The 286,229-nt window shown below is 51.4% G+C and overlaps 3 protein-coding genes and 1 pseudogene across 14 annotated transcripts in view; 1 reads left to right on the top strand and 3 right to left on the bottom strand.

Annotated features, from left to right (window-relative positions):
* LHP (phospholysine phosphohistidine inorganic pyrophosphate phosphatase) overlaps positions 1 to 102,837 on the top strand; it is a 153,304-nt gene extending 50,467 nt beyond the window's left edge. For 2 of the 4 annotated variants that reach the window (XM_071068962.1, XM_011721925.3), the window contains one exon: positions 102,056 to 102,837. In XM_071068962.1, the coding sequence (XP_070925063.1) occupies positions 102,056 to 102,152 (97 nt within the window). In that variant the 3' untranslated portion in view covers positions 102,153 to 102,837. Of the gene's footprint in view, positions 1 to 5,389; positions 5,482 to 102,055 lie in introns of those variants that run through there. The other 2 variants (XM_011721910.2, XR_011607588.1) reach the window with 2 other exon arrangements.
* A 4,487-nt stretch (positions 102,838 to 107,324) lies between these two features.
* Positions 107,325 to 195,105, bottom strand: LOC105470177 (family with sequence similarity 53 member B). The gene is made up of 4 exons (XM_024789336.2): positions 194,967 to 195,105; positions 184,493 to 184,547; positions 169,984 to 170,756; positions 107,325 to 111,683 (listed from the first exon to the last, which is right to left on the bottom strand). The coding sequence occupies exons 1-4, from the start codon at positions 195,042 to 195,044 to the stop codon at positions 111,321 to 111,323; spliced, it is 1,269 nt and encodes a 422-aa protein (XP_024645104.2). The 5' UTR covers positions 195,045 to 195,105; the 3' UTR covers positions 107,325 to 111,320.
* LOC139356164 (rho-related GTP-binding protein RhoC pseudogene) lies at positions 144,929 to 145,661 on the bottom strand (annotated as a pseudogene).
* Positions 195,083 to 285,226, bottom strand: EEF1AKMT2 (EEF1A lysine methyltransferase 2). Of its 9 annotated transcripts, none has more exons than XM_024789345.2 (7): positions 285,054 to 285,225; positions 283,617 to 283,682; positions 282,694 to 282,808; positions 265,366 to 265,473; positions 255,330 to 255,546; positions 249,337 to 249,454; positions 195,083 to 195,218 (listed from the first exon to the last, which is right to left on the bottom strand). In XM_024789345.2, exons 1-6 carry the CDS (start codon positions 285,161 to 285,163, stop codon positions 249,360 to 249,362), a joined length of 711 nt encoding a protein of 236 aa, XP_024645113.1. In that variant the 5' UTR covers positions 285,164 to 285,225; the 3' UTR covers positions 195,083 to 195,218; positions 249,337 to 249,359. The 9 variants fall into 9 exon arrangements, with proteins under 9 accessions (XP_024645113.1, XP_024645115.1, XP_024645118.1 ...); XM_024789347.2 differs by lacking the exon at positions 195,083 to 195,218 and adding an exon at positions 236,891 to 237,224; XM_024789350.2 differs by lacking the exon at positions 195,083 to 195,218 and having other exon boundaries at positions 249,057 to 249,454; positions 255,330 to 255,516; positions 285,054 to 285,226.
* Between the last annotated feature and the right edge of the window lie 1,003 nt (positions 285,227 to 286,229).

Below are 286,229 nucleotides of genomic sequence, written 5' to 3'. Positions count from 1 at the left end.
ACGAAAGCCCCAGGCAAAGGTATCAAGTAACCAAAGCAAGGGCGCCTGCTGCAGGTCGTCGGGCCTCTCTCTCTCTCTGATGTGGTGAGATAGAGAATTTCCTCAACAAAACCTTTCCTCATGTTTCTGTTTCCTTTTTAACATGTTCAGATGACTTCTTATGTCCTGGCCCTGTGCTGGGTGCTTCACTAAGATGATTTCCTTTAAAGGCCACACCAGTTATACCCATTTTATAGATGGAAGTGGAGGCTGGCCCAAGGTCACACAGCCAGCAAACAGCAGAGCTGGGATCTCCACCCCGCTGCTCTAGCTCAGCGTGAGACAGGAGTGAGTCTGTGTGTCTGCTGGCCACATCAGGCCCAGCCCCCCTTTCTGTGGTCCCCTTTCCCCAGATGGAAAGCAAATTTGGACCCATCCTTGCAGGCAGAGTCCAAATCGATAGGCCCCACACTCAGTAAGACTCCCCCGGCTTAGGCATGCTTCACAGTCCTCGTTTCATTTTGTCTTGATTTTGGTTTGTGTATTTATCGGTCAGCCCCACTTAGCATCTGAATTCCAGGGAGGAGACCTGTAGTTTTTTTGTTTTTGTTTTTGTTTTTTGAGACAGAATTTTGCTCTTCTTGCCCAGGCTGGAATGCAGTGGTGCAATCTTGGCTCATTCTCCTGCCTCAGCCTCCCAAGTAGGTGGGATTATAGGCGTCTGCCACCATGCCTGGCTAATTTTTTATATTTTAATAGAGACAGGGTTTCACTGTGTTGCCCAGGCTGGTCTGGAATTCCTGGGCTCAAGTGATCTGCCTGCCTCGGCCTCCCACAGTGCTGGAATTACAGGCATGAGCCACCGCGCCCAACCTACTTTGAAGCTTTTAATCAGATTTTGGAGTAGGGCAGTGAGAGGAGCTGGATGGGTTTTTTTTCTTTAAAATTATTATTACTTTTTTTTTTTTTTTGAGACCGAGTCTTACTCTGTCACCCATGCTGGAGTTCAGTGGCACAATCTTGGCTCACTGCAACCTCCACCTCCCAGGTTCAAGCAATTCGTGTGCCTCAGCCTCCCAAGTAGCTGGGATTACAGGTGCATGCCCGGTTTGTATTTTTATTAGAGACAGGTTTTACCATGTTGGCCAGGCTGGTCTCGAACTCCTGACCTCAGTTGATCTGCCCATCTCATGGGATTACAGGGGTGAGCTACCACTCCCAGCTGTTTTTTCTTTAAATTACATGTATTTATGTAAAAAAAAAAAAAAAAAAAAAAAAAGAGCATGACTCCATTTAAGCAATAACACATGTTAACGTGGCGAAAGAAGACCCACAAGTGACTGACATTTCGGCCACACTGGCGGGGACTGTATGACTCCCTCCACTCTATGTAGTTGACCAATGGGAAGTCTTGTCTGTGCCTCATAAGTGTGTTCAGACACAGCCGGCCTTGCCATAATGCAGAGCACTCATCTGCTCAAGACACATTTGCTGAGCATCAACCAAGTGCCAGTTGTCAGCCCAGATTCCTTGTCCTGAAGGAGCTCCTGCTTCTGGAAGGGTGGGATGAGCAGAGTCCATTATGCACTATGACATGGGTGGCACCAGGATGCGATCCCAGAGTGCTTTGGGAGGGCCACGCAACCCAGCCTGGGGGCAGGGGAAGGGTGGTGGTCACTGGAACTGAGTCCTGAAGGCCTGGGAGGAATTAGCCAGCAGAGGAGGGAGCTGAGCAGGCAGAAGGTCAGCACATGCCCACAAGCTATTTTTCTGGTGTTGATGAGTATTTCCAGCTATTGTCATTTTCCCTTCGCCCAAAGGACTTCTACATTTCTTGTAGGGTAGATTTCTAGAGCAGCGGGGTGGAGATCCCAGCTCTACTGTTTGCTGGCTGTGTGACCTTGGGCCAGCCTCCACTTCCATCTGTAAAATGGGTATAACTGGTGTGGCGTTTAAAGGAAATCATCTTAGTGAAGCACCCAGCACAGGGCCAGGACATAATAAGTTATCTAAATGAGCCAAGATTGCACCACTGCACTCCAGCCTGGTCAAGAAGAGCAAAACTCTGTCTCCAAACAAACAAACAAACAAACAAACAAACAAACAAACTACAGGTCTCCTCCCTGGAATTCAGATGCTAAGTGGGGCTAAGTGATAAATACACAAACCAAAATCAAGACAAAATGAAACGAGGACGGTGAAGCACGCCCAAGCCGGGGGAGTCTTACTGAGTGTGGGGCCCATTGATTTGGACTCTCCCTGCAAGGATGGGTCCAAGTGGTGATGAATTCTTCCTCTTCGGATGTCTGAAATATCTTTATTTCATCTTCGTTTGGGAAAGATATTTTTGCTGGGTACAGAATTCTAGATGGGCATTTTTTTATTTTACTGCTTAAAAGATGGCACTCCACAGTCTTCTCACTTGCATTGTTTCCAACAAGAAATCTAACATCTTATCTTTGTTTCTCTGTATATAAGTAGATAACATGTCTCTTTTTTGTCTGACTGTTTTATAAGATTTTCTCCTTGTCACTACTTTTGAGCAATTTAATTATGGTGTGCCTTAATACAGTTGTCTGTGTGTTTCTTGTGTTTGGTGTTCATTGGGATCTTGGATCTGTGGATTTATTGTTTTTATCAAGTTTAGAAAATTTTCAGTCACTATTTCTTCAAATGTATTTGTGTCTTCTCTCATCTCACTTTTTTTTTTTTCTAATTTTGAGACAGGGTCTTGCTCTGATGTTCAGGCTGGAGTGCAGTGGCACGAACACAGCTCACTGAAGTCTCAAACTCCCAGGCTCAAGTGGTCCTCCCACCTCAGTCTCCCAAGTAGCTGGGACTACAGGCTTGAGCAACCACATCTGGCTAATTTTTTAAATTTTTATAGAGACAAGGTCTTGCCATGTTGCCTAGGCTGGTCTTGGACTCCTGGGCTTAAGTGATCCTCCTACCTCAGCCTCCCACAGTGCTAGGATGATAGGTGTGAGCCACTGTGCCCCACCTCATCTCACTTTCAGGAACTCTAATTGTGTGTACATCAGGCCACTTGAAGTTGTGCCATAGCTCACTGATGCTCTGTTCATTTTTAAAAATAATTTTTCTGCCTCTGTTTCATTTTGGGTAGTTTCTATTGCCATGTCTCTGGGTTCATTCATTAATCTTTTCCTCTGCAGTATCTCTTCTGGCATTAATCCTACCCAGTGTATTTTGATCCCTGTCATTGTAGTTTTCTTTTTTTTTTTTTTTTTTTTTTGAGACGGAGTCTCGCTCTGTCACCCAGGCTGGAGTGCAGTGGCCGGATCTCAGCTCACTGCAAGCTCCGCCTCCCGGGTTCACGCCATTCTCCTGCCTCAGCCTCCCGAGTAGCTGGGACTACAGGCGCCCGCCACCTCGCCCGGCTAGTTTTTTGTATTTTTTAGTAGAGACGGGGTTTCACCGTGTTAACCAGGATGGTCTCGATCTCCTGACCTCGTGATCCGCCCGTCTCGGCCTCCCAAAGTGCTGGGATTACAGGCTTGAGCCACCGCGCCCGGCCGTCATTGTAGTTTTCATCTCTAGAAGCTTGATTTGGATTTTTTCTTTTACCTTCCATTTCTCTACTTTTGGAACATATGGAATACTATTACAAGGGCTGATTCAATGCTCTTGTCTGCTCATTCTCACCTCTCTGTCAGTTCTTTCTCAGTTTGGATGGACTCATCTTTCTCCTCCTTCTGCATGATATTTTCCTTCTTTGCACGTCTGATCATTTTTTATTGAGTGCCAGACATGATCAATTTTACCTTCTTTTTGGGTGCTGGATATTTTTGTGTGCCCATAAGGAATTGCGAACTTTGTTATAGGATGCAATTATATTACTTGAAACAGTTTGATCCTTCCAGATCTTGCTTTTAAGATTTGGGGGCAGCACCAGAGCAGGGGTTGCCCTGGATGAATTATTCCTCACTGCGAAGCAGCGGCTTTGAAGATGGCACTCAATGCCTTGTGCATCGTGAGTGAGCTTTCCCAGCCTGGCTGGTGGGGACATATGCAATCCTGTGTGAGACACAGGCACCGTTTTCTCTAGTCATTTGGTGTGGCTCTTTCCCAGACTCAGGGAGTTTCCTCCCTCACGTGTGCTGGCAGTGGTCTGCTGAGCATTTGAGGGGACCCTCCACGTTCTCCACGGCTCTTTCTCCATGCAGCCTTCTCCTCTCTGATTCCCTGTCCTGTGGACTCTGCTCCTGGGTCTCCCCAGAATCCTAGCTTTGTCTCCCCAATTCAGGGATCCTACTGGGCTCTACCTGGGTTTCCCTCTGTATTAGTCAGCCCAGACTATCATACAAAACACCACAGACTGTGCGGATTTAACAGCAGAAACTCTTTCTCACTGTTCAGGAGGCTTGAAGCCTGAGATCAGGGTGCCGGCAAGTCCAGTTTCTGATGAGGGCTCTCTTCCCGGCTTGTAGATGGCCGCCTTCTTGCTGTGTCCTCCCATGGCCTCTCCTCTGTGCTTCTGTGGAGTGCACTCCAGTGCCTCGTCCTCTGGTAAGGACAGCAGTCCCATCAGATCAGGGCCCCCTCTGACCTCCTTCAGCCTCAATGAATTACCTCCTTACAGGCCCTGTCTCCAAATACAGTCACACTGCAGTCTAGCGCTTCTTCTTCAAGTGAATTTGTGGGGGACAGACTTCAGTTCACAGCACCCCTCCTGTGCCCACAGTCTGGAAGCATCGAAGGCAGTATGCTGGGGGCAGTCACAGGAGCCACGTTCTTTGTTTCCTGCATCTCAGAAGTCAGTGTCCTTCATTGCTTGATGTCCAGTGTCCTGAAAGCTGTTGTTTCGTCGTTTGGTTTTCTGGTTTTTTCAGGTGAGAGAGTGTATTCCAGAGGCTGCTTTTGGAAATGATACCCAGGCTGCGAGCATTTCCTCTGTGTATGTGTGAATTTTGGTTTGTCTGTTATTTTGTTTTTAAGGCAATACCTTCCCCATTGAAAGCAAAACCTATATAAAGCAAAACTTACGAAGATAGGCCAGAGATTTGCTTCACTTTCACAGAATCAAGGGCAAATAACCAGGTTACGGAGTCTTTAGGGTCAGGTGAAATTTAGCCTGTGTTCCAGCGGAGGCCGGACAACGTTCAGCATCCCCGCACGTCCTTGGGGTGCCAAATCACTTTGACGTCTGCTGATTGATTTCGAATTGCACAAATATATAGCGTTCAAAGCCATGGCCTACAGGGGCAGTGTGAGATATATTCAAGGTGGGTTGACTTTTAATCAATACGATGACAATATTATCTTGTTTAATGTGTATGATGGTGGTTTTAAACATCAAATCAAGCCATTTATTACGTCAAAAAAAGATGAAGGAGCCCAGGAATCAAACTCTCCTGACATCACTTCTGAGCATATTTCACTGCCGTGACAGGCCGTCATGATTGGGGACGATATCGTGGGCGACGTCGGCGGTGCCCAGCGGTGTGGAATGAGAGCGCTGCAGGTGCGGACTGGGAAGTTCAGGTCAGTGCCAGCGGGAGTCATTTATCCACCTTCCTTCCAGGGGATGACCATGTTCTCATTCTGTTTTGTTCTTCAAAGTAAAGGGGCTAGGCCGGGCGCGGTGGCTCAAGCCTGTAATCCCAGCACTTTGGGAGGCCTAGACGGGAGGATCACGAGGTCAGGAGATCGAGACCATCCTGGCTAACACAGTGAAACCCCGTCTCTACTAAAAAATACAAAAAACTAGCCGGGCGAGGTGGCGGGCGCCTGTAGTCCCAGCTACTCGGGAGGCTGAGGCAGGAGAATGGCGTGAACCCGGGAGGCGGAGCTTGCAGTGAGCTGAGATCCGGCCACTGCGCTCCAGCCTGGGTGGCAGAGCGAGACTCCGTCTCAAAAAAAAAAAAAAAAAAAAAAAAAAAAAAAAAAAAAAAAAAAAAAACAAAGTAAAGGGGGTATTCTTTCCAAATCAAAGGGCAGTATGTGGGCATTCACTGTCTTGTATGTAGTGGACCTCTGAGAACAGAGCTGGGTGGTCTCTTATAGCAGACAGTGATAACATAGAGTGGCTTTTGATACAGGGTCTGGGTTTTGAAACGGTGTGCAGTGCAGAGAGAAATAAGCAAAGGCACTGTCCATCCTGGCGGCGGCCCACCAGGGAGTTGGGCCAAATTTGTGCTGCTGTCCCTTCGGCAATTTGATCAGACCCTGCACTGTGGCACTTACAGCTGTGGGCACTCAGCCCCTTGGACAGCCTCCGTCTCCTTTTGTTCACCTTCTCCACTCTGTGAGACACAGACAGCCTGGAGACGACAGAGGGTTGCTCAGGGATGCCCTGGAACAAACCTCCATCTCGAGAAGAAGCTTGTGTTTTATTTGCTGGCAAAAGTCTGCCTGGTCGGAGCAGTTCTCAGGGCTTGGGAGCTCCTGGGCATGTGGAGGGCCCTGTGGTGCCTGAGCTCCAGCTCACCTGGTCATCGAGAGGATCTTGGACATCAGAGTGTTGCCTTGCCTTATGCTAGGTGGTTTCTGTTGTGGCCATTCAGAGAATGCACGTCTTTTCTGATGCTGGGGAGACTTGGTTGAAACATGGTTACCTGGGGGTACTTGGATTTGGGGTGGGGTGGGAGCAATTATATTCGTCCTGAGAGATCTACCTAGGCAGGACCAGAGAAGACAGATCAGAGGGCCTGACCATCACGCTGAGGTCTCTCCTGCAGGTTGGGGACCGTGGCTGAGTGCGAGGTGAGTGAGGAATGCTCGGCGCACCTGGGTCTACAGTCAGGAAGTTGGTCCCTTCCAGCTACCTCCCAGACCCTCCCAGGCTTGGGGGCCCCCATGGAGCCCCCGACATGTATGACATATGGGCCTTCTTTCTTTCTTGAAGTTGGGTTTTGTGGCTCCCCTTGGTTAGGCCTGGCCTAAGGGAGTGAGGGAGACCCCACTCACAAGCCACAGGAACATTTTTTCTAAGAGACCAGCCAGGGGTCCCCCAGTCCCCAGTCCTGCCTTTCCTATAAAGGTCACAGAGGCTGGTCCTGCTGCTTCTCCCAGGCAAGGGGCTGTCGGCTGACAGTGGACCTTGGGGCCCTACAATTGATGCCAGGCGCTGCCTGGCATCAGCCATCAGGAGCCCAGCCCAGCACCTCGTGCATCTCAGGGCATATCTGTGACCCGTGAGCACAGGTGGCGCCTCCCTGCTTGGAAACGCAGCGGTGTGACCTGGCAGGAAGTGGAGGGGGAGAACCGTACCTGTTGTATACTGGGCTGCTTCTGGTTCCTTGGAGGAGAAACATGTTTGTCCTGAATGCCAGCTCAGTTGGGGTCTTTCTGGCCAGCCCAGGCCAGGTGCCCCTATAAACTGATAATGGGCCTCTGAGGAAGGCCCCTCACAGCCCACAAATGCAGGCGGGCATGAGGGAGGCTGTGCCCACCCTATGCCAGCAAGGGTTGGTGCTTTTCAGATTCCGGTTACCTGCATGCCATTTAAAGAAGAGTATGAGGTGGACTTTCCCACATGACACTGTCTCCCGGAGAGAGATAAACTGTTTTGTTTTGTTTTGAGACAGAGTCTCACTCTGTTGCCCAGGCTGGAGTACAGAGGTGCAATCTCAGCTCACTGCAACCTCCGCCTCCCAGGCTCAAGTGATTCTCCTGCCTCAGCCTCCTGAGTAGCTGGTACTACAGGTGTGCACCACCATGCCTGGCTAATTTTTGTATTTCTAGTAGAGACGGGGTTTCACCATGTTGGCCAGGCTGGTCTCGAACTCCTGACCTCAGGTGAACCACCCGCCTCTTCCTCCGAAAGTGCCGGGTTGATAGGTGCGAGCCACTGCGCCTGGCCCCGGAGAGAGAAATTCCGTCAATAGTTTGCCAAATCCTTCTGCATCGCCTTCTCTGCATGGATCAACAGACTGGTAATATTTTGGTTTTTTTCTTTTTACAAAAATGTGATGATACTGTTTTGCAGCCTCCTTTTTCCTTGAATACTGTTTTATGGCTTCTTTCTACAAGCGTCTTCATAATGGTGTTTTTGGTAATTTTTAAAATTTCAGTAGTTGTTGGGGAACAGGTGGTTTTTGGTTACATGAATAAGTTCTTTAGTGGTGATTTCTGAGATTTTGGTGCACCCATCACCCAAGCAGTGTACACTACCCAGCGTGTAGTCTTTTATTTTTCACCTACCTCCCACCCTTCCCCGCAAGCCCCCAAAATCCATTATATCATTTTTATGCCTTTGCATCCTCATAACTTAACTCCCACTTATAAGTGAGAACATACAGTGTTTGGTTTTCCAGTCCTGAGTTACCTCCATTCCTTGAGGTCTCCAGCTCCATCCAGGTTGCTGTTAATGCCCTTATTTCGTTGCTTTTTATGGCTGAGTAGTATTCCATGGTGTATATATACCACATTTTCTTTCTCTTTTTTTTTTTTTTTTTTGAGATGGAGTCTCACTCTGTCGCCCAGGCTGGAGTGCAGTGGCGCGATCTCGGCTCACCGCAAGCTCCGCCTCCTGGGTTCATGCCATTCTCCTGCCTCAGACTCCCAAGTAGCTGGGACTACAGGCGCCCGCCACCACACCCAGCTAATTTTTTGTATTTTCAGTAGAGACGGGGTTTTACCGTGTTAGCCCGGATGGTCTCGATCTCCTGACCCCGTGATCCACCCACCTCGGCCTCCCAAAGTGTTGGGATTACAGGTGTGAGCCACTGTGCCCAGCCTCTTTCTTTTTTTTTTTTTTAACTTTTAAGTTCAGGGGTACATGTGCAGGTTCATTACATAGGTAAACATGTATCATGGGGGTTTATTGTACAGATTATTTCATCACCCAGATATTAAACCTAGTACCCATTAGTTATTTTTCCTAATCCTCTCCCTCCTTCCCTCTCCACCCTCCAACAGGCTCCAGTGTGTGTGTTGTCCTGTGTATCCATGTGTTCAGATGCTGTAGGAAAGGAATCAGTGTAGTTCTGGGCACACAGCAAGCCCTCAGCAAATGGCCAGGGTGGGGAGCACATGCAGCCGCTACCGTCTATATCTATCCATATCCATCCGTATCTGTCCATATCCACCTAGCTCCAGACACGGAGTCACCTGCCTCTGTTGAAGAGAATGGGACTTAGCCCGTTTGTTCCTAACAAGATTTGAAATGTCGGATCTTTTGATTTGTTTGTAAGGATGCAAATCTCTCTTTGTTAACATACAGGACAAAGGGAGAAGAGCGTTAGCTTGACTAAGGTGGGGACCTAGCCACTGGGGGAGGCCACACGGGCATCAAAGGAGGTGGAGCTCTGTGTGTGTGGGTGCACCCTGGTTAAAGGGATGGGAGGTCTCCCAGCCTCTGGAGCTGCACTCAGACGCAGGAGCTGTAGCTCGTCCACAGTGAGACGCACAGGAAGTGTGAAATGCACACTGGATTTCAGAGACTGGGTGGGGAGAAAGGATTGTTAAAGAGCTCATGAGTTTTTTTTTTATATCGGCTACATGTTGAAATGCTGATATTTCGTGTTAATTTCACCCATTTATTTAAATTTTTGTTAACGTGGCTACTAGAAAAGGTTCACTGGCCTCTGCAGGAGTGTTGGTGGCCCCAGGTGGCAGCCGCCCTCCTCCTGCACTGTCCCCTTCTCCCTCCAGATGGTACTCTCGGTGCACAGATACACTGAAGTGCTGGAGGGGCGTGGGGTCCTGGATGAGCCGGGCTGCGGACCCTGATGGGATCCCGCTCTCTGGAGGGCCATGCTGGGCCTGGAAGGGCCTGCGTGGTGCTCCCTGCGGACGTGTGGCCGGCCCGGGGCCGGCAAACAGCCTCTGGAGTCAGCCGGGCACCTGCCACTGGGCCGGCATCCCTTGCTTCCAGGAAACGCCCCCAGCCAGGCTCTATCGAGCAGCACTTCGCCCTTCCAGGGCACCCCAGCCCTCTGGCACCTCAGCACGGCCCTGTTCTGCACAGAGGTGAGCCCCTTAGGGGCAGCAGCTGTGTCTCCTCTGCAGCCGAGGCATGTTGTCGCAACCCTTTGCTGAGCCTCTCCTCTCCTGTGAGTGGCCCAAAGAGGCCTCACGGGAGCCAGTGACCACTGGATGGGTCAGCTGGGTATCAGAAGGCCTTCCAGGCTCTGTCCTTTGTTGGTGGCCTTGGCCTAGCCTTGGCTGAAATGGGAGAGTGAAGGGGGGAGGGGGGTGGCCTTGTCCTGGGCCCAGGTGGCAGAGAGCCCTGCAGTGAGTAACTGCGCCCACACTTGGTTTGAGGCCAGGGCAGGATGGGGAGGCCGTCCAGGCTGGAGCAGCTGGCGGGTGGGGGCAGCGGTCAGTCCTGCCAGTCACTGGCACCAGGAAGGGAGGGAAGCTGGAGGGCTGACTGAGGCCTCCCACTGGTCCTGCTGCAGGACGTGCCCTCAGCCACGGTCTTCTGGTACAGAGCACGCACACGTGCATTCACTTACATGTACACACACGTACACACACACATGACTGTGTTTCTGAGGCAGCTGTCAGGAGTCTGAGAGGCCGAGAGGTGGCTGAGGAGTGGGATTCGGCCGCTCACTGGCAGTGAGATCTCCTTGTCACCTTGGATGTATCCATTTCTCTTGATTTCATTATAAAATGGCCCAAAGAGAGTGAAGCCTCAGGGTTGGGAGAGACTGCGGGTGGCTTAGCTCCGGAGAGAAAGTTTTGCAGGGCCTGCTCCCCCGGAAAGCATCATCCCTGGGCAGCGGGGTCCGGAACTTGGCCCAACAGGGCTGCCCAAGAGCCCTGGACAGGGAAGCACAAAGCTTTCTTTTCATACCTGCTCCGTGTGGAAGTCCTGCCCAGCCAGGGTGTGGCCCTCACCTGGGTGGCAGGTAAAGGCCTTCTGGGTGTCCCCCGCCTGCCCTGTTCCCAGGACTCCTGGTGCATTGGACGTGGCTGCTCCCCTGGACCCCTCGAGGTCCCATCCAGCCACAGCATTCCTGCTGCCCAGGCCCTGGACAAGAGTGTCTCCTCCGTGGGGGGTCCTGTGCCGTGGGTGGCAAATCCTTGTGGTCCCATGAGCCCTGCAGCCCCAGAAGGTGCCGCTGCCCTGCCGTGAGAGGCTTTTTCAGGTGGGACACCTAGGACCTTGGCCAAGGCCATCTGGCAAGGTTTACAGAGGCTGGACTGGAACCTGGCCACCCCCAGTCCCCCGGGCGGGTGCTTTTGCCTGCACTTTTCCCTGTTGGAATGTCCTGCCCTCGGGGCCACATTTTGCAGTAGTCACAGGGCCCGCCTCACTCCGGGGCCCAGGCAGGGCTGTACTCTTGGATGTGGGTCCTGGTGGGTCAGTGCACTGTTGCCCATGCCCCGCAACACTGTCGCCCCTCCCTGCTTGCCTGCCTGTCAAGGCAGCCCTCATCTTCCTTGGAGGATGGGGCTGGACTGGGACCCTGTGCCCTCCCAGTCTGACAAATGGGTAGAGGGAAGGGACATTTTGCCCAGTTCCAAGGTGCCCTCTCTGTTCTCTGGAGAAGGAAGAGCCACTGGCACGTCTGAGCCACAGACCGTTCCTGCCTCTTATATCCCCACCAACCTGTCTTCCTGTGGACTTGCCAGAAACCAGGTAGTGTGGCCCCTCAGCATCCCCGTCACTCTGTTCCCTGTTCCACGCCACACCCCACAGCCACCACCCAGTCACAGGCGCTACTGCCTGGGAAGCCCCTGCGCTAGTCCTGGAACTGCTGTGTAAATAAAGCAGCCGGCGGAACTCACCTCAGGGCTTCTCTTATTGTTTACCCAAGGCTGGCAGATGTGTTATGAGCCCAGAAGGTTCTTGACAAACAGCTTGCCCTTCTGAGAGGGAAAGTTTCCTGGACCGTGATTCCCGACGTCCTGCAAGGTCCCTGCTAGCTGGGGCCTGGGTGCTGACGAGGTTCTCCCGCAGCGGGAGGCCAGCCGATCTAGGATTCCAGCTGTCTTGCACAAAGCTGGAAGACGAGGGGCTGCAGGGTGCGTGGCTGTGGAGCTGGCTGGGTGGGGAGAGAGAGGGCCCCCATGCCTGGCCTTTTACCTTGGAAGCGGCTGCCGTCAAAGCAGCACCTTGTCCTGGGGCTTCCAGACTTCGCAGCGATGGACTTCAGAGTGTTTCCTGTTAAGAGAAGGCTGTGGATTCGCTTTGGAACATGACAGATTTTTCTTCTGTGCCACGTGGAGTGTGAGGGAAGGAAGTGAACCTGGTGTTAATTTTTCAGCAGTCACATGTCAAAGTGAGTGACTAGCAAGGGGAGGTCCAGGCTGTGGTGGCCCTGGTCAGCCTTCCAGGAGTCAGGACCCTCCTCCTGCCCTCGTGTGTAAACAGACCAGCCAGGGAAATCCCGGCCAGCCCAGGTGGAGAGAAAGGGCCAGTGCTGGGCTTGGGAGACCAGCCCAAGTTCCTCAGGCACTCCTCCTGGCAGTGCAGGGAAGGGCAATGGGAACAGGCCTGTGGAAAAATCCACTGTGCAATGAGTCCGTGAATCCCAAACATCCCCTCGGCAGCCCTCTGGTCCTGCCCGGGGTAGAGGCTGTGGCTTCTGGTGTAGGTGGGCACTTCTGGGCTCAGAGGGGTCACTCAGCTCACCTGAGGTCACACAGAGTGGGACACACCCAAATTTAAGCCTGTACATTTTTTTCTTTTGTCTCTTTTGGTAACAGCTTTATTGAGAAATAATTCCCATGCTGTATAACTCAGTGGTTTTCATATATTCACAGAGTTGTGCAGCCATCACCTCAATTTTATAACATTTCATCACCCCAAAAAGAAGCCTCAAATCGTTTAGCTATTATTAGCAAAGCGCCCCCGCATTCCACCCAGCCCCAGACAAGCACTAATCTACTTTATGTCATGCTTTCTTTTTCTTTTTCTTTTTCGTTTTTTGAGACAGAATCTCACTCTGTCACCCAGGCTAGAGTGCAGTGGCATGATCTTGGCTCACTGCAACCTCCACTTCCCAGGTTCAAGCAATTCTCCTGCTTCAGCCTCCCAAGTAACTGGGATTATAGCCACACACTACCACGCCCAACTAATTTATGTATTTTTAGTAGAGATGGGGTTTCACCATGTTGGCCAAGCTGGTCTCGAACTCCTGACCTCAGATGATCCACCTGCTTGGCCTCTGAAAGTGCTGGGATTACAGGCATGAGCCACCATGTCTGGCCTTATGTCATACTTTCATTTGAAAAATTATTAAAAATCAAATTGGCTCAGGAGTTTGAGACCAGCCTGGGCAACATAGCGAGACCTCATTTCTATTAAAAATAAAAATTAACCAGGTGTGGTGGTACCTACCTGTGGTCCCAGCTACTCAGGAGGCTGAAACAGGAGGATCTCTTAAACCCAGGAGGTCCACAAGGCTGCAGGGAGCTATGATCATACCACTGCACTTCAGCCTGGGTGACAGAGCAAGACCTAGTCTCAAAAACAAATTTTTTAAAAATGTGGTCAAATATATATAACATAAATATGCCATTAAACAATTATGGTGTGATGTGAATACATTCGAATACATAGCATAATGAATTACGAAGCCAACACTCTCAGGTCAAGAACTAGGAGGCTATCAGCTCCCCGGAAGACCTAGTCCCTGACTGACACGCCCAGTCCTCCAGAGGCTGCCCCGCCCTGCTGCGGGCACAGTGGCTGCAGTGACTGGGCCTGCTTTGTTCTCCCACACGGCCGACTTCCCTCCAACACGGTGCTGGCTCTTCCTTCTCTGACCTTTATCCAAATGGATCACACACTGTACCGTTGAGCTGTGGCTTGTTCATCATGTCCTGTGTGGCTCGAACACCCCTCTCTGCCCATCCCTTGGAGGGAACATCTGGGTGGGTCCCAGTCTGGCGCTTCTGCACAGGCTGCCAGGAATGTTTTTGTCTCCTGGACACATGGGCGTGCGTCCTTCTGGGGCACATCTGCTGATAGATGGCAGTGCTGGGTCATGGAGAAGCGTATGTTCAGCTTGACCAGATGAGGTCAGATGAGTTTATGTCCCCACCATGGGGGGCCCTGTTGCTCCCTGCCCCGACCTTCACGAGCTGTTCTGGGAGGGAGGTCCATGTTCTTCCCAGTTTACGGTCCTGGGAGGTTTCTGGACATTGTCGGCACATGGCAGTCCCAGACGCTGGGCCTCCTAAGAGAGCCGGGAGGAGACCCGAGGCAGAGGCGGGGGTGTGAAAGGAGGCTGGTTCAGCAGGTGAACGTGGGGTTTCCGGGGCAGACACGCCGTTGTGGCCCCCGTGGCTTTGTCTGGTTGGGGCAGCGTCAGCTTCCTCCTCCTCTGCTGGGTTTTCCTGCCTTCTGTTGGCTGCTGCGACAGGGCAGACAGGATTAGGAACGGTCGCCCTTCCTGGTACTGACCCTGTTTAGCATTCTTGGTTCCTGACCAAGGCTGCTTCGTGTCCAGGGCAAGAGGGGAAAGATGTTAAAACCTGAACGCCCCTGCTGGGTTTGGTGCCGCCTGTGGGGGAAACCAGTGGACTGAGGGCTGGTGGGCTCTGAGCTGAGGAAGGGGGTCCCAGGTGGAGGCCGGGAGGTGGCCGCAGAGTGAGGCCACAAGGCCTGGGGGTTGGCCCAGAAGGTAGGACCCCTGTAGGCAGCCTGCCAACCCCAGGAAGTTGCCTCCTGGGAACGTGCAGGTCCTTCGAGGCTCTGGAGTGGTGTGACAGGGATTGAGGGAGCATCAGCAGGGCCCTCTCATCTCCCTAGAGCCGCTCAACAGATGTTGCAAGGCGCGTGCTCTGGGCCCGGTGCTCACACGTGCTCTTCTCCCAAGACACTCCCTGAAGCGCGTTCCCCGGGAGCTGCAAGGGAGATAACGCAGGTATGCCTCATGGGGCGTGTGCTCGTGCTTACATACACTCGGCCTCAGCTCGTCTACACCCTGCAACAGCCCAGAGAAGCCGCCCGCCTTCTTACCCCTACGATTTAGATTTGCAAATGGAAGCTCAGAGAGGTGTGGTAACTTGCCCAAGGCCACACAGCCTACCAGTGTCAGCGTCGGGATTCAAACTCACCTCTGCCTGATTCCAAGACCTGTGCCCCTGAACATTCTCAGGCCACCCCCCAATTAGCCAAGTGTTGCTGGAACTCTGAGCACGGTCTGGGCCTCATAAAACAAGAGTAGCCAGTGTGGGTGCTCACAGGACTGGTCAGCTCCTGCCCTCCCCCGCTTTGGCCCCCTCCACACACACACACACACACACACACGCACACACACATACACACACACATATGACCTGCTGCTGAGCTGGACATAAGCAGGACCTGGCTCTGGGGGCTTCTGACCTAGGGCAGGCCCTGAAGTCGGTCATTAGACCCCACCCACCCCACCTGAGAGCCTGGGGGAGATGTGACAGGTGACAGCCCCAGAAGCCCCATCACTGCTGCCTTTGTGGTTAAAGTCCACTGGACCCGAGCGTTCTCTTTCCCTCCAGTGTGTGGTGGGGAGGTGGGGAGGGGACCCAGGAGGATCTGGGCAGCCGTGGCCAGGCTGAAACAAGCAGGGGAAGAAGGGGACTGTAGTGAGCTTGCAGCAGGCCACCATCCTAGCCACCATCCTAGCCAGGCCGGCCGCCTGCCCAAAATGTTCTCAAACCTTAACGTGAAGCTGGGCCACTTGGGCTCTGCTCGATGCCCCCAGGGCTGCCAGAGCCTGTCCGCCGCAGGGCCTCTCTGAGAGCTGGAGTCTCACTTGAGTCCTCTCACTGCCCACAGGGCTGGCCTCTGCCTTTCCGCTGCTGCCCTGCGGCTCAGGGACATGGCCAGAGCTGGTGGCACTTACAACCCAGGGGCAGGGGAGGGCACATCCCCCACAGCCTTCACCGTCGCTTCAGGGAATCTACATTTTTTATCTGATTGCTACATCTTTTCCAGCCTGGAAAAGTAAAGAAGGAAGGAAAGGGGGCTCAGAGACCCCTGACTCCTGTCCCTGCAGACCCAGCTGGACGCAGTTCTTATTTTCAGCCACCTTGCCGCAGTGGTTTCATTTGTGCGCAGGTTCCTCTGTGTCATGGGTGGGACCCAGATGTGAACCCAGTGTGCTCCCCTCGCTCCATTGTCCTCAGGTTGGGGACAGCCAGGAACAAGGCCCCCTACTCCGGCCTCCAAATGTAGTTCCAGGCTGGAGTGCCCTGTGCCCAGGCCCAGCCTGGTAGCCCCAGGTGCTCTCCCTGACTTTTCGTGAGCCCGGGGGCTGAAACCAGAGAGCAGGGCGACAGAAAAGCCGAGCCCCACCCTCCAGAGGGGGAGTCCAGCTGCCCGGAGACCCCAAGAGCACCGCCAGAATCTGGGTGTGAGACCCAGTCCCCTGCCGCGTGCTAACCATGTAACCTTGGACATGATCTCTGTGTGCCTTTTTTTGTTTTTTTCTTTTTGAGATGGTGTCTTGTTCTGCTTTCCAGGTGGGAGTGCAGTGGCACCATCATGGCTCACTGCAGCCTCTAACTCCTGGGCATAAGCGGTTCTCCCGCCTCAGCCTCCCAAATAGCTGGGAAACAGGTGTATGCCACCATGCCCAACTAATTTTTAATTTTTTTGTAAAGATGGAGTCTCCCTATGTTGCCCAGACTCCTGGGCTCAAGTGATCCTCCCACCTCGGCCTCCCAAAGTGCTGGGATTACAGGGGAGCCACTGCGCCTGGCTTGAGCATGATATTTACCTTGCTTGGCTCTTGGTTTCCTCATGTGTCAAGTGGGGCTGAGCCCCAGCTGTGTGGACTGAACAGGGGAGGGTTAAGCTCGGCCCCTAGGGTGAGGGCCCGCCATGGTGGTAGCTCCCGCGTGGCCTATTTCCCTAACGGTTCCCATTTGGTCAATCCTGCTAGACCAGGCTGGGGGGACGTACACTGCCTCTGGGGTTCTCTCCACCCTGTGGGTGTGGTCCACCACATGGTCATGGTGGCTTTCTAGGGCAGGCTTGACCTTCCCCACTGCCTTTATTTATTTATTTATTATTTTATTTTATTGTACTTTTTAAAAATGGAGTCTCACTCTGTTACCCAGGCTGGAGTGCAGTGGTGCAATCTTGGCTTACTGCAACCTCCGCCTTCCGGGTTCAAGGGATTCTCCTGCCTCAGCCTTCCAAGTAGCTGGGAATACAGGTGCCTGCCACCACACCCGGCTAGTTTTTGTATTTCCAGTAGAGACGGGGTTTCGCCATGTTGGCCAGGCTGGTCTTGAACTCCAGACCTCAGGTGATCCACCCGCCTCAGCCTCCTAAAGTGCTGGGATTAGAGGTGTGAGCCATAGCACCTGGCCTTCCCCACTGCCTTTAAAATCTCGATGGTCCCCACTGCCCATGAGAGGAGGCCCAAGCCTGTCCTCCGTTAGCCCCCTGGTCCCCGTAGATATTTACCAAGCACCTACTATGGCCAGGTGCTGTTGAAGATGTGGGGGATCGAGTGAATGTGGCAGGTGTCCCCTGCCCTCTAGGGGTGTTCTTCCTTCCAGGGAGGGAGGTTCAAGCCCTCTCCTGACACCAGCTGGCCTCCCAGCGTCATGGATCTCTGCTCTGCTGGTCCCCTGGAGTGGCCCTGGGGCCACCATGTAACACTCTTGTAAGAATAAGAGTTATTTTTTATGGCACAATCGCCCCTGCCCTGGGTTTGTGAATTTGGGGGATTCTTTTTTTTTTTTTTTTTTTTGAGACCGAGTGTTGCTGTGTCACCCAGGCTGGAGTGCAGTGGCGCGATCTCGGCTCACTGCAAGCTCCGCCTCCCAGGTTCATGCCACTCTCCTGCCTCAGCCTCCCCAGTAGGTGGGACTACAGGCACCCACTACCATCACACCCAGCTAATTTTTTTGTATTTTTAGTAGAGACGGGATTTCACCGTGTTCGCCAGGATGATCTCGATCTCCTGACCTCGTGATCTGCCTGCCTCGGCCTCCCAAATTGCTGGGATAACAGGTGTTGGGGGAGTCTTAAGAAGGAAAACCACCTGAAAGTGCGGGGTTATTAAAAACAGAAACCAACCCATGTACCCACCACTCGTGAGCAGCCCGTACAGCTCCCACCTGACCAGGCCCCTTCTCATGGGCAAGTGAAAGTAGCTGAAAATAGGCCTCCTGGTGAGGAATCTCCCAGCCAGCCCCAGCCCAGCCACCCCATCAGTGGCACTGAGGCTGCGCTCCGACTGCAGCATCCCCCATGTCTGTCCTCGTTACTAAGCAAAGATTTGTGCAGAGGGGTGCTCTGCACTTTCCAAGGGTTTAATCCAGGAGCTCAGGGCCAGGGGCTCCATGACCGTAGACTCACACAATCTCCTGGGCCACAGTCATCCATGGCAGGGAGGACAAGGGGCCATACCCTGCACTCTGTCCCAGCATCCCCTCTCCCTGGAGCCGTGCAGGGATGGCCTTATTTCGTCCCACACTCACATGCAGGTCCTAGACACCGGCTCATGCACACACACACACGCGCGCACACATACACATGTGCGCACATGCACCCACGCTCTCTCTTTGGCCTGTGGGAGGGCAGGGTCCCAGCCGCCCCAGCGGGGAAGAGGAGTGGGGAATCAGCCCCGCAGATGCGGTGGGAGGGGCAGACATAGCATGCTGGTCTTTGGCAGTGTGGTCCCGAGTGGGTGCGGCTGGAGGGGTGCCTTGCTGCAGGGCCCAGGCCACCCACGTGCATCCCATGAGGCCGTCCAAGCCCGTCTGCCCTTTATCAGACAGGACACCCCCGATGCGGGGAGGGAGGAACCTGGTGAAGCCAGAAGTGGTGGGCAGGGGCCAGCGAGGACCCCCAGGCCCCCAGGGCAGTGCGCATCTGGCATTCTTGCATGCCCACCTGGCATCCTCCTTGCCGCCTCCTTCCTCCCGCTCCACCCCTCCTCGTGCGTCCCACCCTGGCGAGGTCTCAGGGTTCACTCTCATTTCCTCCTCCCCACGCCACCTGCTCAGGCCACAAGAGGGCGCCTTGCTGCCAGGGATGGGACGGGCCAGGCCTGCTGGAGCCAGGGCTGATGCATGCACAGCCACATACACTCACCCGGGCCCACATGTGCTCACGAGGGGCCCCCATACCCACACGATCGCATATCCACATGTACGCACGCCAGACCCCACAGGTTCTCAGGCCCAGGCCACACATCCACAGGCGCCCACTCTCATGGTGGCCCCATAGTGCGCGCGCGCACACACACACGCCCAGCCTCCCCACACCCAAGGCCGCACATGTGGGCCTGCTCACACTCCGCTCATTCCCTCCCAGATGCCGCGGCACCCCCATGCCCTGTGTGCCCTCTGCCTCTCGGGGCCCTGGGGGCCCCAGCTCCAAGAACCACAGGGTTGCTTTAGCCAGGCCTCCTCAAGCCTGCCGACGCCTCCGGACACCGGCCCTCTCCTCCACCACCCTTCACAGGTGCAGACGATGAGCATGGAGAACACCACAGCGCGCAGGGCCAAGAGCCACCATCAGAGTCTCCGGCAGCCCTGGAGTCCCCAGGCCTGAAGCAGGCAGAGCAGCCGAGGTGGCCTCACCAGCCCATCCTCCTAGTCCCCCTGTCACCTTCTCAGAGAGAGGCCTAAGAACACGCTCTGGGTGTTGGGGCCTCCCAGTGTTCCCTGCGAGTGTGGAGAGGCCAGGCCCCTGGGATGAGGACACCCCCCACCCGCCAAGCTCCCCTCCTGCCCGTCCTACCTGGAGCCTTTGTGCATGCTGTCTGTGCCCTTCACCTGTTCCGCCACCTCTTCCTCAGCCTGCCTGGATCCTGCCATATCCTCAAGGCCTTCCCTGGTGATGGAATTCCAGTCTTCCCAATTGCAAGGGACCCACTGTCCCATGACCCCCTACCCCGTCTCAAGGCCATGTCCTAATCCTGTGCAAGCTGGGGTGTGGTCTGGCTGCGAGGCCAAGCTCTTTTCTACTGTACCCAAAACACAGTCTCACCTCCAGAATTACCTGGTACTCCCTGGAGTTCCCACAGCCTTCTCATTTTCAAATAATTTTCAGATTTCCAGAATAGAAAGAAATTCCATACACCGTTCTCCCAGAGGCAGACCCCATTCAAGCTTTGCCAATTATTCCATGAACTCCTCTAGAGAGAGGAAGACCCACTTCGGGGCCAGGCAGCTCTCTGGTCTCTCTGGACTCTGTCCTGGAGCACTTCCCTGTCCTCGCCTCAGCCCTCACAGATTGCCAGTTTTGAGGATTACGAGACAGTCATTTTGTGTGATGTTTTCTCACAATACAACCCAGGTTGTGCGTTTGGGGCTAGCATTGCATAGAAGTGGTGCTGTGCTTGTTCTCATAGGCATGTAATGTTGGTTTGTCCAAATATTGGTGATGTTAACTTTGACCTCTTGTTTAATGGCAACCATGTAACGTTGTGTTTTTCCCCTTTATAGTTGATACATATTTGTGGGGAGATGTTTTGAGGTGATGCGATGTCCTACTTTCATCTGCCAGTTTTAGTGTCCCTTAGCATTTCTTGTTTGAATGAATTATTTGTATGATGGTCGCCAAATCACTCCATCATTCTTCCTTGTATTTACTCCTGGCATCTTACTTTAAGGAAAGATGTTCTCTTCTTTCCGCTGATGTATGTATGCCAGTGTGGGCTCCTGGCTTCCTGTGTAATTCAGTGGGTTATCATCTGTTAACCATCATTATTGGGATATTCAGATGGTCCCCGACGCAGGCACCGGCAGCCCCTCCAAGCTGGCCCTGTGTCCTTTGGGCACATCCTCACCATTCTTTGAGCCCTTCCTTGCATTTTGGCCCAAAAAGATGTTTCAGGTTCATTTGTTCTGTTTTCGCTTCAGCCCTGGAATCGGCCGTTTCTCCAAGGAGCCCCAGTTCCTTCCGGTGGAGAGCGCTGTTTAGAATCTCAGCCAGGGGCCGGGCGTGGTGGCTCAAGCCTGTAATCCCAGCACTTTGGGAGGCCGAGACGGGCGGATCACGAGGTCAGGAGATCGAGACCATCCTGGCTGACACTGTGAAACCCCGTCTCTACTAAAAACTACAAAAAACTAGCCGGGCGAGGTGGCGGGCGCCTGTAGTCCCAGCTACTCGGGAGGCTGAGGCAGGAGAATGGCGTGAACCCGGGAGGCGGAGCTTGCAGTGAGCTGAGATCCGGCCACTGCACTCCAGCCTGGGTGGCAGAGCGAGACTCCGTCTCAAAAAAAAAAAAAAAAAAAAAAAAAAGAATCTCAGCCAGGGCGCCAGTGTGCTTGTGTTGTCTCTGGGAGTTGCTGCTCAGGCCCCGGCAGGGGACGGAGGTAGGAAAGATGCTCATGGTATGCAGGCATGACACACACATGTGTTGGTGCCCACCTGGACCTGCCCGAAAACCCGAGCTCACACCCGTGCCTCTGATTCCAGTCCAGCAGCACAGGGCTCCTCCTCAGCTCGTGCCCGTACACGTTCGTACCTTCCTTCCACAGCAGGAAGAAGCCCGGCTTCCTCATTCTCTCTCCATCTGCTTATTGCTCCATCCCGTGTAGAGCCAAGTCCCTGACCTTGCCTGTGGTGGACACTCTGCGTTTGTTAAACCGAATAACAACAGTCCTCCCTATTGGGAGAAGCCTTTTCAGCTTCCCAGACCATGTCTGCATTTGTGGTTCTCATCCAAGCCTCGTGGGTAGGCATAGAAAGTCTTCTCTGTTTTCTGGGGAAGCTGCAGACTCACCCAGGGTCACGCAGCTGGTAAGGGTGTAGTGGGACAGTGCCAGCATGTCTGTCCCAATTGTCCCTATGGCCCCTATAGAAGATTAGCCACATGATGGCAAAGTGTCCCAGGGAAGTGGCATTCTGGAATGTCCAGGTGCTCGTCTGAGCTGGGACTACCATGGAAGAACTTGTACTCTGGAAATGAGAAAACCCCAGGCTCAAGTATTGGCCCACTGCTGGCTGGCAGGAAGACCGCTGAGCCTCAGTTTTCTCATCTGTAAAATGGACTTGTTTTGGACTTATTTGCAGGGTATCCTCAGCACCTTTATTACAGGAGCTCCATTAATACCTGGCTGCAGGAGGTAGTTCAGGGAAGCAATGGGAGTGGAGTGCTGGGTGCATCGTGGCCTGGGGCTGTCGGCCTGGCCTCTGCAGGTGTCTGAGATATTCCTGAGGGCAGATTCAGCCAGGCCCACACTTCTGGATAGAACCACAGGGCCATAAACCGAGACCATCAAGGGAGACCACTTGGCTTGGAAAACTCGCCCAGAGACCATGTGCTCTGATTTGCAAAATACACCCCCCAGAGCGACTTCCTGCCTTCACTTTGTGTAGAGTTGGGGGGCAGGGGGTGGATGGACTGTGTCACCCAGAAGTTTGTGTCCTCGGCTGGGGAGGGGAGAGTGTCTGCCCAAGCACAGCCTGGAGGCTTCCCGTGCTCCCCATGACCTTGTGGCAGTCAGTGTCGCCCAGGCAGAGTGTGGCACGCCTTGGGGACCAGCCTCTCCCAGATGGATAGGCGCTTGATTGGAAAAGTTGACTTTTCACTTAAATAAGTAAAGGTCAGGGCCTACTGCATGGCGAGGAGGAGATGGTTCTTCCCTGCCTCTGTCTTCCCTTGCCCCCGTGAGTGGGCAAACCCCTGTTCTCACCCAGGTGGCCCGCTCCTCCCACCCCCCCCACTGTATCCAAGACACAGCCCAGCTTTGCAGTCACCTGCCGTGTGCTCAGCAGTGTGCAGGGTGATGAGATGAGCAAGGCCATGTGGCCCGAAGGGTCCCACAGTGCAGAGGGCTCCAGCCCAGTGCCGGACCCCAGGTGTGTGCCTGGAGTGACTCGGGTGCATGAGGAGGACTCAGTGGGATACAGAATGCAGGGCCTGAGGTGTAGGAGGTGGCACAGGGGCTCACTGGACTGGCAGGGACCACATCTGCCCTGGTAGATGCCCTGCCCATGCCAGCTCTAACGGCAGTTTGGGGATTGGGGTGGGGGATGCAGGGGGCCTGGGGTGGGAGCTCGGGGGCAGTGGCCAGGCAGAGCAGAGCCCTTTGCTGTGTCGGAAACCCGTCGGAGGCCCTAGGTGTGATAAGTGAGTGTGATGCAGGAGAGCCCCGCTGCGTGGGCCACCCACGATTGCAGAGAAGACGCCCTGCGTGTCATAGACTTGGCAGTCCCTGCTGGGCATTTGGCATCACCGTCTTTCCCCCGGTGCTGGGGAGCTCGGCAGCTGGAGGCAGATGCTGGATTGTCTTTCTCTGCCACAGCAGGGCAGGTGGCTTGTCTTTTAGTTTGTTTTTTTAATCTCCTGTATCTGTGACTGTGCAGAGAGCTGACGGCAGGAAGAGGGCAGCACCGGCTCATCAGAGGCCGAGGACGGCTTAGACAGGAGGTCTGGAGGCTCTCAGCCTGACCAGCCATGGCCCAGGGCCGGGGAAAGGCCGGGGCTTTGGGGTCAAGGGCAGGGGATGAGATCTCAGACCCATGACCTAACTGTTGACCTGCCTGGGCCACTTCACCCCTGCGTGCTTCCTTCCCTGTCTATAAAAGCGGATCGCGTGAGGGGCCTTGCAGGAAGCTCTGAGGCCCAGTGAGGCCCCCGTGGGGACAGGCGAGGCCGCCATAAGCGCCCGTCCTTCCCGCCCAGTGCCTGGCAGGTTCCTGAGCGCTCTCGGGGCTTCAGGCTGGGGCACTGCTGTGGCAAAGGGGGCTCTCCCCAGGCTGGCGCTGTCGGTGGTGTGGCTTTGGGCCCCAGGCTGGCGCTGTTGTTGGTGTGCCTTTGGCTGACACGAGGTCGGGAGGATCTTGTTGACTTGACTGTATAAAGTAGCAATGATGCCTTACAAGTAGTTCTAGGCCTGGAAAGAAAAGGGAAAGAAAGAGGGATGGAATCTGGTATTTTCTCAGGTGTCCCGGACACCACCTGAAAGATCTCTCCATGGGAAACATTCCCTCCTGGGTCCTCGGCGCCTATTGTTACAGCACTCAGGCCTGCAGGCTGTGGCCTGGGGGTGAAACCTCGTTCGATTGGCCATAGCTGGTTACTTAACTTCTCTGTGCCTCAGCGTTGCCACTGTGGGTGGTGGTGGCAACACGTCTTCTTCTAAGGTTGTTGGGAAAACACCGATTGCAACAGCGACAGACACAGGACCCACTCCACCAGAAACTGTTCCATGAGCTTGTATGAGACAGAACTGACATCGTCCCCCTTTGCACAGAGGTCAAGTAACTTGCCTGAGGTCACATAGCCTTTGAACCCTGGGGGTCGAACTCCGTCATCTATGCTCTGAACCACTCTGCCACGTGCGGTGGTTACTGTTGGTTCCATTTCTTTCCACACAGTTTTAAATTCGTCCTGTGGTTTGGTTTTATTTTTATTTTTATTTATTTATTTTTTTTGAGACAGAGTCTTGCTCTGTCGCCCAGGCTTGAGTGCAGTGGCGTAATCTCAGCTCACTGCAAGCTCCACCTCCTGTCACACCATTCTCCTGCCTCAGTCTCCAGAATAGCTGGGACTGCAGGCACCTACCACCACGCCCGGCTAATTTCTTTTTGTATTTTTAGTAGAGACGGGGTTTCACCATGTTATCCAGGATGGTCTCGATCTCCTGACCTTGTGATCCACTCGCCTCGGCCTCCCAAAGTGCTGGGATTACAGGCTTGAGCCACTGCGCCCGTCTGATTTTATTTTATTTTTAAGACATGGTCTTGCTCTGTCACCCAGGCTGGAGTGCAGTGGTATAATCACAGCTCACTGCAGCCTCGACCTCTGATGAGATTCTCCCATCTTAGCCTCCCAAGTAGCTGGCACTATGGGCACATGCGACAATGCCTGGCTAATTAAAAAAATGGTTTTTTGTAGAGACAAAGGTGTTGCTATGTTGCCCAAGCTGGTCTCGAACTCCTGGCCTCAAGTGATTCTCCCACCTTGGGCTCCCCAAGTGCTAGAATTAGCTTGGCATGAACCGCCATGCCTGGCCTAGTCCTCACCATGCGGGGTCACCATGCGGGGTCACCATGCGAGTCTTACCATTGCAGGGTCACCATGCGAGTCTTACCATGCAGGGTCACCATGCGGGGCTTACCATGCAGGGTCACCATGCGGGGCTTCAGAAGCCTGCTGAGCACCCTCCCCACCCATAGTCACTCTCCCTGGGGTCTGTAAGCCTCCCTGGGCCTGAGCAGCTCCCAGCCTTGCTGCTGCCTTTCCGCTTCCTGGCAGTGAGGTCTCCTGGGTGCCTTCTCTCAGCCCCTTGGGATGTTTTGCATGAGGAAGGGAGGCTTCGGTGCTGCGGAGCGTCTCTACTGCCCACTCCAGTGGCTTCACAGGAGCAGCTGGCTGTTTGTTCTGAGCTGTTCCACCTTGTGCCTGCCGGAGGGGAGACCGTGGACAGGCCTCCCTCCCCCGAGTGGTGGGGTGGACCCCCTGCCCGCTGTGGCCCCATACACAGGGGCCATGCACCGCTGCCCTGGGCCGTGCAGCTGCTGTGGGGAGTGTGCTGCCGAGACCCGGAAGAGACGGAGGGCGAAGTTGTGTTGCCAGATAGTCCATTTGTTCCGAGACTCGCTTGCCTGTGAGAATCCTGGGAATTAACTAGCTCCTTCTCTCCCATCCCGTTTTACAGAAAATGAGACCCAAAGTGGTTTCTGACTTGCCCAGAGGTCATAACTGCTTGGACACTCGTGGTCCTCAGAGCCTGGGTTTGCTGACCAGCGCAGGCTCTCACAGCCACTCAGCTCCTGCAGCCGTGGCGTGGCGGAGGAGGGAAGCACTTCCTGGGATTTGTGCTGCCTCCCTGACGTTTCAAGGCCCTTCATTTCTCTAAATATTGGAGGGGTTGAATTATTTTTAGTTCAGCCTCAAGGGATCAGCGAATAAGCTTGCAGCAACGTTGGCAGATGGCTTCTAGTGGAGAGTGGTTACTCAGGGCCTCTTCTTGAGAGACTCGGATGATTTGAGGAAATCTGGGATGTCCTGAGGCGTACCAGAGGACCCCCAAGTTTTTCTTGTGGCTCATCTGCCATCAGGAAACCAAAACGACTCCCCTCATCCTGAGTTCTCCAGGGTGTGGACCTGGAAAGCTTAAGGGGAGGCAATGGTATATCTTTAAGACAAGCGCAGCTCTGGAGCTGCTCAAGTGCCCAATGCCACGTCCTGCTCAGGGCACTTTGGGCCTCAGTTTCCTTATCTTTAAAATAGACGAAGGTGGCCGGGTGAGGTGGCCCATGCCTATAATCCCAGCACTTTGGGAAGCCAAGGCTGGCAGCTTGCTTGAGCCCAGGAGTTCGAGGCCAGCCTGGGCAACGTGGTGAAACCCCGTCTCTACTAAAAGTACAAAAATTTGGCCAGGCATGGTGCCTCATGCCTGTAATCTGAGCGCTTTGGGAGGCTAAGGAGAGCGGATCACTTGAGGCCAGAAGTTCGAGACCGCCTCTACTAAAAATATAAAAATTAGCCGGGCGTGGTGGCTCACGCCTGTAATCCCAGCCACTCGGGTGGCTGAGGCAGGAGAATCACTTGAATCTGGGAGGTAGAGGTTGCAGTGAGCTGAGATCGTGTCACTGCACTCCAGTCTCGGTGACAGAGCAAAACCCTGTCTCGGGAAAAAAAAAAAAATTAGCCAGGCATGGTGGCACACACCTGTAGTCCCAGCTACCCAAGAGGCTGAGGTGGGAGGATTGTTTGAGCCCAGGAGGTTGAGGCTGTATTGAGCTGAGATTGCACCACTGCACTCCAGCTTGGGCAACAGAGCGAGACCATGTCTCAAAAAAATAAAGTAAAATAGACATAATAAGAGTACCTACAACATAGCACTGGGGAGACCAGAATGAGATATCCTGCCGAAAGCACTCGCCGCACTTCCTGGCACACAGCAAGGGTTCAGCAGTTACCAGCTTCTGCTCATTTTCTTGGTGTTCTCATCAGTATGATTATTTGGGGAAACTTGGGTCCCCAGATAACCGTGGGGAGGGGAGGGCTTTGCCCCAGGTGCCCTGGCCCAGCTGTTCCTGCAGCACTGTGCTGTTTCTGTGTCTGTGCACCTCGGTGGAGATGCTGTGGGTGGGTGAGCAGGTGTGCCTTGTGCTGTGGCCTCCAGAAACAGGCAGGGCCCTGCAGCCCAGGCACATAGCCCCTCCCTGTCCCTCCAGGTCCACATGGCTGTGGGTTCCCACCAGGGGGCAGCAGGGCCTTGTGGCCCGGGACCCAGCCTGTTTCCTCCCGCTTCGTGGCCAGGTGGGCTGTGCAGGACGGGGCCTTTTCACCACTGCCTGGAGCCGCTCGCCCACCAACCCCACTCACAGCTCTCAGTCCCCGTTTTCCCGAGCGCTGTTCACTCTGAGGCACAGCAGTCTCGTGTTCCTGGCCCTGCTGGCCTGCTCCCTTAAGCTTCGTTTGCCTTTGCAGTTTGAGTGACATTTTTGCTGGGGATTTGGGGCTCCTCGGGGTGGCCTTGCACACCCCCTGCACTTTGGCTGCCTGGAACACGGCTTGGGGTTCACGGTGCTCCGCGGTTTGACTCTCACAGGCAGGGTTCCAACGGCCACAGAGAGAAAGAGCACCTTCTCCAGCTGGCCCTGCAGCGGCCCCGGGACCCCAAAGGCTACACTGAGGTGGCCACCAAGGCCAGGGGCAGAGTCCTCCTAAGTGCTGGCCCTAGGTCTAGGCTCCAGATCTCCCAGGAGTTGGAACCAGAGGAACCTGGGCTCATTTCTCTAACAGGCTCTGGACACACGATGCCTTTAGGGGCTCATGAAAATGTTTAAATTTCTTTTAAAATTAGAAGAAAAAAGTCTCTGGAACATTTAGGGCCAAAGAAAATGTTTTAATGTTTTCTCTCACTTTAGAAATAATATTTTCAAAAATCTATTAAATTATTTAACCACTTTTTTAGTGGAGGAAAGGGCCCCCCCAAATCACGAAGTGGCCCTGGGCCCTGGGATGGCCGGGTGCGAGCCTGCCATACCTACGCGGTGTGCCTGAGTCCTGGAGTGCGATGTCTTCTGAGCCATCCAGAACGGAGAGTCACCGAGAGGCAGCCTGGAGGTGGGCCGCCACCCCTGCGCACCGTGCTCGGGGGAGACAGCTGACCCATCCAGCCTGCAGCGCCAGGATAGACAATTTGGGCTGGAGGCAAACTTCATCAAAGGGAGGCTGACTTTTATCGAGGGCTGCTGTGTGGAGAGCGTTCGTTGTGGGGAGAACCCAGGAAGGAGCTCTCCACCTTGCAAGAACATTGCCTGTGGCTCAAAGTGGCCACATGGGATGCAATTCCTGAGCTTAGAGTTGGCGGAAGAGCCAGCCTCTGCTAGCACCAGACCTAACGGAGGCGCGGCCCATGGCCACCCTGAGGAAGTCCACCTGGACCGTGTCCCTAGCATATCTCGAATGGCAGACTAAGGCTCAAAAGTCTCATGCCTGTCTGCAGGACTCCCACGTGAGCCTGTGACCACCCGTGGGGACAGTATGTTGCTAGGGAAATGCCTTGGACAGTCGAGGGGGCACTGAGGCCCTGGAGGGCTTCTGTGAGTGGGAGTTCCCATGACATCATCCCTCAGTACAAGCTACAAGGGCTTCCTAGGACATACTGGGCATCGGGGGGCTCTAATGGTATTTGCACACATTTGCAATGCTGGAGATCAGAGTGGGGTGGTTTGGGTGGGCCAGGCCCCGGCCCAGATGGGGTGACCTTACCTTCACCCTACTTCCCCACTGCAGGGGTGCTGCCTTCCCAAGGCCCTGGGGAGATGCTGACATCTGCTCATTGGCAGAATGCCCTGTGCCCACACTCTGTCCCTGTCCAGACATGAAATGGACAGCAGGAGGGGGCTTTGAGGGGTCTCTCCTGAGACACCTCTCCAGCTGAGGCTCCTGGAGTTGGAAGCCCCTGCAGACTTGGTGGCTGCCTCACCAAAGGCCCCATCCTGCATTTGCCCCTGTGACCTTTCCACTATGCCTGGGACTGCAGTTAGAGCTGACCAGCACCTGGGGTAGTCTGGGGCCTGGGGCCGGTGTTTGGGCCAGCATGGAACGCAGATGCCTTCAGTGGCTCTGGTGGGCATGTGGCTTGCACAGATCGGACTGTGACCCCAGGCTGTGGGACTCAGCCACCAGACGACTTCACTTACTTGTTTACTGACCTTGAAGTTATCCAGCACTTACATGTTTACAGATACCTGCACAATAGCCAGAGAGGTACGAATCCATCTCCACCTACAGATGAGGGCACAGAGAGGTTAGGGGACCCACCTGAGGGGATGCAGCCTGCAGGCAGGACTTGGGCCCTGGCAGTCTGTTTCCAGCCTGTGTGCTCAGGTCCAGGGTCTCCCTGGGACTGGAGAGGGTGCTGGGGGAATGGAGCCACCTCCTGTGTCAGAGCTTCTCCTGCTTCACTCAGCCTGCAGCTCTCCTGGACCCCCAGGTGGGGACCAGAGAGACGGGCAGGCCACTGCCAGCCTGGGGGAGGGGGCAGTTACTGGAAGACCCTGGGCTGCATCCCAGCACCCTGCACCCTGGGGCCCAGCCAGGCTGGAGGCCCATTCTTCCCAGAAGCCCACTTCCCTGCCTCCTTCCAGGGGCTCACCCTGCCCTGCTGCCTCTTCCTGATCGCCTCCTTGCTCCTACTCTCCCCTTTGCCTTCTCGCTTCCCCTCACGTTCATGGGGTGTTATGGACGCGCCTGCCTGCCTTTCACCAGTGTGTCCAGCCCTCTCCCTGACCGAGGCTGAGGGTCTTGCACATCTAGGCCCCGTCATGGTCATCCTCCCCGGTCCTTGCCTGCCCATGGCTGTTGCCACAGTGGGGATGCAGCAGACACTGTGTGTGCCCTGGGAGTGGGGGCTGCTGTTCCGTACCTCACTGCCATCCATGCCCATCTCAGGGTGTGGGCCCAGCAGGTCCTCAGGCTGTACCTGTCAGGGGGTTAGATACAGGGCCTTGTCCAGGGGTTGAATAGGAGAGAAAATGCCCCCATTCCAGCCTGGGCAGTACAAGCCTCTGTCCTCCCAGACTCCGCCTCCCTGGCTGCTCCTTCCTGTGTGGCCCCCACGGGGGTTGGCAGGGCACACTCCCCAGAGAGACAGGAGTTTGTGGCCAACCTGAGGGTAGACACTGCCTGTCCTCCAGACCCTAGACACCCCCGGTCGGCCCAGGTGTGGGGTCTGCCCAATCCCAGAGCCATCATTCCAGCGAGGACCGTGCAGGCCCAGGTGGCTGTGCCGTGGCTGCGGTGACGCACTCACCGGGAAGGCAGAGGTCTGGGAGCCCCACAAGGGCTGAGCCTTGGGGCCTCAAAGCAGGGAGTCTTTTCTGGGCTCAGGGCCTTTCTGGAGATGGGACTTCTAGGTTGCCAGGGCCACTAGCCGTGAGGAGTTCAGCTGCCCGTGGTGGCGGTGGCTGGGCTGTTTCTTGCGCTTCTCAGCTGTCTGGAGGGGTCCATGGGCCTGTCTGGGCTCAGCACAGCAGCGCACAAAAAAGCCGCTTTATCTATTTGGGATTCCATTAGTCCTTCTAGTTTGTACATTTTTGATGGCACCTTTGATTTTTTTCTTTTAAAAATTAATGTATTTTTTCCAGTAATATAAGAAATGCATGCCTTCTTTGGAAAATACAAAAAATCACAAAGAAAATAATCCACTATCCCACCTTCCAAAAGGAACCACAGTTAGCATTTTGTTCAGCCTGTTTTTTAAAAAAACAAACAAACAAAAAAACGCATACTAAAAGCAAGATTTGTAAACTGCACTTTTAGAGTTAAGATTGTACCGAGAGTTGCCGGCATCTCACTGGTTCCCCTCCTGGGACCGTGATTGTGCCTTCCCGGAGCTGCTGCACCCTGGCCTCCCAGCCAAGCCTGGTGACAGCAGTGGGGTGACCCTGCGAGGCCCCTGGGATGGCTGATGCTGAGAGCCCAGCAGAGCTGGAGGGGGTAGGGGCAGCCTCCCCAGGGCTGATCTGAGAGACAGGTGTGTGCCTCACCCGGCATCACCCACTGGGGAGGCCTCCGTCCGCCCCCATGCAGAGTCGTGCTGGGCCCTCCCATCTCGTGTCTTCTGGGGAATGGAGTGGAAGGCCTCCCCTCTCTGGGAGGGGGTGGAAGGGACTGTGCACCCCAAAATGAATATTCCTCGGCTGTGGGTGAGCCTGCCAGCCCAGAGTCCCCGGGGGCCAGGAGCAGACTGGCAGGGGCCATGGCAATGACTGGGACACCTGGGGAGCTGGGCGTCCAGGCAGGCTCCAGTGTCTACTCCCAACAAGTGTGTGTGGGAGGCGTTGAGATCCCGGGTGGATCTCAGGGGAGCAGGCGTGCCCAAGCTGACACAGCCCAAGCTGTCTTTATTTACCACCGGACCCGAATCCACCTGTGAGCCAACAGCCCCACCCTGCGGGAGGCCTGGCACCTGTGTTTGTATTTTATCACCATGAGGTTGTGTGGGCTGCTGAGAGTGTGTGCAGAGCTCTGGGCACAAGCCTTGGCTCTGTGGCCGGCTGAGTGGCTGGGCCTCAGTATTCTCATCTCTGAAGTGGGGAGAAGGATGCCTCCGTCACGGGACCTCACAGTGTTAGATGAGATTGCAGATGCGATGAGGTGGGGGCCCAGCAGGCCTGCTCAGGGTGTGGCCATCCCTCTTAGTGCAGACACCATCACGTGGAAGGCGGTCACGTCGAGTGTGTGGGCCACTGCAGTGCGAGAACGTAGGTGCTCAGGGCTGCGTATGGGTGGCCTGGGCTGGGCTTCCTTTCTCGGCTTGCCTGGGAGGATGGTGGCTCCCAGTGGGTGTCTCCCTGTCTCTGCCCCACCCCAGGGATGTGGGTGCTTTGAGCTGAGTGAAAGAGGAACTTCTCCAGGAGAGAGCTCTGTGTGCCACCTCCCTGGTGGCCCCACCCCCGCGGCAGAGCTGTCCTCACAGGGCCACAGCCTCTGCTGGCCCCACAGCCCCTGTGCAGTGAAGGAGGGCTCCTGTGTGTGGCTTCCTCCAGATGGACAAAAGTCAGTTTGGATGCCAGGGCCTGGGCCGAGTCCCTCGCTTCTCTAAGCATTCCTTTCCTCGTCTGGAAAGTGGGGGTGTAGTATTGTGTGAACCTCCCAGGCCATCCCGGGATGAAACCAGATCATGCCCATAACATAGACTTCTGCCTGGTCCCTGCTCAGAGCTCCCCAAATGGTCATTGCCACATCCAAACACATTGTTGTTTCAGCCTGGGGGCTGGGGGCCCTGCGGCGGTGCCCACGGCAGCCCATGCGCCCGGGCAGGAAGCTGCTTTGTGCAGGGGCAGTGTAGGCAGGCCTGACAGAGTGAGTCCTGAGCGGCAGGACTATGCAGGTGCCTTACTGAGCTGTCAGCGGCTGGCAGCTGCTCCCAGGTAGCAGGAAGAAGGGCTGAGCTCCACGTGGGCACGAAAGGCCCAGCGGGTGTGTCGGTGGGGGGGTGGGAGTGTTAGTGCGAATGTGAGTGTGCGTGCATGCTTGCAGGATAAAGATGAGTTTTTAAAATGTGTCTCCTGTGGTTTTTGATTTTTTTAATCTTTCCCAAAATCAATACAAACAAACCACAGGCGTAATTTGGGTCTGTAAAGGCCGACGCTGTCATTCTGCCGCAAGAGGCAGGGAAGTTCAGTTGGGGGAAGAATGCAGTGCTTTTGCTGTCATTAAGTCCAGTGGTGGCTGGCGACAGTCATGGCACTGATGGAGCTCAGAGCAGAGGTGGGAGGGGTGGTATTGACCAGGCGTGTGTGTCTCCGGCGTGTGATGTGAGAACCCGGGGCTCCCCAGGATGCTCTCCTCCCTCCATCTGCCAAGCTGGTGGTAAGGCCCTTGCCAAAGCGCACAAGACGCCTTCACACAGCAGGGGCACAGGGTCTTTGAGGCAGAGTCGCCTGCAGGCTGGGGTGGAAGGGGTGCGCCCCAGACCCTAAGGATCGCCCACCTCTCCAAGACCATCCCTGGCTGCTGTTGGGCAGGGTGGGAGGGTTGTTAGCACTTGCTGTGGCCAGGGCCGTGCCAGGTCTGTACACGTTGTGCCCTTTGCTGGGCAGCAGCCACCACGTATTCTCAAGGGCCTGTGCTAGGCCCCTGCCAGGCCCTGGGTTGTTCCCTTCCATGTGAGCTCCTGTTACCAACTAAAGAAGACACTGAATGATCTCATGCAATTGTATCTTTTTTTTTTTTTTTTTTTTGAGACGGAGTCTCGTTCTGTCGCCCAGGCTGGAGTGCAGTGGAGTGATCTCGGCTCACTGCAAGCTCTGCCTCCCAGGTTCACGCCATTCTCCTGCCTCAGCCTCCTGAGTAACTGGGACTACAGGCGCACGCCACCACGCCCGGCTAATTTTTTTGTATTTTCAGTACAGACGGGGTTTCACCGTGTTAGCCAGGATGGTCTCGATCTCCTGACCTCGTGATCTGCCCACCTCAGCCTCCCAAAGTGCTGGGATTACAGGTGTGAGCCACTGCACCTGGCTTTTTTTTTTTTTTTTTTTTTTTTGAGACAGAATCTCGCTCAACCAACCAGGCTGGAGCACAGTGGCACGATCTCGGCTCTCCGCAACTCCACCTCCCAGGTTCACGCCATCCTCCTGCCTAAGCCTCCCAAGTATCTGGGATTACAGGCGTGCGCCACCACGCCCGGCTAATTTTTTGTATTTTTAGTAGAGACAGGGTTTCACCATGTTAGCCAGGATGGTCTCGATCTCCTGACCTGGTGATCCACCCGCCTTGGCCTCCCAAAGTGCTGGGATGACAGGCGTGAGCCACCGCGCCCGGCCTCATGCAGTTGTATCTTGGTGGGTAAGGCAGGTCTTTCTGTGCCCCACCTGCCAACCTCATCATCCATGTTCCCTGCCTCGTCATGCTTCTCTTGCTGTTTGTCCACGTGCACACCTTTGTTTTATGTCAGTTTTTAGATACAGAAATGGCACAGGTAGAATTCTGTATTCTCCATTTTCAGGGAACATCACATCACACATACGCTGCTCTTTTACTATGGTTTTAATGTTTTCTGTACCTCTCCCACCCTTACCCCGCCTCCCACCCAGATTTAGCTCTGCTAACCCTTCAGGCTTCTTTTTCTGCACACACACACGCATGCACACGCACAGGAGGTTGTCCTGTTAGGTTTTTAGAAATGGGATTGTCCTGTTCCTCTTTGCACCTTGCTCATTTCACTTCATGGTACGTCCCAGATACCCCCTTCTGAGTCACTTGTGCTTCCCGATGGCTGCAAGCTGTCGCGGCGGCATGCCTGTCCTCAGTGTGGAGTTCCAGTTCATTCCTGCAGTCCCCTGTTAACGGACGTTTAGACCGTTGCCCTTTTTTCCCCCTTTCATTACAAACAAACAAAAACTTTGCTTTCTTAAACTTTTTTCATGTTTTAAAACTTTCTGATTTCTCATAAATATTTCAACTTTAGATTCTGCAAGTGAATCTACTAGTGTCAGGCTTTGTGGAAGAAAGAAATGTTCTAGAAGAGTCTGCAGCTCATTCTCCCACCCTATGCCCCCACTGTCCAGGGTGAGCTTCTGTCTCCCGTCTCTTGGGTGTCTTTTCCACGCGGGGCCTCCCTGGGGCTGCTCTGAGTGAGTGAAAAGCCTCTCCCTGGGCACCCGAGGCCCCTGGCCTGGATGCCGTAGCCTTGCCTGAAAGCGGAGGAATTGTGGCTGCCTGGTGGAGGTCAGGGCTGGCCCTACCCCTCCAGGAGAAACAGTTCAGGGGAGGGCTGCTCAGGCTGGACCCAGCCCTGGCCAGCAGGGCCATCGGGCCTCCTGGGCCCTGGCAGGATGTCGTTCCAGGGATACAGCACTTCCTTGCTTCTAAACTGCTGAGTGGTCAGTGTCGGTTATCAGCTGTCCACGTGTATTGCATAATCTCAGATGCTGGCTTGTAACAGTGAGTGGAGGTGGGTGGCCACGCTGTCCCTTTAGAATTCTGCACGTGGCCCTGTCCAGGCAGGGCAGCCTCCGGGCTCCCACCCACTGCCTGATGCCCCTGTGCCTGGTGAGTCTGGGTGGGTGTGCTCGGAGTTCCCCGGTCAGCAAGCTCCCTTTGTCGCCGGGGGAGTTCCTGGAGGAAAAGGGGAGCCTTTTCAAGCCACAGGATCACCCAGAAAACCTATGTAAGCGCAAAAGTTCAGAAAATCCAGCCAGCCCTGGAGATGGGGAGACTGCGTCCCTTGGGGCCCGGGCCACTCCAGAACCATTTCTGTGATGGTAAAATGAGTGGGGGCCCCACGCTGGCTCTGCCTACTGTGAACGTGATCATCTGGTTTGTTCACCGTCAGGCTCCTGCGTGAGCCGGGTGGTTGGTGTTAACCCCATTCTCCTCTCTTTCCACCCGGAACCCCCTGCCCAGGGCTCCAGGGAGCTCCACCACAGCCAGGGAAGGGAGGGCTCCATTCACCTCCCTCCAAGTTCCTGATTTTGCTCCACTGATTATTGTCTGCAGTGCATAATCAATCAGCCTGGACCCCAGAGAGGCCTTCTGTCAAGGTGGGTGGGTCTCAGAACTGCGGGCTGCTCCCTGTCTTACGTTGGGGCCCCCACTGTGCACCTGTGGCTGGGGCCTGATTTCTGGGGTTCCTGGCTTTGGCCTGCACGGCTGGGTAGGAGGAGGGCACTGGAGGTGATACTGCTCACTGAGCAGGGCCTGTGAGGCCTGTTAGATGCCCAGGTAGAGACCCTTGGTGGGCGGGCAGGTGGATCTTCAAGAATGGAGCTCTGAGGGACAGGTTGGCTGATCTCAGCGAACCCTGAGGCTTGCCCAAGGCTGCACAGCTTGTCTGGCAGAGCCTCGACAGGAGCCCGGGTCCCCAGACACCAAGGCTAGCTCTTTCTGCTGTGGCCTTCTCACAGGCCAAGGTGGGATCGCAGCCTTGGTAGCTTTGAAGTCTCCCTAACCTGGCAAGACAGTGGAGAAGGGGTGCAGCCCGTGGGACATTCCATTGTAGGATAAATATATGCATGGCAAAACACTTGACATCTAGTAACTTTTAAGTGGCAGTAGTGATTCTTGTGGTTAGACCTGAATGGGAATTAGTAAGTCTAAAGTGAAAATCTAATTCGATTTTTCCCACAAAACAATTTTCCAGCAATGTGTTGTGGACATAAAGGTTTGATGAATGTATAGCCAGGCACAGTGGCTCACATCTGTATTCCCAACACTTTGGGAGGCCAAGGCAGGAGGATTGCTTGAGCACAGGATTTGAGACCAGCCTGGGCAACATAGTGAGACTCTGTCTCTATAAAAAAAATTAATTAGCAGGGCATGGTGGTGTGCACCTGTAGCCCCAGCTACCCAGGAGGCTGAGGCAGGAGGATCACTTGAGCTCAGGAGTTTAAGGTTGCACTATGATTACACCTGTGAATAGCCATGCACTCCAGCCTGGGCAACACAGCAAGACCCTATCTCAAAAAAAAAAAAAGAAAAGAAAAAAAGAAAAAAGGATTTGGCCAATGAATTTTATCAGCTAAACGGAGATATTTAAGAGAAAGGAAGGAACTCCTAATTTCTGAGCCCTGGTTCTGAAAAAACTTTCTTTCTTTTTTCTTCACTTTAGTCTTGTTAGCAAAACCTTAACAGTTCATAGAAGAAATCATTTTTTACTTTTTTTCCCTTAATCTGAGCACATCTGGGGTCGCCATGGTGGTCCATTGGTGTGATTTGCAGGATGGGACCTTACATCAGGGGAAGGGGCTGCCAGGCTGGGCCTGCCTCTGGCACTGTCGGCATGTCTGGGAAGGGCATGGCGTCTGGAATCAGAGGCCTGGGTTGAATCCTGGCTGAGTGCCTAGTGGGGCATTTTGGGACAAATGGCAACCTTTCTGAGCCTTACTTTTCTCATCTGTAAATGGGGTGGCATTGCCTACTTAGTTGAATGTTAAATGAAATGAAGTCGCGTCTGTGAAGCACCTGGCATGGTAATCGGTGGCTGTGAGGACGACGCTGGCCTCACAGGGACTGGGTGGCACAGGTGCCCTGACCTTGGCATGCAGGGCAGATGGGCCAGGCTTCCAGCCAGTGCTGGATCTCAGAGGCCCAGGGGTTAGAGAACTAAGGGCCTCTGAGCCAGGATCCTCGCTGCAAATGGACTCCTCTCCTCTGTGTGCTGTGAACTGGGCATGAACACCTCCTGTGATGGGGGGCTCACTCCTTGCCGAGGGAGCCTGGTCAGCTGTCGGCACAGTCATCCTCATACCCTCTGTCCTGACCGGTGTCTTGTGGCTCTGCCCCCAGGCCGCTGTGGGGCAGGGGGCTGGGGTGACCCCCGTCTTGGTTGTTGAGCCCTTGCCCTTGCTGGAGGGTGACTGTCCCCCCTACTCCCCCCCACACAAGGCACAGCCTTTCTTGTAGCTGTCAGGAGAGAGGGTCCATCCTCCTTTGCGCCCACGCTGCCCCTGTGCCCTGTGGCACTGTGTTCAAAATGAGTGCGTCTGCTTTTGTTTCTTCCTAGGACTTCTGAAAACATGTGTGGGTGGGGGGCGGTGTAGAGGGTTTGTGCGGCGGGTGGCTTGGCTGCAGTGGCGTGGGAGGAGGCCCCAGAGAGGCAGAGCCGCAGCGTGTTTATTGCACAAGGCCGTTCCCTTCCTGTCCTGCGTGTGAACACCACTGTACAAGTGTGTGCACACAGGCGTGCCCCCCCATGCCTTTTCCCCACCTTGGCTGGCCGTGGGGAAGAGAGACTCGCTTCCCCTCTCCAGGCGGCGATTCCGGAAAGGAGGCTCTGGAATGCCAGCTGGGGGCAGGGAAGCCAGAGCAGCCAGGAGGGACCTGGCAGGCCCACAGAGGTCTGCGACAGCCAAACCCTCCTGCCCATGGCCCTTCCGTCCCCGTGTGTCCCCAGGGTAACGTCCAAGCTCCACGGCAGGGACCAGCCCTGGGTCCCACAGAGGAGACTGGTCCAGGTGGTAGAGTAGAGCTCCACTTGTGCCAGCCTGGGTGCAGAGGCCTGGCCCAGCCCTTCCTAACCTTGCCGTCCTGGGCCAGCTGTTCAGTCTCTCCGTGCCTGTTTCTACACAACCCATCCATAAAATGGGGCCATGGGAGCCACCACCTCCCATTAAATCATGTGTCCCCCCAGGCCTGTCGCCATCATTGGCCCCTCCACCAGCATTAGCGCCAGTGTCTCCATGAAGTTGGGGTTCCTGGGGAGATGGCTCCCCCCAGCCTCACCTCCTCCCTGCCTCAGAGACTGAGCAGAAGGAAGGCAGCTGGACTGATGAGCAACTCGCCCAGGGCCCCAGAGAGGCCTGATCCCATCCTGCTGGGGCACACCCCAGGTCCAAGCCTGCCTGGGCACCCTCAGGGCTCTGGACTCACCTCCTCCCCTCCCTCTGCGCCCTTGGTGGTCACACTCACCATCAGCAAGCCCGGCACCCCGCGGCCTCTCCAGACACCCATCCTTGCCCTCACACTGACCCCAGCACCCCTTCCCCAGGCTCCAGTGGACTCCTTGCTCAAGCTGCCTGCTCTGGGGGAGCAGAACCTGCCAGCCCCTCCCGCACTTCCCTCACCAAATCACGGGACACTCGAGGTGGAGGCCGGCGCGTGGGAGGTCAGGGTCAGGTGGTGGGAGGCCGTCCTCAGCAGGGATCCCAGAGTAGGAGACCCAGAGCTTTAGGAGCCCAGCATGTGGAGGCGCCAGGATCCCTGGGATGGGAAGACGCCTCAGCCAGGGTGGGCGGAAGTGTCGCAGCCCCTGAGACCCCGCAGGCTTGGCTGGCCCCCCGGGAAGAAAACCCACCGCTGGGAGGGCAGTTCACACAGGGCGCGTGGGGAGCCAGAGCGCCCTCCACCTGCAGGCCGTGGGGAGCACCAGGCAGGGCTGCCACCTCTGACCTTGCTCCAGCCTGACCTCACCACGGAGGTACACGCAGGATGCCCGCAGGCCCCCAGGTGGCAGCTTCCTACAGCACTTTTCCACCAGGGACCCTGCTGAGGCTCAGGGCCCTGAGACCCTCAGGCCCATCGCAGCCTCCCCACCAAGCACAGGCACTTCCATCCCCTCCCCTTCACCTGTCACCTGTCTTCCAGGCTTCACGGGGCTTCCCAGTGCCCCATCCCTGCTTGTCAGAAGAGGGGCTGGGAGAATGGCAGGGCCTGGCACTCCAGGCTCCCCCTGCCCTCCTGCGCTCTTGCCCTCCAGCCTTTCCCCACCCTGGAAGTGAGTTAATGATGTTAGTGGCAGCAACAGCCGTTTGAATGGAGCAGTCATGGTGCACCAGGCACTCACTCTGCTAAGCACTTTATGCACATTCTTAAATTGCCGGATCCCCGTGATAGAAACGGAGTCTTAGGTTGAAAACCTACTTGACCAAGGTCATCCCAGCTGTCAGTGGCAGAGCAGGCCCTGAATCCAGGCAGCCCAGGCTGATCACCAGCCCTCTCTCACATACAGGTTCTAGTCCTCCCGTCTGTACTGGAATTCCCCCGCAGCAGATCCACATAGAACTGTCGAAAGGAGCACCTGCCCCTCCCCCGGACGAGGCAAGAAAGCCATCTCCACCTGGAGGGATAGCGGTGAGGGACATCATTAGTGGGCTGTTGAGTGTCCTGATTTCTTTGAGAGAAGACGGGCTGAGCAGGCACAGCTCTTAATCCTCCAGACACTGCCCCCCAGGCTGGGGCCTGCCAGCCCACGCCCCTGTCGTCATTTCTAAATCGGGTCTAGATGGACTGGACGCGTGGCTGCCAGAGACCCTTTGAACCCCCCTACCTCCAAATTCCCCAAAGTCCCCGCCTACAAAGGACCAGCCCCAGCATGAGGCCCTGAAAGTGGCAACATTCAATAGCCTAACCCTGGACAATCAGGACGATCCCTTTGCTAATTTATATGCTATACGTTTGGGGTTTAATTGGAGCGTAATTGTAATCCATATGCCTGTTAAGGTAATTACACTTATAAACCTAATATAATCCATAGATCAATGGGTTCGGAGCTAATTAAGGCAACCATAATTAACATTTACCAAAAACCTTGCAATTACTGGAATATCCTTTAAGCTGGCCTTCCGAGCTGTTAATGAGCGCCGCTCAGCGCTCCACGGCCTCCTACCGCTCCTTTATTCTGCACAAGGGGGCCTTCTGGGACCTCGATGTGGGGGGGGTCAGTGCCTGCTTTTAGCACCCTGGGACTCCGAGACAGGCACCCAGCTGAGGAGTGGCAGCACCACGGGAAGCTAGGTCCCTGTGACTTGGCCGTCCCCAGAACACGGCTGATTTTCTGGCTCAATGGACTCAGCTCGACAAAGGGGAACTTGGAGAAAGAGAACAAGAAATCGATATGCTGAGCTGGGACAGAGCCCAAGTGGGGTTCTCACGTAGGGAGAATATGGCGCTTTCCTCCTGCCCACCTCCTGCACCTGTAGCCAGGGTGCCCCTGAGCTCAGACTGCCCTGAAATCCCAGGAAAATCCCAACAGCGGCACCATAGGGCCAGGGTTACAGCCATTCTCAGATGTTGTGTGGCTCCCGGTGAAGAGACCCCCTGGCCAGGCCCCTTCTCTGTCTGCAGGAGGAGGTAAGGGGCCCACCACATCTGTCGTACCACAGGCTAAGCTGTTGGCATCTGTTCTTTTTTTTTTTTTTTTTTTTTTTGAGACGGAGTCTCACACTGTTGCCCAGGCTGGAGTGCAGTGGCGCGATCTCGGCTCACTGCAAGCTCCGCCTCCCGGGTTCCCGCCATTCTCCTGCCTCAGCCTCCTGAGTAGCTGGGACTACAGGCGCCCACCACCGCGCCCGGCTAATTTTTTGTATTTTTAGTAGAGACGGGGTTTCACTGTGGTCTCGATCTCCTGACCTTGTGATCCGCCCGCCTCGGCCTCCCAAAGTTCTGGGATTACAGGCTTGAGCCACCGCGCCCGGCCGGCATCTGTTCTTTTCCTGCTCCAGGAGGGACAGAGCCACCCTGTTGTCCTTGCAGCACCGTGCTCTGGGAACTGGGTGCTCCTGTGGACAGCTCCATGTGGGTCTTCGAGAGATTCCACTGCAGATAGGAGGCCTCGAGCCTGTAGTTGGGGGTGGTAGTCAGCCTGGGCTGCCTGGGTTCAGCTCCTGCTCTGGCATTTACAGCTGGGACGACCTGGGCCAGGTAGAAGTTTTTTAACCTAAGACTCAGTTTATTATTTATTTATCTATTCACTTTATTTATTTATTGACAGGGTCTTGCTCTGTCACCTAGGCTGGAGTGCAGTGGTGCAATCACGGCACACTGCAGCCTTGACCTTCTGGACTCAGGTGATCCTCCCACCTCCACCTCGTGGGTAGGACGCATGCCTGAGGTGGGACGACTGGTATGCACCACCACACCGGCTAGTTTTTAAATTTCTTGTAGAGACAGGGTCTCCCTGGGTGGCCCAGGCTGGTCTTGAACTAGGCTCAAGTGATCCTCCTGCCTTGGCCTCCCAAAATACTGGGATTAAAGGCGTGAGCCACTACACCCGGCCTGGACTCAGTTTCTATAATGGGACGTGTCAATTTAATAATGTACATACAGTGCATAGCGTGGTGCCTGAGCAGAGTCACGGCTTCATTAATGCTGCTGCTGCTGTCCTTGTCATCTCTATCATTGAGCTGAAGGAGCTGAAGGGGTGGGCCCGGTGGGAGGGGCAGGGTGGGGCAGGGCCAGGTGGGCTGTCCGCACCACGCTGACTCCTGGGTGGGCTGTTAACTTGGCAGGTCCCAGGGCTCACTTTTCCCCCATCATCATCTCTGTACACTTTTTCCATCTCTGGGCCTTAGGGCCTTTCCAAAGACTTTGCAACCCTGGCAGAAATTTCTAGACAGAATTAGGTTCTTTAATAGAGGAATGAGGCAGATGTGGACAGGAGATTGTTCCTAACAGTGGCTGTCATTTATTGAGCGCCTGCTGTGTGCTCTTAGCCTCTGGGCTCAACACTGCACAGACAATCACTGATTGCCAACAGCAGCTTGATGCAGCTGGTATTTTAGTCTCACTTTAGGATGAGGAAGTTGAGGTTCAGAGAGGCTGAATCACTGGTTTGAGTACGTCCAGCGAGGAGGCAGCTGGGCCAGGATTTGAAGTCCGCCATTGTCAATGCCACTGTGCTCTCTGCCTCCCGAGTGAGGGCCCTGAGCCCTTTGCTGTCTTCCTGGGTGGGGGCCAGTGGGGCTGGGTGAGGGGTGAGTGTGTCCGTGTTTCCCTCACCCCAGTAGTGGAGAACGGGCAGGGTGGGCGAACTCCTGGCTGGACCAGAGCCACAGGCCTGCAGGAGGCACCCTTGCCAGAGCGAATGAGGACTGTAGTCTGGGAGATCCTAGAGTGAGATGGGGGCTCTACAAGGCACAGCTTCTCCCTGGAGGAAGGGGGGCCTGGCCCTCCCCACTTGCCCAAAGCCCACCTGGGTTCTGGTGTGTCAGCGCTTTGCACCACACCCTGTGCTACCCACCCAACCTGTGTCCTCATCTGATCTCCCTGGACCCTTCCACTGCCTGGGAAGGGTCCTCCAGCTGTGAGGTCAGCATGGGGGACCTTGCTCTGCAGAGGGTACCTGTAGGGCTGGCCTCATTGGAGTCCCTCCTTTCTAGACCCACAGTCCTGTGCTGTCTGGTTGCAGGGCCTGAATGTCATCGTTTCATATATTTTTCCCGGTTTTCTAGTTGCTTTAAGGTACTTTGTCTATCATGACTGTTAGCCTCTTTATTTTTCAAAAAAAATTCAATATAATAGTTTGCATTTTTTCTTATTGATAATAAAACCACTGACATTATTGAGCTCTTGTTCTGGGCCCAGCTCTGCCCCGAGCTGTTTCTACATGTTCCCTTGCTGAACCTGCACCCAAGTCCTCAGGCCATTATTCCCCCTTACAGATGAATGAAGTCAGTGGCCTGAGGTCACACAGCTGGGACGTAGTGGAACCAGGCTGGGCACTAGCTGGTTGACCCCAGTGCCCAGTATTTATTTAGTGCTTACATCCACTGGCTCGTTTTGTCTCTACAGCCTTGCAGAGGCCGCTGTTACGAGGTGGCGGAGGTGGTATTCAAATTCAGGCCCCTAAACTTGTGTTTGCGTTCCCTCTTGAAAACTTCAGCACTGTAATCCCACTACTTCGGGAGGCCGAGGCGGGCGGATCACGAGGTCAGGAGATCGAGACCATCCTGGCGAACACGGTGAAACCCCGTCTCTACTAAAAAATACAAAAAACTAGCCGGGCGTGGCGGCGGGCGCCTGTAGTCCCAGTTACTCAGGAGGCTGAGGCAGGAGAATGGCATGAACCTGGGAGGCGGAGCTTGCAGTGAGCTAAGATCCGGCCACTGCACTCCAGCCTGGGCGACAGAGCGAGACTCTGTCTCGGAAAAAAAAAAAAAAAAAAACCTCAGCAAACTGAAGAAGTGAAAGGCAGAGAGTAAACCACTGACCAGCCCACCATCCAGAGGTGACGGTGACCTCTGATACCGCCGGGTGTGTCCACCTTCCAAACTCTGTGCACAAATGTGCCCTCTGTGTTCTAGTCCACAGTGAGGTCAGGAGCATGGGCTGTTTTGGGATATCTCCTCCTAGTGCCCAGTTCCAGAACAGCCTTCCACACCACCGTGCGTTCTCCGGGGCCATCGTTCTAATGGCTGCACCCTGCTCCCGCGTGTGGGCGCAACCTAAACAGTCCCTTATTATTATGGTTAGACGCCCCATGTGTTTCCAATTCTTCATTATTGTAAACCCGACTGCATTGCTCATTCCTGTAGCATGACTTTGCACTTATTTTGGATTTTTGCTTGAAGATAACTTCTCACACACGGAATTGCTGGGTCAAAGGGTATGCAAAATTCTAAGGTGTTTGGTACTTTTGCAGAATACTCCCTCCAGACACCAAGTTGCTCTCCCATCTGCACTGTGGATAATCCTGCAACTCTCGACACCCTCACCAACAAATAACACCAAGGACTAGCAGTGTCATTTTTAAAACGGGCCTCCATTGATAGGAAAAGAATGGGATCTTCTTCGATTGATAATGACACTAAAGGCTTTTTCTGTCTTCCTCGGTCGCTGATAATTTGCTGCTTCTATAAATTGCATATTCATATCCTTTCTCGGTCTTTTTTGTATGTTTTTCAAACGAAGGCTTTTCTTTAATGGGAAATCTGCATTTCATCAAAGATGGAGCGCAGAGTCTGTGGTTCATTTATTCTCTGGAGAAGATGCTTCTCTTTTGTTCTCTAACCAGAGACCAGCCTGAAGATGCTGGCAAATTAATTTCAGGCATACGAGACAAGCGGTCGGTGCTCACGAGGATCCTGGCCGAGGAAATTACATTTTAGTCCCAACTCCTCGAAGTGTTGAGGCCATCTGGAGTCCACACAGACCAGGGTTCAAATCCCCACTCGGCCACTTTCTAGCAGCATGACTTTGGGATGTCCCTCAGCCACCAGAACCTTCACTTTCTGGGCTGTACCATGAGGCGTTGGTGTGCAGTTTAAAGGAAGTTTGGATGGCTGTGGTGTGGGTAGTTCTGAGTGCTCAGTAGGCAGACCTGGTTTTGAGATGACAGACAGAGAAGGCCCACGTGAATGGGCACAGCTGGGCCTCGCCAGGGCCTGGCGCTCAGTTGTGCTCAGCAAATGCCTGTTGCACAAGGGATGGTGCCCAGGTAACCTGGGTGAGCTACAAACCAGAGCCGCTGGACGAGTTCCAAAGGGAGCTCGGGCACACTAGCCCCCTTTGTTTGTGTTTGGAGTGGGAGTCACGACATAGCTTTATTTGATTACTTTTTACCCAAATCCCCGTATCCTCAGGAATTCAAGGACAAGGATACATAACCAAATGATTTTTGTCTTGGAGTAAATCACAGTCCACTTGGAAACTCTCCATCCTAGAGGAGGGTGAGGGTGTAGGTCTCGGGATGAGGCTGGAGATGAAGCCTCCCATGGCTTTGTGGTTACCCTGCTGGTGGGCTCACTCTCTGCAGGGCCATTGGTGGAGTCATATGATGCTGGGCAAGGCTGGCCAAGCAGGGTACGGAGCACATTGTGGGAGGGATGGTTGCACAGGAGTAGACCGTGGGGGATCCAGGGTGGGGATCCTACCTGGTGGCCTTGGGCTGAGTGGTGGAGCATGTTGCCTGAACACGTGAGCCTGCAGACATCTAGGGAGCTTAGGGCATGGCAGGGGTAGGGTGCACTGCTTGCAGCCTGGGGTGGCCTCGGCTCCTTCATGTCAGCACGTCCTGACACTGTGACACTGTGTGTGGTCACCTGGAGCCTGTCCTCTTGTACCTGCTTCATCTCTGGCTTTCCTGTCCATCTGCCTGGTGCTTTGGAGTCACAGTAGAGAGGCAGCCTGATGGCGCTCAGTGGCAGTGGAGGGCGTACCAGGCTGTGAGGAAGAAGCAGCCACGTGGCCCCGTGTTCTTGTGCTGCAGCTGGGCCAGCAGATATGGGGCAAAGGCCACTTCCTAGTGGCCTTTCTGGTGGGAGGGAGTCATAGTGATGAGTCTGGAAGCTGAGCCCTGGCTTGGGAGCAGCTGGAAAGGCTGCCTGTGGCCTCCCTGAGTGGACATCCTCTAGCAGTTGTTCAGCCTCACTGTCCCCAGCCAGCCACCATCTAGTTGGCACTCCCAGTGGGCCCCATGGGCCGTGTGTTGCTGTGCACAGCCCTTACTAGAATCCCACTTTCCAGATGAGGGTGACAGGAGGAGGAAGCATTAATCCCTTACCCAAGGTCCCACTGGCGAGAGGCTCTGAGCCCAGACATGGCCCGCTGAGCTGCTCTGTCGCCCCTTGGCGTTGGAGCGTCTCAGCCTCTCCCAAGAGTGTGTGCTCTTGCGTTGCAGGTTTAGAAGCCAGAAGGCTTGCAGGGGCAGACCTAGACGGAAGCCCCGAGTGGGCATCCTGGTCAGCCCTGTGGGAGTTGGGGGCCAGTGGGCAGGGGTACTCACCATGCTACCCGACCCCCCATGGCACCCCCAATGTGGAACGCACGGGCTTAGGACTCACTTTTATTTTGGTAGAGCTTGGAGTCCCCATTTCCATGTTTTGTTTTTCTTTATAGTTCCAGTGTCGAGGCTGGCAGGACACAGATGTCTCAGCAAATAAAAGCAGGAGCCATCCGAGCAGGCCCTGGGCCGTAGACATTCCCGTGCGCAGTGAAACCAGGCCCTCTGGCCAAGCACTCTTTGGGAGGATATTTGGAAAAAATGTCAAGGCATTCATTTTTCTCTCGACCTTTTCTGTTGGAATTGTGGGGCCTTAACACTGGAAATAAAAGGAGTTATGAGACACGGCTGGCTTCCTGCACCCGGGACAGCCCCAGTGGCCAGGCCTGGCCCTGTTCTCCCATCTGGCCCTCGGTGGTTCCTGCAGAGGTTACCAAGCACAAGGGTCCGGCCGTGGCCCCCACCTCTGTGCAGAGCAGTTGGCCATGATGTCCAGGTAGCAGAGGTGCAGGGGGCGAGGTTTCTACCCCCAGGCTGGTTAAGGACAGAGGAGACTCGAGGAGGGAGAAGAGCAACAGAGGACACTCTACTGGGATGGCTTCTGGCAAAACAGTGCTCTCTGAAGAGGAGTGTGAAGTCAGGAATGTTTGCTGAGTTGGCCTGGATATTGGAAGTGCCCTTTCTTTTGAGCCCTTTGGCTGTCTTGGCACTGACCATCTGCTGGCGGAACATGGGCAGCCTCCCAGAGCACCTGCCCGTGTGGTGTATGCCAGCTGGCTCTCAGCTACACCTACGGGCCTACGCTGGTGTAGATTTGGGTCCCAGGCTCCCAACCAGGGGCCTGGCTGGCTTCCCCGCATCCCACCCTTCCGGCGAAGTCATATCACCAGGTGTATGGAAATGGAGGCCACCACCCTGGCCGCAGAGGTGAGGCTGGTGAGGCCCAGGGTGTCCCTGCTGGGGATGCTGCATCCCTCGCAAGTCCAGCTGCCCGAGGCTGGAAGCCACCTTGCTGCATATGTCATGTAGGATAATGCCTGGGCTCTTTTCTCAGTCCTGGAGGACTTCCTCGGCCAGTCTGGAGCAAGCCGTGGCTGAGGAGATCAGTTCTTGGAAGTGCTGGGTTTTCCTGCATTTTTGGTCCTTTGGTAGCACAGGCCTTCCCTTGCAGGCCTGAGGCACCTGTCTGGGGTGTGTGCCACTGGCCCAGTAGCCCATGGGCAGTAGGTTCCGTGGAATCAGGCACATCTTCAGCCAGAGCTGCCAAGTGCTCCCTGCAGTGGTGTTACCACCTGAGGTGCCACCCAAACCAGAAAACCCTGGGGCTGGGCAAGACAGCAGCTTTCAGGAGCTGGGAAGAGGTATCATTTCCACTTTCCAGGCCCTGCGATCTGCTTTGTGGCCTGTACCAGGGCACTGGAGTCCTGCCTTGGCACAGCTCGTGGTCTAGAGGAATAACCCCAGGTCCAGGTGAGACACTCAGCCTGTGATGGCTTCATATGGTCACTGCGTTGTTGTATATGGAGAGAGGACTGTTTCTTGGTTTTAAATTTTGTTTTTAATTTTATAAATGTAATATATTCACATGGAAAATGTGGAAAGTATAAACAATCAAAAAGAAGCAGCTAAAAAAAGTCCTTTCATGATCCACCGGTAACATCAGTTAACATGTGGCATATTTCCTTCCCGTCTCTTCCACTCCCATTTTTTTGGACTTCTTAAACATAATTGAGATTGTGTTTTATGTACAATTTTATAGCATGTACTTGTTAGCTTTGAAACAGACCCATCTGCGTTTGCAATTTGGCCTGCAGGGAAAAGACCAGATTGCTGAGTCTTAGCTAAAGCTGTGGGAGAAGGAAATCTAAAAATACCCTCCTCGTTGGCCTGCTCGGGGAGCGCCGCGGCCTCTTGTTCTCCTCCCTGTCAGTACAGCAGAATTAGCCATGACTCAGAGCCGGCCTCCCTGGTGATTCTGCCTCCAGAGAACATGCCGTGCTCCCGACATCAGGCTCACAGGTGAGCGGGGGCACTGGCCGGGGACAAGGGGCTGGAGCCTGGCCAGCCCAGCTACAGAGGGGCCTGGGGTTCGGCTCCTGCCTGAGGAGCTGCTCTAGGATTCTCCAGGGTCTTCTGTGGAGCGAACACTGAGGGGGGCATCTGTCAGAGACACGTGATGCTTCTTCACCCAAGCCCCACCCTGGCTGCAAAAGGAGGAAATCAAAACCATGAAGAGCGTTTTAGAGACTTCCACTTCCAGCAAGATGGAGCAGAAGTGCCTTTCCCTATTCCTCCTGCCAAGTGCAATGAAAAACCCTGGACGTCAGTTATGAAACAAACAGAAGAGGCTGAAAGGAAGAGAGGAGAAGGCAGACTGGCCAGGGACCTCAGGACCTGGGGATCAGTGGAGGGGTGAGTTCCCTGGGTTTCCTCTGTGCCTTGAACATTCTCAGATGTGGAGCTGAAGAAGCCCGAAGAGCCTCTGCAGAAGCCTGCTCTCCCTGGCCGAAGGACCAAGCCAGGGGCACCTGGCGAGACGGAAAACATTTAGGCAATAACTGTGGTACTCCAGCCAAACACTGCAGAAATCCCTGTGGCCCCATCCCTACTCGTGCCAGCAAGGGCTCAGTGGGGAGCCTGGACCAAAACATTCACCGGCTGAAATGAGCCCCTACCACGGGGGGTGTCAGAGAAGGCCAAGGAGGAGCCAGGAGCATGGTGGGAATGAGGTCTCCCCAGCTGGAGCATCAGTGGAGACCTGTGCTTCCCCCAGTAAGCCTGTGCTTCCCCCAGTCAGTGGTGACAAGACATCCCTTCCCCTCCCACTGGACGGGCAGTGTCACACTGAAGAGTCAGGACTTCATCACCACTCAGAGGTTCCAAGGCCATCCCCCCACAACAGTGTCGATGGAGCCCACATGGGACACAGTAATGAGGGGTTCCTGCACCTCGCAACCAGGGGAACACTTCCCCCTTGAAGAGTAGTAATGAGAGCACGTCCTCCACCTCAGTGTCAACAGAGGCCAAGTGGGGAACCTGGACGTCCACCCCACCCAAGCAGAATAAGGCAGCACTGCCCTCTTCCCCTGCCTGAGTTGTGTCCAGAGAAGGCCAGCTGAAAGAGAAGGTTTAAATAAGACTCAGAGTCTCACACCACACACCCAAAATGTCTAGCTTGTGGTACAAAATCACCTGTCATGCTAAGAACCAAGGAAACCCCAACATGAATGAGAAGAGAAGACCAACAGACACCAGCACTGAGATGACGCAGATGTCGGGGCAAAGACTTTAAAACAGCTACTGGAAAAATGCTTCTATCAGCAATTGCAAATATGCTTGAAACAAATGACAGAGTAGAAAGTCTCAGCAAAGAAATAGAAAATACAGGGCCAGGTACGGTGGCTCACGCCTGTGATCCCAGCACTTTGGGAGGCTGAGGTTGGTGGATCATTTGAGCCCAGGAGGTTGAGACCAGACCTGGGCAATACAGGGAGACCCTGTCTCTACAAAAATTTAAAAATTAGCTGAGCATGGTGGTGCACACCTGTAGTCTCAGCTACTTAGGAGGCTGAGGTGGGAGGATCACCTGAGCCTGAAAGGTCAAGGTTGTAGTGAGCTGAGATCGTGCCACTGCACTCCAGTCTGGCAACAGGGTGAGACCCTGTCTCAAACAAACAAATAAATAGAAGATATAATGAAGAGCCAAATGAAAATTTTAGAACTGAAAAATACAGTAGCCAAAATAGAAAATTCCATGGGTGGGTTTGACAGCAGAATCCAGAGGACAGAGGAAAGAGTCTGTGAACTTGAAGGCAGGAAAATAGAGATGACCCAATCAGAACAGAGAAAAAATAGACTGAAAAGAATGAACAGACATGTCACCAAAGATGATATCCAAATAGCAAATAAGCACATGAAAAGATGTCACGAGTCACTAGGGTAACACAATTTAAAGCTACAATGAGATACCACTACACACCTATCAGAATGGCTAAAATAGGCCATTTTGGAAGGCTAAGGTGGGTGGATCTCTTGAGGCCAGTAGTTCGAGACCAGCCTGGCCAACATGGCAAAACCCTGTCTCTACTAAAAATACAAAAATTACCTAGGCATGATGGTGCCTACCTGTAATTCCAGCTACTTGGGAGGCTGAGGTAGGAAGATCACTTGAACCGGGGAGGCAGAGATTGTAGTGAGCTAAGATCATGCCACTGCACCCCAGCCTGGGTGACAAAGCAAGAAAGACTCCATCTCAAAAAAAGAAAAAAAAAAGAATGACTAAAATTTAAAAAGCCAATGAGAACAATGAGAATCTGAATCACTCAGACATTGCTGGTGAGAAGGTAAAATGATACACACACTCTGGAAAATAGCTTGGCAGTGTCTTAAAACTCTAAATGTAAAACTGTCACATGACTCAGCCATGGTACTCCTGGGCAGTTATCAGAGAAGTGAAAAATCATAATTTACACAAAAACCTAGGCCGGACGCGGTGGCTCACGCCTATAATCCCAGCACTCTGGGAGGCCGAGGCGGGCGGATCACTAGGTCAGGAGATCGAGACCATCCCGGCTAACACGGTGAAACCCCATCTCTACTAAAAATACAAAAAATTAACCGGGCATGGTGGCGGGCGCCTGCAGTCCCAGCTACTCGGGAGGCTGAGGAAGGAGAATGGCGGGAACCCGGGAGGCGGAGCTTACAGTGAGCCGAGATCGCGCCACTGCACTCCAGCCTGGGCGACAGAGCGAGACTCCGTCTCAAAAAAAAAAAAAAAAAAAGCAAAAAACAAAAAACCTATACACAAATGTTCACTGCAGTTTTCTTGATAATAGCCCCAAACTAGAAGCAACCCAGGTGCCCTTCAGTGGGTAACGAGAGGACCTGCATCCATGCCATGGAATAGTACTCAGCAATAAAAAGAAGCAAACTCTTTTTTTTTTTTTTTTTTTTGCATAAAATCCAGATCCTGCACAAAAAAGAAACAAACTTGATACCCACAATGACCTGGATGGACTCCCAGTGAAAAAAGCTTATCCCAAAAGGTTATGTACTTTCTGATTCCATGCATAGGACATTCTCAAAATGACAAAATTCGATCAAGCAAAACAGATACTGTTGGATGGGCGGGGCCGGAGGGCAGTGGGTGTGGCTATAAAGAGCAGCCTGAGGGGTCCTGGTGGTGATGGAAAGCTTCTTTATTTCACTGTATCAATGTCAATATGTTGACTTTGATATTGTTCTATAGTTTTGCAATATATTACTCTTGGGAGAAACTGAGTCACTTAGTGTCGTTCTTACAACTGCATGTGAATCTCCAATTATCCCCAAATTAAAAGTTTACTAAAACAACAATGGAACAAGAAAAAGAAAAGCCTTTGTACGTAGCAACCCAAAATGCGTATGGTAAGTGGCAGGAGCTGATGACAGGCGTTCTTGGTTCAGAGCAGTGACAGCTCTGGGACAAGCATGCCGCTGGGAGAAAGAGACCAGGAGCTGCACACCCAGGCAGATGCTTTTGCAGTGGGATGGTGGGGGGGGGGGTTGGAGTGGATCGTCATTTACTTTTTATATTTAACACTTTTTTTTTTTTCTAAAGAGATGGAACGCTGTCACCCAGGCTGGAGTGTAGTGGTACAATCATGGCTCACTGCAACTTTGAACTCCTGGCCTCAAGCGATCCTCCCACCTCAGCCTCCTGAGTAGCTGGAACTACAGGTGCATATCGTAGCACCCAGCTGATTTTTAAAACAATTTTTTCTTTTTTTCTTTTGAGACAGAGTCTCGCTCTGTTGCCGAGGCTGGAGTGCAGTGGCATGATCTTGGCTCACTGCAACCTCCACCTCCCAGGTTCAAGCAATTCTCCTGCTTCAGCTTCCCAAGTAGCTGGGACTACAGGTGCACACCACCATGCCCAGCTAATTTTTTGTATTTTTAATAGAGACGGTGTTTCACCGTGTTACCCAGGATGGTCTCAATCTCCTGACTTCATGATCCACCCACCTCGGCCTCCCAAAGTGCTGGGATTACAGGTGTGAGCCACCGCATCCAGCCAATTTTTAAATTTTTTATAGAGACGAGTCTCACTGTGGTGCCCAGGCTGGTCTTGAACTCCTGGACTCAAGTGATCCTTCCACTTCAGCCTCTCAAAGTGCTGGGATTACAGGTGTGCCCCACTGTTCCCAGCCTTGGATTGTCATTTAGCAGTCTGTCTATCTGTTGGAACATCAGTCTCCTACAAATATGAACAGAGCCCCTGTTAGGCATGAGTACTCGGAGCATAAGCTCCTGGTTCCCCAAGTGGGAGACGGATGTGTAAGGAGGCAGTCTCAGGGAAGGATGTTGAGTCTGGGCTGGGGATAGTGCACTGTGCTGTGGAATTATGGAGAGTTTTTCCTCATATCTCTGAGTTCCAATGTGTGGCATGGTTATATTACATTTTTATGATGGAAAAGTTATACCGTATATTTAAATGAATTAACAGCATTTACAATGACCTGGATGAGATTGGAGACTATTATTCTAAGTGAAGTAACTCAGGAACAGAAAAACCAAACATCGTATGTTCTCACTGATATATAGGAGCTAAGCTATGAGGACGCAAAGCCGTAAGAATGATACAATGGACTTTGGGTATTTGGGGGAAGAGTGGAAGGGAGCGAGGGATAAAAGACTACAAATAGGGTGCAGGGTATATACTGCTCGGGTGATGGGTGCAGCAAAATCTCACAAATCACCGCTGAAGAACTTACTCATGTAACCAAATGCCACCTGTACCCCAATAGCTTATAGAAAAATAAAAGTTATAGCATATATTTAAAAAGGAAACCACATAAGCGAAGTCAGGCTCCTCTGCTAGCCATTCCCGAGGAGCTCATAGGGTACGCCGAGTTTCTAGAAAGTCACTTGACAGCCGCTCTGGGTTCTAGGGTCTGACTTGCTAGGGTGGAAGGAAACTGGTTCTGGCCACTTTGTGCTGGGGCTTTGCCCTGCGCTTCTCTGACACCTGCATCCTCAGCTGGGCCAGACCCACCTGTTCTAGCCTGTCCTCCCACCAGGCAATAAACCAGGAGGCTGTGTCCATGCGGGAGTGAGGGGGAGGCTGTCACAGGAGCCCGTGTGTCCGTCCAGCAGTCGTGTCCTTGTCCAGCAGGCGCTCCGTGTGAGACTCCATGCATCTTTATGCACTCTGCTCTGATGTTTGCAAACACAATGCCCGGCAATAAGTGAGGCCCCCATGAGATACTCAAGGGGTTCCATTCGCCGAAGCTCCCCTCCCCACAGCAACCTGAGCTTCTGCGTAAGCTGAGAAACACGCGTGAGAAGGGCACTTCCTCTGCTTGGAAATAATTGTTTTGGTTGCAATAGGGGGTTTTGTTTGTTGGTTGTTTCTTGCTAGCTTGTTCTTGCAGAAGGAAGAGCTGGTCTCCTTTTCCGCCCCTTACTGAGGGTCGAGAAATACAGACAGGTGTGTTCGGGCTCTCTGTGCAGGCCACAGTCCCCAAGAATTCACTTGTGAGCCTCTGTGGCACTTTATGTTGAGGATTAGGTTTAGTTTAGGGGGAGGAGGATCCATGGAGCTGGGGTTCCAGATTTGATGTCTAATTTTAGAAAGGACACTATTTTTAAATCAATAGCTGTGCAGCCTAGGGTATCAGTCTGACCCTGTGCCCTTCAGGGACACAATGGGGAGGACATTGTTCAGGACACAGCCTGACAAGGAAGGAATGCTATCCCACGCCCTGCGCCCCAGGCGGCCACTGTCGTCCAAGAATTTCCAGGTCTTTTCTGGTATCACTTCTTGGCACAGGCGGAAGAAGCCTCGTTCCCATCGTCCCAACATGCAGCTGGGGACCTAGAGAGCATTTTGGCCTCGCTGAAGGTCACAGGAAGGCAGGGGGAAGGCTGGCGAGGGCCCTGTGGATCCGCCCTGCTCCAACCCAGCGTCAGGTTACAGCAGCAGGGCTGGGAGGGGAGGGGAGTCACTGCAGGAGCTAAGGAGAAATCGGGGGTTGACACCCTCAGAAACTGGAGAAGACCAAGGAAGCAGAGCGGAGGGTGCCCCCTGCAGTCCAAGGAGGGCCTGTGCCGAGATGGGCCTGGAGCCGTCTCCCTGCCCCTGGGTGGCCCGCAGAGCCAGTCTTGGCCGCCTGGCAGTGTTTGTTGTGGGCAGTTGCCATGCCACTCCGGCGGCAGCAAGAGCAGGGACAGGTGTGGCAGAGCCCGGTGGTTCCAGCCGAGCCTGGCCTCCCAGCCGCACCTTCTCCAGTTACTCGAAGCAGGCCAGGTCCTGGAGACCGGGCGTGTGGTTATGTGCTCTCCAGATTCTCGGCGCCTTCCCGATTGCAGGAGTCTGGTTAGCATCATGGGACCCCTGGGAGACCCACTGTCAGGAGGGGTTGTCCTTCCCCCCTGGGGGACACACTGCTTACTTGTCCCCTGGGAGCGCTGGGCAGAGAGACTGCAGGTGCCAGCCACTCCTGCAGCTTCTGTCCAGCCTCCTCTGGTGCCCCCTGCACTGTCACCAAGCCGTGGCCTCGAGCAACTTGTGGGTGCCTGTGATTTAGGCCTTGGGGTGTTGGAGCCTGCTTGGACCAGCTGGCAGGAGTCAGTTATGACGTCTTTTGCCAACTCTGTTCTGTAGCTTGAAATTGGCCACGGTGGAAGTATTTACACCATGAAAGTTGGCAAATGCACAGACCAGGGTTCCCCCAGCCCCCACTGGAGAGCCAGTTACCAGCACACTTCTGCCTTTTGTGCAGGGCTGATGGATGGAGCCCCAGCAGACACTTGGCCTGGCCACTGACAGGCTGTGCAGTTGGAGGTCAGGGGCACCTGAGACAGAGGGAGGAGGCCGAGGGTCTGAGCAGGCAGCCAGGCCTGGAAGGCCGTTTGGGGTTCCGTTGGATTTCCCTGCACTTTGTCCAGGGGCAGGAGCCTCCCTCCCAAGGTCAGGCCCCATTTCTAGCTGTGCTGGTCACACACCCCTGTGAGCAGGGGTGCCGAGAAGAAGTGGTCCCTCAGGAGCCCCACACCCACTCCCATCCAGCTCTCCTCCAGATGGCACCTCCAGGCACCGGGACCCGGCAGAGGCAGGCCCTATTCAGCCTGCAGAGATCCTGGTGGAGAGGGAGGGCGGGGTCCAAGTGGCCTGAGGAGAGGGGTGCAGGCCAGCTGAGGGGCTCCCGGAAATCCAGGAGCTCAGAGACGGGCTTTCACCCTTGCAGCCCATCCTTGGGATGTCCCAGCCCTTCGTCCAGACCTCTGCCGTGATTGTGTCGGGACCTGTCCCTGCAGTGGACTGGAAGCTCCAGGTGGGCAGTCCTTGCCGTGGTCACTTGTGTCCACAGGCCTGGGCAGAGCAAACTGATGAGCGTTTACTAAATCAGAGAGAAGACCCAACCAGGGAGCAAGTGCACGCCCAGGCCAACCAGGGCTGTGGGCATCACATCCCACTCAGCTGCTGCCTGCCCTCCATGTGCCCCTGGCTGCCCCTGTCAGCCTCGGCCCCCTCCACTCATGAGTGGGAATAAATAAGAGAGTAGAAAACATAAGTGAGGTTCTTGGCTGACCGCCCAGCTCATAGCAATGCTTAATTGATAGTAACTGGTGTTATGAGTGAAGACGTCCTTTGTGGGCTGTTGGAGTTCTTAATATCCCCAAGTAACCACAGGGCAATGCTCTAGCTTGACAAGGGACAGCACTGCTGGTCAGCAGCCCAGCCAGCCTAAGCGGCTACTTGTGTTCCCAGCTGTGGCTTGTGATCTGTGGTTGACTGAGCTGTTACCCTCCTCGGTTAGACACGCATGTGCACACACGCACACTCACGTACTTACACATGTGCACGTGCGTGCAATGCACAAGCAAACACACGGACATGCACATGCACGCACACACTGTACACGCGTGCACACACATGAGTGCACAGACACGGGGGCACACTGTGATCTACTCTAATGCATGGTCTTTTTTTTTTTTTTTCCATGGTTCTTTTTTATTTATTTCCTTTTTAAGACGGAGTCTCGCTGTCGCCAGGCTGGAGTGCAGTAACGCGATCTCGGCTCACTGCAACCTCCGCCTCCTGGGTTCAAGCGATTCTCCTGCTTCAGCCTACTTGGTAGCTGGGACTACAGGCGCGTGCCACCACGCCCGGCTAATTTTTTGTATTTTTTAGTAGAGACAGGGTTTCACCATGCTGGCCAAGATGGTCTCCATCTCTCGACCTCATGATCCACCCACCTCAGCCTCCCAAAGTGCTGGGATGACAGGTGTGAGCCACCGTGCCCGGCTGGTTATTTAATTTTTTTAAAGAATAACATACCTACAGAGGCGTGTGCGTATCACAAGGGTACAATTTGATGTATTTTCAGAGGGAAATACATGCCTGAAACCAGCTCCGGATCGAGAAGCAGGACATTTCCCACCCCCTTCTTGCCCTTTTCCTGCAACCCCCATCCCCGGGGGAACCATTCCCCGGCCTCTGCCCCCAGGACAGTTTTGTTCGCTCCTTTGCTTTGCGTGCGATGAGGACCCTTTCGAGTCTGGTTGCTTTTGCTCAGCCCTGCGCTTGTGAGATCCCTCCGCGGTGCTGTGGGAGGTGTGGCTTCTTCCTGCTCCCTGGCGAGTCGTGTTCTGCCATTTCTCTGTACACCGATAGCAGTTTACAGTGCTGGACCGCGGCTTCCAGTGCCGGACCGTGAAATGGGGTCTGGAATGTTCTCATACAGGTCCCGTGGGGCAATGGGCGTGTGCTGGCACTGGGATTCTGTGTCTGACGCTCTTCATCCTAGACCCGTGAGAGGAGACTGTTGTCCCCAGGGCAGTGAGGAGGAGGCCAGCTTTGGAGTCGTCACCCTCACCTCGCCTTTACGTACCTCACTTCATTTATTTTTTAAACAACAGTCCTGCTGCCGGTGGCCTTTTCTGTGTTCTATAGAAGTGAAAGCAGGTGCCTGGGGACACCGGGAGGCCCCCCTAGGTTTGTCTGTAAGAGCTTGTGCTGGAGACCAGCATGTTCTGTTCCCCCCATGGCTCCCAGCGCCCTCCCACAGCTTCGGGCAGTTAAGACACGGGCTTGGAGTGGCCAGTGCAGGACCTGCTGGTAATGGGGGTGAGGGGTAAGCCTTGTTTCCAAGGCAGGTCTGTGCCCTGGGGTCTTGTCCCCCTCCACATGCACACTGCCTGGCTGGGGCTCATTCCTGCGGGCAAGGCCCGGGATCAGGAATGGCTGTCTTTCTTCTGCCCAGAGGGAGCTGCTTGTGGCTTGACGTGGCCCTGAGACTGTGAGACAGGCCGCTGGGAAGCCCAGGCTTTTGCAAAAGTGGGGATTTTTTTTCTCTCCCTAGTTTTGGATCAGGTTTTTGAGGTTGTGCAAACGTAGGAATGAGGCCTTTCACCCCGTCAGTTGTCTGTAGGGCTGTTGCACAGTGGCCCCTCGGGACAGCTTACAGAGCAGCTGTCTCTTGCAGGCGTTGCTGCAGGGCCTGCTGTCTCTGCTGTCCTGGGCCGAGCGTGAGTTCTGTCGCAGAAAGTCTGAGGGCAGAGCTGGGAGGGCAGCGTTTCCAAAGCAAATGGAAAAGGCGAACGGGAGCGTGGCGGACAGGGTGGGCAGGGCAGCCTGGACACATACCCTTTGTCCCATGCAACTCATTCACTCGACCAGGATTTGCCGAGTGGCTTGCTGCACTTTCTGGCCCTGAACCAGGGCTGGGGGATCGCGGGGACATGTGTGTCCACAGAGCACACAGCCTGGAGGGGAGACAGGCACCTGCCACCTCCACCATCACAGATGCTGTGAAGGCTGTGAAGGGAAACAGATCTGGAAGGCAGCGGAGCCGAGATGGGGTTGATGAGTGTCGCTAGTCACAAGCAAGGTGTGTCGTTCTTTCTTCTACACGTTTATCGAGGTAGAACACCCAGGAAAGGACATCAAGTGTACAGTTTGAATTTTTGCACACACGTACACCCATGTAACCCCCACACAGATCAAGATGTGGAACATTCCAGCACCCGGAAGTTTCCCCATACCCCTTCCCAGTCAGATCCCCCAACCCCAGGTCACTCCTGCCCTGACTCGCAGTGTAGAGCTCACCGGCCACTTCCTCTTTTGCTCACAGCAGGTAGGGGGACCTTTTACCGGGAAAAACTGTGACTACTAATTTAGGTTTAAAATGTATTGGTAACAGGCAGATCTGGCCAGTGCCTCCCTGGCTTCAATCTCTTTGGTGGCTTCCAGGATTCATCTTAGGAGGCACTGGAGGAAAAGCCCCTCTCTGTCGCCATGGCACCCACGGTGACTGTCACAGCCCTCCTCTGGGCTCTCACTGCTACCACTGGATTCACTGTCTCCACCTACCCCGTGCACAGCTCCTTAATTTGGGTCCCTCTGGTTTAGCTCAGTGCAGCCAAATTCACCCAGTGCCTAGGGGAGTTGGGCACTGGGCTGGCCCAGGGGCCTCTGGGATGAAGGGGACAGTCGTTGAACTGGGGTTGTCCCCAAATCAGACGTGCGACCCTAAGAGCAGCCAGGTTTTTAATTTTGTAATTGAGATATTCACATGCCATAAAATTCCTCTTCAAATACACAATTGAGTGGTCTTTAGGTTTTTAATATATTCACAATGCTGTGCAACTATCACCTCTAATTCCAGAACATTCTGTCACTCCAAAGAGAAACCCTGTACCCATTAGCAGTGACTTCCCACTCCCCACACCCCCAGCCCCCAGCAGCCTCTAGCCTCTTTCAATCTCTGTGGATTCATCTGCTCTGGGCATTTCATATAAATGGAATCAGATGATACGTGGCCTTTTGTGTCTGGCTGCATTCACTTTGCTTAATGTCTTGACCGTTCATCTGTTCTGGTGTGTGTCAGAGTTTCACTTCTTTTTGTGGCTGAGTACTATTCCACTGTGTGGACAGGCCACATTTTGTTGATCTGTTATCAGCTGATGGACATCTGGGTTGCTTCCTGATATGGTCTGGCTGCATCCCCACACAAATCTCATCTTGAATTCCCACGTGTTGTGGGAGGTCATTGAATCTTGGGGGCAGGTCTTTCCCTTGCTGTTCTGTTCTGGTGATAGTGAATTAGTCTCACAAGATCTGATGGTTTTAAAAAGGGGAGTTTCCTGGCCGGGCGCGGTGGCTCAAGCCTGTAATCCCAGCACTTTGGGAGGCCGAGACGGGTGGATCACGAGGTCAGGAGATCGAGACCATCCTGGATAACACGGTGAAACCCCGTCTCTACTAAGAAATACAAAAAACTAGCCGGGCGAGGTGGCGGGCGCCTGTAGTCCCAGCTACTCGGGAGGCTGAGGCCGGAGAATGGCGTGAACCCGGGAGGCGGAGCTTGCAGTGAGCTGAGATCCGGCCACTGCACTCCAGCCTGGGCTACAGAGCGAGACTCCGTCTCAAAAAAAAAAAAAAAAAAAAAAAAAGGGGGAGTTTCCCTGCACAAACTCTCTTCTCTTGTCTGCCGCCATGTGAGACATGCCTTTCACCTTCTGCCATGATGCTGAGGCCTCCCCAGCCACATGGAACTGTAAGTCCATTAAACCTCTTGCTTTTGTAAACTGCCCAGTCTCTCTGGTATGTCTTTTATCAGCAGCATGAAAACAGACTAATACACTTCCACTTTTTGGCTGTTGGGAATAGTGGTGCCGTGAATGCTAATGTACAGGTTTTTGTGTGGACACGTTTCCAGTTGTCTTGGATATATACCTAGTTGTGGAATTCCTGGCTTATGTGGTAATTCATGTTTAACTTTTTGAGGAATGAGTGGCCATTTTTAAAGACTGGATAAGAATATGTAAGGAAGAAAGTAAATTTATGGGAACCTTTAGGGGCTTGGCTGAATGGCCCTGCACAAGGCGTGCAGGATGCACTGCCTGAAAGCTGTGGACCCTGTGCCTGGGAGGAGGACCAGCGAAAGGCAGAGGCCCCCATGTTTCAGACGGAAAGGTTAAGTAATATGACTCTGGTAATGCAGTCCAGTTCATTTATGAGATCATGGGCCTCTTATACCACAGATGTTTTTGTGTTTTTTGCTGAGTCTTTTGCTCCTTAACCACGTTCCCTGGGTGGCCACCCTGCCAGCTGGCCCTCAGGAAGCATCGTCAGCCAGAGACACAGGCCTTTGCTGGGGCCTCACCTGCCAGCAGAGGAAGACAGGCAACATGGCGGTGGATGAGGAAGTTGGGTTGTCTGTAAGAGGATGAGAAGGGCTGTCATTAAACAGGTGGGTTCAGGTGGGTCTCACTGAACCGTGAGATTTGAACCAAGACCTGGGGGAGTGAGTGAGGGGTTGGGGAAGGGAGATTAATGCGAGTTCTGGGGAAGGAATATTCCAGGTGAGGAAACAGCCACTGCACAGCCCCTCGGGTGTTGGAGAAAGACACTCAGGTGGATGGAGGGGTGGAGAAAGCATGGGGCAGGGAGAGGGCTGCCAAAGGCTTTGCTTCTCTTCTGCCACGCCGGCCATCACGGGCCTTGCACAGAGGAGAGCAATGACCTGCCTTCGGGTTTCAAAAGGTCCCTCTGGCCGCTGTTTGAGAGAAGGTCACAGTGGGATGAGGGTAGAGCGGGGGGACTGCTCAGGAGGCTTTCGCAGTAACCCATGGCGTGGTGGTGGTCACTGGCACCGAGTAGTGTATGTGCTGCAAAGAAAATACTCTGTTCAGGAGGCTGGGCACGGTGGCTCACGCCTGTAATCCCAGCACTTTGGGAGGCCGAGGTGGGCGGATCACTTGAGGTCAGGAATTCGAGACCAGCCTGGCCAATATGGTGAAACCCTGTCAATACTAAAAATACAAAAATTAGCTGGGCGTGGTGGTGGGTGCCTGTAATCCCAGCTACTCAGGAGGCTGAGGCAGGAGAATGGCGTGAACCCCGGAGGCGGAGCTTGCAGTGAGCCAAGATCGTGCCACTGCACTCTAGCCTGGGTGACAGAGCAAGACTCCATCTCAAAAAAAAAAAAAAAAAAAAAAAAAAGGAGGGAGGGAGGTTGGGAGGAAGGAAGGAAGGAGAAAATGCTCTGTTAGCATAAAAAAGAAATGCAGACGCTTGACCACAGGTGTCATCTCATCGCTGCACTCGGCAGAGGTCATTGCTGCTGCTCCCGTCTGGCTCAGTCCTGTCGTCGGTCCCTGTTGTGTGTAGAAACACATACTCTGTACTTTGCCGGGATCGTAGCAGAATATCAGCTCCACCAATCGTGGTTCCCCGATGATGACACCCATGCACTCAGGGCGTGTGTCCGTGAGCGTGGAGTTGCCTCGCGCTCGCCTGCGTGGTGTGTGTAACGCAGCTGTGCCATTGTGTGTCTCACAATTCCCAGATGGGTCAACATTGTTGCTTCTAGTTTTTTGCAACTTAAGCAGTGTCACAGTGAATATTCTTATATAAACGTGTGTGTGTGTTAAAAATAAGCTTATTTTGGAATAATTTCATATGTACTGGAAAGTTGTGGAGTTAGCATGTTTTCATCCACTTTTCATCCAGTTTCATCCGTGAACACCTCACACATCCATGGTACGTTTGTCACAACCAAGAAATTGACATTGGTACCCACACTATTCATGAGACATCAGACTTTATTTGGATTTTTTTCTTTTTGAGATGGGGTCTCACTCTGTCACCCAGGCTGGAGTGCAGTGCCACAGATCATAGCTCACTACAGTCTCCACCTCAAGTGATCCTCCCACTTCAGCCTCCCAAGTAGCTGGGACTACAGGGGCACGCCCCCACGCCCAGCTCAATTTTTATTTTTTGTAGAGACAGGGTCTCACTGTTTTGCTCAGGCTGGTCTTGAACTCCTGACCTCAAAGGATCCTCCTATCTAGGCCTCCCAAAGTGCTGGGATTACAGACGTGAACCACTATGTCCAGTCTTTATTTGGATTTTACTGCAAGCATATGCTTCTGTATACTTGTGTGACTATTTGTTTAAGGTGCAGTCCCTGAAGTGGGATTGTCCTGCCTGATCCTTGCTGCCACATCATTATCCCACAGGGGACAGGGCCCCACTGTCCCCCATCACTGAGCAATGTGCCCAGGCGAGATCATGGACTTGGGCCCCCTAGGCCAGCCCAGTCTCTTTGTAGCCGAGAAAAGTGAGGCTTAGCTGTCAGGGGCTGTGGGGGGATGCAGCTTGCCACGCCTAACACCCAGACGCTGATTTTGTTTACATGAGACTCCGGTCCGAGCTCATGTCTGAGACCTGGGAATCAAAAAGCCGCCCCTGCAGCCTCCAGGGACACGGCTCCCCTGGAGCCACCGTGCTGCCCCGCAGTTGTCGCCCATGGAGGCTGTAGGAGCGCCTGGCGTGGCACAGGGGACGCAAAGCCCCGGCGCTGGCTCCTCCCAACGCCCCTGTGAGTTCTGCCTCCCATAGACCACGTGTGTCATCTGCGTGCACATGTGTGAAACCCGAAAGACAAGCAGATGAGACCCGCCTGCCAAAATATTTGCTGCCGCGCAGAACAGTAAGTCGTTTTTGACATATGGATCTCAGCGCGCAGCCACAGCAAACAGGCAGCGCGGCGCTGAGGGGCACAGGTTTGCTGGGGGATGTGAGCCGGGAGCGTCGCCAGCAGCAGGCTCACCCCCTTGCGAGGGCGCGCACGGATTCGCTTGCCATTGAGAGCAGAGCCCCGAGGGGGGTCCTCGGCATAGTCCCCTCAAGTCCCCAGAACTTCACAGGCAGAGAGCCTGGCTCGAGAGTGGGCGGGAGCTCGGTCCGGCTTTGATCTGCGGGAGGTGTTCTGTGCAGAAGCCGTGGGTACCGGGAGTTACGGAGCTTCAGACCTGGAGCTGCTCCCGGGACCGACCCGAACCCAGCACCTGTGCTGACCCAAGGGTCAACCAAAGTCCTGAGTTTGGCCGCGCCGAGGGAGGGGAGTGGTCACATCCCACCGGGCCTGTGGAATGGCTGGAGGAGGCAGTGTCTGATTTGGGCCCTGTAGGGCCAGAGAGGGGATTTGTAGGGACAGAGCAGGAGGGAGTGGAGCTGAGGCTGGGGGAGGGCATGGTCAGAGGTCCAGAGGTGGGAGAGGGGCCGCCATCCTGAAGCACACCCCTCCTGGTCTTCCTACAGCCTCCGTCCCTTGCTGATCTTCCATGTCATGGGCTCCCGAGGGGCTTGGCTGGGGCCCACAATGTCCTTCTCCACTGTCTCCCCAGGGGACCCACCTGGGTTGTGGCCTTAAACCCAGCCAGATGATGCTTCTCCAGCCTCTGCCTCCAGCCAGGCCCTCCCCTGAGCTCAGGAGCTGCCATCAGTAGCTGTGCGACCTCCCCCTTGCCATCATGAACTATCTCAAACTTGGCAGCTTCAAAACAGGGCCCTTTGGGAGTTTAAGCAGAAACAGAATATTTATGTATCATCTTAAAGTAATTCCCCCGACCTCCAAATATTTAGCAATTACAAAGGGCAAAATAGGGAGTTTACGATGAAGAATCCTGGTAGACACAGCCTTGGCCAGGTGATCAAGGTTCATGTCACCAGTCATGAAGCGGCGTGTGCTCCTGGTGCGCTGAGATGGGCAGCTCACCTCCTGCGGGTGGCCTTCCCCCAGCACACCACTCAGCCTAACCATGGGGAGCATCAGACAAAACCAAGCTGTCCGCATCTCCAAGGACAGGCACACTGGGGGTTAGGGTTTCAGCAGGGATGAGGGTAAAGTTTACTCCCTAATTTGCCCTTTACTTGGAGAAGCCCTCGCCAGCTGCCTGAGGCAGAAGCACCCGGTTCTCTCTCTGCAGGACCCCTGCTTTGTCCTTCCTGGGATGCATCAGCCCCTGATTTTCTGTGACAGTCCCCTGAGCCCACGTCCTACCGCCTCTCCTGGGGGCGGGAGCTACAGGGTTTCTTGACTCCTACCTCAGCCCTGGGTCCAAGCTCTGAGCAGAGACCTCTGTCTGCGTCTGCAGGACTGGCAGGCCCTTGTGTCTGTCTCTCCCCTTGTCCTGGCCCCGTTTGTCCACTCCTGCACCAGCTTCCCTGGACCCACCGCCACTGCGTCACCTGGTCGGATCTGTGTCTCCTGCACTCTCACCACCTCAAACTTGCATCCTGGTCCCCCACACCCTGGTCCCCAAAGGCATTGTGCACGTGGATGAGTGAGTGGAGGAAAGGCTGGCATGTTGGGTGTGCGAGCTCGCAGGGGCGTGAGGTGCCTGGACAGCAGAGAGCCAGGGCTGGGTGAGGACGTGGGTGCCAGGTGGGGGGTCCGGGCAGCTTGGTGACCCCCTGCAAGGTTCACACCCCTTGGGGTCTGCTGTGATACATACTAATCTGTGCTTCCTGAGAAATGTATGAGCCAAAAGAAATGGAGGTTCCCATTGGATTGGTCGTTTCTGCATTGTCCGGAGCTCTTAGACCTGGTTTCTTAACTGCTGTGTTCACTGAACACAGGGGGGGTTTGATGATCAGCTGCTGAGGGCGACGTCACGTGAGATTGTAATCGTACCGCCTGATGAAGTGCTCACACATGTTAACAACCACCTGGCAGGCAGGAGTGAGAATACAGCTTTCCCAGAAACATGTTCAAAGAAAAACCCATCACCAACCCGGCAGAACATACAGCACTAGTGTGGGGTGTGAGGCAGCAAGTGGGGGCGCTGGGGCGGCAGCAGGACCCCCTTGTGGCACCCCCATACCCCACCCCCAGACTCCTTTACATGAGCTGCCCCCAGACCCCCTCATATCCATCCTGCCTCCAGAACCCCTATATCTTGCTCCCACCCCCTCCCATATGCTTCTCCCAGACCCCCCTCCATGGCCTCCCCCCAGATCCCCCTTTGCTACCCCCCCGTATCTTACCCCCAGACCCCCCCCATATCTTGCCCCCAGACCCTCCTCCATGGCTTGCCTCCAGGCCGGCTGGTAATGTGGGATACAGAGGTCTCCTTGCTGCACACACAAAACTCCTTCCCTCAGCAAGGGATAAGCAGAGGTGAGGGCAGGGGGACTGGGGGGCTGGGGTGGGGGGGTTCTTTAGGGCAGGAGTTACCCCCTGTAGATGGGGAGACCACTTTAGTGTTTGTGCAAAGCCCTGCCCTCGTGCACCTGTCCTTCCATAGCCCACGATACCCCATCCAGCCCGGGCCCTGGGTAGGCTGCTGAGCACCCGACCACAGCCAGGCCTCCATGTGCCACTGTCAAGGGGACTTGGCCAGCCATGATCCTGCGCACACAGGTACATTGCTCCACCCACCCAACAGCCATGACCCAGAAATAAAGCAGGCCCTGTCATTTGCATTTTGAGGATAAGGAAACTGAATAATAGAGTCTATTGAACGCATACGCAGTCTTTCCAGACCCTATTGAGTAGGTACCACTGTCATCCCCATTTCAGAGCTAGGAGAGCAGAGGCCAGACACGTTCCGTAGCCTGCCCAGGCGGGTCCGTGCTGGACCAGGAGAAGAGCCAGGCGGGCTGATGGGTCCCGAGCTCATGCTCCTGACCGTCAGGCTGTGTGTCCTGATGGCCAAGGCCAGGGTGGCTCTGCCAAGCCCAGCCAGCCCAAGACTGGACCATCCCCAGAGTCCACTCCAGCCTCCTGGGCACAGGGGTCACCTCCCACCCCTACCCACCCTACAGCCTTTTCCCATCTAACCTTTTTTTTAAAGCAAGACATCCCTTGGAATGGGCCCACCCTGAGATTTTATGGATCCAAAGAAAAAACCTAATTAGCTTCATAAACTGTAATTGAGACTCTCCAGGGGACACACCTCAGCTTTCAGGTTCCCCAGGGACTCTGAGGCTCTGAGGCGGGTGCACAGCCAGGTCCCTCTTCACCCAGCACCAGGTGACCTGAGAGGCCTGGCCCTGCCTTCCTCATTTTGAAATGTCATCCTGTGGTCACCTCTCCTTCCCTGATGTGAAGCAGTGACCAGCTCTGCCCCATCCTACGCATGTGTGCACACACATATATGCACACACGTGTGTATACATGCACACACATGTAAATACACATACACGCACATGCATATGTTTGCACACATGCACATACCTTCACCTCCCTATCCCTCCTCAGGGAAGGCCTTCCTCGGGACTGCCCCTCCTCCACTCTGGCAGCATTGGGGCTTGAGTCTTGTGGCCCCATCACAACTGTGCTTAGCTACTCCAGCTCCTCATGTGACCTCTCGGACCCCAGGCTCTGAGCTACCTGAGGTGAGGTGGGGCCACACTGGTCCCCGCCTCCGTGCAGCACACGCAGCCCCATCCTGGGAGTGCCACCCAGGTTCCCTCTAACTGTGCTTTCTAGGGGCTGGGAGGACCTCTTCCTCTGTGCCAGGTGTGGTGCCAGAGTGGCCCCAGCTGAGAACCTGGCTGGGACCAAGCCCCAGGAGAGTGGTCCGGCACGTACCTGAGTCGCTCTTCCTTCCATAGACACATTTGGAGTTCCCACTGCCTTCCTAGGCCCCACCAGATGCTGTCACCTCCAGGAAGCCTTCACAGATTCCTCCCTGCTGATAGCCTCGACCTGGTTCCCAGGGCATTTGCAAGGGAGTAGAACAAATACCAAGTTCGTGCAGGGCCTGCTGGCTGTGTGCTGAGCACGAACCCCGTGACCACCTCAGGGGCAGCTCTGCGAGTCCCCACCTGGCAGGTGAGCCACAGGGCCACAGGCATGGCTGGGGGTCCTCTGCAGAGCCTGATGTGTCACTGGCCCTCATGTGTCCTTCTCCGATCTGCTCATTCATTCATTCATTTATTCAGCAGGGGTTCTTGAGCGCCTCTGAGGGGGAGCGTCTGCTGTAAAGGACTGGCGGGATGCAGACGGTTACCACTGGTGTGACGGGCTCTGATCAGGAGGCACAGGGTATCGGGGAGCTCAGAGGGTGACATCTCACCCTGCCTTGGCAGATGTGGGGAGGGAGAGGGGTCAGGAAGGACGTAACTGTGTGTGTGGCAGGCGCTGTGGCAGCAGAGCTGAGGGGACATAGGCACAGTTGCTGGATGCAGGGCTCACACTGTGCCATACATCAGAAGCTGGCAGGGACTGAGCAGCATCTTTGCCCTCCCCCTTGCACCCTCACCACCCAGTGCAGCCCAGTACCTGGGGGGCATGGGTCAGTGCCTGGCACATTTTGTCCTGACTGTGGAAAACTCTTCACAGCCCTGAGTGCTGCTTTAGCTTTGGCCCCACCCATCTCAGGCTGCTTGGAGGCCTGAGGCCTCTCTGGAGGGCCAGAAGGGATTCCCAGTGGCAGGATAGCGTGGACAGGGGGATCTGCTGTGTAAGCCTGGGAAATGCTGGCTGCTTGAGGCTGGCACACTCCCCTGAGGCTGTTCAGGCACGATCACTGGGTCTCCCCGTTGAAGTGGCTCTAAGGCAGGTCTTCCCGGTTACCAGCAAGCAGATACATGTTGCAATGGGCTGAGAGCGGGTGTGTATCTCATATTGCCCAGAGGAGCTTAATGACAGCCCCTCTTTAAGGAACATCTCCCAGACCCAGCGTTCTGAGCGCCCTCTGAGCAGGCAGCCCGCCACCGGGGAGCCGGCCAGTCTGAGTCAGTCCTGCCTGGGAGGCAGTCAACTCTGGGGAAGGCAGAAGAATCACAGCACTGAGCGCCGTCCAGTTTCCCCTCAACTACATTCGCGGACACGGCGCCAACAGGGGAAAACTTACATAGCACCTATTCATTCTGAGGCCTGGCCGGCCTCTGGAAATCAGCATTTCAGTGTTGGCCAGGAAGGAGGCCAGAACTGTGCTGTAGCATTTCAATGTATGGCTGTCCCACATTTTATATTCCAGTCCCCTGTTGATGGACACGTAGGCCATTTCCAGTTTTTTTCATGATCATAGATCATGCTACCGTGAACAGCTCTGGACGTGTCTCCTTGTGCAACTATGGTGCTAGGTGGTTTTCAGAGCATTTTTCTCCAAACTTGCTGGGTAATATGGTCACCTTGGAGAGCTTGTTAAATATACATATTTCCAGGTCTGCTCTGGTGGGTCTGATATTTGGAGCCAGGAATCTTTTCTTTCTTTTAACAGATACTTAAGTGATTCCTGTAGTCCAGGAAGTTTTGCAAGCCCTGATGCGGAAGAGCTCACTGGAGCAAACATGCATGTTCTGTTTTACTAATTAGATATACACTACTGATGACGCCAAAGTGGACGTGCCATTTCTATCCCCTCCAGCAGTAGGAAAGAATCCCATTATCCCACATCCTGGCCAATTCTTGGTATTGTGAGATTTTTTTAAACTTCTTCTCTGAAGACTGTGATGGTATTTTGTTGTAATATAATCCACATTTTCTATATTATTACTGTGCTTGAGCACTTCTTCAAATGTTTGATGACCTTGACCATTGAAACTTCCTTTTTGTGAATTACCTATTCATATCCTTTGTAGCTTCACTGTGGAATGCTTGTTAATGATTTGTAGCCATTCTTTATACATTTCACTCCCATTCCTTTGTCAGTTATGTGTGATGCACACGTCTGCTCCCAGTCTGTGGTTTGTCTTTCCACTTTGTTTGTGGCCTCTTGTTGGGACACAGTTTTAAATTAAAATATAATCAGATGTATTAATCATGTTGTTGTAGTTTGTGCATTTTCTATCTTGTCTAAGAAATTCATCCCTCTCCTTGTTATACTTAGAAAGAAAGATATTTTACATTCTCCTTCAGGAATTCTAAAGATTTGCTTTGCACATTCAGGTTCCAAATCTACTTGAATTTGACTTGTGTATATGGTGTGAGGTAGGGATTTGATTTTATTTTCTACATGGATAACAGTTGTTCCATTATCACTTTTGAATAGTCCACCCTTTCTCTCACTGACTTATAATGCCACCTCTGTCATATGTCAACTTTTCATATTTGCTTTATCAGTTCCTGTTAAATGTGTTTTTAAAACTTTATTGAGACATAATTCACCTATGATACAATTTACCCATCTAAAGTGTATAATTAATGTTTTTCTTATAGTCATACAGCATCGCCATCAGTCAATTTTATAACATTTTCTTTTTCTTTTTTGTTTTTGTTTTTTTTGAGATGGAGTCTTGCTCTTGTCACCGAGGCTGGAGTGCCATGGCACCATCTTGGCTCACTGCAACCTCTGCCTCCCGGGTTTAAGTGATTCTCCTGCCTCACCCTCCCGAGTAGCTGGGATTACAGGTGCCTGCCACCACACCTGGCTAATTTTTGAATTTTTAGTAGAGACGGGGTTTCACCGTGTTGACCAGGCTGGTCTTGAACTCCTGATCTCAGGATCCACCCTCCTTGGCCTCCCAAAGTGCTGGGATTACAGGTGTGAGCCACCACACTTGGCTATTTTCATTACCCCCAAATAAACCTTGTACCCTTTAGTTACCTCCTCATCTCCATAGCCCTAAGCAATCACTTACCTGCTTTCTGCCTCTGTGGGTTTCCCTATTCTGAACATTTTTTATGAATGGAATTGTATAGTATGTGGCCTTCTCTGTCTGTCTTCTTTTACTCTGCATGTTTTCAAGGTTCATCCATGTTGTAGCATGTATCAGGACTTAATTTCTTTTTATGGCTGAATAATACTCCACTCTATGGATGGACCAGTTATTTATTCATTCCTGTGTTGGTGTATATTTGGGTTGTTTCTGCCTTTGGCAGTAACATATAGTAATGCTGCTGTAAGGATTCATGGGCAAGTTTTCATGTGGACATAGGTCTTCATTTCTCTTGGATATATGCCTAAGGAGTGGAATTGCTAGGTCACATGGTATCTATTTTTAATCACTTGAGGAATTACCAGACTATTCAAAAGCAGCTGCACCATTTTACACCATTTTACATTCCCACCAGTAGTGTATGATGGCTGATTTATCCATGTCCTTACCAACACTTCTTATCCGACTGTTTAATTCTAGCCGTTCTAGTGGCTGGTGAAGTACTATCTCATTCAGATTTTGGTTTGCAGTTCCCTACAATGATGACTAGTGATGTCAGGCATCTTTTCTTGTACTTATTAGCCATCTGTATATCTTCCTTGGAGAAATGTCTATTCAGATTCTTTGCACATTTTAATTTTATTTATATGTGTATATATATTTTAAAGTCAGCATCTCTGTCACCCAGGCTGGAGTGCAGTGGCACAGTTACAGCTCACTGCAACCTTGAACTCCTGGGCTCAAACCATCCTTCTGCCTCAGTCTCTCAAGTAGCTAGGACTACAGGTATGTACCACCATTCCTGGTGAATTTTTATTTTTATTTTTGTAGAGATGGGATCTTGCTATGTTGCTCAAGCTGGTCTCAAACTCTTAGCCTCAAGCAATCATCCTGGCTAGGCCCCTCAAAGTATTGGGATTACAGGTGTGAGCCACCACATCTAGCCTCCTTTCAACATTTTAAAAGTGGATTAGTTGCCTTTTTATCATTGAGTTGTAAGAGTTATTTGCATATTCTGGATATAAGGCCTTTATCAAATATATGATTTACAGATACAGTTGACCCTTGAATAACATGGGGGTTAAGGGTGCTTGCTTCCTGTGCAGTAGAAAATCCGTATATAACCTTTGACTTCCCCAAAATTTAACTACAAATAGCCTGCTGTTGACCGGAAGATTTACTGAAAACATAAACTGTTGGTTAACACATATTTTGTATTTGCATTATACCCTATATTCTTACAATAAAGGAAGCCAGATAAAAGAAAATTTAAGAAAAGCATAAGGGGCTGGGTGTGGTGGCTCACACCTGTAATCCCAGCACTTTAGGAGGCCAAGGCAGGTGGATCGCTTGAGCTCAGGAGTTCGAGACCAGCCTGGGCAACATGGTGAAACCTTGTCTCTATTTAAAAAAAGAAAATATATTTACTGTTCATGAAGCAGAAGCGAATTATCATGAAGGTCTTTATCTTCATTGCCTTCACATTGAGTAGGATGTGAGTAGGCTGAGGAGGTGGAGGAAGAGGAGTGTTGGTCTTGCTGTCTCGGGGTGGCAGAGGTGAAAGAAAAACTGCATATAAGTGGGCCCATGCAGTTCAAACATGCAGTTAAGGGTCAACTGTATTTTCTCACATTTTGTGGGTTGTCTGTTCATTTTCTTGATGTTGTTTTTTAAAGCACACAAGTTTTTAAAGTTTTGATGAAGTCCATTTTATCTTTTCTTTTGTTGCTTATGGTTTTGGTGGCATATCTAAGAATCCTTTGATAAATCTGAAGCCATGAAGATTTACCCCTGTGTTTTCTCCTAAGAATTGTGTATTTTTAGCTGTAATAGATAGGTTTTTGATACATTGTTAATTCACTTTTGCATATGGTGTGAGGTAAGGGTACAACTTCTATTCTTTTGCATGTGGCTATCCAGTTTTCCCAGCAACATTTGTTGAAGGCTATTCTTTCCCCTTTGAATGGTTATGGCACACTTGTCAAAAATCAGTTGACCATTGTAGTAGGCTGTTCTTGCACTGCTATAAAGAAATGGCCTGGGTAATTTATAAGAAAAGAAACTTAATTGGCTTATAGTTCTGTAGGTTGCACAGGACGTATAGCAGCATCTGCTTCTGGGAGGCCTCAGGATGCTTCCAGCCATAGTGGAAGGCAAAGCAGGAGTAGGCATCTCACATGGTGAAAATGGGAGCAAGGGTGGCGGGGGTGCCATATACTTTAAATGACCAGATCTCATGATAACTCACTCACTATTGCAAATATGGCACCAAGCCCTGAGAGATCTGCCCCATGACCCAAACACCTCCCACCATGCTGCACCTCCAGCATGGAGGATTACAATTTGACATGAGATTTGGGTGAGGACAAATATTCAAACTAAATCAACCATATACACAAAGTTTTATTTCTAGACTTTCAGTTCTATTCCGTTGATCACTGATATGATTACTGTTGCTTTGTAGTAAGTTTTGAAATTAGGAAGTATGAATCTTCCTACTTTGTACTTCTTTTTCTAGATTGTTTTGGCTATTCTGGGTCCTTTATAATTCCATATGAATTTTAGATTCAACTTGTCAATTTCAACAAAGAAGTCAGCTGGGATTCTGAAGGGGATTGTATCACGTCTGTAGCTCAATTTGGGGAGTGTCTTAGTCCATTTGTCCTGATATAACCAAATACCTGAAACTGGGTAATCTATAAATAAGAGAAATTTAGCTTGGGCAAAATAGGGAGACCCCATCTCCAAAAAACAAACAAAAAAAAAATCAGGCATGGTGGCGTGCATCTGTAATCCCAGCTACTCAGGAGGCTGAGGTGGGAGAATCACTTGAGCCCAGGAGGTCAAGGCAGCAGTGAGCCATGATCCACTATTGCATTCCAGCCTGGGCAACAGAGCAAGACTCTGTCTCAAAAAAAAAAAAGAGAGAGAGAAAAAGAACAGCAGTTTATTTCCTCACAGTTCTGGAGTTGGGAATTCAAGATCAAGGCACCAGTAGGTTGGTGGCTGGTGAGGGCTACTTTCTGCTTTCAAGATGGTGCCTCTTGGTTTGTCCTCACGTGGTGAAGGAGGGAAAGGAGAAACAGGGACGAACAGTGTTCATAGCAGCTCTTTTATTTATGAATTGCTAATCCCACTCATGAGAGCAGAGCCCTCCTGACTGAATCACCTCCTAAAGGCCCCACTTCTAAATACTATCACGTTGCTGGTTTAGTTTCAACACATGAATTCTGGGGGGATGTTCAGACTGTAGCAGGGAGCATTGCCATCTTAACAATATTAAGTCTTTTGCTCCACACACATGGGATGTTTTTCTGTTTATTTAGATCTTCTTTAATTTCTTTAAACAAGTATCATTAATCCAAAAATCTGAAATCTGGTATGCTCCAAAACCTGAAACTTTCTGAACACTAACATGACAGCAACAGTGGAAAATTCCACCCCTGTCCTCATGTGATGGGTCGCAGTCAAAACGCAATCAAACCTTGTTTCATGCACAAAATTATTTAAAATTTTGTATAATTACCCTCAGGCTATGTGTCTAAGCATATATGAAACACATATAAATTTTATGTTTAGACTTGGGTCCCATCCGCAAGACAATCTCATGTATATGCAAATATTTCAGAATCAAAAAATATATATAGAAATAAATTTGAAACACTTTTGGTCCCATGCATTTTGGATAAGGGATTCTTTACTTGTATTTTGTAGTGTTCACAATATAAACTATAATATAATACAAACAATATAAGCTTAAATATAAAATTTGCCCTTCTTTTGTCAAATTTACTACTGAGTATTTTATTCTTTTTGAGCTACTATAAATGGGGCTGCATTCCTGTTAGATTTTTTTCTTTCTTTCTTTTTTAAGAAATGGAGACTTAGGCCGGGAGCGATGGCTCACACCTGTAATCCCAACACTTTGGGATGCCGAGGCAGGCAGATTGCCTGAGCTCAGGAGTTTGAGACTAGCCTGGGCAACACAGTGAAACCCCGTCTCTACTAAAATACAAAAAATTAGCCAGACGTGGCGGCATGCACCTGTAGTCCAAGCTACTTGGGAGGCCAAGGCAGGAGAATTGCTTGAACCCGGGAGGTGGAAGTTGCAGTGAACCGAGATCATCATTTTTGGAGATAGAGTCTTGCTCTGTCCAGGCTGGAATGCAGTGACACAATCTTGGCTCACTGCAACCTCTGCCGCCTGGGTTTAAGTGATTCTCCTGCCTCAGCCTCCCGAGTAGCTGGGACTATAGCTGTGTGCCACCACACCCAGCTCATTTTTATATTTTTAGTAGAGGCAGGGTTTTGCCATGTTGGTCAGGCTGGTCTCAAACTCCTGACCTCAAGTGATCTGCCTGCCTCGGCCTCCTAAAGTGCTGGGATTACAGACGTGAGCCACCGCGCCCGGCTTAGATGTGTTTTTAAAACAACATTGTGTAGTAAATTTTTCTTAGGCTGGTTCAAGGCTAACACGCTGAAGGTCCCAGGTAGTGAAGCAGGTGAGTCCTGAAGGACTGTGCCCCTCCCACACCCACCCTAGCAGCTGTTCCACATTGTAGATGGGTCCCTGTGTCCCTGCATTGTCACCTTCCTGTCTAAATGAGAGGTGGGGAGAAGGAGGGGTGAAGACCAGTGAGCTTAGTCACCTCGAGGAGTGGGGCCGGTGCAGAGAAAGATGTGAACTGTTCCCCTAGTCCTCTTCCTTCTGGGGTTGGGAGGGGAAATAGCCCTGAGCCAGCATGGACTGTGGTCAGTTACAAATGTGAGGGGGCCGGGCCCCTGCCCTGAAGGATCTCCCAGATTTGTGGGGAAGACACAAACTCAGCACAGAATGGAAAGGGGCCTGGGGACACAGTGCTATGCCGAGCTTGGAATTTGCTTCATGAAGGGACAGCCAGTAGTGTCTGTGCAGGTCCAGGGAGGCTCCACAGGGGAAGTGAGATTGGAGCTGAGGCTTGAAAGAAAGGCGGACCGAGAGGAGACGACTTTCCAGGGCAGGAAGTCCTTCCCGAGGCGGGAAGGACCACAGCTCTCCTGTGGACCTCCTCTTAGTACTATCAATTTTAATTACTCAAAGAATTATATAATTAAAGGTGTGCTCATTTAAACAGACCTTCCCTGGATTAAGAGTAATTAAGTTTTATTGTCATTATCTTGGAAATTGCCTTGCCATGGACCTGTGAACACCGACTTATTTATGTATATGTGCAGAGAAATCATCTCATGGATTTTCTTTTCAACTGAGATGACCTTGGGCGATTATCAAGGTCAGGTGGTGCCCATTAAAGGTAACAAACAACCCTTCGGGCTGGTGTGGGGGAGCCCTAATTTGCAGCGCTTGCCACTTTCTTTTTTTTTTTCTTCTTTTTTGAGATAGAGTTTCACTCTTGTCACCCAGGCTGGAGTGCAGTGTGTGATCTTCACTCACTGCAAAACCTCTGCCTCCCAGGTTCAAGTGATTCTCCTGCCTCAGCCTCCCGAGTAGCTGGGATTACAGGCACCCACCACCATGCCAGGCTAATTATTTTTGTATTTTTAGTAGAGATGAGGTTTTGCCATGTTGGCCATTCTGGTCTTGAACTCCTGGCCTGAAGTGAGCCGCCCGCCTCGGCCTTCCAAAGTGCTGGGATTACAAGCATGAGCCACCGTGCCCGGCCTCCACTTTCTATGGTGTAAATATTCCTACTATGGCCAGTTTCCTCTGGGGGACCCATGTCCCCTCCACTTCTGCCTCCATTCCTACCGTGGCCAGTTTCCTCTGGGGACCCATGTCCCCTCCACTTCTGCCTCCATTCCTACCATGGCCAGTTTCCTCTGGGGACCCATGTCCCCTCCACTTCTGCCTCCATGGTCTTTGCTTGTTTATTTTCAAATGTGGCCAAAGTCCACCCTGAGGCTGGGCGCAGTGGCTCATGTCTGTAATCCCAGCACTTTGGGAGGCCGAGACAGGCGGATCACCTGAGGTCGAAAGTTTGAGCCAGCCTGACCAACATGGGGAAACCCTGTCTCTACTAAAAATACAAAAATTAGCCGGGCATGGGGGCACACGCCTGTAATCCCAGCTACTTGGGAGGCTGAGGCAGGAGAATCACTGGAAACCAGGAGGTGGAGATTGCAGTGAGCTGAGATCATGCCACTGCACTCCAGCCTGGGTGATTCCATCAAAACAAACAAACAAACAAACAAACAAAAAACCAAAAAAACCCACCCTGAGTTTAAAAGAAAAGAGCTAAGAAATGCTTGCTGGGCTGTCTCGGGGTGGCCACGGAACTCCCGTGCCTGCCACAGATGAGGACGTGGAGGCCCTGGGTGAGTGCTGAATGCAGGTTGTGGGACAGGGCTGCCGGCCTCTGTAAGGATGGGGACCCCAGACCCACCCGGTGGAGCTGGGGCTGACGGCTGTGATAAACACAGCCTCACCCTGGCATTGCCCACCGCCACTGGCTGCCAGCTTTGATGGACGGCCCCACTGCCACTGCCCCTCTCCAGGCAGGCCACATTCACAGGTGCTCTGTACAGAGAGCAGAAGTTTGAGGGAACATGACCCCTGAACAGGCACTTGCTGAGGCCCGGGGCTTCATGTGTCAGGCCCAGAGGTGGCCACAGGCACAGCACGCGTCCCTCAGTCTCGCCACCTCCGCTGCCTTCCAAAGTGCCCTGGGTCGAGCTGACTGGAAGCACTGCTTCCTAGAGCAGCCACTTATGCTTGTACTTTTTTCTTTTCTTTTCTTTTTGTTTTTTTTAGACTGAGTCTCGCTCTGTTGCCCACGCTGGAGTGCAGTGGCACGATCTCGGCTCACTGCATTCTCCAGTTGAGGTGATTCTCCTGCCTCAGCCTCCTGAGTAGCTGAGATTACGTGCATCCACCACCATGCCCGGCTAATTTTTGTATTTTTAGTAGAGATGGGATTTTGCCATGTTGACTAGACTAGTCTCGAACTCCTGACCCCAAGTGATCCGCCTGCCCAAAGTGCTGGGATTACAGGCAGGAGCCACAGTGCCCAGCCCTACTTTTTCATTTTGAAATCAATACAAGTTTTTACAAATGTCTGCAAAAAAATATCCATATTGGTAGGTCCTGGCTCCTCAGAATCTGAGGTGACAGCAGCTTGCAGAGGACACTGCTCCCCCAACACTGCCTTCCAAGGGAGACATGCCCCACCCCAAGGCCTCCCTTGTCCCCTCCCTCCTCTGACAGTCAGGTCCAGGGGGCCCTGGAGAGGGCCCTGGCCCACCCTCCACACATGTTGCACAGTGCCCTGGGAGTGAGGAAGGAAGGGCAAAGGTTAGGGAAAACCAGACGTCAATTTCTTGACCAGCCGCAGCAGGAGCAGCGCGGTTATTTATAGCCCTGTTGGAGCGCCCTTAAATCAAGGCTTTCCCCAGCAGTGCGGCTGTGAAGGCTCCACGATGATGTCATGGTGCCCCTCCCTTGAACCATCCCAGAGAAAGCAGGCCTGTCACCTTCAAGGACCAATGCTTCTGCCGGGACTCGAGCAGAACCTGTTCCTGCTGCTGCAAGGTTTACAGGCAGCCTTCGGGACAGTCCGTGCAGAAACGTCAGGAACCTTTTCCTGCATAAAGTATCTCAGAGCTTATAGCACCTCCTTGGCGGTGGCCGTGCCTGCAGTCTGATACATGGGACCTCTGACCTCTGTCTCACTTGGAGTGTGCACCGCAGGTCCTAATTCCTTATCTGTTCCAACCGCAAAAGCTTCCACTGCGGGATGGAGCCCTGCTATCATTCAGGCTTCTGAGCTACCTGGAAGGCAAAGGCCTCTCTGTGAAAATGCAAACTTGGCTTTAAAAAGCTGACACGGGGCCGGGTGCGGTGGCTCAAGCCTGTAATCCCAGCACTTTGGGAGGCCGAGATGGGCGGATCACGAGGTCAGGAGATCGAGACCATCCTGGCTAACCCGGTGAAACCCCGTCTCTACTAAAAAATACAAAAAACTAGCCGGGCGAGGTGGCGGGCGCCTGTAGTCCCAGCTACTCAGGAGGCTGAGGCAGGAGAATGGCGTGAACCCGGGAGGCGGAGCTTGCAGTGAGCTGAGATCGCGCCACTGCACTCCAGCCTGGGCGACAGAGCGAGACTCTGCCTCAAAAAAAAAGAAAAAAAAAAAAGCTGACACGGGCTCAACCATGGAGTTGCTTAGATGCAGTTCACAATCTCGCAGGCCCACGGCAGGATTCCACCCAGGGGAAGGTCCTGGAGGTGGCCATGTGGCTCAGCAGAATGAGCTGGGAGGAGTGGGACCGTTGGCACAAGAGCAGGGGCCAGGCTTAGTGCACGGGTCCCAGTGTGCAGAGCTCACTGGCCCCAGCTTTCATCACCCATCTGAGATCAGCCTCCTTCACCCCCGTTCTCTGGGACTTCCTTGCTGTGTTAGAGACTCGAGCAAGACCTTTCCTTGGCCATCCCCGGATGGACCTGCCTTTCCTGCATCTCTGGGGGTGAGGTCGGCTCTCGTTCAGGCCTGCAGGGTCCCTGGTGCCACAGCCCCTCTGGTTGGAAGGCCCCCTGCGTGCAGCCCTGTTCTCCAGCCCTGCTCAGCTCTGAATGAGTTCATTATTTCTCAGCTCGCCCTGGCCGCCAGGCTGGCAGTTCTTCGGGCTGGCGGGGTTCGGGAGCTGTCAGCCTGCCAAATCCAGTTGTTTGACTTCATGTTTCAAGGCCAAGTCCTTTCAGGAAAGTTCTCTCCATCCCACAACTCCACCACCCCCCGCCCTTAGAAAAATAAATGCGTGACTGACTGGCTTTGCAGGTTTTTCATCCACGGTTCTTTCCAAAGAATAGTGTGAAGAGCTCATTTGGCTCGTTCATGTGACGTCCTCTCCCAGTCCCTGTCTCTCTCTCCTTCCACAGCCACATGAAACCGAAGTGGGAGAACAAGGTGTGGCGCATTGTTGGGGGTGGGGTGCGGAGCAGGCATCGGCTTTGGTCGAGGTCTGCAAAGGAAAGCACTACTGCTGCCAGGCTGCTCAGGAGTGGCTCCCACCCTCGACCTCGGGGAAGTGCTGGAACCCTCCGCACGAGGGCAACCTTCCTTGGGCTCTGAAGGCGCCTCTCATCCTCTGAGCCCAGAAGACTTCTCCTGACCCAGAATTCTGAGTTGAGTTCTGATGCAGGCATGGGCGATGGTGAGCAACTCCAGGCTGCCCCAAGAAAGCCACTGTGTGACCCCATTAGGGGACTTGGCTCCCCTGCCAAGCCCCCACCCAGCACCTGCCCTTTGTGTCATGACTAGACTTGTCACTTCTAGCCCAGGAGCTCCAGGTGAAGGGGACTGCGTTGGTCCTGTCTGCCCAGGGCTCTCCCCACCCACACAGTGCACCTGTCCCACGGAGGCACCAACAAGGCTCAGCTGAGCCCCTGCCAGAGGAGACACGGTGGGCTGCAGCCCCAGCACTGCCACCTGCCTGCCTGCTCTGCCACCAAGGGAAGCCACGTCCCCTTCCTGAGCCTGCTTCTCTGTCCACAAAACAAAGACCAGATAATTCGAGTGCACACTTGGAAGGACAGGATGGCTTTGTATCCATCTGGCTGTGCCCTGTAACTCAAGGGATGGGACTGTGTCATTGGTAAACACTGCAACAGGCCTCCTTCCCAGGAAACAGGATCTCTGTCCCAGACAGAAGCGGTCTCGCCCATCCTGGGGCCTAAGAGCATCATTCCTTTGTGAAGTTTCCACCAGACTCAAACCTGAGGAATTCCTGTTTCCTCAAATCTCTGTGTGGGGAGTGCAGAGTGGTTCTCTGAGGGGGGTGGAGTGTGCAGGAAATAAGCCAGGGGGAGGGGGCACAGCGGGTGGGTGTTAACTGCTGCTTCGGGGTCAGTCTTGTTAATGAAAGCGGGGGCGAGGCAAGGGGGGAAGACTCCCTGCACCTGACCAGTGGCATGTGTGTGGCTCCAGCCGGCATGGCCTGAGCTGCCAGTGAGGGAGAGGGCCTCGGAGAAAAGACAAAAGCTGGGGTACCCCTGAAGGTAGGGCAGAGCTGGGGCAGTCGGGCTCTTCCACAGGTGCAGGCCTGGCGCTAGAGGACAGAGTCCATATCACCCCCCACCCCCACCATCTCCCCCACCATGGACAGTGTAGAGCAGGCTCCTGAGGATGAGGCAGCCTGACTCCTACCCCTGGGCTGTCCCCCTGACTTCTGCTTTCTCTGGAAGTCTGGGGTTCCAGGCCACGCAGGTAGAGAACATCAGGTTTAGGACAAAGTCATTGTGGGCACTGAGGCCCAGAAAAGGGACTTGCCCAAGGCCACATAGCAGGTGGCTGGCACTGTGCCCATGTCTCTGTTACTCCTTCCTCTGCTTGCTTTGGGTTTATTTTGCTCCTCTTCTACTTCCTTAAGATGGGAGCTTCAATGATCAGTTTCAGACCTTTCCTCTCTTCTAACAAGCATTTGGTACTATGAATTTCCCTCTGAATCCTGCTTTAGCTGCATCCCAACTTCTGATACCAGGTAGGAGTAATTGTTCTAAGCTCCACAGCTGACTCCAGAGAGCAGCCACATTTGAGAAACGTTCTCATCTTCTCTCTGATCTTGGGTCTCTGACAATGGAACTAGCAACACTTCCTGGTTCTGAGGGCTCTGAGGAGCAAATTAGACTCTGTCTGGTGGTGAAGAACTTTGTTTAGGAACAATTTAAGATGTCAACAGGTTGATCTGCTCTCCTCCCTCCTTCTCCCCACCTTGTAACACATCCTAGACAAGTCAGCGCTCAAGTTTATATGAACAAATAAGCAAGTAAAATTAGTTAGGAAATCAAATCTTGGGCTTGGGGAACAATAAGAGGAGGCAAGCCCTATGGGACGGTAAACTGCAATGTAAAGCCCCATTTGCTGGCACAGTGTGGTCTGGCATGTGACTAGGTGAGGGACAGTGCAGGGTGGCCTCCTGCATATGCCAGGCTCTGTGTACCGCATCTCTCACCAGGAAGGCAAAACCTGGCAGATGGCACCTGGGTCTGATGGATCCTCAACCCTCTCAGCACCCCAAAGAGGGAGGTCCCATTACCCTCGCTCACCCAGCCCCAGGCTGGCCCTGTCAGCTCTTGAATTGCAGCATACCCAAGCCCTTAAAGCACAGTGGACCTAAGGGTCAGGTTTGAGCTTTCATGGTGAGACCCTAAGGTCACTGGTGGGGAAAATGAGTCACTGGTGGGGAAAATGAGTCACTGGGGCATTCCCTGAACTTGGGAAAAGCCCTGGCCCCAAAATCTTGAGCCTACATTGCTGCCAAGTTCCCGATTTCCCTTCCAGTCCTCAGTTTCCCCTTCTCTCTGGCACCCTCCTAAGGACCACTGAGCCTCAACCATCACCATGGCCATGGCTGGTGCCCAGGAGGTGGGAGCCGTGGAGCTGCCTCCAGGCCTTCCCAGAGGCCCCATGGCTGTCTTACTTGGTTTATGGCTTCCCAGTAAATGGTGGGACAGGACCAGGGTCTGAGGAAAAGCAAAGCAGTGTTGACAGAGTGCCCTGGAGGGCGGCTTGTCTCCCTGGCCTGGAGAGGAAAACTGAAGAAAACAAGATTCCGTCTAGGAATCGTCCAGGGCGCGGCGGCCCGCCAGGAGCCTGGGCAACTTGGATGGGGTCCCTGTGGGCACAGTTGGCCCAGTGTGGGGTGCACCGCCCCGGGCAGGCTGGCGTCCCGGCGGCCAGAATGAATGGACCCTCACTGGGCCGCTTTGACAATTTATGAGGTGACGATGTTGCAGCTATGATTAATGAGGTGGCCTCAGTCAGCGTTTCGGGGAACCGGGTGCAAGTTGCTAGGTAAATACAGGGGGAGGGTGCTGCCCTCCCCACTGGCCTGCTCCAGGTCCCTGTGCTATGCCTCAGTCTCCCCATCTGTGTGGAGGAACTGATGAAGACAGCACATGCCCCCTGCCCCGTCCCCTGGATTGCAAGTCCAGACAGGAGAGAGCGTCCTGGGAAGCCAGCCGAGAGTGCCTCTTTCTGTTCGGGTCCTGCAGCCCGTGGGTGGCAGGCAGGTAACGCTGTCTGCCCAGAGACAGGTTGCGCTCTCAGGAGGGACACAGACTCTTATCCTCTTAGGTACAGCCTCCCTGGCCGCCTTGGGTGAGCATCTGCCCCTCCCAGGCCTCAGTTTCCACACCTGAGATGTGAAGGGTTGCACCCTAAAGGCCCTCCAGCTCTCAGGTTGGGGGAGCACTCTTCTTTCCCTGCAGTTGTTTCCAGCATTAGAGTCACACGGGGGTCCGCGTCCCAGCCCCCGCATGCTGGCTGCATGACCCAAACTTTACTCCCATGTCTTCCTCTTGGGGGTGTGACATGAGGTCTTCCCCAAGTGGCCCCGAGTGAGGCACCACCATGGACCTGCTGGGCAGACCCCCAGGGCACTCTATCCAGAGAGTGGCAGATCCAAACATGACATCCCCAGTGGCCATGGCTGAGGAGAGGGGCTGGAGCGAGGACCAGCCTTGGGCAGTCTCCAGGTCATGTGTGTTTGACGCGGGAGGTTTCACTGGCTCCAGGGGCTCCCTCGGCTGACTGAAGCTGTCCCTTACTCCATAATTTACTGATATGGTCTGTGGAGCAGGTGGCATTTGCCATGCCTGCCCTGCTTGGGTATTTGGCCCCAGGGCCAGGGCTGGCCTGGATTTTCCCTCTCACAGCTATTGAGCACCAGGCCCTTGCCGCGTCTGGCTGGGCTGCAGAATGCCCTTGACCTTTCGGCATCCTCAGTACCTCTGTGGAATGGCACCATGACCAAACTAGAGACTTTGCTCTTGTTATGCACATTATTAAGACAGCATCGCCAGACATGGTGGCTCACACCTGTAATCCCAGCACTTTGGGAGGTTGAGGCAGGCGGATCACTTGAGGTCAGGAGTTCGACACCAGCCTGGTCAACCTGGGGAAACCCTGTCTCTACTAAAAAATACAGAAGCTAGCAGGGCGTGGTGGTATGCGCCTGTAATCCCAGCTACTCAGGAGGCTGAGGCAAGAGAATCGCTTGAACCTAGGAGGCAGAGGTTGTAGTGAGCTGAGATCATGCCATTGCACTCCAGCCTGGGCAACAGAGTGAGACTCCATCTCAAAAAGAAAAGAAAAAAAGAAAAGAAAAAAAGACAGCATCACTGTAGCCAAAGGAACTTAAAAGAAAAAAGTGCATGTTTACACAGTTGTTCATTTCCTCCAGTTTCCTGCCAGCCCCCTTCTGTAGCTATGGGCACGTGCACATGTAAGTCTTGTCTTCTCTTTCTCACCCTGCTCATTGTTCATGGCTGCATAATATTTTACAGAGCAGATAAACTCTGCTGGCCTTAACTACTCCCCAGAGTCAAACGTCTCCTTTTCTGTTGTAAATATCTCTGCAATTCCTATAGCTTTTTCCCTTCAATTCAGTAAACTTTTATTTATTTATTTTTTAAATTTGAGACTGAATCTCACTCTGTCACCCAGGCTGGAGTGCAGTGGCGTGATCTCAGCTCACTGCAACCTCTGCCTCCCACATTCAAGCGATTCTCCTGCCTCAGCCTCATGAGTAGCTGGGATTACCGGCGCCTGCCACCACGCCTGGCTACTGTGTGTATTTTTAGTAGAGATGGGGTTTCACCATGTTGGCCAGGCTGGTCTAGAACTGACCTCAGGTGATCCACCCACATTTGCCTCCCAACGTGCTGAGATTACAGGTGTGAGCCACCGTGCCAGGCCAAATTCAGTAAACTTTTAAGTTAAAAACAAATGTATTTTTAATTGACAATTAATTGTATTAGTGAGACTTTATGGAAAACTTTCCACGTGCCAGGCTGTGGGTGGGGTCTCTTTAGAGCTGAGTCTCTGGGAAAGGCTTCCAGGAGGGGGGTTGAAGAGCATGATCTCCTTGTGGAGTTAACAGCAACATTCGGATCACCCCCGGCAGAAGCGCCGCCAGCCGGCACCTCTGGGGAGGGAGATCGCGGTGGAGAGCGGGTGTGCGAGCACATACAAGCCCTGCCGCATCACCAGCCAGGAGCCCATCACCAGCCAGTGCTTCCTACGTGGTGCCTAGTTGGTCCTCACACTGATGCGCCTCCAAAGGGAGCCACCTGTTCAGAGTGGGATTTGGATCTGGAGCATAGTCTGGAGCCTGTGCTGGAAATGCTACAGCCAGACCCTCTGCACCAGGGTCCCGTGCACCCCAGGGGGTACAGTCACCTCCCTGGGCACATGGGGAGTTCCTGCTGGAGCCCAGTGATGGGTGGGAGCTGATGGAAGCTGACATCCCGGGAGGTCACGAGTGGGCCGGATGCCGTTTCCTGTTCTCCGTTCTCCCCACTCCTGCAGGGCTGGACTCCAGTGATGGTTAGCGTGTGCTGGGCCATCACCCAGGACCCTCACCACAGGGCATATGAGTGTGCAGAACTGGCATTAAAATATTTCATTCCATCAGTGTGGTGGCTCATGCCTGTAATCCCAGCACTTTGGGAGGCCAAGACAGGAGGATCACTTGAGGCCAGGAGTTTGAGACTAGCTTGGGCAACATAGCAAGACCTCATCTCTACAAAAAATATATATATATATATCAGCTGGGCGTGGAGTCGTGGAGTGGCTGTGGTGGTGTGCACCTGTGGTCCCAGCTACTCAGGAGGCTGAGGTGGGAGGACCACTTGAGCCCAGAAATTCAAGGCAGCAGTGAGCTGTGATCACCACTGCACTCTAGCCTGGGTGACAGAGCAAGACCCTGTCTCTAAAATAAATAAACAAAATGTTTTGTTTACCATGCGATATGGTTTGGCTGTGTCCGCACCCAAATCTCATCTTGAATTGTAGCTCCCAGAATTCCCACATATCATGGGAGGGACCTGGTGAGAGGTAGTTGAATCATGGGGGCAGGTCCTGCCCATGCTGTTCTCGTGATAGTGAGTAAGTCTCATGAGATCTGATGGTTTTATAAATGGGAGTTCCCCTGCGCAAGCTCTGTTGCCCGCCACCACGTAAGATGTCCCTTTGCTCTTTTTTTTGTTTTGTTTTTTTGCTTTAGACAGAGTCTCACTCTGTTGCCCAGACTGTAGTGCAGTGGCGTGATCTCTGCTCGCTGCAACCTCTGCCTCCCAGGTTCAAGCATTTCTCCTGCCTCAGCCTCCCAAGTAGCTTGGAATACAGGCATGCACCACCACACCCAGCTAATTTTTGTATTTTTTATTAGAGAGGGGGTTTCACCATGTTGTCCAGGCTGGTCTTGAATGCCTGATCTCAAGTCATCCACCTGCCTCAGCTTCCCAAAGTGCTGGGATTACAGGCGTGAGCCACTGCACCCAGCCCCTTTGCTTTTCCTTTGTCTTCCACCATGATTGTGAGGCCTCCCCAGCCATGTGGAGTTGTGAGTCCACTAAACCTCTTTCTTTTATGCATTACCCAGTCTCAGGTGTGTCTTTTTAGCAGCATGAAAACAGACTAGTACACCATGTCATTTAATGAGGCTGGGCCTGCCTCTCTCTGATGGAATGACTCCTCCCCAGGTGACAGCCTCTGGTCCCCTCTGCCATCACACTGGCCTTTGGAGTGACTTCTGCATGGGGATGCTGGGCGGGGTTGGGGGGTGAGCACTGGAAAGGGAGCAGCCCCAGCTCTGTTCTTCCCCACCCCCTGCGACCTGGTTGGGGACACGAGGAGGGCACCCAGCAGGCTGCCAGGGGTAGGAGGAGGGACTGCAGTCTGGCCTCAGAACCTGGCTGTCCCCTGTGGCACCACACAGCAGGGACCTCAAGAGTTTGCATCCATCGGAGATGGCCAGGGGTCTGCTCATGTGGGAAGCATGGCTTCTGAGCCCCCAGAGAGCCTGTGCTGGAGCCTTGGCTGCCATAGAAGGCCATTCGCATCCCTCACGCCCTGGCCTGTGCTGCTGGGAAGGTTGTCACTCCTAAACAGTTATCTGCTTCTGTGTTAACCTACAGGGATTACTTCTTTGCTTTGGCTGCCAGGGAACTCAAAGCTAAGTTTTTTCACTCAAATTCCCAGGCCTCTGGTGTAGATATCTCCTTTCTTACTGTGGTTTCTGAGCCACCCTGCAAACTTCCTCTGGATCTGTCCCAGTACAAATATAACTGTGTGCCCTTCTAGGCTACCTGGGACACTTAAAAAGAAAAAGTAAAGATAACTCTTTGAGGCTTAACGTGCATACAGCGAAGTGCGTGAATCTGAATGTGTGGCTGATGAATCTGTACACATCACTGTCCCCGCACAGCCACCCACATGAAGATGAGTACCTCCAACACCAAGCCCCCCTCCACCCAGTCAACACTCTTCTCCAGAGGGAGCCAGCCCGTGCCTTCACCCCCCTCTTCTGCCTGATGGTAAACTTGAGGTGAATGGGCTCCTACACATGTACACCCACTCGTTCATTTCATGCGTGTTGTTCTGTGCAGCCAGACTCCGTCCTACGGCATCCGTGGGTGATGTTTCATCACGAGGCTGGACCACGATGTATCTGTCGTTTCACTGTTGCTGGATACGGGCTGTTTCTGGCTTGGGGTCCTTATGAACAGAGCTGATCAGAACATGCCTGTCCACGGCTCTTGGTGGACATAGCCTCATTTCACGTATGTGACTCAGGAGCGAGGCTGCCGGGTCCCGCGGCATTTATGTGTTTAGTGTGGGAGATTCTCGCCAAACATTTCCCCACAGGGTCTGATGCACCATATTGCGCTCCCGCCAGCCTCGCGTGAGTTCCCATAACACCATGTCTTCTGCAGTACACGGTGTGACTGGACCTCTCCACGCTGGCCATTCAGGTAGGCGTGGAGTGGTGTCATTTCCTTGCTGAAGGGCCTGCACGAGTCCCTTTTAGGTGGAACACACGCAGAGTGGGCCGACACGCATAGGAAGTCCCGTGTGAAGCCTTGGAGAGCCATGGAGGTAGCACAGCCGCATCTCTAAGTTGGGGCCGCGCTTTTCTTGGAACAAGAGCCCTACACGTGGGACCCTAAACAGCACCCGGGGAGGGGCAGCCTGGCCTGTGAGCAGGGGGGCACCATGAAGTTGGGTGGGCGGGTGGGGAGGCCTGTCCTTAAGGGACCTGCTTCCCAAGCAAATGGGCCAGGACAGAGGCTGCAGGTGTGAGCCGTGCCGTGCCACCATGATGGTGAATGTGAGGTGTCAACTTGATTGGATTGAAGGATGTCTGGATGGCTGGTAAAGTATTGTTTCTGGCTGGTAAAGTGTGTCTGTGAGGGTGTTGCCAGAGGAGACTGACGTTTGTGTCGGTGGACCGGGAGAGGGAGACCCACCCTCAGTGTGGTGGGCGCCATCTCGTCGGCTGCCCACATGACTGGAACAAAGCAGGTGGAGGAAGGTGGGAAGACTGTTTGCTGGGTCCTCTGGCTTTCATCTGTCTCCCGTGCTGGGTGCTTCCTGCTCTTGGACATCAGACTCCAGGTTCTTTGACCTTTGGACTCTGGGACTTGTACCAGTGTTTTAGCTGGAGCTCTCGGGCAGTGTCGGCTTCCCTGCTCTTGAGGATTTTGGACTCGGACTTAGCTGCTACCAGCTTCTGTCTTCCCCAGCGTGCATACGGTCTATCGTGGGACCCGCCTTGTGACCGTGTGAGCCAGTTCTCCCTAGTAAACTCCCTTTCATATATCGACATGGATCCTACGAGTCTTGCGCCTCTGGGGGGCCCTGCCTACACAGTGGCGTAGCGCTCCAGGCCCCTCGCCTGGCCTTCCGCTTCAGTTTCTTTGCCTACTGGGCCGAATATTGGTGTCACCACCCAGGATAGCAAGTCCCCATCAGTGTCACTGCCACCTGTCAGAAAGATCCCCCAGCCCAGCACTCAGGTCTGTGAGTGGCAGTGGAGATGACACTAGGCTCTGAAATAGTGGGGCTGAGTGGCTTCAGCACCCCTAGGACCCGCAAGGGCACCCTGAGCACTGGGGGAGGACTGGTGCCACCTCTCTGCACCCCTGCTTTCTCCTGGGCCACTGGGTTAGACATGGGGCCTCCCTGCCCCCATGTGGTTTGGCCTGAAAAGAAGGGGAGGTGGGGTGACACTTCTGAGGCGGCCCAGAGTGAGTGCCCTGCCGTGAGCCCAGCGTGGGCCCCGCCTGTGCCCCTGGGTGGGGGGTGCATGCAGACCTGGGGGGATCTGGCCATTGGAGTGCACACTGGGAGGGGTGGAGTCAGGTCTTTTTAATCTAAACACACACCAGGTGCTTAACGTGTTTTTATCAAAATATTATGAACAGCTGCAAGAGGCTGCTCTGCTCTGAGGCCCTTCACCCAGGCCTGTCCCTCTGCCAAGGCGAGCCGTTTAGGTGAGCCCTGCCGGGCACCTGCTAGCCCAGGCCCCGGCTCCTGGTGGGCCCTGGACCAGGCTGCAAGCATCTCCAAGCACATGGCGGCGAGGCATCCAGGCCTCCCAGGCCCGGCTCTGAGCCTCTGTTTGGTCAGCAGTAAGATGCGGCTGTGGCACCTACCTCCCCAGCTGCTGTGAAAACCAAGTGAGCGGAAGCATGACAGCCCCTCACCAGGTCCCCAGTGGGAGGACTCGGTGACTGGCACTGCCAGGAGTGATGTTATGACAGGAGCGTCCCATCAGCCTGGAGGGGTCACAGGCTGGGTCAGCACCCACAGGGGCTTCCACTTCTCTGTCTCGGGGAGTCCAGGGTGGCCCCTTGCCCTGGTCCCCAGGCACAGTCACACAGGTGCCTCTGCAGGGTCTGGGAGTCAGCTGTCCAGGGCCTGCTTGGTCACTGCGGGGCAGGAGTGTGGCGCCGTGAGCCCGGTGGCCTGGCTGGGCGCGGCCTTGAGGTTCTATTGAGAACCCCATGGGGAAGCCCCCTTGAGGTGTTTGGGCATCGGACCTCCCCGCCGTCTCCTGAGGCGGGGCCTGCTCTCCAGACAGTCACATCAGCATGAGTTCCCATGAGCCCAGGGCCAGCACGAGGATCTACTGTGAATGGTCCATCCACCCATCTGTCTGTCCATCCATCCATCCATCCCTGTCCACCTGTCCACCCCGATGCAGTTCCTGCCATCCACCCGTCCATCTGTCTACCCATGCACCTGTCCATCCCCATCCATCCATCCCCCTGTCCATTCCTGTCCATTCGTCCACCCTGATGCAGTGCCTGCTGTCCGCCCTTCTCTGTCCATCCCCGTCTATCCATCTCTGTCCATCCATCCGTCCATCTGTTGATCCCCATCCATCCATCCCCCGTCCGTCCCTGTCCATTCGTCCACCCATCCACCCTGATGCAGCACCTGCCAGCTACCATTCTCTGTCCATCCCCATCCATCCATCTTTGTCCATCCATCTCCGTCCATCCATCTGTCCATCCACCTGTCCATCCCCATCCATCCATCCCCCATCCATCTACCCTGATGCAGTGCCTGCCGTCCACCCTTCTCTGTCCATTCCCATCCATCCATCCGTCCATCCATCTGTCCATCCATTCATTCGTCGTCCATCTGTCCACTCATCCATCCACTCATCCCACCCACCCTCCCATCCACCCATCCGTCCCCAGCCATCCATCCTCCTGTCCATTCCTGTGCATCCATCATTCTTCAAGGCGTCCACTTGTCCATCCCCATCCACCTGTCCACCCATCCACCCAGGCGAGCGCCTGCCATGCCCACCACCTGCACCATCTCGGTGAATCTCCACCGTAGCCCCAGGAGGGGCTCTCTTCAGCCCCACTTTCGGGATGAGAGAAGGGAGGCTCTGAGTGGCCATTTGCCCAAGGTCACACAGAGCTCAGGGCCAGCCCTTCCCATGGCCAAAACCTAGGCCCCCTCTGCCAGCCCCGCCTCCGGGCTTGCAGGTGGAGCAGCCAGGGGTTCCGCACTCCCTGCCAGGCAGCCACCAGCCCTGCCCGCTCCCCTCTCGGCTCCTCAGCCTGGCTGTGGGAGGCCCCAGTCCCTCCTGTTGTTGGAATTAGGGAGGCCTGGCTCTCAAAGCTTTCTATAAACAAGGAGAAAAAGTGAAGCCACTTTTGCTGTGGGGACGTGCTGTGGGCATCCTGGGGAATGTGCTGGCCCCTGCCTGGGGCCTGATTCGGAGTGCCCGGAGCTGTGTCTGTGCCGTCGCCTTGAACTGGGTGTCATGCTCTGTGGAGAGAGCTGCCCACGCGGGGTGCTCTTCCCATGGCACCGTCAGCTCCCGTTCTAGAAGGTCCCAACTGGGTCCCCCAGACCTGCGTCCCAGACACCTTCCAGGTCTTCATTCATTGATCATGCATGTATTTGGGGGGTAGGATAGGTCCTGGAGACCACGGGGCAGGGATCTCTGAGTTGGGGCTGGCGGAGTGAGGGAGGTGAGAGGGTGTCCAGGCAGAGGAGGTGGCAGAGAAAGGCGCCAAGTGAGGCAGGGGCAGTTGAGGACATGAGTGCTGGGGAGCGGGGATGGGGGGCAGCTGGTGGGTAAGCAGCGGCCAGCTCCAGGGCCCCCTTGTGGGCCACGTCCGGGAGACAGGGTCTGGCCTTGTTGGTAGTGAGGCCCCTTGCGGTGATGGGTCTCCCGTCAGACCTCCAGGATCCCGGGTTGCTGGTTTGGCGCAGTCCCGGCTTCAAGAGCTTTCATTTCCATCACTGGCGTCTGCGGCTCTTCCTAGGCCCCTGCCCTGGGCCACTGGTGCCTGCTTCACCAAAGGCACAGAGGACTGCAGGCGGCCGGGGCAGGGTGAGGGGCTTGCCTCTTAGGGCTCAGCTTCACTGGCCAGAAACAGGGCTGGCCCGATCTGCGTGCTGGCCTGGGTGGAGTGGCCAGCATGCCCACACCCCTCAGTGTGGATGTGGGGAGAGGGTGTTCCAGCCAGGGCAGCTGGTCTCCAGAACGAAATTCTCTATAGCTGGGTGCTGAACCTGGGTGCCCGGGGTCTCACGCGGTGGGGCCTCCCCTGAGGAGGTGAAGTGCATGTGGCCCCTCATGCTGGAGCTGGACTCTAGGGAGGACCAGGAGGGTGAGCTCAGGCCAGGGCGCCAAGGCCCTGAGCCCCAGGGGCTTGCCCGTCTGCCCATCACTCCTCCACTCATGGGGAGGGACTGCCCCCCAGCCCAGATTTCTAGGAGGGCCAGGGCTCACAGGAAGCCAGTGCCGGGCAATCACCTACAGTCCCCAGTGGTCGGGAGGAAGGAGGCTGCCTGCTTGTCCGCTCAGGCAGTTGGCCGACTGCTCCTGTGCTCACTAGGATCCAAGGCCATGAGGCCACTAACAGAATGTCCCTGATCTCAGGGATCTCAGTGTGGAGGGGGCAGCACACAGGTAACCAAACCATTGTAGCAGATTGATGGGTGCTGTGATGGGGTCCACACAGTTGCCGTGGAGTGCAGAGTGGGCACCTAACTGAGGAGGCGAGGGTTGGAGGGAGGAAGGCTTCAGGGAAGACTTCCTGGAGGAGGTGACTTGTTCTTGGGGAATGAGGCCCAGGGAGCTAAAGCTTTAGGGCAGGGCAGCAGATTCAGAGACACCCACAGGGGCAGGGGGAAGTGCACTAGAGTGACGGCTGCCTGGTGTGGGAACAGGGAGACAGAGAATGGCGGGAGTGTGGCAGGCTGGGCCCACCTTGCCCCTTTCAAGGGAGCAGCTGCCATGTCACCCCCTGCAGCACTCTCTGCTGCCCATGGTTTGTCAGCCCATATTGTGGGATCGTTCACATTTTCTCAAGAAGCCAGATTTCCAGCTCCTAGTTTTGAAAAGTTCTATGTGCGCTTGACTGGGGGCCCTATGTACGTGAATTGGGTGAGAGCCTGAGACAGGCGGGTGAGCACTTGCCGCACACTCCAGCCAGGGTCCGGAGTTCAAGGGACTGCATTTGCCACGTGAGGGAGTCTCTGGAGACCACCAACCAGCTGGTGGGCAGCCAAGCATCACCACCAGTCCCTCTCAGTGCGTCCCACCTCTGTTCTCACCCGCTGCGGTGCCTGAAGTCAGTGGGGCAGTGAGAACCACGCAGGAAATAGCTGGCGCCATGGTGTCGGTTCTGGTTGACAAGGTGCCACCTGGCTAAACCCAGCTGTAAATAAGTCCCGTTTCCTCCCTGTGGACAGAGACTGGTGGGTGCCAAGGTTCACGGCAAAAGCCCTTCCCCGCCAGCCCCACTGCTCTCTGCCTGCCTGGCACATGCCCTTGCCTCAGGCCTGGCCCCCCAGGTCCTGTTGACCACCAGGCTGCAGATCCCAAGGAACACAGGCATCTGGGTGGCCCCACGCAGAGCACCGGCCAAGGGGAGGCGGTGGGCTACCAGGCCCCGCGTGCACTCCCAGAACGCACCGTTCCTCTTCTCCAGCTCCCGTCTGCCTCCACATATGCTGTGCCTCGCCCCTCACTGCACTGCCTCTTCTTAGTGCCCCGGCTCCATCCGGGGGAGCTGGGTGGGAGGGAAGGCCCCTGCTTACAGGCCTCCGGGTCTAGCCAGAGTCAACCAGCCCACCAGAGACGCCCAGATGCAGGCTATGCCCCGTGTGCCCAGGGAGGATTCGCTGACGTGAGCCCAGATTTCGATTGTTGTGGGAGGGAGATGAACCGGGTTTAAACCCCAGCTCTGCTGCTTCTGGCTGTGACTCTGGGCATGGCCCTTCCTTCTCCTCATCTCAGAGAAGCGGATCATGGTGCGCACCCCACGGTGCGCTGTGCAGAGCACATGGAGATGCCACCCGCAGCTGGCTCACTGCAGAGGCGTGGGCCGACTGTGGTATCGCTGATGTCCTGGAGGCCACACATCTGCTAGCTAGAGGAGCCTCGCCTGCATCCCGGGGCCTGCCCACTGGCTGGTGCAGAGCTCTGGGTTGTGGGCAGCAGGCAGGCCTATTTCCAGTGAGTCTGTGGCTCCTGGGGATGTGTGAGACCTTGGGCAAGTCCCGTCCTGTGCCTCGGTTTACCCACTAGGCTCAGAGTCCCAGGGGACTGGCTCAGTGAGTGCCTCCTTCTGCAAGGAGAGACTTTGTCCTTACTAGCTAGAGGACAGGTCAGCCGGGGCAGGCTCTGGGCCCTGGGTACCACCCACCGGAAGGAAAGGGGGTTCAGTTAGCCCAGCCCTGCCCCCCAATGGAATAAAATTGGGGTTCAGTTAGCCCAGCCCTGCCCCACCTCAGCTCTTCACACATCCAGATGGGGGCCAGACCACCAGGAGACTGTAGGGGTCCAAGGTCGTGCCCCTTTCCTATCTCTGGGTTGCACCCACCCACACATGTGCACCCAGGGAAGGTGTCTCTCTTGGTTGGGGGCACAGGACCCCACCTCACTCTTAGCTCTGAGACACCGTTGTCAGGCCTCCTGGACAGGGAGTGACGGAGCAGGGTGGGGTGTGGCCAGCTGCAGTCCCTGGGAGGGGTACTGGGCCCGGGGACAGGCCGGGGCAGGACACAGTTGGGGAATCCAGGCTCCTCACCATTGCCCTGGCTGTCTTTGTACACAGTGCCGCCTGGGGGCCGCAGCCTCGCTGGATACCTGCAGTGCCCTCGTGCCCAGCCCTGTGGGTGTCTGGTTCACCCCAGGTGGAAGGAAGGCGGACGTTGGTGGTTTGGGCTGGGCAGGCCCGACCAGGGTGCACAGCTTTCTCATTCACGCACGGATTCCATGTGGAGGGGCTCGGGGAGGGGTCACCTCCTCCCTCTCCACCCCTCCTCGTTACGGAAGAGCAGATGGCCAAACGGATGGGGGATCGGCACCTGACCAGGCCGCTGCTCCTGCTCTCAGCTGGGCCAGTGGGAAAGGGAGCTTGGCACCTCCAAGGGAGGTCCCAGCCAGGGGAAGTGTGTCCCCATCCCTGCTCCTGGCCAGAGAGGTGAGGGACCCAGAGAGGCCCAGGACGAGGACTCCTCCAGGCCTGAGTTTTTCTTTGGATTTTATTTTCTGCCAAGTGGCTTTAAAGCAGCCCAAGAAGCTGCTGTATGTGTGAGCCGGTTGGGCAAGGGGAGGGCAGGTCTCCAGGCTGGGAGCCGCCCTGCGGCCCTCGCCTCAGGGCTGGTATGTGGCCCTGGACCCTCCAGTCCCTCCAGGCCACCCTTCCTGCCAGGACGCAGCTAACTTCAATGGCAGGAGGTGCCCTGGGCTGGAGGGTCCCCAGGCTGGGCTCCGGGGCTCCAGGTTGACTCACAGCAGTCCCCAGGCCTGTGGGCAGAGCTGGCCTAAGGGGACACAGGCCTGAGGGCTGAGCAATCCCTGAGTGAGAACAGGTAGCTGAGGCTGGAACCTGTGTCCACCAGGCACCTGCTAAGGCCCAGGCCTGGGGCTGGAGTGCTGGGCTCGGGTGCCATGTGAGCTCTTTGCAGGCAGGGACCAGGTCAGAGTCCTTTGTGTGCCTCTTGACCCCCAGGCCCTGGGAGAAGAAGGGCTTGGGAGGCCTTGGCTGGATGCACAGGCTCCGTGGGAAGGAGCTCCTGCTCGGGTTTCTTTGTAAGCAGCAGGACATGGCACCTTCCCAGAGGTACATGGGTCTGGGCATGTCATCCCCCGACCCACTTCCAGAACCCAGGGCACAGAGGGCTCAGGGCCGCCTGCCTGAGATCTGCGGCCATCTCCACCCCGCCACCCGACCATCCCATGAGGAGGCCACCGACCCTCGGGCACCTGCCAGGAGCCCAGCTCAGGCCAGGTCATGGTCTGGACTGGATGTGGGATGTTCTGGGCCTCCTGCCCACCTCACTGGGCCCCAGCAAGCTGCTGTCCTGAGGGTGGCCGTGCTGGGCCAGCACGTGAACAGCAGGGAACCCCGTGGCACAGGCCTAGTGTCCGTGACGTGCCAGTGTAGACCATCTGATAATCAGCCTTCAGAGAAGCTGTGGGTGTCCAGGCGGAGGCAGGTCTCCCAGCCGCATCCTCCAGGCACTTGCCAGGGCCAGGCTCTGGTGAACACCCTTCTAGAAAGAACCCCCCAGGCCTCCGGGGGTCTTGGGCTCCTGGGGTTCTGATGGAAGGATGCCCCTTGCCTGGCCTCAGTACTTCCACCTCATGAATCACCCTCCGTCCTTGTCCTGCAAGTCTGTCAGCACAGCCGAACTGGCGTCACCCTCTGATGCTAGTGCCCGGATCCCTGAATTCATGGGGCAGTCGCTCCCAGCACCTGGCTCCCAGCCACTGCCTTTCCAAAGCAAATGGGGACAGAGATGCCTGCCCCTCCCCAGGGGCAGCTATTGCGGCCTCCAGGCGTGAGAGCCTCTGCCCCACCCTGCCCCTGCAGGGTGAGAAGGTGGAGGTGGGTGGGCCACCCACTGGGAGCCCTGGGCAGCGCAGGTCCCTCAAGAGCCCCTCCGGGAGAGGCCGCACCTGTCTCCCCTTGGTCATCGTTCCCCAGGAGGCGGTGCTGGCCTGCGTGTGCCCCGGAGGAGGCGGCAGGGAGACTGCCCTCACCGGGCTCTTTTGCTGTGGCCCGGCCACCATTTTCCTTCGACTGGTACAAAGACTGTCCCTGTGAAGCTGGCCGGCGACAGGCACAGAACCGCCTTGTTTTCTGCCTGTCACTCACCCATTCCCTGCATTCGGCTGACAGGGCATGAGCGGGAGGAATCACTGGGATGACAGGCGCTGGCCTGCCCAGCTGGGGCCTTTGTTCATTCATTTGGTGGGCACTTCCTGGGTGCCTGCTCTGGGTCAGGCCTGTGGGAGGACCACCGAGGGCAGGAAACCTGGCCTCTCCCTCCAGGAAGCGAAGTCAACACTGGCACCTGCAGGTGAAGTGGCAGAGCAGCCCCCAGCTGTGATGGCATGGAGTGGGCGGGGGGCGCATTCTGCATGCTCAGAAGAGACAGCAACTCGCCCTGTGGAAGGAGCTTAGAGTGGGAGATGGGGACAAGTGAGTGGGGTCTTAAAGCATGAGTAGGAGTTTGCAGGTAGAGCAGGTTTCGAGAGCATTCCAGGGCCTGGCATGGGCAATGGCAGGGAGAGCTGGGATGTCTGAAGAGCAGCAGCCCAGGCACTGAGTGGCTGGCGTGGGGAGGGAGGTCCGCGGGTGGGGCCCAGTCAGGATGGACTCATGTGCCATGCTGAGGAACCAGGCTATGATGTGGGCAATAGGGAGCCACAGCAGTTTACACAGGGGAGGCAGGAAGCAGGTGGGTGAGCTTTTGGGGAAGCTACTCTGGCTGCAAGAGAGGAGAGGGGCCAGGTTGGGTGGAGAAGCCAGTGGAGGGGAAAGGGGAAAGGGAAGGGAGTAGGCTTTGGCAGAAGACCTCCTGTCCCCAGGGGCCCAGGTCACTCTGTGGGGCCCGGTGGAAGCCATGCTCTCTCCAGGCCGGCCTCCTGGTCCTGCGGCCCACATGCCTCCCAGCCATATGCCTCCGCTTCCACCTCCAAAACCCGGGCAGCAGGACCCACCATGCAGGCTGCTGCGCAAGGATGGGGGAGGTACCTGGAGGGCCACCCCACACCAGAAGCAGGTCCTCAGCCAGAGACACCCAAATGCAGCCCGAGGGAGGCTGCACCCAGGAGAGGAGAGAACCCACGGCGGCCCTGCAGGTGCCTGGGGAAATCTCTCGCTGCTTCCACCTCCCAGCCAGGCCCCGAGGACCGGGCACTCTGGCTTAGCGAGGAGGCCGCCCTGCAAAGGCCTGGTGTCTCCACGCCATTCTCAGGAGGACAGCAGCAAGGACGATGGATGGGAGCAGTGCTTGGCCTTAACGTTCCTGTTTCCGGAAGTGTCCCTGCCCTGCTCCCTCTCTCATCAATGCCCTCAGACTCCAGGCCCTTTTCTTTCTTTCCCAGCAGTGCTGACAACTGAGTGTGGAACTGGACTGTGAACCCTGGAGGGCAGAGGGTGGAGGTGGGAGGGTGCAGGGGCCAGCGCCAGCGTGAGCTGCAGGGTCCTCAGGTGGGGAAACGCCAGCTTTGTGTTCAGTCTTGCCTTGTTTCATCTGTTTCATCTCAGAGTGGCCCCCAGAGCCAGGCCCTATGCCACCTTACAGATGAGGAAACCGAGGCTCAGGCAGGTGAAGAGACCGGCCCTGGGTCATGCAGTTTGTTGGGGACAGAGCAGGGTGCTCAGCTGTCTGGGGGCCTGGGCTGGGCCTGGGGCAGGGGGAGGAGCAGTGCTGTGACCCCCACAGGGAGCCCTCAGCCAGGCCTGTAGGCCAGGGAAGGGCAGAGGGGCTTATGCAGGCCCACGTGGCCAGGACACAGAACCATGGGGGCAGCCCCAGCCCCTCCCTGTCTGTTGCAGGCCCCTGCCCCACACTTGGTGCTCTGTCTCTGTTCCTGTGTCCCGTGCCTGTCCCCTCCCTCCGTGTGTGGCCGTGTCCCTCTGTCTCTTCCTCCTCCTCCGGCTCTGTCCCAGCAGGGCCATTCAGGGCAGGATGGTCTGCGGCCCCTTCTGCTTCACCCCCTCCGCTCTGTCCCCACTGCCAAGGACGCACCTTTGCTGGGTTTCTTGGTTCAGCTTTTGTACCGTGACATCTCTGAGGTCCACAGGTCACAGAGCACTGGCCAGCATGGGGCAGGGACCCCTCCTGCCCAGGCCATTGGACAAAGCAGAGGTGCTTCAGGGGCTTGGGGCCACCAGGCCAGGAACAGGTCCCCTCCTGCCTACCCCAGCTCCCCGGGAGACAGCCCACAGCAGCGTCACGTAATTAAGACATAAAAGTCCACGATTTCCGCTGTGTGTGGGCAAACACCAGCCGGGTGCTAATGCAATCCTTTCTTTTAGTGGATTCTTGAATTTAAATGATATGTAATTAAATATAATTAGCCACGGACGCCATTCGGCTAGGTACGTGTGTAGAGTGGGGCTGACCGGATTCTCGTTACAAAGCGTCATCTTCTATGGGGAGAACTCTTGTTCCCTCTGGGGGCTTGTTTCTTTTGCCTGGACAGTAAGCGTGGCCCCAGGGCACCTGGGGTAGGTGTCCAAGGAGGGAGGTCCTGGGGGCCGCTCACCCGGGGCTTGGATGGTGACTTATGGGCGGTGTTTGCTGGGAGAATTTTTGTCCCGCTTTGGGCAGCAAGGAGCCCAAACCTCTCACTGTTGCGAGAGAAAAGCTGGGAATCGGACGGGAGAAAAGCTGGGAATCGGACGGGAGAAAAGCTGGGAATCAGATGGGAACGGGCTGCAGGACCAGAGAGGACGGCAGACCTGGGCCGCGGCCTCAGCCCCCGACTCCTCGTAAGTGTGGTCTGGGTGCACACATGGCGGTGGCGAGCAGTGCTTTGGAGCTCATGTCCTCAGACCCTCGTGGGAGCTGAGAGCAGCCCAGCAGCGCTGATCTGGGGCCATGCACACAGGCCAGGCAGAGGTGAGACCAGGGAGTAGCAGCGCCGCAGGTGCAGAGGGCAAGAGGGGGCAGAGCTGCAGCACAGGAGCAAGTCTGCTGGCCCTTCCCGCAGGCACCCTCCCTAGTGCCAGGTCTGCTGGGACTCCAGGCTGTTGGGATGCCCCCTAGGGTGCTGCTTGGAGCCTTCCTGACCCTCCCCCTCCAGTGCCTGTGCTGGGCTTCCTCTCCACTCACCCTGTCCTCCCTGTACCCCACATAGCCTATGTCCGTCCGCCTGCCTATCTGCCCCCTCACCAGCCTGTGTGCCCAGGGGAAGGCTCAAGGCCGGTCACGCTCCACCTCCCTGACCAGCCCAGCCCTAGCCCATGGTGCATTTCCTGGACAGGACTGCTGAGTTTTCAGTTTTAGCCACAACAGCACCCACACCCGCACCAACCAACCTGTCCGTGCCACAAGTATCGGTTCCTGCCCTCCTCACGGGAGACTGTGGCACATGCTATTATGACCTCGGTCTAGAGGCAGGGACACCAAGGCACAGGGGCTTAAGGAAGTTGCCTGAGGCCACGTGGCTGGTAGGGGGTGGAGCCAGGTTTATCCTCATGGCCAAATGAGGAAACTGAGGCAGAAAGCTGTTTTGCCAGGGGGCTAATTTACTGATGCAGCCAGCCGTCTGGTTCTGTCTCTGTCTCACTCGGAGGGCCCCTCCCGCCCACCTGCCCACCCAGCTTGCCGTGCCCTTGGCCAGGGCCAGCAGTCTCAGAGGTAGAGCTGCTGAGAGAAACCTCTTCCCCTCATGACGTCTGTCCTCCAAGAGGGATCTAAGTAAGCAGGGGAGCATCAGCAGCCTCGAGGGGACCTTGGATCCCTGCCCACCCTTCATTCTGTACCAGGACAGGGTGTGTCTGCACAGCCTGGAGCCAGGCGTGGCTGGCAGCCCCGGGAAGATGGGGCCAGCCCTGACGAGCCCAGAGCAGCCGTGTCTCCTGCAGCAGCGGGGCACTTGAGTGGAAGCACTCGCTTCCCAAGAGCAAGAACTTGCTCCCAGGAGGGCCTGTCCAGAGACCCGGGGGACGGTGGACAGCCCAGCCCAGGGGTCCGGCCTTTCCTGTAGGGGCCGAACTGTTACCGCTTCAGGCTCTGCCAGCTTCCATTTGGTCCCTGTTGCATATTATTCTCTTCTTTTTACACCCCTTTAAAAATATAAAAACAGGCCGCAGGTAGGATTTGGCCCTCTGGCCTGTACAATAGCATCTGTGAGCATCACATATGGCTTTTCTTTCTTTCTGAGACAGGGTCTCATGTGTCACCCAGGCTGGAGTGCAGCAGTGTGATCACGGCTCACCACAGCCTCCAGCTCCCAGGCTCAGGCGATCCTCCCACCTCAGCCTCCCAAGTAGCTGGAACTGCAGGCACCCGCCACTACGCCTGGCTGATTTTTGTATTTTCTTTTTTTTTGTAGAGATGGGGTTTCACCATGTTGCCCAGGCTGCTCTCCACCTCCTGGGCTCAAGCAATCCTCCTGCCTTAGCCTCCCAAAGTGCTAGGATGACAGGTGTGAGCTACCACATCTGGCCCATATGCGGCTTTTTAAATTTTTGATGTATAACACCAGTAAAGTGCTCTAAAAGTGAAGAATAGGATGTTAGCCCCACCCAGGTAAGATCTAGAACATTGCCGGCACTCCTATTCACCTTTCCGTTGGGAAGCCGCCATCCCACCCTCTGTCTCTAGTCTGCCTTTGCCAGCTCTGGAGCTCTCTGTAAGTCAGTCCTGCTGTGTGTATTCCTCGAGCCTGGCCTCGGTTGCTCTTTAGGTCAGGGACTCACCCCCATTGCCGTGGCGGGAGCTCATCCCAGTTTGAGTCATTGTGGAGTATTCCAGTGTGCGATTCTGCCACTGTCTGTTTTCCCATCCTCCCCCGGCGGGCATTTGTCCAGTGTTTGACTTTTGCTATTGCAACTAAAGCTGTGTGGAACATTCTAGAATGTGCCTTTGGTGACTGTGAGGATGCATTTCTGCTGTGTACATACTTAGGAGTGGAACTGCAGGGTCGCAAGTGGATATCCACACGCAGTTTTCCAACGTGACCCATACCATAGAAGGCCTCGTGGTGGTGCCGAGTCCCTATTCCAGCACTGACAGGATCATGCACGCTTCAGTGCCCCTCTCCTAGATCGTGGACACCCTGTGTGCCATCACAGAATGACCCACACAAGACAAGGGGCCTCTAAAGCCCCGACACTGACCTGGGTTGTTCTTGCTGGGGTTGCTAATGGAGCGGGTGCAGGTGAGGGTGCGGGTGAGGGCGCTGACGGGCCGGGCGCCGGTGATGGAGCGGGTGCGGGTGAGGGCACTGATGGGGTGGGCGTGGGTGAGGGCGCTGATGGGGCGGGGCGGGCGCGGGTGAGGGCACTGACGGGGCGGGCGCGGGTGAGGGCGCTGACGGGGCGGGTGTGGGTGATGGAGCGGGCGCGGGTGAGGGCGCTGACGGGGCGGGCGCGGGTGAGGGCACTGACGGGCGGGTGTGGGTGATGGAGCGGGCGCGGGTGAGGGCGCTGACGGGGCGGGCGCGGGTGAGGGTGCTGACGGGGCAGGTGTGGGTGATGGAGCGGGCGCGGGTGAGGGCGCTGATGGGGCGGGCGCGGGTGAGGGCGCTGCACACTCGTCCCCTTGCCTGGTCCCCCAGGCTCGTACTTTGGTGTGTGCTCATTCAGGAGCAGCAGAGTGGCCACACTTGGGAGGGCCAGCCAAGTGATCCCCACTGGTACTGGCATCTGTAGGTGCCCCTGCTTGGAGCGGGTGCTGTCAACCACCCTTTGCTGGAAGGGGCAGGAATGTCCAGCAGTGGTGGAAGCTCTCGAAAGAACATGGGCTGGGAGTAGAACTCAGATCCCAGCTCTGCTCTCCCTGCTGTGTGACCTTCAGCAAGTCTTTGAACCTTTCTGAGCTGTTTCCTCACCTGTTCAAAATGGGGGTGACCATTTCTTCCTTGGAGGATGGAAGGGAGAGGGATGTGAGGCTCCTGAGTGCTGTGCTTGGAGACTGTGCAGGAGGGGAAGCAGCCGTAGCCCCATACAAGCGGGTGGGCGAGAAAGTGGGGGCACTGGAGGGGCTTGGGGGACAGGGTTCTGTCCTTGGGACCTGGACAAGAGCCAAAAGGTACACCCTCCCAGTCACAGGGGAGCCCACACTGCCATCCCCTCCCAGAGACTGCCCCTGTGGCCCCCGTCCAGGTCTACAGCCTCAGCAGTCCCTGAGGGCCAGGAGGTAGCCTCCAGGCCACTGGGCTGAGAACCCTTAAAAGAAAAAGTGCCCCACCCATGACAGTCATTTTAGGGTAAAGAAAGCCCTTTGCAGAAACCAAACTCTTTGAAAGGGACAACACGGCTTTTAGATGTGAGAACCAACTTCAAGCACTTCCTCTTAGACCAGGGTGGCAGCTTCCAAAGTGGGGGTGCTGCTGCCGGGAGGCTGCGGTTTCCCTGCTTCTCGGGGAGCTTAGGCCAGGCCGTGGGGTGATCCGAGCAACACGTCCCTTGGCAGTGGTAGGTTTGCAGATGGGCTGGTCCCCACTTCCTGCCAAGCTCCAGCAGCGCCTCTGTGGGTGCAAGGCTGTGGGGAGGGGCCTTCTGGCTCACAGCCCTCCAGGCTGCCCACAGCCCCCTAGGATGAGGTGCCACTTCCTCAGATGACTGTCAAGACTCTGGGATGTGGGCCGGGCAAGGTGGCTCACTACTGTAATTCCAGCACTTTGGGAGGCTGAGGCGGGCAAATCACTTGAGGTCAGGAGTTGGAGACCAGCCTGGCCAACATGGCGAAACCCCATCTCTACTAAAAAAATGCAAAAGTTAGCCGGGCATGGTGGCAGGTGCCTGTAGTCTCAGCTACTCACGAGCTGAGGCAGGAGAATCGCTTGAACCCAGGAGACAGTGGTTGCAGTGAGCCAAGATCGCACCATTGCACTCCAGCCTGGGCAACAGAGTGACACTTGGTCCCAAAAAAAAAAAAAAAAAGACTCTGGGATGTCTGCGCCTGGGGCTCTCCTCTCCCACCCATGTGTCTACCCACAGCCCCTGCCTGCCTTCAGGACTCAGCCCACAGCCCCTTCCAGAAAGTCTCCTGGCAGGGAGGGCCCGGAGGCCTCTGCACTGTCTCATGGCCTCATTCCTGTGTCCTCAGCATCCAGTGAGACCTCGGGAGATGCCTGGGGAATGGTTGAAGGCTTTGGGAGGTTCCTGCCCCCAGAATCCCAGCCAGAAAGCAGCTTATCCAGGAGCCCGGTGCCTCCTCTGTTGGGTGGGCGTGGCCTCAGAGGGCACCAACCAGAAGGCATGTGCTGTCACTGACACGGGGGCCCCCAGCGTTAGGGCAGGCAGGAGCTCCGGGTCTCTACCCCCAGCTGTCCCCACAGTGCACATGTACTAGGCTCCCCCCATGGGCCACTAGGCCAGGCCAGGCGTGTGGGGTGAGCCCCTGGGGAGCCCAGAGCAGGGTACGTTCATGTCCCCACCATCCAAGGTGAGATGCCTGTGCTGGAGGCTCAGAGGGAGCTGGGCTGGCTGTCACTGCACCACAAGGCTGAGCAGTGGGAGACAGGTTTGGGGAGGTGTCCAGGTTGAGGGCACAGTGTGCCTGAGTAGGGCACGGGGAGGAGGGGGATGGCCATTGGTCACGGGCCAGGCTGCCTGGCGGGACCTGGAGGTTTCCTCAAGCTAAGGCCAGGCCCGTGCTAGATGCTGCGAGGGCGGGTGTGGCTGCAGAGTGGTCAACGTGGGGGCACCTACTAACCTCCGGCCATCCTCTCCAGGCCCAGTGACGAGCACCATCCGGAAGTGAAGGCTGATGGGTACGTGGACAACCTCGCAGAGGCGGTGGACCTGCTGCTGCAGCACACGGACAAGTGACAGCCTCCTGGGAGAGCCCTGCTTCCTCCACCCCTGCCTCTCCTCCACCCACCCCAGTGCCCAGACCACCCAAGGCCCTGACAGCCCTGCCCTCTGCCCTGCTGCACGGGCAGGCATTTGTTCCCTGCCTGGGTGGCCTGCTCCCCTGCCTGGGCCCTGACTTCAGCTCACTGTAGTGAAGTCCAGGAGGGTGGGACAGACCTGTCAGGCCTCTGGGAATCTCCCAAACCCCAGAACTCACTCACCCACCATGCGCACCTGGTCCTTTAAATGCGGGAAACTCCACCTAACCAGATTCAGAGGCACCGGCCCCGCTGCCTTCTCTTCAGACTCTTTGCATTTCAGTGAAGAGCCTGGAAGAAACCCAGGGGCCTCCTATGCACAGATCTTGCAGCCCAGAACCAAGTCAGCCTCCTGCGACTGCCTAGGCACACTGCCCACCACCCCACCCCCGAAACAATGCCAGCCCGCTGCTTTTCCTGTCCTCCCAGGCACCTTTGCAAAGACCAGGGGCAGCTCCTGAGGGAACTGTGAAGGCTCCCGTGCCACACAGCAAGAACTGCAGCCTCTGCGCCCAAGGCACACAGGGTACTTTCTGGAGCCATTGCTGGACAGACTTAAAGGTGTCATGCCTGGTGTGTGCAGGAGGAAACTAACAGTTCAATAAACTCCGCCTTGACCAGCAGCCTTTGACTGGGGCTTTGACTGCTAGGAAGAACTGTATGGGGGAGGCCACCAGCAGGGTCTGGGCCACTGTCTCTGGTCCTGCCTTATGCTTGAGCCATTGAATATCAGAGGTACGAGGGACAAGGGCCCTGAAACACCTCACCTGCTCCAGCCCCTTCACTTAGCAGATGGGGAAACTGAGGCCCTGGGGGCCAGTGAGCTGCTGTTGGCCCCATCTGGAACAAGGCAGTCCAGGGCAAACTTTGGCACTGCCTTCCCTAACGGAGCAGCCTGTGGCCTGGTAGTAGTGAGCGTTGCTTTCCCGACCAACGACATGGCGGCCTTCCCACAGGGACCCTGGGAGCAAATCACCCATAACTCAAGTTTCAAGTTTCAGAATCAGTCAGCTCAACAGATGACTTGATTGCTCCATTTCTCCCCAGATCAGTTCAGAAGCTACTGATAACCCTTGGGAGACTGCTTCTTTATTTTATTTATTTAAGATGGGGTTTTGCTCTCGTTGCCCAGGCTGGAGTGCAGTGATCTCAGCTCACCGCAACCTCTGCCTCCCAAGTTCAAGCGATTTTCCTGCCTCAGCCTCCTGAGTAGCTGGGACTACAGGCGCCCACCACCACGCCTGGCTAACTTTTTGTATTTTTACTAGAGACAGGGTTTCACCATGTTGGTCAGGCTGATCTCGAACTCCCGACCTCAGGCTATCCGCCCACCTCGGCCTCCCAAAGTGCTGGGATTACAGGCGTGAGCCACCGCGCCGGGCCTGGAGACCGCTTCTTATGAGAGAAGCCATGGGTCCCCGGAACAGGATTTCCATCATATGAAGGTGGACGATGAAAAAGTGTGGGACCCACGTGAGGGAGGGGCAAGTGCAGCCCCCGCAAGGCCGGCCACCATTAAATCGGGATTGGGGAAAACGGTGACAAGTCTTTTCAGCAAGGTGAGAGGCCACCAGCCAGGCCAGTGTCACTGGATTTGAGGGAGGCCATTTGGCCCCTTCGTTGGAAAATACGCAGATGACTGGCCCCTTGACGGAGTCCCCTGATGGCAGCTCCTTAGGAGACAACACAGGACGTTCAGGCGGCGGCTACAATTCAGTGGCGGCCTGCAGGGGCTGTGCGTGATGCTGGGTTTGTCTGTGGGTCTTTAGTTTTTTCTCCTTTCTTTTGTGTTTAATGGGGAAGCTTCCAGCCAAGACAGCGACCCCTCTCGGGGAAGGAGTTCAAGCTGAGACCTCCTCTTTCCAGCTGCTGCCCAGGACTGGGGTGCCCAGAGGGATAGTGGCCGGTCTGGAGGTGCAGACCCCTGCTTTGTTGGTGCCGGGAGCATGCCGCCCTCTGAGCCGTGGTGGGCTCAGTGAAGTGGGCGTTGTCATCCTTCCCATTGCACAGGACTAGAGTCGGGTGCAGCGAGCTACAGTGGCTTGCTGAGGGCAAACAGTTAGTGAGGGGTGGAGCTGCAACTTGCAGGAAGGTCCAGCCCCGCCTCCCAGGCCCTTTCCAGCCCCTTCCACTTCCCACTCCTGCCTGGAATCCTCCCGTGGGGGAGGCATGTGGTGGCCCCTGTGGCTGACTGTCCGGCTGAGCTGGGGAACCGGTGTCCTCGCTCTAGAGATGAGCTCTTCTGAGGGGTGAGGTCCAGCCACACCTGTGGTGGGGTGGTGTAATCCCTGAGCCTGTTACCCCATCTATAAAATAGGGGGATTCACTTCTTTAACAGGCACTTCCTGGCCCTGCGGGGCGCCCTGTCCCCTGGCTGGAGCTGATGAGTTGTGATGCTTGCCTGGGGATCGGTGCTGCCCAGAAGTGAGGAATGACGTCCTTCCCCCCGGGGCCTTCTGGCAGCCTGGCCATTTCCAGCATGCTGAGGGGGGCCCGGGCCCTGGCAGGGTCGGCGTGGAGCCACCGGCCACATGTGGGGCTGGAGTTCGGGGCTGGCAATGGGCTAAGGCCCTGTGTTCAGCAGATCTCATGGAACTGCCATGAAAAAAAGACCCAACACCCAGGGTCACAGCTCCGGGGCGCTCCCAGGCGTCTTTCCCCCCAAGGCCCGGAGTGAGCAGCAGCCTGGGCCCAGCCACACCTCCCAGGCTCCGGAGCTGCCAGGTCAGGCAACCGTGAGGAGTAGCAGGGTAGGGGGCGGAGGGGAGGGCAGGGAGAGCAGGTCTCTCACCCATCCTTGCACCTTCCAGCTCTAGGGCCCACACAGTACCAAGCCCTGGGCTCAATGTACCACCTATGAAAACTCAATTCAAATTGGCTTAGTCCAACAAGAGATTTGGTAGCCTCACAAGACTTCAAAGTCCAGGCCTGGCTGGGTCTGGGGTCCCAATCGCTGTCACAGGAACCCCATTTCTTCCCATCGCAGCTACTTGGCAGGTGGCAGGATGCCCCCCAGCCACCGACTTCCCCCTGCCTGCTCAGCAACCCCAGGGCCTGCCGAAAAGGCCCAGGAGATTCAGACTGGCAAAGAGACCAGGACAGACCAGGAACAGGGGCGCAGTCTCTGTCCCACCCAAACCCTAACCAGAGAGAAGACGACATGTTGTGTCGGACGGAGGACAGAGGTCAGCGAGTGTCCATGCCCTCATCGCTGACGAGGCTGGAACTGGGCCAAGTGAGGCAGAGGCCTTCACGTCAGATGTGAGCACCACTGGCCCAGGTGACTGCAGTTCTTCCCTCCTTCCGTTCAGCTTGAGCCCTCTGGAGGATCGGAAAGGCTGAGGCCTGACTTGGTGCCGCTGTCCTGGGTGGGCCTGTCCTGCTGGGCGGTTCCTGCCCTCTCAGGGAGGCTGGCTGGCAGCTGGCAGGTAGAAAGACTCCTATGTTCACCTCAGGGCAGAGGTGGGGACACAGGGCGGGATGGGCGAGGGTGGCGCACCTCTGGGGTGGGCGCTCTTGGGTCCGCCTTCCGTCCCAGAGTGCGTGTCAACAGTTCCATCTGCCCCTCTCAGAACTGTCCTGGTTTAGGTGGTAAACACACTGGGCAGCCTACATTCTACATGGCTTTTTTTTTTAACATTATAAAAGCAGTATGTGTTATTACGGGAAATTTAACAGAAAAGTATATAAAAAGAAACCAGAAGTCACTCGGGAGTCTGAGCACTGTGCTCTCTGGGGCCTTTCCTTCCGGCCTTCTTCCTTCCAGCCCTTTCCCTGCACACTGGACAGAGTGACTGTCCAGGGTGGCCGTGGGGTTAGCACTGATTCTCTCTCGTAAGCACACAGGGTTATGATCGCTGTGCAGATAAGGAGACTACACGCGTGTCTCATGTCAGAAGCACCTGCGCCTGGCCTGGAGTGAGGCCTGAGGCCAGGCCCCATGTGGGGGCAGAATGGAGCTGCTACCCAGCCAGGGACCTCATCTAGGGATTGGGGACGGCAAGGGGCTGGTAAGGGCCAGAGGTTCTTCCAGGGCCACTCTGTGCCCTACCCTCAGGTGGGAAACAATGGTGGGGGCACTGCGCTTGGTAGAAGTCCCCAGCTGGCCTCTGGCCTGCCAAGTCATCCGTCAGATATGGAGGCAGGGGTGAGGTGTGCTGGGGAAGTCAATGCGCCCAGCCTCGCATCAGTGAGTCCCTGGGCCTTGGGTAAGGCAGGGCTGCAGGGATGGCAGTGAGGACGAGGGCCTCACCTCCCAGCAGCAGCCCTGCTTCACCTGTTTCTTGAGTTCAGTGTTCATAGACTTAAAAAAAAAAATCTTGCTAAAAGGAAAAACAAACCAAAAGAGAAGTGGGGGCTGCAGAGCCTCATTCCCAGAGGGCTGCTCTGGCCCTAACAAGCGTTCTAGGCCAGACTTCCATGGGCAGGTCATGTGGGCAAGTGCTGAGCTATGGAAACCAAGCAAACCTCTCCACGCCTGTCCTCCAGGCCACAAACACCCCCATCTCCTGAGTCCGGGTAAGCAGAGGGCCACGCACGGAGACGGTGGCCCACGCTGGGCTGGGCTCCGTGCTTCTGGGGCCCCGCAACTCACGCAGCAGAAGCCTGCACTGCGCTGCCGGCAGCGGGGGCAGAAGCCCGGAGCTGGTGAGCCTGTCTATGCCGCCTCAACCACCCTGGTGGGTGGGTGGCGGGGCCAGGCTGGGCCCCTCTCCGCACACTGCCGTACGGCCTTACCTCCCAGCGCTGTCGAAGCCTGAGCTGATGTGCTCAGAAGGGCCGGCTCCTCCATGGCTTCTAACTCAAGTGACACAAGGAGTGTCTCCCCACTGCTGTCCTGGGGCTCCTGGCCACAGCCAGGAGAGCCTAGCCCTAGAAGGGCTCCCCATGATGCAGCTGTGACCACGGGCAGGCCTTCTCCCATCCCCCAGCCTCTCCATAGCTCTGTGATGTCTGCTAGCCCCATTTTATCGATTCAGACCCCGAAGCTTGGAGGGGACAGAAGGGTCCAATCTATGTCCCTCTCAGCCCAGAGCTAATGCTCCTGTGAGCAGGAGGGACCTGCCGGTTCACCACACCCCACAGAAACCACACAGCTGACACTAGGCACTTGGGTATTGAACCAGGAAGCTTTATTTACACAGTAAAAGTAACAAGCAAATTCCTGAGAGACTAGAGCGGCTGGAGCGCAAGCCACGGCCTGTGCGGGGAGGCCAGGCTGCAGGGGCAGGCAGGCCCTGGGCCCCGGGTCTACGCTTTCTGGTCGCCACACTTCCTGAAGCTCTGCAACACCCACAACATCCAGCTCAGGGAAGCTCCTGCAACCCCAGAAACAGCCTATGTGCTATCTGTCACCCAAGCCCCCAGGACAGCTTCCCCACGCACTGAAAACACAAATCATTTGCCAAAAAGACTACGCTAGGTCAGACTATCCTATCTAGGCTACAAGATCTCCACTTCGTTCTGCCATTAAAAAACAAAACAAAACAAAACCTTTCTCTTTTCTCTTTAAAGAGGCATGACAGAGGGGTTTGACCAACAGCGTGGACATGGCAAGGTGCGGCATCATTGCCAGTGTGGGGCCAGGGTGCCTGATCCTGGTGCGCGGCCAGCCTGCTGCATCCCTGCCGGCTGACGTCTGGAATGACCATCATTCAAGTGACCACCCCCCAATAGTCACAGACGGCACGTCAGTGGAAACGGGGGTGCAGCAGGCATGACACCACGGCCGAGCCCGCAGCAGGGGCCCAGGGGTCCCGCAGCTAGGGGAGCTTGCTCAGACAGGCAGCACACCCAGTGCATGGCCACTCACGCCCCTGCACCAGGAGACCCATTTGGAAGTTGGGGTTTGTTTTCTTTTTAATGTAGACTTCCCCTTTATTTAAATTTTCTTTCAGTGTACAAATTCACAAAACTGGCTACAAAAGTTTGGTTGAAAAGTAAGGCTTTCTGATAATGAAAATCTGTACGTCTGGTCAGAACAAGCTCCCCGTGGGCCTAGATGCACGTCTGTCCGTGCAACTCTGGCCTCCACCGTGAGTAAGGCAAGAGGGTGTGGCAACGAAAATGGCGAGGCTGTGGTCCCGGCCCCCAGGCCCCACAGGTGGACGGCAGCCCCTGGCAGTTTGGTGGCTTTGAAATGAGTGGGATGCACGTGGCGCTAAGCCCCTCCTCCCACTCGGCTTTCCTGTAGGCTTAGCTCGCTCTTCAGGGCCCACGAGCAGGCAGATGGCCTGGCACGGCTTGCTCCTGGCTCTGGCCTTCCTTGGTCTCCCCTCAGAGGCAGGGTTCGCGGGCAAGGCTGTGACAAAAGCGAGGCTCCTGCCGCTGCCCCCAGCTGGGGCCCTCATGCTAGTGGGGGTGAGCTGTCTGCCTGCTGCCCGTGGGGACACCAATGTGGGGGGCACCTCCTGGGCAAGCCTCCCTCCCAGAGGACTGAGATCAGAAGTCCTGGGGCCAGCAGGGTGGAGTGCAGGAACAGGCCGCTCTGGGCTGTGTGGCGGCTTGGATGATGGGGTGGCACCTTATAGACAGGGTCTACTCTCTCCAGTCAAGAGACAAACACGAAACCAGCTGAAGGCCATTTCTTTCTCTAAGCAGAAGGGACAGCCACCATCTTCTCCCGACTGCTGCGTGGTGGGCTCGGGCTAGGAGCAGTGGTGGCCCAGGACAGGCAGCTGGGCTAGGGGCGGCAGTGGCACAGGACAGGCAGGTGGGGTCTGAGGAGGCTGGGCCATTTCTGCCTAAGCGCCCGGAGGCTGGGCTTGCTGGTCAATGGGACCAGCTTGCAGGGAGGTGGGGAGGTGGCTGTGACTTGGCCAGCTCCACAGCTTGTCCCTCCCTGCCACCAGGCCTGAGTGGGGAGGTGGCAGGCAGGGTTTGAGGGCAGGTCACCCACACCCCAGTCCCATGACACATACCTGTCACCATGTGCCTCCCACCTCTACCCTAAGCAAAGGTAGCTGGGGGCTGCTGCACGCCTTAGCCTCGGCTGGCACCGCCCGCCTCCCTCACTGCCTCTGCCTTCCACAGGAAGGCCTGCTTTAGAGGCTGTGTGCCCTCGGTGGCCACACCGGCTGGGTGACGCCAGGACCTCCCGTGCCCGGTGATACTCTGGGAGTGAGGCATGGCCATGTGCTCTCCACATTCACCCAGCCACTGCCCCGGTCTCCTCTAAGAAGGATTTGCTCTAAGAAGACATGGTCTCCATGACCCCCAGGCAGGGACAGGCCAAGGTATCTCTGCTCAGAGCCACCAGCTCTTGGGTTTGGCTGTCCAGGATCACAAGGAGATGCGCCTCTGGCAGGAGCTACAGCGACCAGAGGCGAGCTGGTTCCCCCGCTCTGGGACCTGCCCAGTGCCCGGCATACCCCCATGTGCCACCCACCCTGGGATGGCAACAGCATCTCTCAGGGCCGTGGAGCTGGGGGCTTTCTGCCAGCTTCTTAGAGCTGATTTGTAAGAAGTGCCACCCACATATTGGGAACTTGAACCACCACCCTTTTGATGTAGTAAAAAAAAAGAAGGTTTAAACAAAGTTTCCCAAAAAGCAGCTTTCTTGAGGAGAAAGGCGAGAAGCATCTGGACTCGACCTGCAGAAGCAAGGCGTTCACTCGTCCATGGAAGACGAGTAAAAGCAAAATGACTACAAAAGTGCTTTTAACGCATGTCAGCTAACGCGAGGGAGCACACCAGTTATTTTTAGCCTTATGGGAAAATGAGCCACTTACTCCTAAGCCAGCCCAATTGCTATTGTCTGCAGAAGACGCCAAATTCACTAAAAGCCAGATTCCCATAGAGCAGAGCCCATGTGGTGGTGTCTGCAAGGTGGCGGGAGAGCAGCTACAAACCCGGAGAGGACAGCAAACCCTCAGGGGGCTAGGCTCCTTGGATGCCCCAGGGTGAGAAGCCAGGGCGGGGTAGGGGCGGGGAGTATCAGTCCAGCTTTGTGCCCATGGCTGGGCCTACGACAGAGATGCAGCCCTCAGGACTGGGCTCCCCCTAAGCTGACAAGGGCGGGGGTTTGTCTTGAGGTGGGTGGTGTGCCCTGGTTATAGCCAGCAGTCCTCAAGGACAAATGGGAGGCGCGTGGAATCCTGCAGGGGCCTCTGCAGATTGGTCAGCGGACGCCCTTCACCCCTGAATGGGCACAGGGCCTGCAGCTGTCCACCTGCCCCCAGCTCCTGTCTCCCAAGGCCATTTTCAAGAGGCTGCCCTGGTATCGTGCCATCCCTACACTCACCAGAACCAACCACACTTATCACTCAGCGACCAGTCAACCACAGAGAAGGGCTGCCATCTGCTAACCCTGCCCCAGCGGTGGCAGAGCGATGGGGTCAGGCTCTCCATGCTGCAGGAGAGGCAAGAGAGTCCGTTCAGAAAACAGACCCACCAAATTTCTGCCCAACATGGAAGGCCCTAACATGCACCCCTCCAAACTGTTCCTTGGGCCCGAGACTCCGGACATGGGCTTACCCTCTGGGGGGCCAGTCCAGCACCCCAGGGATTCTGTCTCTCACATTGGAATTAAGGCCAAATGGTTCTGGTGTTACAGAAGGAAGCATCTCCCGAACCTTCCCAAGCCTGAAGCAGGGAGACCTGGGAGAGAAGGCACGGAGTAAAACTGAGTGAAAGAAGCTGCGGGACCGGCTCTCCAAAAGTGAACCTGAGCGAGGCCAAGAAGGGCCCTGACACAGCAGATGGCCCCTGGCCCCCAACCCAGGCCCCCCCGACAGCCCCCACCAGGGGGATACAGAGCGGTGCCCAGCTCTGCCGGGGACAACAGAGACTGCCCAACATCCCAGGGGGAAAGAGGCAGAAAAGACGCAAACTCCAAAGCTGTCCTCTGGGCTGCAGTAGTTCTGTGGACCTGGTGGCTGCCACACTCGGGGAGCCGGTGAGAGGCTGACACACCCACTGTGTGACGCGGCCAGGCCAGGCTCTCCCCAAGGCAGCGGGTGGGCTCCCTCTCTGGGACCCGACACCCCACTCAGGAAACTTTCATCAGGCCCACGAGTTGGGCTCCCCTTCCAGGGCCCACCTAGTGCCCAAAGGGAGGGCTGCCGATGCCAGCGCACCCCAGCCCTGCCTGGGCCCACACGTCCCCTCAGTTCTTCTCTATCTGCTCGATGTCCAACTCGCCATCCAGGGAGCAGAGGCTGTTCCCGGGGACCCCGCGGTCCCGCCAGGCTGCGGCTGGCTCTGCTCTCCTGCCGCAATCCTCATCCAGGGCACAGCCGTCTGACTCCTCACAGGACAGGTCCTCCTGGCAGGCGAGGTGGTCGTCGAAGGAAGAGGGAAGAGGTTCAGGGACCGGGGTCCCAGCGGGGGTCCTGCCCCCTGGGCCGGAGGCTGAGAGCAGGGCGGTCCAGGCCCTGGTGTTGCTGACGTGGCGGGCGAAGGGACTCTGGGGACCGCAGTCCTCTGTCCCTGCGCTCAGGCAGCTGAGGCTGCTGAAGGTCTGACAGTTCTGTGGAGGGGCAGACACACAGGTTACTAAGGGTTACTCCCCTCCCGGAGCCCCAGGACTGCACACCCCACAAAGCGACTGGACCACCAGGCTGTGGCAAGACCAATCGAGTCCCGGGTTCCTCCCATCCAGGCAAGGACAGGGGCCATGAGCAACGCACTCATGAAGATGCACCTCCGGCCAATGAGCGCTCTGTGCTCATAAAGACACGCTCAATTCCATTCTTCACCTACTAACTCGGCAAAGCACACAAATTTGATGCAGGCCCAGTTCTGGGGAGCTGCAGTGAAACAGAAATGCTCCTAACACTTTGTCCACAGCCTTTCTGAAGCGCAACCTGGGAAAAACGCATCCAATTCCTTGATCAGGTAATTTCGCTACTCGGATTTTTGTGTTAAGAAAACATTCTAAGATGTGTGTAAAACTTCGGCAACATACTGTTAAACAGAAAAGAAGACAGCAACCCAAACGCCCTACGATGGTGGTGAAATCAATGATGTTTTTCAGGCAGGACCTCTATGCAAACATAACTGACGCACCGCGATGCTCCCCTTGAGAAGAGATCTGACTCGGAGGAAACGCCAGGCTGTACTGCCAGACAGGGTGACACGACGCCCACTCTACTGCACTCTCCACAACCAGAGTGGGAGACACAGGCTAGAAGGGGCCGAGCTGAAGTCCTGAGCCTCGTGTGTAATAGAGTCATGCAGGGAGCTGGGGAAGCATGAGTTCTCAGCGTCACCTGGAGACGCCGAGCCTCTAGAAAGGAGTGGCCCCATGCCCTCCACAGGTGCTGGGGCCTGGGGGGTCTGAGCTGCTGAGGAGAGGCCAAGCTCCAGGTTCTAGTGCTCACCAGCTCCCTGCCTGCCTTGCTGGGCCCCTTGAGGCCCCAGAGAGAGAGTAGGCTGCACAAAAGCTTCTCCGCCCACCAAGTGCTCCCTCTGTGTGGGGCCTGGCCTGGGGCAGGAGGCAGCCTGGGGCCTTCTCCAGTGGCAGGTATAGCTTGAACAGGATGGATTTCAAGGGTACGCAAGCCGGTTCTGCTTGGCGTCAGCTGCCAGCGATGGGGGCAGGGCTGACACTGTGCACAAGTGTGTGCAGTTCAACACCTGCTCCCAGGACAGAGCACAAAATCCAGCCTTCTCCTCAGAATGATGCACACTCCACAGTCCAGCCACAGACAGGACGGAGGCTGGGACAGTGAGGGGCACTCCCAGCCCAGTCCTGGATATCCCTAACAGGACTGCAGCAACAAGGTCACACACCAGAGGGCAGCGAGGGAAGAACTGCACACAGAGGGCGGGGGGAATTCCAGCCTTTGGTCTCTTCCCGGCAGACGGGTGGACTGTGGGAGCAAAGCAGGGCTTGGAGCACCCGCCGCCTCCCTCGCCGCACGCCTGCCGACGCCACGACCACAGACCTGTCCCGAGGGCCTGATCCTTTCAAAGGCTGCAGTGTTTGTGTGTCTCTTTGAAATACAGGTGACCACCGGCTGTCACAGCCAACAAGCTGTTGAACCAGCCTCAGCAAACGGGAAATCAAAGGTGCTCTCTCTGGAGGAAGGTGTATGTGCCTGCCATGGGCACGCTCATTGTTCCTGAACACTCCATGGAGGAAGCCGTTCTGATGGGTTTGCTTTTCTTGACATCTTTTGATTAGCTGAGAAAGGTGAAGGCTGAGGTGCTGCAGGGAGCTCTGCACGGGGACTCAGGAGAGGGGCAGGGGCACCCATTAGACTGAAGATGCTGGCCCAGGCCGCTGAGGGAGCCCCGTCCCTGCAGCTGGCCCCCCACGGAGCCACAGGTCCACCCTCTGGGCCATGGTGGGATTTGACACAGCCCAGTGATGTGCACACAGCACACTCCCCCAACCATAACAGAGGGCTGGAGACGGCAACCCCTGCACAACAGCCCCAGGATCCTCGCCTGCCCCTGGTCAGGCCTTGGCGATGGACCAGCACCCGGGATCCTTGCCTGTCCCCGGCCAGGCCTGGATGATGGACCAGCACCCAGGATCCTCACCTGCCCCCGGCCAGGCCTGGACGATGGACCAGCACCCAGGATCCTCGCCTGCCCCAGGCCAGGCCTGGGCGATGGACCAGCAGCTCCCAAGGCAAACCTGCCGCTTGTAAGGTGGAGGCCTCAGTGCTTTCGAAGGGGAGGGTCTCTGAGGCTCCTCCTGCTTCTCAGCCACCCTCTTGACTGGCCTAGACCTGAGCCAGGACAGAAGGAAAACTGAGTAGGGGGCACAAAACAGGGGCAAGAAGGCCGACCCTGGGTGACCTCAGCCATGTGTCCCAGGCTCTGCTGAGCCAGGTTGCCCCGACAGAGGAGGCCTAGGATGAGACCAGGATGCATCAGAGCCTGAGGTCCCCAGGGAGCCAGACCCACCCTCTCCCAACCCTGAGCAGTCTGTTTCTTGGCCTGTATAGAAGCCGTGGTATGTAAGAATAAATAATCGCGTCCAGTCAAGGCCACAGCAGCCTGGATGATGTGCTGTGAACAGGTTCTAGGTGGGTGACGGGTACTGAGGCTGACTGCCTTGGGTGTCCGCCACATCTGCTGAGACCAGTGTGCTTGACACCCGAACGCGTGCTCGCGTTTTCTGCGAGCTGTCATGTGAAGGGCCTGGGACGTGGAATGCTGCGAGTGTTTTCTGTGGCCTCTCACGTGAACAGAGCAGGAGCGCAGCCTGCGCACTCGGACAGAAGCCGCACAGCGCTTGTCTGTGCTCACCTTCTCGGTCCTGCTCGGAGCTTCCCACTGACCGCCCCTGGCATAAGGTGCAAGTGGCAGGGGTGTCTAACTTATGGCCACCATGACTGTGTGGGGGTCTGGGCACTAATCGTGGTGCTACGGTCTAAATGTGTGCCCCCCCGCCCCCCGCCCATTCCTATGTTGAAATCTAAGCCTCTGTGCAAAAGTATAAAGAGGTGGGGCCTCTGGGAGGTGATGAGGTCATGTAGGGGCCTTCACAGATGAGATGAGGGCTCATAACAGAGGGAGTGCAGGTGCCTCTCTCGCCAGGTAAGGATGTGAGAAAGTGCCAACTATGAAGAGCAGGCCCTCCCAAGACCCCAAGCCTGCTGGCACCTGGATCTTGGACTTCCCAGCTTCTAAGTAAGAGAAATACATTCTGTGGTTTGTAAGTTCCCCAGTCTAAGGCATCTTTGTCACAGCAGCCCAAACAAAGTAAGACATGTTATGCGTTAGCCACAGCCAGGCGCGGGCGCTAGGGACCCATTAGCTGGACCCGTCACAGATGTGTGGCTTTGGCCTCACTGTGCTCTGGAAGGGGCTGAGGTTAGACAGGCAACACGGAGGCAGACTCCGTCCGCATGGGCATCACGGCGCCAGGCAACTCTTCCACCTCTGGGCAGCGGCCGGCCTGCCTGCCAAGTCAGGGTGTTCAGGGCTCTCTGGACCAATTGGGCCCTTTCTGCTGTGATGCAGGGGGAGTCTACAAGGAAGGGCTGGTGAACCTCATCACAAGCAAACCCCAGAATGCCACTCAGCCCCCAATATCTTCAAATATATCAGCTCCTTGGCCACAAAGCCAGCGAAACCTTGAGAACTCTGTTGACTCAAAACAGCCATTTCAGCCACAGTGAGAGAAAGCCAAGAACCACCCACTGTTTGCCCCAGCTGGTGGCGAGCCCCACCTGTCAGGAAGGAATGTGACTGCCACAATGGGGCGGTGTGTGTTCTGCCCAGAGCCCCACCCCTCGTGAACAACCCCCAGGCAGACACCCAGGGTGTCTGTGCCCTGTGCCCTCCGCGCCCCGGGGGCAAGGTCCCGCCCAGCATCTCCTAGCAGCTCCAGCTACCCCATGGAAGAACACTGCATAGGCAAGTTGGAAGCCTGGAGGCCTGTGTGCCCTCAAAAATGTCTGCAAAAAGCTGCAAAATGGCTAAGTTCAAAGTGCCGTATGAACACATTATTCCAAGGTGAAACTGCTGCTCCAGGACCAATGTCACTGTCCCCCAGCCCGCCGACTTCTGCTCTCTTGACATCCAGTCCCAGCTCTGGGCTGGGCCACCTACTCTGGCACAGGCCTGCCCAGGTAAAAAAGCTCAGTGGAAACTGTCCACATGGCCTCAGGCTAGTGGCCAGGGACATGGATCAAGACCTACTCCTAGAGTCTGCAAAAGGCAGACCACAGCAGCCTGCCAGAGAGGCAACTTTGGGATGGAGGCCCTGCCTTTTCCATCAGACCCCCCTAGACCTCAGCTCTAGACACGACAGAGGCCCTGGCCATTCCTTGGCCATTCCCACCGACCCCAGCCGGGGTTTCCTGCTCAGCCTGCCCCAGCCGGCCTCCCCAGGGCTTCCCAGCTAGGAGCAATGACCCTTCTTCTGCAGGGCTCTTCTGTGCAGATATTTATTCCTATACTTTCTCCTGAGTGGGAGGTCCCTGGCTGGGCACGGGGATACAGACGAAGGTGGCCTGGTCCTTGCCTTCTAGGTACAAGCTGAAATCCAGTTCCGCCTCAGCAAACTCGTTGACTCAACATATCAGCTCTGTACTGCTGCCAGGCAGACCACCACTCACTCTGTCCAGCCTCAGCCCAACAAGTTCATTCCCTCTGCCAGGTGCTGCTGTTCCTGGGCCAGCAGGGTGAACACGTAGTAGAGACTCTAGAAACATCTCCTGAGCGGAACTAAACCACATGTTTTATCAGTAGTGACTGAGAACCCACTCTGGGCTGCGAAGGGCAAGGTCTGGGGAGTGGAGGGGAAACAGCCCCAGGATTTCTCCAGGGACTGCTGCCTGGGGCCTGGGAGTCCCCAGAACTCATGAACTACACCCCCACATGCAGGAGTGGGCATCCGGTGACAAAGACAAAGCTGGCTGGTCAGGTGATGTGTCTGGGAGCAGACAGTGACCACTCCCCTTTGTCCTGGTTGTCTCCTCCAAAGGAGGCCGGGGCATTCTCATCCCCTGGGCCCTGGCTCTCCCCAGAACCTGGAGGGTTCCGGAGAGGAGAGTGGGGAACTAGATTCTGCAGTTGGAGGCACTGAGTTCCTCCACTGACCAAGTGGCCTCACTTCCCGTTTCCTCTCCTGGGAAGCAGAACTGCTGTCTCTGGCCAGGCAAGGGCCACTGCAAGGATCCTACGAGGAAAGCCAGGCTGCTGGTGTCCCGCCTGGAGTCCCAAACCCACGGCAGTGCTAGTCACACTTCGCAGCTCCCGAAGCACCAGGCTGAGAAGCGACTTCAGCTGAGCCTACCTCTTTGCTGGGCCTCTGTTGGTCCAGGGGCTTCCCTCGCCTCCCTGAAGGTTCCTGCTGGGAGCATCCCTCTCGGTGTTACTGGCACAAGAATCTCCAGCTCAGGCCCTGCTTCTAGGGACCCAATCTAAAGCCACAGGTAAAAGCACCCTGGGTTTTAATGTAGTTAGAGGTTACGCACCTGCTTCTTAGTACTACTGTTCTTTCTAGAACAGGAATGTCAAGCCATGGTCAGAGACTGGCCATGGGGCCCTGTGGGGAGTCCAGTTCCTGGCCCCAGTCCGCCTGAGACGTGCTGGGGAGCGGCGGGTGCTGGGGACGCCTCTCCTGGGTTAGTCGGTGTCTTAAGCGTAGTGCCCACGAGGCTTCCTCTGGGCCCCTGCCTGCGCCAAGCCCGTCTCCCGGAGGCGCTCAAGTGCCTCTCTTTTGGGCGAATGATGACCACTTCCCTCCTGTGTCACCGCTCCTCACGGCGGGCCCAGCTGTGTTTCCTCCTTCCCTTGCTCTCTCCCTCTTTTTAGTCCAGTTTTATGGCGCTCTGTGTTAGAGGTCTTCATGGAGCTACCTCAAGTCCCTCTAAGAAAGGGCCATCAACAAGCCCAGCTCACACGTCAGGAGCAGAGCCTGGCCTGGCAGCTGCCCTGCTAAAAGCTGCAAGGGCCCCGGCTCCGGCTGAGCGGACGCATTTCCTCCCCAAACATGCTTGCATGAGAACAGAATTCTCCAAGTATCAAGAAAACACCAGGCTATGAGAACGGATAGCCAACAGCCTGGAAATTTTCTAAGTCCCATTTGTGCTGGAAGCTGGCACAGAAACAACCAAGACGGCAAGGCATGTGGTTTCCTAGGCTCTTTAAAAAACTATTTCAGAAAAGAAAAAAAGGCACAAGCATATTTCTGGCCCATCTTTAATCCATCTTTGGTAAATCTGGATTTTGCATGAAGGCTGTACTCTTTCTCACAGGAAGCTGCCGCCCCTGCCCCTGGGGCCAGAGGGGTCAGGTGGCGGTGGCTTCTTTTCCTCAGAGGTGGCAGGTGCTAGAGATGCCTCGAAGGTCGTGGGCGTGGCCAACCTTTCCCTAGGGGCTGACTGCCCATGCTCTGCAGGGCCCTTCCCCCTGGGCATCTGGTCTGCTGCTGCTTCACAGCCACCTCCTGTGTAGGCCAGGCCAGCTGCTCGCCCAGGACCGTGTTGGTGCCCAGTCTTAAAAAGGGATAGCATCAGCCAGGTGGGGTGGGTCACACCTGTAATCCCACAACTTTGGGAGGCCAAGGCAGGTGGATTGCTTGAGCCCAGGAGTTCAAGATCAGCCTGGGCAACATGGCAAAACCCCATCTCTACCAAAAAAACTAAAATTAGCCTGACATAGTGGTGCATGCCTGTGGTCCCTGCTACTCAGGAGGCTGAGGTGGGAGGATCACTTAAGCCCAGGTGGCAGAGGTCACAGTGAGCCGAGATCGCACCACTGCACTCTAGCCTGGGCGACAGAGCAAGACCCTGTCTCTCCAAAAAAAAAAAAAAAACAAAAGCGGGGGACAGCATCATGTCCAGCCCATTTTTGTGAAATGCCTACCACCTTTGGACCCCAAAAGAGGCAGCCCTTCTGAGTCTGGACTGCCCTCAGGAATCAGGGCAACACTGGCAGCAACACCCAGATGGGGAAGCCAAGTTGCCAGGGCCTGAAAATAGGGAAATCAAGTTGCCAGGAGCGGGAAGGTCCTCCAGGGTCCTTGGAGCTCCACGGATTCGGCAATGGATACTCAAGGCTCTTCCCAGACCACAGGTTCTAGAAGCAAATGGCCCAGTGGGGGTGGTAAATATCTACGGGGTGGAAGGCTGGCCCTGGTCAGTTACTAGGGAAGTGCCCGCCTTCCTGTGACAGTTTCCTCAGCTCATTTCTGCAGAGGCCAACAAACGTGTACTGAGCGCCTGCCACATGCCAGACAGATTGTGGTCACGCCGTTGCAGGAGCCAGTACCTCAGGGGACAGACTTTGGAGGCACTGACTCAGGTTGGTCAGGTCCACAGGGCAGGCACCATTTTCCCTTTTCTGTGGACAAGGTATCTTGCCCCAAATCTGACATCCCCTCCAGGTCTGGGAGGCCCAGGTGGTGCCAGAGCCAGGTGTGCTGTGTGGCAGCCAGTCCAGGCCACCCTGAGTCACTTCGGGAAGGGTGGCACCAGTTTGGGGCTCTCTCCATGGTCTCCACACCCCCAGCCATCCCTGGGCCTTGCTGTCCCTGCTCTGGTGGCTCTCTTGGGGCCCCCATGCTGCGCATCAGGGGCACCCCTCCCACTGGATTCTTTACGCAGCGTGGCCTTGCCTCTGGTAACTTGAGGCCTAGGGCCCAGCTGGGGACGAGGACTATAAGGAAAATGACCTATGGCCTCCAGAGGCTGAAGGAATCAGGGAAGGAGGAATTCATCTTCGGGACAGCCCATCCCCAGCCCAGACACCTAAAAACCCGGGCCTCTGCAGACAGACCTAGGGCCAGCAGGCCCAGCCTACTATCTCCCCTGCCAGACCCGAGGAAGGCAAGTGCGGGCTCCAGCAGGTCCCCTGTGGACTCCAGCAACAGAGGGTTCCTCATAACGGAGCCTTGGAAAGTCACTCCATTGGTCTAGGGAGTTGTAAAGTTCACCGGAGTGGTGCTCATTGGGCTAAACCCGCCAAGCAGGCCAGAGCCTGGCCACCACTCTCGAATGGCCTTCCCCAAGTCCCCTCTTCCTCAGGCTCTGCTGCCTGGGCCCCTCCGCCCTTGCTGTTCCCACTCATGCTCTGGCTCCTTCTACAGCAAACCTCTTTCAGCCACATAAACCCCCTCTACACCAGCCCTGGGTCAGCACCATCCTGACGGCCCCGCCCTATCTCCCTCTTCACTGGCAGATACCTTCTCTCCCACCAAAACCCACCTCTGCAGCAGCCAATCCGGAAGCAGGCCCAAGCTCCTGTGTGCACCCCGTTTCCTGCCAAGCGTGCAGGGAACCCTGACCCCACATGCCACGGCCTGGTTCACAGTGGGTGCGTCGTGCAGCCTGGGGGCAGAGGGTAGGTGGGAAGGAAGGGTCCACCCCGGTTGGCCCTCCCGGCTAGGCCTCTGTTTGCACAGCCCTGGGGTCCTACGGCCTACACCCCAGGGTGCTGTGGGTAAGAACAGGCCTTGGAGGCCCAGAGCCACGCGTGTCCTCTGAATGGTGGCCAACCCAGTGGCCTCTCTGAGGGCACCCCACAGGCCACACGGTGGCGACGTTGTTTCCGCACCAGGCCCCAGATGGCAGATGGCCTGCCCGAACACAGAAGGTGTGGGAGCTGACGCCAAAGGGCCTCCCGGCGCTCTCACAATTGGAAAACAAACATTTTGTTTCTGTGGTGTACATTCCAGCCAGCACACACTCAGGACAGGACTTGTGAAACCACCTCACTCGCAGCTTGGCGTGAAGAGAATTCTTTGCCTAACAAAAGTCGAGGAACCTTTCCAAAGCACACAGGGTCCTGGCGGGGGCTGAGGCCAGCACACTGCCTGCGCCCATAGACCTTCAACAGAGCCGACCAGCAGGGCGCACAGTGTCGGGGGTGGCTGCAGGACTAGCGATGCAAAAGGTACGTCTGAGGCTCTCAGAGAGGCTGCTGGGCACTCGTTCGCATTCAGCTGCCTGGGGCCACGTCGGGGTGCTGAAGACAGGACTGCAGGGTACAGGGGCCTCTGGGCTCCACCCCAGCAGCTCACAGCTCTGTTCCAGATATCGCCTTCCATGGAGGGCACACTGGGGAAAGGGGATCCTTCTTGGAGAAGTGAGCAAATCACCAACCGGTTTAGCCACTCTTGCAGATGAGCAGACAGAGGCTGAACGAGGAGAAGGGATGTGCCCCAGACTGCACAGCTGTGTGACGTGCAATCGGACCTCATCACTCCTGGGCTGTGCTCAGGAAAGCATGCGGTCCTCCGGCAGGACGGTGGGGTAGTACAGGCTGGACAGGCCTGGGCTGGAATATCCCAGCTCGGGTGTGCCCTGAGGGACCTTGGCAAATTATTAAACTTCTGTGCCTCAGCTTCTCATGTGTACGAGGCTAATAAGAGCCTCAAAGCCTCAGAAGTGTTTGGAGGGATAAATAGAGACCATCAAGGAGGCCACGGAGAGTGCGATCCCCCCTTCCCACACTCCACCCCACAACTGTGCCTGTGACTCTCTCTGGACACAGCGAAGCCACAGCAAAGGGGTCTGGGAGCTCTGCTTATATCCAACTGCTCTTGCTAAAAAAAAACCTGCTTTCAAGAGCAAGAAGACACGCCAGCAACACAAAAGATAAAATACCTAGGAATGAACTTGTAAGAACTGGTAAAACTGATAGAAAACAAAAAAATACTTTAAAGAACAGAAAAGTAAGACTGAACAAATAGAAATAAATCTTGTGTCAAGTTAGATTCAACCTCAAGTAGGTGTAAAATCTCCCTAAATTAATTCATAAGTCTAATATGATCCCAATCCAAAATATCAACAGCACTCCCAATCCCCACGGTCTTAGGACAAACTAATTTTCAAGTTTTTAATGAAAAAATAAACAAGTGAGATTAGTCAGGAAACTCTGTAAAGAACAGTGGGGAAGCTAACCCTCCTAGACTAGTCCGTATCATATAATATGCCAAACACATTGCTAAGCCTCCAAAACTACAACAGCATATTAGTACGAACGTACATGCATACCTACAGAGACCAATGAAACAGAATGTTCTGAAACAGACCCAGTTTAGTATATGATAAAGGTAGAATCTCAAAGCAGAGAAGAAAAGATGGCATTCTCCACAGACAATACTGAAACAGACGGGCAGCTACATTAAAGAAAAGGTTGGCTCCATATTCACACCACATACAAGATAAACTCAACACAGACCAAAGAGTGTAATATAACCCATAAAAGTACTAGAAGAAAACAGGAAACTTCCTTTATCATCTTGAGAGAAAAAAAGGCCTTTCCAAAACTCAAAATCCAGAGCCATAAAATAAATAAGTAATAAATTTGGTAAAAACATTTTTTTTTAACATGTCAAAAAACGCCAAATGCACTGGTAGGAATGTAAGATGGTGCAGTCACTGTGGAGAACAGTTTGGCAGCTTCTCAAAATGTTCAACACAGAGTTACCATCAGACCCAGCAATTCCACGTCTAAGAAATGAAAACATATGTCTATGCAGAAACTTGCACACAAACATTTACAACAGCGTTATTCATAATATCCAAAAAGTAGAAACAGCCCAAATGTCTATCAACTGGTGAATGGATACATAAAATGTGGTCTGGCCATACAACAGAATATTATTTGGCCATAAAAAGAAAGGAGATACTGATACATGCTACGGTGTGGAAGACCCTTGAAAGCATGATGCTAAGTGACAGAAGCCAGACGCAAAAGGCCACATATTGTGTGGATCCATTGATATGAAATGTCCAGAATAGGGAAACCCACTGATTCGGTTTGGCTGTGTCCCCACCCAAATCTCACCTTGAATTGTAGTTCCCATAATCCCCACGTGCCGTAGGAGGGATGCAGTGGAAGGCAACTGAATCATGGTGGCAGTTACCTTCATACTATTCTCGTGATAGTGAGTTAGTTCTCACGAGATCTGATGGTTTTATAAGAGGCTTTCCCTGCTTTGTTCAGCACTTCTCTCTCCTGCCACCATGTGAAGAAGGATGTGTTTGCTTCCCCTTCTGCCATGATTGTAAGTTTCCTGAGGCATCCCCAGCCATGAGGAACTGTGAGTCAATTAAGCCTCTTTCCTTTAAAATTACCCAGTCTCAAGTATTTCCTTATGGCAACGTAAGAACGCACTAATACACCCATCAAGACAGAATGAAGTTTTGTGGTTGCCAGTGGCTGGGAGTGGGGGTGGCTGAAGGGGATGGAGAGTGACTGCTAAGGGGTATGGACTTTCTTTTGAGGTGATAAAAATGTTCTAAAATTGATTGTGATGATGGCTGTGGAACTCTCTGAATATATTCAAGACCACTAAGTTGTACACCTTAAATGGGTGAACTGTGTGGTATATGAATTATATCTCAGTAAAGCTCAAGAATGTCAAAAGCAAAGTCAGAAAACAAAGAACAAATTAGTAATAAGTATTTGTAACTCATATCACAGGCAAAAATTAATCTCCCTAATATACAATTGAGAAGAAAAAGACCAAAGATACAATTATCTTATATTTTTATTGTTTTTGGAGATGGAGTCTCGCTCTGTTGCCCAGGCTGGAATGCAGTGGCATGATCTCGGCTCACTGAAACCTCCGCCTCTTGGGTTCAAGTGCTTCTCCTGCCTCAGCCTCCCGAGTAGCTGGGACTACAGGCGGCCGCCACCACGCCCAGCTAACTTTTTATATTTTTAGTAGAGACGGGGTTTCACCACATTGGCCAGGCTGGTCTCAAACTCCTGACCTTGTGATCTGCCCGCCTCGGCCTCTCAAAGTGCTGGGATTACAGGTATGAGCCACCGCGCCTGACCGACACAATTATTTTAAAAGGGCAAATGAAAAGAACACAGAAAAGGACACAAGAATGGCCTTTACATATACAAAAAGACGTTCAACTGATCAGAAAACTGCAAACCAAAATGACAGAGAAACTGTTTTTTACCTGTCTGGTTGTGAAAATGTCAAATGTTGGACGAGCCTCTGGGCAGTGGGGAAACTGATATGCAGGGAGGAAGGGCTCCTATAATGTTAACCTGACAACATCCTCCAAGAGGCCAAAGGCACACGACGTGTGACCAAGCGATCCTGATGGGAATTAACCCAGCAGAAGATGGATCTCCCATGTCCAAAGGGACTCATGCACTGGAAACCCACAGCTGAAGAAGCCCAGAAGAGTCAGCAGTGGACCCCGCAAAGTGGGCACATTCGAGCAGTGGAACACCACGCAGCCAAAAAAAGGGCATGAAAACACCTCCAGGGTTTACTGTTCAAGAAAACAAGGTACAGCAAGGTATGTATTGCATGCTATTATCTGCTTTGTTATAAGAAGAACTGAAATTCCTATTTGCTTGTATTTGTAAAAATGAGCACAAGAAACTAGCAGTCTGTCTGAGGGCATGGGGGATGGGAGAGATGGGGCAAGAGTTTACTCCATGTTGTTTTAATTTTCGAACACATGAAGGTACTATCCAAACATGAAATGCAATGTCTATCTCTGTGTGTGTTTATTTACCTTAAGAGCAAAGGACACACTAAGTTAGAAAAGGCCAAAATCCTATTCACATGATCACTTGTATTTCCCAAAGGGGAATCCCCACCCCATCTCCATATTAAAATTTCCCAGTGTTTCTCTACCAAAGTTCTTTTCTTTCCTTTTCTCTTTATTGGTAGCAATAAAGCGTATGCATTTTTTTTTTTAACAGCATTTTGCAAAATTTGTGGACAAAAGAACTCTACCAGCCCCAGGTTCCTGCACTTAATAATCATGAAATTAAATGTGAGTTTCACACAAGGGGGACATGCAAACATCAGGAGGGGCCGACCCCTGAACAGCCAGTGTGCCACCCTGTGCCAGACACCTGCATGTGGGTGGTTAGCCAGGAGGCTTTTCACATGACTGGTAGGTGCTTTCACAGAACAACAGGAAGAGGGAGATCCCAGGAAAACACTCACTGTTTTGCTGTTACAGAGGTTCAGGTGGCCTCCTGCCCACCCACCCTGGGGCAGTTTTGCACCTGCAGCCTCAGCTGCACCTGCCCTGTCCACAGAGGCCCACGTTGGCCACTCGGGGCAGCTGCTGGGCTGGGTCCCATCCTGCGGAGGTTAGAGGAGAAGGCTGCCTGTTGGTCACCAATGGTTATGGGGGGGAATGGTCTCTTGTGTCTGTGAGCAGCCTCAGTAGCCACAGGAGCATCAGGAGCATTCTGACACACACACAACACGGACGCCTGGGCCAGGTGCCTGCAGTTCTGATGCTTGTGAAGCCGGCCGGAGCCCCGCTTCCACCGGCCGTATTTTCACACCCACTGAGCAGATGAGATGCAGAGGTGGAGTTCACAGAGTCAGATGCAGCTAGATTTCCTTTTGATTTGCTGGGAGTGAGACTTCTTTCCTCCCAACAATGAAACAGAAGTCACAAGGAGAAGGCAGGCAAGCGCTGCAGAAACACAACGGATTTATCTGCCCAAACAGGCCTCAGCACAGAAACCTCCAGAAGCAAGCAGTCACCACGACCCTCCAGAGGCTTCCCTTTCTGATAAAATGCTCCCTGCTCCCACTCGAGAGGGCCCCCTTGGAAATGGGGTCTAAACGCATCTCTGGGGACCTCCATCTGTCCTCCATTCTGAGCAGGAGCTGGGTCACCCTTTCTGGTGCAGGGCCTCACAGGGTCCGCAGGTGGCAGGAGACAATGAGACGTACCACGAGGCAGCGTGGGTCCAGGACGTACCTGGCAGGACCCGGGTGCCTGACGTTGGCTCCAGCCGCCTTGTGCTGGCCATGCCGTGGGGAAGTCTTGCTTGCTCTGGGCCCATCTGCACAATGAGGGTCTTCAGCTTGAGCCCCAGGTGTCCCTGCCCTACCGTGCAAGGCCACTGCACTGAGACTAGCTTCAATGCAAACTTGAGACCGGGCACCAAATCCAACTCAGACCTGTGCTGCTGACCACAGCGGCCCTAATGGCCACCTAAGGCCAGATCCCATCTCGAGCTCCAGACCCAATGAGCATGTCCCTGCTGATGTCCCACGGTCCTCTCAGCTCAACGTGTCTCAAACCTGATCCAGCACCTTCCTCCCCAAGCTCTCAGAATAAAAAGCAAATGCCTCACTCCAGGGCTAAAGGCCTGGTATCTCCAGTCCCATCTCACTCACACCCTCCCTGCCTACTCAGGCTCTCCTGGACACACAGAGTCCCTCCCATGGAGTGCCCTCCATACGCCAAGATCACCCCCTTCCTAAACCTCTCTCTCCCTGAAAGACTCTTCCTCTGCACAGCCCAACTGAAACAGCCACCCCAGTCCCATTAAAGCCTCCGTGGAGCCTCTCTGTCCAGGCAGAGGGAACTGCGCTCTCCATTCTGGAGCCTCCCACACCCATGAGCTGGTGGGCCCTTCCTGCCTGAGTACCTCTGTGGGCTGCATCCCTGATACCTGGAAAAGCAGGGCCAGGTGGCTGAATGAAGCACTGAAATGACGATCCATTTGGGGTGGGATCCTGCCTCTCAACACTAGGAGCGGCCGGGCGCGGTGGCTCAAGCCTGTAATCCCAGCCCTGTGGGAGGCCGAGCTGGGCGGATCACGAGGTCAGGAGATCGAGACCATCCTGGCTAACACGGTGAAACCAACCCCGTCTCTACTAAAAATACAAAAAAATTAGCTGGGTGCCTGTAGTCCCAGCTACTCGGGAGGCCGAGGCAAGAGAATGGCGAGAACCCGGGAGGCGGAGCTTGCAGTGAGCTGAGATCGCGTCACTGCACTCCAGCCTGGGCGACAGAGCGAGACTCCACTCAAAAACAAAACAAAACAAAACAAAACACTAGGACCGGTGTTTCCTTGGGCATGTTACGCAATCTGAGTTTCTCTTTTCCCATCTGTAAAATGGGGAAATAAAACTGCCCTAGAGGGGCCGCCTGGAGTTGAAATGAGATCATGAGCAGCGCCAGGCTCAGAGGGGTTTGAACAGCAGCTGATGGTGCCAGCTGCACTGCGACAGAGGGAGGGGCCCACGTTGCCCACGAGCAGCCCCAGGCAGATGCAGCACAAGGAGAACCTCTGACCACCTCACCCCACCCACAAGCAGTCCGTGAAAGCAAAGATCCCAGGCATGCTGGGGACGGGAGAGGCCATGCTGGCCCTCACTGACTACTGGAGCCCTTCAGGGCCGAGGACAAGTGGCAGACCAGCAAGACTTGGCCAGCACGTCCCAGCACGTCCAGCAGGGCAGCTGGCCATGGACATGCCCGCCGGTGGTGGGTGTGGCAGGACATTCCTGGGCACATGCTGCCCCTCTGGGCTCAGCTGGCCCCACCTGCAGTGCCAGAAGTGAGTGGTGGGAACAAAATGTGTGGGGCCCTGGCGTTCCCTGAGCCCCAGAGGACCTGCTGGAAGACTACATTTGCTAAGGCTTTTCCCACCTGGAGGCAAACCAAACACTTGCTTAGCTATTGGGTGGAGATGTGGGGAGACTCACCCCAGACTTACCCACCAGGGACCCTTCCTGGGGTGGCTCAGCCTCTTGCCCATATAAGTCCCATCGCTCTAACCCAATGTGACGCCCTGACAGGGAGACCCTAGTTCAGGGCTTCTGGACCACAGGGATTCAGGGGTGGGCCATGGGGAGTGGGGTTCTGTATTCTCTACCAGACCTGGCCAGACCCACCCCAGCAGGAAGTCAGGATTCTGTGCCAGGTTCAGGCACTCGGGAAATGTTTCCTTAAAGGGCACTGGAAGTGTCAGGAGACCCCCAAGAGGGCTGACGACAGGGCCCATCCTCAGCAGTGGGCACGCAGCCCAGGGCATGCTGTTTGCCACCAAACAGACACAGAAATAGAGAATCTGCCCTGTCTAGCTGAGTGGCCTTGGGCAGGTCATGGTGGGCATCATGAGGCAGACCCCTCCAGGCGGCTATGCAGGCTGGATCAGGAGGGATCCGGGGAAGGCCCAGCTGAAGGCCCAGGGTGCCTGGCAGGTGGCGCTCCCACTCAGAAGCCCAACTCAGGCTCCAGAAGTGTTGGCCGGGGTGGGTCTCTGTTCTTTTTACTTCCCCAGGGACACACCTCAACATAACTATGAATTTCCTGATAGGCTCCCCCTGCTTTCTGTATTTTCCCCTTTTGTTCATTACTGTTTAAATGCTTGGCAGAATATACAAACACAGCACCCGCATCCCACAGCGCCTAGTTGCAGTCTGAGTGAAGGTGCTGGAGACAGATGCCTGGGGCGGGCATGGGGGGACCTCTCACCTCCATCAGCACATTATCCAGGCACGAGGAACAGGTTCTGCCAGCCTCCTGTTTATACCCGGAGAGACAGAGGTTGGTTTGGGCAAACTCCCACCAAGGGGCAGTGGCAGGGCCAGGTTCAAATCCGGATCTGTCTGTCAAAGCCTGCACCCACCCTTAACCACCACGCTTCACCTCACTGCTACCATAAACACCAGAATTCAGGACGGCAGAAAATCACTTTCTACCCCTAGGTGCCCCCCAGCAATCCTTGCCTGCTGCTTGGGAAAAATTCCCAACTACAAGGCTGACGGCCCTTGGGCAGAGCCACCCCACCAACTGGAGCAGCGAAGAAGGAAATTCAGGGAGCCCTGACGGCTGCACCTTGCTACAGGTGCGTTCTCGGGTGCACCCCCTGGGCTTGTCTGCGAGTGTGAGGAGCAGCACAACCTCGGGCCCTCCACGCCTCTCTGGACAGCACCCTCAGCCTGCACAGCTCTGCATGGTGGGGAGGGATCATGTTCCTGAGCAGCCAAGCCTTGACCCCAGAAAATGGCAGGCAGGGGCTGGGATAACAAGGGGAGTAGGGGGGCGCACCAAGATGGCCCCTGAAGAATGTGCCGCCTTGGAGCACATTAGGCCTTGGAGCCGCCCTAAATCATTCTTAAATCCACATGTTTCTTCCTGTGCAGAAAACCAACCCAAAGGTGGAGATGCCATAAATCCCATCAGTCTGTCATCCCCTAGAATCTTGTCTTGTCCTGGGAACAAAGGCAGGGCATTTCTGGAGGTCCATTCTGGTGTCCTAGCAGCTGCAGAGCCCCGAATGATGGCAGAGCTAATGTTTACTAAGAATTTACCCTGAGCTCCATGGGACCGTCCCACTAAACCTTCACCTCAACCTTGGGAGGGGGCGCTACTGTCATCAGAGGTTTGGAATCTTGCTGAGGCCACACAGGGAGTGAGTGGGGAGGATCTGAGCGCCAGCAGTCCGAATCCGGGATCAAGTGCTGACCACCATGTAATACGGCCCCCAGCGCAGGATGAGAGGAGGAAAAAGACAGGCCTCCCTGCGGCAGAGCAGAGTGAGGCAACAGCCCGGCAAAGGCCGCAGAGGGCACGCTCCGCTGACCCCACACTAGGTAGAGCCCTCAGCCAGTTGGGAGGAAGGGACAAAGGCTGTGGGTATTTTACTTTTCTCTGGAGCATACCCCGCCTAGATGACAAATGATGTGTAGGGGAGAGGCTGAAAGCACCCAGAAGACAAAACCAGTAAGACAAAACAGGCAAGAAACCAGCACAGTGCCCAGAGCAGGCAGCCGCCGGGGGACCCCGACTGGCTCTCATCCAGTTCCTTCCCTTAAAGGTAAATGCTCACAGGTCATACACACACCTCTTCCTCGCTCTGCTGGATTCACTTCAAGATGTTGCAGTTTCTACAGTGACCAATAATGCTGGGGCCAGTTTAACTCTGAGCCCCCAGTGACCCTTCCAGTGCAGATGTGAAGTGTGAGCTGTGGTATAGCAGTGAGAAGACGGGTGCCTACCACACTACCCCAAGACCAGCTTCAGGGCAGGGCCCCAGCCTCTGGCTAAGACCATCACTGAGCCCATCACTGGCTCAGCCCAAGTGGGGAGATGAGCCGACTCTGTCCTGGCACCAACATCTGGTGCTTCAGAGAAAGCAGAGAACCCACTGGGAAGGTGCCTGTCCTTCTCTCGGCAAGTGGCTACCACAAAAAGGAGCTGCCAGACACCACGTGTCATCACTGAGGCCCATGTTCACTAGAAAAGGGGAGTCAAGAGTCACAGGGAACTCAGAGAACTCAGAGGTAAGATTCTAAAATCCTCGAGGGAGCCACCACCACGGCCTAGGGGAAAAGCACCCCCCACCAACACACTGGATCCCCCGTGCCTGCAAGGGGCCCCTTCTTGGGAGCCAGAGAGGAGCCCCCTCTTGACCCTCTGTCCGAGGTGTCAACAGGTGCATCTTATTAAGATGGCAAGCACTAAGACTTACAGGTCCCACGAACTAGACCCTAACTATGTTCCGGGCACTGCAAAAGGAACTTGGCACACCGTGACTCGCTGGTTCCTCCAGAACCCCCAGGAGGCCTGTGCCAGTGACACTATTTTATAGTTGAGGAAACACAGGCCTAGAGAGGCTGAGGAGTCTGCTAAGGTCACCCAGCTGGAGAGCCGGAAGCCTAAAGCAGGTATCCATCTGAACCAACGGCGTGCGTGCATATGCATGTGCACACATGCCCACCCTGAGAACCTGAGAGTTCCTCGAGGAAGAACAAGACATCAGAGCCCTAACTGGAAGTCACCACAAATGCAGTCAGTGGCCACAGGGCGGCCACTTCTGCCTCCCACCCTTGAGAACAGTAGCCCTCCCTGCTGAGAGGCTTTAAGGGCAATCTGCCATGCCAGCAGGTCCTGGAGATCTTAACAAAGGCATGGGCTCCAGGGAAAGAGAGGAGGACAGCCAGAGCGCCATGCATGTGAACACATCCACAGTGGCGGGTCTCATTCTCACACCAACGCCTCTCCGGTGGTTGTGACAAGAGCAGGCCAGCTTCAAGGGTGGGACAATGAAGGCAGTGACTTTGCCAAAACAGAAGGGCAGCCTGGCATAGCCCAGACGGCCCAGATGTCACCTTCTCAAGCCTGACGACTCCCATCTGCAGAACCTGCCCGGTGGCCCAACAGGCAGATGGGTGCTCAGGCTGGCTTGCAGGCATACCACTCAGCCACAGCAGCCAAACTGGTTAACATCCTTCGGCAGCAATGTCCCTGACTGAACACGGAACTTGAAATCCCTGTGAGCATCCCCAAGAAAAATGGGCACATGCAGCTGCCGATCACAGAAGCTTTACGACAGTGACTCCAGGCAGAAAGGGTGGCCTTCTCTTCTTATACAGTTGGAATTTGTTCTCATTGTAAAATTAAATAGGAGCCAAGAAGTGTCCCCGTAACTGTCCCTGCAGGGTGGAGGTTGGTCTAGGAGAAACCTCTTGAAGTCACAGCACACGGCTCTCTGGCGGTCCGGCGAGACTGTCTTTTTCCTTTCCATACTATGTGCACTCCCCTCCTTCCTTCATCTCCACCACTGTCTCCTCTAAGTGAGACCCCACAGTGTTTTCATGAAAGCAAGAAAAACGGACATTCCTGATGGTATTGTGGGACCTGTCGAGGCGGAATCGCTCACATATGCCTTTTTTCTCACTGTTAGCTTGAGATGATCTTAAAGAAAGAAAAGAAAGAGCACAAAAAGGACACACAAAACACAAACAAAAAAGTCCCTTCCTCGATGGCAGACAGGAAATAAAGCCAGCTCTCTGTCTCTAGAGAGAAACATCAATTGTTGGAACACTCAGGTTAAGGGAGAATCACAGAATCAAGGATCCCACTCACCCAGCTGAAAGCAAGAAAGCAACTTCCAGTGGATTGAGGGAAAAAAATTAATTGCAGCTTTAGAAAAACCTCTTCTGCGAGGCTGGGCTGTGGGGCCATTGAAGCCCAGGCGGCTCGGCAGGGCCCTCAGCAGTTCTCCCTATTCACGACGCGCAGGTGGCTGATAAATTTCCCAGGGTTTCTCGGCGCGGTGATTGCGCCTGGCTCTTTCAGCGCGGCTGCAGGAATCTATACAGGTCCACTTAAATCAGTCTGAAGCTGTGAAAGGCTCCATCACTCGCCGCCCGGGCCCGGCCGCCCAAACAGAGCCCCGGGAGGGCCGGCGGGCGGGTGCAGGGCTGGGAGGACAGTGCCAATTAAAAATCTGAGCCTGTGGGCCTTTCTCTTTCTCGTTTTCATTCCTACAGCTACATTGTGTCCACTGGCAGCGGACTCCAAAGGCGAAGAGGCTGCATTCACAGCCTGGAGCTTTAGAGCCGCCATCCCGAACCAGGCTAATTAAAAACGTGATTTCCCTCACAGGGCTGCCCCGGGGAGCAGTGAGGATGGAAGGCTCAGAAGATGAGGCGCAACTGTGCATGCTGGGCAGCTCCTGGAATGGCTGGCAGGCTAGGAATACAGGGCCCTTTCTGACCACCGCCCCATCCTCAGAGAGACACAGGGCATCTGGAGGTTGGAGTGGCCCATCTGCACATGGCATCTGTCCCCAGAAAAGGCTGGTCCCTTGGGTCTCTGGAACATTCTAGTGTTTCCTGCTAATGCCGGTGGCCTCCACACCTGCTCAGGAAGAAAGGGCAAAACTGGCAGGGTGGGGGAGAGCCATCTCACATAGCCTTGCTCCAACAAGGATATGACTCACCTGCTCCCAGGGCACCTGGTGGGCCACAAGCCACCAGGCCATTACTATTGAGCTGCTTACAGTTGGGGGAAGAGGGTACCCAGGCCTGGCCACTTTGCAGCTATTTGTCTACCACCTGGTCACTTGGCCCCTCCGAGCCTGCCTCCTCAATTGGAAAATGCCGATAAGGAGAGCTAGCTCACCGAGTCAGCTGGGCTAGCACAGTCATGGAACACAGCCCTTACCCAGTGACAGCTAAGACCGCAACCCATAGCACTACCAGTGGCTACAGCCCCTCCACGTCCTCTGCCAGCAAACCAAGGAGCTTTGGCTCTGCAAAGGCCAATTAAAACCCCCAGAGACACGGGACTGGCGCTGCTCACTGCCCACCCTCCTACCTTCCTTCCTTTTAGAATTCCAGGACAGCTCCTAGCCTAGAAATGGATGAAGATGTGGGTGGCAATTCTGTTCTTTCAGTGAAATGCACATCACTTCTGGCTGACCTGCCTGGCATTCAGCAAACCTTCTCCAAATTACCAGGGTTTCCTCCTGGCAGAAACCGCTCAGAAATGCACCACTCAAAGGGTTTTGCCACTGAGGGAGGCCTGAGAGGTGACCTTCCTGGGGTGCTCAGAGAAGCTTGGGATGTCAGTTTCCCAGATGGCTGTGGATAGGGGACCTGAGAGGGCAGATGGGTCCTGGGGGTGGCAGCAGGTATGGGCATGGGGGAGGGAGGCAGACAAGGGCCATTTGGGCTGGCTTTTCCAGCCAGAGCCTGCTCTGACAGGTAGACTGGGAGACGGAAGGGGACAGCGCATCAGTCCCTCTGCTGCAGGACTTGGTGCTGCAAGAACATCTGTTCCTAAGTGGGTGATGGTGGCCCCTCCACATTCAAAATTCTGAGGAGCCTGCCTCTTGTTCTCCCCTTGAATGCCAGGAGGAGGAGCCACGTGACTGTCACCTGCAGGGCTGAAGCCAGGCCACAAGCCAAGGGCACCCAGCAGGGGTCACCTTGGGGACCACAACAGAGTCATGACCAGGTTCAGCCTCAAGCAAGGGCCCAGAGTACCTGTGGCCACAAGGAGCTGGCCGGAGCCCTCAGCATAGGATGGGGTAGCCAGGGCAACTCAGGCTCTCTCTGGAGGCCTCAGGTGCAGAGTGGGCCCTGCCATCACCGCCATTCTGTGGTAAGACCACCTATCTGCTCTCTCAGCCTCTTCCTCAAGAGAGTAACTGGGAAATCCCTTCTTCTCTTTAATTAAAATTGAAAATGGAGAACAGTAACAATTGAGAGCAATAATAAAAATAACACTAATTTTGAGTGCCCCCTCAGGCCCTGCTGAGAGATGCAAAATCTTAGCCCCGGAGACAGGCTCTAGGGGCCCAAGAGGGGCCCACGCCAGCAGCATTCCCCACCCCACCCCCATTCCACCAACAGCCTTCCCAGCCTCTGCTGAAGGCAGACAGGTGAGGGTAAATTGAGTAGGGATTTTGCCAGGCAGTTGCTAAGGTCACTCCAAGAATCCTGAAATCCTGATTAATGGGCAAGATGGCTCTGTGCTTTGGTAGTCGGTCTCAGGCGCCTTTTCTTATGGAAAGCAGCAACGCACACTGTTGGCGGCTGTCTGGCATAACGCCTGCTTGCCTGGCCTCATTCGAGGGGCTCAGGAGACCCCAGCATCACCCGGGAGCTGGCAGAAGTGCGCCAGGAAACCATCATGTGACCAACCTTCCCAGCTCCTGGGGACTTGGACTCAGGGATAGGGAGGATGGAAAACGTGGGGCCAATAAAGGTAAACAGCCTGTCCCAGGGGGCAGCAGGCCTCTGTGTCTACAGGTAACAGGATGCCCTGCCGCCCAGCTCCACCCCACACTGCATGGCATTTGAGCCGAGTGGGCACCAAGAAGGTGCGTCTCCTTTGCCACTGCCCAATTCAGAAGGATCAGCTTTCCTGTCTGAGGCCAAACAGGTAACAGGGACTCAGGACTGCAGCCACCAGAGAGGTCAAGGTCTTTCACTCCAGCCAGTGGTTCTCGACCACAGCAATGTTGCTCCCAGCTGATGATCACCTGTCATGACTGGGGGAGGGGGAACAATGAGCATCTAGCGGATGGAGTCAGGGATCCTCCCATGAAGAACAGCTCTCCAAAGACCCACAAGCCCCGTGTCCCTCTTCACATCACAGCGTCTCTCCCTCTGATCGCCTGTGCGAATGCAGCTCGCTTTCTTTAGGCATTTGCTATGTGCCTTCAAGAATGTTCCCACTGTGGCTTCAATACAGATGGGCTATATCTGCTCTGGCCCTGCAATGGGCTCAAACGTCTTCCCCAGGTCTCTAATGCCTGACAGGCGAGGGAGGAGAAACATGCCATTCTCCAGCCAAGTGTGTACGGAATCCCAGAACAAACGGAACCGTTTTGTTACCATCTCCCCCAGGCCAAGCCCTCCCATTGCTGCACCAGTACCTTCTGTTTCCTCCCTGGTCTTTCTGCTCCCAGCCCGGAGCCTCTGGAATACATGACACGAAGTTCCCAATAGATGCAGGGCTTTACGGCTCCCTCGGTATCCCTGCCCTCCAGCTCAGATGGCCACCCTGTGACACTCTTTCGCCCAGTCTCCTCCTGCTGCTGGGAGACCTGGCCTCCACCCAACCCCCTTTTGTGAACTCTGACTTCCCTTCTTATCTAACTCCTGAGCCTGCAATACTGGGGTGATTCATTCCATTAAGGGGAGGCTGGAAGCAGCCATGATGGATGCCAGGGAATCTGGGAAAACTGCTGGCATCTCTTGCCCACTGCAGAAGCACCCGAGGCAAGCAAAGAGGCAAATGTGGCTATATGGGTGTCGACCTCTCCAGGTTCTAAGTGAGGCCCTATCCATGGAATCTCACACAGCCAGCCTCCTGGCTGGGCCATTCCTGGGAACCAAGCCCTCCCTTGGCAGACCCTGCACCAGGTGATGGGAACTGGGAGCAGAAGGAGAACAGCCTCCACCTCAGAGGAGCCCACACTCAGCAAAGAGGCGGGACTGGGAGCAGCACACACTGGGAAGGGGTGTGGAGCGAGGCATCAGGGCCACATGTGCTGATGGTGAGGCTGTGCTGGGCGCTCTGCCAAGCACATGGGAAATACCATCTCATTTAATGTGTATCACTGCCCTGCAGCGCTCAGGTTTATTACTAGACCCATTTCATAAATGGGGACTCTAAGCCTAAGTGACTTGAATGAATGGCGCAGAAAGTCACTGCAAATCTCCCTGAGAAGTCTCCAGGCCTCAGGTGTTTCTCTTGCTCATAAACCCCACGCCCCAAGCAGTGACAATCAGGCTTTTCAGGGTCTCAAGCAGAGTGCTGATCTGTACATTGTGAAGTTCCTAAGGAACTGGAAGCTCCCTGTAGACAGGCAGGCAAGAGAAGAAAGAGAAAGCTGCTCACCGAGACCCCACCACATGCAGGAGCTTTACATTAGCAGGACTGTTCTCAGAACAAGTGTGGCAGAGATGCATGTCACAATGCACGCGTGTGGCAGCTGAGGCTCAGGGAGGAAGGTATGTGTCCAGTGTCACAGCTAGGAAGCAGCAGACGGCAGGGAAGGCCTGTACCCTTCCCATGTCACCCCACGGGGTTGGGGGGCTATGTGTCCCTTGGGGTCACCCCCTCCCCCAGGGCACCTCACTGAAGTGTTGAAGGCAGACCCAAGACGGCTGCTTGAGATGAGCCAAGGAAAATGTCTTTGGCTTCACCAGACACAGTAGGAGCTTTATAGCGCAAGGGATGACCCTGGCCTGTGGTCACTGTTTCCTACAAAGCCCAGAACAGCCCAGCGTACATGAAGCAGGTCAGTAGCCACATGGAGCTATCAGCCAGCAGAGGGCTCAGGGTGGAGCCAGGGATGGGAAAGGAAGTGGGTGTGGGCACGGGGAGAGTCAACAGGAAATGCACTGGGGACGCCATGGGGCTGGCTGAGGCCTCACCACCCCCAGACTTCTGCATTCTTGGTTCTTCCTAGGATGCTGAAAATCTGCTTGGCCCCGCAAGGCACAATGGCGCGCCCTGCCTCCTCCAGAAAACCCTGTCTCTGGGAACACTGCAGCAGCCAAGCTTCTGGGAGGAAACCAAGACACACCGAGGCTCCAAGGCTCTGGGAGCATCTGCTGGAAAAACCCACGCTCAAGACCACAGGCCTGGGCACGGCAGACGGCCAAGCCTTGGGCAGAACCTCCAGGATGGAGAGGGACAGATGGGCAGTGGCTGCCTCCAGCCCAGCGTGCCAGTGCCCACGAGCCTGCAGTCTCCATGGAGGGGAAGGTCTGGGACGCTGGGGGAGGATAGGCTGCGGCCTGCTGTCTCCTGGCCTGGCTCTCTACCACCTGCCATAAGGTCATCATACATCTCCCCTCCCTGGGAGCCTCCCCATCTGTAAAATGGCAATAATGACCTCTGTCCTTCCTGCCTCACAGGAATGCCAGGAGACAGACCTCAAGAATCACTGCCGTGGGGCTTCACAAGAGAGAACCCACTAGAAATGCAACAGCAGAGCCCTCCACCATGTCCTCACAATGGGCAGGCACTGTGCGTGCACCAACGACAAGCCCCCAAAGGTGCTCTTTTTTGCTTTGCAGATGAGCAAACAGGCTCAGAAAGATTAAGTAACTTGCCCAAGGTCCTACAGATGAAACAGAACTCAGACCTAGTCCACCTGTCCCGCCTGTTCGGGGCTCCTCTTGCTGCTAAGAGGCCTGGCCAGGATTAGCAATTATGGGAAGCCGCCCTGAGAGGAGAAAGCACCGTCCCAGCCCTTAAGGAATGTGCAGTGTCACCGGAGAGACTGGTGGTGGAAAGTGCTTGCCACAACAAGCGAGCCACTTATGGGAGACAGGATGGAACTGGTAGAGGATGAGTGACAGCTGTCCTACTGACTTGCAGAAGCAGCTGCAGGCCTGCTGGGCAGACTGCAAAAGGCAGGCAACAGCAGCAGTGGAAGGCCAGGTCTGGTCACTGCCCCATCATCAGCTAACTTTTTAAGTGACCCAGGGCAAAGGACTGCAGCTCTCTAGGCCTCAGTTTCACCAGGTACATGGCAGGTCCCTTCCAGCTCTGAAACTTACGGGCTCCAGCTAGAACCTTCTGCACCTACCTCTTCAACCTCTAACCTGGGAGTAAGGAAACGAGCCTGGATTATTTCAAAGTTTCCATGTCTTCCAAGAGAAAATATTGTTGTCTCAGTAGATGGCAGCAAACTAATCCTAGCAGAGGCCTTCCTGCTGTTGTTGGACCAGCTTGGCACCCTCTGACCACCCACCTGACCAAGTAGAATGGAGGATGGGGTAGAAAGGGTGCTACAGGGTAGGCTGGCCCAGGCATCAAAGCCATGGTGGGAAAGAGAAACAGCAGGCCTGGCTGGCCCCACCTCCAGGCAAGTCAGCAGCTGTTTCCCCCAACATGTCTGCCCTCCGTCGAATAACACAAGGTATTGCCAAAATCCCAACCACTGCAAGGATTTGGACAATGCCAGTTCTAAAAAAGCTTCCAGATCAAGCCTCAGTCTGCTTTCTCACAACTGGATAAAGGCCGCCTACCATGAAGAGTGTACCCCTGTAAGATGGAGGGCTTACTGCCAGCGAGCTGCCCTACCTAGAACTCAGGCTGGCAGTGTTCCTGGCCTCCCTCACACACTGGGAAGTGTGCACTTGATTCTTTGTACTCCTTCAGACCCCAAAAGCAACCAAATATACATAAGTCCCCATAAGCAACCAAATATACGTAAGTCCCAGGAAACGTGTCATTCATTTTAAGTCTCCATGGTGCCTTTAGGAAGGCACTACTGTTCCCATTTTTCAGATAAGAACTCTGAGGCCCAGGGCAGTCACTTGCCCAGGCCCTCTCCTCACAGGCTCAGTCCCTCTGCACTTTGCCTGCAGATTTCCGGCCATCCACTAGATACTTCTAGCAGTAAAAGCTAACATCATAACAAGATGAGCTGGCGACAGGTACAAATGACATAATTATCTATCAGATGACTTTCTTCCTAATGGAGCCAGGATATTCTTAGTAGTATTATTAAGTATAGGATAATTTTACAATACTGTAGGCTCTGCCCTGCTCCCAGAGTAAGCACTAAGGAGGCAGACCTCTCCCTCCATGGAAGGACTCTACCAGTTGGAGGAGGCCAAAGGTAAAAGAGGCCCAGGTCATTGCGGGACAGGCGTCGTCTACCCTGAATCTGAGAACCAGGCATGAGCCTGGGTCTTCTAAGTGTTCCAGCTGGACCCTCCACACTGGAAAATGACAATGATGGTGGTTTTGGTAGTGGGGCTTGTGATGCTGAAAGTAACGGTGGTTATGGTGATGATGGTGATGACAGCAGGTGCCACCTGCCAGGCACTCACACTGTGGCCAGATGTGCTAGGTGCTCTACACCCTTTGGCCTATGTGATCTTCACACCAACCCTGTGAGTCAAGTTATTCTTCTCATCTCCACTTTACAAATGAGGACGCTGCGGCTCAGAGCTTACCTGGCCAGAGCACAGCAAGGCCAAGAGCTGAACCCTAACCCCAGGACTCCAGAGGTGCTGTTTTCTTCCACCTAATGCCTCCCCGAGTGAGGCATTCCTCCTCCAGAAGGAAAACCACTTCTGCAGATGACCAATTTCCAGACTATTTCCCCAGTACAAATGTCCCCAACCCTGCTAGGAGGCCAACATTCCTCTGCCATCAGCCATTTGTTTTGAGAGAGAGATGTATTTGAAAAGAAATGGTTCATCCTAAGGTGGATTTTCTGTGCCCTAAACTCTGAACCCCCCTCTTGCCTTCAACAATGAGAATGAAAACAAACCTAAGACAACAAAGGAAAAAGAAATGCGGGGACTCATGGGTGCCGGGTCACACCAAGGGGCTCCATGCATGTGAATTAGCCATGCCGGACACTGGGAGCCCCTAACCTCCCTTCAGAGGCCACTTCCTGCCCAAACCACCCCAAAGCCAAAGCCACTGCAGCAAAGGTGGTAGCAAGGCGGTGGCGGAGCAGGGCCAGCTGCACTCAGCATGGGGGCAAAGCCAAGCCTTCTGTCCTTGCTAGCCTCGGTTTCTCCCTTTGTGCCACAGGGAGACAGAGCCAGGTCGCCACCAGCTTGCTCTCAGAGCCGCCATTGTGGCCTTGCTGCCAGCCTTTTCCAGGAGCTGAGGCCGCAGGTCCCTCACTCAGTTCCCTCGTGTTCCATTTCCCTCTGCACCTTCCCAAAGGTGCAGAAGGAGGCTGGAGGGGTGGAGCTGAGCAGAGGGTGCTGCCTGGCATCCTCCTGGGCCTGCTCTGTCCTCCCAGCTACACGGGACAGGCAGGGACGAAGCTGAGAGGGCTGCCAAGGGAGGCAGTATAAAGGCATGCTGTGGCCCCTCACTGCTGAACTGCAGGCACTGTAGCAGGAAGCCCGGCCGCTGGAGAGAATCGCAAGCCCACACACGGGCACCAGGGACCTGGACTACGCACCCCACTCCTCCTGCTGCTCTCCCCTGCCGCCCCCGCCCCCATGACAGCAAGGCCCAGCGGCCTCATTTCCTCCTCAGGGGAGCACTGTGGAGACTGTCAGCTGACTTCTGGCCCTGGGCCCTGCCTGCTCTGGAGGGTCAAGGTCAGCGAAGCTCCACAGATGTCTAGCCCCTGCCTCAGGTCGGCAGTGACTAGGCACTGGCACATGGCAGGAACACGCCACCCCTGCTGTCTACTATAACTGGGCCTGGAATGTTCACGCCAGCCCCAGCGTCAGGACAACTGCGACTGAGGGTGGTTCTCAACCCAGACAGCCTTTGCTTCCTGGTTCCTTTATTTGTCCCCCATCTGTGAAGCATCTGTGGTCCACCAGGTGCTATCCTGAGCAACGTGAACTCAGGGGCCAGGAAGCGAGGCCCCTGCCCTCCAGAAGCCCTTCCCAAAAGCATGCCTGGAGAATTTCAAAGCCAACATCAAAGTGTGATAAGAACGAGCATCCTTTTGACGCTGGAATTATCCCCTCTAGTTTTTCATTCACAGTCCTCTCTTCCGCTTGGGTCCCAAGACTTTCCCAAGTTTGTCCCTGCCGGTGTCCAGCGATGGTTATGAAAACCCGCAGAGGGAAAAGCTATCAATTCCCAACTGTTTCTACTCAGTAGGTGTGAACCGTAACGCCAGGGCTTAGGACTAGCCAGGGTCTGTTTCTACTCAGTAGGTGTGAACCATACACCAGCGCTTAGGACTAGCCAGGGTCTTACCATGTGCACAATACGTCCACATCCAGCCCTGCCCAGGGGTGAACTGAGCAAGCAACTCATGCCCAATTCACAGATCGGAAACTGAGGCCCCAGGCAGCACCGTGATGGGCTGAGCTCACGCTGTTGTCAGGTGTCGGAGGAGGCTGTGGTCACAGCCTTGGGAAGAAGGGGCCCGGCCCACAGGTGCACTCAGATCTGGTCCCAGCCTGTCACCCACAGTGATAACCCCGGGTGACCATGGCCAGCCACTTCCCTCCTCTGGTCCTCGGTGGCTTCACCCGCAGAGGCAAGGGGTCCAAGGAGGTGAGTGACATTCAGTGTTTCCCGGTGCTCACATTCCAGGGCTATAACAAACACCAGTCCCAGAGGTCGTGGGAAAGGACAGTATGTATTTTAATGACACAAGGAAGCCTTGTGGTGGAGGGCCTGAAGCAGCAGCATTCTCCATCTGTCCTATCTAGCTCCAGTCTGGGGTCCCACTTCCTTCAATATGGAAGGTAGCAAGAGTACCCAGGGACTGGCCGAGCAAACCACAGAAAGGCAAAAATCTCCTCCTAGCTGGAACCCTCAGGCTTGTCCCCAGGACAGAGGAGCCTCTTGCCTCTCCAGCCCACACAGGCAGACGACACCTTGTGTTGGTGTGTGCTCGACCAATCAAAGGAGCTGTAGACAAAATGGCCCTACCTTCCCTTGGGAACTCAGACGCCTTGGCCAGGAGGAAACTGTGCTATCAGGCCCTAAGAGGTAGGACCCATGTGCCCTTGAGGCCCGGACAGCATTTTTCAACCAGGTCCCCAAGGGCTCTGCAGATAACTAAGCTAAACGGAGCCTTGAGGGCTGCCTGCCTCACCTTATGTGCCCCAATGACACTGGCAGGGTCTTGCTCTTCAAAAACTATTTTGATACGACTTCTATCCCTGCTCAGTGAATGGGGAGAAGCCCATAGGCTTTGATATGTTTCTCTGATGAAGCCCCAAGCTCAAGGCCAGCCAGGAGGTAATGTCCTCCAGATTTCTGGAAGAGCTGTGCCTCAGGCTGGGACAACCAGCTTCCTTTATGCCAGGAGGGTTGGAGTAAAGCAGAGGTTTGCCAGAAGGGCTCTGGCCTGGGAACCCTGATGCTGACTCAATAGGGGCATCTCACAGAGCTGAAAATACCCAGGCACTGCCAGGGTTCTGGATGGCCAGGCCTCACTCTCCATGTTACACTTTCAAGAGGTCTTACAAGAGCAAGATGGGCTGCCAGCCCCTGCCAGGGCACTGGCCCAGCTGATGGCACTCGTCTGTAGGGCAAAGAGGCCCAGCTGGGTCTCGCTGGCACAGTGGGGTCAGACTCATGAGCCAGACAGACTTGGGTCAAAGCCCTCTCTTAACCACTTCTTCTCAGGGTAACCTTGGCCAGGACCCTCCCAGTCTGAGCTTGCTTTCCTCATCCACATGGCGCAAGCAGAGCCTATCTCAGAGGGATCTTGCAAGAAAGAAATGAACAGGGTGCAAGAACACACTTTGGGACCTCCAAGGTGCTGGGCAGATGGGGGGGTCCACGTGTGGCCAGGTCTGGAACACGTGCTGCCCAGTTCAGGGTTGATGCCAGCTGGATTCTCCAGCTTCTTTATACTGACCAGTGCTGTGCAGAAACTCAATTGGAAAGCCCCAGGAGCCCCGTCCCACCTGGCAGCGTTCTGGAAGCCGATCAGGCAGCTCCCATCAGTACCCCTCCTGGGCCGAAGTCTGCCAGGTTGCTGAGGGCGCAGGAAGGACGGGCATTCAGAGCCATTAAGGGACCTGCTAGACATTAGCCACAAGCCTCCTTATTTTGAAAAACTGTGGCTCTGGGAACTCAGGTGCCTTCCTAAAGAAAGAGGCTCCTACCGTTAGCAAAGGAAATAATTAGGAAGCATTAAATGAGAAAAATGCACATTGAGTGAAACGCTGCGCCCAGCCATGTCAAGTGCGACTGTCATCGTCATGCAATGCTATGGTGCTCAGAAAAAAAATCTTCAAACAAAGGACCTGGAGCCTGGGGCCTGGCCCTCCCAACCCCTGGCTCTGAGCGGACTTCCTCTCTCCACACCAGGACTAAAACTGGACCACCCTGGAACATCAGCTGTGGGAAGGGCCACTTCCGGTCTGTGACCATGCTGGCAAGGATGGGAAGGAAGGGCGCTCCCAGGGAGGGGGTGTTTGGCTCCCCAAAGGTCTGCAGGCATGGGGATGGCAGCAGGGATGGTGAGGGCTGACTTTCCAGCAGAACAAAGAAGGAGTTACTGGAAGGCAGAATACACCTCTGATTCATCTCCCAAGCCATCTCACCTTGGCTCCCCTGTACATCGCCAGGGTAGAAAGCCTGACTCCAGGCATGTGCCGGGGTCCCCAGCCCCAGCTCAGGTGGTAGCAGAACCCATTCCCTTCCATTACAAAGGAAGGGACAGCTCTGTGGACATGAGTGGCATTGTGGGTAGGGCTGTAGGTGTTTGGCCTTCCTGAGGCCTGGGACCTTCTGCTCCCCTAGCTCCGAGTCCCTGGGTTTGTGAGTAGGCCCCTTTCAGAAGGAGGTAAGGAGGCCCTGGCGTGCCTCTGCTCGCCCTGCCCGTATCTGTCTGAGGAGCTCCACAGGGGAAGTCACACCAGGCTCCTCTGGCTCCTTTTGAAAGCAAGACAGGCAGGAAATGCACAATGATTGCTTTGCCAACAGGCAAGACTGCAGTGAGCCACAGGTCCCAAAGTAGTACCCAGGTTACAGAAGCCCCAGGTGCACACAGGTCATTGGCCTTGGACAATCCTGTTTTAGATGATGGCAACACTTGAGCTCCAGGGCCCGGGGCTGCCTCCTCAGGCCCATTCATAACTTCACTCCACACTGGACACTCTTGGCTGGAGAGGGTGGACTGACTACAGTGTCCTGTCACATTCAGGTGACAAGGCTAGCTTCAGGACACTGTCATCTCCCATCTTCCCACCCACACCCTGGGACTGCCTCTTTGACACCACCCAGTCTCACACAGCAGGAGGCCATTCAGAGGCTCAGCATTTCCACATGAATTCCGGTCAGTGTCAGGACCTGCCGGCCTGGGGAGGGGCCTGAAAGCCACACCCTCCTGGATGTCAATAGGAAGACTAGGGGCTCCTTGAGCTTGCTACCTCCTTGGCTTTCCCCACCAAGACATCTCATCCCATGAACCTTCTCAGGCCGATACCAGCAGGAAACACAGGATGCTGAGGAATAAGGAAGAGCTGCCCAGCACTGGGGCTCTGGAGATGGCTTCTCCTTGGGGGTAAGCATGGCCACTCCAGGCAATGTCCACTGTCGTCCAGGGAGTGCTTAGTGGCAGAGCTGGGGTTCCTGACTGTGGCAGGAGTTCAGCAGGCACAGATGAATATCCAGCAGCCTGTTCTCTGCTGCGGTCCCTCTGCACCAGCCACAGCCAGCTCCTCCCACACACGTCAGCCTTGGAGGTCACTCATGTCATCCTTTCAGGTGGAAGAGCCTTCTACTTCTCTGCTCGTCACCTCTGTCCCATTACCCATGCTCCTTGTCTTTGCAGCACTTACTTTGTCCAACATAATCTGCTTTGCTCCTAATATTGTCTGCCTGTCTATACTAGACGGAAGCTGCCAGAGAGAAGGGTCCATGGCCATCCTGCTCCACATAGGCCTCAGTGCCAAGAGCAGTGTGTGCACACAATAAGTACGTCGTACCAAACAGAACTGACCCCAGAACGGGATCCATCCAGCAGCAGGCAATGGGGCATTGCTTCTGTTTTTCCTGCTCGACGGCACCAGTACAGTACCCGGCACACAGTAGGTCCCAGAAAGACACACTGGATTGAACAGGTAGCAAAGAGAAACCTGAACATGGGTCCTTTATGAGTACAAAGGAAATGAGGAGGCGGCCTGGATTCTGCCCACTGGAACAGGGCAAGGCCCAAGATGTGGGAGGCTGACACACAACCAAGGGGCGTCTGGGTCTGCTCACTTAGAGCAGGCGCTCCCGCTGTGGAGGCGGTCTGGAGGCACACCAGGCCCCAAGGTAAGCATGCTCTGAGTGACCGAGAGGGCCAAAGGCTCCCGGGAGCCCTGCTGGAGTGGGAGCGCAGGTGTTCCCAGGCGCCATGGCCCTAATGGAGGACCGGTTTGGGTACAATGCCACAGTGAACACAGACTCCCTGAATTCACGTATAGACTATTCGTTTAGAGCAAAACCAAATGAATCACAGGGCACTGCCCCATCAGCACCCCTGCTCTAGTGTTCACAGCACAGACCAATATTGGAAACGGCTCTTGTTCACGGACAGGCTGGAAACAGTTGGTCAAACTGTGCTTGGTGCAGCCACGCCAGCCCAGCCCCTAAGGCCGGACAACACGACCCTCCCGAAGGGACAGCGGGATTGATTAACTCATAGGTGATGCACTGCCCTCCCGCTGATGGGAGTGTGTTCTGTGGTGTTAAAAAGGAAATAGCATTATTACAAACTAAGGCTACAAGAGCATCAACATTCACAGTCTTTGAAACTGAACAGCCTAAAATAATTCAATTCTATGTTGCACGAGCCAGGAGTGTTTTTAAACTGTGTCTGCTTTTCCTATCGGATAGAGTAAGAAAGCAGTGCTAAGCTCATATATTTTGTTTTAATTCGTGTTTCTTTCCCCCTTTTTTTTTTTTTTTTTCCACAGCACCCCTATTATATTTACAAGTTAAATGACATCCAGAGGTTGAGCAAGTACAGCTCAGATGTGACAGGACCGTGGCTTAGCCTCCAGTCTCTGCTGGCACTCCTCTGTACCCCACAGATTCCTGGAGTTCTGGAGGCCAGCCCGAGTGGCCATCTCAAACACCTCCCGCACTCCCTCCTTGGTCTTGGCTAAGCACTCAAGGTAGCCAAAGGCGCTGATCCGGTTCGCCATGTCCCGGCCTTCCTCAGACCTAACGGGCTCCTGCTTCATCTTGGCCAGCTCTCTCCTGGTGTGCTCATCTTGCCTCAGGTCCTTCTTATTCCCCACCAGGATGATGGGCATGTTGGGGCAGAAGTGCTTCACCTCTGGGGTCCACTTCTCAGGAATGTTTTCCAGGCTGTCGGGGCTGTCGATGGAGAAGCACATGAGGATGACGTCAGTGTCCGGTTAGGAGAGAGGCCGCAGTCGATCATAGTCTTCCTGCCCTGCTGTGTCCCACAGAGCCAGCTCCACCTGCTTGCCGTCCACCTCAATATCCGCAATATAGTTCTCAAAGACAGTAGGGACGTAGACCTCCGGAAACTGATCCTTGCTGAAGACGATGAGGAGGCAGGTCTTCCCACAGGCACCATCCCCAACCATCACCAGCTTCTTTCGGATTGCAGCCATGGTGGGGCTTCGGTTCCGCCGCCTCCAGCTCTCTTTCCCCCTTTTAAAGCAACAAATTCGTATTTCTTGTCATTGTTCCACACATTGGTAGATGCTGATGATTTAAAATCTGTATTGCACCTGTGGAATCCATGAACTCCTGGGGCTAGAGTGTCAAGAGTCACTACTCAGCATTATAACTGCTTAGAAAATGGACTGCAAGGAACTACACCAATTATTTAAAAATCATTATCTCTGTAGGTGGATTTCAGAGGAATTTAAATTTCTGTGCTTTTACATTTCCAAACTGTATTTTTTGTCATCTGAACTTTAGACTTGTTTACATGTATGCATTAAGTTTTTAGCCAGTAGAAACAGAAATGTCAGTGAATCTGAAACTGACATAGTCCTGAGCTGATATACAAGTGTTTGTACCCTCTACCGACAAGAATATTACTATTTACCATTAATTGAGCATTTGTTGTGTGCCATTAGCCCTGAGCATGTGACAGACATTATTTCACTTAACTCCCTCTTTTCATGTCCATTTTACAAATGAGGAAACAGGCTCAGGGAAATACAATGACTTGCTCAAGGTCCCACAGCTAGAGCTGCAACCAGCTCCATCTGCTCCAAAGGCCTTGCTCGCAGCCAGCCTATTCCACAGCTTCTCCACAGCCACGAAGGTTCCTTTCTACTTGCTCGCTTTTCTACTCGGCCACTGAAAGCAGCTGTGATGATATGTAGGTCACACTAACCACAAATATTACTGAGACCATGGAACTGGGTGGGCACTCTGGCAGCATCTTGGTTGTGACTGGTGACTTTTCTCCCACAGTCAAAGAACCAGGTCAGTTCCCAGGCTCACCAAGCAGACAGTCTGAGGCAGGGCCAGGGCAGCGAGCAAGAGCCCAGGGGAGGGGCTTTGCTATGCAACAAACTAAGGAAAACTCTGGTGTGCTGGGGGATAGGGATCCTGCCTGGCAAATGTGGAGGCCTCTAACCATATTCTGTGCTGCCATACACGATGCCACCCAAGGAGGTTTCGGGACCAGAAGCACCCCAGGTCACCTCAGCAGGAGTCCCAGGCTACGGACCTCTGAATAGATGTCAAGGGGGACCCTCTTGCCCACTGCCACATCCCTACCCCGGTAACATGTTACTGGTGTTTCTCAAAGGCTGCTTTGCCAAGCGGGTGGCCCCCACTCATACATGCAAAATGGGCTAAGAGAGGTATTCCTCACCCCTTCTAGGAGACACAAGCATATTCAGACCTGGAGAAGCGTCACCTTAGTTGAGATCTATTTAATTTTGCTGGACCTTTGAGAACCATCCATACAAGTCCTGGAGAACAGCAAACTACTGTGGGAGACAGGGAGGAAGGTGCACACGGCATGTGGAGGAAGCCGAGATCCTAGAAGCAGGCCAGGTGCCTCCAGCAACATCCCTGTACTTCACCCCGGCAACCCAGGCGCAGCTGCAGTGCAGTGAGCTAAAGGGCCACAGCCTGGGGATGGGACACCAAGGCCATGTTCCCTGCCTCCACCCATGCGACCCGTGTCCACCTATCAAAGCTTCTCCAGCCTGCTGGTCCTCAAACCCTGCTCCCTGTACCCCCTCTGAGGCTGCACTGCATGAGCTCAGCACATAGACTGCCTGTCACACCACCCAAGTTCGAATCCCACACTTGCCTAGAGCCGGCACCATGGTCCTAGGTGAGTTATTAATTAGGTCTGTGCTTCTGTGTCTGTGGTGGTAACCTGGCATGACAATAACAGTAGCTGTGTCCCAGATACTGGGATGTCAATGGTGGGGATGGGCAGGTAAGGTGGCTGACGTGCACCCACCCCTTCTGCCAGCATCTTGCACATAGTGGGAGCTTGGTGTACACTGACAGGACTTGCAGGACACATACAGTCTTTGAAGCTAAACTACCCTTTGGAAAATCGTGACTCTCTCCACCTCTAGCCTTCCTGCTTTCAGCCATGATAGGCCTAAAGTCTGAGCAGAGCTCCTCACCACGGAGGGACTAAGAGGAGCTACAAGGAGCAGCTTTATTTAAAGGGAGAGACACAACTGATCAGCAGCTTTTCCTCCTTGCCCCTCATGTTCTCATTGTCAGTCTCCAAACAGGCCAGTGCCAACAGCAGTGGTGGAAGTGTTCTTGGTTACAGTAAGAACTTTCTAACACATTTCTGGGTCCCCAAAGATGTTCCAGCCCACACAACAGCCTCCTGGCTCCAGCCTGGCTGCTACAGGTTTCTCAGACAACGGCAGCATCTGCCCTCAGACAGCCTCCACTGCCTAACTTTCAGGTGGGGCATAGGATAAAACCATGGCCGGCTGAGGCTTTTAAATCTGAGCCAACCCTCCCCACCCTTACTTTCACAGAGTGGCTGCAAAACCACCTTGCCGGGCCAAGCTCTGTTACCACAAGCTCATCTCCTCTAGCAATTTCTGAGCTGGCTGTCCACCTAAGGGGCCAGAAGATATCTGGCTAAGAGAGACATTTCTGGGTCCCAGGCCAGAGTCAACCTTGGTTTGGTTTTGTTTTTTGAGATGGAGTCTCATTCTTTCACCCAGGCTGGAGTGTCATGGCACAATCTCAGCTCACTGCAACCTCTGCCTCCCGGGTTCAAGTGATTCTCCTGCCTCAGCCTCCTGAGTAGCTGGGATTACAGGTGTGCGCCACCACAGCCAGCTAATTTTTGTATTTTTAGTATAGACGGGGTTCCACCATGTTGGCCAGGCTGGTCTCAAACTCTTGACCTCAAGTGACCCACCCGCCTTGGCCTCCCAAAGTGCTGGAATTACAGGCGTGAGCCACTGTGCCTAGCCCAGAGTGAACTTCCTAGGGGTTTGTCTTCAGTGGCGAGAAGCCCAGTGCTGCCCTTGCAGTTCACGTCTGGGTTTTGTTCCACCATACGGAGTGTAATAACCCCACCAAAATGCTTCAGGAGACAGAGGAAGTTGAGGCAGCAAATGAAAGCAGAGGAAACGATCCATCCTCGCTGTGGCCTACAGTGTCTCAAGCATGAGGGCAACACAAGACAGCGTGGAAAAGACCAGACAAACCACCCAGCTGGTGCTTCCAGAGGAATGCCCCAGGAGAATGCAGTTTTCATTTTAAAAATTACACTTTTGTGCACCGAGATCAGCTGAATACACAACTCACTCTGATACCAAGGCTCCAGTTAGCCAAGCTTCACGAGCACTAAGTGCCCCTTTCCCACAGCCCCCTCACCAGCATGCCTGCCTACCACCTGCGGGGCACAGGAAGGGCCCACACCAGGCCAACGGTGAGCACGGCAGAGCCTGAGACAGCAGAGCCGCTGCCTTGTAGCCCTGCCACATTCCTGGGCCCTATCAAGGGCCAGCTTTAGCTTTTGGTGAGAAATTGCCAAGCAAATCCAGTGACTTTCCAAACGGGGAAACCGAGATGTAAGGTCATCTAGATCAGGTGCCAGCAAACTTTTCTTAGAGAGCCAAAGAGTAAATATTTATGTTCTGTAAGCTATCGGGCTCTGTCATAATGACCCAGCCCTGCCACTACACAACCCTGCTGTTGTAGCGTGAAAGCAGCTGGAGACAACATGTACGTACACAGGCAGAGCTGTATACCAATAAAACTTTATTTATAAAAATAAAATTTTATTTATAAAAACAGGCAATCACTATATATTGGGTACAATGTACACTCCCTTAAGTGACAGGTGCACTAAAATCTCAGACTTTACCACTATACAATTCATCCATAAAACCAAAGGCCACCCATACCCCAAAAGCCATTGAAATTAAAAAAAAAAAAAAAAAAAAAAAAAAAAACAGGCAATGGAAGGATCTGACCTGTGGGCTATGGTGTGCTGACCCCTTCTCTGAGGTGACAGCTGTCACCACTCCTGGAAGACATGGCCATAACTGGAGTCATGAGTAGAGTGAATGTCCCCCTAATCAGGAGGTTCCAGGGGTCTGTCCACTCAGCAGATCTATAGTTAGCATATTAAACGGAGGTTATGTCGCATCCCACACAGAACCCAACAGACACTGGGACCTCTGTCCTCTGTGAGTGTTCCCCAGGTCATGCTGTGATGAGAATGGTCCCCAGAAGGTTGAGAGAGGCCCAGGAGGAGAAGGGCCCATGGCTCCCCTCTAACCCACCACAGCTGCAGAGGAAAAAGGCAGAGTCTAGCTCTCCTTGTAAGCCAGGCCTCCTGAAAGGACCCAAACAGGATCTCACACCTGGAATAAAGGCTGCGCCTGTCCCGTGCTTTTCCTTCTCCCAGCTGGTGGGCTCTGAGACAATTTCACAGCCACCGACCAGCACTGCGAGGTCTCTCTAGGCCTCAAGGCCAGGGCAGTGGGGAGGAGGGAAGGGGCCTTTTAGGTCCTCTGCCCCCACCACCCCAACACCTCTGGTGCCCGTCAAAAGCACGAGGGGGTTCCTTAAACAGGCTCCTGGGCTTTACCAAGGCCACCATTACTGCCCCCGTTTGGGCACTGCGTGTTGTCACCACTTAAATTCAAGTTTCAGATTTCAGTAATGATCCAATCTTAGCCTACTTCATCCAGAACAGTGACAACTGTCACCTTAGACTGTCTTAGATGGCTCTGATGGCTGGCCTAGCAGGGGCCAGAGCAAGCTCCCTAGATGACGTCATGTGAGATCCCCGCTGTCATCCCAGGTCTGGGTTCCGATCGGTGAGCCGGGCTGCTTGGCTGTCTCACACCAGGGATCCTGTGTCCACCACAGCAAGGCGGGAAGTCCTAGCCAACCCTCAGTTCTGACTCCAGCCCTCACTGGACTGGAATGCTTTGTGAACAACACCTGAGATGAAAGGGGCCTGGCACCCAGAGCCCTGCCCAGACCCCTTCCTGGGGAGTGGAACAAGCATGGGCCTCACGGTCACAGCTGGTCCTGTGACCATGGCTGCTACTCTGAACCTCAGCCTATTCCGTAAAACAAGCACAACAATACCCACTTTCCAGGGCTGTATTAAAGATAATCCACAACTACACGAACACTTAGCACAGTGCCTGCTGCACTGTCCCCAATAAACAATGGTGTCATCCTTGCTTACTGAGTTTCATCAATGTAGGAGCTGATGTGCCCACTAGGGAAGAATCCAGGCCTCCTGCCTCCATTCGTTAGTCCATCCATCCATCCATCCATCTATCCATCCAACCATCCATCCATGTATTCAATAAATTAATTTTAGAGGGTGGGCATAGTGGCTCACATCTGTAATCCCAGTGCTTTGGGAGGCTCAGGCAGGAGGATCGCTTGAGGCCAGGAGTTCAAGACTAGCATATGCAACATAGCAAGACCCTGTCTCTACAAAAAATTAAAAGATTTAAAAATCAGCCTGGCATACTGGCATGCATCTGTAGTCCCAGCTACTTGGGAGGCTGAGGTGGGAGGATCACTTGAGCCCAGGAGTTCAAGGTTACAGTGAGCTACGATCACACCACAGTACTCCAGCCTGGGTGACAGAGCAAGTTCCTGTCAATTCATTGATTTTTTGGGAAACCACTGACACCTTGGTAGGTGCTAGAGGTCTAGTTAAAGAACCACACAGGTACAGGCCCTGGCCTCAAGGACCAGCTGTCACCACTGCTTGGTTACCGTGCCTCAAGCCTGGACTGCCCACCTGTCTACAAGCCTAGACCAGGTGAAAGGGGGTCTCACACAGAGCAGGAACAAGAAGTGGTCACTGAGTCCTTTGCACACTGAGGGGCAAGTCTCAAATCTAAGCCTGTTTCTTCTTGTCCTTGTCTTTCAATGTCATGTGAGTGTGGACCCCAGAAGACCACAAGGCAGGCTGCATCTCCTCCCAGAGCCTCATCCCTGCCTCTCAGTGCTGCAGTGGTGGACGGGACACACACACAAAGTGCAAGCCTGTGCATGACCAAAGCCATCAGTGCTGTCATTTGTGTGTTGTCCAAAGTTCCAAGGAGTGGGGCCTAGGCCAAAGGAGGTACAGAGCTCTGGCTAAGGTTCCTGACATGAACCATACTGCCCTCGTTCCTGGGAAAAGAGACAGTGTGAGCAGGCGACCAACATCAGAGGCTAGAGAAAGGCTAGCACTGGAGTGGCTGCCAAGTAAGGCTCCGGCCCCCACTCTGCAGAACAGGCCCAACCTGTCCCCAGCTGCAAGAGGAACCAGAGGGCTGCCCAAACCAAAGACAAACCAGAGATGGCCTTCCACAGAGGGCCCGTCTCCCATATCCAGCACTTTCCATATTGAAGGAGCTCACGATGCACCTGGTGGTCTTGTTAAAACAGAGACTCTGATCCGGCAGGTCTGGGTTGGGGACCGAGCTTCTGAAGTCCCATCGTGCTGCCAGGTGATGTCTTCGTGCCGGATGGTGAACTGCACTCTGGGAGCTGGAAGCTTTCCATGGTGATTTTTGGGCCTTTAACAAGGGTTCGTCGTGTGCCTTCATTTACCCCAGGGCGCCGACCAGCAGCCTGTATTCCCTGTACTTCTACCCTTGGGAGTCTCCAGAGACCGATGCTACTGCTCTTCACCTCCTCCCACCCACCCAGGAGGCTCTGGGCCAAATCTCCCAGGTCTCCCGAGCCGGGCACGGGACACCTCTATGCCCAGCCTTCCTGTTCGTCAGTGTACTCCATGAACACTGCGAGGTTTAAGTGAGCTAACACCGTGCCAGGCCCTGCGGTCAGTGCTGCCTTGATGCCTCCATGCTTTCCAGGGAGCTTGGGCACCAGATTCACACAGCACCAGGCACTGAGGAGCTTATGAGGCTCAGGCCTCACCTGGCCAAGACACACCTGTGGTGGGCAGGTGCCGGTCTCCACTTGCGAAGGGATGGAACTTGCACACACTGGCACCTCTTCTCGGGCTGGCCCCCAGGGCTGCCTGACACCCGCAGATCGAGCACAAGACTTGCCAGAGAGCAGCCTCCAGCACCTTCACAGAGCCCCTGAAGGGAGGTTCAGAGCTGGGGCTCACTTACCCCAGGCAGCCTTCAAAAGCAATCCAGCACACGTGACAATATTTGGCCCGCCTCCCAGGTGCTGGGTGCCTGGTGTTCATGGGAAGCGGGCAAAACCCCAGCCAAAGCAGGCCTCCAGGACCAAAAGTCAATGGTGGCTGGTGCACCCTGGCATGCTGCTCGCCTCTAGGAAACTGGTCAGATTGGGGAGCCTGAACACTGGGCCGGGAAGGCAGCGACCTGGGCTCCAAGCCCAGCTCCGCCATCACAATCTGCCTTTCTACCAGGGGCTACAAGGCCCCAAAGTCTTCAAAACCCGCAGGGCTACAGCTCTGAGGGTAGAAAATTCCACGCAGACGGCACAAAGTTAGCCAACTCTCCGGCCCTCAGCAAGTCACCTAAGGACGGCAAAAGATAGGACCTGGCTGTGCCCAAGGCCAGGCCCTCAGTACTCATGCTCAGTGGCTACCCCAACCATCCACAGAAATGGGATAGTCCCGTATTCCAAAACAATGATTTATTAGGCACTTGCTGTATGCAGGCACTGCTTTTACCCAATGTTCAGACCAAGAAACTGAGGCACAGAGAGGTTAAGTAGCCTGCCCAGGGCAGAAGTCCCCATCACTTCACTGCGTGGGGCCACAGGGAAGTCCCAAAGCTGCTTTCTGCTGCGGCTTGATCCAGGAGTGTTGCCTCTGGCTTTCTCGGCTCCTCATTTCTGGCTCAGGTTGGCTCCCCTAGGACAAAGTTGACAGAGCTCCTTTTTCCCTAATGAACTTTCCCCTCCTGGTAAGGCAGAAGGAGAACCCACCTGACTGGCCCTACAAAGGTCAACCCCAGCCAGTGGCCCTTGCTTGTGTGCACCAGGCCCTTGGACCCTCATTGAGAACCAGGCAAGGAATTCCCAAGGGCTCCAGGCCCAACCAGTTGACAGCCTCCAGTGCTCTGCACAGCTCCACAGCCCCCTTCTCCACTGAAGGGTACCAAATGTATGGGCACAGCCTTCTCTTACTGCCGCATACTTGTCTACCGCCTGAGTGAGGTTCAAGTCTCTGGACACCTGCCCAGGGCTACCCTTGGCTGCCCAATGCCCACAGAATAAAGCCCCAACTCTCCAGGTGGCTCTCAGGGCTGTGGTCTCCACTCCAACCCCAGTTCCAGCCCGACTGTCTGTTCCTGGTCTTAGGAACATCTATGTGCCTGTGTCTCCTCTCCACTCCAACTGAGGGGCAGCCCGAGCCTGTTCCCCTGACTAGAGAGCTTCTTAGCTCCCCTGCAAAGGAGCCAATGCTAGGCCCTGCCCATGACAGGCAGAACCCAAAACATGCCCCTCACTTCCTAGAACAATCCCATATGCATACTAAGTGAGAAATGAAGGCCCTATGTCCATCATCTTATTTCGTCCTGGCAACTGCTATTACGGATCCTGCTAGATGGGTGAGAAAACCAAGGCTCAGAGGGCAGAGCTGGGCATTGGTCACATGGACAGGTGATATGGCCTTTTCCACATTTCTAGGTGATGACTTGTTGGTCCGGTGACCTCCAGGAGGCCAGGGCTAACTATCCTCTCTATTGTTGCATCCCTGGTGCCTACAGGGGCCTGACTCACAGCAAATACTAGGTAAATAAATAGTGGCTGAACAAAGAGATCAATCTAGAACTGAATCTTGATCCTCAGAGGACGAGACTAGCTCATCTTCCTGTGACTTGGCTTATAGTCGGCTACGCAGACACAGCTATCTCCACCCCAGCCCTGTAGCCTGCACCTACCTTACAGGTAAGGACGGGGTCTTGTACATGCTAGTCTTCCCGGAGCCCTGGCCCAGGCACTTGTTTACAGCTGGTGTTCAATCAATGCATGCTGATTTGAACCAACTTACAAGCTTGTTGGCTGCCTAGACTCTGAGGGCCCAGAAAGTTCCCTGGTGGGCAGGGCCACGTTTCTGAAGTTCCCGGGCTGATAAGCTAGAGGCCCTGACATTCCTGTGAATCCCTCCCAGAAGGGCAGGGCAAACCAGAGCCACAAATGCAATTTTCCAGGAAAACTATGGTTAAGAGGCTGCCAAGCCCCAGAGACAGGATAGCTCTGGAACCTTCGGCTTGGTCCAAAGCCATCTCTGCCATATTTCCTTCCACTCTGGGGCCTTCCCTCCACCTGCCACTGCAACCTTCCAGGCTGACACTCACTGCTGGAGTGCTGGTAGGTGGCGGCTCACCCCAAGGAGCTCCTTGCTGATGGGGCTTGCAGCTGGCCAGCTGTGTAGAACCTGACACGAGTGGCTCGAGCAGGGGACGTGTAGGGACAAAGGCACAGCCCAGTCATGAAATGCAGGACTACGACCGTGGAAAAATGGCCCAGGGTTTGTCATGCTGCAAAGCTGTCTTCTCAGCACCCCTTGATGAGAAGCCCCTGTCTTCCTGTACCACCCCGTCTCCTGCCACCTCCCATCTCCCCCAGCCCTGCCCTGGCCACACACCAGGAACAGTAGGCTGAGCGGGGCTGCATGGGTACAGTAGAAAAGCATGCCTCAGAGACCAGGGCAGGATGCTCAGGGAAACAGTGAACTCCCCGGGCCTCCCGGACCAGCCCCATGAGGAAGGTGGAGCAGGTGAGCCTAGGAACTTCTAGTTCCACCATGGACAGCCTGTGGGCACCAGACGCTCTGGTCCTCAGGTCTCCTGAGGCCTGCTATACCCGAGGCAGAGGGCACAGCCCAGAGCACCCAGCACCTCAGGCAGGAGCCTCTTGCCCAGCTCCTCCTTTATCAGCTCGCAATGGGGTCTTCCAGAGGAAAAGGGTCTATGGCAGCACCAAGTGGGAACCAAGGCTGACCCCCAATCCCCACTCTTACACCGGTACCCCAAAGCCCCATTCAGCAAAGCTACATGCGGCTGCTAAATGCTGGAGCAGTGGCCAGGCCAAACTGAGACCTGCTGTCACCTGACACACCAGTGGATCTCTGAAACTGGTACTAAAAAAGAACATAAAATAATGCATTAATGATTTACTTACATCGATGACACGTGGAAATGACAGTATTTTAGAAATACTGGGTTAAATATATTATTTAAAGTCATTTCACTTTCTTCTCTTAATAACTGGCTACTAGGAATTTTAAATTATTTATGTGGCTTAAGTTCTGGTTTCACTGGACTGCTTCCTCTAAGATTCAGCCACGGCCTCTAAAATGGGTAACGACGTGCCTTCTTCATGGGGCTATCCGGAGGAGAAAATACAACAGGTGAGTTTCTTCTGCAAATCTTCCCCCACCTCACCTGCCAACAGTCAGGAGCCCACAGCTCTGGCCCGGCACTCCACCTGCACGGTCAGAGGCTGCCCTCTGAACCTCCACATCTGCAGGGCTGAGGAGGACTGGGCAGGGCTGGGAGAGGCTCCTGTTCCTGGTGCCTGGGGTGCGAGGCACCCAACTCTCCCCATTCTCGAACTACAGCCTCCCAGCCCCACCCAGGGTCACAGGGCAGAGGGCTGCTGCCTCCCTCACTGGACTGCCCCTCAAGCTAACGAGAATAATGCCTCCAGAGATGCCTCAAATGGAAGATTTCATAAGAAGCAGAGACCCTACTGGAAGATCACAAGCAGCAACAAAGTAAGATCAAGAACTCCGAGCCAGTGCTGAGCCTCTCCAGGCAGTACTGCACAGCTGCCAGCTCTAGAAGCTCTCCCTCATCAGGCTGCTTAACTCCCACGGCATGAGGAAGAGGACACTGAGGCCCAGGGAGGGGCAGCAACTTGCTCAGGGCTACTCGGCTGGTGAGGGGCACACCAAACCCCACACCAGGCCCACCTATCTCTGGAGCCCAGATTCCTCCCGGCAGGGGAGCCCAAGCCAGACACTGACTTCCATTTCCTGCTGTCCTGGGTTTGCAGCCGATGCCGGCATGCATATTTGCTCATAGTTTTCCCTGTGTGAATCAGGCTGAAGATCTGGTGTCTCTGCTGAGGGACAATTAACCTCACACCATTTCAGATGAGATATTTTTTCTTGCCAAACAGTTAATGCTGCATAATCAGCCAACACCTGCTGAAATGCTCTCCCCAAACACACAGCCATCTCGCCCCTTCACCTAAACTGTGTCTGAGCAGGACTGCACCCCTCAAAGCAGGGTCTTTCTAGCCACTGGCTCCCCTGCCGCCAGGTATTTGTTCCCATGTTTATTTGCCATCAATTCTCAGAAAATTTTGTTGCCCGAGACTGTTGTAGATTACAGTGAGATGGAAACTCTCTAGGTGAATCAGGCTTGTTTAAAGCTGGCTACCAACTAGCAAGGGGATACGGGCACATGCACTTGTTGTTAGAATTGCCTGGCAGACAAGAGCACAGCATTGAGTCCATCCCAGGGAGGACCTGTCCTTCCACAGGGGACACATGGTACAGAGCCAGAAAGGTAGGACAAGGCCCAGGCAGCCCACAAGGGTGCTCTCCTTGTCTCATCTTCCTAAGGAGGCACAAGAGCAAAGAGGCAGATGAGAAGTGGGGCCAGGGGCCATGAGGCAAGAGGGGACCTCATGGAGGCTGAGCGGGCCCAGCAAGTGTGCACAGACCAGGCCTGGCGGGGTATGGTGCGGCACAGCCGCCGTTACAGTGAGCCCTCAAACCACCTTCCCCTTGTGTGCCAAGTTTCAAGTGTGGGCACTGATAGGCCTTTTCCTTCTGGGACACAGAATGCCAGGTTCTCCTGCCACTCCCTCCCGAGGCCTGATGCGCCAGTCACTCCAAAGGTGCCCCTCGGGAGGGAGGTGAGTGGAGGGCATCCGGTGCTGCCTCTGGAGCAGCTGCCAAGAGGTCCAAGAGAGGAGGCCAGCCAGGCCCCTGGCCTGGGAAAGTGCAGGGCTGGCTTGGACTTCCTCCCCACCATTCAAGACAAGCCATTTTGGGGGTTGTGGGGGGTAGAAGGCAGTGGCCAAGGGCTCAGAAGTCTTTAGCAAAGTCACCAAAAAAATGGTTCAAAGGTTCTGCTTTGGGCAGTAAGAGGATTATTTCAAATTCTGGATGTGTCCACTTGAAGGATGTAACCCGCACTGTCCACATGCCTCCACTCAGTGTGGCAGAGCACCAGATCACTGGGCCCTTCTCCCTCATGTCCTAGACTTGTACAACCGGACAGCTGAACCGCAGTGCCAGGCAGAACTAAAGCGCTCTTCCAAAGAGGCCATGGTGCTGACCACAGAGCCTCTCTATCACCCCCGTGCCCGGCTTTACCAACCTGCTCATAGCTCAAGAAATGCAGAGTCTGCTCAACGGTTGGGAGGAGAAGTCAGGGCCACTGGGGTTTCAATGATCCATCTGTTTATGGGCCCAAGGGATGTGATAAGTAAAAGCCATACATTCTGAGCACGGCCTGAGTACCAGGCCCTGGGCCAAAGGCTGGGAACAGCCCCACGTGAGGATGTCACCATCCCCACCTGACCATCAGGTAACCCAAAGCCTAGGGCAAATCCCAGACTCCCCTGAGCCCTGTGCTTCACAAGTGGTGGGGGAGCGCACCTCAGGAAGGCAGCCCTATGGAGACACGGGGGCCCATGGGCTGTCCAGGCCAACGACTGAGTGGGCCCCACTCACCGCTCTGCCACGCAGCCAGTGACACATGGCCTCAGCACTCCATTTTCTTCCCTGAAAAGCAGAACAGGAGGAGCCGCTCACAGGGTGGGTGAGGCCCACACGCCTGAGGGAGGACGCCCTGCAAACAGTGGCCCGCGGATTAGGAGTTAGTGACCCACTTCCCAAAGCTAGGGCCAGGCTGATGTGTGTGCAGATATGGCAGGGGAGAACTCAGACCCCCCGTGAGCCTAGGGTGGGAGGTGACACTCATCACCATGAGAGGCACTTGCAGAGGTGCCTGATTAACTTCCTCTGAGCCTGTGCCCGACACCGGGGCCTGCCTAAGCATCTCTCTGGTACGCTTTCACCCTCATGTGCCTTCTTGCCATGACCTCCTTGCACCGGTTTCCCTGGGGCCGTCTGCGGTCAAACCCCCAAGGTGGAAAATAAGCATAGCAGTCAGGTAAGGCAGGTGACTGAGCATCCCATCAGATCCTGGCCCCAGAGGCCCCGATGGCATTCCAACCCTGGGCTCCAGGCAAAAAGCCCGCTCCTCACCCCAGCCTGCAAGGACGACCGTGATGGCCCTGCCGACCTCTCAAGCATCCTTTGCACCCCCGACTCAGGAACCTCAGCTTCGCTGTACCCTGCACTCAACCACGCCCGCTCCGACCCCAGTCACCCCAGCTTCGCTGTGCCCTACACTCACCATGCCCACTCCCACCTCTGGGGCTTGCCTTCCCTCTACTTGGGACGTTCTCCCTAATTATCTTTGCAAAGCTGAACACATCTCATCATCTGTGATTTGTGCCAGTGTCACCTCCTCAACAAGGCCTCCCTGCTCCTTCAATCTAAAGCTGGCCACGTCCCACTTCCATCTTGTCTCATCCTGCCTGGTGATCCAAACCACGCTGGCCTGCTGGATTCTCATTAGCGCAAATATCGCCATCTGAAATGGCCCTGCCTGCCTGTTGTTGGCCTGCATGACATCCATCCCCCTTTCTGCATTGCAGAAACATCCCCAGGGCCTAGCTGAATGCCAGGTGGCCAGCACACTCCAGGCAAGGATCTGCTGAGTAAAGAACAAACTAGGACGGAGCTGCGACGTGCGCTAGAAGAGATCTCCAGCCCCGCTGGAGAACGTCAGACAGCATTCAACAGAAGGATGCTGAGCAGAGCGAGGCTGGGCATCTCCCGTCTGCTTCCTGTGCCGTTACCATCATCCAGCCATGCTGCGTGACCTGCAGGAGCAATCTGCTCCGTTCGCAGCAGTTGCTTCCCGTTTGCTGCATTTCCAACATTCACAGAACCAATTTCATCACCTTCCCTTTCTGCGGGACCAGCTGGCCGGCGCCCCCGCCTCTCAGGTCTTGCCCTAGCCCAGTGGGGCCAATGGACTCCATGCTGCCAAGCTTTCAGAAGTGCAGTCTCTGCCTGGGGGTCCCCTAGCCCAAAGTGGGGAGTGGCTTCCTGTAGCTGCTTCTGCGTGATACTAATACTTCTTTTTCTCTTCTTGGCTTTTTAGTTTTTCAGAAACCTAGCTAACCATTGCTCACAGTGAATTCACCTCATCTAATGGGCTGGTTTCTGCCTCTGACAGGCCCTGGCTGATCCAGGAGGCCTGCCTCACCCACTCCACCCACAGAGCTCCAGCAGTGAAACAGCGGGGGCCTCCAGACCGCCACCACTACTCCATGAGGAGTAAATGCAAGTCTGTGGCCCTTCAGGGAAAGGGGGGGTGCCTGATGACCTCTAGTGACACATTACTGATGTGAACTCGCGTTATTGCTCACAAATTAAGCTTCTGGTGGTTGCATTATATTTTGCAACCAATTGTTGCTTTTGTTTTCCAAGAGTTTTTTTTTTAAGCCACTCCTCCCCCTCCCAAAAAGGAATTATCCAAGAGCTCTACTATGTCTAACTTTCAAAGGAGGCATTGTTAATCTTTTGGCCATAAATAGGCAATTAACACCCACTCTGAGTCTAGTCAAACCAAGTTCCCGCCAGCATGGGGACTGCAGCAAAGGGTTTGTTCTTCGTGTGGCGTTTGCTTTCTGATTTCTTGACTGTGGCCTGAAGTTGCAAGAAAGAGTGGTAATTCCGGATGGCTGATACCAGAAAAATGGTAGATAAATGGGCTCCTGTCAGCAGGAGAAATTCTCTACTGGTGCAGTGCTTGGGGCGACAGAGGACCATGCTGCAAAAGGCGAAGTGGGCTAAAGTAAAGGCTTCACACTAATGGACCCACAAAGGTCAGCAGCCTGCATGGTGTCGGGAAAAGGCCCGGACAGGCACCAGCCGTGCTGGGCTCTGGGCACAGCTCTGTCTCCATCCCACACCCATCTCGGTGATGCACCTCTTTGTGCTTCCTGCTCTGGCCCTCACCGGGCTCAACAGCCCGCAGGCACCATGCTAACCTCGGGCTGGGAGGGGCTTCCCACCAGGCGTTCTCCTGATGTCCCAGATAAGGAAGCAGGAATATAAGGCAGACCTCCCTTTCGCTGCATCCTCTGAGGCCCAGCTGGGGATTACCCGGCTTCATTAGGAGAATTGAGGAGGCCATCACAGGCCCCTTGTTTCCAGGAGCTGCTGTCCCAGCTGTTGTAAACTGACCAGATGTGGCACAGCTGAGACAAGATCCAGCGTGACAAGCGTTAGAAACCATGAAAGAATCCTCCTGTGGCCCTAAGCTGCCCCCAGCCCTTCTCCAGCCCAGAGTTCAGAATGGGCAGCCACTTTCAAGTGGACAAGAACAGAGAAGCTTGGGCAAAGCAGTCAGAAGTTTGCAAACTGAGGGCTGACAGGAAAGGGTAAGGAATGGGGCCTCCCCAGTGGCAAGGAGCAGCTGGGCTAGCAAATCACAGATGTGCAAGGACAGGAGGTAAGAGAGTCCCATAGATACTTTCATACAGAGACAAAATAGGTCATGGTGATCCACTGGATTTCAGTTCTACTGAGAACAGATCAAGAAGAAATACAGTCAAAGTGAGGACTGCAGGTTAGATAATAAGAGGGACTTACGATGAACAAACACTAAACAGGGTAGTTTAAAGAAAGTTGCCACCTTTGGGGATTAAGATGATTGATTCTCTGCCCAGTGAAGCCTATGACTAGGGTGAGTTGGAAGTCAGCCCTGCTGCTTTTACCTTGAGAATATTTCTTGAGCCCCTTATGCCTATCACCACTTCCACTGCCCTGACCATCGTCTAGCCCACCTTCATGTTTGCCAATAGCCTCCTGCCTGGCCTCCCCACCTCCCCCAGAACCTACAGTCCATGCTGCTCACTGTCGTGCCAGAGGAGCTTTTTACGGGGTGCTTTTGCTCCCCTGCTTAAAACCTACTAATGCTTCTACCCTGCACTCAGAGTTCCTGTCATTCATTCACTCTGCCGTTGCACACAAGGCAGGATATCAAACAGGATGTGGAACTTGCCCTTAACAACCCACCCATGAGAACTTGCCTCGGAAATGCTCAACACCATATACTAGAACAGGCTTTCCAGACATTTCTGAAGCAGCGCCTTGTACTCAACTCAGCGTAAGTCAACCCCGAGCCCTCCTGCATGGGCAGTTTCATTGGCAGGCGGGGAAACCATTGCTCTGCTTGGTACAGCAGCTCAGTGGGCACTCACCCTAGGACCTGGATCCTCCTCCAGGTCAGACCCTTCCTAATCCAGGCTGAGCTGGTACCTCCTGACTGAGGGACCTGAACTCTCAATGCCATCTCCATATGACACAAACTAGTCCCTAGGCATCTGTGGAGTCACTGGGCTAGGAATATGCCCATCTCTGGGACCCCGAGGTACTAGGGTTCTGCCCCAGACCTGCTAATTCAGACTCTCTCGGACAAGGTCTAGGAACCTGCAGTGTGTTGGCTTCCAGGTAACCTGACACTCATGGCTACACCTGGGCAGATGCACGCACGGTCAGAAACCCGAGGCTCAGAGAAGCAGGGCAACCGGCTCACAGTCACCACAGAGCCAGGTGGCAGAGTGCCTCTCAAACCCAGCTCTTCTGACTCCAACCGCAGCTCTATTCCAACAACAGCGTACCTCTGTTTCCCTTCGGATATGAGAGGCCTCTACCACGTGGCAATAAGGCAAATCCCTGCCCTCAGAGTTACAGAGCCTGGGACTCATACCCCTGCAGCACCGCTCAACAACTCAGTTGAGACCTCAGGTGAGGCCTTCTTCTGGGGAGCAGGGATGCGGCAGAGCACGTCAGCGCTGCAGAGACAAGGAATTCCTGAGGGGAGGATAGTTCACACTTGAAGAACAGCAGGTCCCTCCTTTTGCCAAATTTCTCCCCTTACTCCTAAAGTGCGACTCCCAATATGGCAGCCAACTCTTACTGAGCACATGTCCTGGGCACACAGTACTAAGCTCCGAGCACTTCATACAAATGAACTCATTTAATGAGACATTTAACACAGTGAGAGAGGGCGTCGCCACCCTTCCTTGAGGATGGGGAAACTGAACCATGAAGAGATTCCATAAGTTGCCCAGGATGAGGATGGGGCTCAGTTCGTGGGCAGGGCTCCAGCCTGAGGCCCCGCTCTCCCACCAGCCCTCTGTCTCCTCATCTCAGCCCATGCTCTCTGCTTCTCCTTCAGCAGCCTGGGAAAAACATGAGGGTCTCTCTAAACCTTCCACTGGGGGCCCTTGGAGTTGAACCAGCCAAAGGGGCAAGAGCCAGCTGACCCACAGGCTGTTCTTACTCTGGCTTCCATGAAGCAAGACTGGCGATATCCTCTGATGTGGCGAGGCCTCAGCTGGTAAGGCCTCGCTCTCCCTCCGGCCCATAAGCCTTCCAAGGGCAGAGCCTGCTAGGGTCTCTGAAGCCTCTTTGCCAGCACCAGAGCAGGGCCTGGCAGGCCAAGAGCACTCCCAGCACACCCGGGGCTCTCATCTGAGCAGCTGGCTTAGGAAAGGGCCCCTACTTCAGCGAGCCGGGGCCTCCCAGAGCCTCATAGCTTCTCAAACATTCTCTGCTCAGGATGGCTCTCAGTTGAAGCATGGAAATCAGTAAGTGGCACTAAAAGCTGCCTCCCTAGCAGTCCCCAGATGAACTCCCATTTTCCTCTTCCCCAGGAGAGCAAAGCTATTGTGTCAACACTCGGCCTCGATCCCAGTGACCTTAAGCAGATTGCTTGTGCAACCTGAGGGCTGTGACTAGAGACAGAAAGGAGGGATCTGGGCGGAGGCTGCAGTGAGTCAAGATCTCACCACTGCACGCCAACCTGGGCAACAGAGCAACACTCCATCAAAAGAAAGGGAAGAAAGGGAGGGAAAGGATGGGAAGCAGGGAAGACGAGGACTAGAGCTGAAACTAGTCTCCTGGAAGCCTGACGCCAGCATGCGCCACGGCTGGCAGGATCCCAGCCCACCAAGAGTGGAGAGCCCAGGACACTGCCCAGAGCAGCAGCGGGTACGAGGGGAGCTACCATGGGAGAAAGGCTGCAGCAGGCCCGGGCTTTCTTTGTTCATCAAAGCTGGCATTTGCTGAGTGCCAACCATGTGCCAGATCCATGCCACATGATTCCTCCCACACTCGTGAGCAACAGGCACTGCCATTCCCATTTTACAGACACAGACATGAGGCCTGGGGCACACAGCTCAAAAGTGGCAGAATGGGGACACAGCCCCAGTTATCTGACTCTGAAGCTCCTACTTCTCACTGCCACACTCTCTATGCCCCATGCACATCAGTTCTCTGGAAGGGCCAGCTGAGTGGTCCTCACCCAGGACCAAGCACAGCAGCGGGAGCACTGAGCCTGGGGTCAAGAGGTCAGGGTTCCCACCTTCCGGGGTGCCTCACCATGTGACTTTGGGCAAGGCCCCAACTCTTCCTGGACTCTAGAGGCCTCATCCTCAAGTGAGGGGATGGGTTAGAACAGAGATGGCAGATAACGTTCAGTTACCCATCAATTAGCAATGGCTGCCAAGACTGCCAAGGGGAGGATTCTAAGACCTCCACTAAGTTCACCTGAAAAGGCTGCCATGATTGATTAGCAATGTCTGTCAAGAGCACGGAAGGAGGCGTGCTAGTTCAGCACCCAAAGCTGCCCCCTTGACATCCCTAAACTCTGACAGCCCAGGTCTTACAGGCTCTCTTCCTTTGTTCAAGTCTATCCTAACTATCTCTAAGTCAGAAGCAACTACTCCCATGTGCCTGCCCACAAAAGTTTTTGCCTTTACTTGTATTTAGCATTTCTTTCATTCCAATGGGCTTTCTAGGGCTTTCCAAGCCCACCTCTCTCACCAGATCTTCACATTGTCTGCAGTCCGTGTTATAAGGGGTGCTCCACCTCTGAATTCCTCTACTTGCCATCGGCACAGCTTCCCACCCTGAGAGGAAGGGTGCTGAGGGTGCAGGGCGGCGGGAACCGTAAGCAACTGAAGGGGAACAGCCACTGGCAGGGTGGACAGGAGAAAGTCACAAAGGTGCAGGCAAGCTGGGTCTGCCACACAGAAACTTGGCCAAGGAAAGGCACAGCTGGCCTGCAGCTGCTGGGAGTGCCTGAGCAAGAAGTCATGTAGCCAACCCCATGGCGACCAAGAAGGGCCACTGTCCCTCAAAGGTGGCCCCACCGGCACAAAAGATGGAAAGTGGAAGCTGGCTGGGGGGCTTCCCTTGGAGAGGACCTGTCCAGCAAAGAGCTGCGAGTCACCGATGAGCATCTGCACAAGCTCTCACGACTTCCTGCAGCAACCCCTCATCCTGCACAGCCCCTGTAGCCCCGCCCACCCAGCTCTCCTGGACTCACCCCCAGGAATACTGCTTTCAGCGGCTTCCCAAAGACATGCTGGCATGCTGGTTTCTACCTCATGCTTCTTTTCTACCCCAAACTGCCCCTGGCCAGCTTTCACGGTCTCTCAAACATCTGCTAACACAACAGTTGCTGCCTGTTCTGAGGCCTGCTCAGGGAGGTTTGGGGACTCAGTGTGTGGGCAGCTGCAATCAATCAAACCTCTGTTTCGGCATCCCGACCCCTCCCCACAAACATCTTGCTTCTGTTTGAAGCACTGTTGAGAAGTACAATTTGTTGCTCTTTCAAGATGACCAGCTTGGAGTTAAAAATACAGCAGGGACTATGACACCCAGGGGGACTGCATTCAATGGGTGATCTTTTTAATTGTTGCTTTTTTCTGAAATCTTTGCTCACACACATGTGATCTATGTCTAAATGGCCTCACATAGCTCAAGTCTTGCTGGGAGCCAACCAATGCTGGGTGGTCAAACCAGGTCTCAAAAAAGCAGTAAGGAAAATGTCAGCAAAAGTCCTGCTAATAAACGAGTCACACCCTCAGGCTGGGCCCTGCCCTCAATGGCACACATTGTCATTCTGCAAAAGGAAGGCTGCAGCCTCACAGAGAACACCAACCAGGAGGGCCAAAAACACCATGTGAGGAGGAAAGCTGTGCAGGAGGCCCACGGGGCCAGGCTTGCGCAGGGATAGCAGCACAGCCAGTCCTCTGAGCTGCCTTTGGGCAACTTGCTCTGTGGAACCAAGTGGTTGTAATTACAAGTACAGGGAGGGCGGCCACTGCGGGACTAGGTCCCTGCGTCATTTCCCCCATTAGGGCTTTCCTCACTACAGTCAGTCTCCCCGACTCAGGATCCAGATGGCCACCTCACCTGCAGCCTCATTCAGCATCTCTGCCTGCTCTCTTGGCATTGGGGTTTTAAGAAGACATGAGCAAAGACAATCTGAAAGCAATGTCGACACCCCACCCTGTGCGTCTCATCCCCAACAGACAAGAGTTAACTGGGACAGCTGTCCCCCAGGGATGCGGCCAGGAAGGGGTAGGGTGGCCAGCGCGCCCCCGGGATATTTCCACCCTCGTTTCAAGGGTGACAGATAGGAGAATGCTCACACACGGCCAACTTCCTCTGGCAAGAGGGGGGGTGAATCCAATTCTGTCACCATTTCATAACCCTGGGCTCTGAACACAGAGTTGACTGCAGGCTGAGCTGAGCTGCAGGGCAGGCCTCCTTCCCATTTACAAAAGAAAAGCGATGAGGCAAGAAGACGAACAAACAAGACACAGAAAGTGGCATGAACAGAAAAGGGAGGATGGAAACACAGGGAAAACGGTGGACAAACAAAGAAAAATAGGCATAGGCATTCTTTTTTTTTTTTTTTTTAGATGGAGTCTCGCTCTGTCACCCAGGCTGGAGTGCAGTGGCGCGATCTCAGTTCACTGCAAGCTCTGCCTCCCGGGGTTCACGCCATTCTCCTGCCTCAGCCTCCCGAGTAGCTGGGACTACAGGCACCCGCCACCTCGCCTGGCTAGTTTTTTGTATTTTTAGTAGAGACGGGGTTTCACTGTGTGAGCCGGGATGGGATGGTCTCGATCTCCTGACCTTGTGATCCACCCACCTCGGCCTCCCGAAAAATAGGCATTCTCATAGCAGACTGAGGGCACCTCCCAGGAACGTCCACCCTCTGCTCCTACCTCTGCCTCTGGAGGCACCCAGAAGCAGCCCACACCTTCCCTCCAAGTCCCGTGACTGTGACGATGATCATGAGTATCTGTCAGCACCCAGCCTGTGCCAGCCAAAGCACTGGGTGGGGGGGGGGGTGTGTGTACATATAGACACACACACACACATATATATAAACACATACCCATATGGATAGCGCATTATCCACATACGTTGTTTCTCTTGCTCCTCCCACAGTCCTGTGGCAGTGGTGGCATTTGCTGCACAGACATGTCAAGCAATTTGCCTAGGGCTTCCAGTCTCCGGCCCCACCTCTGGAGGCCTTCTAGTGTGTCAATGTCGCCTTCTAAATGCAGATCCAAAAGTGAACACCATGCCCAAAAGAGCCCTGGCAAGCATAGGGACCAAGAGAGCTTCAGTTTCCTCAAGAGGGACTGGAATGGACAAGCTCTGAGGTCACATCTCCTGACATCCTCTGCTTCTAGCACAGAGTCTACACCCCAGGGCACTTGCTCCTGCTGAACTCAACTGTGGATACAGATGAAGGCAGGGCCTTGGACCTCGGAGCTTCCTGCCCTCTTACTCTCTTGGGTTCTCTCCCTGGACCTTTTCCTGCGGGCAGGCTGGAGGGGCTCCAGCTACCACAGTCCACCTGGCCATACCGAATCATGGCCAGAGGGAAGACCCCATGCACTCACACACACCCTCAAGATCTGCTCTGGGCCCCAGTCGGGGCCTCTAGGGGAGCTGGGGCTCTTCAGAATGGCCAGCTGCTCCAAAGGTCTAACTGAAAAGGCCTTCTGCAGACTCTCACACACCTGGCCTCAGAACCCACATACGAAGGGCGCCTTTACAAGAATGCACAAGTGGAGCTCTCACCCCCAAAGGCAATGTGTAAACCAAGATCAAAAGGCCCACGAAAGAGAAGCCAGAGCCCAGCGGAAGGAAGCGTGGGCCACACCTGGGTACAAGCCTACCCTTCCAAAGATATGGAAAGCCCAACTCCAAGTCTTGCCTCCATGGGCATGCAGAGCAGACCCCAGCCCCTTCTCAGTGGTCCCAAATGTTGAGTGAAGCCACAGCATGTAGAAACTGGGGTCTGTGGCTAGTGGTCTAACCTCAGTGGCCATCTAGCAACATGTTAGTCCTTGTACACCAGCAACATGCCCAGCTCATCAGGTTACCATGCACGAGGCCCTGCACTGTCCAGGGCTCTTGATAAATACATAGGATGGATACCCTAGGCCTCGTTCTCAGGGCCCCACAGAAAAGCAAGGCCCACCTCCCCAGGCTAGAAATCAACAGATGATGGAGCCAAAGCAGGCCGAGCCCCATGAAAAGAGGGCTGACTAGGGTCTAGACTCTTGGTGGGGGCATGGCTCAGCGTTCACGGGCCCAGCCTCAGGGCTCTGGCCATAGGCCTTGGGCACACACACTTTCCAGAGGCCCCTCTCTACTTTCCCTGTGCTCAAGACCCGCTGCCAAGAAGGCGGCCAAGGACAGACAGGCTGAGCCAGAGCAGCCTCCTCAGGTTCCACGCACCTTCCCAGATCTGGGAGGCCTGCCTGGGGCCAATGAAGCCATCTATACAACTGGGCGCAGCGCCACTGAGCATTGTATTTTTAAATAGTATCTAACCAAACGAGGTCAAGAAATGTCTCCAATGATGCCAGTGGTGTTATTCCAGCTGTGGCTAGTAACATATAATAACATGTATGTTGTTTTTATTATCTATCTACTCATTAGGTAATAAAATATGCTCAGCATTAAAAATGTAACTGAAGCATTATCATACCCAGAACTCTGGGCTCTGGGTTTTTCTCAGAAGTCACCCAAATCTGTCACCTTTCCAGACTTTTTACCTATTTACATTTTTCTGGAGAAGGGAAATTCCTCTTGGTGTCCAATAAATGCGTTCAATCCCTGTCCAGCTAGTAAAGTCAAGAACGTTCCACTACACTGCAAAAAGAACGGCACACGCCTGGAGCCACGATGGAAGAAATGGAAACCAGCTGAGGAGGGGCAGGAGCGCTGACCCACACCCCTTCAGGCTCTCCCCCAGGCGGATCCCACTGACACAGGGGAGGAATAAGCACACCACCATCTTGCCCTCCCACTGCCCCAGCCAGTGCCCAGGCTCTTGAACAAAGGTAGCCAGAAAGCCTGGACTCTGGGGCCAGATATGCTTTAGACTTAAGACACCTGCACCTCTTCTTTTCTGGGTAGACCTCTATGTTGGGAGTAGGAACTAAAGGAGAGAAGAACAAAACCCCATGAAGAGAAACTGCACATTCTTTGTAAAAGGAAAGAAGATCCAATTGAGAAAACAACATTGGGCTTGGAAGGAAGTCAGCTATGCCTGCCCAAAACACAGTGAGCACGATGAGCCCGCCTGCCCTGGATGTGGCCATAGTGCTGAGTGACCAAGGCCAACCCCTCTGAAACCATCCTCACCAACAAGAAGATCTTCACCCCTTGAAACCCAGTGAGACCAATGTTTACATAAATAAGTCCAGAAAAGATGATGGTCAGACTGCGGCATTAAGCAACTGACAGCTCCTAGATGAACACAGAGCCAATAGTGTTGTGGCCCATCACATCCACCCATCCTTGAGTCAGAGGTCACAAGGGCCAGCACCACTTCCTCATCCCCAGCCAGAACCAGATGCAGCCAACTCTCAGGCTCAGAGACGCTCCTGATGACAGAGTATGAACTCCAAGTTCATCTCATTCAAATCAATATCCAAGATCAGTGTTAGCACAAGGCAGAGCTCCAAGACAAAGAGGATAAAGTCCAAGTGACAGGGGCGTGTGGCCAGATACTTCTACAGCAAAGGGCAAGGATGACTGCAGAGGCAGCTCAGAGAATGTTGGTCACAGCATCTTGAGGGCCTCACATTTCAACAGTTTAATCAAAGGAATAAGCTCTCCACAATCACTAGCTCTCGGAAACCATTACCCACACCCCTGATCTCAGGACCAGCAAAATCCAAGGGACACTGAATGCCAGTGTGCGCAAACGTTTCTTGCAGCAGCTGCGGGGGCGGCTTCCTGGGAGAGACGGCTTCAGTGAAGGGCTGGAGGGGCACACCAGTGTTTGGTCCAGTGAGTCTGCCCACCAACAGCCCACCTCTCCCCATCCACCTGCCCTTGTACCCCTAGCACTGCACTCACAGTGAAAGGGAATATTTGGTTGTAAATAGAAAGAAATAAACGCTTTTAAAAAACCAACTGGAAATAATCTTTCTTTGAAAAGGATTTTTAAAAACAAGGAAACTAACCCACTCCTGGGTATTTCTGAAACTGGTGTTCTATGCTTGTCTAGGACGGCCCAGACCCAGCAGAGGCTCATGACTCCACGATGCTGGGGCTCTTACCTGTGCCATCTTGGCAAGGTCTAGAGAAGGCCTCTGCTCTTGCACTTCTTCAGGGCGCCGCCTTTTAACACCGACCTTCTTATCGTTAAGGACACACGGCTGGGAGCGGCTGCGGGAAAGGCCGCTGGAACGTCTTGCCAGCTCTGGCGTGGAGGCAGGTGTGCTGTTGGCTGAGGGCGGACAGTATTCCACAAAGGAAAACTGCTCATGTGAGCAAGAGAGGGACCGTTGCAGGTCCAGCCGGCCCCCTCCCATGGGGTGCGGGTCAGGGTTCCAGGTGTCACCTGCCTGTCCACACGGGGCTGAGCCTGGCACCCCTTGGCAGGGCTGCCCTCCAAATCGATGGTGGAGTCCTGCCTGGTCGCAGGGTGAGGACAGCACGTTGGCCCGGGAAGGGAGGCTGAAGCTGGAGCTCCTCTGCATGGTGCTGAAGCCGTTGGAATAGCGCTGGACGCTGCCCCCACTGTAGCAGCGTCTCTTTTCCACAGGAGTCCAGACTTTGGAGCCCAGGGGCCTCCATGATGTCCGGCAGCTGGACATCTCATCGGAGAAGGACAGTGAGCGGCACTGACGCTTGCTAGGGGGTGCTGAGGGGTTCCCGTTGTGGTCGCTGATGCTGAGGTCTTTGATCAGACTGGTCACAGCACAGGCGGTCACTGCCTCCCGGTGCCATAGTGAGTTGTCCTTTTCAGGCAGGCATTCCCAGATGCTGGTGCTCGGTTGGTCAATCTGAAGAGGGCATTTCCTGTCCAGGTCTCGCCATCTGTCATTTTCTGGTTCATAAATGACAAGGAGAAAACAGGATTTGAGAAGGCCTTCACTCCAGCCCTTTAATATCTCCACACCAACAGCCCGTTTCAAACACAGTATCTTAGAGCCAAAAGGCCCTTAGAAACCATCCAGTCCAACCTCATTTTACAGATGAGAAACTGAGGCTCAGAGAGGAGAAGTGAATCTCAAGGCTTTGAGTTGGAAGTTGGAAGCGGAGCAGGGCCTAGAATCCAGATACACCCCTGGGACTCCTGATATGGTTTTCTTTCCAGTGTACCATACTGTCTCCCAGGAGAATCCAAAGCAGTATTTTTCATCCAAAATGCTTTCTCATCTTATGGGTGGGAAACCGACTTGCCCTGAGCCCTGCCCTGGCCAGTAAGAGAGTCAGGACAAGACATACGTTAAGTGCCACTGGGTTCTCTGCAGTTCTCAGGACGGGGACTCGATGCCCTGGCAGAAGACCACAACCAAAGATGTCTCAACACCTCAGATGGCCAAGGCCAAAAGATGGCTGGGGCACTGCCAGGTTAGTTCACCCCAATTCCACCTTGAAAGCCTTTGCTAATAGAAGCTGGAGCTGGTACTGATTTAGATCACCTCCATCAAAATGCTCAACATCGATGTCACCAATGGCTGCCAATCACAGCATTTTCTCTGTGTTCACTCGATTTTTCACTTAAAGCAATTAAAATCTATAAGAACAAGTCTTGGGCTTCACAGACTTAAGGGCACCACTTAAACTTATGTATTCAGATCTTTACTTGAATACACAAATAAATAACCTATCCTGCTATGAAATGCTACATTTGCACTTGAACCTTTATTTTGTGAAATATTCAAGAACTATTTACTGTTTTTCTACTATGAAATCAGGCACCATGTGGGGAATTTTAGGAGATGCAAAGATAAATTTGACATAGTTCTTGTATTCAAGTCTACAGTATAAAAGCAAAGTTAAGAAATATGCCATGCTGTCAGGGAACAACCTGTTAGTACTATTTTCTCGAACCTATATATATTTATAAATCATGCACATGTGAATGGCTTGAGTCAGTCAAGAGAAGAATACAAGTGAAACCTGAAATGATATTTGGTAGGTATTTAAATGCACGCAGGGTCTCACAGCAATGCAGATCACTTACTGAGCATTCACCTGGGCTGTGTAATCCACACAGCACCCTGAGTGCAGGTACCATCATGGACCAGATCAGGAGACCAAGGTTTGGGGGACATTGAGCAACTAGCCCAAGGCCACAGAGCTAGCACCAGACAGGATGTAAACCCAGCTTAGTCAGGCCCCAGAGCACAGGCCCTTTTCACTACACTGCAGCGCTGAGGCAGACTGCAGGGGAGCCTGACTCTGGCCCTGGCCTTAAGGAGTTTATGGGTCAGGCAAGATGGGCTCAGGTGCAGAAAACTGAGACTTAACCCATGAGTGCTCGAGGCAGCAAGGACTACAAACCTATCTCCTCTACCAGTGGCCACTCCTCAAAGGGCACCAAGAGACACAGCCAGCTGAGCGTCACAAGCAGCAGCTTCTTGACTGACTCAACGGGAATGACCTGTGCAGCCCAAAGGGAGGGCCAGGAGCCCAGAGGAAAAGCTAAGGCACAGCTAACAGTGGTACTCCTTCCTCTTGGGCATCCTGCCAAGGTCATGAGATACAGATTGAGGGGCTGGGACCCCGGCAGGGGACACTGCTAGAAATTATCCAGAGGCTGTATTCATGGAGGGCCTCAGAAGCTGGAGATGCAGGAGAGAAACCTTCCAAAAGCCCAGGCAAGCCAGCTGCAACAAAGCAAGACTGTCGCTAAACATCCAATTCCCTCATCATACATCATTCATCTCATCTCTGAAATTTCCCAGGGCCTGACCACAGCAGGTCTCAATATCTGCTTCCTCCAACTAGACTGGATCAATTACTTCCAAAAACCATCCAACGTACCCCTTCCTGCAAGTTATATTAGGTTGTTCAGACAGGCTTTACCACCAAGGAAACCATTCCCTTTGGGTATTCACCATTCTATTAAATCAGCTTCAACTTGACACTGGTCAGCAGCTGAAAGTCCAATAAACTAATATAAAGTAAAAAAAATTTTTTTTTTCAGACAGGACCTGGGTCTGTGGCCCAGGCTGGAGTGCAGTGGCATAATCCCAGCTCACTGCAACCTCCACCTCCCAGATTCAAGCTATTCTGGTGCCTCAGTCTCCTAAGTAGCTGGGATTATGGATGTGTACCACAAGCCCAGCTAATTTTTGTATTTTTTGTAGACATGGAGTTTCACCATGTTGGCCAGGCTGGTCTCAAACTCCTGGCCTCAAGTGATCCACCCACCTTGGCCTCCCAAAGTGCTGGGATTACAGGCATGAGCCACCGTGACCGGCTATAAAGTAAAATTAAAGGAAATATAAACTCTTGTTGACAGAGTCACAAATATCCCAGTTATCTAATTTAAAAGAAAACAGAAAGTTATCCTAAGAAAAAAGTGAAGATTTATGTATGATGATGTTCATCAAAATGATGAGCGATAGCAAAATGGTAAACATAATTAAAACATCTCACAGCAGGGGCTGGTTAAATAAATTATGAAGGAATAACATGGAGCATGAAGAAGCAGAGTTTCAAAGAACATTAAATGACGTGGGGAAATGCTACTAATATAAAGTTGAGCATAAAGAAATAGGATGTAAAACTGTGTGGAGGGTGTGATTTCTACTTAGCAAAATATGTCTGTTGTATGTGAAGGTAAGAAGGAAATAAACCAAAATGTTAATAGTGGATTGGCAGACAGCTGGTTGGTTTATTTTTTCTCTTTTGTTTTTCTATAGTCTCCAAATGTTCTGAGAAAAAATGTCTTACCGAATATGTGGGGGATGTGACCACCAAGCCCACTGGTGCTGTGCCCTTGCTGAACTCAGGAAGTGAGCCAGGGTCAGGGTGGGGGCCCACAGCCCGCCCTCTGCTGAGTTGGCTCCTCTGGGTTTTCAGGAAGTTGCTGTACCAAACGCTGGCCACTAACTTCTCTTTTGAGACAAGGCACTGAGGCACCAGATGGGCCAGGAATGTGGCCGACTGAGGAAAAAACCAACGGGTTTGGCACAGAGCAGCAAGGGTGGCCGGTGCTCACGGAGCCTGAGACATACTACAGACTGTGTCTCCGCCAGGCCTCGGGGAAACCCGTGAGATGAAAAGGAGTTGATCCCACTCTCAGAGGATGCCATTTTCTATTCCATTTTTGCGCCACTGGCCTGGAATTTTCCCCATCTCTAGGGAAATCATAGAAGAAAGGGAAATCGGGAGGCAGCTAAACCATCCCTCCCATCTGCCCTTCCTTTCCCATGGCCAGCCTGCGATCTTGGTGCTTCTTGAAGGGATCCCTCAGGGCCTCCCTACTCCAGGCCTACCTCTTCACTGCCTCTAGATAACTTCCTGAAGCCCCCACCTATTGTGGCCTATTCACTTCAGTTGTCACCCGCTGCTTCTGGGAAAGAAGACAAGCATTTCAGACTGGCACCCGGGCCCATCTCCTCATCATTTCCCCCAACAAACCCTACACTCCAGGTAGCAAACCTCCTATGACAGTGGAGGTCAGAAAATAATCACATAGAGTCAAAACCATCCTTGAAGAATTCCTGAACCAGCCCACAAAGTACACCTCCTCCACCCAGCTTTGTGTAGACAACCCAAAAGGGTAATTCTTATGCACCAGCGATTCTTTATAAAACTAAAGTTTAAGTAACTAGACTGCAGGAGCAAGCACAGGTAAGACCTATATGCAGAAAGGCTGGAAGTCCAACTTGCTGGGCCTTGAGGTAACCACCAAAACCCAGGGACATCAGAGCTGGGTGATGAATTCCTACAGGACCTACTCCTTCTATGTTACAGAGTAAGCTTCTATGGCCTATAAGATTTGTTGTAGGGAAGATTCGAAGAGTCAGTTTTTAACTGTGAAGAGAAGTTGTAGCTTCCCCCAACATCAGCTCTTTCACTCATTCACACCCTTGCAAAGGCCTGGAATGTTCTTTTCCTGCCTTTATCCTCATTTCACCAAGAGTCTCCTCATTTAAAGCCAACTCAAAGATCCTCTGAAGATACGCCTTCTCCTAGCTCTATGATTGTACAGCACAGAGGTACCTGAACTTTATGGATCTGCTTACACATCTACTTCTCCTCCTAAAGCCACAGACTCTCAAGCACAGCCCCAGTGTGGCTCCCCAGTGCCTAGCACAGAGCAAGGCACACAGCAGACCTTAGTCAGTGGTGCATGAATGAGGGAGTGGATTGCAAACTGCAGATAAAAGCTACAAGAGGATGTGGTGTCCCCTTGGACTCACCTGTCTTTTGTCCTTGGCAAAGGTGAGTCTTCCTTGGCCAGGTAAGTCCAACCTGGGCTGTGCCCTGAACTGTCTGCCCCACCTGGGCCATGTGGCCATGTGTGACTCAGCCAGGAGATAGGTTGGCAGAGTCATGTCTAAGACACTCTGAAAATGCAAAGCACTGTTATTGTGTATCAACACCAGCCAGGTGGCCACTTGTTCAGTCTGCAGGCAGATAATATTGTAATTGTTTCTATCTTTATCGCTTTGAGAAGTACAATATGAGAAAAATAAAAACAATCAAGGCTATGTTTAGCCCTGTGTTTTCCCCATTCGCTCAGGGAACAGAAAGCGATTTGTTGGGTCAGATCACCAGACAAAAGAAACAGGAATAGAAGCTAATTTTTAATGGCAAACTGCCCCAAGCGCTAGGCCCTCACGTCACACCGTACAAAGGGCCTCGGTAGGCCTCCAAGAAGAGGATATGGGGTGCCCCTGCCCCCTCCATTCAGTATCACTTCTGCACAAACAACTATAACTCTTTCAAGTCACAATGGCCATGATGTAGGAGTCTACTGAGCAACAGTCACTTGGTGTAGCGGAAAGGGCAAGGACCTGGGTTCAAACCTCAGCTCTGTTAGTTACTCAGTTCCTCATAGCTATTATGAGAATTAAATAGGCATCTCATACAGGGTATAGAGTAGGCTCTCAAAAGCAGCAGTCATCATAAGGATAATTAACGGTACTGGAAAACGCTCTCCTAGCTGAGGCTTGACTCAACCAGAGCTGCAACTGGGTGCCAGCCTCTGTAGAATCTGGCTGGAATGGAAACCTGGCTTCTCTGACTAGGATTTCTCAAAGTGTGGCTTCTGGGCCACCTACAGGAGCATCCTTTGGGGGTGTTTGTTAAAATGCAGGTTTCTAGACCCCGTCTCGGACTTGGTAAATCAGAATCTCTCTGGGTAGGCATTTGCATCTTAACAAGTTCCCCAGGTTATTTCAATGCAAAAATGTTGAGAAATGCTGTTCTGGAAAGCGGATGACATGGAGAACTGAGTTCTCAAACATCTGTCAGAATGGCAGCCCATCCAGACCATTCAGCCCCACTGCCCCGAAGCTTCAGGAGGATTGACAATTCTGGTCTCTACAAATTTGAATTCATAACATCACTGAAAGTTGGTGTTTTATGTTTCGGTCTGGGCCAATTCCAGGAAGAAGAATGGAGAAGGATCACTTCACCCCCCAAGTTTCACAGGACAGGATGAGGATCCTTAGGGCCTCCTTCTCAAGCTACACAACATGCTCTCGATGGAGAGCCACTAGCAAAGGCCTTAGAAGCTAATTTACTCCTGTGAACAAGATGAGTGTGAAGCCTCCCACTTTCCCCCTGAGAACACGCAATGGCCCATCAGCTGTGTCCTAAAGATACACAGAAGGGCCCCCATCCACCTGCAGCCTGACACCAAGCCGCTGGCAGACCTGAGCAGGGCGCGACAGCCCACAGCCTGAGAGCACAGCACCAGCCCATTCAGTTCTATGCTGTGCCTGTTGCTTTAGCCTTTAGGGCATGTAAAGCTTCTCCGTGTCCCCAGTGAGCATTATCTTCACAAGTCTGAAATTATACATACATGAGAGCATGTGCATTTGTGTGTAGCGCAAACACACATGAGCCTTTGCCTGCAGATAGGAGGGTGAGCCACACAGGCATCCTCCGGCCCAGTTCTCTCACAGTCTTGGACAGACTAGGCTCTTCCAAAGCTGAGGCTTGATGACTGAGCTTGCAGTTTCTGACTTTTGATTATGCCACAAAGAACAGGAGAATGAGATGCCTACATATGCAGAGACAAGGACCCAAATCCCCAAATTTGCACTCACAAGGCTCTGGTCCTGTCACTGTTTGACTAAGAAGGGCAGAAGACTGCTGTGTGCACAGATCCTAGAGCTCGAAGCAAGAAAAACACTCAGAGGAACACGAACGGTATTTGACCTCAAATGTTCTTATTTCCATTTCTACCCTTAAATTTGAAGGAAAATTCCCAGGGCCCCAGATTCTTGGGGGACTATAAGCCTTCATATATTCAAAAGATAGAGGAGCTTTATAGCCCTGGAGAGCTTGTACTATGTTTTCGATGGTGCCTTATGGTCACATAAGTACAGCAGAATATGGTTTCCAGAAAAGGTTAAGCACCTCAAGTACAGACCAAGATACAAAATGCCCCAATTAGCAAGCCTGCTGTCAGATCAGGACCAGCTGACTCATTCTTACATTTCACACCTATCTACGTGTGCTGACAATGAGTATCTCTCCCCTGCCCTGTGGGTTGGGTTGTGTGAACTTGGCCTCAGGGCCACAAAGATTCTATGCTTGGTTTGGGGAGAAGCTCACCAAATCACCAATGGGAAAATCAAGAGAGCCGAGGTGTCTTTCTGAAGGTGGTTTTGCTAAACTGATCTTATGAAAAGAATGTGGGGGTGCGGGGGACACAAGCAGGGCAATGACATGAGCTCCCCCATGATTGTCTCATCTGTTTTTAAATGGACTTGAGAGCCTCTGGCTCCCTGGAGGGTCTCTTTGCTTATATGACCAGAAGGAGACTCAATTTCAGAGCAGTGTCAGGAATGAAAGGTCCTCGGGCTTTGCCTGCCAGGCCTTAGCTTCAGGTCCTGCCCACGCACCTGAGATGGACTGTAAAATGGCAGCTGTGTCTTGGGTTGGGGGACAGCAACACAGGACACCAAGTTCCTCACACAAGGCACAAGGAATTCGGATGGCTAGAGATAGCGCTCCATCAGGACCCACATCCAAGGAAGAAGGAAGGCGGGTCTGCAGGGCTCTGGGAGGTGACAGAGGCTACTAAGGACAAAGTTCGGGGTTCAGAGCCATTACCAGGGCCCTGCCCTTACCAGCAGAGTTGTGGTGGCCCATGGCAGCTGCCGCTGCTTCTGGGAAGTCTTTGCTCTTACAAAAAGATGCCCGGTGGGATCCTCAAGGTTAAAAGCCATACCAGATGGGGCACTGGGAACAGAGGCCTCAATCTCACGATCTGCACAAGGTGGAGTAGACTAGGGTCTCATGACAGCCCTTTCGGTTCTGACCGGGCCTTCCTACTCCACCCTCCAGGCATTCATAAATGTAAGGGAACAGCTAGTATTTGCAATGGCAACAAGAACTCTGAAGGGACAACAAGGTCAGTTTGGGCCATCTCCTCTGGATTTCCAGCCTGATTGTGGGTGTGCACAGAGCATAGGAAACGGGCAGCTGCTGGTGATGCATCTCTCAACTGATGTTCACAACAAAGCTGGGTGCCATTAAACAGATGAGGGAACTGGCGACAGGCAGAGCTTTTCATGAAACTGTCAACAAATGCATATTTACTGTTCATCAGCTAATGCTCTAATAGGGTCCTTGCTGAAGCTGAGGAAGAGCATGAATGTGCATCCCAAGCACGTGATTCATCTCATGGGCTGTCACAGCAGTCCCCATCTGACTGATGGGGAGACTGGGCTTCAGAACGATGTCACATCTCCCCCATGGACACACGTCCAGCAAATGACAGAGCTCGGATGTCAAAAGAGTCTGCAGTCCCAAGGTCATGCTCTTGCAGTTGGGCCAGGCTGCCTAACTTGACCATCTCTTCATGTGGAAGGCATGGCACCCAGATAGGCTGGCAGTGGCCATTTCCTGTCCTCTGGCACTATTGTGGTCCCCTCCCCATTAAGTCAGCCCAACCTGGGTAAGAAGGCAGCCCTGGGAAGCTCTGTTTTCACTTGTCACTGGCAACACTTGTCATGTGCCAACCACATTTTACATCTACTTCCATTCTGTGCTTTATTATTCCTGAAACACTGCCTGAAACCAATGAATGGTACAAGGAAGAATTTAAATACCCTACATGGACAAACTATTTTAGAGATTTTTAAAAATCACACATATGACCATCATAAAAATAAAAATAATAAAGCAAACCTTAAAAAATCCTATATACATATACATATATATACACACACACACACACACACACACACACACTTATATATGGATATAATTTTTTTTCAATGAAAACAAATCTCATTCTAGCCTATACTGGTTAACACGCAGTCTCTTATTGGAGGACCTGGCCCAATGACCACATTCAAAATGGTTGTCTCTGCAAAACAGGAAAAGTGGCAGAGACCAAAAATTGGGCCTGAGAAGCTCTGATTTTGTTATTGCTGTCATTCATTTTGATTCATTCATTTGTTTATTTGTTCTAAGAATCAAAAACACTCAAGCTCTGATGGCCACCCTTTTCCTACAACGTGCAATCACTTTCCACTTTCCATGACAAACAGTGGCTGAGTTTAAAGACGAAAGCTACCAAATCTCAAAGCAAAATCTTTTAGTCCTCCCCAGCTCAACACAGCCAACTGGTTTACCCTGTAGAAATTAATACAGAGAGTGCCCCAGGGAACAACCCTTTTATGTACAGAGTAGACTTTAACAGACAAGTAATTAAACCCTGAAAGTAAGAGCTTATAATTAAAATGCGGACAAACCTGAACTGGGGCGGCACAAGGAGGGCTGCTATAATATTTTTACAATTCCTTTTTATACATAATGTATGATCCTTCTGCTCAAGTTTCCTCTATGTTCTTTGCCTGTGAAATAATTTACATTAATAAATAATTTATTACCATAACTCCTAAAGTAATTATGGGTTTCCATCCAATTTTTTTTAGCACATGAATTGTTTTGTTCTCTGTCCACTGACTTGTATTTACAAGACTTTTCCTAGTAGCCTTTTTAAAATAATTGGTATTGCCTTCGCTTTCTTACATATGAGTGATTTCCAGGTCTCCTCCTCGCCTGAGTGCTGAGGAAAATGGAATGTGTGGTGCCCATTGTCCCTACAATACAAATGCACTGAATGGCTGCAATTAGCCAAGGGTGGTGAATGGAGACTGCGTTCACTCCACTTGCCTGTTTCACCAAAAAAGATTAAACTAATACACGTGTGACCCTGGGTCCCCCACTGCAAATGGCAGAAGATGTGGAGGGAGCCTGGACTGAGAGTCCACATGTGGCCCTGCTTCTCCCCACACAGGATGACTCTCAGCCACAGCCTGGGCCCCTCTTTGTACCCACTAGAAATCAGAGTCAGGAGCAAGGGCTGGCTCCCTCGCCCAGTCGGCTGACCAGTGGGTGGGCCGCACCACGGAGCTGCCACCTGACCTATGTTTCCTGTGTTGAGAGCACAAGAACCAGTCACATAAATGGCTCTTTCCCAGAGCAGCTTTGTAGAGGAAATTCCGTTTCAGCAAAGAAGGTGAGCTGGGGATGCTCTGGGAGATGAGAAAGGAAGCCAAGAGTCAAAACAGCCTCTGCTGGCAGGAGCCCTGTGGTGGGGACTGAGCTGGCACCCTAATAAGGGGCACTCAATCCTGGTGCAGGGCTGGCTGGGCAGTGCTCAGCTCTACCCTCTCTGCTTCTCCCATCCACACTCCATGCTGGCTTTGTTCTCTCTTCCACACTGAGAAGCACAAAACCACTTCTCTGTATCAAGTTCCTAAACTGGGGTAGGGGATAAGAGTGGGGAGGGGCCTGGTATCCAGCTTGCAATCACAGGGCGTGAAGTGCTTTTAATTAAAAAAATAAAAAGCATAGGCCAGGCGCGGTGGCTCACACCTGTAATCCCAGTACTTTGGGAGGCTGAGGTGGGTGGATAACCTGAGGTCAAGAGTTCAAGACCACCCTGACCAATTTGGTGAAACCCCATCTCTACTAGAAATACAAAAATTAGCCAGGCATGGTGGCAGACGCCTGTGATTCCAGCCACTCGGGAGGCTGAGGCAGAAGAACTGCTTGAACCTAGGAGGTGGAGGTTGCCCTGAGCCAAGACTGCACCAGTGCACTCCAGCCTAGGAGAAAGAGCGAGACTCCATCTCAAAAAAAACAAACAAAAAAAACCAAAAATAAAATTAAAAAGGCATTGTTGTGAGTATTCGATTTATATTAGTTACGTGTTTTATCTAAGTGGGTGCAGAGGAGGCTGAGCTACTTGAAACGGTGGCATTTTAAGAAGTGACCAGGGTGCTGTGCTCCTTGCTCTACTGCACTTGCCCAGATTTTCTGCAGAACATTCGGGAAACTTGAACTCATACTGGCTTCCAGCGAGGACCCTCGCATGGGGCTCAGGAGGAAAAAATCCTGAGTCACAGGACTAACTGTCCCCAGCTCTCATGGGAGAATTCCACTGATCAGCACCAGAACATGAATCTTTTATCTTCAGGAGACAGGCTGGGGGTTGGTGATTATGATAATTTGGAGTTTTATCTTTGCACAGCATTGTCAAGAGCTAGAAGAGCCCAAAACCCTCTTGAAAAGTCCAGCCGGCCCCTCAGAGTATTCTCTTCCCCACTGTTGAAAAGCAGGCATGCCAGGCGCGGTGGCTCACGCCTGTAATCCTAGCACTTTGTGAGGCTGAGGCAGGCAGATCACGAGGTCAGGAGATCAAGACCATCCTGGCCAACATGATGAAACCCCGTCTGTATTAAAAATACAAAAATAAGCTGGGCGTGGTGGCACACGCTTGTAATCCCAGCTACTTAGGAGGCTGAAGCAGGAGAACTGCTTGAACCCAGGAGGTGGAGGTTGCAGTGGGCCAAGATCATGCCACTGTACTCCAGCCTGGCGACAGTGAGACTGTCTCAAAAAAAAAAAAAAAAAAATAAGAAAGAAAGAAAGAAAGAAAAGAAAAGAAAAGAAAAGCAGGTACACCTTTGATGAAATCTTGCTGCCTGGGGTGCACTCCCAGTTCACGGAGCACCAGAAGGGCTGGAGAGATAACCTGAGCTTCCACTAGACAGAGTGCACAGGGTAAGGCTCCTGACTGCTGACCCCTCTCTCCCAGCAAGTGCAGGAAAGGGACAGAGGCGGGAGGGAGGATGTGCGCTAGTGTGTGGCCGTCACCTTAAATCCCCACAATTTGCAAGGTGAGGAAACCTAGCCAGGAAGACGGGGTGGTATCCCCATAGTTCAAGGGCCTCCACATCTCGTGGAAGTTGGCCTAAGCAGCGCGGAATTCACTGTTCATTGATCTTTCTCCTCCACCAGAAAGAAACCTCCCTGAGGGAAGGGGCAGGGTCTGATCCACTCTATCCCTCACCAGGTGCCTGACACACAGCAGGTGCTCAAGTCGTATCTATGACAGCACATCACTGCAAATGAAACAAAATGCGGTCAGTGAAACACCTCAGTGATGCACAGCCATGCAGGTCAGGGTTTTCCTGAATCGGGGAGGGGCTGAGCAACAGAAAGATGAGGCCCATAGACAGAGAGCAGCAGAGGAGAACGAGGGGACTCCAAAGACCTCCCACCAGTACAACGGCTCCCCGCTTCTCCCTCTGCTGCCTCGTAGTGCCCTGGCACTGTCCCACAGAGCAGAAGGAAGACAGGACCATGCTGAAGAGGAGAAGAGCCTGGGACGGAGGCACTGGGACCCCGCCAGCACTTCCTAAAGAGTCACTCTGTAAACAGGAGTCTGGAGACACAGCGTAGTCCCTCCTGGAAACCACGGCCTCCCCGGTAGAAAGCAGGTTGCTGGGCTCCGCAGCCTCCGATAGATTCTCCTGGGCCATCTGGGCTTTTCCCCACAGACCTCCTCTCCCCGGGGCCTCTGCCTTGGTCTCTGGGCCTCAAGACCTGCCCCTACAAGGGTGAGTCTCTCTGCCATCACAAACCCACCACACATTCACCTTATTGTAACTTACATAGTGCAAAGACTAGAAATCCTTGAAATAAAGACTAACATCTCCACAACCCAGTTTACTGGTCTGGCCCGGTTGACAGCTAAAGTTTAGGCAGGGTTGAAGGGTTGGGCATGCCAGGGCCTCTCTCTCTTTCCCAGCATGACACAGGAAGGAAGCTCAAAGGTGAGGCTGTCCCAGGAAGCAGGCAATGAGGCAGGCTTCTGAGCTATGTGTCTGGGGCACTGAGGGTTTGCTGAAAGCCGTAAACCATGGGGGAGGTATTCAATCCTGTGGGGACGGGCCTCCGAAGTATGTCATACGGAAAACCAGGGCCAGCTGATCTCCCTGTCTCCATCTTCTTCAGCGGCAGCATCAAGAGCACCGCCACATGTCCCAGAGCCATGGCATATGGTTGAGAAGAAAACAATCTCCCTTCATCGCCCACCTGAGTCCAACTCTGCCTACTGAGGGAGCTTGCAGAGGGCCACCTCACTAGACCTCAGTTCTCCCGTATGTGCATGAAGCCGCTGGCAGAGCCAGCGGGGCCCGGCATGTACGAAGCCTGGCACAGGGCTCAATCTAACATATCGCCTCATCTACAGCAACTGTATCTGAAGAAGAAAAACAAAACACCTCACGTGCAGGAAGGACCGAGAAGGAAAGGCAAGGGAAACTCTGAGGTCTGACCAAAGTAACCTTCGAATCTGAAAGCCCACAGTCGTCATCCATCATCCAAGAGTGGTTTCTGAGTCCACATAGACGTTACAGAAACTCATCCGGCAAGACGTCCCCAAAGGTGGGCAAGGAGAGCCACAGAGGGACACTGAGAGGTCAAACAATGCCCAATCACCTGAGGCACCAAGAAATCAACATAATCAATGGTCATCTTTTTTGTCCCCTATAAAAAACAGTAATTCACACTTGCACAGAAACAGAAGATCAAGGCAATCTTCTCTGGAAGGCATGTCAGCAAAATGAATCAAGAGCCTTAAAAATGTCCCTGCCCTCCAGCCTGTCTATTCCACTCCTGTAAACTATCCTAGCAAATCATCTCAAAGGCAGACAAGGAGTTAGGCACTTACACAGTCACTGTTCATCACAACAGCAAATAAAACAGCCCCTTGACCCACCAGCCTAGATGTAGTTACATCACTAAAGACATCCTGACACACTTACCACACAATGCGGTACTGTAAACCATTAACATGCATGGAATGAACAATTTTAATGCTGTGGGAAGATGATGGTAACTACTCCAAGTGAAAAAAGCAAACGAATATAGTTTTACATAATTATATGTTCATCGTGCAGTGGGCTATATAAAAAATGCTAAGAACATAAACATACACAAAAACATCAACAGTAACTCTCCCTGGGCACTGGGGCTATGAGAGATTTTTACTGCATACTTTACACTATTGTGCATTTTCTGAATGAAAAAAAATCAACATGAATTACTTTAATCATCAGACAGAAATTCTCAGTGTTGGAGTTGTAAACCACACATTAGTGCCCGTCCCTTCACTCAGGCACCATAGGGGACCAAAATAGTTAAAACACACAGAAGAGTCCCGGGGCTGCTCTTTTTGAACTTGTGTCCAGAAAGTGCTTTGAGCGTCTCACCTGGAGGACTCAGACCCTGGCTGGAAGGACTAGGAGGACAGCTTCCAGGACGGCCTTGAGTACTTACCCATAATTCCACAAGAGAAAAGTGTAGGTCCTTGACTCATCTTCTTTGGCGTGTGCTGAAAACAACCAGAAAAGCTATTCACTCTTCAAATCATAGGAAGCATGTTTTGCACTGACTCTCTACTGATCCCTTCTAAAGTCACAATAAAAGGGTGACTGTCCTTTGCCAATGTCAGATCAGGGAAAGGAGGAAAAGGTATTCAAAGAGAAAACATCTGCACAGAATTAGGCCCAGACTTTTTGTCCCAAATCTCTAGTGAGTTATGGAGTCCATTGAGTTAATGGGCTTTGAAAACACACAGAAAGCCCCATCACTTCTGACATGAGGGGATTTTTCCACATAAGAGATGTGGAGGCGGCCCAGGGGCAGGATGGATGGTAAACAGTGGAACAAGCTTCCTTGAGCTGGGCTGAGAAGAGACCAAAAGAGGAGGGGACCTCCCTGGGGACACGAAGAACCTCAAGTAGGGAGCAGAGGGCCCCAGGTCCGACTCCGAGACCCCTCCCTTCCAGATCCAGGGAGAACAGCTCTCCCGCTCTGGTGAGAAGCATGGGGAGAGCTCAGAAGGGCTGGCCTCTGCTCTGCAGACTGTTTTGTGGCTACACTGAGGCCCCCTGAGGCATTTTCTCTGAACTGAAACAGAAACTCAAGGGTTATACTTGGTCTCAACATAACAGCGATGGCTTTTGAACTCCTTGGCACTGTATTTCCACAATGGTTTCCTTTCCACTGTAAACATTCTACATCTTTCCTGATGCCCCCCGCCTACCCTCAACTGAACGCTATGGCCACTGGGCAGAAAATAGGCCAACGAGGCCTAGAAGAACCCCAAATCCAGGGCACTTGCTCCACGGCTACACAGTAAGCTGGGTGTAGAATATTCTGGGGGTTCCTCATGCTAGGTGATACCCAGGTCAAGAGGCTTGCCTGGTCCTCTCATGAGCAGAGACTACCCAGCCACAGCCCCAGGAAGCAGCTCTGCCTCAAGTGCTCCGAGGCTCCCTCACTCACTCGCCCACTCGCTCAGTGGGCACGGGGTGGTGATTCTTTCTGGGCGGGCTGTGCTGGGGGTTGATCGTACAATGGTGAAAGGAGCTCTCAGGCCCAGAGAAATGAGCTTGTCACAGAAGGCTCTAACTTCTGAAAGGAACCCCCAACACTCCCCATCAAAATGACACAAACAGACAAGGCTTCCAGGCTGGTAAGTGGACGAGGGCCCAGGTTCTGGCTCTTTAAGGCCTGGCAGGACGGTGGGGCTGACTGGGAACACCTGGCCCATCCAGGTAAGAGGGTGGCAAGCACCTGGCACCAGCTCCCTCACCTCATCCCCATCTACCCAATCCAGGGACCTCTGCACGAGGTCAACACTGTGTTCATCCCACAGGGTTACTAAGGGTCCATCCTGACCAGCCTGGGGACACAGAGGTGAAGGAGGACTCACACTTCATGGAAGACAGTCACAGACAAACTACGGGGAGATCGGGGCTGGAGGGGATGTCCAGGGCAAGTGTGCTGGGATGGGGGTGGACACCGGGGCGGCCTCCTGGGAGGGATGCCTAGACAGGTATTGAGGACCACAGGAGCTTCTAGGGCTGAAGGGGAACGGGGCAGTCCTCCTACAGGTCGCCCTCCTCAGTTTAAAATGATCCTAACAGTATCATCACACTCGGTCACCCTCCTGGATTCCACAGTGATGTAACCATCCCCTCTACCACCATCTGTGGAAATATCTGGGAAGAATTCAAAACGGCTGCACCTGCTTCCTCCCATCCCCCGCCACACAATCCCAGCTGAGAGGTGCAGCTGAGACCACACCAAAGTCATGCAATGGAAAGTGGATGACAAGCGCATGAGAGCCCTGCTGCTGGGGCTGCGCTGCCTGCACAGCCGAGAGCTCAGCCTGTGGATGCCAGGCAGGCCCCCAGTTCCCAGGTTCAGAGAGGGAAGTCGGGCCAGGGTCTGGCTTGCCAAGGGAGGTGGCTCCCAGCACTAAGGGAACACCTGGGCATAAGGAAAACACCCCCTGGGGAACCCCGGCCCCCAGTCCATGCCTGCCAGGTGGGAGAAGGCAACCCAGGCTGGGAGGCCACAGAGGCCACACCAGGATGGGGGCTGGGGAGAGCAGAGAGAGCAGGAACACTGGAGCACCCTGTGTGCTTCACTGGCACGCATGCAGGAGGGGCTGGGGCTTTCCACACCGAAGCAGGAAGCCACATAGCGAGCCGCCCCCTGCCTGGCCAGCAGAACAGTGCTTGCTGGCCGCCTCTCACCAAGCCGGCATGTTCTAGACCAAGGGGGACCTCAGGGCCCTTCTGACCCAGGCCGTCACAAGGAACACTGCCAGAGATGCCGGGGTCTGTCTGCCCACAGAAACAGCACTGGGCCAGCACACACGCACCCCAGGCACTCGTTCATACATTCACTCGACTTGCTCATTCATTCATTCAGTGAGGACTTATCAGCATCTGCAGCAGGTCCCCAGAGTGGCCTGCCATTTCCAACCTGGAAAACAGACTCCTCGCCACCCCACCATTGGCCCTGATCCCAGCCACTGCCAGCCCCAGTGAACGCCCCTCTAACCGCTCTTACAGCCTGTACCCTGGGCCCCCATTTCCCACCCTCCACCCAGAACCCAGAGCCATCTTCTTAAAGCAGAGATCGGACCACGTCATCCTGTTCCAACAACTTCCCACCACAACCAGAATCAAATCCCGGCCACTACCTCTCCTCCACAGTGCACAGTGCTCCACATGAGCCAACCTGAGTACCCCCAATCTTGCTCTGGTCCTCCCCTCCTCACTCACACCACCCAGTGGCGCCAGGCCAGTCACTACCATCTCAGGGGCTTTGTGCCGGGATCTTCACGCAGCACGCTCTGCGCTGTTCCTGCCCCGTGGCCTCCTCAGTGGCCTTGCTGGACCATCCTGGCTAAAGCGGTGCCTCCCACCCACTTTTTTCTCTCCCATCGCCTCACTTAATGAACATGGCAGGTATTGGAACATCTGTTCCTGTACTGACTCTCCGCTCCATGGGAACGGAAGCTTCTTGAGAAAGGAGGGCTGTCTTGGTTTCAACTTCACAGCCGACAGCAGGCACCACGGCTACAGGCACCTGTCAGCGCCAGCCTGTCCCACTCCTGAGGCCACACACCCAGTGGATGTCAGGCAACAGAAATGGATTTTCACTGGGCAGAAGTTACTGTCTCCCAAAATCGCTGGCCTCATGCAAAGTCAAACCTCAGTGGGGAAGGGCTGAGAGGCCAGCCTGAGAGTCAGAGCCACCTCGCAGGCTGGCCTGGCCTCCTCATGCCGGTCTCCAGCCCTCTACCTGAGGGTTCCCACGAACCAGCAATGGTGCACACTATGATTTTCCAACTCGAAGGAACGACTTCTCCATTTCCCCATCCCAGGCGAGCCACTGCTTGCTCCTCACTGAAGAGATGAAACTGCGCAGCCCAGTAGTGCGGCCCCCTTCTTCTGTCAGCAGCACCCCAAATTTTGAATTGGGATACCTTTACCCTCACTGGATCATGTCTTAGTGGGACTGTCAAACAAGGTGCCTCCACCTCCCCTGGCCCCGGGCTAGGCCCAGATCTCAGGCCTAGACACTGGTTCCATGGCTGACTGCTGAACCACAGAGCTGGGCCTGATCCACCCAGCAGGGAGGCTCTCAGTCTGCCCGTGGGCACCTGCTTCTGAAGTCCTCCCAGCTGCTCCAGTCATGCCCTTTCTGGGGCCCGACTGGCCCCCTCCTCTCCAGCCCTGAGAGCTCTCCCCGTGCTCCAGGGAGTTCTCTCTTGGGGTAAGTTAGCTGAGGACAGCCTCTGGCGCTGACAAAGGAACCCTGACTAATTTCGTGCTTTACCTTGAGACCAGATCAGGGCCCATCTTGCTTTCTGAGCCCCATCTGTGAAGCTAAGCCAGTGGCGGCCAGGCCAGAACGTCACGTACTGACAGCTTTCCAGGGTGCCAGGCCCCAGTACACCCTGACCGCTGGCAGGTTTCCCTGGTCCAACTCCACATGGGCAAACCAGCAGAGTTCCTGCTTGGCTCTAGGTTGGCCAGGGCCTTTTATTCCCCAGGCTACCCGGTATATGCTAACATTCCCACTGGTATGTACCATTCCTACACACACAGCCTTTCCAACACTTTGAACCTCCTGCACCCACAGTGGGAAGAATGAGCCAATCATGGTGTGGAGGCCCCACCAGGCCCTGAGGGAACCCCTCGGCCCTCTGAGGTTTCACAAGACACTCAGTGTCTGCACTCAGCGAGCATCCGAGCCCTGCAGTGCTGAGGTCTGCAGTGAAATAAGACCAGAGCACATTCCCCTTTGTGTTTCTCCCACTGTGAAGCCTCTGTTCCCGAGCCCACCCTGGGGCAGGGCCTCATCTCTGTGAGACTCCTCAGATCACGAGAAAAGGTTTTTGGAATTAGATCCTCGTAGGAAAGGCAAAAGCTGGAAATCAAATGGAGGCTTCAGGGCCATCTGTCTGACTAAAGAAAGCAGCCCTGGCTTAAATAAAGACACAATTAAGGCTCCAAATGAGGAACTGGCCCTGCAGAAAATGCCAGGCCACAACCACGGTTCTTCGTAACTTTCCTCTGTACATTATCGACTAAAGCAACCAAGTCACATCTTCCATCTCCTGACACGGTGTTACAGGGAGCCACAGAGCACCTGGGGGAGGCTCACACTCATGCCCTACAGGGGAACGAGCGGAGCACCCACACCCCCGAAATGCAACCCCGCGAGACTGTGGCAGTCGAAAGCAAAAAGGAGATCCAGGCCTGAGACAAGAAAGAGAAGCTGAGGAGGGAACAATGCCTTTGGATGAAGATTCTCAAAGATGCTGATAGAGATACGGTGGCCCTGACTCCTGAGGCTCCGGGGTTAGCCAAAGCATGGGCGGGCCCCTTGGTATCTCTGCCTGCCCAGGGTGAAAGGCATCACGCTGCCCTGGACCCTATGCACTCCTGCGTTCTAACTTCAGGCCAGCCTGGGGCCTGCCAGAGATCCTGGCTGGGGCTATTGAGCTCAAAGTGCCAACTTAGCATGGCCCAAAGTATGAAGAACCCCAGTGCCCAGGCAACTGTGTATAAGGCCTGACATGGCCACTAACTCCTCAAATAAGAAAAGTCATTTAGCCTTTGGCATCCTAATCAGACAAGTGCAGAAGGAAGTGCTTGTGTATCTACCAGATCAGCCCCTCCAAAAGACTAGTATTGGTTGTTATAGGGAAAGTCAGGCAGTCTGGAGCCGCATACTGCCCTCTGCCCAGGAGCAGCCAGCCATCAGCTCCCTTTGGTCTTCAGCCTTAAGGGAGGATGGGCTGCAGAGAGAAGAGTGGGCCTGGCCAAGGGAGGTGGTCACTCTGGAAACAAGAGAACAGGCTCTTGGCCTGAGCGTGGGCGTGCGGGAAGGAGCTGAGGGAGCACAGTGCTCCAAGGTCAAATGTCTGGGCTGCCTTCCAGGGGAGCAGCTAATGTTAGAACACTGGAAGGAAGAGCCCACTCGACAGAGGAAGGCACCAGGCAGAGTCGGGGAAAGGGGAACTGGACCCAGCCATGGCTGCTGGCCGTGCAAGCGAAGTCAGGGCCATGGGCACAGCTGAGCCTCAGGGCCATCTCTCCCCAGGCAGGTGGGCCCTGTGCTGGGAAAGGCAAAATGCTGAGCACTGGTCAGTCCTTTTTTTCCTTTTTTCCTCACACCTTTCTTTGAGGGAAAGGCAGTTGTTTCACCAGCATTTAGTTTTTTAAAACAGGGGAACCAGAGAACCATGGTATGAACCCCAAAGAAGGCTGGGAGGGAGACCAAGTCCTCACACCCCTCAACAGGCCTCAGAGTTGGCCACGAGCTCCTCCTCCAGTGCCACATGACACCCAGGGTTGCGAGGACCCTGGTGACTTTCCCTTGCACGTTGAGACTTTCCCGCCTCTGTGACTGAGGCCTGACTCTGGGGACCCAGGGTGAGCTGCGCCTCTGGGGTCTGCTCCCATAATTCCAAAGTGGCCGGTGCTGACACCAGTCCCGGCCTCCCCCACAGTCATGCTTTCCTTTTAAATCTTAAACCTCTACTTGTCATCTTCTTAGTCTGATTAGAAAACAAAAGAAAATTTATTTTCCATCGTTCCTGTTGTTATCTTGATGGTATTTACACGGGGATGATGTTACCAGTTTAGGAAGCTAAAGCAAAACCCCGTCAACTTCCTCTGAACCTCTGCTGGCTGTTCAAAGCAAATGCTAGCATCAGCGTATCTCACATTCTGTCCTGTGGATGTCATCACTAGACTAAGATTATTTTTGGTATTTCTTCAGTTATTTACATCGTGTGTCTCTCCCCAAAGCCTGGAGGGGCTCCAAGGTGATCACAGCCTCTGGAATAGGGCCCATGCGAGAAGGTGCTGGGGGAAGCAGACAAGGGCCTGGACTTGAAATCTGTGCCTGGGGCAGCCCCTCCCTGGGCTCTCTGAGCCACAGCTTCCTGTCTGTAAATGGGGTAGAAATGGGTGCACCCCTGCCCCTCAGCAGGTAGCGTGAGACTCAAGGACAGGGAGGAGGTACCTGGACCTCTGGGCATACAGTTTGGATATGTCTGTCCCCTCCAAATCTCATGTTGAAATGTAACCCCCAATGCTGGAGGCAGGGCCTGGGTGGGGGTGTTTGGGTCATGGGAGCGGATCCCTCATGAATGGCTTGGTGGCCTCCCCATGGTAATCAGGGAGTCCTCGCTCTTCTAGTTCATGTGAGGGCTGGTAGTTTAACAGGTCTGGCACCTCTTCCCTTCCCTCTCACTCCCTCTCTCACCTCGTGATACACCTATTCTCTCCTCACCTTCTGCCGTGACTGGAAGCTTCCCTAGGCCTCACTAGAAACAGATGCAGATGCAATACTTTTCCATGCTTCTTTTTTTTCTTTTTTGAGACTGAGTCTCGCTCTGTCACCCAGGCTGGAGTGCAGTGGCGCAATCTCGGCTCACTGCAAGCTCCACCTTCCGGGTTCACACCATTTTCCTGCCTCAGGCTCCTGAGTAGGTGGGACTACTACTCAGGCACCCGCCACCACACTCGGCTAATTTTTTGTATTTTCAGTAGAGACGGGGTTTCACCGTGTTAGCCAGGACGGTCTCAATCTCCTGACCTCGTGATACGCCTGCCTCAGCCTCCCAAAGTGCTGGGATTACAGGCTTGGGCCACCGCGCCTGGCCGGTGCCATACTTCTTATACAGCCTGCAGAACCATGAGCCAAGTAAACCTCTTTTCTTTATAAATTACCCAACCTCAGGTATTCCTTACAGCAACATGATATGAACTAACACACTTCCCAAGACCCTCAGCATAGCCGCACTCCCAACATTTTCCTGCTGGCCCACGCTATAGGGCAGGCAGCACTGAGCTGGGCCGGGCCAAGCACTGGCACCCAGTCACTGTGTTCTGGGCGCATCAGCAAACTGAGCAATGAGAAAGCCCTTCTCCAACAGGGCTGTTCCCCACAACAGAGCTCTCATCTGGAGCCAAGGGGAAAGAAGAGGAGGAGGAAGACAGATGGGCCCAACACTGGGTGGTTCTGGGCCTGGACAGGTCAGTAACAAAAAGCAGCAGAAAGAAGGATCCTTTCCAACAAAGCAAGGGAGAGTTCAGGAAGAAAGCACAGATTCTAATCTGTGAGGCCACAAGAGAACACGTGGTAGAATCCCTTCCAGCAAAGCTGCCTGCTCTCCCCTGACTGCTTTCCCTTTCTGAGTTTTCCTTCCCTGGCTAGGGCTGGGAGGCCATGCTCCTCCTGGCAAGGGCTCAGGCCACACCTCTTGGAAGAGCAGCTCAGCTGACGTTGGGCCCACATGTCCTGGAAACAACTGTGAGGCCAACACCAGGCAGTCCCACCCTGAGAAGGGACAGAGCACAGAGGCGGCCACTGCAGCCAACAGCACAGCTGGACCCGGGAAGGGCTCCTCCCTCGGGACCTCCAGATGGCTCCTCACCCTTGAGGTCTCTTCTTTTTGGTCAGAGCTACTCTAGTCACACCCACTCAGTCGCGAACTGGAGCAGCAGCCAGAGAGAGAGTAAGACAATGGTGAATGAGAAGAGGCCAGGCGACAGGAACCTGCAAGCTCATCCATCCACAAACATCCACTGAGCACCTGCTAGGTGCTGGGCCCCGTGCATTCAGCAACAAGCAAGAGAGACATCCCCTGCCTTCACAAAGCTCCCATTCTAGTATAAGGACTCGGTCAAGATCCATAAGGACATGTTTAAAAGTGCCAAGTACCTAAGAGGGAAAAAGATAGGAAAAGAGGAGAGAAAGTGTGGTGGGGGTAAGGGGTGGGAGCTGGTGCTGGGACTGAACTGTAGGTTGAGTGGCCAGAGAAGAAAGGAGGGAGGGAGCATGTCCTACTGTGGGGAGAGAGCTCCAGGCCAAGGAAAAAGTGCAAAGGCCCGAGGCAGGCTCACGCTTAGCGTGTTGGAACAGGGAGGCCAGTGGGGACCGAGCAGAGGGGGCAGAGTGGCAGAGATGAGGTCAGAGCAGTCACATGGACAAGAATCCATGGGGCCACATACATCCTAGTAAGGGCTGGGTGTTTGCTAAGCATTCAGGGTAAAGCCAGTGGAAGCTTCTACACAGTGGCGGACAGCTCTGACTAGGATTCTCTCTGGCTGCTGGGTGGAGAACAGGTTAAAAAGAGCCAGAGGCAGGGGACCAGTTACCACAAGAATCCATGTGAGAGAACAGCAAGTGGAACCAGGGTGGTGCCAGTGGGGCTGGTAAGAAGTAATCACATTACATAGCAAATGTGAACTGGAAAGAACGGGGTAGTGACAGAAGAGCTGAATGGTCACAGCAGCTCTACTCCTTGCTGCAGTGACCAAGGCTGCCATCGAGCAAACACACCTCAGGTGCCTGCTGTCTGCCCTGCCCCAGTAGTGCTGGGGACACGGGGAGAAGCAAAGCTGAGTCCCTACCCTTGCAGCTGGGGGTGACACCCCATGGAGACCTCACAGGCTGAGGACCATGAGCAGAGTAGCACCAGTGTCATGCCTGGTAAGGGCTGGAGAGACCTGACTGAGGGAGGGCCGCCAAGACTGGCGTCCAGACACCAGGCAGTGGGCAGAGGCCTGAACGCAGGCTCAGGAAGTGGGGCTGGAGGGGTTGGAGGGAAAGGGGAGGTGCAGCCAGTGAGGCAGTTACTGCCTGCTCCAGGCTGCAGCTGCCTCATTTGTAAAACGAGGAGGCTAGACCCAGTGGTTTCTAAGCCACTTCTTCTCACCCTTCAAGGCCAAATCAAGTATCCCTGCTCTGCAAGGCCTTCCCTGGTGTGCTACAGCCAGGCTGGCCCTGCTCCTCTACATGCCCTGGGCTTCCCGTGGGCTTCGGCCGCGAGTTCTTGTCCATGGGAACCTCAAGTTGTCACTGTATTCACAGCTCTCCAGACACCCTCTCTCTAGACCCAGAGCTTCTCAAGGGTGAGAAGTACAGGGCCTGGCTCTGGCTCATCCTGTTCCCCAAACTCCTCCAGCCTAGTGCCCAACACACGGAAGGCGCTCTGTGAGGCCTGCGAAAAGAATACAGATCTCGGTGGCTTTCCCAAGCTCCTGACACAGGCAGAGACCTAGGTCTCATCTGCTCAAGGTCTGGTTTCACTGGCATGAGATAGGGGAAGGCGGCCCACCAAGGAGGCTTAGCGTGGGTCCTCGCGAGGTGCTGTGAAGGGCGCCAGGAGGGGTCCTGGGTGAGGCAACCCTGGGCAGTTGGGCCTTCCTGACCACGGAAGCTGCAGAGAGTTCCGAAGACTCGCCCATCTCCACAAGACTGCTTATGACTGAGCGTGGCTTCCTGCTCCCTCCACAGGCGAGCAGCCCCCACTCACATCTGAGAACTGGGCTTCGAAGGACAGGTCTGCTGACAGGGTTCAGCTATTGAAGGTTGGTTTGCTTGCAGTCTAAGAAGGCCGAGTTAGCTACCTCTCTGCACTAGTCCACCACATGGTCCAGGGTGAACCACCTTTGGCAGAGGGTGGCTGTTGCCATAGCTCACCACACCGTCTTTCCCCATCGTCTCCCACTCTTGACGTTCCTGAGGCAGCAACACCCTTCAGAGGGATAGGCTTATCTTAGCCCCCATTCAGGGCACCACCCCTCTCTGGAAACCACCTCCCCTTAACGGGTGGAGACGGAAGGAATGTCAGTCCTGGCCTGGCAGGCTGCAGAACCACACTTGCTGTTATTTACCAGGGGATAGCCTCCCCTCCTCATTCACCAGATGACCTCAAATCTGAGCTGACTTCCTTCTTTCCAGTGAGTTGTCAGTCAAGCTCTGCTCCTGTGCTCTGTCGCCCCAGCCCAGGACGCCTCACAGAGCTTTGCTCTTGGGGGCTCTGGACTCAATTTACTAAGCCTGGGTGCTCAGTCCACAGCCCTATCTGTACATCAGGCCTCAGAAATGGTCAGGGAAAGCAGGAAGCCTGCCAGGTCCTCACCAGTTCAGGGATGAAGGTCCCGCATGCGATGGAGTCAGCTCCCCGGGTGCTGAGGCTTTCACTTAGGACCATCACCATGATAAGGGCCTCAGGCGCTGGGCTCCATCCCAGGGTGGGTATCAGCCATCTTCACTTGGGCAGACTTGGGCTGGGTACCTCCTGGGAAATTGATGTCAGCAGAAACAGCTCCTCATTGGCCGTTCACCCTTGGGGTGGGGCCGTTCTGGGAAATGGCCAAGTGTGGTCAACTCCCTGGAAAGACAAAAGAAAAGCAAAAGGATTCAGGACTAAGAAAGATCAAGGCCCTGAGAGTCACCCCTCCCACAGCACTGGAAACCCCAGGGGATTGGAACCACCTCTCTGCTAAAGGAGATGTACTCAGGGAGAGTCACCAAGGCCCAGAGTTACCTTCTCAGAGCTCCCCACACCCCTGCCATGCCAGCCTTGGGCTGCCTCACTTATAAAATGGCCTGGTGGGTAGAACAACAGATTGGGGTCCAGCCACCTTTAAGATCTATCTCAGGGTCTGGGTGGCTAACAATCTGCTGAACTTGCAGCATACTCAAGTCACGTGACATCTTACCACTGAGCTGGCTTTACAGGCAGCTTTAGCACACACCAGGATGCATTAAAGTAGGCCAAGGATCAGAACATGCCTCATCCCCACATCCAACACCAAACGGGTCGGCCCTCAGGCAGCCAACTGGCAGCAGGGGGCCAGCAGTCAGCATGCTGGCTCCCTTCTCCACCCAGTTATGAACAGAAGCTACTGGAACAATAAGGAGGGTCCATTTAAAAAGGCATATATTTGGCCAGGCATGGTGACTCATGCCTGTAATCCCAGCACTTTGGGAGGTTGAGGCAGGTGGATCACCAGAGGTCAGGAGGTCGAGACCAGCCTGGTCAACATGGTGAAACCCCATCTCTACTAAAAATACAAAATATTAGCTGGGTGTGGTGGCATGCACTGTAATTGGAGCTACTTGGGAGGCTGAGGCAGGAGAATCGCTTGAACCTGGGAGGCAGAGGTTGCAGTGAGCCAAGATCGCACCACTGCACTCCAGGTTGGGCAACAAGAGTGAAACTCTGTCCCCCCACCAAAAAAAAAGGCATACATTTCTGGTCCTTGGAAGTGCCAAATTTCAACATCAACATCTTTGCAACACTGGGGGCCTTCACAGCTTTGTCATCTTCCCCAGAAAGAACTAAACTAAGTGAGCTTCCAGCAGTGATGGGACCCACTCAGCATTGCCATTCTGCACAGCCTATCCGCAGCCCCTCTTTGATAACCCACCACCATTTCCCACCAAGCAAATGAAGAAAGAGTGCAGCCTTCAGTTCAGGTTTGAAAAATCCCTCCTTACAAACTCACGTCTCTATTTCCCCATGCAGCTAAACCTTCAAAGAAAGTCACACAGATACCAGGAACCTGAGGATCACCACCAAAAAGTAAAAAAGAATGATGATAATAGTATTAAATAGAAAAGCAGCTCCTAATCTGTAATCAGAAACAAACTGCTCAACACAGGAAAACGTTTTAGAATCTGCTGCTCTGTGTAAAAATTAATTGCACCCTGGTATTTACTTGCTGTCCAGATTGTAAATCATATTTTCCTGTTTACTTCAATTAGACTTTACAGTGGGTGTTATTGAAATTGCTCAATTACAGGCCAGCTGGCAAGCACAGGAAAATTACCTTCTACTGTTCTTCGAAAACAAGGTTCATCCAAAGTGCAAAAGCAGAGAAGGGGAGGAGGGAAATCAATACATGTTCCAAAGCTTGACTGTTCAGGAAGAGAGCCCAGGGGAGGCTGAAGATTCCCAGGTCTCATTGAGAGATCTGGTGCACAGGTTCAACACCACATCAATCTAGAAGTGACACGTTCTGACCAACTGTGGTCTGTTCAAGGAAAGAGTTTCAGACCACTCCTGCAAGTTCTGGCCAGGCAGCTGGGTTCAGGAACAGGCCAGAGAGGTGCTCCTGGATTTGCCTTTCAAAGCAGCCTTTTGTGTCTCCTCAGTGGAGGAGGCCTAATGGCAGCCATTATCTTTCTGTGTGTGAACCCCAATTCAGCTCTCAGGCAGCCAGCCTTAGGCACAAGGCCTGGGAGGTGAGCTGCCCGTTCCCTCCTCCCCCATTTCCATCCTCTCTAGGAAGCCAGGTGAGTTCAGTAGCTACAGAGGCTCAGATCCTGAGTCAAGCACAACTGAGTTGGAATCCCAGCTCTTGAAATACATTGTTTGAGTGGCCTTTGCCAAGTTACTCTCAGAGCCTCAGTTTCTCTCTCTGTACAGCAGGGAAAACAGTGCTTGCCTCACAAGGTTACTGTATCTGATGAAAACAGAGCCCAAGTCCTTTGCACGCTGCCTCGCTCATCCAGGTGAGTGCTCAATCAACAGCAGCTACTGCTAGCAGTTTCATGGGGGAGGCCAGGAATCCAGATCCTCTTCTCGGCAATGGACGCCCAAGCGGCCATCCTCTCAAACGTGTTTAAAGAGAAACGAGCTAAATTCTGTCAATAAGGGCCTGGCTATATGATGGCCCATCCCTCTGGTGAAGTAGGAGGAGGCCGGTAAGAATGAAACTGTGGAAGTCTGTCGCCATGGGAACACATCAGCCCATCCAGACACAGCTCTGCACAAAGCAGGAAGCCAGAACAAGGCAAAGATGGGGCGGCCCAGCTCTCTCCAGCTCCATCCCCAGCAGAGTCCCGACAAGGGGCCAGGGCTCAGAGAGGCAGCAGAAGCACCAAAAGCGCATGGGCAACTGGGTGGTCAGCACATGTGACAGGCATGGAAAGGAGAAGGCAGGTGTAGCACAATCCCTGCCCTGGGAGGTCTCATAGAGAGTGCAGTGACCCAGCCAACACATTTCAGAAGCAGGCAGAAAGGGGGACGTGACGTCAGAGGTAGGCTTTAAAGAGACTCCTTTGCACTGTAAGAGCCCAAGAGTGGGGACAACCTCGATGCCTGCAAACAAGGCGAACTGGTTAAATAAATTACGGTGTTGTTACATAAGGGAATACCATGTGGCCTTCAAAAATACTATAATAAGCCAGTTCAAACTGTACAGATATGAAACAATCTCCAAGAAATGCTATAAAGTGACAAAGGCAAGAAGAGCCGAGTCCACTAGCCTGAGCGACAGAGTGAGTCTCCGCCTCAAAAACAAACAAACAAACAAACAAACAAGGAGTCCAGCATGGTCCTACACAGTGGTTGCCTGGAGAAGGGAATGATGGTTCTGGAGAGGAACCACGTCCAACCCTATGTGAGGTTTGAATATTCCATCCCACGTCCGCCCATGGTACTTTTAATTCTTAAGAAACAGGCAAGATTTCATCAGGAAGGGCAGGGCACCCAGGCAGAGGGAAGGGTGTAAGCAAGGCGTGGCCGCCAGGCCAGCCTCAGAGTATGGGAATGGTGAGAACGCTGGTGGCTGGCACACAGGGCACGCAGAGGGCATAGCAGCAGGATGGCAGCTAGAGAGAGACTCAAACCAGACCCAGGGCTCCGAATGTCACACTCAGTGGAGACCTTATCATTGCGGCTGTGGGGGCTCCTGAAGGAAATTAGAAGCTGGAGTTGGCTGCTTTGATCTGTTAGGAGAGCCATTTTTTCTGAACCCTTTGCAACACCTACCACAATCCCTCACATACCCTAACAGCTCAAAACACATTTCCGGAATCGAGCTAAATTGTAGCAACATCTGAAATGATCTGGGCAGGTTCTCAGAATTTGTGAGGCGAATCCAGACCAGCAGAGCCCAGCACGATCTAGAATTTCCTGGGATTCCTATGACCCGTGGGCCTGGCCTGGCCAACTTCACTGGGGAATGCCAGGACCAGGCCGGAGACTTCGAGCCCAGTCTGCAAACACGGTCAGGGTCTTCTCAAAGAGAAGCCGGGGGCACAGCCAGGAAAAAGACAATAACTGGGTGATCCCACAGGGGGCAAGGTGGAAGCCTCGCAAAGCCCTCCCACAGGCCACCTCTGGGGCACAGACCCTGCCATGGTCTAGTGGGTTTTCTCTTAACCTATATCAAGAATCACTTCTATCTATTGAGCACCTACTAGCTACCAGGCACTTTACACACATTAGCCACAAGCCAGGTTGAATTATCCCCATTTTACAGCCATATACAGCAACTCACTCAGGGTCCGGGTTCAAAGCTGGGATGTGAACCCTGGTGAGCCAGCACCCAGGTCTGCACTTCCCACCAGTGCCTTGCCCCTCCATCCCCTAAAAAACCCCTTCAAATGCCCATTCAAACAACTACCAGCAAGAGTTCTCCTTTGCATTTATTCCAGAGAGATTAAGATTTACGTTCACACACAAATGTTTTTAACAGCTCTTTATTCATAACAGCCCAAACCAGGAAATACTCTAGAGACCCTTCGCTCAATGAATAATTAAACAAAATGTGGCAGGGCACAGCCACACTGTGGAATACTACTCGGCAATAAAAAGGAATCAACCAGAGACACACGCCACAACCTGGATGAGCCTCCAGAGACTCATGCAGAGTGAAAGAGCCAGTCCCCAAAGGCTCACTATTCTAGGAGTTCATTTATATCCCTTTCTTAAAATGACAAAATTATAGAATTAGTGCAGAGATGAATGGCTGTCAGGGGCTGGGGATGGGGCGTGGGAGCAGGAGGGAAATGGGCATGGCTAGGAAAAGGCAGCGGGAGGAATCCTTGGAGATGGAGATACTCTGTGTCTCAACTGTATCTGTGACAATTTTCTGCTTGTGATACTGCATTAGTTTGGTAGGATGTTACCATTAGGGGACAGTGAGTAAGGGGTATGTGAGATTTCTCTGTATTATTTCCTGTAACTGCATGAGTGTACATGATCTCCAAAAAAAAAAAAAATTTTTTTTAAATAAATCCCAGCCGGGCGCGGTGGCTCACACCTGTAATCCCAGCACTTTGTGAGGCCGAGGCGGGCGGATCACGAGGTCAGCAGATCGAGACCATCTTGGCTAACACGGTGAAACTCCGTCTCCACTAAAAATACAAAAAAATTAGCTGGACATGGTGGCGGGTGCCTGTAGTCCCAGCTACTTGGCAGGCTGAGGCAGGAGAATGGCGTGAACCCAGGAGGCGGAGCTTGCAGTGAGCCGAGATCACGCCACTGCACTCCAGCCTGGGAGACAAAGCAAGACTCCGTGTCAAAAAAATAAAAAAATTAAAAAAAAATCCCAATCTATGCATTTATCAAAATTCATAGAACTAACCACCAAAAGACTGTATTAGGCTACACATAAATTTTTAAAACTTTTTTTAAAGCCCACTGATTATACCAGGGAGACCATGTTCAAGGGGAGGTGGGGGAACGTGTGTGTGCTGTGGAATTTGGCAGCCCCGGCCTTTGCCATAAAATCACTTGACTTCAGTTTCCTCATCTTCAAAACGGGGGTGAGGCTCGTCACAGTGGCTCACACCAGTGATCTCAGCATTTGAGAGGTTGAAGCAAAAGGATTGCTTGAGACCAGGAGTTCAAGACCAGCCTAGGCAACACGGCAAGACTCCATCTCTACAAAAAATAAAAACTAAAACAAAAATAGCCAGGCGTGGGAGTGTATGCCTGTAGTCCCAGCTACTCAGAAGTCTGAGGCAAAATCGCTTGAGCCCAGGAGTTTGAGGTTACAAATGAGCTATGATCATGCTACTGCACTCCAGCCTGGTGATAGAGGGAGATCTTGTATCAAAAGAAATAATTAAGCTGGGTGCAGTGGGTCATGCCTGTAATCCCAGCACTACGGGAGGCTGACGTTGGTGGATCACTCGAAGTCAGGAGTTCAAGACCAGCTTGGCCAACATGGTGAAACCCCAACTGTACTAAAAATATAAAAATTAGCTGGGCATGGTGGTCCATGCCTGTAATCCCAGCTACTCAGGAGGCTGAAGCACAGGAAACACTTGAATCTGGGAGGCAGAGGCTGCAGTGAGCCAAGATTATACCACTGTACTCTAGCCTGGGCCACAGAGCAATACTCTGTCTCAAAAAATAATAGTAACTACTATTATTATTATTAATTAAATAAACACAGTGAGGATAATACCTTTGCCCTGGGGCTGCTGGGAGATTTAAATAAGAAAACACATATAAAAGAGCTCGGCACAGAGAAGGCCAGGCATTGGTGTCCATTCCCCTTTGCACAAGTAGCAATCTTGGGCCGCACTCTCATCAGGCACCATCCTTGCATCTCGACTGCAGTTTTCCTTGCCCTGTATTTAAGTCTTGTATTGTCACTTCCCAGTCCCTGCATTCACCTCCCACCTCTCTCCCATGACTCCCTGGGCAGTGCTCATGATAGGGGGCCTCCAGCCTGCCTCCATACACAGCTAGGGCTACCCAGTATCTGCCAAAGGAGGGCTGGGTGAGGATCTCCCCTTGGTTGGCACCCCAACCTGATCATGGGGACACAGTGCTCTCTGACTCAACCCCAGGAGCCCCTACTCGACGACTCATCTTCACCAGGATTTCCACTGAAAAGAGCAAAAAGCAAGGTCAGACTTTCCATTGATCCATGTGTATGCTCCCTGGGTGCAGACAAGGTGGCAGAGGGCCCCTGCCCACCTCCCAAGTCCTCACCTCTAAAGTGCATCTGCCCAAGAACAGCCCCAAACTCGCCAGCATTGTGCCCAAAGCAAGGCCTATGGGTGGGAGGGCACACACACAGGTGGCTGCTGCCGTGGTCAGCAAGACCTCCAGGCCCAGAGCCTACCTCCACCTCCATGTGCCCCACACAGCCACACTTCTAGCCACAGCCCTCCACCCTCACCTCCATTCCCCTCTCCCTGGGCATCCACCAGAGGCTGGGTTCTTCTCAGCTAATCCTCTCACGTTCCTATGAACAGGCATTATGGTTGGCAGCATGCACATTTTCCAGATGGGAAGATTGAGGCTCCAAGAAAAGAAATCAAGTCATTTGCCCAATATCCTACAGCTAGCAGGGCAAGACCAGGATTCAAATCCCCAGGCCACTCTGTCTCTGACACCACAGAAACAGGGGAGAAAGCTTTGCTCTCACACAAGTTATTGCTAACATGAAATGTTCTTGCTTTTGTTCTACAGTCTTCAATGTGTCTTCATTTGTTTGCCACCACGGAACACAGCTGTCTGCTATCACTGTAGCCTGGGACTCTCAGCTTCCAGCAAGTGGGAGCCCCACCTGGCTCATCCACTTCCAAAGAGGATTGCATGCTAATGAATTAATACATACAAGGAAGTGTTGCAAACTCTACAATCCTATATAAATCTTAAGAAGATTGGAGGAGTTTACCAAATGCTCTGTAATGCATTTTGAAGGGCTATCCCTTAAAAGAAACTGACCATACTAGAAATCATCAAGACAAGTTTTTCCTTCTTTTAGTGTCTTTATTTAGTCTGTACTTACTACTCGCACACGTTAGTTTCACAGTTATTTTTACCACCTTAAAAACAGGACTCAGATCAAAACCCAAACATGAACTTAGCCACTGACAGTGATTTTCCTGGTGGCTCACGGAAGCCATTGCTCTCAGAGCTTCCACTTCCCCCTCCCATTCAGCAAAGGAAATGGGAGGGAAAGACAGCAATTCCGCAAGGTCTTTGTGCACTTTGAAACTTTTGTAGCTTCAGCTGTTGGTGTGACAAAAGCCATCTGTAGACAGAATCTAGAAGCAAGTATATGAACATTTGGGGAAGGGTGTTGCTTAGTGGGCCATGTTGTCTCCTGCCAAATTCTGTGACAACCCAAAAGTGCAAGAAGGGTTCCGAGAAGAGCCGCATGCTGCAGTCAAGCTTCATATCCACCAAGACAAAGGGATTTAATCTGCTTGGGGACGATTCCGCTCGCTGGTTTTATATACTAACTAAGTCATCTGAGTCTAAAGGATAAAAGTTAAAAGCTGCCTAAGAACTTTATCCAGGGCCTCTACTTTCCCAGACTAAGTTGAGACTGGAAAGACAGTCTGGCGTTTCAACCAGAGGACAGAGCCCACGAATGTGCAGCTTCCATACTATAGTGAACATTTCAACGACCCCGCAGCCGGGGTTCCCATATCTTCAGGTCCTACTGAGAAACAACAGACAGACGGACCTGCCGGCACCACCCTCAACGCACAGAACAAAAGAGGCAAAGAAAACCCCTTTCATCAGTACTTCGCTAGCGCAGAAGTAACAGGCGACACAGCGCCTACCGTTTAACGCAGCACGAGGAAAATACCAGCCATAGCAACAGGGCCAGGCCCTGTGCTTACTGCAACCTCAGAGTATCCCTGTCAGAGGGCGCTACTGTTATCCCATTTTACAGAGGGGGAAACTGAAGCCCAGGCTCAAGGCCACCCAGTTGTGAACAAGGCACAAAGATTCAACCCACATCTACTGAACTCCAAAGTCTTTGTCTTAACACCTGGACCCCACTACTCCAGGATCTTTAAGTTTCATTGTTAATCATCCCTTCAGTACTTGATTTGTCAGCTAAATGATCAAATGCCAAAGCAGGCACCAATTTTGCAATATACACACTCTCTAATACAGTCCATCCTAAGGTGTCCCAGCCAAACATCAACCTTCTGGAACTGATGTTGAAAGATGGTATTAGGGGTTCCACTGCAGGCAGGAAAAATGGGCAGATGATGAGTATCTTGGAGAGGGTAGAAGTGGGACAGGAAGTCATCACTTTCCATTTTTAACTGCATGGATGTACAGACGTGCTGGATAACTTGCAAAGGGTGAAGTGTCTCCCAGGAAGCTCAGGGTGCTTCTGGTCCTGCAGGGAGTCACAATGGCTTCTTGCAACCCCAGCTGGAACCTGTATCCATCTGTGCCTATCTCCCCAGGTCCTGTGCCTCCTACCTCTGCCTCCACCACAGCCACCCTGCCCTTCTCTCAAAGTTCATTTCCAGGTTGTTTGTGGGGAGCCCTCCCCTCCACACGTGCAGCCTAGGTATGGCCTTCCCTCAGTCATCCTGTGGCCTCAGCACACAGCCTGCCCACAGCAGCAACCTGACTGATGCCTATCTGCTAAGTCAGTATCACAGCAAGAGCACTGAACTTGAGTCCACGCTCAGCCTAGCTCAGTCCCAGAGGAGTTGCAGGGCCCTGGCTGAGCTCTGTAACTTTGCTCAGCTTTCTGCCTTTGTAACAGGTAAGAAGTCACCCTTGTTCTGCCCGCCTCAGCTATAAGTTAAGGAGGTAACGCCCTGTAGGTGGGGGAACTACAAAAATATCCCTAAAAACACTGAAATCCTTAGGCAGGCACAATTCCTAGCAGGGCACAGACCCTTATTAAATGCTCATAAATTGGATAAAAGCATCTCGTCTTCACAGCTACAGCATTAGCTTCTAGGGGCCAAGAATATGCTTTTGAGTCCTCCAAGCACCTCGCTCCTGCAAGTGGGCTGGTGGACATTCAGCAGGGCGAGTGAGAGTGGCTGGCTGCAGGCATGAAGTACCTGCTGTCCCTAGACAGAGAGGGCATACTCACCCCTCCCTCCACAGGAAGGTGTGTCCTTGGAGGTGCTTTCTTCAGTAACTGGGGCTAAAACATATTCCCTGATCTAGTCCTTCAGGTAATCAAAGGCTGCCAAAGGCCACACTTGGGGAAGGACTGGGAGTCACACTACACAGCTTGAAAGAGACTTGATCTGTGTCCCTGGCTGAACAAAGTGGCCCAAGCTCCCCTATGTGTCTCCTTAATGGAAGGGGGGAAAGCAAAACAAGACAAAACAGTAAACTGAGCTGCTGAACCAAATCGGAACTCTGCTCTCCTGGACTTTTCAATGTTGTAGGGATTTTCTTTTTAAAGCAAATAACATTTCAAGAGGAGGGGGAGGAATGACATTATTCAGGGACATAAAAGTGCTGAGATCCAAAAAGCCAAAACAAATCTGAACATGGGAATGAGACAGCCCATGTAGTTTCTTGAAACTGAAGCCAACTGCATGCATGACTTGTCAAGAGTTCATTTATCAGTGAAAAATAACTGACAGGCGAGGTTCCTATACGCACTCCCGTAATTCTCACGACCGCTCATGTACTTTTAACCCACAAACACTATGAAAGAAGAGCTTGCTCTAGACTGGACGTTGCATGATACACTCAAAAGGAAGAAGACAGGGACAAGAGGCACAGAGAGAGGAGAACTCACACTTACCGAGTGGCCACAGAGCTAGATGCCGCCTTCTGCTCCAAACCAGAGGAAGGGAAAGAATGGGAAGAGAATCAGAGGACAATGAGGAGACTGCAGCAGGCCCCAAAGATAATCTACTATCATGTTAAGCCACTTAGCCTAAGACAACCATGACCTGTTCTTCAGAAGGACCTATTTACAAGTATACTGAATTTACTCAAACCATGACTAAAAACCCACAGAAGAGGGGTGAAAAAAAAAAAAGATTTAAAAACAAAAATGGGGCCGGGCGCGGTGGCTCAAGCCTGTAATCCCAGCACTTTGGGAGGCCGAGACGGGCGGATCGCGAGGTCAGGAGATCGAGACCATCCTGGCTAACACGGTGAAACCCCGTCTCTACTAAAAAATACAAAAAACTAGCCGGGCGAGGTGGCGGGCGCCTGTAGTCCCAGCTACTCGGGAGGCTGAGGCAGGAGAATGGCGTAAACCCGGGAGGCGGAGCTTGCGGTGAGCTGAGATCCGGCCACTGCACTCCAGCCCGGGCGACAGAGCCAGATTCCGTCTCAAAAAAAAAAAAAAAAAAAATGGAAAGACCCAAACAAAAGGCTGTGTGGCCTAGGTGGATCAAGCAGGACTTAGGGGATGGGGGCTCTGGGCCTGACAGTGCCACTTACTGGCTCTGCCCAATTTGCCAAGTTATTTCCCTCCTCGGAGCCTCAGTTCCCTCACGTGTCAAATGGGATGCTGGGCCAGATTAGTTGTTTCTGACTAGTGAGACTGCAACTGCAGTCACAGATCAGGTATGTGGCTTTCACCAGGTCTTTATGCCTCTCTGGGCCTCAGTTTCCTCACGTGTCATAGGCAAATGGCAGCTCTGGAGAGAGCATGAAAATCAATAGATTTGAAGGTGCTGAATGAACTATGAGAAAAGACAGTAAGTTGATGATGCCCGTCTTGGATCAACTGCTATGCTGGCCTTTCCAGTCCCACTCAGACCTGACACGCAGTTCAAGGTCCAGGAAACTGGACAAAGGCAAAGGCCAAATCCTTACTTGCTGCCATCAAGTGCCCTGGCTATGACCTTCCATAAAGCAGAGTCAGAAGCAGGCCACAGTGACATTCTTGCAATGGGTGGGACAGAGGTAGGGAGGAGGTGGTGTGGCAGAACCAGCCCCCTCTCTTACATATCCATGGGGTGAGGATGGGGATGTATGCAGGATTGCATATTCCGAGTTTAATCTTTATGCATACAGGGGCATCTGGGTGTCGTTCAATGACAACCTGATTTACAGGAGTTTCTTAGAGAGCCAGGAAGTTCGCCAGTGACCAGTTTTGACATCTTCATCTTCTACGTCTCAGGACAAGAATCTCCTTTTCCTTTACAAAATGTTTGTGGGCTCTCGGACTCTCCCTCTCCTGCAGCACACTCCACCCCCAGCCCAGGCTACACACACAGCTTTCCTACCGGTGCAGCTCCAGTCGCTCAGCAGGCAGGGAGAAGCATTCCCGTTGGTGTCTACAGCTCTCACAGAACCCCCAGAGCCACCGCACAGAGGGAAGGTCAGCTCTCCGCAGCTGGGCCTTGGGACACAGCTGCGAGGGCAGTGATCTCTTTATCTAGGAGGCCTGCAGTCTGGGGCCCCAACACACTGGTTGAAGACAGTATCACACTGGGACATGACAGGTGATGCAAGAAGATCCCAACAAGCTCTGTAAGAGCTGCTACAGGCACGAGAGGCACCAGGTTGCCCATTTGCCACCCACTCATCAGAGGTCACATCCTAACCTCAGCTCACACTTCAGGACTTCCCCCTTCCTGATCTGACTGAGTCATATCTACCAACCTACAGGGTCTGTTGTAGAAATTAATCAGACAGGCTCATCAATCACATGGTAAGCCTTCCGCCTTCTCCCCTCTACCCCCACATCACGCTGCAAGCTCTACCACACATTCGAGAATGCCATCATCTGCCAAAACAAAACTGGAGGGACTCGAAGCTGACAGGCAGGTCTGTCATATGACAAGTATACCCGAGCTCTGTGGCACCTCTCAGGTCAAACAGCCAAAGCTATCTACCTGACTTCTACTGCAGGGGAGGGTTCTGGAGGGCAGGATAAACTCTAGTAAGACTACTCCCACCAGCAGCCACAGCACAATGGCGGGGGAGCTGCCGCATGTGTAACAACAGCCATCTGTCTATACACAGATCAAAATAGCACCAGATTCTTGCCTCTTAAGGCAGAGAAAGAGATTCCTGCAAAGAAGGGCTTCACCGCCAGGCGCAGTGGCTCACGCCTACAATCCCTGCACTTTGGCAGGCTGAGGCAGGTGAACTGCTTGAGCCCAAGAGTTCAAGACCAGCTGGGCAACATGAAGAAATCCCCATCTCTATAAAAAATTTTAAAAATAGTCCGGCATGGTGGCACACACCTGTGGTCCCAGCTACACAGGAGGCTGAGTATGGAGGATCACTTGAGCCAGGAAGGTCGAGGCTGCAGTGAGCTATGATAGTACCACTTCGCTACAGCTTAAGTGACAGAGAAAGATCCTGTCTCGCAAAAAAATAAAAAAAGAAGAAGAAGAAAGCCTTCATGGAGTCCTAAGTCAAAGCTAAGTCCAGGCATGTGGCTTTAAATTACTTAGAACCGGCCAGGGAATTAATCTAAGAAGTCTAGGGGAACAGCTGCTCAACGGGTCTTGAGCTCCTTCTTTATTTTTTGGCATGCCATGGGGGTGGGGGAACAGGAGAAGAAAGGGGCACCTCATTTGTAAACACTTGCCCCACTTCCTTCTAAGCACTCTGGATATGACAATCAGGCCTCCTGACTTAGGGCAAAGACCTGGGTGGAGGAGTGTTAAAGAGGAAATTACACAGCCAACCAGAGTCACCCGGCTTAAAAGCAAACACCTTGGGACGCCAAGGTGAACTCTTCTAGGCTTTTCGTTACAAATCTAAGCAAGACTCAAAAGACTGTGGAAGAGTTAACCCAACTTCCAAAAATGAGTAATCATCTTCCTCATTAGAAATGGCCCAGGCTCCAGAAACAAAGATTCATTCTATTGTTTGTCCGCAGCACACCCCAAAGTGCTTGACGGACTGCCAAGTACACCAGCTGCAGCTGTAGCTGTCACTGTCCCCCTAGTGGAGCCATCTGAACCAGGCCTGGGTGTACTTCCCTTGCTCTCAGGAAGCTCATTCACTAAGTCAGCAGCAAAACTCTAAAGCCAGGACTCTGAGCACTCCTCCACACACCTCCCAAACCAAACGTGGACTGGCCTTCACCTCGCTGTGGAAAAGGGTTCTTGCCCAGTGTCATCTGGATGGAGGCGTTCAAAAATGTGCAGGAGAAGGAAAGGTTACACATCAAACCACCAACACAGCCAGGCACAGTGGCTCACGTCTATAATCCCAGCACTTTGGGAGGCCAAGGCTGGCGGATCGCCTGAGGTCAGGAGTTCGAGACCAGCCTGGCCAACATGGTGAAACCCTGTATCTACTAAAAATACAAAAATAGCCAGGCATGGTGGTGGGCGCCTGTAATCCCAGCTACTAAGGAGGCTGAGGCAGAACTGCTTGAACCTGGGAGGTGGAGGTTGCAGTGAGCCGAGATCACGCCATTGTACTCCAGCCTGGGTGACAAGAGCGAGACTTCATCTAAAAATAAAAATAAAAACCACCAACACTAGCCACCTCAATCAGGAGCAGATCCAAGGGAGGTGGCACAGATGATGTTCTCAGACTTAAAAATAACAATAATACCAGCCTAGGCAATATAGTGAGACCTCATCTTGACAAAAATTAAATTAGCCAGGCATGGTAGCATGTGCCTGCAGCCCCAGATACTCAGGAGGTGGAAGCAAGAGAATCACTTAGGTAAGCCAAGGCTGCAGTGAGCCCTGATCACACCACTGCACTCCAGCCTGGGCAACCAAGTGAGATCCTATCTCAGAAAATAATAATTTTTTTAAAGTCATAAAATATAAAAACAAAAAAAGAAACCCTATCAGACTGAATAGCTGGATGGGATCAGAATGGATGAAATTTAACTAGTACTGGTCAGAGGCTGGCATTGAAGCACCAAAACCCAGTTTCCAGTGTGCTGATGAATAGTTAACAGCACGCCACAAGCCCTGACAAAAGCCTGCGTGGCAGGCAATTGTGCCCATTCATTCAACAAACCCTTACTGAGTGACTACTTTGTGACTGCTGGGATGATGGTAGGGGCTGAAGACACGAACATACATAAGCCACAGTCTCCACTCCCACGGAAGTTAAAACTATTAACAACTGATGGATGAGTGAAATAAAAACTAAATAAAAATGCACTAAAAGGCAGAGAATATTTTTAAAATAGCATGATAAAAATAGCATGATAAAATAACGGGGACCGCTAAAGTTCAGAAATCTGGACCGGCCGCGGTGGCTCACACCTGTAATCCCAGCACTTTGGGAGGCCAAGGCGGGTGGATGGCTTGAGCTCAGGAGTTCGAGACCAGCCTGGGAAACATGGTGAAACACATCTCTACCAAAAATAAAAAAAAATTAGCTGGGCATGGTGGTGCATGCCTGTGGACCCAGCTACTCTGGAGGTTGGGGTGGGAAGACTGCTTGAGCCCGAGAAGCGGAGGTTGCGGTGAGTCTGGATCATGCCGCGGCAGTCCAGCCTCGGGGACAGAGTAAGAACCCATCTCAAAAGATAAAGTTCATAAACTTGCATCACAACCTTCATGGGATGGTACAAAGTCACCCTGCAGTCTCTCCCTCCCATACCCTGGCAGGTCCTCTGCCTGGACAGACTCTTACTCAGTTCAATTGTTAATAAATCAACAAACTATTGACTAGAACTGTGATGTTCACGAGGCCCAAGTCTAGCAAGTGCCAGAGGTGGCATCCACATCCACAGGGCCTCAGCATACAACGCTGGCAGAGTCGCACTGCAGGCCTCGGTTCTGGCTGGCCTTGTCCTGCAGAGCATGGCCTGAAGGTCAGAGTCTGTAAGGCAGTCTCCCCAGCAACACCAACCACACCCCTGGGCGAACTTTGCTTCCAGAGACCACACTGGGCCAGGTCTCCTTTCGCAGAGGTTACTTATGGGAGACAGTAAAGGAGTAAGACAGCGTCCCCAAAACTCAGCAGAATCCAACTTAAAAGTCACTTGCCTTTCACAAGGAAAAATCAGTCAACCTCTAGAGAAATGAGCGTAAAACACAACGTGCCCGTGTCCTCGTGCAGTTCTATCCTCCTTACTCACTGTCCCTGTGAACACATGTGCCTCAAGTGCCAAATCAGCCTGCCCTGCAGACTGTCCTACTCATGAGCAAAATAAGACACATCATCTCGTGAGGCACAGCCAAGGTGGGAAGTGACCTAACTGCCTAACAGGAAGGACAGGATAAAAACACACTGCAACACCATGCAAAGGACAAAACGCAGCTTTCTAAGAGGCTATGAGAATATGTGGAAGCTTAAAAAATTTTGATCTCATAGAAGTAAAAAGCAGAACAGAGGAGACTAGAGGCTGGGAAGGGTAGGGGGAAGGCGGGGAATAGGAAGAGATTTGTTAAAGGATACAAAAATACAGCCAGATAGAAGGAGTAAGTTCTAGTGTTCTATAGCACTGTAGGATGACTAGAGTTAACAATATTATGTAGTTTCAAATAGTTACAAGAAAGATATTGAACATTCCTGGCACAAAGAAATGATAACCGTTAGAGATGTGGATATGCTAATCACCCGGAGCCCATCATCATACATTATATGTGTCGCAACATCACTATGCACCCCATAAATAGGTACAATTATGTGTCAATTTAAATTTTAATTTTAAAAATTAAAAAAAAAAAAAAAGGCTTCAGGACCCCAACACGTCCAAAGAGGAAATCATCTTCAGGTATAGTGCTAAGCAGAAAACCAAAGATCAGAACCATGGGTATATTAAGCTCCCATTTGGGTGAAACTAAATAAAGAATTGTGCCAGTAATACAGAAGTCCTGGAAGGATACAAAGGAAACGTAACATAAAAGCTGTCTTCCGGGAGGGGAAATGGGTAGCTGGGAACAGAGATGAGAGAAGACTCCTCAAGAAATGGATTTTTGTATGTTTTGAATTTTGAACCAAACGAGGTATTGACTTTCACAAGAAATAGGTAATATTTTCTAAAATCAAAAATATAAAAAACACCGTATTTTTATATACATATTTGTGCGTGTATATATCTGTATATTCTTGCACATGCATATGGAATATCTCTGGGAGGACAAACAAGAAAATGGCATTAGGAGTTCCCCCCAGGAAGGAGGGAGACGTGTAGCTGGGGACAGGGATGAGGAAACTGCTTTTCACTGCTGAGTTTGTACACATCCACGTACTGCCTATTCTTCAAACATTCTGGAGTTCTCCAAATACCACATGCAGTTTCCTGCCTCCAGGCCTCTGCTCATGCTGGTCTCTGGGGCTAGACCTTGCCGCCTGCTTCCGCTGCTCCCTGCTGCCCTCTCAGCCTCCAGACTCTCTAATCTCATCTTTTAAACTCAGTTCAGGTATCACCACCTCCAGGAAGACCTCCACACCCCACACTGAGTCAGGTCACGCGCTCTGCCTCTGTGCAGAATGCAGAGCTTGAATCACAGGGCCACGAAACGAACCAGTGAGCTGCCGCCCCAACAGACTGTGTGCTTCTGGAGGGCATGAGCCCAGCCTCAGTCCCCTGAGTCCCCAGAACCTGGCACAAAGAGCTGCTCAGGAAATGTCTGCTGAAACAAAGAACACAATCACCACGTTAAGTCAAGTCTCAACGTTCTTGGTGCCAAAGATACTGAAATCTCTCTAGCTTGCTGGGGGTTTCCGATAGCTATCAAAATGTTAACACTAATCCCAAGCACTGCACCTCCCGATCCACGGAGGGGCTGAGCTCACAGTTTTCTGGGTTCCACAGCAGCACAGCATAACAGAAAAACACAGTGACCAGCACAAAAACCCCAGTATCTGATCATGCTCACACCTCCTCAGGAACCTGCAAACACTCATCAGAGTTTCTGTGGGCGGGAGGATGGCCAGCAGCCCTCTCACACCCAACCATGGGAAAACCGAGAGCCCAGGGCCCTGCCCTAACAGCCTTGTTTTCTATGTTCTTCTTTTAGGAGCAAGAATCTTGCTGCAGTCAGGGCCTGATGTGAGGGAGGCAGCACTTGCAGGGCCGGCCCTGGGCCAGGCAGAGCCTGGACAGACCAGGCCTCTGCAGGAACCCCAGTGGGACAGGGAGGGCCAAGGTCTTGGGAGCCTCCACAGAGAGCAAAAAGGGTCAAGGGGAAGATTATATACACATGTGATGCTGCACTCCTTAGAACAGACTTTTACTCAGAAACAAAAAGTATTTCTAGGTGACTGTAGTTAAACTGGCAACTCTTATGCACGCCCTGTGTCGTGCTTCTCTCTGGACAGTATTTCCTCCCGGTATCAGTCTCGTCCCAAGTCCAACACACACCAGGCCGGCTGTGCTAGGGACTGAGGGATGATGGCAGGTAATACATAAATAAGTTCATGTAAACAGCAAGTGTTCAATTAGGTTTCCCACAAGGCATGGCATGTCATATGATAATAAATCCACACGGACAGAGGAGTGAGCCTGGAATTCCAAGTGGGGTGGTAAAGATCTGGGGAGATTTCCTAGAGGAAGCAGCAGGAGTGTTGGGCAGGAGTTCAATGCCAGAGACGGGGTGAGGGTATTCTATTAGGATGCTGCTAAATGACATGTCTGACACTCCAGCAAGCTAGGGGGATGGGGCTGGGGGTGGAGGGCCCCTTCCCAGCTTTTGATGGAAGGGGCCTCAGGATGCCCAGACAGGTCAGCCGCCACGATATCAGCCAGTGCCAGCCCTCTCACAAGGCCCAGGCAGGGGAAGCTCCGCACACCAGACAGCCACAAGCCGCCACCCTGCTCCCTGCCTCCCATCACTCTGTTTCTCTCCACCTCTCAGCGGTCTGCCCTCCCAGAGCTCTCCTGCCTGAATAGCAGGCAAACAAGCTGAGCTGGGGGCACGGGGAGGTACACAGGCTGGTGGTTTACTCAGCTGAACAAAGCCAGGTGACCCAGGGGATTCTAAGAGGTCATCCCAAACGTCCTTCTTTTGTAAATGGCAGCATAAAGGTAGGAAGCTGCAAAACAGTGATTTCCATCCCCCAGTATACCAACAGTCCAGCCCTGACCTAAGCAGCTCGCCCAGAACGCCGACAGACAATACAGTAATTGTGTTCTCCCTTGGGGAATGGGAGTGGCCATACACAGCCCCATACGAGAATGTCACGATCATCTCAGACTCCCGAGTTACAAATATGTGATCGAGGCATGTGCTGGGCACGCGCTTCCCACGTGTTTTCGTGGATATGAAAGCACAAGGGCCAACGTGCCCAGCTGCTGGGGACTGGGAGCTGCAGAAGGCAGAGTACCGGGGCAAGGAGAAAACCACACAGAAACGCTCCATTCAAAGCCATGACTGAGTCAGTGTCCCCTTGTTTCTGAGGAGCGAGAGTAGCAGGGGGAACACTCCTTGACAAAACAATACTGTGAGCAAAACCGCAAGGCCAGGCAAAGCCAGTGGCTGCCCGCCACCTCCCAGTGACTACATCTGGAGCTAAAGACACAAGACCAGCAGTTCACTCTGGACAACTAAAACCCCCAAATGAGAGGAAACCACCACTAACCACTTAGATGTGCCCACTGGCTGAATGTATGGACCCCAACACTCCACGTCCTGGCTCTGGGCCTGCTTCCCCAGATGGGTCCCAGGGTCTCTCACCTCCAGCAGCCCCGGCTAGGCTCAGGTGTCATCAGGTGAGGGAGGGAAAGGGCACAGCAGTTGATTCTGGACGTGGTTAAGCAACTCTATTTCCCATCACCGCACAGAGACACTGATTTCAGGGCACCTGAAACAAAGGGCGCCCAGCCTTGGACCGGCGGCAGTGAGTGGGAAGCCTCGTGAAGCATTCTCGAGTACAGGGTTACCTGCTGCGTCCATGACAGCTCTGTCAGTTTGACCCAAACGCAGCCTGTCTTTGGTGAGAACGGGCAAAATCAACCTATCTGGGAAACCAAAAGCTCAAAACTCAAAATCACCAAGGCTGCCTCCATTAGTATCTGGGTTCCAGGTGGAGGGTGGAAACCGAGATGGACAGTGGATGGTGTGTGTTAGTGACAGAATTACCTAAAGGTAGGAAATCAATGTGTCTCCAGCTATCACAGTGGAGAGTCTGAAGACAGCTTCCACGAAGATGGCTGAATGGAAAACAAAACATCTCTGGGAATCTAGTTTCAAGTTTCCCAGAAAATAAGACACGGCAGCCGAGACCCACCTAGGCCAACCCACATCCTTGCTGGGGGGAACACTGGAGTATCTGGCACCTGCTTCAGCAATGTGCACTGGTTCTCCAAGCGTGGACCCCGGATCAGTAGAGAATTGCCTGGGAACTCATTAGAAAGGCAAAGTTTCAGTCCCCAACCCCAGACAAACTGAATGAGGGGTGGGACCCAGCAACTGTGCTTAGTTAAGCCCTCCAGGTTGAGTCCGGTAGTCCCTAAAGTTTGAAAAACACATTTTTACTGGATTTGGTACCTAAAACCCTAGTAACTGGGAGGACAATTTTGCAGATGAGAAAATTGGGATCCATAAAAATTGAGTTTCTTGCAAAAGTGATGAGGTCAGAATTGGACAGGTGACCTACTATCCACCCCCAGCACGTCCTCTGGCCAGGCCCTGGAAATCTACATCTAGATCAAGATGATCCTTGGCCTTCAGGAGTTCCAACAGTCCCTAGAATGCACTGAAGGAGAACAGTGGCATTGTCAGAGCCTTGGGGCCCCTTCTCAAGGCTCTTGGCCCAGCAGAATCAGAGGCTGAACCAACCACCCAGGTGCACAATGCCCTGACCAGTAGGTGAGAAGGAGGCAGGTGAGGATGCCGTGTTTCTGCTGCAAATAAAAGGGGTGGGAAGGGCTTTCAGGCAATGGATTGACAGGCTACATTTTTCAAATTCAGCAAACCATTTGGAATGACACCAAGAATCCCAAAGGTTGACTAGGCGGTGAAATATGTGTGAGAATCAGAAGGAAACAAAAAGTCACAGAATAGTTGCCACAAGAAGAGGTAAAAACAGGTTTGAGTGAAAAAGATAAATGACAGGAGGGATTGCTATTAGATACTTGAAGAAATATGAAGAGAACACCTCAATTCTTTGAAAAATATTAATTACCATCTGGCGAATCTTTGCTTTACTTCCACTTGCTGTATTGGGTCTCTGTCAAAAGAACGAGCTAGAAGAATGAGCTGAGATGCATGTTTCATCTACCCTAAGAAATGTGTCTAACACCAGAAGTTATCTACTTGGTACACAGCAGCTAGGCTGCCTATCATGAGAATTTTAAAATTAAATCTTTATTTGTAAAAAATCCCTTGCAGTACCTATTAAAATCCAGAAGGCACTTTTTATTTAGTTAGTTACTTATTTATTTTTGGAGACAGGGTCTCACTCTGTCACCCAGGCTAGAGTGCAGTGGCACGATCTTGGCTCACTGCAACCTCCGCCTCCCAGGCTCAAGCGATCCTCCCGCCTCAGCCTCCCAGTAGCTGGGACCACAGGTGCCTGCCATAATACGCGGCTAATTTTCGTATTTTTAGTAGATGGGTTTTCTCTATGTTGACTAGGCTGGTCTCGAACTCCTGGGCTCAAGTAATCCACCTGCCTCGGCCTCAGGAAGGCACTTGCAGATAAGAAGATTAAACTAGGTGAAGCACCTGAGTGATTGGCAGGGGGCGGAGAGGTGCGGGGGTACAAAATGAATCCCCAGGTCACCCAGCATCACAGGGCCATTCAGGGGGTAGAAGGGCCCCTGGGCTGAGACTGGCTCCTGAGACTTAAGGGACATTATTTGTACTTTCAGAGTTTCTATTAGTGCCCTGAGTACTGGCTTATCTTTGCAAGTTTACTAGCAGGTGGAACACGAGGTAGCAGGATTATGATGGCAATGACCTTGAGCACTGCGAACAGCCTGGGCATTTCTACTAGTCACTGCCATTCACCATGGTTCGCCCTGTGCTAATAACCTGGAGAGCCAGAAAATCTGAATCTGTCTTCTGAATGTCTTATCCACTCCCGGGATCTCAAACTCAAATGCCTTCCAGGGCCAAGTAGGAAACATAAATGAGAGAAGCATGCTGCACAGGAACCGAGATGATATATGCCTGGTCCACCATGGACGGCTCTGGCTACAGCTAGCTGTGGTGGGCTGTTTGGGAAAGAAGACCCAGGCTACTATTCTTCTGGCTTGTTAAGAGAAACTGAAAGTAAAGACTTCTTTGCACAATCTCCTTTTTATGTTCTCAAGAAATTTAAAAATTTGTAAAGCATCATATGAGCCAAACAAATCATGTGTGAGGACCACATCTGGCCGCCAGACCACCAGAGTGCAAACTCCGGTCTAAATGATGCTGACGATTCAGACCCCCTGAAAACACCCAAACAGCTAAGTTTCATCTTGGTTTGAAGACCTCAATGGACTCGCTTGGCCTTAGCGATTCAGTCACGCATTCTCATTGGCACCACTCCCTTGCTCATTCGGTGAGTTAGCTAGAGGCCTGAAAATGACTAGACAGCTCAGACTGTGTGAAATTCCATGCACAACAAAGTAGACCCATAAAACTCCCAGTCACAGCCAGCAGAGGCCTGCCTTCCCACCCATGGACCTGGAGAGACAGCTGATCCAGTTTGTTCACTTGGCCTGATCCCATGGGAGGCCATGGCACCCATTCCATGGAGCAAACCATGGCATTATCTGAAGTAAAGCAGAGTCTGGGGTCTGCCCTGCCCCCACCAGAGAGCTCCCTTCTGGCCTCGCCCACGAGGTGGGGTAGGGAAACAGTTTCCATGCCAAATACTTCTAACACATGCACGTAAACCCAGCAGATGGAACAGACAATTCTGGATCCCTGACGCCTCCAGACTGCTGGCTTTGGTTGGGTCATCATGAAGAGAACAGCTGCTTCCTCAATCATGACTACTGCACAGAACAGAGGATGCTGTTTTGATGACTTCTATGCAAGATATAGAAACAAGAGGGGAGTTTCCTGCCTTTTATTTCAAAATAGCCCAGGACAAATGAAGACTTCTTGTACCATAACAACACATTCAAAGGGAAAGCTTGATGGAGTTGGTTTTCTTAAATGTCACCCCACAGTGAGCAACCTACTTCTCTGCCCACAGGCCATGATAAAAATGTCATCAGGGACCCATGCAGAGCAGCAAGAGACTTCTCTTTGAAACAGCAGCATGTGCACGACTGGGGACGAAACTAGGTGGTAAGGAGAAACCAGCTTTGGAGCAGAGGGACCTGGATTTCAAGCCAGGCTCTAGCCCATCACAAGTCACACTCTCTCAGGGACATGGCAGAAGCTCAGTTCCTGCCCAGTGAAGTGGGGCTAGTCACTCCCAGCTGGCTGTGCGATGAGCAGATGGAGAGAGAATGTATATGGAGTGCTTGGCACACAGTAGGTGCTCAGAAAACGGCAGCACTCTAAAAACAGATAATTTCCATTATAAATGTATTTGTGCCTGGGTTCTTTTGGGCACATGGAATTAGTCTCCCTAATTCCACTACTAGGACAGCAGTGAGAAATTAAGGGCAGAGCCCAATCTCGAATGATCTCACCCTCCACTGGCTGAAGAAGGAAGACACAGACCATTTCCAGGAGTGGCTGGCTAGAGGCAAGCACAGTGTCAAAGGTGGCAGCGGGACGGGAGGGGGACACGTAATCAAGGCTGGCCTTCCAAGGCTATTCTTTTCCCTTTTAAACCATGTGGGGAAAAAATCTTCCATGTATGACGTCTGAAACACAACTTCCTCCCTACTAGGCACTTCCTTCATGCAACTGTTCTAGAGCTAAGTTCACCAGGCTTTTACTTATCTGATTTTCTTCTTCTTTTCACTCTTGCCCAAGGTCCTGAAAAGTCCTCCTGGTATCTTATTCTTGCATTTTATAAAGGTTTCCATCCTGATTACAGAGGGAGTGGGCATTGTTTAAAGTGTGAAGATTCATGTAGACTGTACCCATGTAAACCAAACATGGAAAAGCCAGCCATTCCCAACAGGAGCGCTGGACCGGACTTCTGACTGTACAATGCATTTCAGAGACTCCAATGTAGACGGCCTGGACTACAACCAGCCCTCTGGTTGTAGTCACACAGCTCCTCTCCACAGTCAGAGTCCATCAGCATGCACAGATGTGGGGTAGATGGGGCCAGCACCGATGTGTTTATGCCTGGGTCTGATGAACTGGAGATCTATGCCCTCCATATTTGCCTTCATCTCTCAAAATGACTCTGCCCCCAGTTAGCTTCCAAAGAGATTCCTATTTAGAGCATTTATGGACCAAGCAAGACAAGAGCTACAGTTCAGCCCAGCTCTAAGCTACTCAACACACGGCATCAGTGTTAGCAGTGGACAGCATTTTAAGAAGTAAGTCAGGCCGGGCGCGGTGGCTCAAGCCTGTAATCCCAGCACTTTGGGAGGCCGAGGCGGGTGGATCACGAGGTCAGGAGATCGAGACTATCCTGGCTAACATGGTGAAACCCCGTCTCTACTAAAAATACAAAAAACTAGCCGGGCGTGGTGGCGGGCGCCTGTAGTCTCAGCTACTTGGGAGGCTGAGGCGGGAGAATGGCGTGAACCCGGGAGGCGGAGCTTGCAGTGAGCCGAGATCACGCCACTGCACTCCAGCCTGGGAGACACAGCGAGACTCCGTCTCAAAAAAAAAAAAAAAAAAAAGAAGTAAGTCACATGATACTAGCTAGCTGAGGGACCTGGAACTCACCTTCCTTTCTCATGCCACACAATAGCCATCATTTTGAATGAATGAAGTAGAGGTAGTTCTTTATCTGATGCCCATGGAAAACACGGTCATTTCATCAGACCACGTATTTCCCATTCCAGCACAGTAGGAACAATGGTATAACCAATCAGGCCCAAATGGCCCAGAGCAGAACAGATCTGAATACATGAAAATGGGATTTCTGCAGGACCCAGCATGCAAACACACATGGGACACTGGACATGGCAGAGTTGATGAGGCCAGTGGCCCCAGTGAACAAGGAGCTGGGGTTACAGGCTGCAAAGGGGCATGGCAGGGGCCTGCCAACCGTCATAAGATCTAGGGACAGCCTCTTCACTCCAGGCCCAGGTTCCCTCTGCCACAGCAGACATTCCTCCATCACCTTAGAGTCAACAAACTAATTTTCAATTTTGTGTTTTGGGAGCAGGAAGGTCCACTGTCTTGTCTTTCACCAGAATGCCTCCTCTGCACTTTTGGTTCCCTCAGATTTGGATTCTCCCCACACTGGGACACAGTCTCGTGTGCTCCTACCTGCAATGACAGCAACGTTCTGGGTCTGTGCTGTCCAACGTGAGAGGTGACCAGCGCATGTGACTATTGAGCATGTGACATGTGGCTAGTGCAACCAAAGAACGAAGTCTTCATTTCATTTAGTTTTAGTTAATTTAAATCGCCACATGTGGCTACACCTAACATACTCAATAGCCCAGGTCTGGAGTGCAGAGTATTCATGTGGAGAAGAGGTCAGTACATTTTTTTCCTGTAAAGGGCCACGCAATAAATATTTTAGGCTTTGTAGACACCGTGGTCTGTAAATTCTACTGCTCTGGTGTGAAGGCACCCACAGATGTTACCTACACACATGGGTGTGGCTGTGTCCCAGTAAAACTTTACTAACAAATGTAGGCAGTGGGCCAGGTTTAGTTATCAGGCTATAGCTTGCCAATCCTAAAGTTGGGAGTTCAAACCCCAGAACAACTGCCCATGAGCTAAACGACCTTGGGCACTTTACCTTACAGAACCCTACATTCTTCATCTACAAAAGCACTCACTTCTCAGGGTGGTTATATGAATCAACTGCGAAGCCTAACACACAGTGGCATTCAAAAAGTACTTGCTGGGCCAATGAAAACAGGAAAGAACTGGGTGCTTGGACTTGCACTATCCTATTTATTCCTCCTCCTCTGTTAAGTAGGCACTATTATTCCCAGTCCACAGATAAGAAAATCACAGCTCAGAGAAGTGAAGTGGCTGAACCAAACTCAAAAGCCATCAAGTGGCAGCACTAGAACCCGGGGATTCTTTTTACTGGTTCTGTGCCCTACTCTCTCTTCTCTCAGGCTTTTCTAACTGACATCAGCCCTACCCAACATTCTGTCCAACTGTCTGGGCTCATCTGTACTGCCTCGTACTATAAGAGGCTCCATTTATAAAGGAAATCATTAAGAAACACAAAATCAACCTTTTTTTCTTTTTTTTTAAGGAATCTAAGACGTTGAACTCTACTAGTTCCTGTTACAGACACTGTTCTGGAGCCCATGTCACCAGCAGTAACTCACTGGAACACCTCTCACAAGGCGGCTCGGCTCCCCTCTATCGTGCAGGGACCCAATGAGGTGTGGCATGCTAGACCATCACATGAAGTTCCGGCTGTGGCCCTTCCCCACGTCACCTCCAAAACTATAAAATGCTTCCCCCACCTTGGAGATGGGAGGTCAGAGAGATGCTCCCTGCAGTTCTTTCCAGAGGTGCAGGGGCCTTCACATGGGCTGATGCAGCTCAAACATGAACTGAATGATGGCTTGTTTCTTCCCGCATTTGGCATGAAGACCCAGATCCCTCCCAAGTCTTCTCCTTATCTCCTCCTGCCTATCTCCTCCTCCATGTCTGCCAGGATCAGCCCTGAGCAGAGGAGAGGGCAACCTGGGATTGCTGTCTTCTCCTCCAGGGCCATAAGACACCAGTGGCTGTGACCACCATGCTGGCTCCAGTAGCAACCAGGGGGTAGGACAAAAATTGAGCCAAAGCTAAATCAGAGACTAGCAGTCAGCCACTCAGGGAACAAGTGCCTGGGTTCCAGCTCCCGCCTGTACCTACACTCGGGGCTAGAAATCAGCCCTGTCTCCAACAGCGCCCAAAGCCTGGTCAGGCCAATGGCTGCCTCCCATAAGGGACTCCACCCTGGTTCCCCCAGGTTCCACTGATCCACCCAGAAACGGGCAGGATCAGCCATGCTCAGTCGTCGTCTTACAAGCGCAGGGGAAGGGGTTGGCCAGGCAGGAAGCTGGCAGACCCAGTAGTTCGGTGAGCAGAGGAGCATGCCACCATGTCATGTCTCAGAACAACGACTTCCTGAAGTCGTGTAACATATAAGGACTTACCTGAACTTCACACATGCTTTTAAAAATCATTTTTTGGCCAGGTGCAGTGGCTCACACCTATAATCCCAGCACTTTGGGAGGCCCAGGCGGGTGGAGTACCTGAGGTCGGGAGTTCAAGACCAGTCTGGCCAACATGGTGAAACCCCGTCTCTACTAAAAATACAAAAATTAGCTGGGCGTAGTGGCACACGCCTGTAGTCCCAGCTACTTGGGGGGCTGAGGCAAGAGAATCACTTGAACCCAGGAGGTGGAGGTTACAGTGAGCCGAGATCACGCCACTGCACTCCAGCCTGGGTGACAGAGCGAAACTCCGTCTCAAAAAAAAAAAAAAAAAATCTTTTTTTTCCCCCAAAGCAAGTTAGAACTCATTTTCCTGTGGTCTATCACATACTCTCCTGAGCCTAAGTGTCTGATCCCCTCTCTGCTCCAACTTCTGGCCATACAGCTCTTTCACTCCAGTTTGCTGCTCAACTTTTGGCCTATGTGGACGCACCCAGGCCAGATCCTCTTTTACTTTCTTTTCTAACAGGTGAAGGCATGTGCTAACCTCCCCAGGAATGAGTTGAATAGAGAGGTTTACTGTTAAAATCAAAACCATCTGCGGCTAACTTACTCACTTTCTTCTTCCCTCAGGAGTAAATGCAGATGAGCAAAACCCTACCAGCCCTGGAAAAGACACCCCACAAAGCCAAGATGGGCTGCTAACTGCAGTTTTGCCTCTGCCTCTGCACAAGTTCAGCATTTTTCTTAATTCTCCTCTTCTGGGCCCAGGTCACATGCCACAGTCAATGGGGCCTGGAATCTGGGCTGGCATCTGAGGGCAGCGGAGGCCTCAGGCGCACTGGCCTCCAGGAGTCAGGTGACTCAGGCCCGCCATTCTCGAGTGTCTGTGTCAGCAGCTTCCCCCTGCCTTTGAGAACACCGGTGAGAACAGGCTATGACAGAGCCCAACAGGCACGGAAGCTCCTTCTTCCATCGCACCAACATGGTTAGGGGCCTGTTTTTCCCTTTAAAGAAAAAATAGTCTTACACTGAATCGGACTGTTTCAACTCACACGCCAGAACTTTGACTTCTTTAGTTCCAGTGCAGCACAGGCAAGAGGTTCTAGAAGCTCTTGGGAATCCCAAGTGCCCCCGCTAAATGCGAGAGTTTTGCCTAAAAATAAACAAAGACCACATCACTCTGGCCAAGGCGGCACTTGATGAAAATTCTCAGAGGCTAGTCTCATGCTTCTCCAGGAAGGTCACTCCAAGGTCAAAAAGCTGGGCCCCTGGGCAGTGGCGCCCCGAAGGTGGGCCTTCTCCCAGCACTTCGTCCTTCCCTTTACTGTCATCCTGACCTAGATCAGCTCCGCTCCCCTCTGAAATCTACACTCTTCTCACCCAGGCTCCAGGTCTCCCAGATTCCCTGACGCAGTCTCATGCCGCTCTCCTGGTCTGGAATATCTCCTCCTCCCCATTCTTCATCTGTCTAAACTCCTACTCATTCCTCAAGGCTCAGGTCAGCTGTCACCCCCTCCAGGAAGCCTTCCCTGCCCTCCTCTCTTCAGCTCAGTTAGAGAGACCTTCTATGACTTCCAGAGGACAGTGTGACTCACCAGTACCTTGTGTAAACATATCTTCATTCATTTATTACACTGTGTCTGGCACATAGTAGAACCTCAATAAACACCTGCAGTCTGACTGTCCATAACATGAGCTATGAACTCCCTAAAATCAGGGATTCGGTAGATGCATCTCTGAATTCCTCGGGGCCTGACGACGTGCCTGACACACAGAGTAGATGTTACTCCATACTGATTGAATTGCACTGAGCCTGGGGGCCACCGCCATGGCAGGTATGTTCTGTGCTTATCACAGGAACAGTGACACACCCAAGGAGGACACAATGGGCAAGGATGACACACTCCACCTGGCAGATGAGTTCTGTCACATCCATGAGACCAGAGGCAGCCGAGACACCTCGGAGACCTCCCTTATGCAGCCCTCGCTCACAAAGCTTCAGGATCTCATCGTCCTAGCAGAAGGTCTGCTTCAAGGCTACCCATGCCCAGCCACCTTGGTGGTTCCTCTGAGAGAATGCTCTAGGACCAGCCCCAGAGGGGAGGGGCTGCCACAGTCTGGAGTCAGGGCCCCCTCCCAGAACCTAGTAAACAGCATGAGTCTTCACACCCCACACAAAGGGGTCTCCCTCAAAGCTACCCAAAGTGCAGCAGGAAATCTCATGAGTCAAGACTGTCCATCCTGTTCACCCCACAGGATGCCAGCCAGCCCTAGACTCATGAAGAGTGATGCTCACCAGACCCAGGGAATAGACGCGTCAGGAGTCAGAGGCCTGCACCAACAGAAGCCCAGGTGGCGCAGCCTGGACCCTTCCCTCTGTCCTCCAAGCCAAGGGCTCCTTTCAAAGCTTCAGCAAGCTTAGATGAGCTCTTGCTCCTGCAGACACTGAGGTCAGGTTCAGGTGGTGAAGGGATCTAGAAGCAGTCAGAATCACACCGCAGGCTGAGCGGGGGGCAGGCGCCCCAGCTGCAACCACATAACCCGCACCCAGAAGACGCTGACTCCAGGTGTCCAAGGCAGCTCCCCCAACATGAGAGGAATAGCAAAAAAACAAAGGTGCCCACTGCAAAGCATCTAAACAGAATCCAAAAGGTAGTAAGTGGGCCCCTCACTCTCAGTCTAGGTAGGGGTGCAGCCATTAATTCCTTGGTTTCCAAAGAATTCATTTACAGAAGTGTGGGTCGCAGCAGAGCCAAGATGGTGAGGCCACATCACGACCCATACATGCATTTAACTTTCTATGCTTAGGACCAAAACTAAATCACTTTTGGTAAACAAAGATTTAGTTTCCTAAAGAGAAAACTTAAAAGATTTCACCAGTCTCAACTCTTGGTAACAGACACACTGCAAACTAAACTGTAATGCATACTTTCAACTTTTCCTCCCAAGAAAACCCTGCGCTACCTGAGAGAGGAGGATGCTGGAGGAGAAAAGGCTCTATCTGCCCCAGCCTGACCCATCCAGCCAAGCCCAACTCCAGCTGAAGTCCCCTCTGCTCTGTCCTGTATCTTGTCACCACAGACTGACCTCCTCAGGACAACCTGCCTGACTCCCGTCCTTCCGGCCCTTCTTCAGTCCTCACAACAGCACACGATTGCCACAGGCCGTGTGAGATATTCACTAATGTTTGGGGAGCTCTAAGTGTCCCCACGTGTGGTCTCATTCAGGGCCCTGAACCTATGGGTTGGGGTTGCTGTCAGCACTGCCATACTCCAGATGAGGGAATGGGGGCCAGAGACAGTCGCCTGCTCAAAGGCACAAGGCATGGCCAACAAAGGGCAGACCTGGGATTTGAACCCAGGCTTCTGATTCCAAAGCTGAATGCTACTTTTGCCCTCAATGATACAGAACTGGGTTTCACCTAGATTCTGTCCAAAGTTCCTCTGTGATGCCAAAGAGTCCCCATTCTTCCTGCAACCACAAGAAGCACCTGGTTGGCATGCAGCTGACCACGAGCTTTGCAGCAGAAACCCTGCTTGCCCAGTCACACTCATCTCCTACCTGGCATCGCTCTGCAAGGCACTACGCCTGTTGTAAGGGGCTTCTCAAACAAGCTCTAAACTGATCTTCCTAAAAATGTTGGGTGGCAGGACCAGCAAGGTGAGAAATCGGAGGCCCAGAGAGGGTTACAGGGCAAATTAGGTCCAGCAAGTAGGCAGTCTGTGCCCACTACCTTCCAGCCAGGAAATTCAATCGTGTGACCGCCAAAGGGATTCCATGGGAGAACGGTTCCTACGGCCCGGTCCTCACGATCACGCCACAGAGGGGCTTCCCTGCATCCCGCTCTCCTTCTGGAGACTCAAAATCACAGACACCTCTTTGCCCCCGGGGCTCAGGAGCCAGGCTCCCTCTCCTCACCCAGATCATGGAGAGAGTCAGCTGCAGAGAACTTCTTTCCACCTCCAAACATGCAGAGAAGCTGCTCCCAGCCAGCGGACTGAAACTCCCTCCGCTCCCAGGCCCATGGCCAAGACCAATGCCAGAGCAAGGGGAATTCCAGGCAGGGCCGGAGGCCTCTCCCAGCTGGGCTTTGTCTGTCAGGGTGCTTCAGGCTTCAGCCAGAGGGCAGCCTGGGAGGGAGGGTGGCCTCCACGAGGTGGGGGCAGGCAGCAGCAACTGGAACCTGCATAAGCCACCTCTCCTGCACAAGGCACAGTCCAGCTGCCAGGACACACAATGGCCCCAGACAGGACCTGTACAAACCCAGCTATCCAGGAGCTCAAGGGCCCACCCACGCCCCCTCCTAGAAGTTGCAGCATGGCACCCGGACAGGAGCTGCCAGGGAACGCCCACTGGGCAATGCACATGTCTTACAGCAGGAACTCTCCTCCCCTGGTGAGCACTGGATGGAAAAGCAGCAGGGTGTGGTAGAAAGAATACAGGACTGAGGTCAGCTGGGCCAAGTTCAAATCCCAACCTCCCCTCTCAACCTGGGGTGAGTGATTTCTCCAGGCAGCATGTCTTCAGCAATGACATTAGGCTAGTCCCTGAGCCATAGGTTGTGCCGAGGATTAAATGAACTAATGAAGTAAAGTGCCCGGCTCCACGCTGGACATCCAGCAGATGTCCAATCAATGTCTGCTGAATGAATATGGAAATTGCAGCCCTGAGGAAACACCAATTCTCTTCTCCCTTCACTCAGCCCAAACCCAACTCCCCACAGTGCGGGGAAGAGCCCTTATTCACTACTCACCACCACCATGACACAGCCAGGCAGACTGACACTTTTGGCATAGAGACCAAAACCTTTTTCATCAAACTCACCTTTACAAGGTTTCAGCACCTTCCATTGGGGCTGGTGGGTGGGGACGGGGATGGATAGCATGTTTCACTTGGCTAATGAACTCTCTGAGCAATGATCAAGTTCACCTGCTGGTCTATGCTAAAGCAGGCTGTTCTGCAAGCAAGAATAAGGTTCCACATCATGAGAGCACAGCAGTAGGGCAAGGACTCAGGAGACAGAGGCTGCACCTTTGAGAACTGGCTACAGGACCCTGGGAGATTCACCTCACCTCTTAAGGATCAGACCTCTCTTCCAGAGGTTTACATCAGCAGGCCCAAGAAGCTCTCGCTCTCCAAGCACCCTGGCCATTCTAAACACAATTCTATGAAATGTAATCCTGAGTATGTTCACAGGAAGACAGGCTCTGAGCTGTCAGGGACAACCAAGTGCCTGATAGAGTGACATTCACTGCAAACCTGGGTGAAAAAGACTCACCACTCACTAAGAGTTGCCAGGATATGCCCTGGAACCTAACTGCATCTTTCCTCCCCTGAGCCCCAGGGGCACAAACCCCCAAAAGGAACAAGACCACTAGGACCGTGGGGAGGAAGGGCCTGCATGAGAACTACCCTGACACCACAACCTGAGTAAAATCTGCCCCCTTCAATCTGGAAAGAAGGTGGTTCAGAGGGACTGTGCTGAATCTTGGCCCAGCAGAAACAGAAATGACCTCGAGGATGCCCACAGCAGACACTTCACCTAGGGATGGTGCCTTTCAGATGCCACTTCACCAAGACATAGCAGCAGTAGCAGCAGAATATGCCAGTAGGTTTGCTCCACTCCTGAATATGAAAGCCCCCAATCTCCTGCTAAGGAATAGGGAAACTAAGGAACAGACCCCTAGGTATGCATGGGGTCTATTACAGCCCTCACTCCTCAGTCTTGGATGCACAAGAGAATCAACTCAGGAACTTTAAAGATACCAGTGCGGGGTTGTTGCCCTCCCTCCCCAAGATTGTGATGTAATTGGGCCTGAATGCAGCCTGGGCATCTAGATTTTTTTTTTTTTTCAACCTTCCCGGGTGACTCTAATGTGCAGCCAAGATTCAGAACCACTACGCTAGCTTCTAGAAGTTCCAGCACTCTCCTACAAACTCTTCAGGGGCAGAAAGGACAGCATGCCCAGCCAGGCAGGCCTTGCTAGAGATGGGTCTCCTTATTCTTCCTTCAAAACACACGCACACTCACACACCCCCGCCCCCAGAACCAACCTGCAAAGAGCCATCTGTCTGAGACAGAATGCAGGGCCGCTGCCCAGCCCTGGCTGGGGCGTACCAAGTTCAGCCACACTGGAGGATATACAATTGTGTTCAGTGACTTGATTACTTTAGGCACATAAACAAAATATGATATTGTACAGACCTGGAGTGGCAAACACCACATCATAATTTACTCTGAGACATCTGAATTACAAACGCAAAAAGAAAAAAAGTTGGAAACGCTTTTAAGAATCTCTTTGAATGGAAAACGGAATCTGAATAAATGGCGGTGCTTCCAGTGGGCTGCCAGGTTTACTTCCTGTTTCCCACAGAAGGTCACCGGAAATGTTTTCTTGTGAATCTGCCTTTTCTGAGATTGAAGCAAAACATCTCAGCCTCCCAAACTATGGCACTACCTTTGCTCCTATAGTACATACAGATTGCAATCACTCCAAAAAAAAAAAAAAAAACACACACACACACACACAGCCATAGGAAAGGGGAGTGGAGGGGAAAAGGCAGTTAAAAGTTCTAGGTTTCCCTGTGGTGTTAACAAGACTAAATAAAATTTCTGCTTTGAAATAAAACAGAACCCAGTGCCTCTATCGTATGAATACACAGCACAGTGTATAGAAAGCAAGCAGGCTCTGAAGGGACAGAGCTCCTTCCTGGCTTTCTGCCTTCCGGCTATGTGGCCTTGGGCCAGTTACTTGGCCTCTCTGAGCCTCGGCTATAACTGCAGGTTTGCTTTGAGAATTAGAAAGTGTATACAAAGCCCAGGGCCCTGGGTGGGCCTTCAACAACCAGTGGGTGCTGCTATTATTCTTTGAACAATCTGCACCCATTTCAGCTAAATCCTTGGGAATCACATTATACCAGCGCAGGGGAAGAATCTGTTTCTTTGTTTAATGAGAGAACAAAAAGAGTGAGTGGAGAAGTCAGGAGTTAGCCTGCCACCGCATTCTGGGGTCAAATGGGCTGTTTACCAACATGATTTGCTTTCACCCTCCTGAGAGTGGCACCATGGAAAAAGTCCTTCCCGAGACTTACAGATGCCCAAGAGGCAATGTGGTTTCCATGATATTCCAGCATGGTCTGGCCAAGCTGTCCCCCATCCCCCATGCAAAAGCCAGCTTCCCCGTGCAGCCCCCACAGCAGGAGAGAGGGAGAACCATTAAAGAAGCGGGGGTACCTGTCACACTTCTCTGTAACCCCTGACGTGATGTGAAATTCTACAAGGTAGACCCTTTGAAATGCAAAATCTTCCAGAGTCCTTCAAATGTGTTTTTATTTTCTCGGGTTCCTAAGGCTGCTTTCAGATCCACCCATCAGTATTTCCCCCTCTCAATCAACCCACATTTAACAAAAAAAAAAAAAAAGAAAGAAAGAAAAGAAAAAACAAGAAAAACCCAAGGACGTCTCTATTTTTCAGAAAAGCTCAAGTATCTCCAATCACTGTGAGGAGAAAGAAAATAAAATCTTCAGCTCCAGCCTCCTTGCATCACTCCAAGACACCCAGAAGCCAAGTTTCCTCTGGAAGATTCCCTCCCATCCTAGCCAGCACAGCAGTCTGTTGCTCAGATCTGAGAACTTTCTGAGATAAGAATTCGAGTTCCCCCGACCCAAGTTCGGTAAGGTTAAGACAGGCACCACCAAAACCACAACCCGCAATACACCAAGCCCAAATCTTGCCCCAAAACCCGGTGCACAGGAGGTTTGGATTAAGCATCAAAGAAGTTACCTTAAAGTTGTTTGGCAAAGAAAAATACTTCACTGTAAGAAGAACCCTAGGGAACGGTAAATTGCTTTTGAATATGGACTTTTCAGTGGCGCAGTCATTAATCATGTTAATGTAAACTGCGCTACAACAAAAATTTTCTAAGCAAGTCTCAGGGCACATCAGCATATCTAAGCCTCTGGGTTTGTTTCCAAAGTTCACATGCCGGCAGGCAATGAAACTGCTGTTAATGGGGTCAGCTATTACAGTGCCGTCCCCAACCTTGGGCCATAATAAAGGTGACTCAGCCATCCAGAAAAAACTCTCAAAGTTACGCAGGAAACAAACAAATTAATCAGAGAAAGAGAGTCAATGATTTTTGGAAGGTGTATTCATTGGACAAGTTTAAACAGAAACTCTCCCTGGATGATCGGACTGACACTTCAGGAAGGAGTTGAGGGACAACAATCAACACTCCTCCCAGCACCCAAGTCCCCTGGCCAGACCCTTTGTGGAGTGGAGGGGAGGGCAGCAGCCGGATGAGGCGAGGAGGAGAGTCCAGCAGAACTAAGCTTCACTGAGCCCCGCCAGCTCCAGCCATGTGCTTCGGGTTGGCAACAAACTGGTTCTTTCAAGAGAAGAAGAGTCTGACAAAAAGGACAGCTGCAGCAAAGCAGAAGCTAAGGGTAAAAACCTCTCCAAAGCCCTATAAGGATTCTCCCCTAAAGTTAAACAAACAAAACACCATTGGGGTTTGCAAGGACTAGTTAATCTATTAGTCTTCCCCTTGCTGGATCAATTAAAGAGAGTCCCTCCACATCTGGTTTCCATAGAAAACCGAAACTTGTATTATCAGCACATTACATAACAAATTATGCCTGCAGGTTTCTTTTATTACACATCAGAGAGGTGTGCGTGGTGGTGGTAATGATGGGGGTTGTGCCGATCTGAGAATTTGCTTATTTTAGTCTTTTTATTTAAGGGTAAGAACAGAAAGTTTTCCATACAATGCGCAATTTAACTGCAGAAAGTCACGCCACCCAAATAAAACATCAACTGAACAATCCGAAGGTGGGCCCAGAGCTCAGTCTTCAGGGCCCAAGGCAAGGAGTGAGAAGGCTGTGCTTTTTTAAAAGAGCTCCGCAGCGTCCCCTGCTGCCAGCTCCTAATATTTAAACACGGCTCGCTCGCTGGCCTCCAGAAGAGGAGGAGAGCAGGCTGGCCCTTCCTGAGCTTCAATCAAGGGTCAGGCGCCTGCTCACTGGACCCGCTTAAAGGAACCCAAGCCCGCTAGGCTTCTATAGGGAGGATGGGGAAGCTAGTGGGGCAGTAAGGGAATCAACAAGGGGAAAGAGAAAGACTAAAACATGGAGACGGAAAGGGCCCAGGAAATAAGACCAGGACTTCCCATAAAATGTCAATTAAGCGTAACCACCACAATGACAAAAAGGTATCATAAAGCTCTTTCCAAAAGAACTTTATGAACTTCCAAAATGCTATGTGCAACATACCCCAAGTTGAAAAGAGAAGGGGGAAACTGATTGAAAACATTATGAACCAAGACAGTGGAATGCTCTACTTTGTCCTGAGAATAATGGAACATTCAAGTCCACTTCTGCGGCAATGAGGTTGCTAGTTTCTATTTAAAAACTTGTCTTTGATATCAAAATGACTGCACATGAATCTCACCTTCCCAAAAGAAAATAGGAAGTAGTTGGGCAACATCATTTGAATTCAAATAGCTTCGTTCTCGGAAGGAACGTTTGGAAGAAAAAAATACAGGCCTTCCCCACGCCTCTCCTTAGCTTTCTAACCTGAAAAAGCGCCTGGAAGCTGGATCGGCACACTCCCAGGTCGCATGATGGGTGACAGCCAAGTGCAGACACAGAGTCAAGGGCTACCAATCCTGATCCAAACCTTCTCCCACTGAATGGGACGATCAATTGGGACAAGTAGCTGTTTATGTAGTCCACAGCTAAAGGTGGGGTGGGGGACCCTGTAGACCTGCAATTCAGTATCAAAACTGTAACTGACACACGTTACTCTTAAACAGCTAAATTAAAATGAAACCAAAATCTGGCCTAATACGGAACAGTCAGTTTCACCTGGTCGGCTAACTCCATTCCTTCCCAATTCCTCAAACCAGGTGGCATCTTTTAAACGAGTCCAGGATCTGGAGCAAGGAGGAATCTCCCTGCCAGCCGGTGGGGACTGCTGGGAACACATATGCTAGCATGTCATTTGGAAGTCTGCTAATATGTTGTAAGCAGCACAAGACGCTTGCCTGGCTTCCCAGGCCAATAAACAATGCCATTCCAACTCCTGCAGCAGTCAATAGGAAACAGTCTCTTTTCTCCACCATCCAACAATTCAACAAACATTTGTTCCTGTTGAACAACCGTCAGCCTGGCTCCATCTGCACCCGCTCCAGCAAGGCGAGCGCAGCGGCACAAATGCCCACCCCAGGATCCCAGACCCGGAATGCAAGCCATTCCGGGGGCCACTTTCCTAACACCACCGAGTCCAGAGATTGTACCGTATGGAAGACTCGTAGTGTGGCCTATAGGAGGCAGAATCCCATTCATCAAACGCTGCAAAGAGCTTTTCTTTGTTCACCATCGTCCTAAGTACAGTACGTGTTAATGAGCCTGGGCGGTCAGATGGAAGGAGCTCGGCTTCAGGGGGCGTCCGAAGGCGAGGGACCCAGGCAAACCTGTCCGTGCGGTTCGTCGCTGCTGCGGCGCCCCGGCCCGAACCACGGGCATTGTTCCCCAAGTCCGAAGACGGGGGTGGAGAGCTGGGGGCTGGGGGACACGGTGGGGGGCGGGGGAGCGAGAACACACTTGGGACAACACAAACCGCAAACCCTCCCCGGATTCTGGGTGTCCTCGATTCTTTCGTCTCTGCCCCACCAAGAGAAACCCTGAGCGCGTAACCTGCCTCCCACGGGCTTGCAAAATCCAAGACAGGCAAAAATGTGACTTGACCAGTGTGCCTGTGCCGGACGGCCGTTCTCGCCATGTGCAAAAGCCACGCCGACGCGGACGCCCCCACTCACAAGCCCCAGCCGTGGCCTCCCTGCGGGCTTCCCCCACCTGGGACAGAATGCCCCCTTCACCACCATCCTGACCGCCCCGGACAGTCCAGCAGCAGCGGAGCCCGCCGCCTCGCGCCCGCATCCCGGGGGTGACGGGTGCAAACTTCCGCGAACAAAAGAGTTGTCTGCAAACGATGCGGGAACTTCGGGGCGAATGGGGACACCCGGCTCCCGAGACTCCGCGCCTCCTCCGCAGAGGCTAGTCAAGGCTCAAGTCGAGACGCGGAGACGACACCCCCGGACGCAGCAGTCCCCGCGCCCGCCCGCCCGTCCTGGCCTGGGGAGCGCAGACTTTTCCGCCGCAGCCAGGCTTGTTCGTCCCCATGCCTGTGCTCTGACAAGTCTCACGCCTGCATCAGGGGCGAGACCGAGCGCCCGGAGAAACCGCCCGACCCAATCCAAACGCGAAACAAGGCAGAAAAAAAGACAACCAGCAACACTAGTAAAAAAGAAAAAAAAAAAAAACAGGCAAGCCCATTGCACACGCGAGCCAGGCTCCCTCCAGCCGGCAGCCGGGACGCACACGGCCCGGACCTCGCTCGGGGCCAGCCCCCCGGCCACCGCCGCCGCCGCCCGGCCCCGGGTCGCTTACTGTGCGCGGCGGGGCGCTCCGGGCGCGGACCCCGCGCCGTCACCGCCAGCGCTCGCCAAGTCTTTCGGGCTGCCTGCCGCGCGTCCGCCGCGCGCACGCTCGCCTGCCGGCGCCGAGCGCTTTGTACGAGCGGCTCCCGGGGAGGAGGAAATCGACTTGTCACTTCCTGAAGTATTTGCAACTCGTCCCTTTAACCGGCACCGGCCAGGCCGCCCGCGCCCGCCGCCGCCGCGGGGCCGCCCGACAGCGGCTGCGTGAACTCGGCCCGGCGCTCAGCGGGCTGCGTCGCGGGCCCGGGCGGTAGGCGCGGCGGCGGCGTGCAGGAGGCAGGCGGCGTGCGGCGGCGGCGGCGGGCGAGTGTGCAGTGCGCGCAGCCGCCGATGGGCGGGGAGTGGGGGCTCGCGGCGCGCCGCGGGCGGGGCTAGAGGGCGTCCTGCGGGCTCCGCCGCGCGCCGCTCGCCGCGCTCGCGCCTGCGAGGCCCCGGGACGCGGGAAGTGGCCCCGGGCCTGCTCCGCGCCACCGCGGCTGCCCGGGCCCCGGGCCAGGGGCCCTACGGGCTTCTCTCCCCGCCCCCCGCACGAGCCGGGATGAAAACGCTGGGCCACATAGGCTTCAGGCGTGCAGCTTCCGGGTTGTTAGGTGCCGAGGTTTAAAAGAAACGGTCACTTCAGTGGCGTGCAGGACAGCGGGCGGATGGGGTCGCGGCGCGGGGGGGACCTTGAAGTGTTGTCACACTTTGGGAAAATAAAACGCAAGTTTCCTAACTCGGGGCGCTGATCAAAATGAAGGAATGTGTACTGCAGAAGCCACATCCAAAATGCATGCAACTGGCGAAGGAAGGATTTGTGGTTGCTAAGCAGAGGCAGAGCATGTTTAGTTCTGTAACTTAGGATGTTGACTTAAGTTCAGGAATGTAACCCTGATAGAATAAGCAGAGTATTTTCATTGTGCTGCTCACCTGGGGGAGGGGGATTGTTTTCCTTGTGAAGTGAAGCCCTAGATTTCCCATTACTCCTTCCTACCGGTGTATGTTATTTTATTGACCTTGTATCCAAAAAGCAATTTTTAAAGAGAAGGTTTTTTAAACCCCCCATGCCTGTTTTGTGTTCTCCTTTGCCAAAAAAACAAAACACCTCATTACTTTACATGGATTGTGTCTGCGCCATTTGAATGGTTCTATTCATAAATAGGGAAACTTTTTCTGTTGCTTCTAGGAACATTTAATTGGTTTTAATCCAATGTTTCAATCCCAGTATCAAACATAAATGAACAATTAACTTCTTGAGTTTTGTGCGCTTGGGAAACTATTACATTTCATGGCTATTGCTGAAATATTTCAGAGTATCATCACACTTGACCCATTCTTTTCAGAAAAGCATGAACGGACATCTCCTTTCACACTACAGCTCACTCCACTGAGTTCTGCTGCATGATTAGAATGGACACCAATCACTGGAAAGGATATGAGTCTATTCATTTCAAGTTACATGATGTGGGATAGAGTCAATTCATCCTAAGAAAGCCAAAATGAACTAACATACAGAATACAGAATACTAAGATACTGATACCCTTACCCATATACGTTGCTTTTTAAAAATGCATTAAGGACCAATCTCGAAAGGAACAAGATCCAAGAACCGATGGTGAACAAAAGAAGGCCCAAGGAATAATTTTAAGAATGCTGCTATGCTTAACCAAAAGAGTCAGTGTTTCCCTAAAGCTATCTGATATCACACAATCACCTCAGCGTTTGAGGGCTTTAAGGACAAGAGTTTAATTTACTAACTTTTTATTAGGAAGCCTAGAGTGACTCCTGCTGGCAAACATTCAGTTTATTCCTACAATTACTAGTTCATCAGGTCAACTTAAAAAACAAGATGCAGGGTCCCAAGCGTGGAAACAATTATTACAACCATTATTCTTGTTGCTTTCAGGATGATTTGCATTTCACATTCCAAGGATGGTGGTCATGGCCAGTTCCTCTGCTGTAACACCTCCTTTCCAACCTAAAGCAGCCTGTTTTTCTGGTTCTGAGGCTTTCTTGAGGCTGTCTAGAACTAATATACTTGCTTAAGAAGTTATGCTATTAACCAATAAATAGTTACTTCTGATTTTCGAGATTTGTATCTCCAAAGACTAAAAAGATACATAAAGACCTGTGTCACACTTAACCTTCCATACTATAGGCTCTTCCCACATGATGTAATAATCCTACAGCTATATTATAAAACACCCTCACTTCTTAGTGCTCAGCTCCATAGTTCTTTACTATGAAAAAATTCTACCCCAAAAATTGTTATATTAGAGTTCTGCTCAATTCAGAAGAGTAGCTAAAAACGTAGAACTCTGGATTTAAAGCTATGTAAAAGCTGCAATGGGGCAGGGACATGGAGCTAAACTCTCTTTGTTCAATCCGAAATGGTCAAACCAAATCAAAACCAGATTTTGAACACAACCAGACACCTAAATGCAAATTCATAGGCCAGTTTAGGAATAAATCCATAAATAATCTAAAAACTATTACTTGTAACTTTTCCGTTATCATCAACCAATGCTAACCTGATTAAGCCAGAGAACACCCTGGGAAATATAAAATGCAGGGATTACTTGCAGTCTTTTACTTCAAGACCAATATATGATGGCCCCGCACAGTGGCTCACGCCTGTAATCCCAGCACTTTGGGAGGCCAAGGTGGGCGGATCACTTGAGGTGAGGAGTTTGAGACTAGCCTGGCCAACATGGTGAAACCCTGTCTCTATTAAAAATACAAAAATTAGCCAGACATGGTAGCAGGCACCTGTAATCCCAGTTACTCAGGAAGCTGAGGCAGGAGAATCATTTGAACCTGAGAGGCAGAGGTTGCAGTGAGCCAAGATCGCACCACTGCACTCCAGCCTGGGTGACAGGAAAAGACTCCATCTCAAAAAAAAAAAAAAAAAGAAAAAAGGGGGAAAAAAAAAAGAAAAAAAAAAAACAAAACATATGAAAACCAGTGATAAAACACAGCAATCCTAGTTCCCCCAAAGGAGGACTACCAATTAGAGACCTCCCCTATTATAAGTTTAAAGCTCTTAAGCAACAGGAGACAATAAGGGTGTGTTTTATTAAGGGTGTAACCTACTAAAACTTGTATCAACAAGCTAATAAAAGTATTCACCTAAGCACATTTGTGCAGAGGAGGGTAAAGGTTGGGTTTTGATATGCACTAAGGAGTGTCCTAGGTAGTTAGTGGGTGTTTTATTTTTATGCCTTTAGAACCAGATAAATGTGACATTCAAACAAAGAGCTGGGCTTTGAGGCTGGAACAAGTACCAGCAAATGTTCAGTTTTTCCCATCGAATCTATCTGTATGTATGGTTGTAAAAAGAGCTCACCACGAAAAAATTATCAACTGGTTTGAGAGAATAACATACTATCCTTTTCAGACTAACAAGTGAAGTAAGCAAACGCCAAAAGTTATACACTGGACCCAACAGCAGTATGCAGATGCACGTGTATTCACCCCTTTATTTGGCTTCCAAAAGCCACTGCCTCTTTGTCACAACCCTTGTATTAAAAGCCAGTCATTCACATTTCACACTGTTCTTTCTACATTTGAAAAGATCTTTTTTAAAGCAGAACCTTTTAAAATTACTTATAATAAATTATGAGCAGATATACATCACCAAGTCCACCTTAAGTATTTTCAAAAAGATTGGTGACTAGAAATATGTTAGCAAAATATACTTCTTTGGAAAATATAAGAAGTTTCTGATTATAGATGGAAATAAAAAATCTGAGCCTATCATGGGGGCAATTTTCATGTCTTACTCAGAAAAAAACGTTCTGTAAATGTTCCCACATCTTTGCGCAGCTACAACTAATAACCTACGTACATTAGCATGTAGGGGTCACATGATCCATTAACCCTCTGTTCTTTCCTGTCTGTTCTTTTTATCCACTGATGAAAATAAGAAATGAATTCTAGCTCTAGCTGGAATCATGCGTGTATGTATATACATACGTACACACATGATATATATACACACACCTTTTTAAAGCGGTATTTGGTTCCTGAGGACAAAATTACTCTTTGATCCAAGAACTAAATAAAACAATTTATTTTCATTGAAAAATAACCTCAGCAATGAGTTTAATAATACCAATCCCACTCCTTTGATACAAAGTAAGAGTTGAAAGCAGCTTGAAGAGGAGTGACTATTGAGATCAGCGCATGTGAAGCCACACAGCTTTGTAACTGACTGTCTAGCACCATTGAGGTACGAAAGCATGCCAGCTGGGCCAGCATTGTGCACCACAAAGTATGGGTTGTGAGCCTAAGTCCTGAGCACAAACCCTGCTTTCCAAGTTGGCAGGTGCTGAAAACACAGCAAATGTCACGCTTGCAACTCACTGGATGGAAGAGTTCTGGTAAGTAAGCTAAAAAGAACCAAGCAACAGTTAAAACTTATTTCAACTTCGTTTTTTTTTTTTTCAAAATTAATAGTAGCTACTGGTATTATGTGCTACAAGAAAACACAAGCATGAATAACAAACATTTAAAAGTTTATGTATGGTAAATAAAAAGCTTTAAAAAAAGTGTAAGAAAGGCTTTTCACTACATTCAAAGTAAATGGCATATGTAAAACTTATTAAACCTATTTTATTATTCTAATACTAAGGTTCAAAAGCATCTGTTTATGATCTTACATGAAGTAGACTCTAATTATTATCATTATAACATGGTGAGTTCCCTAGTTTGCTTCAGTTACCCCACCAAAAAACATATCTAAAACCAAATTACAATATTTTCATATTGCTATATTATAAATTACATTTAATCTAGAAAATATTTCAACTGTAGACCAGGCTAAATGTTTATGTTAACATCTTTAAATGAAACCATTTCAACTTTTTTTCTTAAACATTCTTTAGAGGAATTCACATTCAGTATTTGAGATATAAGCTCAAAACTTAATTTTTCTCTTGTCAACTATCTGCCATAAGTCATTGTCTCAAGAAAAATCGATTTTTAATTCCTCCCTAGTGATATGCTCAAAGCTACCGCTCTCCTGCCTTTCCCCCTAAAAATGAAACTGAGTAAATTTCATTTTCATTAGGTAGAAAGGAAACTAAAACTAGATACAGTTGGTGATTTCACAGAGCTTAAAAACCCAATCTAAAGGCTGAATCCTTTGGATTTAAAATGTCAAGAAAAGAAATCAGCCCCTAGAGTTCTAAAGGGTAGAACATTCCTGGGAGCAGTATGAAAAGAACATTTAGCCTACCTAGTAGCCTGTGAATTTCTTAACTCTCCTCAGCAGTTTGTCAATCTATTATATTAACCAAAAGCAAAGATCTTTTGTTTGAATTCATACCCATGACTGTTCTAAGAGAGACTAGCCTTGCTGATTTTGTATGTGCATAACCTGCAGCTATAGGTTGAACTGTACCTACAATATAAAAGAATTGACATGAATGAGAAGTTGGCTTACTATTTCAATTACTAGTTTACAGCTTCTCTTAACTTTTACAAGGGACAAAAACCAAAAAAAACACCTTGATCAAAACCAGGTTAGTCAACCACTGTACTGTTAAACTACCTAACATAAATAACTGGAGCTTTGATTCTGTTCTGTTGTAAAGAGGTACATCATATCATATTGACCTCAACTCTGTAGAACTCTCTCAGAATGGTTAAAAGACTAAAGTCCTCTAGGATGAACTAGAGAAAGCAATATGGCTCTGGCCAACATGTCTATAGTCATACTAAGCAATCTAGACATTGAGATAGTCATATAACCACCAATAAAAAGGCTAAAGAAATAAACAAACCCAAAAAACCAAATGCTCTCTTTTTTTTTTGGATACGGAGTCTCACACCGTCGCCCAGGCTGGAGTGCAGCGGCACGATCTTGGCTCACTGCAACCTCCGCCTCCCGGCTTCAAGAGCAATTCTCCTGCCTTGGTCTCCTGAGTAGCTGGGACTACAGGTGCACACCACCACACCTGGCTAATTTTTTGTATTTTAGTAGAGAAGGGGTTTCACCGTGTTGCCGAGGCTGGTCTTGAACTCCTGAGCTCAGGTAATCTGCCCGCCTCGGCCTCCCAAAGTGCTATGATTACATAGGTGTGAGCCACCGAACCTGGCCAAACCAAATGTTTTCCTAGAGTAGCATAAACAACTGATTCACCATGCCTTCTACACTACACTGTCAATTCTAGTATAAACTAAGGACAAATCAGATAAAGTATTTAAAGTATTACTCAACATCAAACTTGAAAATGTCACTGCGAATGGCACTGTTAGCTTACAGCAAAGGAAATAAACCTGAATCACTGATTAAGGATATCAAATCTGGATGATGCAAAGTAGCAATCAATTATAAAATCTCAGGTCACTGCTTCCTAAATGGCCAATACAAGATCCAAATCCAATTCAACACTTTCATTAAATCCAATGCCACCAGCTTCCTAATGCATGATCCTACAGGGACTTGCTCTTGGTTCTTTTGTCTGATGTCACTTGGAATAATGCTTTGGCACTCAGACCTAATGCAGGAAGGTATATCATATCCTTGTCCATTTGGTTTCAATTCAAATGCACCCACATTAACATTTTCCCCCATCATACCTACATTTCTTAGTGAATTATTACTGGGGCTGGATGCAGTGGCTCACACCTATAATCCCAGAACTTTGGGAGGCCAAGGTGGGAGGACTGCTTGAGGCCAGGAGTTCGAGACCAGCCTGGGTAACATGGCGAAACCCTGTCTCTACAAAAATTACAAAAAATAGCTGGGCATGGTGGCACATGCCTGTAGTCCAACCTACTATGGAGGCTGAGGTTGGAGGATCACTTGAGCCCAGGAGGTTGAGGTTACAATGAGCCATGATTGCACCACTGCACTCCAACCTGGGTGACACAGTGAGACTGTATCAAAAAAAAAAAAAAAAAAAAATTACCACTTAAAACAGATAACGATCTAAATCCAAGGGGTATTCTTAGTCTCTGCTGACACATCACAAAGGACATTTCATGAAAATCTGGCATTATAATATCTGGTCCTGATTTCTTAAATGACTGAAAAAAAAAAAAAAAAAAAAAGTACTTCAAGTCCAGCACAGTGGACTGCTGAGGAGTCCCAGCTACTTAAGAGGTGGAGGCAGAAGGACTGCTCGAGGCCAGGAGTTTGACTCCAGCTGAGCAATACAGTGAGACTTGGTCTATCAAAAAAATAAATAAGTGCTTCAGCACCAGCGCTAGAGACTAAGGAAGAAGAAGCTATACAGTATTATTTCTAAGAAGTTCTGAAAGGCCTACCTAAACTTTCCCTCTCACTTATTTAGCACTCCTCCTCTCTTCACTCATTTAATCACTCCTGGAACACAAATGCCTACAATGGAACTGAATACACTAAAACTGTGGCACTGAGGGGTAAAATCTCAAACAAGTAAACATATCAGCTTCATGGGAAGAAGGGTCCTTGGAGGAAAGAACACTGATTTGGCCTTGGTGTGTGGCAGCAATCCCGCTAAGCTGCTTTACATTTCTCACTTAATATTCACATTCCTAATATGCAGGGTCTAAAGCACTGCTTCTCTCTCCAAGCTGTTTCAAAGAAATGTATGGAACAGAAACCAACCTTAAATGCCTACTATACAGAAGGTACTTTGCTAGCACCTTTAACATACTTCAATTTCACTGGGGAAGTAAGCAGTTACAGAGACAAACTGACAGTAGCCTGGAGAGACACAGGGCATAAGGGCAGACCCATATACTATACTCAATATACTATATATACTGTAGTATATACAGCATACTATATATAAGAAGGGCAGACCCATATACTATACTCATATACTACATATACTATAGTATATACAGCACACTATATATAAGAAGGGCAGACCCATATACTATACCCATATTCTATACTCGTCTTAGAGTGGCCAATTAGATCATCTGTGTGTAGTTTGTGCCTTGTGTCAAAAAAGAAACATATTGGGGAGATTCCTCAAATTATCACAATTTTTCTAAGGCCCAGTCTCGATCTCAATCTTTCTATATATAAAAATGGAACTGGACTAAACAATAAGATGCAAATTCCTAAGTTTCCTGGATATCTCTAGGCCAGGTGCGGTGGCTCACGTTAGTAATCTCAGCACTTTGAGAGGCTGAGGCAGGAGGATCACTTGAGCTCAGGAGTTCAAGGCTAGCCTAGGCAACATAGTGAGACCCCAACTCTACAAAAAATAGGAAAATTAGCCCGACGTGGTGGCATGCATCTGTAGCCCCAGCTGCTAGGGAGGCTGAGGCAGGAGGATCACTTAACCCTGGGAGGTCAAGGCTACAGTGAATCATGATCACACCACTGTACTCCAGCCTGCGTGACTGGGTGACTGGGTGACAGAGTGAGACCCTATCTTAAAGAAAAATAAAAAAATTTAAAAACCTCTGGTCAAATGCATACAAACTTATCAAAGAGAAGATATCAGTGACAATACTCAAATACAAAGTTTAAGAAAACATGGACAAATATTTTTTAGACTGAATATTCATCTGACTGCTTCGAATATTTTACGTACATATGTATATATGAGTACAGATACCTTGGTCAAAAAGAACCATCAAGTTACCTAACAACTGACAGTTAGCAAATGGAGTATTTAATCTCCCCACATATACAGTCGACCCTTGAACAACATGAGTTTGAACTATGTGGTCCACTTATACTTGGCTTTTTTCAACCAAACTCAGATTGATAATACAATATTCTTGGGATGCAAAACTCACCTATGTATAGATTTGGTTATAAGCAGGTGGTCCCAGTATCCCTAATGCATACCAACAGACAGCTATTCTAGAAGCCTATTTCATAGGGCTTTTTCTAAGCCTCAATTGATTTCAGGAGTATTATGGACTAAATGTTGGTTTCCCCCTACAATCTACATGTTGAAGCCCTGACCCTCTACCCCCAACGCAATGGTATTTGGAGATAGGGCCTTTATGAAATAATTAGGGTTAGATGAGGCCATGAGAGTGAGGCGCTCAGGATGGGATTAGTGCTCTTTATTTTGTTTTTGTTTTTGTTTTTGTTTTTTGAGATAGAGTCTCGCTCTGTCACCCAGGCTGGAGTGCAGTGGTGTGATCTTGGCTCACTGCAACCTCCACCTCCCAGGTTTAAGTAATTCTCCCGCCTCAGCCTCCTGTGTAGCTGGGACTACAGGTGTGCACCACTAATTTTTGTATTTTTAGTAGAGACAGGGTTTCACCATGTTGGCCAGGCTGGTTTCAAGCTACTGACCTCAGGTAATCTGCCCTCCTCAGTCTCCCAAAGTGCTGGGATTACAGACGTGAGCCACCATGCCTGCCTGGAGTTAGTGCTCTTTATAAGAAGAGACACCAGGCCGGGCGCGGTGGCTCAAGCCTGTAATCCCAGCACTTTGGGAGGCCGAGACGGGCGGATCACGAGGTCAGGAGATCGAGACCATCCTGGCTGACACGGTGAAACCCCGTCTCTACTAAAAAATACAAAAAACTAGCCGGGCGAGGTGGCGGGCGCCTGTAGTCCCAGCTACTCAGGAGGCTGAGGCAGGAGAATGGCGTGAACCCGGGAGGCAGAGCTTGCAGTGAGCCGAGATCTGGCCACTGCACTCCAGCCTGGGCGGCAGAGCGAGACTCCGTCTCAAAAAAAAAAAAAGAAGAGACACCAGAGAGCTTATGCGCTCCCTCTCCGCACATAAAGAAGTCATGCAGACACACATAGATGGCAGCCACTTATAAGCCTAGAGAAGAGGCCTTAAAATAAAATATACCTTGCCAGCACAATGATCTTGGAATTCCAGCGTCCAGAACTACCTTTCTAGAAATAAATTTCTGTTGTTTAAGCCACCAAGTTTACGGTATTTTATTATGGCAACGTGAGCTAACAAGGATACAGAATGTTAAATACCGCCCTTGTTTTATGGAGAGAAAAACTGAAGACCAGAAAAGGAAAGTGACTTGGCTAGGTCTAATCATTTTTCTCCAAAATTAAATATTTTTAAAAATCATTTGTTTGACATCTATTCTATTGCTTAATAGATTTTAACAAATTACCTGCTGTTATAAAATGAAAGGAACCAAAATAAATTCAACTGAATTTCAAGTTCAGAAAATAATCTCCTTAATTCATTGCAAATAATGAAATGATCTTACTTCTACTACATAATGTCTTCATCATACAAATTCCAATAGGAAACCTAGGCTCACTAACTGAATACTGGGGGAAGACAGCTTATTTCTTAGTGAGCTCCAGTATTCAGAATTGCTTTTAGTTTAATCCAGTTAATTACTTTTTTTTTTTTTTGAGACGGAGTCTGCTCTGTCGCCCAGGCTGGAGTGCAGTGGCACGATCTCTGCTCACTGCAAGCTCTGCCGCCTCCTGGGTTCACACCATCCTCCTGCCTCAGCCTCCCAAGAAGCTGGGACTACAGGCGCCCGCCACTACGCCCAGCTAATTTTTTTTTTTTTGTATTTTCAGTAGAGACGGGGTTTCACCGTGTTCGCCAGGATGGTCTCGATCTCCTGACCTCATGATCCGCCCGCCTCGGCCTCCCAAAGTGCTGGGATGACAGGCGTGAGCCACCGTGCCCGGCCCAGTTAATTACTTTTTAATCAAATAACAACTACAACAATTGATACTTCCAACTACAAAGCAAAGAATTCTGTCCTATCTCTTGAACAAACTATATTATCAATTGCTTGATTCAACTGGCTCTCTCACTGAATCTGGGCTTTCCCTCTAGGCCTGTCGGAGTTTACAAAGGGGATAAACAGCTCATTCTTGTATGCCTTGCTTATGACCGCTTCTCAAAAATCAAAATATTACTCTCATTCAAAATAACAGTATAAAAGCAGCTTCCCTGAAACACAAATGCATCTCAAAGGTTCTATTTATACATAGCACCACATGTAGTTTTCACTCACAATTTCAGGTCTTTCTTCCAAAGCTTGCCTACAGCTCTTTAATTTCACCAGGTATGTTTTATTAAATACCATATTATGACTGTCCCCATTCAGAAACCAACTAGGCTTCTTACTGAGAACATAGAAGGAAAACCTAATTATCAGTGCTTCAATGCATCTAAATTTATTTCATTACCAAAATCAACAGAGTAGGGGCTAGCTGCTGTTGCAGAGAGGCAGACGGATATGGAGTATAAACCGCTCTTTCCTCCACTCTTCCTTCCCCTACCCCACCCCTCAAAGTTCCATGGTTGGAAATCATCCTAACATTTTTTCATCCCAACATTTTTTTAGCCAGGATGTACTAAAATTAGATGGGAACAAAGGCCTGACATTTTCCTATTAGAGAAGGGTTAGGAGGAAAATGTGAACTGACAGCACCCACACTCTTCTACATTTAGCCTCTTCCTCCCAACGGTTCTCTCCTCTTTGCAGCAGTAAGGCAGGCTTAAAAGCTGGGGAACTACAGCCATCCCAACACCATTTCACCAATGATGATTCTGCTATCATCATTGATGATAAGCTGCCTGATCTGTAATATATTAATGAAAAATGAGAAATACAGTTCACAGTCCCCTTATTCAACCAGAGTATTTTCATATTTTTTCCTAAGCTACTCGGATAATATACACGATATGCTAATTGCTGGATCATGTGTAAATTTTTACATATTTGGGAAAACAGATGTATTAGATTTGCTTTTCTTAAGATGCTTCCAGATACTATGAACAATAAAGATCACTCAAATACTTATCATTTGCTGATACGGTACCGTAATAAAAATACGTACGTAAAAATATAACATGGAAGAATTTATCATTTCTCATCTCTTCAGGAAACAAAGAAATCATTTCTTTTGAAAACAAAAATGTAGATTTTGGCTTTTTATTTCTTCTTCTAACAAGCTAGGCAAGTAATTTGCAAATACTTTAGGGCTCAATTGATCTCCTAGTTTAAGTCTTTTTTACAATGGTATCAGCATGACAAAAGTACATTCTGCCAGCCTATACATCTCAGTTTTTGAAGTCCTACTCCAGAAAAGCAGGATAGGATATTGATACATTCATGTCTTAGGAATTATTCCTATCTTTTTAAGTTTATTTCCCTAGGCCTAAACTATAGTGACAGCTCAAAATTCATCTAGAGAAGCCCTTTTAATGCTCAGTCTAATACACTGTGTTGCAAAAGATTTTTAAAACTCAGTAAGTACTGACTCAAGCTCTCTTTTTTTCCTGGTTACTAGAGCCCATCTTGACATCTAAGCTGGAAATGAATGATCTTTCAACAACACTCCAGGGATTTTGCTAAGGTCATATTCAATCATTCATTAGGCTTCTTACCCGTCGCTTTTCAGAGTTCCATTGTAGAGCTGGTTTTATTCAGCATTTATGTAGCCTGTGGGCTTGGGTATTTGTCTGCTTGATGTTGAGTTTCATTTCTATGCCCTGAACATAGGAATCCATCAATTGACCAAAGAATTTCAAACTATTCTTTTACTTTTCTAACAAATTGCATGGTGTATATGAAGAATAAATTAGCATTAATGTTCTTCCATTAACTGTTAATAAAACATGCTGACGAGCTCCCCTTTCTTCTATGGACATCTCTGTCTCCTGCCTAACCAAGAGAAATATAAGGATTTCCTAATTTTTTTCCCCACTATGCAATTGTCTTTCAGCCATATATGCTCCTCACCTCCCACAATCAAGCTCTAGGTCATGGGCAGCCTTCATTCAGTGAAGTGTATGAGACAAGACTTCTTTCAGAACCCATCAACACCCCCTCCCCCCCCCCCCCCCCACACACACACACACACGCCCACACGCCATTAGCTAAAGAGGTTACTACTGTGGAACACAAGACACTTGGTCTCATACTATCAAAGCAGAGGGCTGTCCAGGAGCACATACACGTTAGTTTACAGAGCCCAAAACAGGAACTCAAACCCCAGGACTCTCCCTTGGAGACGAACTGTTCACATCTGTACAGATTTTCATTGTAGGCCACTAGACAGAGAGAGAGACACACACACACACACATACACACACACAATTCATAAAATAAAATTACTTAAAAGAACATAAACGAAAGTCATTAACACAGGCAGGAAAACGCTATTTCTTTGTATACCAATTTGAAGAAAATTATTTCAAGGCCATATGAAACTTAACTAATAATGTAGGTTCCTTAAAAATTGAGGTTTCTATTATACTCTGGATAAATGTGAATTGAGGTCAACATACAGTACCATATTATAGTATCATAGAAATTTTAAAATAAGTAAGTCCACTGAAGCACATGATTCATAAAAAGACTAAAAGTCTTTTGTATATACTTAGCTCCCTTATTTCTTCAAAAAAAGAAAACCCAAAAGATTGCATGCATACCACAGATGAAGAAAAAAGGAAAACTCAGTGCTACTACAATGGGAAAAAAATCATTCAAGGACAGTTTGTACTTATTTTTAAATGGCTTTAGTCAGGCTGCCAAGAGTGATATCAGGTTTGATTCTCACATACATAAATGCCAGTCCCAAAAAGCAACTCTAACTTGTGCACCTGGCTTAAAACAAAATGTACTGAAAACTTTGTATTTGTTAATTGGTGTAACCCACCCACATTCAGGCCTCAATTCCCTTTGGATTTGCACACGCACTTCCTATACACAGAAGTGGCCTGTTATGCAGCAGTAACATCATAGTGAAAAGCAGCAATTCCATGCAGGCTGCACCGAGAAATTGCGTTTGCATTTCAAACAAGTTTCTTCAAAATAAGCGTCTTTCGATTAAATGAAATTACAATTCCAAATTCTTATCCACAGAAAATAGTATTCACTACTTAACTTACTGCTCCTTTTTATAACTGCATAATTTGTCACAGTTACCCACATATTTATACAATTTAACAATACTAAGTTAAATAATGTATTTATGGTTTGTTTCAGAAACCTGAGGACATTTGCTGGCCTTGTTTTTAACAGTTTGGTATTATGTGAAAATACTAATTTCTTATTAGCATTTTTGGACCTTCCATTTGTTCTGGTTTTAGTCCCCAAGAAGCTAGCTTCCAGCAGGATTAGAGTAATAAGAAGAGATGACAACTTCCTTTTCCTAACCTTATCAAAAAGCTCTATGGTTAAAAAAATTTATTTCACCTTTGCAAATGGCACAAACATGCTCCAAATAGTGACTCGAAAAGCTTTTCAACAAAGAACCATTCCAAGCTTTTTGTGAATCAGACTCAACATCTCAGTCTAGTCACACAGAAAGCCTAGTTTGTAGGATTAGTGCATTAAAATAGCATATACTTAACTCAAAATTCTAAAAGAGTATGTATCTATGTTATATTTGAAATCAAAGAATATTAATGTGAAAAAAAAACAAAGACCAGATCTCAAAAACTATAAAACTATGTACAGTTTAAGATCTCCTGTCTTACGGTGAAACCCCGTCTCTACTAAAAAATACAAAAAAAAACTAGCCGGGCGAGGTGGCGGGTGCCTGTAGTCCCAGCTACTCGGGAGGCTGAGGCAGGAGAATGGCGTAAACCCGGGAGGCGGAGCTTGCAGTTAGCTGAGATCCGGCCACTGCACTCCGGCCTGGACAGAGCGACACTCCATCTCAAAAAAAAAAAAAAAATCTCCTGTCTTGTAAAATCAACACAATTTTGTAAAAAATTTAAATTGCATAATTTTGAAGTAATTTCTCAGTTTTTACATGTTGAAAATAAAAGCTTTTCAAAAATATTATTTTTGTTGAAAGTCCACATATAGCCGGGCGCGGTGGCTCAAGCCTGTAATCCTAGCACTTTGGGAGGCCGAGACGGGCGGATCACGAGGTCAGGAGATCGAGACCATCCTGGCTAACACCGTGAAACCCTGACTCTACTTAAAAAAAATACAAAAAAACTAGCCGGGCGAGGTGGCAGGCGCCTGTAGTCCCAGCTACTCAGGAGGCTGAGGCAGGAGAATGGCGTAAACCCAGGAGGCGGAGCTTGCAGTGAGCTGAGATCCAGCCACTGCACTCCAGCCTGGGCGACAGAGCTGGACTCCGTCTCAAAAAAAAAAAAAAAAAAAAGAAAGTCCACATATATGTCTTCAACTATCTTGTCTTAATGGTTGATCAATGTTTATCTAAATGAAAAACTCACTCCCCCGTCTACCCCTCCCCAAAAAGAAAAGGGACATAATGTTAGATTTACTCAATACAGGAGTAACATTTGCCAAATAAACAAAAAGTCTGTTAGTTATGTAACCCAACCGGCACACAAAGCTGAAAATCTTCAAAAAATTATGCAAAAATGTGTATTATGGCTCCAATATTAAAATGTTACCATAAATATAAAATGGTATTAAGTATGAATATGCCTTATCTTTTCAAAAACATTACTAAACTGTTTCTCTTGCTAAATTAACTCCTAACTAGAATATCTTTGTGCATGTATCGCTGAAGGCTTATATAACTTACACTACTCTTTCACAGAAGAATGACAAAATTCTTAATAGAGGCAAGTCTTTGAGTACGGAGATGGGGAAAATTAATGAAGGATGATATGAGACAGAGTTGACTGGCTGCTATTCTGATACTGCACAGATGAACACTAACAAAATAACTACCCATCTTTTGTAACTAAACTTTATATGTAATCATCATAGGTCTCCAGCTGTACTGTAAATGCTATAAAGGCAGAGACTTAGCACTTGTGAGGCAGAATGTGCTAGAAGAGAATGTGTTTTAAAGTCAGACAGACCCAGATAAAAATCCTGGCTCTATCCTGTACTGCTGGACCTCATAAAAGTGACTTCACTTCTCTCAGTTTCATTTTCCTTATAAGTAGAAACAAGAACAAGCAATACATACCTCAAGAAGATATTGAAAGGATTCAATTACTTAATAAGACAACTCAACATAGCACTAGCAAATAATATTCCTTAGTTCTCTTTCCTTCTACTACCTGTTTATCCCTTACAGTGTATAGAAGACCATAGCTGCAAAATGCAGGCTTGATAACTTTTGAGCAACTGATGTATTTCTCTGATTTTGTTTAATTACATACATAAAGGTAAGCGGCCTTTTCACAGGTATTAAGTTTAAAAATAACCACCATCCAACACAAAATAGTATTTCTTGTTATATTTCATAAATAGTCTAACAAAACACTAACAAAGTTGTTTTGCTTATTATTCTGATGCTGGAATAATTTGGTCAAGTCTTCATAAATAGTTTTCAACTTTACCAAGGCGCAAAAGTCAAGAATACATGCTTTCTATAAACTCATTTACTACTTTAAAGTTTTTAACTGTTTAGCAGTTACAGGAAATCTTTTTAATCAAAAACTATTTACATTTCAAATACAAAAGAAAATTAAAAATTATTGATTGATCTCTAAAACCCAACCACTTAGATGCTCATTATTATTATTTTCTTTTACCAATCCAGTATATTCTATTCAACATGTGCATCCTGTGTACTCACTAAGCATTTATTTGCACAAGGATTTTCTGTGTCAGGTTAACTTTGCTGTGTAGATTCTGTGTAGCTACCTGAATTTGTCCAAGAAAAAGTCTCACATTTTTTGGAAAACCAATGCTGCTACACTGTTTCCAGATCTGCCTCCAAAGCTGAACTTGGGTGTTGGCAGCTCTTCGAAAAGTTCAAATCCTGTCAGACAAAATTTAAATACTTTTATTAAGGACTGAGTCTCATAGTTACATTTATTTATATGCATGCATTAACACTATACCTTTCAACCCTTTGTAAAACTGTAAGTCCAAACTCTAAATTGTGCTGAATTTCACTTCATAGTTTTTCAGTTCTACTATGTATGTACAGTATATGTATGCTCACCCAAAATCACTTGGAATTTAACAAGGAAAAGACAAGACCAAAAACAAATTGCAAAAATACAGGCTTTCCATCCACCTCCCATTTCCTGAACTTCCTGTTTGTCACCCCCACAAAGCTGTATCTCTGTTAGCCTCTATCACCTCGTTTGTAGGAAGCAGCTAGCATGTGTCGAATTTTTTTGTTTATTTGTTTTTTGAGATGGAGTCTCACTCCATCACCCACGCTGGAGTGCAGTGGCACAAGCTCAGCTCATTGCAACCTCTGCCTCCAGAGTTCAAGCAATTCTCACCTCCGCCTCCCAAATAGCTAGAATTACAGTTACACACCACCACACCCAGCTAATTTTTCGTATTTTAGTAGAGATGGGGTTTCTCCATGTTGGCCAGGCTAGTCTGGAACTCCTGACCTCAAGTGATCCACCCACCTCAGCCTCCCAAAGTGCTGGGATTACAGGTATGAGCCACATCACCTGGCCCTGTGTTGAGTTCTTACTATGTGCCAGGCATTATTTTGAGTGCTTTATATGTAGCAATCTAATTAATTCACACCACACACATAAAAGCACTTAATACAGAAAGGCAAAATAACTTGGAAATGTAAGTGAATTTGTAGAAGATGAAAAAGTTCTGGAGAAGGATGGTGATGACAATTGCACAAAAAATGTAAATGTACTTAATACCACAGAAGTGTACATTTAAAAATGGTTATAAAGTGGTATGTTATGTGTATTTCAGCAGAATTAAAAACAGTAATTTATAACAAAGATGAAGACTCAAACTAAACTAACTAATAAAGGTCCTAGGAAGATAAAGAACTAGTAACTTTCAAAGCATCACAGTATGGTTTTAAAAAAATTAACTTTGAATCAAAAATCCTAGGTTCAAGTCTCACCTTCACCACTTACTAAATGAGATAGGCTATCAAGTTACCTCTACCATGATCCTGATTTCTATGCAAAGAGGCTACTAATACCAATGCGCTCCCCCACCCCACCAAATTCACTGTGATTTTGTAAAGATCCAAATAAGATAATGTAGTGTTTCCCTAAACTATGAAATAAAATGTTTTATTATTTTGCTTTTAAAAAATAGAACAAATAAAGCTGGAAAGTCACTTACTAAAATGCCAACCAGGGCCTGGCATGGTGTAATCCCAGCACTTTGGGAGGCCGAGGTGGGCAGATCACTTGAGGCCAGGTATTCAAGACCAGCCTGGGCAACATGGCGAAACCCCGTCTCTACAAAAAATACAAAAATAAGCCATTGTGGTGGCCTGCGCCTCTGCGCCTGTAGTCCCAGCTACTTGGGAGGCTGAAGTGGGAGATGCCCGGGTGATGGAAGCTGTGGTAAACCAAGATTATGCCACTGCATTCCAACCTGGGCAACAGAGCCAGACTCTGTCTCAAAATAAATTTTAAAATTAAAGTAAAATAAAACGCCAATCAAGCTTTTCCCTTATTGACGGAACTATCAGTTTTGGAATTTTTTTTTCTTGAGGCAGGGGTGGGGTTCCGTATTTTCTAAATTTCCATGCTTTGAGCTCAAATAACTCTTGTAAACAAAAAAAAAGTGTTTTAAATGATGTATATTGACTGGGTGGAGTGGCTCAGGCCTCTAATCCCAGCCTGAGGCTACTACTACTAATGCGCTCCCCCACCCCATCAAATTCACTGTGATTTTGTAAAGATCCAAATAAGGTAATGTAGTGTTTTCCTAAACTATGAAATAAAATGTTTTATTATTTTGCTTTTAAAAAAAATAAAACAAAGCTGGAAGGTCACTTACTAAAATGCCAACCAGGGCCTGGCATAATGTAATCCCAGCACTTTGGGAGGCCTAGGTGGGAGAATCACTTGAGCCCAGGAGTTCGAGACCAGCCTGGACAGCATGGCAAAACCCTGTCTCTACTAAAAATATAAAAATTATCCAGGCATGATGATGTGTGCCTGTAGTTCCAGCTACTCAGGAGGCTGAAGTGAAAGGATCTCTTGAGCCCAGGAAGTCAAGGAGGCAGTGAGCCAAAATCCTGCCACTGTACTCCAATCTGGGCAACACAGAGAGAGAGACCTTGTTTCAAAAATAAAAATAAAAATTATATTATGGCATCGGTCTATCATACTATTTCATTATACATCCTAATTCATGTTACCTAATTTCACCAAATCATAATAACTCAATATTATAATACTTATTAAAAACTTATCACAAGAAAACTTTTCCGGCGGGCGCAGTGGCTCACGCCTGTAATCCCAGCACTTTGGGAGGACGAGGCGGGCGGATCACGAGGTCAGGAGATCGAGACCATCCTGGCTAACATGGTGAAACGCCATCTCTACTAAAAAATACAAAAAACTAGCCGGGCGAGGTGGCGGGCGCCTGTAGTCCCAGCTACTCGGGAGGCTGAGGCAGGAGAATGGTCTAAACCCGGGAGGCGGAGCTTGCAGTGAGCTGAGATCCGGCCACTGCACCCCAGCCTGGGCGACAGAGCAAGACTCTGTCTCAAAAAAAAAAAAAAAAAAAAACTAGCCGGGCGAGGTGGCGGGAGCCTGTTAGTCCCAGCTACTCGGGAGGCTGAGGCAGGAGAATGGCGTAAACCTGGGAGGCGGAGCTTGCAGTGAGCTGAGATTCAGCCACTGCACTCCAGCCTGGGCGACAGAGCGAGACTCCGTCTCAAAAAAAAAAAAAGAAAGAAAGAAAACTTTTCCAAATTAGGACATTTCTTTTAATAAAATAATATGATGTATCTTAATGCTGGAAAATGCAGGCATTGTGCTAGGTACATACATAGTTATATACCCATATTTGTTTTCAAAAATTTTACAAATACTTTGGATATTTAATAATAAAAATTTTCTGTCTGTATAAATTTTCCAGGACTAACTTTTTAACTCCGTGAACTAATCCTACAGAACTGGAATTATTATATTTCAAAATAGAATACACCAAAATATTAATAGTGGTTGTACTCCACTGATGATAAATGAATTGTCTTAATTATTTTAATCTGTATGCTTATGTGTTGACGTTATTGATATTTTTCAACTATTTAGATAATAAATTTGAATTACTTTTTCTTTTAAACGATAGCTCCCCAGCCAGGCGCAGTGGCTCACACCTGTAATCCCAGCACTTTGGGAAGCCGAGACAGGCAATTTCAAAATCAGGAGATTGAGACCATTCTGGCTAACACAGTGAAACTCCGTTTCTACTAAAAATACAAAAAAGTAGCCAGGCGTGGTGGTGGGCGCCTGTAGTCCCAGCTACTCGGGAGGCTGAAGCAGGAGAATGGCGTGAACCCGGGAGGCGGAGCTTGCAGTAAGCTGAGATCGTGCCACCGCACTCCAACCTGGGGGGCAGAGCAAGACTCTGTCTCAAAAAATAAATAAATAAATAAATAAAACAAAGGATAGCTCCCCAAACCCGAATAGATTCAGAAAGACTCCCTTAAATTACTTCTGAAGTAAGATGGGTGGTTATTGCTTTCGTTCACTGTCATGAAGTCAAGTCCCTTGGACATCAAATTAGAACATGGGCAACTGGTTCCAGGTAACCCTCACCAAAAAAATTATAACACAAAGTATTTGTATAATCAGGGGTATCATGGAAAAAATGCAACATCTGTTTCAACAGTTTTATGAACATTTATAGTTCAAATAAGAAAAGAACCTTAAAAGATTGGTGAAACAAGCTTTATTTTGTGCAAAGAGAATGTGGCAGCCAGTATGAGTAGTCAGGAACAAGACCTTTGGCAGTGACGCAGGGCAGTGTATTCTGTTACCGTCCCGTATCTAACTTCAAATACCATTTTCTAAGGGACTCATGCCTAAAAAATGTTTTCAATTGTATATAATTATTTATGTAACATTTCCCATGATAACACTTCACTTAAATTCTGTATTTCGTTCTAAAATTGAACATAGTTTACTCAATAGTTTTCAGACAGAGACACATTTTTAAGTACTCTAACCAGGCTAAAGTCTGTTCCTCATTATCAAAGACAGACAAATATGTTTTTGTCTGCTGGTTCTAGGAGTAAAAAAGAACACCTGTATTTAAAAACCAGGAAAGAAACTTGCCCTACACAGTGTAACTTTGAGCATTTATTAAAACTGTCAAAGTTCAGGAAGAGGAAAGGCTTATTGATACAGGGCCTCACCAGTTCTAAAGGAAACAAATTTAACATGGAAGATAATAAAATAAATGACATGTAATAAAAGACAATAAATCACATAAAATTCTTGTTTTCCAGAGGCAATAGTAATGAAGCCATAAGCTCATATTTCAAGCCTCAAACACTTCAGGTCTTATATTATATAATCTGTCAAAGCCACTGAACACACACAAAAGGACATGTGTTAAGTGTTCTCTCAGCCTATTCCCTTAATACTAAAAAGAAAACAAACTCTAAAATAAGGTATATGCAGTACAGTTATAAATAATGGTACACAGTAAACTATTCTCTTGAGGTAATTCACTTCCCATTAGCTTGTGACAGTTGAGGTTCAAAATTTAACCAAATATTGAGTACCATTTTACCCAAGACTCCATCCTGAAAATTTATCCTATCCTTAAAAAAAAAAAAAAAGTGCAGGATTTGGAATAAAAAGGGGGGGGGAAAAAAACTAATCTGAAAAGGATTCTAAGAAAAAACAAGCAAATATTCGTAGATTCTCAAGATACTTTCCCAGAAATGCCTGTGCACTACATGAAAAACTGGCAGATAAAATATTTCTTAAAAAATGCAAGGAACAGTCTGCCAGAGAACTCAAAATATTTTGTGTCTAGATTACAGATTCTCAGTTCTCATAAGATCTCCACTAAGCAGATACTGCACTAACTACACTTTGCTAACTAGGCAAAAAAGGATCCTGCCTCAGGCACCAGAATCTTCTATCAATTCCCTACATTTTAATTCTGTGCAATCTTAAAAATAATTGTTCTATATCCTCTGAAAACAAGAACTGTTCTATAATCTCTGAAGACCTAAATGACCACTAGGGCAAGACCAGCTAAAGTATCTATAATATTAAAACTCTCATCATGTTAAGACAAAAGTACTTCTTCCATCTGCATTATTATGGATTTGCCGGTAAATCAGTGCACTGAAGTCAGAAGCACAATATATGTTTTGTTTGATTCTATAAATAATAGATTATATATCTTAAATAAAAGATTGTACAATTCAAATAGAGAACTTAATTTTGTTTTTTTGTTTTTTTATTTGGGTCTCACTCTGTCACCCAGGCTGGAGTTCAGTGGCACAATCTTGGCTCCCTGCAACCTCCACCTCCTAGACTTATGCAATCCTCTCACCTCAGCCTCCTGAGTAGCTGGGACTACAGGCACGTGCCACCAATCCCAGCTAATTTTTTGTATTTTTAGCAGACACAGGGTTTCACCACATTGCCCAGGCTGAGAACTTAATTTTTACAGGCTCATAAATGTTAGTACTTAACTGCCAGGATTTCTCAGAAAATTTTTTAGAAGATCTCTGGATCTCAACCAATGTTATTTCTCTGTGCTTTGCATATACAGTCAAAAGTTATTGTCAAGGTCATTAACAGAGAAAAAAGCAGGCAATTCCCACAAATAGAAAAGTAAACCACTATTAACACAAAACAGGGAGAAAACCTGTTTAAGTACATGAAACCTGAGGTAAGCACACATTTAAATGCCATATAGTCATTTACCTTCACTGAATTCATTTAGCAACTCTTCCTTGGTCCAATTACATGACGTTATCAGAAAAAAGCCTTTTACTTTCAACACTCTGGAGAGAGATTTCACATATTGCTTCCTCTTCTCAATTGCATTGTCAGGATTAAGGCTTATGGCATCAAAAGTCCCTTTGTCAATACAAATATGAAATCCAGACAGCTGTGTGGAGAGATTCAAAAAGTCTTCTACCTATATTAAAAGTCAATGTCTATGTGAGAACAATTAAAACAAAATCCTTACAGAATGTGACAACCCGTAAAAGGTTATTAATAAAAGGACCCATTAGTTATAATGGCATTTTACATATAATAAACATATTTTCAACTTTATACCTTTTATGAGCTTCATTCCAAGATCATTAAAGCCAAGATTAATAAGAGAGACTGATATTTCCTGAACATTCCAAATCTCTACAAATTTGGAAACAAATCAAAGACAGCCATATTCCCTAATAATACCAGCACATTATGGAGCTCACAAGCCTAGTTTATGAAAAAACTGTTTCTGTCAAAAAGTAGAATATTTGACATATTCTTAAAAATGACAATTTATTTGGAACTAAAGTCACTGGAAATAAGATTTTTGGAGACAGGAGTCTTGCTATGTTGCCCGGGATAGACTTGAAAACCTGAGCTAAGCAATCCTCCCATCTCAGCCTCCTAAGTAGATGTGGCCACAGCACTCAGCTATGGGAATAAGATTTTTAGCTTATATTCCTAGTGTGTAACCTAAAATAAACACGGTAAATCAAAAGTTCTTGGGCCTTGGCTGGTCCGAGTGCAGTCGTGTTTACAACTAATAGATCACAACCAGTTACAAAGTTCTTCCTTCCTTCTCTATTACCACTGCTTCACTTGACCTGCCTTTAAAAAAAAAAAAAAAAAAAAAAAGAATTTCTTGGGTCTTGACTCAGCAGCTCACGAAATTACTAATGGAAATAACGAATGGCATAAGGCTTAAGAAATTAAATAACTTTGGCCGGGTGCGGTGGCTCAAGCCTGTAATCCCAGCACTTTGGGAGGCCGAGACGGGCGGATCACGAGGTCGGGATATCGAGACCATCCTGGCTAACATGGTGAAACCCCGTCTCTACTAAAAAATACAAAAAACTAGCCGGGCGAGGTGGCGGGCGCCTGTAGTCCCAGCTACTCGGGAGGCTGAGGCAGGAGAATGGCGTAAACCCGGGAGGCGGAGCTTGCAGAGAGCTGAGATCCGGCCACTGCACTCCAGCCTGGGCGGCAGAGCGAGACTCCGTCTCAAAAAAAAAAAAAAAAAAAGAAATTAAATAACTTTTAAACTGCAATTACTTAAGTTGGGAGATTTCATGCACTTTAGATGTGTAAAGTCATACATCACCATCTCATTCACTGTCAATAACTTGATGGCATAATAAGCATCGGAAATAGCAATCTGTCTCAATTTTATAAAATATTCGCAATTTACCACTGAAAATTCTGAAAACTCATTTTGAAAAAAACAATTAGGCAACTAGCTCACAATTATTCATACAAATTTAATACAGTAATTATAAACCATGTTTAATCTAAAACACTTATTGACTTAAAAATGTATATATTATGTTGATGTATATTGGAAGGTGGGTCTTCTCCCTTCCTTCATGTCCAAAGTATTCATGATACCTGAAGCAAAATAATGACTATCACTCTGAAGAGCTAACTTTGAAGAGGCTTCCTCATCCTAAATGCCTATATAAAAATACTCATCTGGCCAGGCACGGTGGCTCACGCCTGTAATCCCAGCACTTTGGGAGGCCGAGGCGGGCGGATCACCAGGTCAGGAAATCGAGACCATCCTGGCTAACACGGTGAAACCCCATCTCTACTAAATACACAAAAAATTAGCTGGGCAAGGTGGCGGGCGCCTGTAGTCCCAGCTACTCGGGAAGCTGAGGCAGGAGAATGGTGTGAACCCAGGAGGCGGAGCTTGCAGTGAGCCGAGATCACATCACTGCACTCCAGCCTAGGCGACAGAGCGAGACTCTGTCTCAAAAAAAAAAAACAGAAAAAAAATACTCATCTATTCAACAAACATTTTGTGGACATCTATTGTCAGGTACTTTTCAGCTGGATATAACAGTAAACAAAATAGAAAAGGTCCCTGTATGAAAATATATATTGGCTGGGCACAGTGGCTCACGCCTGTAATCCCAGCACTTAGGGAGGCCAAGGCAGACGGATCATGAGGTCAGGAGATCGAGACCATCCTAACACGGTGAAACCCCGTCTCTACTAAAAATATAAAAAATTAGCCGGGCGTGGTGGCATGTGCCTGTAGTCCCAGCTACTCGGAAGACTGAGGCAGGAGAATCGCTTAAACTGGGAAGCAGAGGTTGCAGTGAGCAGAGATCACACCACTGCACTCCTGCCTAGGTGACAGAGTGAGACTCTGCCTCAAAAAAAAAAAAAAAGAAAAGAAGAAAATATACCTTATATTCTACAAAGAGAAAGATAAAAGATAAATAAGCTAAATAAATAACTTCAGATAAAGTGCCATGAAGAAAATAAAAACCGGCCGGGCGCGGTGGCTCAAGCCTGTAATCCCAGCACTTTGGGAGGCCGAGACGGGCGGATCACGAGGTCAGGAGATCGAGACCATCCTGGCTAGCACGGTGAAACCCCGTCTCTACTAAAAAATATGAAAAACTAGCCGGGCGAGGTGGCGGGCGCCTCTAGTCCCAGCTACTCAGGAGGCTGAGGCAGGAGAATGGCGTAAACCCGGGAGGCGGAGCTTGCAGTGAGCCGAGATCACGCCACTGCACTCCAGCCTGGGTGACAGAGCAAGACTCCGTCTCAAAAAAAAAAAAAAGAAAAAGAAAAACCAGAGAAATAAGACACTAATTGACTTGGAAGAGAAATAGTTTGGAAAATAGAGTAGAATGTTTTCTCGGCCAGGCGCAGTGGCTCACGCCTGTAATCCCAACACTTTGGGAGGCCAAGATGGGCAGATCACCTAAGGTCAGGAGTTCGAGACCAGCCTGACCAACATGGAGAAACCCCGCCTCTACTAAAAGTACAAAAATTAGCCGGGCATGGTGGTGCATGCCTGTAATCCCAGCTACTCGGGAGGCTGAGGCAGGAGAATCGTTTGAACCCAGGAGACGGAGGTTGCAGTGAGCCAAGATCGCCCCATTGCACTCCGGCCTGGGCAACAACAGCGAAACTCCATCTCAAAATATAAAAATAAAGAAAGTTTTCTCTAAGGTGTTATTTGAGCAAAGATCTGAATTATGAGAATGAACCAAACATGCTAAGATCTGAGGCAAGAATACTAGGCAGAGGGCAGCAAGTATACAGATTCAAAACAAACTTGACATGTTTCAGGAACAGAGGAAAAGCCAGTGTGACAGAAGTGTTGATGATAAAAGAGGAAGAAGGTAAGAAATGAAGGAGTTTGTAAGGCTGGATGAGGTTCAGAATCCATTTACAACGCAATAGGGAAGTCAATTCAGGATTGTGAGCAAGGAAGTGACATGAACAGATTTACATTTTTCAAAATCTGGCCAGGGCTGGACACAGTGGCTCATGCCCGTAATCCCAGCACTCTGGGAGGTCAAGGTGGGAGGATCACTTGAGGTCAGGATTTTGAGACCAGCCTGGCTAACATGGTGAAACCCGGTCTCTACTAAAAATACGAAAATTAGGCTGCACACAGTGGCTCACTCTTGTAATCCCAACACTTTGGGAGGCTGAGGCAGGCAGATCACCCGAGGTCAGGAGCTCAAGGCCAGCCTGACCAACATGCTGAAACCCCATCTCTACTAAAAAAATATAAAGAAAATTAGCTGGATGTGGTGGCTCACGCCTGTAGTCCCAGCTACTTGGGAGGCTGAGGAATGAGAATAGATTGAACTCAGGAGGCCGAGGTTGCAGTGAGCCAGGATGGTGCCACTGCATTCCAGCCTGAGCAATAGAAAAAGACTCCGTCTCAAAAAATAACAAATAAAAAATCACTCTGGCTGCCCTGTGGTAAAAGAACATCAGAGCAGCATGAATGGAAATGGAGAGGCAAAAATCAAAGGCTACTGTAGTAGTTTAAACAAGAAGTAATAGTGGTTCGGACTTCACAGGAAGCAATTGAGATAACAAGGAATGATCACATTCTTGATATATTTTGAAGATAAAACTGGCCAAAAGCAGTGGCTCATACCTGTAATCCTAGCACTTTGGAAAGCAGAGGCAGGCAGATTGCTTGAGGCCAGGAATTCAAGACTAGCCTGGGCAACATGGCAAAACCCCATTTCTACAAAAAAATTAGGTGTGGTAAAGCAGGCCTGTAGTCTCAGCTACTCTGGAAGCTATGGTGGAACAATCACTTGAGCCCAGGAGATTGAGGCTGCAATGAGCTGTGATAACACCACTGCACTCCAGCCTGGGCTACAGGGCAAGACACTGTCTCTACAAAAAAAAAAAAAAAAAAAATATATATATATATATATATATATATATATATATACACACACACACACACATGACTAACAGAATTGGATATAGGACTTTAAGGAAAAAGAAGAACCAAGGATGACTCCTTGGGTTTGGGTAAATGCAACAGGGTGAATGAGAGTGTTATTAATAGAGATGGGAAAGACTGGAGAAATCAGGTCTGAGGGGGAAATCATGAGTTTCATTTTGGACTAATTAAGTTGACAGACTATTAGCTTTCCAAATGGAAATTTTGAATAGGCAGATTTTACAGGCATCCCTCAGAGATACTGCAAGTTCTGTTCCAGACCCACACAACAAAGCAAACAACACAATGAAGCAAGTCACACAAAATTTTTGGTTTCCCAGTGCATATAAAAGTTATGTTTGGCCGGGCGCGGTGACTCAAGCCTGTAATCCCAGCACTTTGGGAGGCCGAGACGGGCGGATCACGAGGTCAGGAGATCGAGACCATCCTGGCTGACACGTGAAACCCCGTCTCTACTAAAAAATACAAAAAACTAGCCGGGCGAGGTGGCGGGCGCCTGTAGTCCCAGCTACTCGGGAGGCTGAGGCAGGAGAATGGCGTAAACCCGGGAGGCGGAGCTTGCAGTGAGCTGAGATCCGGCCACTGCACTCCAGCCTGGACGACAGAGCCAGACTCCGTCTCAAAAAAAAAAAAAAAAAAAAAAAAGTTATGTTTACACTGTATTATATAGTCTATTAAGTGTGCAATAGCATTATGTCTTTTTTAAAAATGCGTGCCTTAAAAAATACTTTATTGTAGGCCAGGAGTGGTGGTTCATGCCTGTAATCCCAACACTTTGGGAGGCCAAGGTGGACGGATCACTTGAGGTCAAGAGTTCGACACCAGCCTGGCCAGCATGATGAAATCCCGTCTCTACTAAAAAAATACAAAAATGGCCAGGCGTGGTTGCTCACACCTATAATCCCAGCACTTTGAGAGGCCAAGGCGGGTGGATCACAAGGTCAGGAGTTTGAAACCAGCCTGGCCAATATGGTGAAACGTCATCTCTACCAAAAATACACAAATTAGCCAGGTGTGGTGGCAGGTGCCTGTAATCCCAGCTACTCAGGAGGCTGAGGCAGGAGAATCACTTGAACCCAGGAGGCAGAGGTTGCAGTGAGCCAAGATCCCACCACTGCACTCCAGCATGGGCGACAGAGCGAGACTCCATCCCCCAAAAAAATACTTTATTGTTAAAAAACACTAACAAGCCATCATCAAAACCATGAGTAAGTCATAATCTTTTCTCTGGCTGGAGGGCCTTGCCTCGATGAAGATGCCTGCTGACTGATCAAGGTGGTGGTTGCTGAAGGCTGGGATGGCTGTGACAATTTCTTAAAATAAGACAGTAATGAAGTTTGCTATATCGACTGACTCTTTTATGAAAGATTTCTCTGGAGCACATGATATTGTTTGATAGCACTTTACACACAGTAGAACTTCCTTTGATACTGGAGTCAATGCTCTCAAACCTTGCTACTGCTTTATTAACTAAGTTTATGGAATATTCAAAATCCTTTTTCAACAATGTTCACAGTAGATTCCATCTCAAGAAATCACTTTCTTTGCTCATCCACCATAAGAAGCAACTCCTTATCTGATCAAGTTTTATCATGAGACTGCAGCAACTCAGTTACACCTTCAGGCTCCACTTCTAATTCTAGTTTGCAACTATCACTACATTTGCAGTTAACTCCTCCACTGAAATCTTGAACCTCTCTCCAAGTCATTCATTAGGGTTGGAATCAGCTTCTTCCAAACTCCTGTTAATGTTGATATTCTGACCTCCCATGAATTATAAAATTATAAAATAAATGTTCTTCATGACATGTAGAATGGTGAATCATTTCCAGAAGGCTTTTTTTTTTTTTTGAGACGGAGTCTCACTGTGTCGCCCAGGCTGGAGTGCAGTGGCTCGATCTCAGCTCACTGCAAGCTCTGCCTCCCAGGTTCACGCCATTCTCCTGCCTCAGCCTCCCAAGTGGCTGAGACTACAGGCGCCTGCCAGCACACCCAGCTAATTTTTTGTATTTTTAGTACAGTCGAGGTTTCACCGGGTTAGCCAGGATGGTCTTGCTCTCCTGACCTCAAGATCCACCCGCCTCGGCCTCCCAAAATGCTGGGATTACAGGTGTGAGCAACCACACCAGCCCATCAAGGGTGTTTTTGTTTATGTTTTCATTTTGCTTAATTCTTTAAAACCTTAAAACAGGACAGGCACAGTGGCTCACACCTGTAATCCCAGCACTTTGGGAGGCTGAGGCAGGCAGATCACGAGGTCAGGAGATCGAGACCATCCCGGCTAACTCAGTGAAACCCCATCTCTACTAAAAATACAAAAAATTAGCCAGGCGTGGTGGCAGGTGCCTGTAGTCCCAGCTACTTGGGAGGCTGAGGCAAGAGAATGGCATGAACCTGGGAGGCAGAGCTTGCAATGAGCTGATATTGCGCCCCTACACTCCAGCCTGGGTGATAGGGCGAGACTCCATCTCAAAAAAAAAAAAAAAAACAAGATTAATCGTCATATATATCTCCATCAGAGTTCTTGGGTGAATTCATGCATTGTCAATGAATGGTAATACTTTGAGTCTTTTTCTTTTGGGACAGTAGGTCTCAAAAATGGGCTTAAAATATTCAGTAAACCATACTGTAAACAGATGTGCCGTTATACAGGCTTTGTTGTTCCATTTATACAGCTCATGCAAAGAATATTTAGCATAATTCTTATGGGCCCTAGGATTTTCAGAATGGGAAATGGGCTTTGGCTTCAACTTAAAGTCATCAGCTGCATTAGCCCCTTCTAACAATAATGTCAGCCTCTCCTTTGACGCTTTAAAGCCAGGCACTGACTTCTCTCTAGCTATGGAATTCCTACATGGCATCTTCTTCCAATATTAGGCTATTTCATCTCCATTGAAAATCTGCGTGCTGTTTAGCCAGCTTCATTGGTTATTTGCTAGCTAACTTGCTACACCTTCTACATCAGTACTTAGTGCTTTATCTTGCACTTTTATGTCATGGAGATGGCTTTTCTTTTTTTTTTTTTTTTTTTGAGATGGAAACCCGCTCTGTTGCCCCGGCTGGAGTGCAGTGGCACGATCTTGGCTCACTGCAACCTCCGCTTCCCAGGTTCAAGCAATTCTCCTACCTCAGCCTCCCAAGTAGCTGGGATTACAGGCACCCACCACCATGCCCGGTTAACTTTCTGTATTTTTAGTAGAGACAATGTTTCAGTATGTCAGCCAGGCTGGTCTTAAACTCCTGGCTTCAGGTGATCCTCTCGCCTTGGCCTCCCAAAGTGCTGGGATTACAGGCGTGAGCCACCATGCCCAGTCAAGATGGCTTCTTTTCTTAAATCTCATGAACTAACTACTGCTAGCTTCAAACTTTTCTTCTGCAGCTTCTTCACCTCTCTCAGCCTTCACAGAATTGAAGAGTCAAGGCCTTGCTCTGGATTAGGCTTTGGCTTGAGAGAATGCTGTGGCTGGTTTGATGTTCTATCTGGACCACTAAAACTTTCTCCGTATCAGCAATAAGGTTCTTTGACTTTCTCATCATTCATGTGTTCACTGGAATACCACTTTTAACTTCCTTAAAGAAATTTTATTTTGCATTCACAACTTGACTAAATTTTGTCACAAGAGGCCTAGCTTTTGGCCTATCTCAGCTTTCAACACGTCTTCCTCACTAAGCTTAATCATTTCTAGCTTTTGATTTAAAGTGAGAGATGTGTGACTCTACCTTTCAATTAAACACTTACAGGCCACTGTGTTGAGGTGGGGGTTGTTTTTTTTTTTTTTTTTTTTGAGACGGAGTCTCACGCTGTTGCCCAGGCTAGAGTGCAGTGGCGCGATCTCGGCTCACTGCAAGCTCCGCCTCCCGGGTTCCCGCCATTCTCCTGCCTCAGCCTCCTCAGTAGCTGGGACTACAGGCGCCCACCACCGCGCCCGGCTAATTTTTTGTATTTTTAGTAGAGACGGGGTTTCACTGTGGTCTCGATCTCCTGACCTTGTGATCCGCCCGCCTCGGCCTCCCAAAGTGCTGGGATTACAGGCTTGAGCCACCGCGCCCGGCCGGGGTTGTTTATTTTTTGTATTTGTTTTTTTCTTTTTCTTTTTTGAGATGCAGTCTCCCTCTGTCACCCAGGGTGGAATGCAGTGGCACAATGTTAACTCACTGCAACCTCCACCTCCCAGTTCAGGTGATCCTCCTGCCTCTGTTTTATTTTTAAAAACAGAGTCTCCCTCTGCTGTCCAGGCTGGAGTGCAGGTGGGACTACAGGCACCCACCACCACGCCTGGCTATTTTTTGTATTTTTGGTGGAGACACAGTTTCACCATGTTGGCCGGGCTAGTCCCAAACTCCTGACCTCAAAGTGATCCGCCCACCTCAGCCTCCTAAAGTGTTGGGATTACAGTCGTTAGCCACCGCGCCCATTCCACTATAGGGTTTTTAATTGGCCTAATTTCAATATTGCTGTGTTCCAAGAAAGAAGGAGGCTTGAGGGGGAGGGAGGGAAGGAGAGACAGCGGGAGACCAGCCAGTAGGTAGAGCAGTCAGAACATACAACATTCATCAATTAAGTTCACCATCTTACGTGGGCACAGTTCACGACACGCCAAAACAATTACAATAGTAATATCAAAGATCATTGATCATGAATCACCATAACAGATAAAATAATAATGAAAAGCTCTGAAATATTACAACAATTACCAAAACGTGACACAGAGATACAAAGTGAGAACATGCTGTTGGAAAAACGATGTCAACAGATGGGCTCAATGGGCTTGCCACAAACCTTTGATTTGTCAAAAAACATACCATTTGGGAAGCCAAAAACATGGGGCATGCCTGTCTATAACTCTAGAGCTCAGAAGAGAGGCCTGGACTAGAAATATAAATTTAGGAATCATCATCTCACAGATTATAGGACACAAAAATAAACTAAATGATGTTTGGTGACGTTACTACTTGATGCATTTAAAACCTTTTGATCAGCCAGGCGTGGAGGCTCACGCCTATAAATCCCAGCACTTTGGGAGGCCCAGGCAGGCGGATCACGAGGTCAGGAGATTGAGACCACCCTGGCTAACACGGTGAAACCCTGTCTCTACTAAAAATATAGCCGGGCGTGGTGGCGGGCGCTTATAATCCCAGCTACTCAGGAGGCTGAGGCAGGAGAATGGCGTGAACCCGGGAGGTGGAGCTTTCAGTGAGCCGAGATGGCCCCACTGCACTCTAGCCTAGGCGACAAAGCGAGACTCAGTCTCAAAAAAAAACCTTTTGATCTGGTTAATCCATAGTTAAGTATTATGTGTATTTGCAAACATCAGGAGCAGTAGTTTATGAACAAACATACAAAAGAAAAAATAATTTCCCCAAACCAACTAAATTTTTAATATAGCTATTTAAAAATGTTTCAATTTGTATTATTTATGATTGATCCCTAATTTACGTGAGTTTAAAACTTGTCAATTAATATGTTCTAGAAACATTTAACCTCTATTATAAATAGGATAGTAATATAAATAATATTACCTTTAACTTAATGTTAGATAAACCTTCTTTTTCTATAACACTTCCAGAAAGCTGAATTGCAGAAGGAGAGTAATCAATTCCAGTAATATCAGAGAAACCAAATTTTGCCTAGACAGAGAGAAATAATTTTATACTTTAGTATAAAATTTTAATATAATGTTTTATGAATTATAATATTCCTTTAGGACCGGGGTTGTCTTATTTTTGTTGTAGAGAAAATGACATATAATCCAATAATTCATAATGCTTAAATTTTATTGTAGACTCTAAACAAAAACTGTAAGTTCATATACTATGACAACGCCTTTGTTTTCATAATATTTTATCTCTTTTTCAAAAGGAAATTCATGTTCTCAAAAATAATGAAAATATATGTATAAGCCCTCAGGCAAAAAAAGGTAACATTAACTTTTGATACTGATAATTTCCAATTCACACATAAATTTGTCATAAATTTTACTTAACCCAATTAAATTATATGAATAAAATCAATGCAAATGTAATAAGCTATCAATTTTTAAATTTTCCCTTCAGTGTAATTATACATTATGCAATTCTCCACCAGCCATGTGATTTTTAACCACCCTACATTTGTATATTACTTTTTCATCTTTAAAAGTATTTCATACATCCCACTAGATCTTTACCAAAAACCTGCGAGGTGGCCAGGCACAGTGGCCCACGCCTGTAATCCCAGCACTTTGGGAGGCCGAGGCAGGCAGATCACGAGGTAAGGAGATGGAGACCATCCTGACTTAACAGGGTTGGGCGTGGTGGTGGGCGCCTGTAGTCCCAGCTACTCGGGAGGCTGAGGTAGGAGAATGGTGTGTGAACCTGGGAGCCGGAGCTTGCAGTGAGCCGAGATCGTGCCACTGCACTCCAGCTGGGCAACAAGCGAGACTCGGTCTCCAAAAAAAAAAAAAAAAAAACTATGAGGTAGGGTGGGCAGGTATCAGTATCCCCAAAAAGTTTCTTTAACTCATTGGACTTGAGAGTTTTGGTGTTTACTAGCCATTAATCCATCTAGGCTGTATAGTGTCTGTGGCAAAAGCATGGAAGCTTCTGGTTTTTACACATCCCCTAACAATGATGAACATTTTTAGACCAATGAGACTAAAAATAATTTCAAAAGAAACATGAAAAACTTTCTGTCAGTTGTTTATTCTTCTAGTACAACTTATAAAAATCACAAATAGATGTTTTAGGTTTCTAGAGATATCACTCAGGGCCTCAAACTATCTCCAGTGTCTTTCACATTCAATTTCTGGCACCCAAAAATGAGCAGACATTCAAGGAAACAACCAAACCCAAGGGGAGAAATTGACTTTAGAAACAGACCCGACAGGAGACCCAAATAAATGAATTATCAGAAAAAGATTTTAAAGTAAGTTACAAAGTACAGTGTAGCCTGAAATTCCCTTCCTCCTCTTCACCATTTACTAAATGATTACTTCCTTTAAAACTTAACTTACTGGCTGGGCACAGTGTCTCACGCCTGTAATCCCAGTACTTTGGAAGGCTGAAGTAGGTGGATCACCTGAGGTCAGGAGTTCAAGACCAGCCTGACCAACATGAAGAAACCCCATCTCTACTAAATATATAAAAATTAGCCAGATGTGGTGGCACACGCCTGTATTCCCAGCTACTTGGGGGGCTGAGACAGGAGAAGTGCTTGAACCTGGGAGGTGGAGGTTGCGGTGAGCCAAGATTGCGCCATTGCACTCCAGCCTGGGTGATAAGAGCGAAACTCAAAAAAAAAAAAAAAAACTTAACCCACTGCCACATCAAATCCATGAAGACCTACCAAGTCTTTTTAACCCTAAGTAACTGATTCCTAATCTAAACTCAAGAAACAAGTATACCAATTATTTTCTACAGGTAGATTGCTCCCTTTATTTTTGTTTTTAATCTAAAGGTCTAATATTCTCTTTTTTGATGCCAACCTTCTACCCTTTTAGCTGTATCCCTCCTTATTCTTTGAGATCTTATTTTCTCTCCATTTCCTTTAACTCCTTCTCTGGGAGACCTAGAACCCAGGATGAGTCTATTAACTGATTCTTACCGGTTCCTTCATTTTTTTTTTTTTTTTTTTTTTTTTGAGACAGAGTCTTGCTCTGTCGCCCAGGCTGGAGTGCGGTAGCATGATCTCAGCTCACTGAAGGCTCTGCCTCCCGGTTTCACACCATTCTCCCTCCTCAGCCTCCCACTTAGCTGGGACTACAGGCACCCACCACCACGCCCAGCTAATTTTGTTTTTGTATTTTCAGTAGAGATGGGGTTTCACCATGTTAGCCAGGATGGTCTTGACCCCCTGACCTTGTAATCCGCCCACCTCGGCCTACCGGTTCCTTCTTCTCCCATGCCTATTTAATCTTCTAGTACAACTTATAAAAATCACAAATAGATGTTTTAGGTTTCTAGAGATATCACTCAGGGCCTCAAACTATCTCCAATGTCTTTCACATTCAATTTCTGGCACCCAAAAATGAGCAGACATTCAAGGAAACAACCAAACCCAAGGGGAGAAATTGACTTTAGAAACAGACCCGACAGGAGACCCAAATAAATGAATTATCAGAAAAAAATTTTAAAACAACTGACAGAAATGACAATGACAAGTGAGAGAATTCTAGCAGAGAACTGAGAACTACAACAGAGAAACAAACAAGGCCAGACGCGGTGGCTCACGACTGTAATCCTAGCACTTTGGGAGGCTGAGGCAGGCGTAGCACCTGAGGTCAGGAGTTCAAGACCAGCCTGGCTAACATGGTGAAACCCCATCTCTACTAAAAACACAAGAATTAGCCAGGCGTGGTAGCAGCTGCCTGTAATCCCAGCTACTTGGGAGGCTGAGGCAGGAGAATCACTTGAACCCAGGAGGCGGAGTTTGCAGTGAGCCAAGATCATGCCATTGCACTCCAGCTTGGGCAACAGAGCAAGACTTTTGTCTCAAAAATAATAATAATAAAAAAAATTAAAAATTTAAAAAAAAAAACAAAGAAACACTAAATAACATAATTGAAAAACACAATAATTAGGAAATTCACGGGTGGGCTTGATAGCAGATGAGACACAGCAAAAAATTTTTTAAAAATTAGCAAAGAACAGTCAGAGAAAATATCCCTGTCACACACAGAATGACAAAAGAATGGAAAATTAAAAACAGGAAAGAATATCAAAGACACAATATGGGCTGAGCATGGTGGCTCACGCTTGTAATCCTATCACTTTGGGAGGCCAAGGCAGGTGGATCACCTGAGGTCAGGAGTTCGAGACGAGCCTGCCAACATGGTGAAACCCCGACTTTCCTAAAAATACAAAAATTAGCCAGGCATGGTGGTGGGCACCTGTAATTCCAGCTACTCACGAGGATGAGGCAGGAGAATCGCTTGAACTCAGGAGGTGGAGGTTATAGTGAGTCAAGATCATGCCATTGCACTCCAACCTGGGCAACAACAGTGAAACTCTGACTCAAAAAAAAAAAAAAAAAAAGACAGAATATAGCACAGAATATAAGATGTAACATGTACACACACACAGTTATGTGTCATCATGGAGTATACTTACACAAACGTAAATGGTGGAGCCTACTGCACACTCAGGCTACATGGTATGGCTTATTACTCCTAGGCTACACACCTGTATAGTATTTTCCTATACCGAATACTGGAGGCAACTGCAGCATAATGGTATTTGTGTATCTAAAGATTTTTTTTTTTTTTGAGACAGGGTCTCAGTCTTGTTAACTCAGGCTGGAGTGCAGCAGGATAATCATGGCTTACTGCAGCCTTGCCCCCTGGCTCAATCAATCCTCCCACCTCAGCCTCTCAAGTAGTTGGATAGGCTCATGCCACCACCACGCCTGGTTAATTTTTGGTTTTTTGTTTTTGTTTTTGTTTTTTTGTAGAGACAGGGTTTCACCATGTTGCCCAAGATGGTCTTGAACTTCTGGGCTCAAGTTATCCACCTGCCTTGGACTCCCAAAGTGCTGGGATTACAGGTGTGAGCCACTGTGCCCAGCCCTAAAGATATCTATACATAGAAAAGGTAAAAACACGATATTATAACCTTATGGGACCACCATTGTATATGTGGTACACTGTCAACTGAAACATTGTTATGTGGTGTATGACTATACATACATATACACACACACAACCCTCTATATCCACAGGGGTTCAAGACCAGCCTGGCCAACATGGTAAAACCCCATCTCTACTAAAAACACAAAATTAGCTGAGCGTGGTGGCGGGTGCCTGTAATCTCAGCTACTCGGGAAGCTGAGGCAGGAACCCGGGAGGTGGAGGTTATAGTGAGCTCCTACAATTTTAATACACAGTCCATACACAAACACATACACACACAAACATATATATACACAATCCATATGCGGAATCTGAGAGGAAAGGAAATGAGAACAGGGCAGAAGAAAAAATGGCATATGGCTAAGAATATTTCAATAGTGACAAAGGACCCAAGCCTCAGATTCAAGAAACACTATAAATTCAAGGCAGATGAAAGCAAAGAAAACTCCACCTAGGCACATTATAGTGTATCTGATGAAAAGAACAGAAAAATCAGCCGGGCGTGGTGGCTCATGCCTGTAATCCCAGCTACTCAAGGAGAATCACTTGAACCTCGGAGGCAGAGGCTGCAGTGAGCAGAGACGGTGCATGGCGCTCCAGCCCAGGCAATGGCGCAAGACTCCGTCCCAAAAAGAAAAACAAGAAAAACAAAAAAATCTCAAAAACATACAGGGAGTAGGGATGCGGGATACAAGGAGACAGATGACCTTTAAAAGGACAACAATAAGGCTCACAGCTAACAATAAGTGATAAAGAATGGAAGCCAGAAGATAGTAAAAGAAAAATAGTAACCTAAAAGGATATAGCAAAAACATTCATCAAAAATGTAGGAAAAGTAGCCATCAAAAATGTAGCTGATCAATGAAAAAGTAGTACGTATAAGAAACGGTCTTCAATGGCTGTTAATATAACAAAAAGATAACCAAATGTTCTACGCCACATATGCAAATATACACCAACACCTAATAAGTTTACTTGCCAAAAAAATAAATCTAATAAAAAATCTCTCGGCCGGGCACGGTGGCTCAAGCCTGTAATCCCAGCACTTTGGGAGCCGAGACGGGTGGATCACGAGGTCAGGAGATGGAGACCATCCTGGCTAAACACGGTGAAACCCCGTCTCTACTAAAAAATGCAAAAAAAAACTAGCCGGGCAAGGTGGCGGGCGCCTGTAGTCCCAGCTACTCGGAAGGCTGAGGCCGGAGAATGGCGTGAACCCGGGAGGCGGAGCTTGCAGTGAGCTGAGATCCCGCCACTGCGCTCCAGCCTGGGCGACAGAGCGAGACTCCGTCTCAAAAAAAAAAATAAAAAATCTCTCAGTCCAGGGTCAGCAATCTTTTCTTTTATGGAAACAGGGTTTCCTTCTGTCACCCAAACTGGAATGCAATGGCGTGATCACGGCTCACTGCTCCCCAGGCTCAAGCGATTCTCCCACCTCAGCCGCCTGAGTAACTGGAACTACCAGCACACATCTCCACACCTGGCTATTTTTCTGTGTCTTTAGTAGACACAGGGTTTCACCATGTTGCCCAGGCTGGTCTCAAACTCTTGAGCTCAAGCAAACCTTCCACCTTGGCCTCCCAAAGTGCTGGGATTACAGGTGTGAGCCACCACGCCCAGTCAGCAACCGTTTTCTATAAAGAAACAGAATAAATATTTTAGGTTTTGCCAGCCATACAGTCTCTGTTATAACCAGTCAACTCTACCAGTGCATCACTTAAGCTGCCATAGACAATATGCAAATGAATAAATGTGGTTTTATTCCAACAAATATTTATAAAACCAAGGGAAGTCCAGATTTGACCCACAGACTGTGGTTTGCTGACCCTTAATTTAGATCTAATGTCCAACCTAGAGACAACACAAGGGGCAGAACACATGTTAAATACTACAGAGATGCAATTAGAAAATTCATTGTGAAAAACCATTTGGACAAATGAACTACCTTCTACAAAAAATAAATCATAATGGTAAATAAAGAAATAATGCAGAAAAAAATTAAGACATACCAACCAATTGCAATGTGTGGACTTAATAGCAAAATGAAGGTGACAGAGAAAAAGTCAGTGAACCTGAAGACAGATCAATAAAAATATAACATTTGGCCAACAAAGACAAAAATGACTTTTAAAAAATTGAACAGAGGCCAGGCACCGTGGCTCAACCCTGTAATCCCAGCACTTTGGGAGGCCGAGACGGGCGGATCACGAGGTCAGGAGATCGAGACCATCCTGGCTAACACGGTGAAACCCCGTCTCTACTAAAAAAAATACAAAAAACTAGCCGGGCGAGGTGGCGGGCGCCTATAGTCCCAGCTACTCGGGAGGCTGAGGCAGGAGAATGGCGTAATCCTGGGAGGCGGAGCTTGCAGTGAGCTGAGATCCGGCACTGCATTCCAGCCTAGGCAACAGAGCGAGACTCCGTCTCAACAAAAAAATAAAATAAAATAAAATTGAACAGAGATTCAGGGACCTGTGGAGCAATAGAAAAATTGACATTTCATGTGTACAGACTCCCAAAAGGAAAGGAGAAAAACAGCAATACAGGAAAAAAAATAGAAAAAACAGCTAGAAATATCGCAAATCTGGCAAAAGGCATAAGCTTACAGATGTAAAAAGTTCAGTGAACAACAAATGGGATAAGCCAAAGAAATCCAAGCGGCAGCACATATCATAAGCAAACTGCAAAAAACAAAAGACAAAGAAAAAAAAATCTTAAAAGTATCCAGAAAAAGGATGCATTCATAGGAAAACAAAAATTCAAATGACTGCAGATTCCTCATGAGAAAACATGGAAGTCAGAAACAAGTGACATAACTTATTTTTTGAGACAGAATCTTGCTCTGTCGCCAAGCTGGAATGCAGTGGCGCGATCTTGGCTCACTGCAACCCCCGCCTCCCAGGTTCAAGCTATTCCCCTGCCTCAGCCTCCTGAGTAGCTGGGACTACAGGCGTGTGCCACCACGCCCGGCTAATTTTTTGTATTTTAGTTGAGATGGGGTTCCACCATGTTGGCCAGGATGGTCTCGATCTCCCGACCTCATGATCTGCCCGCCTCAGCCTCCCAAAGTGCTGGGATTACAGGCGTGAGCCACTGCACCCGGCCCATAACATTTTTAAAGTACTGAAATAAACGGCTAGCTCAGAATTCTATATTCAGGCTGGCTGTGGTGGCTCACGCTTGTTATTCCAGCACTTTGGAAGGCCAAGGCAGGCAGATCATCCGAGATCAGGAATTCAAGACCAACCTGGCCAACATGGTGAAACCCCATCTCTACTAAAAACACAAAAATTTGCTGGGCGTGGTGGTAGACACCTATAATCCCAGCTACTCAGGAGGCTGAGGCAGAAAAATCGCTTGAACCCAGGAGGTGAAGGTTGCAGTGAGCTGAGATTGTGCCACTGCACTCCAGCCTGGGTGACAGAGTGAGACTGTGTCTCAAAAAAAAAAAAGAAAAGAAAAGATTCTATATTCAGAAAAAGAAAAAAAAAAAAAAACTCCTTAGGAATGAAGGAGAAATAAAGCTATTCTCAGGTAAAGGAAAACTAAAAAAAATTTATTGCGAGAAAACTCTCTCTAAAATAATTTCCAGGAAGAGTTTCTCAGACAGAAAGAAAAAAAAAAGCTCAGAAGATCCAGAATACAAAGGTGAAATAAGTATCTAGGTGAATATAATTAAATATTTTTAGCCTAGTGCATTCCTTAAAATGCTTGAAAAACATCATAATATTATCTAATGGAATTTTCAACATAAAGGTAATATTAAAGGCAACTACAACATAAAGGGGAAAGATCAAGAACCCAACCTAATAAGGTTTTCACATTCCACTTATAGTGGTAAAATACTGATTCCAAGGAGATTTTGACAACTATATATATTGTAATCCACACAGGAAACACTAGAAAAGCCGTATCAAAAGACACAGTCAACTGCTTAAAGCAACCACTAAAACAGGCATATGCAAAGATATACATTCAAGAAGATATACATAAATTAAATTGAAATATTAACAGGCCGGGCGCGGTGGCTCAAGCCTGTAATCCCAGCACTTTGGGAGGCCGAGACGGGCGGATCACGAGGTCAGGAGATCGAGACCATCCTGGCTAACACGGTGAAACCCCGTCTCTACTAAAAAATACAAAAAACTAGCCGGGCGAGGTGGCGGGCGCCTGTAGTCCCAGCTACTCGGGAGGCTGAGGCAGGAGAATGGTCTAAACCCGGGAGGCGGAGCTTGCAGTGAGCTGAGATCTGGCCACTGCACCCCAGCCTGGGCGACAGAGCAAGACTCTGTCTCAAAAAAAAAAAAAAAAAAAAAAAGAAATATTAACAAATGTTCAAATAAGCCAATACCAGCAGGAAAGGAAAAAGAGAAGAATAAAAAACAGAGGTTAGGCTGGGCGCAGTGGCTCAAGCCTGTAATCCTAGCACAAAGGGAGGCCAAGGGGAGGGCGCATCACCTGAGGTCAAGAGTTCAAGACCAGCCTGGACAACAGGGCGAAACCCCATCCCTACTAAAAATACAAAAATTAGCTGTGCATGGTTGTGGGTACCTGTAATCCCAGCTACTCAGGAGGCTGAGGCAGGAGAATCGCTTGAACCCCGGAGGTGGAGGTTGCAGTGAGCCGAGATCCCCCCATTGCACTCCAGCCTGGGCAACAAGAGTGAAACTTTGTCTCAAAAAAAAAAAGAAAAACAGGTAAAAAAGAGAAAACAATAAAATGCAGACCTAAATCCAAACACACCAATAATCACATTAAACATAAATGTTCTAAATACACCAGTTAAAGGTTAGAGATTGTTAGGATAAAAATAAGTACCAACTATATGCTGGCTACAAGAAACTCACTTCAAATATAATAAGTTGGCCGGGCGCGGTGGCTCAAGCCTGTAATCCCAGCACTTTGGGAGGCCGAGACGGGCGGATCACGAGGTCAGGAAATCAAGACCATCCTGGCTAACACAGTGAAACACCGTCTCTACTAAAAAATACAAAAAAACTAGCCAGGCGAGGTGGCGGGCGCCTGTAGTCCCAGCTACTCGGGAGGCTGAGGCAGGAGAATGGCGTGAACCCAGGAGGCGGAGCTTGCAGTGAGCTGAGATCCGGCCACTGCACTCCAGCCTGGGCGACAGAGCAAGACTCCATCTCAAAAAAAAAAAAAAAAGGTAATAAGTTAAAAGTAAAACGATGGAAAATGATATAACATGTAAAAACTAAACAAAAAGGGGTTGAACATCAAGTCCACTAGCATGGCTATAATTTAAAAGATAGATAATAAAAAGTATTGGTGAGAATATAGAGAAAAAAAATTTTTTTTTTTTTTTTGAGGCAGAGTCTCACTCCGTCTCCCAGGCTGGAGTGCAGTGGTGCCATCTCGGCTCGCTGCAACCTCCACCTTCCAGGTTCAAGCAATTCTCCCACCTCAGCCTCCTGAGTAGCTGTGACTACTCAGGCACACACCACCACATCTGGCTAATTTTTCTATTTTTTGGTGGAGACAGGGTTTCACCACGATGGCCAGGCTGTTCTCGAACTGCTGACCTCAAGTGATTCACTGGCCTTGGCCTCCCAAAGTGCTGGGATTGCAGGCATAAGCCATTGTGCCCAGCCAAGAATATGGAGGAATTTAAACTCTCATGTATTGCTGATGGAAATTTAAAATTGTGCAGCCACTGTGGAAAATGGTCTAGCAGTTCCTTAAAAGGTTAAACTTAGAGTATGCTTAACTGGCGTATGACCCAACAATTTCCCTCTTAAGTGAAATTTCACCCAAGAGAAGTGAAAACATATGTACACACAAAAACTTACACATGAATTTTCCTTTTTTGTTTTTGGAGACAAGGTCTGTCACCTAGGCTGGAGTGCAGTGGCATAATCATTGCTCACTGCAGCCTCGACCTCCCCAGGCTCAGATGATCCTCCCACTCCAGTCTCCTAAGTAGCCAGGACTACGGATGCACTTGCCACCAACCAAACCTGGCTAAATTTTTTTACTTTTTTTTTTTTTTTTTTTGAGACAGAGTTTCACTCTAGTTGCCCAAGCTGGAGTGCAATGGCGCGATCTCGGCTCACCACAACTTCTGCCTCCCAGGTTCAAGTGATTCTCCTGCTTCAGCCTCCTGAGTAGCTGGGATTACAGGCATGCACCAACACGCCCAGCTAATTTTGTATTTTTAGCAGAGACGTGGTTTCTCCATGTTGGTCAGGCTGGTCTTGAACTCCCGACCTCAGGATCTGCCCACCTCGTTCTCCCAAAATGCTGGGATTACAGGCATGAGCCACCATACCTGGCGATACATACATTTTTCAAGCTCACATGAAGCATTCACCAAGACACACTGTATCTTAGGTCATAAAACAAACCTTAACAAATTTGAAAGGATTGAAATCATACAAATCATACAAGGCATGTTATCTGACTATAACCGAATTAGACTATAAATCTGTACCAAAAACATAACAGAAAAATCCCCAAAACATGGAAATTAAACAAATTTCTAAATAACTCATGGATAAAAGAAAACAAAATTAGAAAAATTAGAAAACATTTTGGAATGAATAAAAATACAACAAATCAACAATTTAAAAAACAATCCAGGTGAGGTATAGAACAATTTTTTTTAAATACAATATATCAAAATTTGTGGGATGCAGCAGTGCTTACTGATAAATTCATAGCATTCATAGCATTAAATAATTTCATTAGAAAAGTCTCAAATCAATAACCTAAGCTTCCACCTTAACAAGGTAAAAAAAGGAACAAAGTAAATTCAAGAAGAAAAAAAAAGAACAGAACTCAATGAAATTAAAAACATAAAAATAGGCCAGGTAGGGACAACACGGTGAAACACTGTCTCTACTAAAAATATAAAAATTAGCAAGGCATGGTGGCACATACCTATAATCTCAGCTACTCAGGAGGCTGAGGCAGGAGAATTCCTTGAACCCCAAAGGCCAGCCTGGGAGACAGAGCAAGATTGCATCTTAAAAAAAAAAAAAAGGTCTAAATGTAAAAGGTAGGCTGGGCACAGTGGCTCACCCCTGTACTCCCAGCACTTTGGGAGGCCGAGGTGGGTAGATCACGAGATCAGGAGTTTTAGACCATCCTGGCCATCGTGGTGAAACCCCATCTCTACTAAAAATACAAAAATTAGATGGGCATGGTGGTGTGCTCCTGTAGTCCCAGCTACTCTGGAGGCTGAGGCAGAAGAATCGCTTGAACCAAGGAGGTGGAAGTTGCAGTGAGCCGAGGTCATGCCACTGTACTCGAGCCTGGGTGACACAGCAAGACTCCATCTCAAAAAAAAAAAAAAAGAATGTAAAAAGTAAAATGTTAAAACTTTAAACAAAAACACAGGAGTTCTAAGTGACTCTGGGTTAGGCATAGTCCTTAAATATGACAACAAAAGCAGGATCCAAAAAAGGAAAAAATTAATTGGACTTCATCAAAATTAAGAACTTCTGCTCTTTAGAAGATACTGTTAAGCGAATGAAAAGATAAGCCAAAGAATAGAAGAAAACACATGCAAATCCTGTACCTGGTGAAGAACTTATATCCAGAATACATTAAAAATTGTCAAAACTTAGTAAGTAAACAACCCAATTTAAAAATGGGCAAAAGATCTGAACAGACATTTTACTAAAGAAGATAAACAGGCCGGGCGTGGTGGCTCAAGACTGTAATCCCAGCACTTTGGGAGGCCGAGACAGGTGGATCACGAGGTCAGGAGATTGAGACCATCCTGGCTAACATGGTGAAACCCCATCTCTACTAAAAAATACAAAAAACTAGCCGGGCGAGGTGGCGGGTGCCTGTAGTCCCAGCTACTCGGGAGGCTGAGGCAGGAGAATGGCGTGAACCCGGGAGGCGGAGCTTGCAGTGAGCCGAGATCCGGCCACTGCACTCCAGCCTGGGCGACAGAGCAAGACTCCGTCTCAAAAAAAAAAAAAAAAAAAAAGAAGATAAACAGGCCGGGCATAGTGGCTTACACTTGTAATCCCAGCACTTTGAGAGGCCAAGGTGGGTAGATCACCTGAGGTCAGGAGTTCGAGACCAGCCTAGCCAACATGGTAAAACCTGTGTCTACTAAAAGTACAAAAAAATTAGCCGAACGTGCTGGCGTACGTAATCCCAGCTACTTAGGAGGCTAAAGCACGAGAATCACTTGAACCCGGGAGGTGGAGGTTGCAGTGAGCCAAGATCATCCCACTGCACTCCAACCTGGGCAATGGAGCGAGACTCCGTCTCAAAAAAAAAAAAAAAGATATACAGGTGGCAAATAAGCACATGAAAAGGTGCTCAACATCATTACTCATTAGAGAAATGCAAATTAAAACCGTAAGAAGCTACTACAGTTAATACCAAAAACAGCCTATCTGATGATAGAAGTGACAGCAGTGGTCACCTTTAGAAGGGAAGGAGTGGGAGAGGCCACAAGGAGGCTTCTATGGTACTAGAAATGTCTTATTTTTTTTTAGTAGCGTTGGTGAATAACCCAAGGGGTTCATTTTGTACCACTTATGCTCACCTTTCTACATAAACTACACTTCAATTAAGAAGTTTAGGCCAGGCAGAGTGGCTCACACCTGTAATACTAGCACTCCAGGAGGCCAAGGCAGGCAGATGGATCACCTGAGGTCAGGAGTTTGAGAACAGCTGGCCAACATGGCAGAACCCCATCTCTACTAAAAATACAAAAATTAGCCAGGCATGGTATATGCCTGCAATCCCAGCTACTCAGGAGGCTAAGGCAGGAAAATCGCTTGAACCCAGAAGGCAGAGGCTGTAGTCAGCCAAGATGGCACCACTGCACTCCAGCCTGGGTGACAGAGCAAGATTCTGTCTCAAAAAAGAAAAAGAAAAGGAAAAGAAAAATTCACCTCAAAAAAGAAAAAGACTTCCCAAAAACGACCCTTCATCTAGGTGGTTTCACCAGTGAATTCTAACAAACATTGAAGGAAGAAGTAACACTTTTTTTTTTTTTTTTTTTGAGACGGAGTCTCGCCCTGTCGCCCAGGCTGGAGTGCAGTGGTACGATCTCGGCTCACTGCAAGCTCGGCCTCCCGGCTTCAGGCCATTGTCCTGCCTCAGTCTCCCGAGTAGTTGGGACTACAGGCGTCTGCCACCACGCCCGGCTAATTTTATGTATTTTTAGTAGAGACAGGGTTTCACTGTGCTAGCCAGGATGGTCTTGATCTCCTGACCTCATGATCCACCCACCTTGGCCTCCCAAAGTGCTGAGATTACAGGCGTGAGCCACCGCGCCCAGCAAGTAACACCATTCTTAAAATTTCAAAAAATAGAATTTCAACTAATGATACCAGCATAACCTGACAACAGAACTTGACAATAGCCTCAGAAGAAAATTACAGGACAATCTCCATCAGGAGAGAGCTGCAAAAATCCTAAACAAAATATTAAACTGAATCTAGTGGCATATATAAGTTTGGTTTATTCCAGAAATACACTTAACATTTGAAAATGGGCCAACATAATTTATCAACATTAATAGACTGTAAGAGAAAAATTACTTGATTATCTTGATAACAGGAAAAACATTTGACAAACAACAAGATTCATAAGAAACACACACACAGCCAAGTGTGGTGTTGGGTGCCTGTAATCCCACCTACTTGGGAAGCCAAGGCAGGAGAATTGCTTGAGCCTAAGTGTTCAAGGCTGCAGGGAGTTATGATCACACCACAGCACTCCAGCCCAGGAGACAGAGTGAGGTTCCGTCTCCAAATAAAAAAAAAAAAGAAACCAGCCAGGTGTGGTGGCTCACACCTGTAATCCTAGCACTTTGGGAGGCCAAGGCGGGCAGATCACCTGAGCTCAGGAGTTCGAGACCAGCCTAGGTAACATGACGAAATCCCATTTCAACTAAAAATACAAAAAATTAGCTGGGTGTGGTAGTGCACACCTGTAATCCCAGCTACTGGGGAGGCTGAGGCACGAGAATCACTTGAACCTGGGAGGTGGAACTTGCAGTGAGCCAAGACTATACCACTGCACTCCAGCCTGGGTGGCAGAGTGAGACTCCATCTCAAAAAAAAAAAAACAAGAAACACACATACATACACACACACACACACACACACACACACACACACACACACCCCTCTCTTAGCAAAGCAGGAATAGCTTCTTTAATCTGATATGGGCCGGGTGCGGTGGCTCAAGCCTGTAATCCCAGCACTTTGGGAGGCCAAAATGGGCGGATCACGAGGTCAGGAGATTGAGACCATCCTGGCTAGCACGGTGAAACCCCGTCTCTACTAAAAAATACAAAAAACTAGCCGGGCGAGGTGGCGGGCGCCTGTAGTCCCAGCTACTCGGGAGGCTGAGGCAGGAGAATGGCATAAACCTGGGAGGCGGAGCTTGCAGTGAGCTGAGATCCGGCCACTGCACTCCAGCCTGGGCGAAAGAGCAACACTCCGTCTCAAAAAAAAAAAAAAATCTGATATGGAGTTATCTACAAAACAAACAGCTAACATCACACCTAAGACTGAAATATTGAAAGCATTTTCTGAAAAGGGAAAAGAACGATGTCTTCTACCACCACTTCTTTTCAACATTCTACTGCAGGTCCTAGACAATGTAATAAGAGGAAAATTTATAAAGGATTGGGAAGAAAAAAATAAAATTGCCACTATTCATAGTGTACATAAGTGAAGAAAGCCTAAAAGAATCTACAAACTGGCCAGGCACGGTGGCTCATACCTGTAATCCTAGCACTCTGGGAGGCCAGGGCGGGTAGATCACTTGAGGTCAGGAGTTCAAGACCAGCCTGGCCAACAGGGTGAAACCCTGTCTCTACTAAAAATACAAAAAAATTAGCCAGACATGGTGGTATGAGCCTGTAGTCCCAGCTACTTGGGAGGCTGAGAGGCAGGAGAATTGCTTGAACCCAGGAGGCAGAGGTGGCAGTGAGTCAAGATGGCACCACTGCACTCCAGCCTGGGCTACAGAGTGAAACTCCATCTCAAAAAAAAAAAGAAAGAAAACAATCTATAGGCTATTAATCTTGAAGGATAAATCATTAGCCTCTACCAGTAAACTTTTAAAACTCAAAAGAACCTATGTAAGTAAACAAAGAATAAATGAAACTGATATCATTGTACAAAGGAATCTTTTTTTTTTTTTTTGAGATGGAGTCTCACTCTGTTGCCCAGGCTGATCTCCGCTCACTGCAAACTCTGCCTCCCGGGTTCACACCATTCTCCTGCCTCAGCCTCCTGAGTAGCTGGGAAAACAGGTGCCTGCCACCACTCCCAGTTAATTTTTTGTATTTTTAGTAGATACAGGGTTTCACCGTGTTAGCCAGGATGGTCTCAATCTCCTGACCTCGTGATCCACCTGCCTCAGCCTCCCAAAGTGCTCGGATAACAGGCATGAGCCACCGTGCCTGGACACAAAGGAATCTTATACAGCAATAAAAATGAACTACATAGCCAGACATAATGGCGTGTGCCTGTAATCCAAGGTACTCAGGAGGCTGAGGCATGAGAACTGCTTGAACCCAGGTGGTGAAGGTTGCCGTGAGCCAAGATCGTGCCACTGCACTCCAGCCTGGGTGATAACAGCCAAAACTCCGTCTCAAAAAAAAAAAAAAAAACCTGAAAGACACCAGAAATAGCACATCCTAAAGAGTTTCATTTATACCTTCAAATGTATAAATGAAAACAGGTAAATTAATCTGATGTTAAAACTCATCTTTGGTTCATGATTGGCAGATAGTGGTTACTTTTAAAAAGGAAGGAGGGCCAGCCTGGGCAACAGAGTGAGACCTTGTCTCTACAAAAAAAATCAAAAAATGAGGAGACAGGATCACTTGAGCCTGAGGGGTTAAGGCTACAATGCGCCATGATAACACCAGTGCACTCCTACCTGGGTGACAAAGTGAGACCCTGCCTGAAAAAAAAAAAAAGGACAGAGCAACAATTGGTAGGCAGTTCAAGGGGAATTTCTAGAGTTCTGTAATATTTTACATCTTGACCAGGTGATTGTTAACGTGGATGTATTCACTTTCTGATAATTCACTTAGCTGTACACTTCTGATTTGTGCATTTTAATGTATACATACTATATCTCAATGTTTCAAAAAGGGTTATTTCAAGTATTTCTAATCATATTCCACTACTAAAAACACTTTAACAATTCCCCATAGCCTAAATGCAAAATTGAAGCTCTTAAGCATGGCAAAGCATAATATGGTTCCTATCTTTAACTTAATCCTCATGTCTGTCCATCCCCACGGATACTTTGTATTTCAATTTGTCAAATTATTTACAGGCCCAGAACATAAAATACTGCTTCAGCCTTTATGCCTTTAGATAATATTTCCATTAGTTGATATTTTCTCCCTCTTTACACTCCACTAGGTCAAATACTGTCCTTGAAATTTCCACCCAACTTGGATATTAACTCCTCCAAGATGCTTCCCTATCCTTCCACTCCAAAATTAATCACTCTCTTTTCTATATTCAGTGTATTACTGCATGCATCAAGTGATAGCACAATTGTCTGTGTCAGTCCATACTCTATTGTAATGTAAACAATTCAAGCACAAAGTCTAAATTTTCATGTTGCCAATGCCAAACATGAGGCTTGGCATTTGGTGGTTACTCAACAAATTTCACTCTTATGTTTATTTCTGTACTAATTAAGACTGTAAAACTATCTAGGATGAAACCTAAGTCTTATAATTCCTCCATAGCACACAGCATAGCAAGAGCACACTACAGGCATACAACAGTGATGGTTTAGCTAGCAGTGGAATGTTTACCAAAACACAGTTCCATGGACAAAATGCGCTTTTCAAACCATATGCTCACCTAAGATATGTATGTCCTACTGGAATGCCAGGTCATATTTATATATATATGTGTGTGTGTGTGCATGTATATATGTATGTGTGTGTGTATATATATATTTCCAGAGTTTTGAGCTACAAGAAACCAATAGCAATCACCTAGTTACAACCCTTAGGGAAGAACTGAAGCCTAGAAAAATTAAGTGGCTTGCTCAAGAATAAGGCTATAGCCAGAAGGGTCAAGACTAGGACTGAGATTGCCTAGGTTCTCTCACAATCCATGTAGCCTCCCTTTTGTACTATGTGACTTCTCAAAGTATGACTGCTTTACAGTTTTATATTTACATGGTTAATATCCACAATTGCAGGGCTTTTAAAAATTTTCATTTTAAAATTTGTCTCTAACGAACAAATACTAAAAGTACCAACAAGTTCAACCAGGAAAACACCATTTCCAGTTCCAATATCAAGCACTGAAGCATCCAATGGAATCTTGTGTTTCTGCATCCACCTTATTAGTCGGTTCATACTCTCTTCTCCAAACCTGTTAGAGAGAATCAGTCAAATAACTGAGGGGTACAGAGCAAAAGTCACCACTACATTCCATTTAAGCTATTTATACCATATGCTCAAACTCTTATTTGAAAGTGAAAACATCTGTGACTGCTTAAGCTTTGTCTCTACTGTAATTTAGAAGAAACCACCTCCAGGAATACAACAGAATAGACAAGGTCAGTATGTTACTAACATTTCTCTGTACCAGCATTAACACTTGTATGTGTTGGTGGCTCAAAATTTTATTGTTTATTGAAAAAGGACAACTACAGGGTGAAATGTTGTCATCAAATGTAAATGTGAGATTTCAAAAGAGGACTCACACCCATTCTCCCAACATTTTGGAAGGCCACAGTAGGAGGACTGCTTGAGGCCAGGAGTCTGAGACAGCCTGGGTAACACAGTGAGACCCTGTCTCTACAAAAAAGAAAATTTGCTGGGCACGGTGGCACACAGTTATAGTCCCAGCTACCCAGGAGGCTGTGGCGGGAAGATCACTTGGGCCCAGGAGGTGCAGGTTGTAGTGAGCTATGATGATCATGCCACTGTACTCCAGCCTGGATGACAGAATGATACCCCACCTCTCTTAAAAAAAAAAAAAAAAAAAGTAAAAAATAAAAAATAATAAAAGAAGAGACATACTTTAAACCTACCCACTAAAGCCAGACTTAATCCAGGGTTCCCAGGATTTTTAGGCTTTCTTTGGGTATAAGCACTTGAATATATACATATTTGTTTAAACACACACATATACATACAATCTTCTAGATTATAACTTGATTATTTTCCTAACTCACCAGATTTCACCTGTATCTCCAAATTCTTGGAAAGTTTGCAGTTCTCTCTCATAGACAGCATCCCAACTATGTAAACAATGAAATGCAAAGCGAAACTTTTGAATTAAACTGTATTATGAATTAAATGTATGTTTCTAATACATTACAGAGCTATTTATGACAGAGGTTTAAAACATCACTAGTGTTATTAATAAGTACACATAGTTCAATCTTTTAACACCCTTGAGTTAAAAGAATGAAATACCTGGGCAAGCAGAATACATTTATACTGTACATGTAAAGCATTTAGGACAGTATCTGACGCACAACAATAAGTTTAAGCCTAAAAAAACACAGACATTTGTCCACGTATCCCTAAGTCCCTGACCCAACTTCAAAACTTGATGAAACAAGCACATCTGGTCTCAAGCGTGCAGGCACACAGTCTCTTTCCCGTGCTATTTGTCTCTGCCTATTCCAGTCTTCTAGCCCTCCGTTTAAATTTTCTCTGAACGTTTTTCTTTCTTTTTTGGGACGGAGTCTCGCTCTGTCGCCAGGCTGGAGCGCAGTGGCGCGATCTCCGCTCACTGCAACCTCCGCCGCCCGTGTTCAAGCGATTCTCCTGCCTCAGCCTCCCGAGTAGCTGGGACTACAGGCGTGCGCCACCACCCCGGCTTATTTTTGTGTTTTTAGTAGAGACGGGGTTTCACCATGTTGGTCATGGCTAGTCTCGATCTCCTGACCTCGTGATCCGCCCGCCTCGCCTCTCAAAGTGCTGGGACTACAGGCGTGAGCCACCGCACCCGGTCCTCCGGATCCTTTTCATTTGCCTTGTCTTTTCCTACAATGATTCTCTAGAATCCCTGCTCCCTCTCATCCCGCCAGTTTACGTCTCCCCAGCCGTTCCCTGCAGTCATTGATCCACCCACATTAATTCATTTAATAATTCCTGAGCGTCTGTTTTACGTCAGATCGCTTTCTCTCACCCCATGATCCCCCACTCTTCCTCGCTCCCGCCTCGGGCCATCCGCTATTCCCACCCCACTTCTAGCTCCCACATCCCTCCCCTCCTACCCTTAGCCTTTTCAGCTCCCAGGCCCAGCACTTCTCCCTCGGTCTCTCACTCTCGCCGACCAGCTCTCGCCCTCTCCCCCTTTCCCCCAAGCCTGGGCCTCGGTTCGAGACTCTCAGAAGGCCTCCCAGGAGCTTCAAAGCCTGTCCCGCACCCACAAGCCCCTTGGGCTCCCATCACTTGAAACGTCGGTTAACCGCGCAGGGCGACCCCTAGAGATTCCACTCTTTCAAATCCCCCTGAGACCCCCGCCAGGTGGCCCTGCTGCCGTCACGCTCCCGAGGGTCTCCCTGTCCCCGAGCCCTGGGTCTCTACCCCTCCGTCCCCTTCTCGGGGCCCAGGCAGGGCGGCACGGCTCATCCTCCCCTGCCCAGCGTCACACTCACTGCTCGCGGGTCCCCAGCGCCGACGGGACGAAACCGTCCTCCCCGGGACTGCCCTTGTCCGACAGCGCAGCCACCTCAGCGCCACTGCCGCCGTCAGCATCCGAGCTCATCTCGCTCCACGTCCTGGACGGCCGTTGGGTCCGCCATAGAGACGGGGCACAGGCAGAGCGGATAAGCGGGCCGGCGCCTCTAGGCGGCGGGAGGCCGCCCTCTCGACTGCTCCATCCCCCGCGCTGGGGCTGGGCTGGGGACGCGAAGCCCTCCGGGATGTACCCGGCCTCCAGGCGCCGGCGCGGACCGTGGGCTCTCCCCAAAGCGTTAGTTGTACCCCCTTCGTCGAGGTCCAAACGCGGCTGTATTTGGGGACTGCTGTTTGTGAGGGACCATTAGAGATACTGCATTTTGGTAAAAGACTAGCTTCGGTACTGTGGACACCTAAAGCCGACGCCGCTCTACCCAAACGCAGAAATCACCTCACCTCCGCACCGTGTGCGCCCGTCTGCGAAGCGGATGAGAGCGTCCATCCAGTTATTTGGCTCCTCGACAAGAGGCCAACTTCGTTTCTGGCTGAGATTCTGACTTCAAAATTGCGTTCTGGCCTCTTGTGATTTGATGTCACCAGTAAACGATGGAAATTTATGTCCAGGGAAAGGAATGCCCTGCAACTCCCCACAATATGCCGAACACGGGGATCAGTGTGTTGTGAAAGAAAGACTGCTAAGTGAGAGGATGCCTGGCCTCGACCCAGGCACCTGGCCTTGTCTAAGTGTTTTGGGGTTTTTTTGTGTTTTGTTTGTTTGTTTTGTTTTGTTTTTTTGAGACAAAGTTTCGCTCTTGTCGCCCGGGCTGGAGTGCAATGCAATGGCGCCATCTCGGCTCACCGCAACCTCCGCCTCCCGAGTTCAAGCGATTCTCCTGCCTCAGCTTCCCGAGTAGCTGGGATTACAGGCGTGCGCCACCACACCTGGCTAATTTTGTATTTTTAGTAGAGATGGGGTTTCTCCATATTGGTCAGGCTGGTCTCTCCAAGTCCCGACCTCAAGTGATCCGCCCACCTCGGCCATCTCGGCCGTCCCAAAGTGCAGGGATTACAGGTGTGAGCCACCGCGCTTGGCCTCTTGCCTAAATCTTAACCTCTGTGTGTTTCCTCCCTGTACCATGTCAGAAGTAGGCGGT

The sequence above is a fragment of the Macaca nemestrina genome, chromosome 9 (assembly GCF_043159975.1).
Source record: "Macaca nemestrina isolate mMacNem1 chromosome 9, mMacNem.hap1, whole genome shotgun sequence".
Taxonomy (NCBI): Eukaryota; Metazoa; Chordata; class Mammalia; order Primates; family Cercopithecidae; genus Macaca; species Macaca nemestrina.
The sequence above is the reverse complement of the archived record's forward strand: the minus strand, read 5'-3'. Positions and strand labels throughout refer to the sequence as shown.

Bases quoted from the DNA above. Each gene is read 5' to 3' on its own strand.
- EEF1AKMT2 (XM_024789345.2), bottom strand. From the start codon at position 285,163: ATGAGCTCGGATGCTGACGGCGGCAGTGGCGCTGAGGTGGCTGCGCTG. The intron at 282,809-283,616 runs GTGAGTTAGGAA...TCTCTCTAACAG, and splicing joins GGAGATACAGGTGAAATCTG to GTTTGGAGAAGAGAGTATGA. The intron at 255,547-265,365 runs GTAATATTATTT...CTTTTAATATAG, and splicing joins TATCTAACATTAAGTTAAAG to GTAGAAGACTTTTTGAATCT.
- LOC105470177 (XM_024789336.2), bottom strand. From the start codon at position 195,044: ATGGTGATGGTCCTAAGTGAAAGCCTCAGCACCCGGGGAGCTGACTCC. The intron at 184,548-194,966 runs GTGAGGACCTGG...GGTTGTTTTCAG, and splicing joins GGACCTTCATCCCTGAACTG to CACACGCCAAAGAAGATGAG. The intron at 170,757-184,492 runs GTAAGTACTCAA...TTTATGAACCAG, and splicing joins TTTCTCTTGTGGAATTATGG to AAAATGACAGATGGCGAGAC.